General features: G+C 45.6%; 2 protein-coding genes and 1 long non-coding RNA gene across 66 annotated transcripts; 1 reads left to right on the plus strand and 2 right to left on the minus strand.

Moving 5' to 3' along the window:
* Positions 1 to 664: 664 nt before the first annotated feature.
* MAP2 (microtubule associated protein 2) lies at positions 665 to 198,581 on the minus strand. 41 transcript variants are annotated; one of them, XM_083842143.1, is made up of 19 exons: positions 198,440 to 198,570; positions 156,620 to 156,678; positions 116,744 to 116,809; positions 91,032 to 91,091; positions 66,866 to 67,151; positions 51,298 to 51,411; positions 48,893 to 48,970; positions 38,927 to 39,184; positions 33,036 to 36,818; positions 32,580 to 32,786; positions 32,053 to 32,187; positions 28,413 to 28,474; positions 24,244 to 24,429; positions 22,689 to 22,842; positions 20,427 to 20,770; positions 7,798 to 7,890; positions 6,334 to 6,415; positions 5,497 to 5,609; positions 665 to 4,788 (listed from the first exon to the last, which is right to left on the minus strand). In XM_083842143.1, the coding sequence occupies exons 5-19, from the start codon at positions 67,125 to 67,127 to the stop codon at positions 4,573 to 4,575; spliced, it is 6,087 nt and encodes a 2,028-aa protein (XP_083698269.1). In that variant the 5' UTR covers positions 67,128 to 67,151; positions 91,032 to 91,091; positions 116,744 to 116,809; positions 156,620 to 156,678; positions 198,440 to 198,570; the 3' UTR covers positions 665 to 4,572. The 41 variants fall into 41 exon arrangements, with proteins under 41 accessions (XP_083698269.1, XP_083698233.1, XP_083698234.1 ...); XM_083842107.1 differs by having other exon boundaries at positions 33,036 to 36,830; positions 198,440 to 198,521; XM_083842108.1 differs by lacking the exon at positions 24,244 to 24,429 and having other exon boundaries at positions 28,413 to 28,471.
* On the plus strand, positions 191,882 to 210,934 carry LOC310901788. 2 transcript variants are annotated; one of them, XR_014586156.1, is made up of 3 exons: positions 191,882 to 197,399; positions 198,861 to 198,976; positions 210,802 to 210,934. It is a non-coding gene; the product is annotated as an uncharacterized lncRNA (long non-coding RNA). The 2 variants fall into 2 exon arrangements; XR_014586157.1 differs by lacking the exon at positions 191,882 to 197,399 and adding an exon at positions 198,663 to 198,786.
* On the minus strand, positions 202,473 to 225,135 carry LOC310901786 (uncharacterized protein). Of its 23 annotated transcripts, none has more exons than XR_014586142.1 (7): positions 223,929 to 224,076; positions 222,936 to 223,113; positions 216,216 to 216,606; positions 211,614 to 211,702; positions 211,214 to 211,318; positions 208,765 to 208,846; positions 206,328 to 207,160 (listed from the first exon to the last, which is right to left on the minus strand). XR_014586142.1 is itself a non-coding variant. In XM_083842188.1 (7 exons), exons 4-7 carry the CDS (start codon positions 216,261 to 216,263, stop codon positions 207,523 to 207,525), a joined length of 318 nt encoding a protein of 105 aa, XP_083698314.1. In that variant the 5' UTR covers positions 216,264 to 216,321; positions 216,432 to 216,606; positions 222,936 to 223,113; positions 223,929 to 225,135; the 3' UTR covers positions 207,167 to 207,522. The 23 variants fall into 23 exon arrangements, 4 of the variants coding, with proteins under 4 accessions (XP_083698314.1, XP_083698312.1, XP_083698313.1 ...); XR_014586146.1 differs by lacking the exon at positions 206,328 to 207,160 and adding an exon at positions 207,167 to 207,587; XR_014586147.1 differs by lacking the exon at positions 206,328 to 207,160 and adding an exon at positions 207,167 to 207,587 and having other exon boundaries at positions 208,765 to 208,880.
* Positions 225,136 to 228,164: the final 3,029 nt, after the last annotated feature.

Below are 228,164 nucleotides of genomic sequence, written 5' to 3' on the forward strand. Positions count from 1 at the left end.
ACCCCAGCGCCAGCAGGCTGCAGGGAGCGGAGCACAAGCGGACCACAGCGGCGCTCACCCGTCTCTCCAAGCCAGACCACGAGCCCCTGTCCCTGTCAGCTCCATCCCCTCAGCGGCTCCCCTCAGCGTCCCAACGGTCGCCCAGCGGCCGTTAACGGCCTCGCGCTATAGCCCCGCCCGAGCGCGCGCGCCCCCCAGCGGGCGCGAGGCAGCCGAGCGCCATTTTGGCGCTGAGGGAAGGGGCCGGTATCCGCCATCTTAGGGCAGCGGCTGGGGTCCCTAGCGTGGCTGCGCCCATGGGTGACACCTCGGCGCGGCTCTGAGGGCAGCCCGAGTAACGACAAGAAGGGGAAAGTGGTGCAGCTGTGGGCTCGGTCCTCTGTCAGAAGGGCGTAACTGTCTCCACACGTGGTTGTGCTGAACCTTGCTCCAGGCTAGGGCCCCACAATGAGATAACGTATTTACCTGGTAGATAACAGCCCTGCAGATGAGGGTGCTAGCAGTAAAATCAGATCTTTTGTCAATAACAGGGCTGAAAAATATGACTTAATCTGCTCTGGCCTCTCTTGGCAGAGCACGCCAGCAGGTGTGTGCAGTGGTTTTTCATGCAGGGGTTGAATGCACAAAGAACTCCATCACGAACAGTGGAAACTAACACAAGCAATTAGATGACAAGCGGTTTTATTTTGCAAAACAATCACTATACAGCAACAAATACAATTGCAAATTGGATTGAAAAACATGAACTACCTACCACCAGCCATTCAAGAAATGCCTCTTATGGTAACAGGCTCTAGAATTATCAGAAAAAACACAGGTTTGTAACAGCAGACTGTATTCCTTGAAATCCCAGCATACAGCATGTTTATTCGTTGGCTTTTTCTCTTTGCTAAAGTTGAAGTGGCTTTTATATGCTTGACTTTTCCAAGTGTGAAACTAATTTACCTTCCTGCAGCGGGAATTGCTTTAGCAACCTGATGAGAGGGTGAACTCTACACACACCTAGGCTAGATTCTACCTGCTTCGGTTTTTATAGCAAACGTGTTCTACTCTTCAAGGCATCTGCCTTTGAAGGGGCATGGGTGCTTGGGTTTCAAACGGTGTTTGGTCCAGCACGGCAAAAACTGCTGCTCACATGTAGTTGCACACAGGCTGCCTTTCGACTCCCTTTGGGTCGTGTATATAGGCAAACATCTATTTGTAAGCAGTCACGATGAGGTTACTACTGTACCTTAGCATAACACTGAATGGATAATACCATTTACTGCTGTACAGTGAAAATATACATGGCCCTGGTGGGCACAAAATTACCCTCATCAATATTAGTTTTTCCTTTACTGTTGCTGGACAGAGGTTTGCTTAACTTTGATTTCTTTCTGCTTGTGGTTACATAGGAACAGAACTCTGCAGATGGGGCAGAAGCTCCTTTTGTCTCTACAACTTCACAGACTATTAATTTGGGGCTCTCCCCTAGCCATCCAAACAGGTTTCACTGTTCCATTTATCTGGATAATCTCTGCTTTGTTACAAAGTTAGGTCTCAAACACCCAACATACCTGCTGGCTCAACATGCCTGCAAAAAGAAACACAATGGATGCAGTTTCCAGGAAGCTGGCTCTATCTTCTTTAGTGGACATTACATATTTACAAAACATTATTTTTTTAAACCAACACTCTTCTTGAGAATTTAAGATTAATATGAGCTTTTTCAGTGAACATCTAGAGTCATGTAACATAACTTTTTTTTTTTAACAGCACAAAACTCTTGATTTCTTTTACCTTCATCTAACTCCACAGCATTCTAGGATTCTTTCTATGGAAGGATGATTACGATTACAGAGGTCTTTGCCTGAATCAAGACAAGAAAGCTCATTTTAATGCATGAAATAAATGACTTGGTGGGTTACACCACTCTAACTTTGGACTCATAGGTGGATGATCTAAGCATTGTTATCTAGAGTATGTCAATTTTAAAAGCAGAATTAAAAAAAAAAGGCAAAAAACTACGAGTCACAGGTTAACACTGTTCTCACTAGCTGGTGTTCAGCTTCAGAGAAGCTGAGGTTCAGTAGTACCATAGACTCTCTCACCCACATTTGCAAAAGGCATAAAAAAAAACACTGCAAGGCTAATTTATATCGTGTGATCACAGCAATGTGATATAAATACTGTTTGATGTGTTTTCCTTGTTCTTCTTCTTCTGTCTTTTGCTCTCCTGGAAAAAATGGGAAGAGGCTTTTAAAGCACCTCTCTTGACTTGTTTCCATGTGAATTCATACAATTAATTCTATGCAAGAGTTAACTCTATACAAATACAAGGCAGAAATCAGAACCCATTTAGCATGGTTCCAAGCTCACTGTCCTTTGTATAAAACAGCTGACTTACCAACAGTATTAGGTACTTTACAGTGTGAAAAAGCTTTTTGCAGAGCTGAAATGTCATGTGTGTGGCTGTTAGGAGTTCATTTTCAGTAAAGTTTATAGAGATTTAATAACTTTGTTTTGTCTTTGTACTGCTGTGACAGCTTAGCCAAAATCCTCATTTGGTCCACTGAAGATTTACTGCTTAGTAACTGTGCATTTACTACCTGAATTATTTGGAATCCTGTGCTATTAATTATTAGAATCCTTCTCCACAGACATAAAAATGTTCTCTATGAGTCTTTTTGGTTCAAACCCCAACACACACGCACACATACAAATTAAGGAAGAAAAAGAATAGATCAGAAGCTTCCAACACACAATGTTAACCTAATACATGTATCAAATATAGCTCAACTGACAGTGCAAAGTTTAGTTAAGAGATTTCAAAAGGAAAAGATCAATCTGCAAGAATGTAAACTGGTCATTTCATAATGTCTACTGTACATATAGTATCAGCAGATTATTATCTGCTGATGAGTAATACTACCATATTACCTTCAGTGTTCTCTTAGTGTCCATAAGACAGCATTGGAGTTCTCGCACGTAACTCCATTAGATTGGATGTTTATATATCTCTGCCCTTTATATTTTATGCACACTTTTTCTTATACTTTTTATAGTCAATATAATCCCACTTTGCTCAGATTTTAAGATGCCCTATTTATTGATTAATCACTATGGCAACCCAGTTGAGGGAGCTCAATTTTTTTATTCATGTACTATAATTTACAAGCATCTCTGTTATGCTTATCACTGTTATCTGAGTGCCTGAGTGTATACATAAGACATCACTGAAGGAGTGGAAACAACACCTTAACACTTGTTTTTGTGTTTCAACTTTAGCAAAAGAAAAAAATAAATAAATCTAACATTCACTGTTACTACAGGAGTTAAAAAAAAAAAAAGCCAAACTATTTTGGATTTTTAAAAAATCCAGAATCCAAACCCAACCATCTTTGGAGACCGTTTTACAAACTTCTGGACCCCACAAAAATCGTAACTTTGTGGAAAAAAAAGAAGGGAGGGGAAGAGGGAAGGAATCATTTTTCTAGCATCACAGAAAAGACTTGCATCTGGCACTAAAACAGGGTCACGGCTTTTAGTTGTTACAGAAAGCAACTTCATGCTAAAAGTTTTCATCATTTCAAAATGTATTTTTATGAAGAGGGAAAAAAAACCCTGCTAACATCTACTTTTACATACCTAAAATTGCAACACCAAAGGGTGCAAGAGACACAGATACTGTGAATAAAATAGAATATTCAAGTATATGAGGAGGGCGTATCACAAATGACCACAGAGAAATATATATATCTATAATACTGTATTAAACAGATGGAAAGGATGTGAAACTGGTGGTGCGTACACAAATCTAGCCGCTTAACCAACTTTCTAATCAGACACAAGTCCATTGGGGTGGAAGTGCTTGCTTTCAGTAGCTTTTTTACGTCACTTCCCCAAGCATTGTTCAAATGTTTTCAACTACTAGTTTTAGTTATTAGTTAAATAATTTATTGGCTTTTCAGCTATACACTGACATAATTACCCAGGTCCAAAAAAAAAAAAAGTTAATAACTTAATTCAACTTTTGTTCTACTTATTTATACAAAATAACACTTTTTTTTTTAATTAAACTTGAATTTCTCTATATGCCCTTCCTTCTGGTAAGCAGACTCTTAATCTAACCTGTAATAACTTACAATGGGCAACTTTTTTTTCTTTTTCCCCCATCTATCAACAGAACAGCAAAATGAGCAACTTGGGATATTAACAAGGCTCTTTAGAAAGAGGTGGATGGCCTTCAGGCACATGAAAGGTAAAAATGCATTTTATCATAGTACGGTACTCCATGCAAGACAGAGCAGAGCAACAATAATTGTCCAATGTAACATACTGCAGTTGTATACCCATATAAAGCCAGTGTCTTCCTGTTGTAAATGGAGATCAGGCCAATTTCTGCATCTATTTAATTATTTTTTTCTTTTTTTTTCTTTTTGTTTTTTTTTAACTGTATGATAACTACAAGTCTTGGGATGTGACTTAGTTTTAGACATGGTAAAGAATGAATGTAACACCTGCTCTGAGCCCATTCTTGCCAAGAGCTCATGCCTAAATACTATTACTTCATACAATGCAAAATGAGCAAATTCATAAGCCCTGCTTAGCAAGGGCTGCCGTGACATCTTCAGCGAGGGTAGCAAGCTGGGGCGATTCAAGCAGGTTGATGCTTCCAGAGGATGAGACGTTGCTGAGTCTGCGTGGTGAAGCCACGCTGGACCTGCCTGGTGACTGCGTGATGATCTCAGCCCCGTGATCAACACGGGCTTTAGCGTGCTCTCTGAAGTTTAGTTTCTGGCTGTCAATCTGTTCCAGGAAAGCAAAGAATTTAATGCGTTATATATTCACAACATTTTCTCATTATAGATTATCATTTGGGTCTGCTTTTGTTTATTTTTAAGAACTCTTAAAAGGATTGAAGCTTCTTCAGTCCCTAGAAGGACTGAAACTGAAGATTTTTTTTACCTTGTTTAATGCATAACTGGCTCACTATGTTACATCCTCTCTTACTATTTCTGTCTCTCATGGATGGTCTAATGAGCAATACCACTGTTCTTAGCTGTATGAATTTAATAGACATTTTATGGGCACTGTGATTTGTTTCTGAAATTTGTGTTTTCACATGCTTGTGGGGGTGATCTTACTTTCAAGATGTTTTCCTCATGTTTCACACAGCAGTCCTGATCCTCTGGGATATCCACACTATAAAATATTATATCATGCCTGTTCTATACAGCAGTCCTAAGCAAGGTTTTTCTTTAGATGGAAAGCCAGTGCACAAACTACAGAAGGTTTCACTGTAAGGTTCAAATTTATCTTAGATGTGGATGTGAGCTTGATCATTCCAAATTCCAGAGGGAGCAAATGGCATGTGAATGGGCTCGATGCAGAACAAACATTTCCTACTCAGCTTAGAGCCACCACTGAATTCACAGCTCTGGAAATTGGTAATTTCACCACAGAATTTGGGCCAGGGCAGAGTGGTAGCCTTTTCCCTGAGGGCTGTCCCCTTACCTTGACATTACCACCGCCAGGTACATGGTGGGCATTTTCAAGTGAACCAACTTTAGCCTGAGCTTTCTCTTTGAAATCCAGTTTCACGCTCTCAATTTTCACACGCCCACCTCCTACACAGAAAAAGGAAATAAAGAGTGGAATGGCTCAGGAGAAAGTCTGACATAATGCACATGGGTGCATTCAGATTAGTTCCCTTTTAGTTGGGATCTAATGATTTCAGAGAAGCACAGAATAACATGGAAAAACAGAAATTCTTTACTATGAGGGTGGTGGGGCACTGGCACAAGCTGCCCAGAGAAGCTGTAAATGCCACATCCCTGGAAGTGCTCAAGGCCAGGTTGGATGGGGCTTTGGGCAACCTGAGCTGGTGGGAGGTGTCCATGCCCATGGCAGGGGGGTTGGAATTAAATGATTTTAAGGTACCTTCCAACCCAAACCATTCTATGATTCTAAAACACTGCACGTTTAAGTAAAATATAAAATCTTCAACACATATTCAAACTGCAAGCGTGTGCTGCAGTCCTATTGATTTTCATAGGATTTAGGCACATGCTTAAGTATTTTGCCAACTTCAGTCTGCATATCAGTATTTTATCAAACTGACATCAAGTCCCAGCAGAATCCTTCTGCATTATTTTTTTTAATCTCATCTCTGAAGTAGGTGGTCCCAGATATTTGTCTTTATACATTTAGTTAAGTAGAACATTATTTGTATTACCTAAGTGTATTTATTTTCTTTTGGACTATAAAAGAGAATGGTATCATCCATGTTTTTTCTTTCACATACAGTATTATTCTTTCCTTTGTCCCACATCCCATAAATTCCTATGTTACCTGGCTTGTGATGGATGTTCTTGAGCGAGCCACACTTGGAAGTCACATGACTCAAGTCAATCTTCTTGGTTACGATCTGTACCTGTCAAAAGCACACACAAACACAGATTACAAGAATGAAAAGAATAGAATAAATAAAGAGCCAAGGCCTGCAGAGGAAGAGCCCAGGCCCCTATAAGCCCCTGGGAAAAGGAGAGATGGTTAGTAGAAAACAGACCGTGCCACAAAGGAGGAAACACCTGGATTAATACAGCAAGATTCCTTTCCACCTAGGAAAATCACAGAGCTGGGTTAAGCTTTTCTATTAGCAAAATGAAGAGGAGGATGAAGCAGGTCAGTTTGTAGGTTCTTTTTAAAATGTTCCTGAGCCTCCTTTCAGGGCAGATGCTCCAAAGCCCTGCATGCAGCAGGATCTGCCCTGTTTGGTTCTGGTTTTGAACATACATCCTGACAACTAGGAATATTTTGGTGACTGCTTTTTTCTTGGCCATCTGTTTCATATTTTTCTCCAGCTAAACAGAGTATGCATTTCAGCTCAATCTGCTGCAGAGAGCCTGGTGAATCTACAAATGCGACTCCTGCAGCTGCACCTGAGCTGGTGCTCAGTCACCGGGAGTAGTGGCACTGCACTGCTCAGCCAGGCAGCAACACAGGCACCCTCCGTCCTTCTGCAGCACTGTGCCCTGCACTGCCGTGGCTGCACTGAACCCAGCTTGGGAACAGCTACAGCAAGGCTCCTACTTTGCTCCCAGGTGTGGCTGTGTTAGCAGGCCTTAAGAAGCTGCAGCCCTTCCAGGCCAGGCCACGCAGGAGCTCAAAGGTGACTGCAATGCCACTGGTTTGCGCTTCTATCTGAGGAGGTAGCTCAAATCCTCCTTATGCTATTCCAGTGTGACTGCTGGATCGCACCCTGAGCAACCTCAGCTGGTTATACTGCAATAATGCTGCAGTATTAGCACGCAGCACGCTAACTGATCACGCCCATTCTCTGAGCTTTCTTTGTCCTCATGTTTTCTTTCTTTTCTCTCTCTCTGATGACTGTACGTAACCGACAAGGTTAGCTGAGGAAGGACTGACATGCTGGAGGATGTCCAACTGTGAGCTAGAGTGTCTTTTTGGAAAAGACTTTCTCAGGCCACTCGTATGAAAGGCACTGAACCATTTTGGCTCACACTAGACTTTTACCGACAGCATCCTTGGGGATTTAGAGATAACCAAACTTTTTAATTTTCTTTTCCTGGCCAAGTCCTGGAAATGTGTAGTGCTCTGTGGAGGAAGATCAGAAGGCCACCACTGCAAACACAGGGCTCACATGGCTACCAGACCAGACTCACATGTGAAACAGCAGTAAGAAGGAAAATAGTGCTCAGAGGAAGGGAGACGGGGGGGGGGGGGCGGGGCTGGCTGTGCAAGGTGGGTCACCACAGTGGAGATGCCTGCTCACAGGCTGTCTGTGCTACTTACATTTCCTCCCCCCGCAGAATGTTTGATGTTATCTCTGGAACCACACCGGGACTGAATATCGCTAAAATCGATCTTCTTGTTTAAAATCCTAACCTAAAAGGAATCGGAGGTAACTTACTATATATAATACACACACTCCATCGGGGTGCAGGACAAGGGAGCCAGAGTAATTTTGCCTCCTGCTGTGACTCCTTCTTCTGACACTTGTATTGAAATGTGAGAAAGTCAGTCACACCAATCTCTGTGCTTAGGATGTTAACGCAGCATATGCTCTTTTTCTACCTCATGAAATGGTAGTTAAATGCAAAGGGGAGAGTTTTTATACGGAGAGATGAGAGGTGGCTTTTCCCTGAAAAGCTCAAAGAATTCCTTACTTGCCTGGACATAGTCCTTGGAAAGCCTATTATAGGCTCTCTAAAGTGATGGCCAGTGTTCCTGCTGAACTGGACACGAGAAGATGGAAACCCTCTTTCTCACAGCTCAGCACTCCAGCCTTCAGTGCAGCAATCTGAGATCCAGCCAGCTCAGGCACTGGCTGAAATCCTGAGGTATCTCACCCCTCCTTCTGTCACACAGCCCTAACAGTGACTGCGTTCACACAACAGACCTCTGATCTCAGTGTGTCTCATTAAAGGTGACCGACAAGTGGATTAAAATGAAGTCAGGGCTCACTGCTGCTCTCTCTCTACTGTCTTCTACCAAAGGGCAGTGCAGAAAACAACAACACCTGGACACTTCAAGCTGCAGCCCCTGTTTCTTGATTCACAGCGCTGCCTGTACTATATGGTGGCCTCAACAACTTTCTGGTGCTAGCAGCATTGTGCCTCTCCTCCCCCGTGGACTTGGTTTTTGGCAGAAATGCCACCTGACTTTCCCTTGATGGTGCCAGCCTCCCTTACAGATGCCAGGAGCCTGCATTTCTTCTGTGTCACCTTAGTCACGGAGGCACTGCAGGCATATGACAGTGCCTGGAGGGAACTCTGTGAAGGACAGGCCAAGCCACACTGTCCCACACTTGACCCCCACATCAAACCAGTCCCTCCACCTAGCAGATCTCAGGTGCCGCCAACGCTTGTGCTCCCAGGGAACGATGTGCTGCTGGGTGGCAGTTACCAGGAGGCAGAGGCACCTGGGCACACACCCAGGTGACACCACCTCCGGGCTCTTGTCTGAGCAAGGGCAGGGGATTGTGCTCACCTGCATTAGACTTTGCAGGTATGAGAGTAGGATTTCTAGCCAGGGCTCCCCCGGCCTTCTTTGTACCAGGAGCTTTTACTTACTCAAAGAGTGCTGCTGGTGCAGCATATTCTCTTCTCTGGGTTAAATATGAGGTCATTACTCACATATTATGGTGCATTTTATTCATTCTTATCTTACTAATATGCAATATGAGTTCATACTCTCTTTCCTGTACAAGCCATATTCATTTGGGCATTATCTATTCATTATTAAATGATACTTCTATTGCCTTCAATAATATCATTTAGCACAGTTCTGTCAGCTGCTGTTTTAGGTAAAATTACAGGGACTAACTGATATGTAGGTAAGAGACAGGCACAGATATATGGGTTACCTTCTTCCTGCTTCTTACCACTCCAGAAACACAAAGCAGCTGCACACCAGCTGAAGTGCTCAGCAGGAGGAAGAAAGAACCCCATGCAGTTTCTGCCTCCTGGTTTCAGGTCCCCAAACTGCCCCAGGCTCCCTGTTAAATCTCTGAAAGAAATCACTCACTTCCTCTGTGCCTCACCTCTCCAAACTAGGAAAAGACAACCTGCCTGCCTTACAGGGACATCAGATTTTGCAGTTCTTGCAGTGTGGATAATGCCACACCTAGATGCCGAGTCAAATATCCTCTGGCACTGAGCAGCTGGAGTGCTACTCTTAACTTGCGTCCAGTAAACTCCAAGAAGAAACTTCCAGAGGGCCACCACACTTCGCAGCTAATGCAAAGGATTTCTTGACAGCAAGCTGTTCCATGGGTCCCCCTCATTACATATTATGTAACCACTACATCAGTCAAACCCATTAGGACATTAAATGCTTCCTGGCCTAAACTGGTAAAGTTTGGTAATGGCACACTCAGCAAGGAAGGCGATGACAGCACCAGAAAGCTCCACAACTGGTAGGTCACCTTCAGCCCTTCAGAAGGGCGTCTTCAGTAGGAAAGCTGATTTCTGTCTTTCTCCCATCTGCTTAATCCATGTAAGTAAACCAATGTACACTGAAATATGAAAGGAAATGCCACTGGAGTTTTAGGCTTGTGCTTTACTTCAATACGCCATTTGTTTAAAAAACGTACCCTGGTACCATACGAGATAGGTGTCACATTAGTTACAGAGACACACATCAAATGTGCAGTCAGATCGCGGTCTCAGAGAGCTTCGGGCCAGACAGAACTGGGCAAAACAGAAAGCCTCCCTAGCACTTATCTGAGCACATCTCCCTCAGCAATGGATCAGCAGCACCTCTTCACAATGGCCACAGGGATGCATTTGCTCTGAAAATGCTGACTTTGGTCATGACAAGACCTCTGTGCTGTGGACTGGGGGCCTGTAGCCTAAAAGTGAAGCCAAAGCAAGGTGATAAGCTGAGAGGGCACCTTTGATCGAGTGCCTGAAGGTTGATTTGCACCCAGAAGTCTGACAGATTACGAGTCTCATGGCCCATGGACCCAGCTAGCGGATATGCAATGGAACAATCATCTCAATTATCCTCTCTGTCTCACTGCGTGAAATGTGCCCCTGTGTAGAGGGGCCAGCAGGAGACCTATGTACCACTTATGTCCTGTGCTGAGGGCTGAACTGAGATGAGTGATGTAGACGTGCTGGTCACCCATCACAGGCAGGAAGTACGCTGAGCCAGGGTTTTCCTCATGATCTGTTTCTCCCTTCCCTGGAATACGTCGATATCCCTGCGCGTTTACATCACGACCGCCCTCTATAACTAAGCATTCTATGAACTAATTAATCCTACAGATTAATGCCTTAAACCACGTAATCCCTCCATCCTATATTCTTGAGCAAGGCCTACCCCCTCCTGCCAGCAATACCCACCCAGCTTTCTCTCAGGTCTGTTAGACTGGGCAAGCAGGAGCCAAGGTCTCTGACTGTGCAGCAGGGGCTGAGTTATTGCTGCCTTCTCCCCAGTGGCAGTGTGATGCTGAGTCTGTTTTGTATCAATCAACAACTATCACCAAACTTGGAGGGACTGCATGTGTTTGTAACCCCTGCTCCCCTGCCAGCACTATTTGAAATTGGCCAACAAGTTACAAATGAGTTGAAGATGGCTGGGACTGCCAGCCAGACAGCATGACTGCATGAGCTTTGTTTCCTTTGGGAAATCAGACTGTAAACATCAGAGGGAAAGTACCAGAGAGGGACAGGCACCATTTAGGCTAAAGAGAATCTTTGGCTTGCAAACAAAGAGCATAAACTGACTGTGAATTATTTGAAGCTGGAATCTAGAGGGAAATTTAACTATCAGAGCAGGGAGGCTCTGAACTGCCTCCCGAGGGAACAGAGCTACAAAAAGAAAATGGTAAACTTTCATGATGGCACTTGATAAAAGGAATTAAACGATGCATCTGCCTGGGATAGAGACAGCACAAATACCGTGACTCACCAGGAAGGTCTCCATGTTCCTGAATGCGTATGTACATCTTGTGTGGGGGTGAAGGTGTGGTAGGGATGTACGTATAATTCTATATTCTAATATACACGCACATTAAATGAAAGATCAAGCCTGCTTGTGCTCTCATTCAGGAAAGGGAACATTTTACTTTGCATCAGGAACAGGACTGCCTTCTCTTCACACCCACTAAACATCTCAACTGGCTAATATCCTGACAGACTCCCTCATAACCCATGCACTGCCCCGCCAGTCTGAGATGAGTAAATTCTCTTCTACTGATCTGATGCTGGGTTATCAAAATATGCTGCACGGGGGCTGGATGGTAGTATTTTAATTAGAACAAGGTGAGGTTCCTCAGCATTTGTCATAACCAGGTGAAGTGAAACCACAGTGGAAAAATTAAGCCTTACAGACAATGCTGGGTTTATTCCACAAAACCATGTTGTCCACGGATAAAGCTGGCTTCTGTCTGGAGCCCTGGCAGACTGACAGCCCTTGCCCTCACTCTGGCCTCTGATGACTCCTCAGCAGTGCTCCAGAAGTGAAGCTCGGGGCAGATTGTGCCGATGGGCACACAATGCAGCCTCTTGGACTTGCACTGCTTCCAGGTCCCCAGCAGAAGTCAGCCACTGTGCTCCAGTGCCTTCTGTGCTGTTTGAAAGTTGTCTGACCAAGTGCTGGGAGATGCATGGCATTTACGGATAGGCAGCTAAGAAACCAAGTGTTGAAGATATCTTTCTCAGAGTTCACTGAGATGAGGCCTATGTTGACCTGCACACAGCAGGGTAAACTTCAACTCCCTACATATAGTGGCCCGGCTAGCAATCTAAGCAGGAAGGGTCTGTGGTCTGAGGGCAATGTCTAAACTAGACCAAAAGGGATGTTTTTGGGTTAAGCTGACTGATGGGACAAGAAGCAACTCGCTGGCAATACTTATGAATCTCCTAGTGAGATATACGGCTCCCTGTGGCTGTTCACAGAAAGTGAATTTGGATTTCAAAGTCTTCATGTACAACAGCCTCCTGCTGGGGGCCTGGAGCAGGCCTCCTCTGTCAGTCCTGCATCTCTACATTCACCAGGAGCAGGAATTTGTGGAAGCATTGAGTGGAAGGCAGAGAAATGCAAGAGAGAATTTAGTTCAGCTGTGCCCCACTGCTAAAGAAATCAATGTTTGAAAACAGCTTATGAAAGACAAAGAATTAAGTTTCATTGCTGCCTCTAATCATTCAGTTCAACTTTCCCAAGAACAAGGGAAGCCCATAACTTATCAGTGTCTGGGCAGATAATCCATAAAAAAAAATCTCTCCTGTGGCTTACTGGTGCACACCAAAATGAAGATACTCAAAGAACAAACATTGAGAGGCTGATTAAATTACAGGCTCTGCATGCATTTTCCAAGAAGCTGATGATTTATATTCTCCCTGCCATGCAATTATGGTCTTTGAGAAGTTCTACCACAAACACTGAGCCTAAAGCCTTTAAAATTACTCTAGCCTGGTTCCACTTGTCATTTGAACATGCTGTGGGGCTGTGATCTTGGAAAAAGCTCCCAGACTCCTTACAACTTATCAAAGAAGGCAGGTTCCTCCTACTTAGCCCAGCATCACAGTCATTTGACACAGCTGCACCCCAGAAACTAGACATTATTTCAGTGTTTGCTCTGCTGGTTAACAAAGGGATTGAATGAGACATGAATTTGCTGTGCATAGGAAGTGAGAGTAAGGTTAACACCTGATTAGAACCAAGAAGCAGTTTTAATTGCTTCCACATCCCTGTGCTCCCAAGGACAGATGATACTACAGTTCTGATGCTCCTGGCAGAGGTTACAGGTAGAGGAAAGGGAGGGGAAGGGTATTTCTTTGACCTAGCAAAGCCCCTGAAAAGAAAGTGTGTGCCCCAGACATTCCACCTCTGCACACAGAGCTTGAGATAATATTCAGCCTCTGTTACTGAATTTATTCACAAGAAGTTGCTGGTTGCACACACCAGTGAAGCTGCCAGCCTGAGCACTAGTGAAATTCAAAATAAAAGGCTGCACTGGACACTGCACGGAGAAAATGATGTACCATCCTCATCTGATTCTTAGCAAAGGGTGAGCAAAATAGGTTCATTTCTGACCTTTAAAAACATAGCCAGAGGCAGACACTGGCCACGTAGTATTTTGGCCTGAACAGCTGAACTATAAAACAATTAGAAACTGAAAATAGATACTTTCGACGAGAAGTGTCAATAAAATAAAAGAAATGCCTTGCAATCAATCATGTCTTTAGTACTTGCACAGGATAATGATGGGTGATTTACATCTCTCACTGTGAAGAACTTGCAAACTTCTTTCCTCCCATTTGCACATCACGGGATTCATCTAATTAATAAGGTGGCCACATTGATCTAGGCATGTCAGTGTAAGTAAAGGGAAGAAAAGCCATCATCAGCATTGTTATGTATAAGAGCAAAAGAAATATTTTCTGAGGGCATCTTTACTACCAAAATCTCATACTTTAAATAAATTTGAATATTTATATTATGCCCACTGATTAATATGACATATATGTTATTAATTGCCCCAAGCACATAGATTTCTGTTAGAAGATGTTTTCATATTTATCACAGAGAAAAAAAACAGATGTGATTGTCTCTTAAAGAATTAATCACTGAAATAGAAACTAATATTTTACCTTTAAATCTAACATCTAGCATGGTAAACTTTGTTCTGATTGCATGATTGTGGTAGAAATACTGAGAGGTTTTGTGTAATTGTGCTAGAAAATGCAAAGGAAAATGACCACTTCCTGTGCTGAAGAGTTTACAGTCAAGAGACAAAATCTCAATCTAACAGAGAGCTCAAGGAACTGCAAGATCCAAGGCAGATACATTTTAACAACTGCTCTGTGATCATACTTCTCACTAAATCTGGGGAGCTGATGAAATGAATGGAAAAGGAAATCGAAAGATATTCACGTACTGCAAGTAAAAAAAAATCATAGGAGCAAAATTAATTCAGCTAAAACCCATGATTCCACAGATCTCTGTTTTAGTACTGCCATAAACAAACAAAAAACCACAAATCAAAACAGATTTTGCTAGACTACAATGTTTGATCCTTAAATTTTAGAAGGAACGGTTGCTATTCATGGAAGGAGTACTGATAACCTCAGGTATCAAAAGTATCAAGGTTTTTAAATCATTTCCACAGCTTTAAGAAATGAATTCTGAGTCACAGTGCCTGGGTTTTCTTTACTCCAGCATAATGGAGAAAATTAGGCTGGTCAGTCCAAGTCAGAAAAACATCTTGTGTTTTATTTTTTTATGCAAGCTTGGTTTTCTCAAAGCTAAGCAGACCCTTAGCATTTCTTTTCCTTGTTCAAATCCAAATTTCCAAGATAAAAACTTAAGTTTTTTATCCTTTCCTTTCCTGTCCCTTCCCATCCAGCGTTAAACTTTTTTTCATTTTCCCATGCAAGATAGAACACTATTAGATAACTAAACAGCTCTGGTCCAGATTGTGTATTGCCTGAACATTTTCCCAATAAGAACAACATTCTCCATTTTCTTGCCAAAATCTAGGCTCCCTAGAGCTGAGCTGAAAATGCCTCCCGTGCTGAATTTGCTGCTGGGATGACTCAGGCTTTCAGAGGAATGTATGTCCTGGTACGTTCAACCTACTCCAGAAAACGGTACAGCTTCTCCCCTTGCTATTAATGAGACCAACACGGTATGGCACATCATGGCCAGGATTTGTCTCTAACATTAATTAGCCAGCTAAGAGTTGGAACTGGCTGCTTAAGCTGCTGCTGTGGTAGGTGGAAAGATAGACTGGGGTTCCCAGTCCGTCCTCCATGCACATGATGCACATTTTACAGATGGCTGAGGCATGGCAGTGATGTTACTCTCTTCCAGCCATATATCGAGTGAACATCAGATCTGGACTGAAAGTCCCAGTTCCCTGCTCATTTCTACCAACCAAACACCTTTCCTCAAATAAACTTTCTGAAACTTGCTAAGGCCTGGCAGTGATTGCCACATTTTTTTTCCTAAAACGTGAGTCAGGAAAAAGAATCTTTCTTGTTTTTTTCCAGAATAATTCAAGGCTTAACTGTACAGACTGTACGCAGGCAAGCTTTCCATTAAATGAGTGTCATCTGAACACAGGAGCTGCAAGATGTTATTTCTGTACAATAGGCAACGATCAGCCAAAATTATAAATTTCAAAAACTTAAAAATTATGTTTTTGAGCTATGAGAGAGTGTTGAAATTGTGCCTGAAACTCCTAATTTCTCTTTGCATTTGTAGATCTGCAATTAACATGGGATGGATTAGTTTCTAATTTTAAACATAAACAGGCAAACATACAAATTGACAAACAACTACTCATCATTTCCTACATTTCCCCTAATTTTCAGTCCAGAACAAATCCTATAAATGTCTTCTAAATCCGGAAAACGTGGAATGTATAAAGGAAACAAAAACAGACTGACAGAGATGAAATTACCTTACAGTTAAGAACTGTTGATTTGGTAAATTCACAACCTAATTTCAATGAACGCAGCTAACAGTGTGGAAACAATTGCCTACCAGTCCCTCATTAGCTAACTCCTTAACCAATGGCCAGGTTATAATGCGCAGGGAGCTGATCCACATCTCCCTGCAGATGCCTCCTGTGGCCCTGGTTTTGGAAAGCACCAATACCTGGGATTTCCTTAAACCTTAGGGCTCATTTATGTTCATCACTTCTGTCCTGAACAGAGACTCTCTTAACTTGAGCCACAGTGTTTTTGACTCGATTATGTAGCAGACTGCAACAGGTAAGAGCAAAAAGTGCCAGAAGGAGGTGAGAGAGAAGGGGACTAAGTAACAGTTCAGATTGCCATTTTTGCTGTGCCTATATTCTCCACTGTCTTATAGGATGCTTTTCATCAGCCAATGCACTGATAGCACATAATCTGGATTTTCAGATTGATTTTTGGGCCATCATCCGTGTTTGTAACTTGGCACAAAGACACGAAGCAGAAGGAAGAGGACTTACAAGATGATGTCTCAAGGGGAACTTGCTGAATACCCTTCCGACCTGCAGCTCTCCCAGGAGGTGGTCCAGCTGTTGGTGGACCACCAACATGTCTGTCTCTGCTCTGGCTTTGCAGCTAAGGCAGGGAAGACGTCAGGAGCCCACTGTTCTCTGCAGACCAGGTCATAAATTGTGATGATGGGGCAATGTGTGTTTGTGCATTGTGGGGTAACCTCTCCTGCCAACCAAATGGATCTTGAAGCTAACAGGAAAGGACTCGAGCAAAAAAAAAATGTGCAAAGACAATGACATCTATTCAAGTCTCCTCTTCTGCCCAGCTCTGAGATGTCTTATCCTTCCATGTGCCGGTTTCTTTTATCATTTAATGCTGATGCCTGTTGATTTTTGCCAGCATTTTTGTGGTTTCTAGACAGGTTCTGCTGAAGAGTGGTATCATCAATTTATTCAGACTTTCTGACCCATAACTCAGTGCACCTTGTTTTCTACAGTTTAGGGAAAATTGTGACGTCCTCTCTTTAATCTTCCTAAAAACCTTCAAGGAACAATTCATTCTCCAACATGGCTTGGGTATTTCATTTTAATACCTGTCATCTTACTCCTTACAAGACCCCTGGCTGTTACCATAGTTAGTGATATTTTAGACCTTATGTACAGCGTTCCAGTCTGTACAGCCCCATGCACTTTTACGGGGCTGTGCTGATTCACAACCACTGAAATTCTTGCCCATGGCTGAGATTTTATATATACATTTCAAGATTAAATTAAAAGAAATCTAAGTTGGCTTTATCCTTGGTTGCTGGCCTACAATGCTTTATAAATACCCTACCTGGTCAGTAATGAAAAGATTCAATTGATAGACTTTTGTACACTGACATGGCACAAACCACATCCATAGGCAGAATTTCAAGATGACAAAAAATCAAACAGAAAAGCAAAACCTAAGTCTTGGCATGTGCAACAGATTTCCAACCCTTCCCCCAGCTCCCCCCATGCTTCCCTTGGGCTGTCTGAGAAATAACAGATGCAAATGGGTTACTTTTGAAAGCACAGCATTTCCTCCACAGCTGATGCAGTGCTAAAATCCATCTGAAGCCCAGCAGACATACCCATGAGCAAGTCGCCTCTGAGCCTTGCCAAGAATGATACATTTCACCATACTTTACTATAAAGAGAAAACCAGACAACCACCTACTGGCTGCATCACAGCGCAGAGAAACCCTCATTTCTCCAGACTGCAGAACAGCAATTAAACACATCTCAAGTGATCTATTCCTCACAGGAGCTTAATGCACCGCAATGTTGGCTTGCTTCTTCCCCTAGACGTGTTTTTTTTTTTTTTTTTTTTGCCTGTCAGGTGGAGTAATTTCTCTCCTTTTCTTTGTTTCTGTGGCTGGCAAGTTAAAGCTGAATTAAAATGAGTCTGCTGGCTGATGAGCATTTGATGAAATTCAAGGCTGAAGCACTGCACTTCTTTTATTTAGCATTCAAACCTCCCCTGCTGTTTCAGTTCTGCACCTCAGCCTCTGGCAGTTTCACAGTGCGGCTGCATTCTCTAGGACAGCTGTAAGCTAAGAAAAGACCTTGTGCTAGGTTAAGATATGCCTCTGGTAAAAGGATAGTCTGTCTCCAAATGACAGTCTTGGGCTGCATATCTGTATTCCTTTAGTGATTTGCATGTCATGTTTATGTACTTAACTTGCCCAGATATATGCTGGCTTTTTGTCTGCTAGTTTTTCCTTTGGTTACTGCTATCAGCACTTCCAGTTCAGGTTATAAAACTTGAGCAGCCTTCTGTTTGTTCCGTGTATCATCACTAAAAGCAGAGAGCAGATAACAGCTCATTTTAGCCAGTGCAGTATTTGCCACCAGGCGTTAAGGAAGCGAGCAGACACAAGGAAATGAAATTAGCTTTCATGTGTTCCTCTGACAGACCATATAAAATTCAACCGCATAAATTAGAAAAGAATTAATCCTAAAACCTTTTGTCTAGACTGAGCAACCATGGCATAAAGGAAACACAAAGCAAAAACTCAATGAGTCTTCCTTTGCCCAACCCACAGCTCAGTGGCCACACAGCAGTGGGAATTAAAAAATGCTTTAGCTTCAGTGACATTATGTCCACTCAGCAGATTTCCCCTGTGATTCCCAGAAGAGTGAAATGCCAACTGCTGTGCCATTCTTCACTATGCTGCGTAGACTGTGGGCAACTGTAGAACTGCTAAGCTGTCTGGGCATGGTGTTTACACAGGAATACAATTCACTGTGGTCCTCTAGCGCTCACGATCCACAGAGAGCAACAGGAAGGAGGAGGTTAGGCTAACATGGTGCTGGTTTTGAGCTCCATGTCCAGCAGCTGGGCTTGTTACAAGCAATGCCAATCCAGAAGCGCTGTCTGAACTTGCCTTCCAAGCCCCTGTGCCCCCTGACCATCTGCTATGCAATACGTCAAGTGAGAGCTGACCTCATACAAAATAGTTACACCAACACTTGTCAAAATAAAGGCAGAAGAACCTTTGCTGAGGCATTATCTTCTCGACTTTATCTGAGTAACTGGCTACTGTCCAAATCCTGGAAAGCACTGAATGTGTTAATTTACCGTGAAAACAGGATCAATGCTTAAGAGATACCTTACTGTTTAACACGAGCCTGCTTTTTTCTTTGGAAGACCTGCCATAGGCATAGCTTAGCAACATCAAAAATTTTTTTTTTTCATTTGCTTGTTTTTTTTTGAGGCAGCATTAGGCAAACATTACTGTTCTGTATGTTTCACTGTGTATTCCAAAACTCAGATATTTATAGAAGTATCTGATCTGGAAACACTGTGTAACCCAGCTTCCCAGGATGATGAGCTTTGAAGACAGATGAATGGGGAAGCACGTTAATCGCCCTGATGTCCTGTCCCTGGAGGTGGTTGAGAAGTGAACCTGCCCAGAATCCACTCACATTGCCAGTGCTGTAACTCAGCAGTCCAAGGAAAATAAAAGGGAGCTGGGGACACAGTGTTTTCATGGTCAGGTTGTGCCCACAATCAACATGAAAGGAAGATCTATGGTATTCCCTATCTGTTCTTTCCTCAGTCTTCAAAAGATCCTGCTTACCTTGTAAGCCTATATGTTTACTGTCCTTTTCAATGTCTAGTAAGTTCTGTCTGTAGTAACAGGATTTTCTTACCCTACATACATGTTCAGTCTTTAGCTGACAGCAATATTCACGATTATGTGCTTCAGGGTGTAACTGTGCAAGGTATGAAAAACTTCATCCTTTTTTCAGCTTTTAATTGCATCAACACACCCGTGAATTCTTCTGCTTTCAGAAAGTGAGAACAGAAAATTGCCATCTGCCTTCTTACACATTCTCCTTTTCTTATTTTATATGCCTTCTCCAGTTTATACAATTTAAGTCCTGTGCCTGCTCATTCACACTCTGAAGCAATAAAAACAGCTAAGTCTAATACCTGTCCCCTCCCATCATCTTTAACTTGGGGTGGATTTACCATGTTGGAGGCTGCAAGTCTCATTAACACTGCCCAACACAATGCACATGGCATGTAAAACGACACAGGAAAAGGTCATGGTGCTGTGCAATCCTGCTAACGTCTATCTAGGTCGAAGCTGAACTTGCACGAATTAAAGCAAACCTCCTTAATTTTCTGGTATCGATGAAGAGTAAAGAAGCAACAACTGCTCATACTCAGGCTAAAACATATTTATGACATGGAGTACAATCTCTTGTTTGAAACTTCTCCCCCGATCTCAGTGAGGCACTGTTAGTTTTCAGGTGGCAAGATAATTTTTCTGAAGACAGTCCTGACCCCTGCAAGTTAACGTCACTTAAACAACCAGTGTATATGGCAGTGACAACAGAAACAGCATTTGCAAGGAAACTCGAAATGGCTCCCATCCCATACCCATCCTGAAGGTGCACATGTGAGGCTAAATAACATATGGATAAATAGAAAGACTAAAATCCTTACCTGACCTCCCTTAGGCTGGTATTTGATGTTATCTGTTGATCCAATTTTGGACCTGACATTCTTGAGGTCAGGTAGAGGCTGATTAATAACTCGCAGCTGCTTTGGAGTGGCTGGAGATTTAGGAGGAGTGCGAATTATGGCAACTTTTTTCTCAGTTGGTACCAGTATGGCAGATTTGGGGGTCCCAGGAGTGTGTGGGGTTCTGGAGTAGCTGGGTGTCCCTGGAGTGCCCGGCGTACGGGAGGAATAGCTCGGTGGTGTCCCTGGAGTGATGGCAGTGGAGCCAGGAGTAGTGGGGGTAGAAGTTCCGCTTTTTCCTGTTCTGCTACGAATTGGTTCTGATCCTACATGCAAGAAAAACAGCATTAGACTCACAGAAATACAACTTTGCTTCTTTAAGTACCTCCCAAGACTTCAACCCTGTCTGCCACGCAAGACCCAGCTCTAAGATGTCTGTGCTAGTGCTGAGCAGCAGGCTGGAGGTCTGCCTGTGGGACTCCTTTGCTTATCAGCCCTGCTAGGAGGTACCTTGTCACATGTGGCTCAGCTGGTAAAGCACCCACATGGTGGCTGAGCTCTCCACGCTGCCACACGGATGTGCTTCCCACAACGCTTACTCTTCCTGAAAAGCTCATGCAAGGCACAGTATCACCGCACTGATTTCCCTCTTAGGAAAGCACTAGAAGCGCCATCTGAATCCAGCCTTCGGGACTTGGCCTGACAGCCTGACTCACCAGTAAGAACTGTGTCACCCAGTTCAGCGGATTTGGGGGTTAAACCAGAGTGGTGAAAATTTTGATGGTAATCCCGAAACTCTAGGCTACTTCTGGTCACATAGCACCACTGGGCAGCTGCTCTCTGCAGCTGAGCCCCGGGCAAGCATTCAGCTGATGGTGAACAAGTCTGTTGTGTGGATGGGCAGATGTCCCTCATGTTCAATTGCTATTTTCAAGTAGTGCAGTGAAACAAAGCAGCTACAGAAGCCAACCTTGATTAAAAGTCATATTCTAGTTACATTGACAAGCAAGTTAAAAATATATAAATAGTGGAACATTTTGTAGCAGCTCCATTCCCTGTTAATAGCATTACCAGTCCTTTTCACTGAGGACAAAAACCAGTTTAATAGCGGCACTGTGCTTTCTGCAGCCAGCTCTGTTGGTAACTCTCAAAGGCAAATAAACAGAAGCTGAGATCTCGCCATAAGCTGCTTAAAGGAAGCTTTGCTAAGAATACTCAGGGAGAGAAAGACCAAACCAATGCTCAAAGCCTGTGAACCCCAGCGCTGAACAGGTGTTATGTGTTTTCACCTTTAAAAGGTTTGGGAATTATAAATGCAATGGGCCTTTCTAGAGCAGTGTGACTAATCAAAATCCCAGTTAAGTGATTTGTTAATCATTCTGTTTATTTCATGCCAGTTAACAAAAACAACAAAAAATGCAAATTCTTTACATGACTCACCAGATAGAATGAACATACTCCAATCTCACCTTCAGTTTTCCCTGAACAGTTTCTCCCTTTCCCAACCACCCTTAAACCAGAACTTTTTCACTACATCAACTGAGATAGAAAGGGAATCTTTTTTTCCAATTCTCTGTAGTTTTGGTATATTTAATTTTCATTCCTCAGCCCTTCACCACATCGGCAAATACTTCATGGCCTCTCAGTCTAGAGAATGGGCTGCTGTGCCAGCTGGCAGTCACTCTGTTTTACCCTTGGAGCATCACCCAAGAATTTCACAGGATTTCTTTTTTGGTAGAATTTAATCATCTGCTTCCCTTAGGTTCTCTTAAAAAGGTCTGAAATTGTTTTCTAAAGCTACAGGAATTCCCACTGGAAAGTAGGGAGTCACATCCACTTTCTGAGGCCTAGGCTGAAATCAAACTAGCAAAAAGTTATGGGAGTATTTATTAAAATTCTCATTGTCCTGTAATTCCTTTTCGCTTCTGAGTTAATATAACTAGTCCTGATAAAAGGACCTGGCTGGTTTACTATCCTCACTTCTGGTTTACTATCCTCACTTCCTCCAGTGAGTCACTCCACTGGCTAACATCTTCGCATTTATCACCTGAGAGGGTTTTTACTCTAGGACTAGAGGCACAGGGAGATTGTTACTGTGAAACAACAAATTCATAACATTAACTGTTATGTTCACTTTTCTAAGATACACCAGAATATTTTGTATTGCCTACTTCACATTTGTCTCATTTTTGTCATGGAAGACACCCACAGCAGTAGGAGAGAGTTAACATGCAAAAAACATACGTGTGGTCCGTCGTACTGAAGAGGAAAGGGATGTTGTGAGGGAGAGAGAGTTCTCCTCTCTGTCTCGGTCTCCTGATACAGCTCTTCGAGGAGGAAGGATAGAGGAAGGTCTTGGTAAAGAGGAACGTTTTTCAGGACTCTTGCTTACTCCATCCTAATAGTAACAAAATAAAAACAGGTTTAGTTTTCAAAATGTCCCACTTTAGCCCGTGATTTCTCTCAACCTACATACAAAGGGCAAAGCCTCATTCTTTGGGCCCAGTTTACTATTCATGGAGGAAGCTGTGGGATCTAGCCACTTCCCATGCTCTGATCAGCTCCTTGGTGCTTCTTTACTGCATGAAAATGCTCACTAGGAAAAGTCTGGCTCTGGTACCCAGTACGGACAGAACTCCGTTTTTGGAGAGATATTTCCCTGCGAATTTCCCAAATGTGGTATTTTGCCAGTCTCATCCTATCTTGAACAATCTACTGCTTCCTCAAAATAAACCCTCCCTTTGTAGCAGGCAAAGCCTTTCTTTTTCTACAGGTTTGACTGAGCATGTATCAATGACTGGTTTTACTCCCACTGAAGGCAAAGCTGTATCTCCCAGTGACTGCAGAGGATGCTAGTGGACTACTGGATTATGATCTAAATCCCTGTGAAGCCATCACAGATATCATCTCCATCAAAACAAAGGCAATCAACTTCTGATTATTCTGAAATATGGATGGGTTCAGCATCTGGTTCCTTAGTAAGGGCTTTTTTTTAGTACAAACAGAAAGTAAAAGAACTCCTCTGGTGCTCAGGTGTGAAATTCTTATGTGAATTCACCTGCAAAGTACCCACAATACTGGGACACCACACTATATTGTTTGGTGATGTGTGATTTGATGATGAAGAAGTATAACGATGGCCCCAACCAGTACGAGACACAACAAGCACAGTGAAAACAGCTTTCAAATGACATAACAGTCATCAGCTCAGCATCAAGTAGATTTGCAAGACAAGTGAACAGTAAACACGGGGAAGCTCAGATGAACTGCCAACCATCTCTTTAAATTTATACTGCAACTTCCTGAACTTAGTCCTAGGCACAGACCAAATTTGGGTCCTAAAGCCTTTGGCTTCTGCCCTTGTTGCTGGTGATAAGAACTGTACACTCTTACACTGGGGATTTAATTCGTTTTCAGAGTATTAACTGGTTGAAAATTGCTTTTTAAAATTTTCTCCTGGAAAACGAATTAGTACTGCTGGTTTTGCTACTTACCCTTGTGCAAAATGGGTGCAACTTCTCAGCAGTCAATGAAGCACCATCCATATCATCAATAGAAAGAAGACATCTCTTGCTAGTTATAATAAATTTCACTTATGTTTCCTTTGGAGACTTTGCTTCATTTCTACCTATTTGTGGCACAAATCACGTAGCCTAGTAATAAATTTTCCTGCCACTGGAAATTAATCCCAGGTAAACTTCACAGATAATTACCCAGATGTAGCGGGGAGTGAATGTGATCCAGGGAATTTACCTACACATCTCTGAGCTAACTCTCTCTACCAACTCTGCTACCTTACCTTAGCATCTGATTTTGAGTAGGGCAGGCAGTCTCTTGGGCCTGCTGAGGAGGGCCGTACATAATAACTGTCTGTATCGAGAAAAGTGGCCCTTTTAGTAGTTAATGAGCAAGCTGAGCTGGGTCTTGGAGGAAGCAATGACTTTGCTTTAGACTTTGAGGCAGGAATCTTTGACAAAGAGGCAGTCTAGTCACGAGAAAACAAAAGAAAACACAACATGAAGCTGGACAAAAGGAAAACACATGCAACATGGACCAAAAAAAATGCGAAGCTATGAATTAATACTTTTCCTGTGTCTGGTAATGGTGTCTATGCAGTTCTGACATGCAAAGTTTTAGTTCTGTGTTGTTTGACTGAAACCATCTGTGTCTGGACAGATTTACTGATTCTAGAGAGTGCCTTTTTGTGTAAATGCTATTTTTGCCATGTGTTAATAGGACAGAACTGGTGCCAGGCACGGCACTTAGCTGGTACAACTGCTGGCTGGCTGCATCAGAAGCAAGTGCAAAACTACAGGAGCACCAACACATCCTGGTCTTTTAAAACTAAGTTGTGCATTTGTAATATATCCCTCCCGGCTACACTCAGGAATAAAACAGGAGGAGTCTTAGAACAAGGTTACAGCAGCATTCCCAAGATGGCAGAAGGACATGATAGCAGTGCTACTTATGCCACTGCATGCACACAAAAATCCCCAGTGCACCACAAACACTCTATTTTGTGCATTTGGTGTCACAACAGGAATTTGTAAACCTGTCTTGACAATGTGGGGTCCTGGGATAACGAAAGCTTTATACTCTTGAAAGGCTGACATCATGTGTCATTTTGGTCAGGTACTGCTGTGATTCTGAATAATGGTAATATCCCACTGAAGGAACAACCAGACGTCAACAAGGCAGACTGCAAATTCTTTGTTGATGCTTAGGAGACCTAGCTGTTCTGCACAAAGAAATTTCCACGAAAGAAAAGAGGGCTACTTGATTAAGCAACACTGTTCTTTCTCCTACAAGGATAACTGATATGACAAAGAACAATTGCAAGGCTGTTGTCTTGGCAATGTAGTCCTGATTCTCTCTGTATTCATACAAGCATGAAGTTACTAATAGGAGCAATCTTACTGTAAGTATGGGATTTAGTAGGGAACTTTAGCCATGAAAAATTTGGCATTTGGTCTCAGCCAGCCATCTAGATGTCCTCAACGTTTGGAAAAGATGCACGAGTTACTCCTCAAGCTGTCTTTTTTAGAAAATGAGAAAAGAATGGGATGAAACATAACTCACAGTTGTTCAGCCCCCTACGGACTGGCATCTGGCTTAGGCTACATAGCCAGCCTGAAGAAAACTGAGGCTGGGGTCATCCACAGTGTGTATGTACTAATGAGCATGATTAAGAGTTACAGAGCTGCCTAACAACTCCAGTCCTACAGTACAGCTGTGACGTCTACAGATATCACTAGCCCTATCCAGTAGCCCTACTGGCCATGACAAGAAATCCATTCAAAGGATCGGAGTGCTTCACTAGAAAGAAAGTATTTCTAGAATGAACTCTGCAACATATTTATCTTTTAATAATGAAAATAATTATTTTAAACAGAAACTGAACAGTGTGTGTTTCTGTCACAACAAAGGCTTCTCCAGGTTTTGAATGATTTGTCATAATTGAATTTACAGGTACCATCCACTTGAGAAAATTTGGGCTATATTTCTAAGAACACTAAAGCTGAAACTATGTGGAAGCATAGCATCTATCTCGTGTGGCTCCAAAAAGCAGATGTTATGCCAGCACTTTTCACCGGGGTTTCTGAACTTGGGATATAACTAAGCACGCACAGTCTGAGGCCCAAATGTTCATTCAGCCAATTTCAACTTTTCCAACTTGAGGGTCATGCAACAAGACCCCAGTGAGACTGGAAAATCCTTGCAGATTTAGATTCTAGGCACAGTGCAATCTAGGAGATCCCATCGTTTTCCACTCACAGTGCACAATGTCCTCCATGAATATGTGCATCTAATGGGGATGCTAAAGATGGACGAGACCGAGATCTTTCAATGGAAAGCCTGGGGAAAAGGCATGACCCTGAGCTAACACATTGCTCTGCCATTAATACAATCTGCATCCCCTCTGTTACTTAGCAAGCAAGGCACTTTTTAGCATCAGTAATAGCAGCAGAGTCTGGCCCAAACAGATTTCAGTGACATGCTCAAGACTGCTAGAGCAAGCAAAGAAACCGAATGCTTCAATCCCTGCCTGTGCTTTACCCAGAACACTATTCCCATTATGTTAGCAATAGATTACATTTAATCTCTGCTGTAATTCATACTGCTGGACATGCCAGCTGTCCACAGGACAAACATCTATGTAACCCTTGCCAAGACCCAGTGATTCGGGGACTGCTGAAGCTGGGATGCAGAAATCTCAGTTTATTTCAGAGGCACTGCTAAGGCATGGCCAATGTTCTCAGCATCTCACTACTACAGGTACACAGCTCCTTCCAGCAGATGGAACTGCTTAGCCTTTCCTGAAGTTGTTCTGCAAAGCACTATGAAAAACGTAGTTTGAAGACGGATAACAAACTGACTGGGTTGGATGATCTAACATTACCAGCGGAGAGGAAAATGCTGCACTTGAAGGACATATAAGCTGAAAATCAGGAAGGAACACAACAACAAAAAGGAAGAGGACTTTACAAAAGCAGAGGTGAAGACAAGGCACAAAAGAGAAAACATCCAAGAGATAAGTGAACATGGCAAGCACAGAAGGGAAGCAACAGGGAGAGAAAGTAAGGAGGGACTAGACTTCCAATCTTTGCCATAAGGTAAAGGACGGGAATAAGAAAGGTGCATAGAAAACAGATCATTTCAGAGAATGACTTTGCAGTGCTTGTCCTTAGAGCACTCCATGATCACAGAAGACTCTGAAAATGAGCTAGTATCGACTTCACTCAGGTGTTGATCAGCCCCCGAGAAAAGAGAGTCACAAACCATACTTTTGACTAAGGAGCAAAGCCTACCCAGATATTTCATATTGTACTAGGAAAGAAGTTCTAACAGTTTCCCAGTTATGAGCTGAAATGGGCCAGACATCTCAAATCACATGAAATCCTAGAATCCATGGCTGAATTCAGGTCTAAATTTCAGCGCTGCTTCACAGCCTCAAATCAGTTATGCTGCTTTCATCATGAACAATTTCTTACGATTCATAAATAATGTGTAGCACTTTATAAGACATAGTTTTTTGTTCCCCAAATAAATGACAATCTGGTTAGACAGACGAAACAAATCAGCCATGGAATATATTAGGAAATACGGGGGAATCCTAAGGAACAGCCACACTGTTAACGATGGCTAGCAATGACAAAGTATTGTCACACTGCAGATGTAAGTTAGTTTGTGTCAGTGTCATGAAAGAAAGAATTGCATAGGGGGTAGTGAAAGAAGGACGATTTGCTGGGGATTTTGGAATGGTAGGATAGAAAGAGCATAGGGTCAGCACAGGAGCAGGGCAGAGAGACACTTTGCTGTAGTACTGCTGTATTTCTTTAGTATTTGCAATATTTCCTGAAGAAAACTCAGCAGAGGAGAGGCAGAAGCAGGGAGCAGAACAGGCTGCAGAGCAGCTGAAGGCAGGGCACAGGATTGTCAGGGTAAAACAGATAGAAATCAGTGGTCCAGGAACTAGTCAATCCGAAAGCACTTATTCACGTGTAAAATGCTACTGGCCAATAATTTCCACACAGGCAGGGCCTCTGCAGAATGCATGCGTATGTAATGGTGCATCAAAATATACCCTGTGAGTCCTGGGGAGGATTTCTGCCTAGGTGGCAATAGAGCAAGGTGGCAGCACGAGCTGGGTGCTGTGGAAAGGACGCAGCTTATCCCAGAGGATGACCTTGTTCAAAATGCTGAACAACATCCAACTCCTGCAGCTTGGAGTCTGTGTGCCCCCTATAGATCTGCAAGCTGTCATCATCATCTACCTGGGCTGTAAGTCAGAGCTAGTAGAAGTTATTATTCAGGAAAGGTGGGTTTAATTACCTTTTTAAATGAATAATGAATATGTCAAACAAATTCTAAATGGAACACACAATGAAGTACTGAATTAACACAGGAAGATCTGAAATAAGGACAAAAGGAGATTATAAAGATGGGCAATAAGATGATTTTACTCACTGAGAGTTTTTCCTTTGCTTGTTTAAATACACCAGGAGCCTGGTTTGTTTCACCACCTGCTGCTGAGAGACCCAAAGAAAGACTTGATGGTTAAAAATAATAGTAATAAGCATTTCCACTTGGTACACTTGTTAGAACACTCATACACCTTGAACTACCATGCAAAACAATTACCTTGTAAAGTAGTCTCAGCGAACTGTACATAGAAATGTGCTTACCTTAAAAATGTCCTGTATTCATTTTACTTGAGGTAAAGTGGCATTCTATGTATTTCAAACAAATCCAAGTTTTGTACTTATGTCCCTGGAAATCTAGGAACCACAGTAAAAAGTTCAAAGAACAGCTGACAGGTGTAAGAGACTCTAGTTCTGAAGGTTCAACCTAAGACACCTTATCAACCTGATTTTCATAAAGTTCTGAACAACTGTCCTCTAAAAATCAGGTTCCTTTAAGCAATCCACAAATGAAAATTTTAAAATAAAGGACCCTGAAGTCACCGCTTTTTAAAATATTAGCCAAAATTCGTAATGGAAAGAGAGCGATTGACTACTGAATTACCACTGCAATTGTGTCAATAAGGTCAGTGTGTCATGGCTCAACCAAGCCCTCAGACTTTAGGATTCACGTTATACCTGGGGAATCAAGTATAATAATGCACCATTTCGTTTATCTGATACAACGTGATTTGAGATGAGATTTTTCTTTCTGACTTAGATTCTCTCCTTACAAAATTGTGGAACAAGGGAGCTTTTCAGAAAACAGGCTATTAGGTCTGCTCCAACACCACTGTTCAGGAAGTGATTTGCTACACAAAATCTATCTAGATGTGAAATCCTTTGGCATCTGTGCCAAAACAGCCCTTAGTAAATAAAGAAGCAAGATAGTGGACACGGATGACAATCTCTAGGATGTCTTCTAACTGCAAAACCAGCCCTAACAGAGTGTATGGGACACAACCAATTGATTTTCTCCTCTCCTTGTATCCCAGGAATGGTGAGGGGAATCTCTGGTTTTCTGCCACACTCCCCACTCAGTAGTTCTGCCCTCTTAATATAATTTCCTTGCTGCTTTTCTAAATTGAAGGAGTAGGAGAGAAAACTTTTCAGGAGGAAATTAATGTATATGGCTGCATACGACACTTCTGAATTTGTACCAGGCTTAAGTGTAACAAAGCCCTCCTGTATCACATTTTACCCCATCTGTTACTGCTGGTTTTGGTGTGTTTCGCATCTCTTCTAAATAATCACAAATAATATATTTCTTCCTTCCTTCCAAATCAGCCACCACTATGAAGTGGAAAGCATAGCTGTGCTGCTCATGCTGACTTACCTGAAAGCGCCACAACTTCTCCATCTGAACAAAAGATCTCTCTGTGCTCTGCTACCAGTTTAGGTACACAACAAACATGTCTTACCTCAGTGGGTGACCCCAGAACTGCAGACACGGAACAGAAGCATATTGCATACTGACTCCTGCTCATAACCAGGCAATTGGCCTGGCCTTGCCCCTGTAACCACTCCTCTCATGGCACAACAGCAGCAGCATCTCACAGCCACAAAGCAAGAGTTGGACTGAGGTTTTGCTCCCGTAACTACATCAGGCAAGGCAAAGATTTCACTACTCCTTCCTTGGAGTTGGCCTTGCAGTTTTTTTTCTAAATGGCAAGGATGAATCTCAAACAGCGGTCCCTCCCTTGAGGATACGGCAGCATACGTTAGCAGTATTTGCCAATGCTTACCTCACAGTGACATGGGAAGTTTTTTTTCCCCTGCTATTGAGGGGAATAGATGAATGATTTCATTTCCTGGACAACTACGTAGAAAATATGAGCAAATACTAACTTCTTGTTGTAGACTATTCCATCTTATGACTGGACATACTTCATTTTAAAGATGCAGAAAATGCAACACAGAGGTTTTAAACACCTCGAATATACTCAAAGTTGTAGACTACACCATGGAGGTACTTTTGGTGGGGCTTAGGCATCATGACAGTTAACAGGACCATTCCACATAGGACATACTGACAGCTGGCTGTCAGTACAAGAAATGGTGCTGTATAAATTGTACTACATAAAAGGAAAACAGGAAGAAAATAACAGAATCACAGAATCATCTAGGTTGGAAGAGACCTCCAAGATCACCTAGTCCAACCTCTGCCCTAACACTAACAAGTCCTTCACTATAACGTCCCTGTAAGTTCCAGATCCTGAAAAGAACTGGATGACTGGTTCAGGCTCAGGGATACGTAGGTTAACATATGGCTGCCTACTCTCTCTGTGTGCAGCGCTATGCGATATAGTTGCGCTTGGTGTCTCTTCAAGTCCCCTCAGTAAGTTAAAAAAAGGGGGGTGGGGTGGGGTGGGTGGGGTGGAACATAGAAGAAAATAAGGGAGAACTGAGTTTTCCAGCAACACTGAGTATGGTGAAACATTTTTAGATATATTTTTATTCACTTTGTGGAATGGTTCAAGCTATTTTGCTTTAGAGCCCAAACCAACATTGCTGCAAATTTTAAGATAGAGTCCCTCTTTTCGGTTGCTCTCTGTCTCAGTATTTAAAATGCACTGGGATTTTGTTCTTGTATTACATTTTTCACTTCAACTAATACATCTGCATCACTACATATCAAGAATGAGAGGAAAAAAAGCTCTGACTGTTGCCAGGCAGCACACATTTCAGGCACTGAACAGATTTCCTTATGCAAGTCTATCAGTATGACTCAGGTCTCTGAGATGCTGCTGGGCCAGGAGAGTTCTGAGGAGGTAAGAGAATCAGAGGGCAAGACAACACCGACCACATAGCTGTAGAAGTGCAGTTGGAGTTAAAAAGCTGCAAAACCAACACTATTTTGTGACATGAAGAATCAACTCCCCATTCCCACTGTTCATCAACCCCCCTTTTGATAGAATAGTGGACGTCATAACTTCTGAGCTGATGAAGCTGTGCTCCAGCAAACAGTAAAAAAGATAGCAGGAACTATTTTAATCTCTTTTAAATTTTAATTCCTTTCACCTTCCTCTACTAAATATTATTATTATTTTTTATTTGGAATCCATTCGTAGTGTGAGCCCAGATTTCTTCTCTCAGCTCCATGCTGCATGTGGCTGGATTCCCCCTGTGGATTTTGACTGTACATCATAAACATCAGTAACAGATTGTGACGTGTGAATGTGAATAACATCAATCAACAAAATATAAGTCTGAAACACTTCTTATTATGCATGAGAGTAAAAAGCAAAATAATGGAAATGCATACTATGCTGTCAACATTTTCCCACCAGAAAAAAAGGCATAATAAAAATAATTAAAAAAAAGAACAAAATGATGAGCAGAGATTCCTACAACAACACACTGTAAGCACAATGCCAAGTTACAACCACAGCACTTGGAGGTCCAAGCAATGACAAGCATACATGATCATGGCCTCCATTAAATAAACAAACAAATACCGGGAAAGAAAAAGAAAAGAAAAATGATACAAAACACTAAAAAAGCAATACTATTTGTGAAGATATTCTTGGAGGAAAAAATAAAAAATAAAAAATAGAGAAGCTGCCATAGCCATGAGATTTAAAAAAAAAAAAATATATGTCTATGTTTGCCAGCCACATTGCATAAACTGAACAGAATGCAGTCACCTGTCTGCTTCCGTTTAACACAGGAGAGATGAGTTGGTCTAGTATATTTGATAGCAGGTTTTAAAATGATTTTCCTGGAAGGAGAGTGGGCCTGAACTTCAGTTTTTTTAGCAAGTTCAGCTTTCTTATACACTGCTATGGACAAGAAAACACAAAAACACACAATCAGGAAAAAAAAACAGCAAAGTTTCATACGACAATACATCAAGTGGCAGGCCCACTGCTCCACAACTGCAGCTTGAAGCATTGCTTCTACTGGGGCAGACAAATCCTAAGTCAGGAGAGAGTGAGCACCTGTGCATTAACCTCAGGTGTGCTACTCAGTGATCTGTGGGGGTGTCTAGAGTAAAACAGGACTGGTGGAGCAGTGAGCCTTGCACATGGCTTTTCATATAATTGTACAATGTCTCATTAAAAAGCAACGCACTTAATACTGTTAAAGTGCATCTACAACAGAGTAACCTGACAGTACTGCACAATAGTACAAAAATACATAAATATATTGTAATAGGGAGTGTTAAATGAACCTTTTTTCCTTCTCACTTCATCTCTGGAGAGTGTGCTAGGTTCCTTTTTAGCTAGTTTCCTTTCAGGAGTAGAAATCCTGCCTCGCCCAGTTTTAAAAGGTTTTTCTTTTTTATGCTTATCAAGAGACGGTCTTCGCAATTCTCTGTCTGCCTTCTCCTCTTTAGGAACAGTCTCTAACTGTTCAGTCATGATGCTCCTATCATCATCTGTAGGATCAGAGCAAATTGTAATAAACAAAAGATTAGTAACAAATGTTAACAATACTGCAGCGGATGCAGCGTAAAAATAGTTGAAGACCGAGCAGACGGATTAATAAAAGAAAAAAAAGCAGGCTATTTAATATTTTTTTGAAACATGCTGAGATTACTGTTACTATTACAGTAACTTTGCTTTTTGATCATTATGATTTGGAAGCAAAAATATTTAACACACAAAACAAAAAGGATAATGCACACCTTGAGTATCTGCCCAGAGACTGTCTGTGTCCATGATGGAGTCGTCGATTGTTGTTTCATCTTTGTAATCATCACACGTCTCTGTTTTGTAGTCGGTGAGCAAGATTTCTTCTCTCTCGGGTGAAGCAGGAGCTTCTGGGGAGCCCTCCTTGGGCTCAGCTTGAATGTCAGCCACTTCCTCAACCTCCAGCTCCTCTTCAGCCTGGGAGTCCACAGTTTCGATGTCTTCCTGCTGGGTAGCAGCGAAGCGTACACTGTGAGACGCAGATTCACCCTCATCAACGGTTGTCTGCACCACTGTGATAAAGTCATCCTCTACTGTCACCACGGATTCAATAATGCCTTTGAGTTCAGGTAGTGCTTCTGGGCAAACCTTGGCTAGCATTTCTTCACCGGTAGGTTTCCCAAGGTCCATTTCTTGGGGCATTTCTGGTATAAGATGCTGTTTATCCTCTTCTTTTTCTTCTTGTCCCCCTTCTACCTCTTCTTCCTCATGTTCTTCCCTTCTTGCGGCCCCAGCTGTCACTTCGGATGGCAGCAGTGTTTGGATTTCTGTAGGTTTCACAGCTGTATCAGGAATCTTTTCAATTTCCTCTGTAGGCTGTGGTATGGTCTCCATCTGAATCTCAGCAGGCTCTTCTTGGGGAGGCTCAGTTTTTGGAAGGAGGAGCTCCAGAGAAGGCTCCTTTGCTGGCAACTGTGCAGGCACCTCTTCCCCAGACACAGTAGGTTTTGGAGGTTCTCCTTTGATATCCTCTTGTTTCAAGGGTTCTCCGTTCAAACCTTCCTGGGCTTGATCATGCTCTCCACTAGATTCATAAGATTCCTCTTTATCAACTGCCTCTTGATGTACAAGATCGGGCTTAGCTACTTTTTCCTTAATTTCTGTTTCAGACAGTTTGGTGCTGTCCTTCACGTAAGTAGGCTCCGTCTTGGAAAGTACATCTGCATCCTTTGCTTCTCTGGACAAGATGGTCTGATCTTTCTGTTGAGTTTCTTTGGGTTCAGGCCCTGCTCTTTTAACAGGGGTTTTGTCCTTCCCTGAAGGGAGAGAACCTTCACTGATCTTACTTTCTAACTGACTCTGATATTCTTGGTCGGCTCTCCTTGCAGCCACTTCCAAATCATGCTTTATAGCATTGTAATCTGGTTTTACTGGAGCTTCTATCTCAGCCATTTCAGGAACAACACTAAGAGTCTTCTCCTCCATCAAGAAGGAAACAGCATCTTTTTCTGTTGTTACCTCTGTAGACAATATTCTGTCATACGTTGTATCAGCAGGCACATGAACTTTGTCAGCAACACTTTCTTCTTTCATTTCTAAGATTGCCTCAGGTCTTGTCCTCTCTGACTCTGCACCTTTAATGGGATAGACCTCTTTAGAGTCAATTTGATCTTCACTTTTTTCTAGCACAGTATCCAGCTTCTCTTTCTTCTCCTGCTCAAAGTCCCTCCCCAGAACGGACTCACCAGCGGCATGCTGAGCTAAATCTTTTTCACTGAGGAATTCTTCTTTTGATTTTTCAGCTGCTGCCAGCTTCACTTCTATTAAGGACAGGTCAGGAGCTAGGCTGCGTCTCAATTTTTCATCTGTGCCTTCATAAAAGGGACAGGTTTCGCTTGTTAAATTCTCACTGTCCTGAACTGGAGAAGGGAGTGGGACTGTGTACTTATTGAAAACACAGTAGCCCAAGTCTTCTAGCTGGCTTTCAGCTTTTAGAGTTACATGGTTTTCATCTGTCACAGGTGGCAGGGCTGCGCTGCTGTCTTCCAAAACAGTGTCAGAAGGAACTGACTTCTTTTGCGCCGCCTCGGCATCTGCACTCACAGATGCTAATCTAGATCTTGTCCCTGCTAGGTCTAACATTTCAGGCAGGTCAGGAGCCAAGACAGCCCCATTTTTGTAATAATCTTTGGCTGGGAAAGGCGATTCAACCGAAGTCTCAGGCTGGACTTTTTCTTCTGCCATTGCTTTTTCTTCTTCAATGTGCTCATCTTCCTCTCTACTATCAATGGGGAAGCAAGGGGCCTTCTCTAATGCTGGTGTGGTTGCTGGCAAGTAGTCGTCACCTTCATCCATACTGCCACTAGTATTGGTTAGAATATCCGAAGCCAGGGGAGAAAGATCATGTGCGCGGCCAAAGCTAAATCCTAGAGCTATAGAATCCAGGCAGGACATGGGCAGGTTAATAGACATACTTCTCTGTTCAATTGCAGATCTCCCCCCAAGTCCCAGGCTCCTGCTCAGAGTTAGGTCATCTTTATTTTTACTGTGGAGCTCTCGTTTGTCCCCATAGACTTTGGGGTCAATAGTGAACATTCGTTCTGTTGGGGAACTTGGTTCTTCAGATTTGTCTGGTGTATAGCTCTGAGCCAGGGTACTGTACCCTATTTCATGAGCAGGCATACCTTGCTGCTGGCCCAATTCTGTCTGTAATTCTTCCTCCTCTTCCTCTTTGTCTTCAGGTATTAGACGACCTGTCTGATAAGGCTCATACGCACTCTCTTTAGTGTCGCTTAGCTCATAGTAATCACTGCCTTGTTTCAGAGCGTCTGCTTTGAAGGCTTCCTCTTTTAGTGCAGAGGTTTCAAAATACTTCGACATTCCTGATCGATCCACTTCTGCTTTCATTTCATGAGTAGCCGAAACACTTGTCTTATCATCCTTGGTATCCTTTTTAACATCTTTCTCTTGAGAAGGTTCTAGAGGAGCCTTATCTGTGGTTAAACTTTGTGCCTCAGGGGTCTTCTCTGTTGTTTGGGATAACTGTGTGGTATCAGGGTGCTCTGTTGTTTTCTCAAGGGTCAGTTCAGGGCTTAACTTGCCTGGGGATACCTCTGTGCTTGGCTGCACATCTTTTTTCATGTCTACTGTTGCTGGAAGCCCACTTTGGTCCATTTCTTTTTCTGCTTTGAAAAGATCAGATGACATTTTAGCTTCAGCATCCTTTTGAAAGTCTGCTTTGTCTTGGGAAAGGGTCTTAACTTCAGGTTTTGTGGTAAATTTACCATCATCTAATATTCGAGCCTCCCCTTTATCATAGAAGTCATACCTTTCTTCCTCATCACTCTCCTCCTTAGTCATGTCCTTTTCCTCACCCCATGCAGGGATTTTCTGGGCACTTGGTGTTTTCAGGCCATCTACAGCTACTTCTTCATGCAGAGCTAGGGTCATGTCTCTGTGGATCTGTTCATCTTTAGCGAGATCTTTGGCAAACAGTTGGTCAGTGGGTTCCTGTTTTGTTTTGTAACTGTCTTTGAGAGGAAGCTCCTGGGGGACAGCAGGAGATGGGCCTGAAGGTAGTTCACTTTTGGCTGCCTCTGCCTTGGGTTCTGACAGCATCAGAGAACTTCCCTCATGGCTGATGGCAAGATCTTGGACATCTTTAAGGTCATCTCTAAATGTCATAGACATAATTTGGTTGGATGATGAGGGCACATCTGCAGTCCTTTCTTCTGTTTTGCTCCCTTTAGGCAGTTCAGATGGCAAGTCCTTTTGTTCTTGAAAACCAGGAAGCTTGGAGGCAGGTTCTGCAAAACTGGCTTCCCCTTTCTTCTGTAAATCAGTTTCCGAGATCTGTTCTGTTGGATGTGAAGGCGTTTTTTCTTTGTCTTTGCTCTGTGAATCCTTTTTATCCTCTGTTTTTGCTGGCTGTGGAACTAAGGCATCATGTTTAGGTTGCTCAGTCTTACTGTCTTTTCCAGATTCCTGTTGCTTTGTATCTAACGGTTCTGTTGTGAAAGGGCACGTGCCCTCCTGGACACGGAATTCCATCTTCGTGGCTGCAAGTAAATCTGAAGTAGTTTGTTTGGGTTTTATAACACAATTATTTAAAGCACTTACAGGCAGGCAGTCATGTGGCGTACACAACATCTTGGTATGAATGATGGAAAGGAGAGGGAGAAAGATGCAAACATGCAGCGAGGCTTTCCACATAGAAATCTGCTCTAAGGCATTAAGTCCTAGTTTCCTTTCAATATATGATGTCCTATAGTGAAAATGTGAGTTGTACACATCTAAATATGTGACCACTGAAATGAGATGATTTCATGTGACTTCATCTTCACGGTTTGTATACAAAAATAAAACCAGAAATAATCCTCACTTCATTGGTATGTTCCACTGGACTACGAAGCTTATGCTAGATTTGCTTTAGTAAGGTCTGTAATGAACCTGGCATGAATAAATCATCAGCAGAGCCATTAACAGTCACAGATCTCAAAGGCCTCATCTTCAAAACTGTCAGCCATCTTCAACTGTAGTCAAAGAATACTGGGCATGTTTCAATGACTGTAGCACAGACCCCAATCAAGTTAATTTAAAACTAAAAATGCTATACTTACAACCTGCCACTATATTTGTATGGAGTAATACCTAGTTAAGTTTTTTCATCCATGCTTTGTTAATCATTAATAGCATGTTCTTTTTTAATATCCTATGGAAAACAATGATTCCTATCATATATAAAAAACACAAAGAGGTACTACAGAATGTGGTAGAACTTTCTGCAGTAATCTGCAAAAAAAAAAAAAGAAAGAAAAGATTTTTTTTCCCCTAAAACTTGTCACAATAAGCATTATGCCAAATCTGAATATCCTCATATGTGATTTGAAGACCATGGAGCCATCTTCTGACTCAGACAAATATGAAGTTTTAAGAATAATTAATATCAAAATATTGGTCATTCTTTAAATATTTGCATATGTTAACATTTAGTCAAAAAGCTACTGCCATTCTACACTCTGTGGTTACCAAAAAAACCCATCAGAATTCTACAACTATAGTAATTTTAATCTTTTATGCTTTCAAATTTGTTGACTTGCAAACCCTATGAAGTATAGAAACAAGGCCACTGAGCTGATTTTATCCTTGTTTCACAGAAATTAATGAGCTACATACTGATTTTTCTTATGTATTCTATCTATCATGCCTCCTAATGTAGTGCCAATGAACAAGACCAATGGCATCAAAATATATTCTGATTGCCAAGGGAATTTGATCTTCTTTAGCTGGGCCAGCCCAAAAACCAGCCTCCCACACATGGCACTTCTTAGTCAGGTACTTCACTACTCCATATAATGCGTCTTTACACCTTGTTGCACTGACTAATGAGAAACACCCTTGAAAGGCCTATCTTGAAGCCTAGTTCTCATGTACTGAAAAACAATTGCTTGGAATTGCTTGCCCTAGGAACCAGATCAGAACTTAATGCACCCAATCCTGAACTTCATACAAAAGGCAAATATCTCCGTGGAAGTGATGGGATTTTGCCTGAGCAGGGCACTCCAGCCAAGTTAAACATTTGTAATAAGGCAAGGCACACAAAAAAATCAGAGTTCTGGCAATGATCAAGGAGAGAAGGGGTGGACTGCAATGAATGGCAAGGATATGACATAAGAAGCAATAGCTTTAGGGAAGCTAAACCAGAATGCTGAAGCACACTCACAAAAAAATACTGCACGCTGCAAATGAAAACATTTCTACAGTTTAAGCCTCTTTATGTCATAGTCAAAGTCAATAAATCTACTTTTTGAAAGAAAAGCAGATGAATCTCTGCACCAAAAAAAAATATACACAGATTAGCAATGTGACTGGCAAACATCTGAGATGGGGGGAAAAAGCCTTGCGCAGAGGAATCAGCTTAGCTGCAAAGCATTTGTATCATGGCAAAGTAAAAAAAAAATTAGGAATCAGCTGCAGTGGTGGGAAACCATGTTGTCATACAGCACCTATGCAATCATAGTATCTGCTACACACTCTTCAAGCATAATAACAAGAGCAGTCATACTGATTAATGGGAAGAACAGGAAATGAAGCAGCCTCAGAAAGCACTGGAGAAAGCTGGAGGATTCACTGGCAGCAAACGCATGCAATCCTAGGGAGGACACACCTTCCTCGGCCAAGGAAGGGGATGTGTCTTTCAGAGGCGTTTCCGCCACAACTGTTACGCTCGCCCTGCTGGATGCCACACTTGGCACTTTGTCTTCGTGACACACTTTGGCCTCCAAACCAGATTCCGGCTGACCCTCACCGAGGCCCCTGGCCTGGTCTGAAGGCTCAGCAGGCCCGTGCTCTTTCCCCGCTTGCTTCCCAGGAAGAGCAGCAGGTTTCGCTTCCACAGCCATCGGACTCTCTACTGGTTCTTCTTCTTGGGGATGGAAAAAGGAGGCGACATCAACACCAACAGTAAACACCAAGCACAAAGCTCAACAGGACTGGTTTTACATAACACTTTCAGCTCTGAACAATTTAGATTCGTGTGTCAAAGGTTTGCTAGAATCCAGCCCATTTTAATCACAATGGAACTGAATTTTCCCAAGGGAAAAAAAAGAAAAAACACAAAAAGCCCTCTCCCCCAGCAAAGCATATTTATGCTCTAAGATGAGAGCTGAAAGTGTTTTATAGGTATACCTCTTCCAAAAATGGCTGTGAGTCAAATATTCATTGCAAATGGAGATGATATTGAATGATGGATGGCTCTGACAACACCAATGCATCAATGCGCACAGAAAGTATGCTGATTTTTTTCTGATAGATGTGCTGTTTAATCCAGTACAAGACATTCAGTTGAGGTGGGGGAAGGTATGAGTCATTAATTTCTTTCCATTGACCTTGGTGATAATGACTGCTAAATGCCAGCAAGTCTGTCCTGGATTTGGCAAAATATTCAGCCACTTGAACAGCCTTAATAAGCCCTGAACATAGCTGGTAACTAACGGTTTCACAAGAATTCAGCCAAGATTCTTACACTGAAAGGGTTTATAAACCGTTTCTCCCTTAGGCTGCATGAGGTCTGAACTCTATGTGCAAATCACAGGTTTAACACAAGGACTCTTCATTTGCTTTTCTGTCTCCCTCATTAGCCCCCAGGCTCCTCATCACCAATTAAATTAGAGAAATCAGTGAGTGCAATATAACTATTTGTTCATCTGAATTTCTGGAACACATTACTCAGCCTACAGGCTGTTAGGATCAGTATACTAGTGCCAACAGTGGTCTTCATTCTACTCTCGCCATGGCAGAAAGTCTCCTTTCTGGACTGAAGTCTTGTCATTGCTATTCAGACCGAATATTACTTTGCTCCATTGGTGTCCCCTCTGACTGGAAAGTAGTATTAAGCGTGAAATCTTCGATTCAGCAAAATACTTAAGTAGCTGACCACCAGCCAATCTGAAGTCAACCTGATGACCTCTCTGGGTTTTTAAGTATGTCCCATGTTTAAGGATTTTGCCGAATCAGACTGCGAATGAAGTGGTTTTGAATCTGGAAGTGGCTGCTCAAACTAGCCAATCAACCACCCACTTCAGTTATGGCCTTTAGAAAGTGATTAACAGAACACAAAAACTATCTGAGGCTAAGAAAATACCACTATGTTAAATACAATATTATTAATAACATGTAAACATGTAATTAGGGCTAGATGCTGTATCTTAAATGCACAGAAGCCAAAAGATTCAGAATCAGAACTGAACCAATGCCTGAGTGTCACAGGGATATTTACTCAAAGGCAGACTGTAAAAGCAGCCTAGCACAACAGCAGGTATCCAGCTACAAGAGGCCCCTACACAAATAACTTGCTTTACTTCTCTTTTTCCAATTTTATGTAGTTGTGTGCATTCCCTTCAGTTAAAAATAAATAAAGCGTCTCATTTTATCTTTATGGCAGTTACTTCACTCAATGCCACGTGATTATAACTAATTACTCACCAAAGCAGAAATAATTCCCTTCCATTATTTTTTTATTAGCTGAAAGCTCTGCATACCTAGCTTGAAATGTCTAAAGGTTAGGCATCCAGTGCAAAGAATTGTCTAGGTTTCCTCTAGCGTGGTGGAAGAAAAAGCCTTAGGAGGTCGAATCATCTTAGTTATGTTAGATACCCATTTTGGCAACTTATTACGCATAGAGGTACAGAGCTCTGAAATGGTTAAAATCAGGAGAGATCAATCCCATCCTGAATACCAATGCAAAGGGAACATTGTGATTCTCTCAGTATTATTACAGCTCATCAGATAAACATTTTGAGAATATAGACACTAAAAAGAAAAGAAACATTGAAAAAGAACTTGCATGAAGTAAGTGGACTTCATTGCAGTTGCCGTAAAAGCCCTGGCAATAGCTGCAGACGAAAGTGTTTTCTAGAATGGATAAGCACACATCTACAGAGGCAAACAACTAAACACACATAAACACTGCTATGGATATTAAAAGTTTGCCTGAGCTCAGAAACTGGAAAAAAGACATCATCTCCAAGCTGCAAACTGGAATCTCAGCACATCCTTGGGGAAAGCATCGTTACAGGACTGCACTGCTCCTGTGTTTTCTCTAAGCAAATGCTGCTGGCTGCTGTCAGCTAACTGCCTAGGCAGACTGCTGATTGGAGCTGGACATCCTTCTCACGTTCCCCTGCACCTGCTCCTAGCTCTGCCTCACCTTAGATTAAGTATTCAGTATTCCAGTGATATTTTTCTCCTGAAAACATACTTACCTCATTTGTACCAACTGAATCATATCCTTTTTTTCCATGTTATGGCAGTAAGCTATCGGTGCCTTAATAAAGGAATCCTACAGAGACTCCCTTTGGGCAGCAGACTCTTTTGTGCCAAACAGACTGCTTACGCACAAGCAGCAAGTGAGGAGGGGGGGGTTCATAATGCCTACCTCTTCACTGATAAACCAGTTTATTTCCTATTTTCCAATTTCACTAGACATGGAGGCATATGACTGAAATCGATGCTGCTCCTGAACTAAATAGTGCAGGAAAGTTTTCATTACAGATACAGGCACCCAGCTATAGCAAGGCCGCTCCTGCCATTTTCTGTCTCCCCCAGCTTCAGGCAGACATCCTGACATGAACAATATGCAGTTATTAGCATTGATCTCATTCTGGTGCTGCTGCAGTGCTGGGCTACGTTATCCTATTAACTCTGGACAACTCTGGTTTTCTTGAAATGCCCCACTGAGCTCTTTGAGTCACATACCTCTACTGTCCTCAGGCACAAATCCCTACAGAATTCAGTACTGTTTTTAACTTAACCTCCTGTGTCCCAGGATTGAGTTAATCAAATGCTGTGTGATGAAACATGATCCATTTTGCTTGGATAAGAAGTCAGAATTCCTGCTAGTCACTGAAATAGATTCTCCCTTGATCCCTCAAAAAACTTTTGACTTTTATGTAACCCCCACAGCTAAAATAATACTTACTGATGTGCTCAGGCCATAGAAAGAGGGGGTACAGAAACACAGTAACAGTGAACTTCTTAAAATGTCTGCCTTGTTTGCAGTCAGTTGACAGAGTTTTACTGGGTGCAGCCACAAAATAACCAGAGATCAAACATGACCCAGCACTGCCTTAAGTCACCAGTGTGTACTGGGGAAAACATTGTTTTCCTTTGCCTAGTGGAGAATTAAAGATCTTCCACTGCTAACTCTGGTATAGGCATGAGGTTTTTCCCATTGTTGTTACCAACTCAGCTGACTTACCTCCAGTAACAATCTTTTGGTCTATTCTGCACTGTTCTTGGCAGTGGTTCTCTGGCACAGAACAAATGATCGTATGCTTCTTTTAACTAGCTGCTGCTTTCGCGTCTGTAAGCCAGGCCAGTAGCCTGAGAGCCCTGTTTGAGCAGGGACCATGGTTTCATTGACCCCAAAGCTGCATTCATGGCTCATGCTGCAGCTCTGCTTTGAGACGGAGAGACTCTGGAGGGGGCATCATTTCCGTGTGGGGACAACACACATCTTCCCTCCCCAGAAAGCAGCAACCCCAGGCACATATATAATGGAATGGATGGCAGGTGGGGAGAGGGGAAGAGGAACAAAATGGGACCATGCTCAGTTCACCTTCATCATGGCCCAACAAGACCTCTGTGCTCTTCACTGTGGCACTGGGATGTGTACTAGAGCCAGTCCACTCCGAGCTGAACAAAGGGTGTTCATAGTACTCCTCATCCGAATTGTAGGGCTCATCATCAGGCACAGACACTGAGATGGAGGGGGCCAGGCGTTTACACCACTCCCTGCTGGCAGCGGGCCCGCAGCCGGGGCAGTGGTGTAGCGGTCCCACCTTATCCTCCGCCCCTTCATCTACAAATAGACACACACAGACAAAAACTGCAGGACAGACAGACAGACAGAGACAAGACAAGACAGGATGGACGCATGCACTAGCAACACTAGCCACTGTGTCATACTGCAGAGTGGATGAAACCAGGCAAGCTGCAAACTGATGCTGGATGGAGGCATGGGCAGTGCATTTTAACATGGGGGCCGTGTGTGTGGCACTTCCTGCAGGGTTTGGGCACTGGAAACCTACTGAAATAAATGCATTTCAAGACTATTCACTCAGTATTTAGAGGAATACATATTGTACACAAACCACAACTTGCATTGAGAATCATATGTATTTTACAGCTGGAGTGACTGTTTTAGAAACTTCTGAAGTATCCTGACACACTTGTATCCTTTGCAGTCATTGGGTGAGGTACTTGAAGACGTAAATGAAAAAAAAAAAAGTCCTTTAATTGGAAGTGGTTTGCTTTTTGTCAGTGACGATCTTATTTCTCATTTATATCTATTTCAATCTTACTTCTTTCCTTTTCCTATAACTAAGTATCATTTAAACAAAGAAAAAACCAAACAAACAACCCTTCCTCTAATTGCTAGCTACCTTTTTTCCTGAAAAAGGCCATGCAGAGCTGCTCACAGCACGCTGTTAGTCCTGTATTTGATGCTGTTGTGTAATATTTCTGTTGGTGAACTAGCTCCCACCTCTGAGTTTGCCAATACTTCAGAATGACAGCTTTATTCACCCGTCACTGCAGCATCACAGATAATCACTTAATCATTTCAGGACTACACCAGCTACTGACAGCTACAGCGAGGGGGAGCTTGGGTTTGTTTTTCTAAGACAATGAAAAAAATAGAGCACAATTAAAGTGAATGGCCTGCCATCTGACCCATACACACCTGAAGGGGAGACCTGAGAGCTTGTGCAAGCTAAGGCACTCTCAGACTCCTAACTGAGCCATGAAAAACTAAAAACTTCTAATCCTAGAGAAAATACACTTAAAGTCCCTTCTCTGTGACTTCTTGGTGCCTTTAGCAGCTGCTGCTGCTAACCCTCTGGATTTCCTACTAGCTGCAAAAAGGAGTCCATGCTCAGTGTCCCTGGCCTTTCTCCAAGCAATTACAACTTAAAGAGCTTCCAAAACCTTCCTCTCAGATCCAAAACACTGACTCAGAAAGCAAGGCTCTAACACAGACAGTATAACCGACATTAACCACATCTCTGTGAGACCCCGAACCAAGAAAGCTCATGACTGCTGCTGTTACTGCCATTACCCAAGTCTTGGAAGGTGATTTTTAACCATCTGTATCATCAGGTTGCATATTGTGACCAAACCAATTCCATCTATAAGAGCTCTGAGCTTCTTCCTGGAATATAACAGTAAGTTTCAAGTTTCTTTCTAGAGCACACCAGAACAAGACAACATCTGTGTCTTTAAATAAAAAGGCACCCTCTGCTTTCTTCAGCAATGTGGCAGCAAGTGTCCTGTAGTGTAATGACATCTGCTTCTTCCGCCTTGGAAAAGGATGCTGTAACTTCAACCCAGTAAGGCTCAATCAATGCAGAAAAATATATGTATATTCATCAAATGTAATATTAGAAGCTCCAACATGTCTCATCGCGCTGCCAAAGGATGATTATCCAAGTTTAAGAATCTGTGACAGCCCGGAGGTGGGCCAGGAATGAATGTATGCTATGCACACCTGTGCACATACACAAATACTGCCCCATAGAACTTAAGAGAACTATTTTCACAATTTCTTTCAGGGGACAAAGAGCGCCTTGAACTACGGATAATTTAGAGGCTTCACCCTTGTAGTGGAATCTAAACCACAGATTCAGTGTTTGATGCATGTTTAAAAGCTAGGAGTGGAAAGATAAGCCATCACCTGTCTCTGCTGAGCAGGCAGCTCTGCAGAGCACTGAAATAGGAGATGCTAAACACAGGACTGAACCTGAGCTCCCTGCCTTTTTCCTAGTACTTAAGAGCAATAAGGTTGCAGCAAAGCATCTTCACATCTTAATCCACGTGCAATGCAAAACCTGCAGATTTCTTTTCTATATAAGCTTCTACAAAATTCAGTGACAGATTTGAGGTGGCTCACTGTTTGCAAAAGGCCCGTTCCAGAGGGTGAAGCTGTGTCTCAGCATGTGACAGACCAGAAGTCAGCTTCCTCCTAGACCTGAGAACATTCAAGACTACAACTCCCACTTCTGTGCAGGGTGCCCTCATGCTAGTTTATGTATCACTGCGAGCAAGAGCAGAAAGCGGTGCGATGCACTTGCCATCTCTTCTGCTGGAACTGGTGCATTGTGGAAGAAAGAAGAGAGGTTGAAGAGGCCAGAAGTAGAACAGGGAAGGAGGAGGCGGTGCATTATGGAGATGGAGGTGCAAATGGAAAAGGGGAGGCTCTCCTTCCAGCTGTAGGTCGTATTTATCCAGGGACTCTTCAAAAGTAAAATGCGCCAAGAATGAAGATGGAACTCCAGGACTTCTCTATATTGACGCAAACAGGGCTGGAAATTGCTTCTGCATGGGTTGCGGGGGGGAAAAAAACACACTAAAACAACCAAGCGCTGCCTCTGCTCCTTAACACTACAGCAAATGACAACAGTAAAGATGCTCAATGCACAGAAATGTGATGGGCCAAAATCATTAGTAGTGCAAAGTCTAGCTGGAGCTATTATGTCTGTGTCTATCACACATCTACATCATTTATCACTTTCAATAAAGATATCTGCAAACTTACTGCAGATAATTCCATTAACATGACAATTCATTCTTTAAAGAAGTATATGCTTTTATTTCTGCAACAAGAAAATTCCTTCGCTGTTGTAGTCCCTTCTAATAGTTTCCATGTCAAAGTGTGGGAAAAATTCCCAGTGTACTCTAAAGACCAAGATTAAAATCACTTCTCACAAAGGATAATTCAGCTTGAGCTTCCAGGTATCTTTTCAAAATGCCTTTCATGAAGTAATTTTTACTGTAAAAGGATTTTTTTTTAGGACACTTGGTTCCTTTCAATTTGCAGTGTTCTTATTTGGTACATAAAGCTTATCCTGAAACACCTATTTCAAAATGGAAGGCAGTCCTTCAAGGCATCCTGCTATCTTGTAACATTTAGAAGATTTTTTACATGAAGACATTTCTAACCATTGTCGAAAGATGCAGAGCACAAAAGAAATGCCAAGTTTGCAAGAGAACACTGCATCAGCCCTGAATGAGCAGATACAACCGATAAAAGGATTAGACAGTGCTAGAGAAAATTTCATTTCCTGAGTAAAATTATGTTACAGTAGGTGAAATAAATGAAATAATGTCGATAGGGCAAATTAGTTATCTTACCTTCTGCAGCAGTATAAAGGAACAGGCTCATCTGAATGATTTTCTGCAGCCAAATGAAAGAATGAAACCTACATCCACTGACTCCTTACTCTCATGAAATACACTTGACCCACAAACCTCTCTCTCTTTTCTACCTTTTTTTTTTTCCCTTTTAATTTGTGTTTGCTGCATGGCTGGCCACATCCACCTTTGTCATGTCTACAGCAGTGATTTCTTCCTGACTATGACTGAAGGAAGTCTCCTTTGGATTCAGTGCAATGCAACACACACTGACAAGCGTGTTAGAAAACGTTCTCCGAGAGAAGAGGGATGAAGGAAGCCTGAGACAGATACACACATCAAATACTCGCCTCTTCTTGTTCAACAACTTTAGAACTGAGTTAAATTCATAAATTGTATGCTACTGACCAGAAAGATAGACAACGTAAAGGTGCATGGGGATGGATAGCCAGATGGTATAGGAAACAGAAGGCCGAAGCAGGTACAGTACAAATTGGGTCAAAACCTGATGAGGTAAACTCTCCCGAATGGGAGCTCTGCCTGAATCAAAATGACAGGACTGGCTCCCTCAAGTCAGCAAAAGCTCCACTTACCCACAGAAAATAAGGATGACATCTAACACAGAGCAGAACACAAGATTTTGTGTTTCTTCTGGCTTACTAACTACACTAAAAGTTGACAACACTGATACTTTGGGCAAAAGCAACTGAAGTGCTATTATATTAATTCTACATGCAAGGAAGGAGAAAAACAGTAACATTAAGTGATGTGCTGAGTCATATACACACTGGGAACACCACAGTCCTGTAGCTAGTTGATAATAAAGTCAAGTTACATAGCTTTTTGCCACCTTCTTGTCTTGGTACTAAGCAGCAAGATGTGCTAGGGGACAGTTTTTAACCTCCTGTCAATTAATCAATATGTTTGCATCATAAAATCCTAAAATACCTACAAATAATACTGCCAATACTTAAAGCTGACCCTAAACTAAGAGTAATGGAAGAACCTTGACATTTGCCTGAAGCAGAAGAACAAGCCCTTTATTGTAATAGGAAAAATCAAAAAGCATATGCTGAATTACTCTACAAAAACAGAAAACAGTGGGGAAAACCTTGGTAACAATCCTAAAAGCATTTGTTAATGCCCTACTAGCTTCCTTTTCAGTTAGTAGTTTTGATTGCCGTTTCTTCTTGGTGATAAGTCAAGAATTATTGGAGTATTTTATTCAAAACACATACACAAAAACCAACCACACAATGAATCAAATCTTATGTCCTGGTTACTGACCACATACGCTGGGTATTTCCAGTACAGTGGACTGTCAAATGTTGTTGTTAGCACAGTCTGTAATTGCATTATCTCAAAAATGACCAAAGGATTGAAAATGCTGAATTGCAGTGCCCTGATAAACTGAGAGTCAGACTATGTTAGCACACGAAGCAGGAACTATCCACTTGCAAAATTAATAGAAGCTCCGCATTAAAATACTAACAAAGTTTGGTCAGCAGATGATGATAAATTATTTCCATGCTCTTATTGAAAAAAAGAAAAAAATGAAGAAGGAAGTAAATGGAAACACAAAAATGCTGTTCACATGGCAGAGTTCAGCTGACAGTCCCCTGGAGATTCTGAACCCAAATACCTTCCTCAGACTGGTAAGACATGGCTCAGTATTGATATATTGCTGTCTCTTATACTGATGGCCTTGACACAGCACTCTTTTGCTGCTAACAAAGCATTGACATATATCCTTACCATTGTGACAACTTCACTGGGATTTAGACTTCTTCTTAAAATTAAGCAAATGCTTAAGTTCTTCACTGAAGGGGATTTTAGGAGGAGGAAAATGCAGAGATCATGGGCTACTGAAACCGAATATTCATGGTGCAGAACAGAGTACAAATTTGCTTAGTGAGACTAGAATTTGACTCCCACACTCTGCGTACAGAACCCCCAATACATGTAGGCATTGAAGCATGAATTACAGGCTGAAGACCAACAAAATGATCCAACTCTGAATCTTCTCACTTTCATGCATTTAAGATTCTAAATACAAAGTTAATGACTATTAAAAAAAAGCCAAACAAATCCTAAGAAAACAAAAATTACCTATATTGAATCACAGTTTTGGTGAGCACACTGGGATAGCAGACATCTTTGCTCATGTTGCATGTGACAGATAAAAGAGTTATCATCACCATTTTTTTTTTGTTGTTTAATATGGATGTACTTAACTTAGGCTGTCAGTTACCTCTGTGCATATGTGTCTACCTCATCCATGCATTGCAGTTGGTTTGCAGATGGGGAGTTATTGGGGGGAATGCCTTATCTTTCCACATGAAGCTACAGTAAGGATCACCATTTTCTGATTTCCCCCTCCTTTAGACTTATGTCTCATCCCTCTGCTGACAGCTGTACACTGCAAGGTCTGGGAGACCCTTACCTTCCTCCAGAGCTCCAGTTTGCTCAGAAGCTGGTGATGGAGGTGGGGAAGGAGGCAGGTTGGCTGACTCTTCGACTGCTGCAAATCAAACAATGAAAACAAGATACAGCAATTAATTCCCAGGAGATCAATGCTTGATACAAGCTGTAGTCAGCCTGTGCTGCCCAGCTGAGAGAATTAGTTGATGGGGACTGCTGCACCAGGGATTTTCAGGAGGAGACCCTTCTTTACCTGGATTGTTAAAGCTATAATAAAAGGATTTATTTTTTCAGATGAAATGCATTATTTTCAAAATTCTGGTCACAGAGTACAACACAGAAATGAAGAACAAAATCATTGTTTAGATCAGTGTTGCCACTTAAAAAGCCTTCAGTTATTCAAAGCAACAACAAAACAGCATCTGTGCAGGAGAGATTTTATAAATTCAGGCTGATTAACTGTAATGGTGAGAAACTAATCTCTTCAGTTTACCTTGAGTACATGAACAAGAAACACTCTACAAGCTTTTTTTCTTTTCTTGATACTGAGTTCAAGGTTAATCACAGAATACATGCAAATACTCCTCATCTAAATACAAAAGACATCAGCACAAGGAACTTATGTCAGCCATGACTTATTAATGATTCAGCTGAGCAAGGTGCTGTGAAATCTTAGATTCACTTAGGTTACATTTTAGATTCATTCCCAGTCACAAGGCTAGATGCTGAAACCAGATGATGTTTTTCCAATGATTGCAATAGAAGCACAACAAATCCTGTACAAGCTGCTTCTTAAATGAACTCAGCATAATCTCCGCATCTGATTTCATACTAATCATTTTGAGATTTTTTTTTCTTTAAAACCAAATCCACTACTGGGAATTAACCTGTGTTTTTTGAAAAAAAAAAAAAAAGAATAAAAGGGAAAAAAAGTAACAAGTCTGTTTTACAGCCTGCGTTACACATGTCACCTCTCAACAAGCACATCTAAGTTTATGATTCAGGGCTTCTTTCCAAGCGTAGAAAGGCCAATTTCAGAAGCCCCAGAAGAATTGTCCTGGCTTCCTTTCTATTGATGTCAATGTGGTTTGGAAGACAGACCTATGTGACTTATTCTTAAGATTTGCTTGTCCTGGGACAGAGTATTTCTGTCTTCGTTACAGTGCAATTCCAGCTGCATTCATGTAATAGTGACTGACCACAGGAACTGCAACACCAGCATTTGCTAACTGTAGATGTACTTCTCCCAATATGTTTAAAATCTCTTACCTAACCAGATGTAACTGAATACTCATTTTGCTTCACGCAGGCCCCAGTGAAGCACTCAAGGCTTAAATATGTATGAAATGTTTTGTGAAATTGGGGTCTTTCACGTAATATCGAGCATCTGTAAAGAAGGGAATTATCAAGCTACACATCTCTCTGCTGTACTTTCAGCTCAAAATTAATTCAACGAAGCAGAAGACCTTGGGAACCAGACTTACAACAAGTATTTTTAATTACTCATTGACTTTAATTCATTCCTAAGCAGGGTCCAGCTGCTGCACCAAATAAAGAGAAGTGCCTGTGGGGAAAATACCACAAGGTATTATTCTGATTTGATCACAACATACACACGCTCAGCAGAACTTATCCCAGGGGAAGGCTTGCAAGACATTCACTACCTGAGGACAGTGTATGGCCTTTCTCTGGCCTTTGGTGTACATGCTCAGGGCTACTGTGTAAGTTTTCTGGCAGTGAGGAAGCACTGTAGGTATGAAGTGCTGAATACTTACTCATATACATACACACTTGGATTTTGGAGAGACGTTCCACAAAGGAGACAGCAGGAGGACGAGGAAGCAGCATGGACCAGTGGCAGTGGTACCACTCCCAGTCTGGACCACTGGCATTTGCTTCTATCCACTGTCACTCCCTCCCTCTCACCCCGCTGACCGCTATCCCCTCTCCCATCCCCTTCTATGGTGCCCTCTTTGCTTCCTGTCGAGATGTTCTTCCTCCATCTTCTGGAGCAGCTACCACCAACCAGCAAAACCTCGCTGTCTTTTTACATGCCCCTCCTGTAATCTTTGCCTCTTCAGACATCTTCTTCTTCAGTCTTCTTCTCTCAGGGCTGAACACACAGGGGCTCTGAGCATGGCTTGGTCCCACCAAACACAACGATAATAAAACCAACGACAACTACAGTCGCAGCTGCTCCGCTCGGGAGTCAGACACCAGGTGGAAAGCTGCTGCTACGAGCACAGAGTGAATGAGACAGCCAAAGGGGCACGAAGAACTGGGGCAACAAGGGTAACACTATTATGTGGTCCTTTACTTTACCCACGACTATAACCTACTTGAATACACACTTGTATTTTTCTTTTTAAAATACGTATAACATTTGCAGACACAAGGATATTTTCAATACGTTTCATCTTGTTTTACCTATAGGTAGTGGTCCAGGCTGGTCTTTGTGCTGGGCTTCTTTTTCCTGTTCACCTTTTAGGACTGCTACAGCTTCAGCTGTTACTACTTGTACTATCCTCGCAGACACTTCTTCTGTGGTAGCAGAAAAAAAAAAAAACAGAAAAAAGAAAACAAAAATATGCTAATTAGAATGTTTTTCTTAAATTGCAAAAATTAGCTCAAAAATAAAGAATGGAGACTGACTCAATTTTGAAAAAGTTAATCTTTTCCCTGAAATATAAGCAAATCATTAAAAATGAAATAGAAGGACCAAATAATCAGTGGAAAATGCTGAGTATTTATGAAAACCAGGACGCTAGCCTTTGCAGGAAGATGCACAAAAAATCGTTATTAAATGCTCTTTCTTATGTCTGTTAGGGACAATGTGCAGAGACTGCAAAATTTTAAGGTGATCATTTATTAAATGCCTTGCAATTTTTTTCCCCATGTACTGTTTTGCAGACAGGGGTAGAACAGCCCGCCGAGTAATGGGATTTCTTGACATTTAATGTATGGAGTCAGTGTCACTCTCACGTGTACTCTGGATGGTATTTCCTCCCCATCAGCACGCAGTTAAGAGGCAATAAAGGCACTTCCCAGACACATCTAAGGATATGCTGATGAGGGACTTGAAACAGAAGCGCGAAATAACATTTCAATACGACACAAACGTACGCTTTGTCCTCCTCACCCCTTTTAAGACTGCAACATAAAGCTTTCTTCAAGGGAAAGCTCGAATAGCACACAAACGGATTGCAGTGGGTAACATCTGCAGCGTAGGACGGGTTTGCAGACCTGGACCTGGGACTCTGTCGTGGCTCCCAGTCGCTGGGTGATTGACAGAGCTGGCTGCCAGGGGACCTGTGCTCTCCTCCTCCCCACCACCATCAGTGTGCAGCAGGTCCAGGAGCGGTGAGGAACCCTTTGGTGCTGCTCCACCCCACGGGTGGACAGAGCCCCCATTAATCAACCCCCCAAGGACAGAAACAAAAGCTCTCTGCTCACCCATTACTGCTTCCTTCAGGCGAAGGAAGGGGAAGTATATTTAAATCAATGCCCTAGATGTAACTTTACAGAAACCATCCTAACAAGGGACGCTGCCCATTACATTAATAGTGATTTCTTTCTGGCAGAATTCCTTGGTGCTTTTAATGTGAAGTTATTCCTCTTCATTTGTCCTTTAGAAAAGCTGATTTTTTTCTCCCAGGAAGCATAGATGCAAGTTACTCGACTTTCACGGTCATGTTTGTCTAAAAACAAAATGCTACGTTAATCTCTCTTTTGCACAAACTGAGTACGTAATGAGATATTAAAAAACCAACCCACTGGCAAAGAACATTCATAATTGTTGGTATTTATATCTTACAATTCACTTCCCTCTTGACTGGTCGCCAGGAGGGCAGGGACTGCAATACAGCGTTATTGGCTGCAGCCAATAGTGAGAGTTGATGGATGAATATGTCAGAGCCACAACCGAGCAACGAAAAAATAAGCTGATTTAGAGAACTGTTAGTCCAAGAATAAATGAGCACAAACTTGCCAAGGATAAATTCAGACTAGAAATCAGATGTTTTCCTGCTCTCAGGGGTGTGAAGTTCTGGCACAGATTTCCCCATAGAAGGAAGAAAACTCGACTGATTTTGATATGGAGCTCGGTACATTCACGAAAGGGACTACACAATACGGATGTCTGCATCAGCAGGAGGCTGGGCATGGCAGCTCTGCTTCTCTGTCCCTTTGGTGCACAACGTGCCCTCAGTAAATTAATGAGATTCCACTTTGTTGTTATGTAGATCGAATCAAGCAACTTAATCAAGCCATGCATGCAGCTAGTCGTAGGCACCAAAGAACAGCCATGTCGATTCAAACCCATCACTCTCCCCAGCTGCCTTTTAGTGTCCTGTACCTCATATAGGGGTTTTGAATTTCCCCCACTTAAATGCTTGCTGGGTGTGCTTCTTGGCACCTCTCAGTTCCTCTTGTGAGGAACAGGGAACAGATACTTTACAAACCCTCCCGGACTGTTGCACGGACCGCACACAAACAGCTCCTTGCCATCCGTACAGGTCCTGGCAATTCCCTGTGTTGCGAGGCAGACGCAGACTGCAAAGCACAAGCAACACAGGAGAAAAGGGGGAGAACGTGCCCTGCAGATCAGCCCTTCCTCTTCCTGCAGGTGCCTCTGCCCTCTCCCATGCCTCACCACGCAGCTGGCGCGCTGCAGCACCCTGCCCGGGCAGGACGTGCAGGTAGGAAACAAGTCTCCCCTCCACAGAGCATCCTTTGAAAGGTGGTGTTCCCCTGCTCTGGCCCTGCTCTTTCAGAATAGGAAGGCACATCGCCCTGACTGCTTTGATAAGGGTGGAGGACAGCAGCGAGCTTCGCAGGGAAGGCCACAGCTCCGAAAGGCCCCACGCTGATCGCCAGCCCATTTGTAAGCTTATTTTCTCATGAAAATTATACTTAATTTCAATAATTTACAATTAGTTTCTCAGATACAGAATATGCAAACACATACCGGATTTAGTACCTTGGAGTACGTCCAGACAAAACCCACGTGGTCACCTGCTCTCCATCCCCCAAGCTACCACAAGCCTCCTCCCAGCAAGGTAAGACAAACCTCTACTAAAAATGATCTTTTTTGTTACAGAATTCATACTTGTATGCATCCAGCCTGCTTCTGGGGTGCAGATGGGCTCTCCAAGGCCCTCTCAGCTCTCTTCCCGATTTAATTAGCCTGGGACAAACATTATGTTCACCAGGGAGAAGCTGCTGGGGGTAAGAGGTTGCCTCCTGAAAAACGGTCATTTCAGACTATGCAGAATAAACACACAAAAATATAATGGCCTGTGGTTTTTTTTTCTTTTTTTTTTTTGGTTGTTTTTTTTTTCCTTTTTAAAATCAAGAAAGGCTCACTTTGAGCACTCTGTTGATGGATATTTTGGGTGACACAGGAGGCACAGGCAGTTCGCCAGAACAGCAGTGTTTTTGCTATACACGACTGCTGCAAAAGGACAGACATTTCTGTACTAATGGACACTATAAATAGCAGATCCAATGGGCAAGTCAAATCCTCACAGGGCAGCTATTGAGACTGTTCATAGTTTCCTTATGGTTCAGTTAAAGTTCAAGGAAGCCTAATGATAAAAGAACAAAAAAAAAAGAAAAAGAAAAAGGAGAGTTAGCCAGCCTGGATGCCAGGCAAATTCCTCACAGCCTATAAGCTTTGGCTTCGTTAGAGAGAGTTTTGTTGTAGAGTTTTATTTTCCCTCTTTAACCAGGTAGACGTTGGCTGATTCTGCCTTGTGCCATAGAAACAGCAATAACAAGTGGAAAGTAACACCAAAAGTATGTTTCTTAAAGGCAGCACAGACCTGGGCCTCAGCTATGGCTCCAGCACAACAGAGGAGCAGCAGCACAGTTTCCATTGGCAATCTTGCAGAGTGAAATGCCGCTCCTTTTTACCAACCTGCTCACGGTACAGGACGCAGACTGAGTCTCCCACGTTGGTTACAGGCAGTGCAGCACCCAAAAGCCTAGGTGGCTTTTCGGTTACAAGGTTACAGACCAGAGGATGGCTACCGCAGCCAGAGATCTGGGACCAGACCCTGTAGAAGGCCAAAATGTCATTTCCAAGCCCTCCTTCATTTCTTATTGATGCTGCTGCAGTCATCAAGGGACTGCAGATGTCTCCGCTGGCACCTGAATCCATTACTGACATTACTTTCATTTCCCAGGAAACCTTTCCAGTCCATTAAGTTGTTTAACACACAGATTTACCAGCCCCAGTGACAGACGTATGGATGGCCACACAAGTCTTTTAAAAATGTGTCTGAGCTTTCACCAAGTATTTCCCGAAAACTTAGAAATATCTGGAAATGGTAATGGCGAGAGCAAAAATTAGATCTGTGACAGATCTGCGCAGCGATGCACACTGTGTCTGTTCCCTTTGTGCCCTTTCTAATGGCTCACCTCCAGCCTCGGGCACTTTCTCCTCTTTCAAGCTACCATAACCTCAGGCTCAAGCCATTGAGGAAATGGGTTGTGAACACCCCTTCCTCCATGGAACTGCTCAGGCTCTGACAGCTCCCATCCAGCAGTACCTCTTTTATACCTCCCGTCTCTCTCTGCAGTGCAGTGGTGTTATTCTGAAGGCTGGGTTTGATGGGAGAAACTCCCAAAGAGCTGTGCCCACAGCATCTTCCTGCCTCACAGGCAGGTGCCCCGTGATTTCACCTTCCCAGGTAGGAGCAGCATTGCCCCTTGAGGCTTTATCCTGCCAGCAGCTCTATCTTACCCCGCTACGGTGGCAGCAGATCTTCAGAGCCAGCTGGGCTCTGCAAAGCAGAACTCGTCCAGGGCATAAACAAGGTTCGACGTGCTGGAACTGCACAGCACACCAAATGCTCCAGGAGAAAACTGAAGGAAAAGGATGACAGGAAGGAGGGATAGAGGGGAGGAGACTGAAAATTGTGTCGAAACTTCCCAAGCATTCACAATGTCATCCCTCAGACTCCGACCAAGAAAATTAACAGGGAGCTCGTTTAAAGCAAAGGGTAATTAATGCTCACGGAGGGCTGAGGCTAAAACAGGGAGAAAGAAAGATGCAAACAGATGGGAAGGACAAAATAATATGTTTCACTAATTTTGCTACCTTTTAGGCAAGGAACACAGGCAGGGCACAGCAAAAGGATTAGCTACGTGTGTGCTTGCAGAATTGGGAAAACAAAGCAATTTCAGTCAAAATGTGCCTGTCAAAATCCTCAGCAGGGTGCAGAGCAGTTTCCAAGGTAACCAGCACTAATTGTTGGCACAGCCGGCTCGAGTCAACAACAAAAGCACCGAGGAACCTGTGCTGCTTAGCAAGGCAAAACACCCCAACCATATTCCCTGCAGAAAAGAAAGATCCAACACTGGCTATTTGCTATCTTTGACAATTTGAAAAGCTAACAGGGCCTATGGATTTTTTTCCCCTGGGTGCTGCCGTTCCAGTGCTGCAAGACTACAAACCAAATAGCTATTGGATTTGTTCGGAGGCATGAGGCAGTCCCCTCAGGATGAGTCCTGACTTCCCTCAGCTCTGCTGAGGCTGGTGGGACTGCTGAAACACAGGCAAAGAGACCGGGGCTTCAGCTGGTGGTTTTTCCAATGTAAAATCTGAAGACACGCCTTGGACTTTATTACTGCAATTCCTAAAACCTCTAAGCACTGCCTTTTATACTTGGATTAAGAGAGAAATTCACAGTAGCAAGCGAAGCAGTATGAATAAGTCGTATAAAACACAAATAATGCCAGCAGATTAGTGCTTGTGGTTGAAGGAAAAAAAGCAGTAACATAGCTTTACAGAATTCAAATATTTGCTCTCCAATGGCTTTTGTGAGTGCAAATATTTTGCCACAAGTAGGTCCTTGATCTTGATGTTGGCAATATCAACAGTAATTGGCAGGAGGTATGAAGGGAAATAATGGGAACAACAGCTTTTAAATTAAACGAAACCACAACACAACTGACAAGCATCACTTCCCTAATAAACTCATTGACTTTAAGCCGCTGCAGCATCAAAGAGGGTGGTGACAGATTAAATTAATCAGCAGGACTTAGCAGCTCGCCAACTGAACAGGTCAAAAAAGGCTCATGTTTTGGGAAAGAAAACCCCGTGATTGTGTGACACACTGAACCCCAAAGGTATGGGGGCTCAGGACTGCCTTTGGGGGAAGACGCACTGCAGTGACTACGTGAAAAGAGCAAGCACAGGGGGAGCTATAGCTGGCAGGAGCCGTGTGGCCCCGGCTGCTCTGCAGAGGTCAGGAAAGCAGCAGCCCAGGGCTGGGGCTGCCCATCCTTGAACCGCTTCCACACCTTCTGCCTTTACTTCGGCTCCACGGTGTTTTCCCGATCACGCTCCCAGCGAGAGCTGAACAGGCAGCTCAAATCTCAGCGGCGTGCAAGTGGCAAAATCCAACGGCAAATCTGTGCTAGGAGCTGGGAGCACCTCCGAGCTCCAGCGAGCCCTCCTCCAGCTCCCAAACACACGTGCAGCAGGCAGGGGCCTCTGCCATGCTGTCTAGCCCCTGTAAAACAAACGCCAAGGGATCGGTTCCCGTACATGCACACCCTTTAAATATGAAATGTCATTAAAAAGGAGCTATACGAATGTCAGCACAATAAAGCAACGCTTTATAAATGAGCCCTCATTACTGCAAATACTTGCTCCCTGCACATCCCCTGAGTCGTATCTTCTTAAGTTTACTGTCTGGAACAAAGTATTTACTACTGTCAGCATTTCCCTACCAAGCCAGAGGTGGGAAAACCTAATCGCTTCTGGTTTGTCTGACGCATCAGCAATGCGATTTACAGCTGATGTGCAATACCGAAGCAGCCACCGTGAGACCCCCAGCCAGGGTGATGCAGAGAGCTCCCACTGCCTTTCCCAGGACGTGCTAACAGCTAAAAAGCCGCACTTGCATGAAATAAGCAGATATATTTATCCTTCATTAAAAATGAACTCCTTGTAGGACTCATGCAGGAAGAAACCACTTCAGATTCAAAGCAAAGCACCGGATATTTAATCCTTTGAGTGTGAGTAAATATGCAGAACAGGTACCTCATTTCTAATTGGGTATTTGTTTGGGACTTCAGTACGTGTTAACATTTTAAATAAGCACAATTTTAAGAACTAACTGTTTTCAGTATAAGTGAACAATGCACAGAAGCCAGTAGAGCTACAGCAACCTACAGCAGGAGAGAACATGTCCCTACAGTTCTTTTTTAGCTCCTTTTTAATACAGTTTTTACAGTGCTTTCTGTGATCTTTAAAATAAAAGGGAAAAAAAAAAAACAAAACACAACAAAGTATGCTACACAAGCTCTGCTGAACTTAAGATTAACATTAACAATAACCCGTGCATGCTTTGTGTGAAGGCTTCCAGTTGTGCCCAGTTCAGCAGAACCAAAGACCATTCTGGCAGTGTAACACAGTTTAGGTTCGTCCTGTTAGGGGACCTGGTAACACCGAACGCAGCAATACGATGCACCTTCGCCCTACGGCTCATGCTGCCAGTCAAACCCTGCCCCAGCAGCAGCTCTGCAATGCAGCAGCAGCTGTGCTGCTGATCTCCTCCGGGCTGCGCTTCCCGGCCGAGCCCCTGCCTGTACCCAGACAGGCATCTCTCCCTTGCCGACTGCAAGGGATGGCCCTGTGTACTCACACAAGATGCTGGACCTTCCTGGAGGCAGGCAAAATAAAGAAGATCCCATGTCACAGCCAAATTAATCCCAAAGTTCTTGATTTGGGTGAACTGCTGGAGCAGCTGCAGCCCTGCTTAGAAGCTCTGCGCCCCCTGTCTCCTCCGGCAGCATCCCAGCAGAAGCAAGTCTTGTCCCTGCCAGGTCACCACCTCTGACCAGGTCCCAGCCCTGACCCTTCCCATGGTCTTCTCCTGCTGCCTGCCCACCCATGGAAACCGCTAGCCCACACCTCTGGTTGTATGAAGTGATTGGGAAAGAGACGCACCTACTCCTCTAGACTGAAGGTGCAAAAGAGGAGGAAGAGCTGACAGAGCAATTGTCTGGAAGGACAATATACTCTTAAATAGAAAGGAAGAGAAAGCAACTCCTGGACAGACACAGCAAAGGATCAGCTGCTTCCCAGCTCACCAACACCCTGTGCAGGCTCACTGCCCTGGATTTGGCACAGACCCTGGCTTTTGGGGAAAAAACTGCAGCTCCAGTTGAAGCCGTTTTCTTCTCTCCCATGCGGGGATGCAAGCGGTTTTGCTAAGTCAGCCAGACTGCCACGTCCAGGCAGCACCGGCAGCTGGTACTCCTGCTCCTCTGCATCAAGGCACCTGCCTGGGCAGCCCGCAGGCTGTAAGCGAGTTTCCTTCTAACTGCTGCAGGCAGCAGGGCTTGCTGGGACCTGCACCAAACCAGTCGTGTGCTGCTACGAATTAGTCTCAAGGAAAGAAATATGAACAAAAAAAATGAAATACCTGGGGTTTATGTTCCCCTCCCAAAGTGTATGTTCCTTTTAAGTGAATTTGATTTCCATGAAGTATTCAATTTAGCCAGTCCTGAATGAGAATGACTCTCTGGAAAGCAGTTAGCAGGTTTTCCTGCCTTGGAGATAATGGCATCTCACAATTCTTTTCCACATACTGCATGCAGTTAGAGATGAAGTGCTGAAGTTTTGAGCCAGTATTTGCCTCATGCAGGAGAAGAGCTCATGCATGTGATCTCACGTACACAGCTGGGGTGACTTGAGTTTCCTGCATTGTTTGCATGTCTCGAGTAAGAACTCAGTAACAACAAAACCCCCCAAACAATCAAGACTGCATTTCCAAACCATCACCTCAACATGAGCTTTCCAAGCACCATTGGCTCTGCTCCGCAGTCAGTCTGCACAACAGCACAGGGAAATGTAAATGTTTTGCTCAGCATCTCCTGAAGAACAAGTGATGGAGTCAAAACCAGCACACAGCCCTCTCGCTTTGAACCTTGCCTTTGAATTTCCAGATCAACCTTTTCACAGCTGGTGCGGACAGGCACTGGATTAGCAGTGCTCACATGCCAGCTAACGCCAGCCGCTTTATGCTGATTTCCATCCCTTCAGCTGGCAAAGGCAAGCAAACCTGTATTAATTATCATTATAATGGCTTAAAGCGAGCAGTTGATCTACCAGCAGCAAACAGGAGGAACCCAAGCCAAAGCACCAGTACATAACTACTGGTTTTGCTGTCCTAATTCAGGATATGAATGTCGTGTGAGACAAGATTACTTGTTTCTCTGTATATTAACCTCACAGCTTAAAACAGCAGGGAAGACAAAGGCAGGTGTTTTATCCCTGGCTCCCTCCTCATCTTTCATTTGAGCTCCTTGCTTGAATTAAAACCCAGCTTGCTTTGCCTTCCCATTTTAATACAGAGTAGCTCATTGGGGTTAGTTGAACCAAGAAACACGTGCATATACATATATCTCTATATAAATGCATCTACATAATCTCACACACATCTATCTTGCACCACAAATGCCCCCCAAAGCAACATGTCCCTTTCGTTTTCATGGAAGTTGTGCCTCAGTGAGGTCCCACTGAATGGTGCTCCCTGTCTCTCTCCCCATCTACCCCGTCTTGAGAAGCAAATTTGGGAGAAGAAGGGAAAACCAAAAAGAAGACTGCTCCTTCCCTTTGTCAGACAGCCTGACTGCGCCTCGGAGCCGTTACAGAGAGGCTGTGCACTCCTGAATGCTAAATAAGCTCCCAGGCTACAGACTCTCTCTCAGCGGAGCTTAAAAAGAGATCTGGCTCAGCACAGGGACCAGTTGGCATGGCAACGTGGAAAAAGGCAGCCAGCAGCGCCTGGCACTCCTCGCAGTAGTAGCAGCGGACTCGTGTTTTCGTAGCCGCTCTGACGGCACCAGGGTCAGCCCCGCACCACCCGCAGGGAACAGGACCGGCCTCCAGCAGGCACAGCCACGGGGAGCTCAGCTTAGCCACGGCTGGGCACCAAGCCACGCACGGGGGGTTCTGTAACGGGAAAAGGGAGGAAGAGCACGGGCTGTCACACCTGGGAACCTGCTGCTTCCCTTTCAAGGTGACTCTGGGGAAGAAGTTGCCATTTCAGCTGCGCCTGAAACAGAGGGGCTGTGTGCCTGCAAGACAAGGCTCTGTTGTTTGTTAAAGAACGCTCCTCCAAACCTTCCTGCCCTCAGATCAGAGCTGGAACAGAAAAGCTCCCTCTCACGAAGCTCCTGGTGTCACAACAAAACACCAAGGTGCAGCAGAAAGAACAGGGAGCACGAAGGAAGGAGCTGGTCGGTGCCGTCTCTCAGCCACATTCGACCCCGGTCCTCTGCTGCCTCCACCGATGCTCTCTCCAGCAACACCCCTCGAACACGTCTAAAATATTCCAGTAACAAGTCCCAGAAAATGACACTTGCATTACTCTTAACATAAAGAAGAAAAGTTTCCGAAGTCTGGTATGTTTGCCTGTCTCTAAATTGGCAAAGATGATGGTGCACAGTAATTACTGTCACATTTCCTGGGCAAAGGGAGGGAGATCAAAATGCCTAATTAACAGCTTCTGTCCCACGGGAGCTATCTATGACATGGTAAGATGCGTTCTTCAAGCTTTGCAAAACAAACAACCGATACGGGACGAGCACGGCAATCGCATTCATCCTTCAACATCCCTCGTTTTGCATCCTCCTATGCATTTTGTCTGCAGTGCTCGAGACGTGCTGGCTGCTGAAAATGCCCACCTGAGGGAGGCACCTTTAGGGAACAGGCGATCAGGGAGCTTTGGGGGGGTTGTGCAGCAGCAGGACAGGCAGTGCCAGCAGCCAAATGAAAAGGAGAGCTGTGACAAAGCAGTGCTGTTGGGAAGAAAGGCTAAAAAGGCCTCTGGATGAAGAAGGCCTGTTTATATGTTTACTGGCAGTGCCATCTGTATCATAAAAAGAGAAAGACAAACATGCAAAGGAAAGATTAAATGACAAGTCCCTGGCAGGGGACACGAATCACTAACACATGCCAGGACCAAGCACTGACCTGCCTGGTGCAGTTTCAGCACGGAGAGGCCGTTGTGTTTGCTGACCCCGTGCACAGCGCCGCAGTCCTGCCCCCGAGCCAGCCATTGCAGCTCCGGTCCTGCCCCAGTGGATGCAGCGCCTGGAGCCAGCAGAACTAGGGGTCACAGTGATTTTCTAACCGCGCAGTAGTGGTGAGGATGGTGAGGAAGAGCCTCTCTGCCTGGAGACGGGCTGCTACAAGGCTAGGCAAGATGATGGGACACGGATGGTTTCCTTGTTGTGCTGCCAGGTGGCTGGAACACACACAGTCCCTACCTGCACCACAACTCTTTTGCACAGACTAAAGGGACCCTGCATCTCTGCTCATCTGTTCACTGGCTGTGACAGGGCACTCCTTCAGGCTGACATTCCCTGCAGCTTATTTCAATACGCTTTTTTAAGGAGTAGCTGGTCACAGGAACACATTTGTTGCAGACGCCCAGTTAGTCTGGCTGAACAAAGCCTTAAAACAAATGGCTGAATTAGGACAGACTACATCCAGAGCTGGAACTTGAATTACCCCTTCCCACTTTCTTCCTCGGTTATTCCCTGTAGACGCTGCCATTCCCTGCTGAGTCCCCTCTTCTCTGGGGCAATACTTGCCATCACGCAAAGGAGGTGTTGGCTTCGGATGAACAGGTATAACTGAACCACTTTCCACTCTCCTTTTCTTCCATTTTTCCTTCTTTCCCTGCCACCTCCTGACCCTGCTTTGCTCCCTCACGTCTTTCCTCTCACCAGTTCTCTGCCCACCACCTATCCTAACTTTCCCAGTGCTGGGTTTGGTCCCTTCCTTGGTCCCTCATGCCTCCCTCAGCTCAGCACTGCCCCTTTTTCATCCCTCTCCATGGGTCTAGGGCTCTCTCCTCTTTCTGTTTCTCTTACAGACTAACACATACCCATCTCTGGGTCTCCACAGCCACCAAAAACACTTGCCTCTCTCATTTATCTGGCCTGACCTTCCTCACATCCACCTTCCCTATGACTCAAAGGCTCTGAAAAACAATGCAGGAGAGCTCAACCTGTGATGCTCTGTGCTGTCTCATGAAGTCTGCTCCAATTTTCCAGCAGTCTTTTTGCATCCCACGCAGTTTGGGTACTCTGCCAATTAATGAAGAGCTCTGTCACTTTGGCAGGGCACGTTACTGTCCTTAATATCAACTGACACGCGGATGGAGCCACTGTCCTGCGGCTCTGATGACAGGATTTCAGGAAATGCTTTCCCTTAATCTGTCAGAAAAATAATTCATCAGATAACTGTGTGGGTAACCCACCCCCCCTCCGATTATAAGCCTGCATTTGGAATATAATGAAGAAAGCGCTCAATCAGCTGAGTCACTGTACATAGACAGAGCAGAGAAGAAGCTCCACAATACAGCTAACTGCTCTCACCCCTAATTATATCAATTTGACAGGTTAGTCATTACATTACTGAAAAGAAAAATAAATGCATTTTAAGTGCAGAAAAACAAACCTTTGCAGCTTGATGCTCCTTGCAAGTCAAACACGATGGATGGTGTTGAAGCGCTGCTTCCCAGGGGCTGCTGAAGCACATCTGCACTGCTCCTCGCTGCTTCCTCCCAACTAGCTGACCACAACTTCTCAGTATGCCAAGAAAAGGCTGCCACGCTCATACTTCTTCACAAGCCCAACACATCCTGTGCTCTACCACGGCTCCAATCCAAAGCTTTCCACATCAGCCCACTTCGGAGTGAGTTTCCAGAGATTCTACCATCACGCCCCCTGTGCAGCACACGTCTCATGTGACGTGGAAATGTTTGGCTTGACAAAAGCTACAGCCCCGATCCTCCATGCTTCAGACTCACAAGATCCTCACCGAAGATGCTCTGTGTGTGCACGCACACGTCAGCAAGAACGTGAAGAGGCAGGGATCAGGGAGAGGACGTTAAAACTTGGTGGGGTGCTGCAGCCTGCCCAAGGGCAAGGTGCCTTCAGGAACAACTTGGGAGCAGTGTGGGACCTGTGGTAGCCCAAATACATATACATACACACACACACACTGAAAAATCTGCTTTAGCACCCTTGCTTATATCACTTCCATAACAGCTTCCCATGCATTGTGCCAATAAACCAGGCCCATTCTCTCGTACATATTTGCCTTTGACTTCAGCGGATGCCGTATCAGGCCCCGAGGCTGCCCTGCCCGCAGCGCTGTGTGCTCTCCCACGTTCCCGTGGGCCCATTAGAAAGGAGGGCATTGATGTGCCTCCATAATGCAGCCATTACCAGCACGATACAGAGGCAGATCAATCAAAGGCAACACAACAGCCAGATTCAGAGGATTCCAAAATTGAGGCCAGACTCAATAACTCTTAGATAGACGCCAAGAGAGAGAGACACACACATCTATACAGGAAGGCAAATTGTAACTGTGCAAACCTAAAAACGTCACTTGCAGTGATAGATTGGATGTGTTGCTGCTCTCCTCCCCTACTAGCACCCCTCGCCTCCGCATCAGTGTTGGCATAAGGTGCCTTTGTCCTGGTGGCTCTAACCTTCCCTTTAACACACAGACTGTACAGCACGAGCCCTGCAAGCTGAGCCATGCCCCCGGGGCGATAGGGCACTGCTGCTGAATGCCCCCCTCTGGGGGATGCCTGTTTCACGAACGAATCCCAGCTCGTGGGTCAGTTGGTGCCGGGGAGCTGATGCGAAATGCCTCAAACCACAACTGAAATCTCACCAACAGGGATCGGGCAGCGTGCAGCTGCACATGGAAATGCCCTGCTCGTACCTGTGCTCCGTTCGGATGAGCTTCTTCTTGCTGATACTGGGGATTTATGGACTCTGACACGAAAGCTGAGAAGCCAGAACAGCCTAGGTTATTGGTCTGGACTTAACACCAGGGAAAATAAAATCCCTATAAATCCACAGAAACTCAGTTTGGCTTAATTATCTCGGTCGACCTTGGCTTCCTGTGCATTTTCTCCTCAGCTGTTTGGAGTCAGAAAGCTACTACAAATGATTAAATGATTTGCATTATTGGTAATTATGTGTATCACAGTGGCATTTAAACGTCGTATCTGATACAACACCCCACTGCAGTTACAATTTACAAGCAAACAGAGCAAAGATGGCTGAAGTCAGCGGCAAATGGCAATCCTGGTTTCAAGATCAATCTCTGAATCAAATTGCTTCATGATGCTGTAAGTATGTCCTGCTAGCAAACACCAGTGTGGCTTTGGCAACCCATGCCCCCCTTCATTTCTGTCACTCCCCTAAATTGCTGACAGGTTTCTCCTGATGGCCTTTAAAAGGAGTGAAATGATTAAAAATATATTTTATGTACCCTAAGATGCTTTACCTTGCATTAATGTTCCTCTAAGTCAGAGCTCAAGGATCTGAATTTCCAGAGAACTAGAAATTCATGCATGAAGGCAAGCAGTTTTAGGGATTTTTCTGGTTTTCAAGGACAAAGAAAGATGCCATGAAATAAGCTATATTAAGACTCCCTAGCAATAACTGCATGTATTCACAGTAAGTCCCCACATAAGAGATCTTGCAATCTAAGTAGACAGTGAGAAAAAAGCAGGGGAGGAGGAAACGAGGCCACAAAGTGGTGATCGAAGCAAACTTCACACGGATCAAGAGCAGTCTCATTCCCTCGGTAAGTGCACTTCTCTGGTCCTGCTGCCACGTTTGGATTTGTTCTGCTCTTTAATCCCTCATCTAAAAAAGTGATGTGAAAATACACTACTGCAATGCCCAATGATTTGCTGCACTGGGCTCCTGCTTCCTCTCAGCCATTAGCTGCAAATTCCCCAATTAAACGTCCACGTCTCTGAGACACTGCCCCAAGCTTTGAGAGCATCTGGGAAGAGTATTTCTCTTCTCCTTTTATAAGGAGAGGAAATTCCTCTTCATTCTGTCAAGTTATTACTTCTCCATGTGTACGGGTGACTTGTCCAAGGTTGTTTGAAACATTTGTGGCAAAGGAGAAAAACACTCCAGTCTTTCCCCAGCCCTAAGAACGGCAGCATCTTACCTCTGTGATCCTGCACAGCTGCTCCTGTTAATTTGCTGGCTAAGCACAGTACAAAGTTAGGTTAGAGCAAAGGAAAGAGATCTTGTTATCATCCTCCCAAACTATCACCAACAACGTGCTCACCTGAATGCTTACACAGGATTTCTTTTACTGATGGCTTTCTAGTTTTGGCTATCCACAAAAAGAGACTCTTAAAATCCAAACCCATTTCCTTGTAGCAGAAGTATTCATTTCTAGTAGAATTGCTTATGAAATGACTTTAGGGTCTGAGAGCCTTAACATTCTCCAACTGCTGAGAAATTATGGATAACATCTCGAAGTGCTGTCAACAGCCAACAAACATTGCTAGAAAGATCTCTTTAGCATGCATGGATGGATGCATCAAGGGCACTAGCGCCTGTACAAGAGACATTCCTCTTGCATTGTGCATTTGGGGTTTAAAGAGGGAGCTCTGCACAGAGTGAATTAGCATTTACTTCTAAAACAGGAAATTTGCTTTGCATATTTCATTTTAACACAGTCACACTTTTTTCTCCCCCAAATAACAAGCTGAATCCTAAAATCCTAACATAGTTTACAAAGAGACAAGGCCCCAGAGAGTATCCCAGCCTAGCCAATGGCGAATAAATGCTGACTGTGCTATTCCTGGCCAGACTGATCAACAGGTTATTCTGCAAACAGTCGGTAGGTTTTTAGAAGTTGTTACTTGTGAGCAGTAACAGCAGAAACCAAACTTTGCACGCACACACACGCAAGAGCAGGACACTATCAGTGCTCAGCACCTGAGTGGTTTCCTGCTCCCAGCCCCAAGCAGCCATGTGGTTCCTCTGCACTGGCTGCTCTCCCCATCCCCAGTGAGGTGATCCTCGCATCTACCAGGATGCCCTAAGCCGCCCTCACGGCTTTCCTAAAATCTTCTCAGAGCACTGCCCATTGTTCAGCTGTGCTCAGCTGCAGGGTGTTGAGGTATGTTACCTGCGGTCTCCCTGTCCCCTGCCGACAGCTCTCCGTTGATCCCGTTCTCTTTGGTCCGAGCGTACGTCCCCGGCTGCTCCCGGCCGCCCAGCCCGGGCTCCTCGTCCTCTTGGTAGGGAAACCCATTGGCACTTCTGACCAGTCCGGCACCCGCGCCACCCTGTTCCTTGATTTCGGGTGAATGCGGGTGTGAAGAAGCCTCTGTTAGCTGACCCGAAGTCCAGTGCGGTGCCTTGGCTTCGTCTTTCCTATCCTCCGCCATTTCTCCTCTCCTTCACTGCTTGTCCTGTAACGACACGAGCAGGAGAGATCAGCACCGAGGGGGCGACTGTGCCCCGGCCAGCACACAGCCACCAGGCACAGCACAGGGGTGGTACCAGCAGCTCTTGTTCTGCAGATGAGAGAGGGCTTAAATGTAGAAGTGTCTCTGCTTGCTTGTCCTGGCCACGAGTGAGCCAGCTTTGAAACCAACACAAGCCATGAGTGGTAAAAAATCATGGGTCAAATCCTCCCTGACTCCCAGGTGCCACTAACACTGACTTCTGGAGCGCTGCCTTTTGCTAATCTGATTTTAACTCATTGATGACAGTGAAATGTAAACCCTTGATGAGAAGTGAATCAATATCGGGATGCAATGACGTCTTCCAGGGTGACAGACGGAATGCAGGATAGATATAGAGGATATTCCAGGGCAGAGGGAATGCAGTAGCTGCTTAGAGACATGAAGCTGCTAGTAACATTTTCGCTGCAGTCACAAATAACGGGTGCAGCTATGAGCTCAGCCTTCGCCTAACAGGGAGCTCTTCAGGCCCAGGATCCGTCCTGTACAGCATCTGCAGCCTGCTGCGATCTGCGGCAGAGACAACACTTCAGAACATTCACTGGGCTCCCGAACATATGTGCTGTCTGACCCTGCGTGCATCCCCTCGTACTGTTCTGGGAGCATTTGCACCCATTTGTTTTTGTCCCAAACAGTGCGTGGGAAACATTTGTTTCCCATACAAGTGTTTGCATTCTCCTATGACTATCAGTATTTATACATAAACAAAACTAATAATTATTTGCTACTTCACATGTGTTTCACTGCTGTTAATTAGCTCACATTTGTCCAAGCCAGGAAAGAAGCCACTGCACAAGCCACAGGCTTTGGCTGTGCCTCATGGACCAGTAGCTCCTCAGTAGGTAAGCTTAGGAAGACAGCATATTTTAACCTGTGTTTCCACGATAAGGTAAATTCTGCGGGGACAGAAAGGCTTGACCGCTGCCAGCAACATCAAAGTGAAAACCAAAAACCAGAAGGCCTTGTCCAACAGCACTTGCCACCTTTTTTTTTTTTTTTTCCTGGGAGTAAAAAAAAAAAAATAAAAGCACCTAAAAGAAATCAGCTGAATGCGGTCGAGCAACCAGGTATTGCAAAGGCTGAGCAGTCCAGAAACAAACGCAGAAGACTACACGGTGCGTATATTCTGCAGACACTGAATTAAAATCCCACCATGACAGAACAACGGTTTGCACAGAGCCGGGTCAATTTGCAGAAAGTATCTAAGCATGATGAAAGACTATTATTAGTTGTCTTATAATTATTCACCATTGATAACTCAACCCCCTTCTGATCAGATATCGTTTAATAATAATGGCTTTCCGTGCTGCTTTAAATTAAAAATCACGGTGAATCATGAATATGGTATTTCATTCATAATAAAGGTGTGACTCAAACTCTAATTCTACCCCAAAATGGAATAACAACTCTTTCTCCACCCGGTGAAACCCTGTGGTTTGGGAGGTGCAGCTCTGCTCTCACACCCACCCAGCACTGTTCCCTGGGGATATATAACTGCATGAAGACTGCAGGAGCAGGTGAAAACTCACACCCAGCATTTTTGTCTGAGCTGTAACAAAAACGGTGGGCTGAGCAGTGTCACAGAGCTCGGTGGCCCCGAGACGTGCCCCCATGGGCTGCAGACATCATAAACACATCCGCACCCCTTTGCTTTCCCGGCCTACTTTACCCCGGCCATCAGGGAGCGATTCCACACGTACAGCCAGAGCCTCGATGCGGCCGTCTGGAGTCCAGCCGGGAGAGATGAAGGGGTGATAACCAAGGAGGGAGCCCAAGCTGGGCAAAAGGCCCTCTCATGCATACCAAAAGACAATGCTCTGCCTCTAGGTGCTTACCGCATGAGATCAGAACGCAATCTCTGATTCACCTTTCCAAAATGTGTGTCCACAGGACAGATGTCTCCCTCAGTACAGGAGCAAGCAGCACACAACCAAAGCCACCGATGCCTGGGGTCCGAGGGCAGGACGGAGCCTGTTCTGGGCAGACCAGTGAGATTCTCATCTACACCCCTCAAGGAGGCTCAGAAAACAACCCCCCCAACCCAATCCCTGGCTCAGCTTTCCCCCACCCACCCCATGCATCTCGAACCCCAGGAGCAGCCTGAACCTGCGGCAGCTCAGCCCCTGGGTAACACAAACAGAGCCCGGAGCCTCTGCGGGGAGCGAGAGGGTAACGTCAGACATGACCGTGGGGAAACGCATTTCTGAAAATCCCTTGGACGAAGGTAACGGTTCTGACCCCACCGCCGCAGCCTGCAGGCTGTTATCTCTGAAGTGCCCTTCCCCGTCCCTGGCAGACACTCCCCGCTTCTCTTCAAGCTCTTGAGGAAGGATATTCACATCCTTACAATGGACTGTGTCACAGAAGTCCTCTGTGGAAGCAACAGAAGTGCTTTTATCTTTAAAAATAAATACAGTGGGCAGGCTTCAATGAGAGTTGTACGTATCTGGAGGCAGAATTTGGCTCAGTATTTATAATAGACCGTTATAGAGTGAAACATGGATGAATTCATTCTTGACTCTCTGTTATTCATCAAGTGCTCTCAGAGTTTATAATGGTAGTAGAAACACTGCGAGTGAGTCACACAATGCATCTTTGTGCTCGGCTATCTAGCAATGACTCTGCTGTACGGCGTCATTCACTCGCGGCTCAGGTTCACAGCCAGCACACAGGTGGGCCTTACGCCATCAGGTCAGTTGTTTTTCTGCCATTTTTTACCTGAAATTCATGTCCTCCTAACTCATGCAGAGCACTTGGGATGGCATTACGGATCTGAGCTGGATATTCTGCCTTCTAAACTAATAGCTTGTACAGGAATGGGGGTAAAAACTGACTGCCTCATCCTTTTCAGCCATTTGGGAACTGTAGAGAGAAGGGAAATACTTACATAACTTGGAATTAAGACAGAGGGACAAACCTCATGGGGAACATGCGGTCCAGCTTTGCAGCTACCTCTTCCTTTCAGAGGTGCTGTACGTGTATTTCTCCACCCGTGTGCTCTTTGGTGTGACAGCGGCTCCTGCTGCCGTGGCTGGGCTGACCCGAGCCTGAGCGCCGCGAGCTGGAGGCACAGCAAATCACCCACCATGATGCAGCACGAGGGAGCGGTGTGCAACGCCCAACATCATGCTGATTTACACAACTTGCTGTGCTAGCTGCCCTTCCATATATTTCGTGACTTCAGCTTAGCATTACACTAACGTTGCCTTGGCATGTAAGAGGATGAATTTTCTAAGAGTCTCACTTTTTAAGAGAACAGAATTAGGCCAATATTGGAGGATTTTGCAAAGCCCTTGCTTTCCTGCAGGGTGCAAACTAGCTCATACTGGCAAATAACAGGGAAAACCTTAAATTCTTGTCTGTGTACCAACTGCCCAGTTGGGGTGATGTACCTGCATACTAAATATCAGGCAGAGCGGATTAAAGGGTCCCAAGAGAATTTGCTGTTAAATTTACCTTACTGACAGCTGTGCCTCGAGAAGCCGAGGAAAGCAGTTGGGTATCGGGAACAAAAACAAGAGAGGAGGTGGGAAATCTGGGAGGACAAATTCTGGTAATCTCCTGCCACTATCAGAAGCTCAGCCTTAGCTTTTGCACATAGGACATGAACACTGCCAGTGCTCCTGTTTTAAGTGCAATCTCCGAGTATTTAGAAAACAGGAGGGCTGATTTTGGATGCCGCTAAGAACCACACCAACACACAAAGAGATCTGTACCAAATTTCACCCTTTCATTTCTATTAACATGCGCCTTTTCCCAAACTAATTGAATTCCTTGCAGCTGTGAGCGGCGTGCCTCACACGGCTCAGAGAGAAGGGCAGCAAACAGACCACGAACCGGCAGGAAGCCTCGCGGCGTCTGGCAGGAGCCATGTTCACCTTCCCCGTGCTTAAATATTCAGTCACAGTCCACGAGCTGCTGGGCGATTAACAACACTCACTAGTTGATCCTAGGCGTGTAAGTACCATAATTCTAGTAATATGATGTATTATCAGGACAAATTAAACCTCGCTCTCAATTGGAGCCACTCTACTTCTCAAGCCTAATAAAGGACAAATAGGTTTCTCTGTTAATTTATAACAAATCTGATTTATTTCTTCCTTGCCCATTCCTTGAGTTATTAGCTTGCAGCTAGATCTCTCTTTCTAGACAATACGAGCAAGACAATCCTCTTAAATACCACCTTGCATCTGTTACAAATACAGGCAGTGTTCATCTGCTCCCATCTGTATTAGCTTTCAGGGCTTTTAAAAGCTTTGCCAACCCTACACTGCAGACCATTAGTCGACAGCCATGCATTTTTTGTAGAAAATTCCTTCACTCACTTTTTTGGTCATACCTTGAGTTACAATACCGATGAAAAAGAGCGGATGGTGCCTGGACCACAGGCAGAACAAAGGCAGCTCGCTGTGGGAAAAGCAAAAAAATGTACTGCAACCTGCATCCTTGCCAGCACTGAAAATGAAGGACGGCTCCAGCCTGCGCAGCAGCTGAGCTGACTTCCAGCACTGGCATTGCAGAGGACGAGCAGAGAGCCAGAGGAGCTGCTTGAGCTTCCCCGCTCCTCCTTGCCCCTTGATTTAGCAGCCAGGCAGCCCATCACCAGCAGGACGAGGTAACTGGTACGTACTGGTCTGCAGGCAGAACACTTGCTGGGGCACGCGAAGTGGGGGAATGATTTCCCCTGTAGAAACACGACTCCTGACAAATTCCCCCTGCTCCGCACCAAGCCCCTCACGGCCAGCCAGGACACCCAAATGACGTAGAGGCGGGCCGAGAGGCAGCACCGGTCTGTTCCTTGGTGACTGGAGCAGGAAGACATTTTAAGAAAAGGTTTTTGCCTGGTGAGTACCTCCGAACAGGATGCTCTGGCTCCTCCCTGCAGTGCAGCACAGCCAGGACTGCAGCTCCTTTGGCAGCAGCTAGGTCCTCCCCGCTGCAGCGACACAGGAGCAGGTGAGTGGATGAGGAGGAGTCTTTCAACTGCCACGCCTGACCGACACAGCTCTTCCTCGCTGGGGAAGGTATTAATTCCCTGTGGCTGCTGGAAAGGAGCTTAGAGCATGACCAAGCCAGGCTGCCATCGGCTGCTGCCCTCCAGACACGTGGCGGCTCCTGCTCCTGCGCCCAGGGACCGCACAACTCGCTCAGGCTTCAGAAATCTAAACCCAGGCACCTCTTGCGATTGTGCAATAATGGCACCAGCAGCTTCTGCCTTTAAAAAAAACCATCCACCACGGGGCTCAGCTCTAGTTAAAAAGCTCCATGAATCCCCACCCACCCGTTCCTGCAGCAACACCACCCCTTTTTGACAGTTTCCATCCAGGATGCTGCATTTTTACACCATTTACCATTCATCAAATACGCTCCCAGGCGCGCATCTATCACTAGCCATGATTGCTTCCTGCAGGAGAGAGGAGAGGTATTTTAGCTGGTGAAGGAGCTGGTAACCATGACAACAGTGCCATGACAACTATAACGGATATCTGCAACGAGAAAGAAGGCAAAAAACTTATTACCTATAAATTTGGTCCCTGCTAAGGATAGCAAAAGCATCAAAGAAGCCAGAGCAGCCAGTAAAGGTGCTGACGCTGGATTGAATCACGCCCAGCCCTGCGGGTTTAAGGCACCACGAGCACCTCGTCCTCTCCTGCTCAGCAGCAGAGGGCAGGCCATGCTCCATCCCTGCTGACATCCTCCTCCTCCTCCTCCTCGCCCTCCTAAGGGGCTGACGGGTAAAGCCAGAGGACTGGCAGCTTTCCGCAGGAGCCTGGTGCTCCCCCCTGAAGCCAGTTCTCAGCAAGGCCAGGATTGCTCCCATGGAGCATCTCAGAGCCAAATTCCTCACCTGTTTTTTCTACCAAGTAGGCGTTGGGAGCCTCTCCTCGTGTTTTTGGGAAGGAATTGCCTTTGGCACGCTTGTTGAGGGTCCCCAGCCCTTAGCCAGCGCCTGCAGGTGCTCCAGCAGGAGCCGCTCACCGGGATGCTCAGGAGGCAGCGCTCAAGTGGCCTTTCCCCATAAAAATCTTGTGTCACCCTCTGAGCAGCTTTCCTCTCCTGGCCTCCTTGCTGCTGAAAGCTCTTGAAATCAAAACTTTCCATGTGGAGTGCTTTGGTTCCTCCAAACAAATGGAGGTTTGCAACTGTATATTAAGGAGTTAGCGCAATGAACACTTGTCTCCAAAACACGGTCCTTGTTTAAGTTTTTACGGTCTGCTTCTCTCTACTGAATTGTTACAGATTTGCCTCACTTATCACACATAAGGTTTCAAAAAAGACCAGATGAAACCTTTAGATGATTTAAGATGATTTTAAAGGGCAAAGGAGACCCAGCAAGCACTCAGGGAGTATGTCTCCAATAAAAAGTAAGATCTGTGCTTTTCTTACTTCCCCCTTACCACAGCGGTCACTCCAAACCTTGGCAAGAAGAAAGCTTAAAAGGCCTAACACACCACAGCTGAGCTGTAGGACGGGCTGCACAAGCCAACCGATGTCCAGAACAGCACCAAGGGAACAATTCTTCAGCAGCCAGGAGCACGCAGCTTCATACAGTCACTGCAGCCCGGGAACGAGCCTGGGGAAAAAAGGTAGCGCCAACCAAACCGTGTACGTGCCATGGCTGCTGCAAACAGGCTTCAGAGCTACGTGCCTGCTTTGCTCTCAGCTCACGCTATGATACCTCCATCTAAAAGCCCACAACAAGGCGAGGGTCCAATTTTGCAAGATTTCTTTTTTCCCCGCAGTGACCTTGCTAAGATACATTCATTTGATGCCGCATCTCTTCTCTCGAGAGGCTCCATGATGGATGACAGCTCCAATTAGGTAGTGAGGGTTATAATTAACTCTGCTACTATGTGACTTGCATACTGGGCGTGCAGGACAGGTCGGTGCTCTCACCGACATCAGCGGGGCCACTCTGCGTGCCGGTGAGACAAGCCGGACTGTTGAGCAGGGAGGTGCCATGCTGGTACCTGCTAAGCAAAACTCACATAAGCAGAATCTCACCCAGAACAAGCACATCATCTACACTGGGGAGTCTTGTCCTTCTCCACATATGTGAATCACTTCCATATCCCTTGTGTCTTTCAGTTGTGCCAAGATCTCATTAAACATGACAACGTTTTCACATGATCTTAACTTTACTCCATGAACTTTTAATAAAAAATAAAAAAAAAAGCTGCCTCTATAAATGTGCCTGCATTTTTGATTTTTCAAAGGTCTTGCCTAACTTTCAGAACTAATTCCGTCCCTGCTGCAGCACAATCTTTGAAATACCCAGATGCTATCTTTGGAGCATCATCACGTCAGCTCCTAGAAATGGTAAGACGGATGTCCTGGCCTAATTTCGGGCAGGCTCTTCTCCGTAAATACACGCAGGAGAACCAGCCCGTAGACAAGACTCTGGAATGCTGCTTTTGTAACCTCTCCAGGCCCACGGAGCCCCAAAGAGGGGCAGTTCAGTACCTCCAGAGGCAGATTTCCTGATCCAGCCACAATCTCAGCTTATTTCTGCCCTTCCATGCGCTGAGGTTAAGGAACGCTGTCATTATTCTGCAACTGAGCAAGCAACACAAGGATGCTGACGTGAAAATGAAGCACTGAAATGGTATCAGGAAAGGATCTTCAAGGCCATGTGCTGCTCCCATTTGTATGGGCAAGTCTTGGCTCACGTGAAGAAGGTTTTCTCCCCAGGTCAGGGGCAGATTACTCTTTTGCTGAGAGTGCTTTTAGCTTCACTTCACAATGCTCAGACACACCAGGCAATCACGTCAGGCACACAGCAGAAGCAGAAACATCTTACTGTTGAGCAGAAGCATTGTTTATTCATGCTGAAAAAGAGCATCAGACAGAAGAAAGCTTGTTCGGAGGTCCCTCCGTCCAGACTCACTTAAGCATCTCTGATTCTCCGTGTCGCGGTTAGCAAACCTTGGAGGCAGAGGCCCAGGACCCATTACAGCCAACACAAACCAACGCTTTTAACTGCAGCACAAAACATCTAACTGGAAATAAATAAATAGAAATGAAGGGACAAAGGCATGCAAAGCTGATGGGAAAAGAGGTTATTTGCAAAACCTGCTTGCTTTTATGATTGCAGCAAACTTGGCATGGGGAAGCGAGCGCTCGAGTTGTCTTTCCTAGGGAACATCTGAGCAGTGACTGCTGTGCTGCAAAACCTCGGTCCTACCCAAGCGGTAGGATTATTTCATCTCTTCATCCTATTTGCTAACTAACAATAGTACAAACAAAATAATTCTATTAACTTAAATATCCCCTCATGCTTGCAAGACTTAAAAATACGCTATCCAGCCACCCACTTTTCTGACCCACGGCTCTATACCCAGGCAAATAAAACACTCTCTCCCTACCTGGAAATGAGAACACCCAGAAATCTTTTGTGCCTTTAAACACTTCAGACAGCGAAATCACAATATTTGGGATACAATGTTATCACGTGATAGCTTTTCCCTGCCAAATCTTTGCTCAACCAACCCTACCGCTGACAAGAGGAAAGAAATGGAGCAGCCACTACCCAGCCTGCTTGGGCCCAGGGGACGCAGGGCAGGGAGGACACAACAGGTAATGCAGGAACCCAAAATCGTGGTGTTGATTTTGCAGCCCTCACTTTCAGAGGTGTTTTTTCCCCTTGAAAGGACTTCGGTTAAGATCTTGGGATGGTCACTGAAACAGAACCAGGAGTTTACGTGATCTGGCTTGTATTTTAACTACAAGGCTTCTTTTTAATTTTGAATCCTTTTTTTTTTTCTGAGTTAAGAAAATTAAGGTATTAATGTGTAAGGAGGAACCAACTCACTGAGTCATTCAGCCTTTCTGAAATCTTAATTGCAGGACTTGCTGTCACAGCAAAGGCCTATTTCAGAGCCTCGTTTCCTCCCCGGGCTCCCCCGGGTGCGTGCAATTACCTTCTTCTTGCTACAGGTTGGGTTTAACCTTGTTCTGCTGCCACACTGCTCCCACCCCGTGCCAAGGGGCTGACGTACGTGTGTGAAGTCAGTGGTGTTCTCCTGGGATAAGACGAGGAATGAATGAGTTTTGTGGGAGGCGAGAAGCAAGCCCAGGGCCAGGGAAGTGCAAACAAGTTGCATTGGGTGCAGAAAGCGCGTGTCAGGAACGATAAGACTGACAGATGAACAAGTTCAGTAACTGAGGAAAAAGTCTAGAAACAAACAAGCCATGGGGCTGAATGAGTGTCATTTTAATGTAAAGAGACAGCCAAGGGGAAGGAGGAAAGCTAGGATTTGCCATCTCCGACCGAACCACCGAGCCCAGACCCGGGCCATGAGCAGCGGGCAGCATGCGCTGCTCCACACGAAGAGGCAAGGAGCTCTGCGGAGCTGCAGCCTCAGGTCAGCGTGTTACCACCACCCGTGGTCCCCACCTGGTGGCACAACCTGCTGCTTTCCAGCACAGCCCGGGGCTACATGCCTAGAGGACCCAGATGACGGGGTGCTTTCCAGGCTGTGCACGCACAAGACGCCCTCAAGGTCACTTTCTGGCCATGGGGAGTAACGTATCTGCCAGGCAGCTCCTGCCCGGACTGCAGGCAGAAATTTCCACTCAAAGGGCAACAAAAAGCACGACGGGATAGAAGACGTGCAGAGCACAGATGGACAGAAAATTCACAAAAGCATTTGTGTGTTCGGGTGCTTCTGATGGCTTTTTTGAGCAGTACCAGGATCTAACATGTGATAATTTAGGCCACTGGAAAAAATCCTCTGGATTTTGTCTTTTGCAGTCTTTCAGGAGCACCAATACTGCTGTTGGTTTAGAATGTCTGAAGGCATTAAGTATTAATCACAAACGAAATACAGGCAGCCTGGAAAGGTGCAGGGAGTGCAAGCAGGGTGATTAAAGATCCAGAGAAGCTTCTGTGCAAGGAATGGCTAAACAGGCTGAGGCTCTTCCTCCTAGGAAAGAGGGGAATGGGACGGGTCTAAAAAACACACGCAGCATAGAGAAGGCAAGAAGAGAAAACAAACGACCCCTCTTTCCATGAAGAGTAACAGTGCAGCAACCAGAGGGGATTCTTCCCACTGTAGGGAATTACTCTGGGATTAGCTGCTGTAGAAAGCTCCAATGATAAAAGTTCACAGAGGTTCAAAAGGCACCTGCTGAATTTGCCGTCCATTAATTTGCTCACGGTTTCTCAATACGAGAGCCTTTTCTGGCAGAGGACTGTTTTTACCACGTAAATAAAATGTAGATCAAATGCGGCTTGGGGCCTTTACTTGCTAGTATAATATGAATATTAAATAATTGCGTGGTTTCTTGTCATTGCTTTTTAAAGAAGGGATGGAATATCACCAAGAGGGATGGAATATCACAGCTCCTTGCTGAGCACCGCAACGTTTAATAAACTGTGAAGGAAAATGCACAGAGCAGACTGTATCACACTGCAAATAAAAAAAACACCTATTGCTAGCAATGAACAGCTTTGTTGGTCTCCTAAGTTTCTAACTGAAACAGGGTGTTACAGCTCGGATGCATGTCCATCCCTCTGCTGATGCAGCCAAACAAGCTCTGTAGGCTACATCTCGCCACCTGCCTGGGGCTGGTGGAAAGGGGTTGCTCCTTTTCAACCTGTCCTGCAGAATCAGCCTGACCTCCTCCTGCTAAAATTCTGCAGCCAAGACACTGACACGGAGGTGATGGTTAGGCTGGGGCCAAATGGGAGGATCAGCTGAGGGAAGAGGTTGGGGTAGGGGTGCCCGTGAAGACAAAAAGCGTGTGAGGAGACAGGAAGACAGATGGCCCTGCCAGAAGGACCTGGTTATGTATCCAGAGCTGCCACTGCGAAGAGGTCCCACGAGATACCAAACGTAAATGTTTTATAGACGAGATGCTCAAAGCTGCAGCAGCGTAAGCAGCGCCTTGTATGTTTTCTTTTTCATTTAGGGCAAGCAGTCTGAAACACATGCCCTACCACTGACCTCAGCCCTGACCCAGAGGGGCTGTCTCTGTTCGGGAGGATGATTCATTCACTCTGCTAGAAGGGCTGGATGAATAGGCACTATTCACTCCGCAGGACGCTTAGCGCCCGGGATTCCCTCAAAATTTAGGTCTGACATGACTGGGTCAGTAACCACGCGCTTTTGTTCCTGTCTCCTTGAACAGAAACGTCTCTTTGCATCCTTCAGTGGTTCCCACAAATCAGGTCGATTTTTATGGCTTGCTAATTATTACTGCTAGACTTCAGGACAAAAAGAAGAAAATTTCTGAAGGCTCAGGGCACAGAACTTGCAGAATAAATCACTGTCTATCCGGCAGCAATGAAAGCCAGCCATGGCAGCCGCTTACTTACACATCTGTACAGTGCTGAACTTTATTTGTTTAGGAATGGAAAGTTTTGTTCTGCTTCTGTTGACGAAGAACATTAAAGACAGACCAAAAAGGCTAAAAAAAAAACCCTCTGTCACAAACCAGATTTTGTCAAGAGGTGCATCAACATACATCATGCATATGAAGCCATCTGCAAGGACGTTGGGGTTGCAAGGTTACACCTCGAGAGTTTGGCTGCGGAAGAAATTAGAGGTGACGGCACAGTCCTAACTGGGTCTCCTTGTGCATATGTTCCAGGTTTGAGCCTAGTTCAGTAAACAGGTTTTACTCTTCCCCTTCCCTCTGCCTACATCATCCCAGTCTGGGCATCAACCCCAGGGGCTCCAGTCCCCCACCTGTCCACGTTTGCTGTCCAGATTAAACATTTCACTGTTGCACACTTAAATGTATTATCCTCCTCAAACCGGGAGGAGGTATCAAGTCCTCTCCTGCAGCTTTCATCCCAAGCAGCATTTTCCTCATTCCCATTCCTCTGTCACCTTCCAATTTTCCTTCCTGAACTTCTCACCCAGTTTCTTCTCTACAATCTGCCTAAAAGTCCTCCTGAGGCTCCTCGCAGCCCAGGGAGCAGCGCTACACGGAGGGATGGATGGCATGACAGACAGAGGGGCGCCTTGCTTCTGAGTCCAGACATCCAAAGCTGGTCTGAAGCGAGAAACAGCCATCACTCTCTGCACCGAGACTTACCCCTCATCAAACGCTAAGCATCCTTACAGAGCTGTGAAGACACATCCAGAAAGAATTTTTAAGACAATACCTCTATATTATATAAAGGAGGCCTTTGCTGCTGCCCTCGTAGCTGTTTCCAATCTGAAAGCATTTACAGGAGCGAGGCTGCAGCACAAACTAGAAGAAGAAAACCCCAGAGCTCCTCTTCCTGAAGCACTGCTAAGATCAAACCCTACTGTGGGCCTGCCAACCAACGGAGATTTCCAGGAAGGATTTATGCTGGTGCTTTGTCAGGGCTCTCTGGGAACACTACAACAGTCAGGAAATTCTTCTTGAAGCAAATATTTACTTGTCCTTCAAGGAGGGACTTTATTTGACACAGAAGGACTTGATATGAAAGGACACTGCAAAACTGTAATCCTCGTTACATTTCAGTTGTCTTTTGCATTTCTGAACATTTCAGAGGGGCTTTCCTTGGTGAACTGGGAATTGTTAACATCAGGCTAATAAAGACTACAATACCCAAATCATTGTATTTGACATGAAGCCCACGATCAAGTGCAAAAAATTATCATTTAAAAGGTAGGGTTGGTATTTCAAACACCGACCATTCAAACGATGTGCTGCTTTGAAGAAGGTACTGAGCTTTACTGTGCTGTGCAGCTTCCAAGGAGCATTGCTCACAGCCACTTGCAGCTTCTGAAGTGAGGGTGGCATTCTTCCTCTCTGCACTGCAAGAAACGACTACTGAGACAACGTGTTTTTCAATAGAAGGCTTCTTTCTATCAATACTAACTGCACACAACGGTGACAGGAAGTGACTGTATAATAAGTTCTCTCCATATAGCTACTACTTCATTGCTCCATTACTGAAGAAAAAAAAAAAAAAGGATGTGGGTATATTTTCTTTGGCTCTTGACCTTTCCCTACTGCTTTACCTGTTCAGAATCCCAGGATGCTTTAAAGTGAATGATTTCCAAAGTCTGTCGGGAGATTGATGAACACTGTCCAATGCTCCTCTAACAGGCCAAAACAACCTGCTGCTGCAAGAGAGGAGCAGGAGGATGCAGGAGGAGCTGGTCTTGTGGTGGATCAGTGCAGCATTCAGTTCCTGCTGAAATTCCCAGAGCAGTTCTCAGTCAGTGGTATAGAAAATGGCCAGGGAAAATATTCTGATGGCACAGCATTATGTCACTTTTCACTCCAGGTCTTAAAAATCCAGATTAAAAATTCCTTCTGACTTGATTCCTAACATCCATTTCTCCATTTCAGCAGCTGCTGAAGAAGGAAGTTACGAGATCACAGAAAGGGAGGGCAGCAGCAAAGTGATGCAGCCATACTAAAGAACACGTTAGGGTCCCACGACTGTCCCATTTCTTCTAACCACTGGGAAGTGTTTATGCATGGCCAAATTAGACAGGAAAGGGTAAAACTGAACCCTTACACACCACAACAAATAACTAGCCCCTTTGCACCAAAATGTCTAAGCAGCCGACGTGTTCTTGAGGAGGATGTAGAGCAGCCTAAGTGCACAGCAGATAAATAACTGGGGAAGTCCAGGGAGACACCAAGTCTCTTCTACATAGCTGAGATGGTTTTGTCCAAAGCCTAACTGCAGCATTCTGTCTTACAGGCAATCTTGCTACCTCTCTAAATTTTATTTTCAATGCTTCTTTGGAGGTGTGGGCTTGGCCTTACTGACAAAGCCAGGTATGGGAGGTCACCAGTGGGCCTTAACCTTCCCCAAAAGGCAGCTCCCCAGAGAAGGCAGTAATTCTTCTGCAGGTGAGCTAGGCAAGGACGTGGGGAAATAGCAGTAGCCTCCTGCAGGCAGGCTGTAGTTTAAAAAACAAAAGTTACCAGCACTTCACTTCCACAAGTATTTAACAGCAGGAAACAGCCAATACAGTTTCTGATTGTAAACTAACCTCTTGCTCAGCAAAGAGCAAGTTGTAGCTTACGTCTTCTGACACCCTGCAGAATTATTGACCTGCGTTCCCGCGTTCCCTGCCTTTATGCCAGACTACAGACACATCCCAGTATAAATTCATTAGGTGTAGCACACGAAGCACAAAATGCAATGGAAATGTTTACATCGGACAGCCAAGCAGACCGTCTAGAGATCAGACACTATCACCCCATTTCCAGGAGTTCACATGTTGTAGACGTGTGGTGCTTTCCAGATCAATTCATTAACAGAAATGAACCATTCGATTCAGATCCTCCCTGATTTCCCTTTAACCCCTTCCTGCTGCTCTTCTCTGCAGCTGTTCGCATGTACCACGATAAATGACAGCCCCGTACACGCCCCCCAGCTTCCTGAGGGTTATATGGGTGTTTTGATGGAGGGTCGTGCTCTCAGTAGTGAATCAAAGTACCTGTCAGTCAAGCTGCCTCTTTCAGGATTACAGACACAGCAGAAGCGTGATGCCAGAATACAGCAACATAAGGAGCACCTTACACATCGCTTTAATTGTGCCCTCTTTACAGAAAAGACAACAATAGAACCTGGTAAAAAACAGACCACGATTTTCTGCATTCAGCAACACTTCCTTCCATTTTCCTTCCCTTGTCATCTCTGCACCAGCAATACTGAAATAACCAGCATCGCTGCAGTTGTAATGACTTAACACCCACCTCGAGCACATACAGAAAAAGACTAATTTAGTAGGCTTCAGTGCTTTTAAATTATGTTTGTTACCATGAGAACTTGATTAAAATGCCACCCACAAGCTTGCAGAAAGGGGGGAAAAACAACAACAACAACAACAATCTACTTTTAATCAGTGGTAGTACACTTGCTGCATTGCAGCATTTTCATAAGCTCCACAACCTCCTGCAGTAAGAGGCAGCAGAGATGCCCAGACAGATATATTTTGCTGAATGCTTTATTCTAGAAAAAATGTAGCTGACAGTATGGTTGTCACCCACTACTATTACACAATATTCCATTCAAGGAACATAAAGCACATCTACAAGTTCTGTTCCATGCTACAAATTGGAAAACCAGAGATTTACGTGTTTGTGCAAGGCAGAGGCAACCCTGACAGCCACTCGGGACAGAAATTTATTTTTGGTGAGATCTGAGACTAATCAAAGCTATGTAGCACTCTGGATTCTTCTCCATTTGGTCCATTTGCTAGTTGTATAAAATTAGGCTGATTTTTATGTGTATATACGTTTCTGGACATTCCTATGATACCACTGTGTCTGTCTGTTTGTTGTGCTGAAATTCACAGCCCCATGGCCTTTGGACTAACAGCTATGGACACTCCATTACTGCAGTTTGACTAGGAGGCACCCCGAGCCTGCAGCCACTTCAGAGCAGATAATTAGCACTGTGGCTCAATCAAGAGCCAGTAATAAGCTGCATAAATTAGCTTGTTCAGTAGGGTATGTTTTAAATGCAGGAGCTGATGCAGATGCTGATGGCACGAGAAGGGGGAAGAGTTTCACACCTCAAATTAGAATAACTGACTAGCCACTTACTCAAGGACTCATCTCACGCAGCTCTTTAAGAAGACACTCATTTATTCGTCCATGGGACAGAAACTGCCGTTATTCTAATTAAGAGAACGGCCAGAGCGCATCCCATTTGAGATGGGAACAGAATGAACCTTCCTGTGAAAGATCGATCACCCTCTTGGGGACACTGTCCCTGTCACAGCACTATAGGCATCCTCTGCACGACTTCACACGAATCAGCCTGAGGAGCAAAAACCTATCCCCCAGAGAGGGACGGCATGCACCAAGCCAGAAACCCCAGCTACCATCTTAGGAGGAGGGAAACAGAGAGCTGAAAGAAAGGAGAAAAATGGTCCTTTGGTACAACGTCGGAGGAGCAGGAAGGTCTGTCTTTTTTTCGCCCATATCTTCATACATTATCAGCTGTTCTATCCCTTTAAGCACTGCAGATGACAACACGTTCTTCACCAGGGGAGGTAAGGAGCCCATGATCCAGCAGCTAACTGCAGCAAACCTGGGACCATGCCCCCATAGGGTTACAAAAAGAGGAAGAAGAACGGCATCATTAGCCAGACCTCCTGGTGATGAAAACATAACTGCTCTACTTTGTGTTCAAGGAAAAGCTTGGCTTACTTTTCATAGACATGCATTTTCCAGGAGATTAATATCGTTAGCAATTATAAGGTACTTTGAATAAGGAGATTTCCCTTTTATTATCTATGGGCTGCTGACATTACGATTGTCTCACCTCTTCTCTGGATTAATGTAATTATTATTTGCTGGCAATTTGTCCTCTTCCAGTGGGTATTAGCTGCATGCAGTTTGCTAAAAATTGACGAAAGGAGGAAGAAATCCATGCACTGATTTAAATGTCTATCAGATCATCTCAAATGGAGTTTCCATAAGGAAACTTTCCATGAGGATCTTTCCAAGGGCTCTATGTTTAAGGCACTGAGCTGCAAGATCAAAGTTCAGTCCAGGGCTCTGCTGTTCACCTGCTCCACGACCTTGAACTTATGAAAAAATAAGCCTGTGCCTCAGCTCTCCCAACTGTGAAAGAGGGATTATAATGTTCATGCTGTCCATTACTTGCCTGTTTGCGCTGCAAACCCTTCGGGGCAAGTGCTGTCTCTTTTTATCTGCGTGACGACGCTCTGGCTCCCAACCAATGCCTTCACATCCAGATTTCAGAAAGTTGTGTTTGAGGAAGGACACTGACCAGACACAGCATTTGCCTGGAGGCAGCATGACAAACTTTTTCAGCAATAACCCAAAAGGAGAGGATTGTAGCACTTGCCTCGGAGATCTGAGCTTGAGCTACTGCCTGGGCACGCTGGGGCAGCAGAGGGGGCTGGGATGCCACCAGCCTCCTTGGCTGCCCTGAGCTTTGGCTGTCCAACAGCTCCAGCCCCTGGGAGCCCAAAAAGTCTGCTCAGGCCCCTGGCGCTGCTGAAAGGGATCTTGAGCCCTTAAAACCCTTGAAAATCAGCCAGGACTGGCAAGAATAACCACAGTTTAAAAACATGTGTGTGAAGTCTCTGATGAAGGTTGCAGCCTGCACACCACACTAAGGAGCCCCTGTTATTGATGTTAGCATAAAAAAACAACAAAAACAACAACAAATGAAAATGCAAAATCTTATTTCAGCTCTGTAGGGCTGCTGGCCTGGCCAAGTGGATTGTCTCTAAATGACTTAATTCCTTCACAGACTCTCCCTAACACTTTCCCCCTCTTTCCTCCAGGGAGCTATATAAAGCTTTCTGCATTTCTCCTTCTGATGGCTGCTCATTTCTAAAAATACTTTTACAAAGAACTGCCTTGGGTAGCAATTAAAAATGTGACACGTTGTAGTGCCAGAACCCACTTAAGCAAACATAAATCACAAGGTATGCACCAAGTCCTTGATAGCAGCCTCTCTCCACAACTACATAACAGGTCCTTAAAATTTCTCCCTGCCATTAAAGCAGCATCGTCAGCCCCCTGCTTGATTGTGCTGGTTAGCTCAGCTGAAGATGTGTGAATGTGCAAGCAATCCAAAAATACTTGCTCCCTAATTCTCTCATGATGTCTGTGCTCCTGTTGCCTTTCTCTGCTGTCTGCTGTGTCTATCCACATGCAGAATTGTGAATCACACCGGCCAATTTCGATCATGTTTGACAGAAGACACTAAGCTCCTACCTACCACCTCAGGAAACCTCCAGATGGGTAGAGGAGATGGAAGGCATTAATGCCTCTGGGGACAGAAGGAGAAGAGCTCAACCCCTATTCCTTCTGCTTGGCAGCTTCCTGCTGGTCTACTCAGCAGATGTGGAGCTCATGCTCAGCCACATCATAGGTTGCTTCTGGCCCAATTCACTGTCTGAGCAGAGACAGGTAGGGGATGAACCAGGTGCTGGTTAAGCTGCAGGGGGAAAACACTGCAGAGAGGTCTTGGAGAGCTGCTGAGGAAATGCTGCGTGGAACTGAAATTAATTCAGGGGACCCCGATGGTCCAGGGAGTAAATGGAGACAGCAAATGGAGATATTTTGGTAAACAAGCAGAAAAAACATAGGGGAATAGAGCCAGGGATGAAGGGAAGAACCAGGTGTTGTGGGTCTGAAGAATCACAGGAGAAGGTGTGAATCTTCCACGGGGAGTCAAGGGGATGAGGAAACCGGTGGTACCCCAGGGAGGGAGCAGCAGGGCTGGAGAGCAGAGCACAGACTGCAGGCAGCGCAATGGAAAAGGTGAGCTGTGAGAGCTGGCACCAGGCTCCAACTCACACTGCCAAATAATGCCAATCACTTCAATTTACAAAACTGTTTAATTGGCCATTTCCAGCAATGAGCTGAACTCAAACCAATATGGAGACCCAACTCCGGGCATTTCAAAGCAGATTTGCCCTAAAAGGCATAGGAACAGCTCAGTTTCAGAAAGGAGGCTTTACCACATCTTCCCCACTTTCTTCAGGCCAGAAAAAAATAGCTTTTCTTGCCTTAATTTGGTACTTTTGTTGCTAGCTGAAGCCCGTTATCTAAACATTCAGAATGGGGGGGGGGGAAGCAAAAGAGTAGCATCTGATTCCATTTTAAGGCCAACATTTGGACCAGTTTTCAATGGAGTCGAACTGTTTTGTCCATTTCTGCCATTTGCTACAAGCGTTGTGTTAGTAGCTGTTCTGTTGCTGTATTAGAAAAAATATTCCCAGTGGAAAACATGCTAAACAGCAGAGACAGACTAAAGATGAAGCCAGCAGCATGTATTTTGTAACTCATAATACACTCGATTTTAAGTCAAAAACAAAACAAAACAAGTAAAAGAGCATTAGGTCCCATGTCAGATGCACAATCAATGTGCTTTCATGCTGATATGTCTCAGGTGAACTGCATCACGTGAGAATTGATTTCCCAGCATGAGCTATGGGGTCTCTAAGCCAGTAATTACACTGGCAAACACAGTCTTACCAGCCTGCTGCTCACACCTCCACGTCTCTTTGTAGATCTGACTGTAAGCTCTTTGGGGTCTGGAACAACTGCGCTGTTTGAGCACGCAGCTTCTAACACAGCAGTGATCTAATCCAGACTTGGACACCTAGTCGCTAATATTATGGTAGCTACAGCAATGAATCAGAGCGTTAACAAGAGTCACAGCAAAAGCTGTTGCACACAGTAGCTAGCTCCCAGGCATCCCGCCATTAACCCTAGACTCGATCCTGTTGTGTCTAATTTTGTTTTCATTCCACCCATAAAGCAGAACCCTAATTCTTCTGTTACATTTCCTCACGGTAAAATTACGCAAGGGTAATTGTATAAGCAAAATATTTTTTTGCACAAAGAAGTTGTAACTAAAATAAGGGTACCAGGGAGATTTTATTAAGGGTATGCTGCAGAGAAACCTTATGGATGTAGGTAGGGGTAACATTATAAATTAACTGTTGATACAGGGCTGATGAGCAGAGTGCCTTGAAACCTGCCCTGCATATTCCATGCAAACATGGTAAAAGGCCGAAGAACAGGCAAACTTACAATTTTATTACAAAAATGTCCTGAAGCCTTCTGATAAAGAATTGGAGGATGATTAGGAAAACGAAGAAGAGAACACGCTGTCTCTGTGACGCCAGGATTCCCCTTTACACGTGAAGCCCTCAGCAGGATGTGACTCGTGCAGTGCATCCTGTCCCTCTCCCGGCGCAACTCCTCCAGCTGCCCACCATGTCCTAGCCAGAGCCCGGGCTGAATGATAACTTCCTGCTTCAGGAGGGACCAAAGCCTCAGAGGGATTAGAAACGAGGGGAAAAAAATGACTCATCTTAAGGATGACAACTAGAATATCTTTGGTCACGATTATGAAGAGTTTTCTTTCATCAGCTGTGCTGGAAAGAACATTAGGAACAAACATCTGCTCTTCGCATAAGCCTCGCTGCTCAATACAAACGAAGCTGTGCCTCTCTCTTGCAGGCTCCTCTCCTGCTAGAACGCACACAGCACTCCTGTTCCTCCCCCTGGCTGTTCCAAAAGCATGTTTACTAACATGACTGCTAAAATACACCTAACTCAGGCTGAACTCTGAGCATCGGGCTTTCTAGCACTGAACCTGAAGGGGTTGGTAGCGCTTAAGCAGCCGGGGACTTGCACTACAAAGCCATTTAAAGATAGCAAGTCGGGATGGGATCATTTTTTCCATGATTGCCTTGCAGGCAGCAGTGATTCCAGCCCCCAGTGTTGATGTGCGAGAGCAGATCCCCGTGTCCTGACACCAGCCAGAACCAGATGCTTTGCAGGAGAGTTCAAGAGAACTTGGCACTACAAGCTGGGGATAAAGCTGGCTTTAGGCAGCAGCAGCGTCTGCTGTGGGAGACAAACAAGGGACACCTGGTAGGTCAGACTACACGAGGAGGCAAGCAACACAAAACTTTCTTCGCCAGCTCACTGCCCCAGCTGCACCTCGACAGGTTTGGTTTTGCAACTCATTGTTTCTGCAACTCCTTCTTCACACTGATGTGAAGTTATAATCCTTAGAAAATGATATATTTTTAAAAGAAAGTCCATGGCAAAGCTTCAACTGACTTTAGGAGAGCTGAGCTCCTACTCCCGGTATGGAGTTTTCTCTCGAGATGTGATTCAGGAGACAAACCTTGCAGCTGGGAAAGTTCAACATTAGCACACTGGACTGGTTCTCGAGCTGCAGGAAGCACTCTGTTGATTTTACTGTCAGAGATGCAAAAGAAAATATGCTTCTCATCTGCTGAAAGTTTTCACATGAGCAAAAACCAGCTCGCCAGCTCACCTTGCTTATTTTGGTTCCACTGTGCAGGCAGTGCACTATTACGGCACAGGAGGGGAAAGGCTGAGCGCTGGGGTCAGCTGCTGAACCTGAGAAAAGCACCGAGCACTCAGCACACAGAACGGTCCGGCTTTGCTTCCTCACCAACCTCTTCCTGCAAATGAACCTGTCACTGCTCATCATCACAGAGGGGAAAGTAAGAATGACATTTCCCTCTTCCTCTCCCCTCCGGGTCTCTCCGACCCACCTCCCGCGTCCAAAATACCCACCAAAAAGCTGCAGCAAGCCATGTACTCTCTGCCTGCCAATTCCTGCCTCAAGACTCCCGTTGCTTGGCTGTAAACAAGTGTTAAGCATCTACCAGTGACTCAGCCCAACAGGTAGGCTTATTACCACCACCACCATCAGCGTGATTTACTAGTGACAGGGGACATTCTCCTTCCTTTCCATCACTTAACAACCACGCCTGAGGCCTTTCAAGATGTAGCAAATGCTGATGACGGGATAAGTACAAGTAACAGGGTGTTCTGCTTTTATGGCTTCTGTTCAAAACAGGTGTTTGCAAACGGGAGTGCAGAAACTGGCTATTAAGATGATCAGAAGAAAGGAGGAAGAGGCAGGTTGATCATAAAATCAATGACAGCACTGCCTTCAGAGGAAGCAGCAGGTAGGCTGACGACAAGGGTGAGCACAAGGCAGCTAAAACCACAGGCTAGTTTGGTACAAGAACACTGCGGCTGTCGATAAATTTTAGCTGGAGGCTAGGGAGAGGTTTCCAGCTAGCAGTGGGGTTGGAGACCAGCCTACGGGTCAGAGGAGACTATTTTTAAGAGGGCAGCTGATGAAGGTGGCTTGGATGCGGGCACGCCAAGAGCCTCCTTCAGCCCTGTGCCACAGCACCCAGGCAGGGACACCTCCCTGCAGCCTTCCCAAAGCCGAGCAGGAGACACCCAAGCCAGTGGCATGGAGAAAAGAGAAGACAGAGCCAATAACATCACCAAGTTGTATCTTGTGCTCTGCCTGCCTATCACCTTTCTGTTACGCGTCCTCCCCACCTGACAGCCCGGCCCTGGAGGACGCTCAGAACCCATCACGCACCTGCAGCGCACTATTTCCACTACTACCCCACACTGCTTTCCCTGTTAGTCACTGCGTGACAAAGGACAGCTAATGCTCACGAGATGTCACCGTCAAATTTCTCCCCCCTAACCGCTGATGTAGTGACTTTGCATGGAAAATACTAGCTCTGGCATTTTCTCTAGTCTGAGGATGTATTTCATCACCAGCGGAACACTACCAACGGAGGAATGGTGAACACAGTAGAAGTGCCCATTACTTTAAGTCTTCAGAGCCCGCTTAATCCTTCACTGGGCACTTGCACATGGCTGCACGGGTATCGCAGGGCCATGGGAAAATTCCTAAAGCGCGCAGGATCGCTGCAAGCGGCCTTGTGCTGCCCTGGCAGGGGCTGGCAGGCAGCCGGGCCCAGCGGGGAGGCCAGCGCTCCTAACCCAGCTGCTGGGCTGCCCTGAACGCCAAGCACTCATGCTGCCACCAGACAGACAGACCTCCTGCGGGTTTAGGGTTAAAATGTGTCCTGCAAGTACCAGTGCAGCCAGGGGCCGGCAGCCCTGTGCCCCCTCGCCAGCAGCACGCCCCTCGGGGACAGGAGAGGCTGGCACACGGCTCTAATCTGACTTTCGGGTCTGGGTTGATACAGCTTGCAAGAGAGAATAAATAGTTTAGAAAGAGAGAGAGTGCCTGGCACTTGTGTGTGCTCTCTATGCACCCTCAAATCCCAGAGGGACAAGTCTGATCCCTGATTTCCTTTTCCTTCAACCCCACAGGGCCAGGAGAGACGGCATGCAGATGTCAACTAAGGGGTTGTTCAGGAAATGAGTACATTTATGGGTTTGTAAGAGCTGAAACAGTCCAAAAGCAGCCTCAGACCCAATACATACACTTAGATATACAAGTGCGTGTGTGCACGTATACACAGATGCCAGATCTCATGCTATCAATGTTTTTGCATTCTGTACTATCAGCTTGCTTTCCTTTAAAGTTGTTTTATGTTTCCCCTTTTTCATCATCAAATATCTTGGCAGCCTCAGAAGCATGGCACAGACTACTCGGTGGGAATAGGGGAAACTCATTTTGGTCAGAAAAGAGCAGAAAAAACATGAGAAGTTTAAAAATACTCTAGGACTCCTTAGTCTATTCTGTATAAACAAAATTGCTGCCTTGCTTTTCCAACATCAAAAAATGGCAGCTTGCAGAATTTCAGTAAAACAAAGCCCTGAATGGCCTGCCCACTGGCTCATGAATATCACCCGTTATTAATTGTTACTCCCTTCCCCTCGAAGTACAATCTCACAGAAGGAACACAGAGGAGGTAGCTTTACCAGCTGAAGAAAACGTTTCTTTCCACACTCCTCCAAGGATGCAGAGCGTGAACCGTCTCCAGCTTGCTGAGCTGACAGGAGACCCTGGGAAGCTGCCCACCCTCCCAGTACGCCTTACATCTGTCACTTTACTACCAGCATCCCCTTCATCTTCCTGAAAGCCTTGTTTTGCTCGTACTGCAAGGCCAGGGTGAGCACAACCAGAAGAACAGCAATATTTCACCCTACCTGCTCAAGAGTAGTTATAGCAGCAGAAACCCGGTCACTTTGGCACCCTATTCGCTCTGCCCTACTGCATTTCTCCCTTACGCTTTGTAGGAAGTCTTTTAAATGAAATCCATTCCCGTAGCAGCAACACCGTCACCTCTCTCAGATGCCCTCCTTTAGCACCAACACCATCTTAACTCTTTCCACCCTGAGCTGTAAGGTGGTTCTTGCTAAACCAGAAGCAGGGAGACAATTGAGTAGACAAGGGGCCTGGTGGCTCCCATCAGACATAAAAGGCTTTTAAAATAAAAAACAAGGAGGATTACAAAAGTGGAAACTAACCCCAGAAAAACCAATTGTTCCAGGAGTTACAGAAGTTTTCTTCTTGCTCTTTTCTCAAGCCTCCCTGGCCCGGTGAAGCAGCCTCCGTGCGAAAATAGCTAACAAGGAAAAAGGTCATACCTGTTCAAGCGGATGACAGGATGCCGCGTCTGGTTGTTAAACAAGGAAAACTCTCTGTTCCTATGAAGAAATAGAGAGAGATACATGCTATTTAGTCGCTATTCAGTTAGTTTAGCATTAACTCAATACTGCAAGGACTATAGGATAGTACATACACAGACACCTACATCCAAGACTTTCTCCCAGCTTTCTTTCCCAAGGCTCACTTGAGACACAATAACCCAGATCCCCTCTTGTGTCCAGCCTGCTCTGGGACCACCAAGGGGCTCCTTAATCCCTAGGCCTGCCCTAAGGACAGCCAGCTGGTGATGGCCCCAAAAATCCCCGCAGCAGGGATGGCAAATGGAGCACGACACACTCCTGGCCAAAGCCCCTCCACTTGAGGTCTGGCCGGGCTGCTCCACACGCAGCCCTGCCGCCGGAGGGCTGCAAACAGGAACTAGGAAGGTGCTTGCAAAGATGCCCACAAAGTAATGGAAGAAGAGCTGGAGGAGCTCACTGAATGGAAGAAGACCCTGGAGTCTGTTCCCTGCCAGCCCGAGAGCAGTGCTCTCCACTGCCTTTTATCTGCCTTGGCCCATAAGTGCTGCAGCTCACGCCTAAAGCTCTTGTGCTGCACACTCCCACAGCTTCATAGCCATCTGGGGACAACAAGTTCAAGTGCTTGGCTCCGCGTTGTCCTCTGCATGCCCCCCAGCACTGCCTTCCCTCCACTTTGCACCTCCTGATGATGAAATCCCCTGAAACAGCCCCCCAGCGAGTCCCCAGTGTGCCATTTCAGAGCAGCTGGGGATGCCAGTGGACAGATGCCAGTCAGGGAGCAAGGTGCCTCTTCACCACGTGTCCCCTTTGAGTATCCTCAAAGGTGCCTGATGGGGACAGCTGGTATGATCACCTGTGCTTAATGCTGCCTCCCATTTGCTTTTAACTTGGCTGATTTTAATTTGAGTCATTCTTTTCATGCAGAGTACATCTCCCACGCCAGCGTGGGGCCGTGCTTACCACGGCTTTTCACCGGTTTGCCCAGGCAATGCTCAGCAAGAACCGAAAGGTTTTGCTGCCTCAGAGGGGAGGGCTGCAGACACTTCTGACAGCAGACAAACGGGGAGTGACTGCTGCGCTGTCCTGCAGCAGCTGCCAGCGGCGCACACCGTTCGCTCACACGCAGTCATCAGTTACATGAGCTGAGCTGTGTGGGAACGCAGCCCCAGCCAGCATCAGTTCTGCCCAGTCGCTGGATGAAGAGGAATGGTAAATAAGCTAATTAAACTTGCTCTGGCTCAGCAGAAAGATGGATGCTCTCGGCAGCTGAGCGTTCAGCACTCAGCGTCCCAGCAGCCCTCCGATGTGTCAGCGGTGCGGAATCGCGCCACGCAGGCAGAGCCCGAGGAGGTGGAAACGCCTCTCCTGGGAGGGCTAAACACGGGAGAGAGCAGCATTCAACACGAACAGAAGGGTGGATGCACCTGCAACACGCATCCCAGCTGCCTAGGTGGCATTTTAGGGAATTTAAAACAGAAAGATCGAGCTCTGTACTTTTACATTGTCTGTTATCATTGAACATACGCTCTGGTGGCTTGCACTGAAACCCCAATCATCTCTCTGCTAAAGGTCTACCATAATAAATGCGATCTTAGCCTGCAGCTGAATACCAAAAATACCAGACAATCAAAATACAGCATGCCAGAAGGGGGAAGCAGTTTTGCTGTCCCAGGAATTTGCTGGGGACAGGCTGTAAGTGGCATTCCTACCTCTTCCTGACCGGGAAGAAAAGAGGACATTCAGAGATTTCTCAGAAAACACGAGACCCCCACCCACAGAGGAGCCAACAGCTCCAGATTTGGGGTATTTATCTAGAAAGCAAGAAGGTAACGTTTAAGTGTCTGGTCAGAATCTGGCAGTACAGGCTTGAATGGGGTCTTCCACTTCCTATAAGCATCTTCTAGCCGTCACAGTGCAGAATGCATTAGAAAACATTTTTTTTTCTTTTTTTTTTTTCCCCCTGTCCCTCTTGCTTCAGGCAGAAATCCCCGAAGAACCTGTCCCAGAGAGGAGTTCAGTGAAACTGGCAGTCTTTGCAGCTGTTTTGTGCTCTGATGAAGGCAGACACCGCCCGTCGGTGTTGCGGCGCCGGGGCCGCAGGGGATGGCGCCTCGCTGCTCTGAGCATCCCCTTTCCCAGGGGACACGGCACAGAACAGACGAGCTGCTTTTCACCCCAAACGTTTTCACTTGCCCAGGCAGCACGGTGGGTAAGGAAAGCTCTTCTTCCTTCTCCTGCTTCTCCTCCTCCTAATCGTTCAAAACCAACTCCTTTGATAGATTCATACATTGTATTCCACAGAAAAAAGCACCTGTCTTCTACAGCAGCTGTTTCTCTTCCTTTCAGTTTTGGGGTGTTTTCCAAAGACCTGCACAACCCCTCAGGCAGTTGCTGTGATTAGAACTACAAGGACTACGGGCATACTTTTCCCAGGCTGTTCCACCGCCCCCCGATAGCGCTGTCGATCTGGGATCAGCCCCTGTACCCTAGGGCCCGCCTCTGGTAGCCATTAGCTTCACCCCGCTGCCTGCACAATGGCACTTAGAAGACTATTAACTCGTGGGTCTGGGAGCTTGTCTTCTGCTACGCATTCCCCCGGAGCGGCATGAAAGCAATGATAAAGCTGAAATTGCCACCAATTACTTGGAAGCATTTAGTGTTTTGCCCAACAACGCATTACACGCAGCAGTCTGCAAACAGGAAGGCTGCAAATGGATCCGATCCATTAGCACCAAAGTGTTTTCCGAGTAGCTTTCTCCTTCCAGAGCACTCTCCTCCTCCTTTCCATCCCTTCCCTTCAGCAGCAGAGCCTCAAAAGCAGAGAGGGGACCTGAACCTGCACATTGAGAGCCCGGTGTTGTCCAGATAGAGGAAAATCCTGGAGGAAAATCCACACCGAAACCTTCGCCGCAGGCTTGCCGTAGAGCTCGGTCTGAATTCTCCTCTCCCTTGCCAAAGATCCTGACCTCTGAAAGCTGGCTTAGCTGTCCTGTTAGGAAGTGTTCCCTTTCTACCCGGCTGCAAAAACAAGCACTGCTGATCGTGCCGCCACAAATTTGTTTATTCTAAACGCTATTAAATTGCCTCTGAGTTACAAATGACTGGAATACTCTTAACACGTCTTAATTCCCACCGCTTAAGCAGCGCTGCTTGTCTGCTGACCAGAGAAATCCCCTTCCCACTATACTAATACACAATCACAATTTTCAGTGGGTTAAAATAAACGTAAAAAGCCCCTATAACTTGGGAAAAGTCTTTTTATGGGGAATAAGCATCCCAGGACTGCTACTGCTAGCTCACAGCCATGAAGGAGGACGTGGCCAGAACCAAACCTGACCAGGAGGCAGAAATGGGGAAGACTGAAAGCTCTCTCAGCACCCAAGCATCTCGGGTAGGCAGAGCCTGAACTAAGCTGCCGACAGAACACTGTTCAATCATTTATGGAAATCAAGGTTAGCGGTGTCAGCACAGTTGGCTTGGGAGGAAAGACTTTCCTCATCCTCTTGGCACAGAAGTAACTTGGCTGCGCCAGTGGCTGCCAGTGAGGAATAAAGAAAGGAACCAGCAAAGGACGAGGAAGGCAAAGGATAAAACGAGCACATCAATATTTTCACAGCTTGCATGCAGCAGCCCAGCTAGGACCCCAAAGGGGTTGTGCTTCAGGAGCCTGGGAGATGGAGACAGCCGCTACCTTTAATGAAAACATACAGTGTCTGGGTTTTACAAACGGTGTCTCTAACAGCACAGCTGATTTTATAACTAGCAGGAAAGAAATTGTTCTGATGGCAATTACCACAGAGGCATTTTGCCGTTCGCTGGCATAGGCCTGTCGGTAACACTGCGTTTCTCTTAACTACAACTCACTTCCTTTGTGGCTGCTCAGTGAAGGCAGGTCTGGGGGCTGTTTTCCTGATCTTGCCGAGATGAATTTTCATGCATACTGCTTGAAAGATGTGCCACCTGCTATTTTATAGCTATAATTTATCGTATAATGAACTCTATAAATTCTTACGATAGCTTAAGAGACTTGTAAAACAAGTCGCTGGCCTATTTTTTTCTCAGCTCGTCAGCAAAGCGGGAAGAGCCCCGGTCGCTCTGAGCTCCCCCCGCCTGCGATGTGTTGCTCCCAGGTGCGCCTGCAGCCACGGCTCTAGCTGGCTGCCTCCAGGAGAAGGGCACCATAAAACTCACTGCTGAGAGGTGCTGGCATAGCAACGTCCCGCATCTTTTGCCATGAGCTTCAAGAAACCTCAGCTATTTCAGACAGACGTTAAACTGTAGCATAGACACAAGATCCTTCATAGGCTGGAGAGGAAAAGCTCACTAGCATCCTTGCTGGACAAGGACTGTCTGCTAGAGTCATTTTAGTTCAGACTTTAGAAGAGCGTATGGTACCGCATGCACCTTATTAAGCACTGCATTTAATCTGTCCTTAGACTAACAGTACTTTCCAAAACCAAGCCCACGGCCTGCAGTAAGCTCACGACTGCAAAACCAAAAGCATGTGTTGAAATGAGGCTGTTCCTAAGCAGAGTGCTTGCAGTGAAGCAAGCCAGGATGTGTCAAGACTGCAGAGGGCTTTCTGTCTCAGTCATGGGTGACAGACACCATCGGCACAGAAACTCAGCCCCTGCCTTTCATGCACTGACAAAAGCCGTGACAGCCAAGCTGTTGCAAACCAACTGCACAGGAGTCTCTCTCTCCCTTAGCTATCGCGCTAATTTGGGGGGAGGCGTGGGAAGAAGAGGGCTGAGGAGCCGGGACACAGCATCGCCCTGAGAAAAGACCGGTGGCTGGGCAGAGCCACTTCCAGCTTCCCTAAAGCCCTTAGCGAAGCTGGAAGCTGCACTGCCCAGAGCAGGCAGGAGCTCCACAGCCCAGCCCAACCACAGGGCAGGCCCCTGCTGCCTCCAGCGATGCTCCAGGGCCGTGCTTCCACCCAGCAGCACGGAGAGCACGTTGTGGAGTCCCGTCCTACCGGGGAACCGCAGCTGGGGCGGGCAAGGCAGCTGCAGCCACTGCCTTGCACAGCTCAGGAGTCTTCCCCATTTCTGTGGCTCTTAAGCAGGCAGCAAGGGGTCTTTCCGCAACTGGGAAATAAAGGAGGATGTAAGAGTGGGCAGCCAGCAAGAGGTACTGCACCAGCTTGGCTCCATCCTCCTGCCTGAGGATCCTCTCCTAACACGCTGCTTTTATCCATCCTGCAGATTTCCCTGTGTTCTAGTAGGCAGGCAGAAAAATTTCACAGTACATCTTAGAAGTCAACAGTACTTCAGAGGTGTGATGGAAATGTCAAGTAAGACACAAAAATGTCATTTTTTTTTGGCTTGGGTTGGGTTTGCTTTTCACATCACTGGGGTATTACACAATGTAAGGGTGCCAATTTAGCTGCAGAAGAGGATTGTGATGACAAAGTCAGACAACCCCACTGTGAGAACTTGGATTTCTGCTTCTCCCTTCTCCTCATTCAAAGCACCTTAGCTAGTCACTGATTGCATCCCATAATATATAAAGGAAGTTTGTTTTTCCTGGCACTTTTGGAAGGAGCCATGTCGCCTTGCTAATGCTCGTATCTGCCTGTCCCCCTTTCCGTGCATCCCAGCAGCACACGCGCTTCCACATCCGCGGAGCCCGTAGGCTTTAAGCCTTTCACCTTTTAAACCACCCCTAAACTGCTTATCTCCACCAGCAAGCTGGAATGCACAAGTCACCTGTCACAGGGTGAAGGGGAACTGAGGAAAGCAAAGTCTTTCGGTAGTCGACAACTGGGAGCTTTTACTTGTTTTGCTGGGGCTTTAGGCACGTCCCCTACTGTCGCTGCCCCCAGAGACGCCCGCGGGCTCCCACCCCACAGGCACAGCCTCCACGAGCTGCCAGCAGCCCAACAAGGCCATGTCACAGCAGCTCAGGAGATGGTAAGTGGGACAGCCCAGCGTGCAGCTCCCTCCTTCAGCTGCAGAAATGTCAAGGAAGCCTCTGAGGGGCCACGAAGAGACTTCACCAGACTGGACTTGAAGCTTGGTGGGTGCGAGCTTCCCTCTCCTGCCAGGGCAGCACTCAGAGGAACCAGAGGTAACAATCTTGGATAAAATTCAGCTCCATCTCACTCAGATGCCATCAATCCCCAGATGTGAGATGCAGCATCGTCTTATTTTCTGCTTGACCAGCGTGAGTGCTGATAAAAGCAGGCTGTCTCTCCCAGCCCAGGGCCTGCGCTGGCTCTGCACCGCTGAAACAACTGCACCTGCACCGAAACTCTTCTGCACACGCAGCTGGGTCCTGCTCTGCAGGAAAACTAGCGACCTGCTGCTGACTTCAATAAATGAATAATGCTCCTCACCAGAGAGAAAGTGATGCCAGGACCACCAGGAAGAGATGCTCCCACCGTGAAACAGAGCTCACAGCAGCCACACGTTTGGCCTGGAACCACTGTGCTGACACGGGTGGGGGCACCAGCACATCCGTACCCTGCTTCTCTGCCTCCTCCTGTTCTCCCTCATTCCCCTGCCTGCCCGTGACTGCCGTCCTCCTTGCTAAACTCCGAAGAGCAGCAAAGAGAAACATTATTTGCCCAGCACAAGGCATGTGGAAAGAAATGCCAGTCTGTGGAGGATTCAGTGACGCTTAAAGGAGGTTTTAAGTGCCACAATCACATTGTCCCCAGAGAGTTAAGACAGTAGGAAATCTCGGTGCCCACCAACACCCCCTGCCCTGCTCACCCACCCCCCCAAGCCTCCTGCCAAGGACCCAAGGCCCCGGCAGCGACGCTGCCATCTCCGCGACACGCGGCACAAAGGGCCAGCCTCGCAGCTGGGAGCAGCGATTGCGCTTCCCAGCTGTGTTTAAGGTTCGTGGGCACTCGGGAGTGCATCCTGTCATTAATCCACTCCGCCTGTCTGCCGGGGCTCGTCAGAGATCCTGCTTCGTTTCCAGGCTTTTCTGTTCAGGACGTGGGCAGCAGGGGCAGAACGAAACAACGTGCCCATAAATAAAGCTAACGACAAGCTTGCTGCTACCCACTTGACCATGACCAAAACATGTTGGTTTTTTAAATTTGACGATTCTCTCAATTCTAAAGAAACACTTACCACGTGCTGGTAAGCAGGCTGACCTTGCAGCATCTTCAGTGCACGCTGCGGGGACCTCTCGGCTCCTGCAGCAGCTGGAGCCCAGCTTGGGTGCACACCCCGCACCCCGAGCCCGTGAGCCTTGCAGGAACACAAGGCTTTTAGCTGAGGACTCTCTCATGTCATGTATATATCCCAGCCAGTTGTTTATTTGAAAATTCTCTGGTTCCTGTGAAACCAAATGTTCTGTATTTAACAGTTTAAGCTATAAGTCATAAAAGCCAAATTCAGCGGGCTATATGTTAGTAGGAAATAGGGATCCAGATGGCTAGCTGAGGTCAAGCTGAGGCCAGCCTTCCCATAAAGGATACACACTTGTGTGTCCTTATTAAAGTTAAGGGATTTAGTAAAAACATGAATGTTTTTCTTCTGAGCACTCATTTCAGACAATTTTGTTGACTTTACTGAGAAAACTACATCTTTCGCAGTGTTTAAAATGACCAGAAGCTGCCAGAAGCAGGAGACCACTATCTTGTGGTTTCACAAGGAATTGGTGCACAGCTTTCTCACTTCATTAAAAAATTAAGCTAACGAGTAACTACCTCTGTTACAAGCCAGAAGCCGTGTTGAGGTTCTGCAGTCTTGGGAAAACTTCCTGTGGCTTCCTTTCCACCAGCAAGCAGCACCACCTCCTCTTTGACAGCCGTCTGCTCAGCTGGGATGAGACCCCTGTTCCTCGGCTCTATTTTCTATCACCCCATCTGATAATTCCCTTTATTCGGGGAATTATGAGGCAGTGCTGAGATGAGAAACCATGGCACGACACAGCAGAAAGCATTAGTTGCCCCATTTCCTCCCTCAAAAAGACCTGTGTGGTGCTTCTGAAAACACTTAGTGAGTGGCGAGCCAACAAGAAAAACAGGGTAAATACAGATTTCGAACCTCTCGAAACCAAATCCCTGTAAAGAAAGTTATTATTCTCTCAGCGCCACATGCTTCTGATTGTATTGAAATGCATTCAAATAACAGTGCTTTTTCCTAAGCTGACCAAATCTCAGGAAATGATCTGGGGCTGAAAGCTGCACTTCACTTGCCCGGGACTACGTAAGTACTGGGCTGCACCGGTGGCTCGCAGCGCCACGCTTTTTCCAACAAAAGGCAACGCTGATTTCAACACTCTTATCAAGACAGAACGAGCCAAAAATAGTGCTTCGACCTTAAGATGATGGACTTTGTGGGTCACAGCAAAGCCATTACCACCAAATACTTGTTTGAGCAACTTCAAAACCAAGTTTTTTCGTACTTTATCTAGCAAGCCTCTTTTTTTTTTTTTTTTGAACCCCCACATAAGTCTTGGGGAAAATTCAAAATAGAAACTCATTGCTCAGAAGTGCATAATAGCTTCCTTAAAACACCGTTCTGTTCTATAAATACCTGCAATGAGACTAAAGAAAATAACTGAATACCCAAGTATTACCGATCCATTTGACCCCAAGGGCTGCAGCCTCCTGTAGCAGGGTATTTCAGGTACTTCAGCACGATTTAAACCTGATGCCAAGTGAGTCATGTGTAGTATGGAAAGTCCTAAAGGAAAGGCGGTTATCCAGAGAGCAGCAGTTCTGCCCACTCACCAGATACTTTTTTTTTTTTTTTTAATTCCTGATCCACTTTCAATTCACACATTTGGAAATGGATTCACAGATGATGTTATGAAGCAATAGAAAGCACGTTTTTGGTTTAAAAACATTTGCGTATAGCAGCAAAAAAAAAAAAAAAACCAACACAGCAAGGAGAACCTCCATTTCTGCGCTGACACAGATGTTTTGCTAACAAAATTTATACTTTCTATTTTGAGGATATAATTTAAAAAAACCAACCCTTATAGCTCAAAACCTATTTCCATAAAGGTAGAGAGATACTGGATCTCCTTAAAAGAAGGGGATGAACCACTCTGCTTAGGGATACAGCATGATGCCATGGGTAAAAGCCTGATTTTCTCCTCGTTTTCTGCTCATCCCATCACATACAAGAGGACGGGACAACACTTGCAGTCCTTGGCCCAAAGTTTGGGGGCTGCTCCTGGCTGAGCATCCGTCACTCAGCGAGCTCTGCTGGGAACAAACCTCTGAGCTAGCAGAGCACAAGCCAAGTGAGCGATGCATCAAAATCCTCCTCGGCTGGGAGGAGCTGCCAGTGGCCATGGTGCTGTGCGATAGGCGTAGGTGCTGAGCGCATCCATAACACACGAGGGTTTTGGCTGAGTGGGACCTGTCACTGTAGGCACTGAGAAGAGGCGCTGGTCCTTGAAGAGTTTATAACCCAATACACAGACAGAACACAGAAAAAGAAAACGTGGTTATTGCCATGTACTTGTATTTATGACGCAGAGGCTCTCTGTAATAAAAAAAATGTAATTCAGCATCAGCATGGGCTATGTTCCTAGGAAGTAATACCACAGCAACGTTATCTGCCTCTGGTCTTCCATAACCTGCCTCCTATTCCCCAGCTGTCGTTCTATCTCCTCTTCCCTGCCTCTCATTTCTTAAGGCTATCTGTGGATTCAATTTCAAGGAAAATAGTTCTAAAAAAAAATAAAAATGCACTGCATTGTGCCCTTTTTTATTTTTAAAAGACTGTGAATTGATGCCAAGGAAGATGAAATGCCTTCCCTGAAATCACAGCCGGGCTCTACAGCCCAGCAGGGCAGTGCGGGCAGCTTCTGACTTTCCGTCTGAGCTCTGAGGACAGCATCCCCACCCCTGCTCAGCCAAGGGCTGCAGCCTCTGCCTGCAGTAAACACATCATATGGGCATAGGCTGAAGTTTATCTTAAGCTCCTTTAAAAGCACTGCTCATCATTCAAAGGAAAACGTGTGACCTTTTGTGGCATCTCTCTGGAAGGAGCTTTCACGGCTGTTGGAGATGATTAGGAGACACGGTGTTTTGCATGCAAATGAAGAAATCCCACTGCTGCTTATTCTCTGGCATTAAGAAGCAGATTTCTCTGGGTTTTGTGTGAGTTGGGGAAATGCACCAAAGCAGGACCTGAGCAATGGAGCGGCAGGGAGCTGTCTGGCCCCTCCTTCCTCTTGTGGGGAAGCCCCGCTCTTCTCCTCTCAGGTGCACGAGGGCACCCTCTGGCTGCAGAGCGGTCAGAAAAAGGTGCCCCCAGCCAAAACGGAGGCAAGGAAGGAGTTCAAGTTCACCTATTGCTGCTGGGCAGCCAAAAGAGGGGTATTCCCAGCTGGCTTGACCCAATAAGTTGTGCCACTGACCTAAGTGGAACAGCTCCAGACCGTATGGCCGAGCAGCTAGTTCAGGCAGACCTCAAAGCCTGATGCTAGTACAACCCCCGGTCATGGCAGCTGAACCCCCAGCGCTCCTGGGAGCCAGGGGGCATCCGTCCTGAGCCCCCGTGAGGTTATTCGGATGGGATCTGCCTTTATGAAGCTCCCCGTTCCTTCAAGGCCCCCGCGTCCACATGGTTGGTGCCAATGTTCTGGTGGCCTCTTGTTGCTGAGCTGGCCAGGTTCCCAGAAAACATATGCCATGTGAAGTAGCTCAACCCAAATTACTCCAAAACAATTAAAACAGTTTTCAGAATGAATTGCCTCTTGGCCGAGCACGCTTTGCGCAAGCCGTGTTTTGCTCTCCTTACCGACTGCTGTGGGCTTTGTGCCCCTGCTCTGCCTCCGTCAGGGCAGAGGCAAAGGCATCAGCCCTAAATTACCTGAGGGAAACTACAGCCTTCCGTCCCATGGCCCAAGAGAAAGTAAGCCAACACCAGGTTCCACCCAGAAGTAAATATGGACCCCACTTGTCTGGGAAACAGAAAACGAATCTCCTGTAACTCCGTACATGGGCTCGGTGCCACAAGGCTGAAGATAAATAATCGATGCCTTAACTGGGTGGCATCCTCCTGCCGCACAGCTCTGCTTGACAACTACACGGCAAGGTGAGACCAGCCCTTACTCAGCAGGAATTACTGGATACAACCTTAATTTTGCTGTATCCCTGCATCGCAGGGGCTCGCTCTGTGAATGAGCCAGGGTATTTTTAATTTGTATGTAGGTAAGCGGAGGCATACTTCATCCACAGTGCCACAAGTGACAACGGGGGGAGAGGATTTCGTCCATCGGCGCAAACAGCACTCCAGGGAAACCGAACCAAAGAGATGCTGACGTAAAGACTGAGCACACACCTGGTGTAAAGGTAACTGCTTAAAGCAAGAAAATATTACTACTAAATTCAAAGTGATTCTTTGTATGTGTGTGTACTTGTGATAGATTTGCTCCAGCCATCTTCAGCTGTTGATTAACAGTCGATGAACGAACACTACTGCACGTGGCTCTTCCCATGCCGAGAGACCAATGGGTGCTCAAGAGGCTGGAAGAGAGGACGTGGTCTTCTCGATAAACTGCGTTGTGAATTACTTACTTCTATCTTATTCCTAAGAAAAATTAGGTAGCGGTTAAATTAGGTGATGGTTAAAATAATCCACCCTAATCTTGCTGCCCACAGAAAGGTCTTGCAGAAGCTCTTTTATCATCTGCACTGAGAAGGGAATCCAGTCCCAGCCCCAGGACAGCCCTGCTGAGCACCACGTGTTCATTACCTTTTTACCCATCCAAGCCCATCCCAAAGGAAAGAGTTTATTGATTATAACTGAGCCAAAAAGCTCACCCACTGAAAGTTGTTTTACTGCTGATTATTAACAAAAACAACCAACAGAAAATAATTTTTCTTGCATCCAACTTCCACCACGCTCCACCAGCTGCAAAGGTGCCCAGATGGGGACCAATCATTTCTTACGTGATCTGAAATCCTGAAATGTGTACAAGGAAGCTAAAAGCCATCTCCCAAGTCTGCTCCGTGTTCACATTGTTAATGAGCCCCATTCTGTATGAAATACACATCCTCGGTGGGTTTATGGAGAACATATGTAGGGACTTCTGCCACTGGGATTTCCGTAGACAGAAAGAGTAAATAACATGCAGTAAAGAACTACGCTGTAGGAAACACTGCCCTAATTTTGATGGCATATGCTTTAATGTGCTGTTTGCAACCAGTCAATAAAACCACACAAATCTGTTTGAATATGGAAATGAAAGCATTTCAACGTGAGTTTAATTTTTAAGGTTGTGCCCACACAGCCGCGCGTGCTGTTATTAAACCACCCTGAAGAAATCGAACTCCGACAGCCTTTTCGATATTTGTCCCACACCGTCCTCACCTTTAAATGTTCAGCTAAGTCCATCACAATGACTGCCTGTTACGGTCACCACAAATACTGAACGTTACATATAAATTAAAGCCATGTAGATGGGAATTAAAACATCTCCACTGGTATAAACACAGCATATATCTGAACACCTCCACATTCATACCACAACTACACCTTGACCGACAACGTATGGGATGTCATTACACCAATTTACTAAAGATCAACCAAGAAACAGACACCATCAGCAAAACCGGGACATGGCTTAGGGCTTTTCAGGTTTAAGGGCTGCATTAGAAGTGTATTGCTAGCAGCCATAAGCATCGTAGAAGAAAGGGCAATGTGGGAACCAAAGCAAGCCAAAGCTCTAGCAGCTCAACATGAGTGAATAACTACAAGGTGAATGTCAGTAGTTAATATTTAACAATAATTTGTCCCATTCTGCCAAATTCATTAATGTCACTTTTCAGCATAACGATAGCCTCTGGCAAGAGGCTCCGCAGTGACAATTTCAATTAAGTTTCCCCATCTTTATCTCACAGGTCACCTGCTAAAAACCGCATGTTTACAACTTTTTTCAGAACCAGACTGACTGCAGCGGAGGTGAAGCGCTAACCTGAGCCAGGCAGGTCACACCGTTGTAGCTCCACCTGGCGTAAGTGGCTCTGCACGGTGTGCAAGCTGCCGTGCCCTGCACCTTGCTCCCTGGCGTGCAGGTGGGGTGCCTTACCTTCCCTTAGCAGTGAAAGGGGGCTCGGGGAGGCAAGAAATCCCTCACAAGGCGATGCCAAGCACAAGGATGGCTGCCACTGGAAGAGACTCGTGCACAGAGGCTATTGTAGGGGCCGAGCATTTGTCCCTGAGTACGTCAGCCCCAGCCCCTGCCCCTCTCCTCAGCAGTGAGAGCTCTCCCTGCACATCTCTCTGAGAGCACTCTTTGCAGAGTGCTATTACCAAACGAGGCACCATGCGACATCAGGACCTTTAAGCACCTAAGAGACAGACTGAAAAGAAGAGGAGGGACACGGTCCTGAATGAAGCTAACTTCAGAGTTTAAGACCATAATAAAGAAAAGAAAACGCACATTTGTCCATAACCACTTAGGGAAAGCCACTCACAGCATTACAGCAAACATCCCAGCATAGTCACACTGGGGTCATGCTTCTGGACAGGAATGTCAAGACTTCGGGATTTTTAGGTACGTGCACACACACGCCTAAAATCCCCCAAACCCTCTCCTTTAGCTTTGCCCCTGCATTGCCACAAGCAGCAGGTGCCACACTACAGGCCGCAGTGCTTTGCTTGCTCCACAAAGCACCATCTCCCAGCTCTTTGTGTTTGCCCACCGACAGCACATTCGCACAGCCCTGCCTGCAACCTGCCTGTCCCCCAGGAGGGCTGCGACCCTTCTGTGAGATCCAGGTCCCATCTCAGCAAGGGACTGACCTGGTCACCCTAGCTTCAAGCCGATATAGGGCACGCACGGGCTTTAGATAACTATATAAATACATGTGTCTTCAGTATCTACCTCACAGCATCCAGATATGGGAAGGTTTTTCATTTTTTCACATTTTTTAGGCAAGAAACCAAGTAATGCAGTCAGCTGCGAGGCCGGGAATTAAATGACTTGTCCGAAGTTGCAGAGCAATCAATAATAGATCTGGGAGAGAACTGCCTTCATGCAAGCAATTTTCTGCAAGAGCATCCCAGAACACTCTTTCCATGAAGCACTGCAGAGCTGCCCCATCACGTGAGCTGCTTAAACTTCATGAATTGCTCCTTCATCCCCATCCTCCTCTTTCTCCCCTCACAGACACTGCAGCTGATACCAAGGAAGCAGGATGAAAACCAGGGCTTGCGAAGAATCACCAGACACCTGATTGAAGCCTAAAAAGACAAAACCAGACCTGAAACCCCACAAGAGGGAACAACCAGAAAGGCAGGACAACCCAGACGAGTCAGCAAACACACAACTGCTGCTGGACAAACCGCAGCCAGGGTAACGCAGCGCAGGCACAGCAAAACCCCAAGTGCCCATTTCCACAGGCATCCAGCATCTTTTATACCCGAATATGTTTTCTTTAATCCATTTTTTGCCATCTAAACGTACTGATACATTTTGTTGCTTTGAACTTAAAAATCACAACCAGGGAAGAGTGCTTCGTAACTAAGAATACATTTTCATACGTGCAGTCGTGTTGTGTCTGAGTGTCCCCACACCAGCTTCACAACTCTCAAACTGTTTTATTCAGTGTGCCTAGCCAGCTACAATTCCTCACATTTGCTTTCACAACAGCCTATCTGCTTCCTAGTTGCTTCGTACTTTTGCTTAAGTGAGCCTGCAGCTGTCACGCAGTCCTTTCGCCTCCCGTCCCGAACGCCGACGATGCAGGGGGGTGCTTGGTGCAGGGGGAATAAAGGTGCTTGTTCTTGTGTCTGACAACACCAAAGCCACACTAAAAGCTGGGCTTAACAAGAATCCAAAACAGAAGATAATCTTTTCCTTCTGGGGGGGCTCCAAACTCGTGCTGGCTGACCTCTCTGGGGACCACAACCACCCGCAGAAGCCTCCCAGAACACCCCTGCTTCCCTGCACCCCCTGAAGTGGTCATGGCTTGGGCAGCTTGTCAACGGGAAGAACTTCACTTGGGTGCTTCAGTGTCCACAGCCCTGTAAATGAGCCTCCGTTACCGCTGCTAAGAACATCTGGCTAAAACACATCACAGAAACATCGGCTGCAGCCCGCCTGCTCCCACACGCATGTGCTGCTGCAGACCTTGGGCAGCTGCTGCACGTAACCAGCGCTGGACCCGGCCCAGACGCACAAAGAACCTCAGCATGCTCACTGCTGCCAGGCTTATGAATCACTACCATCTCTTGACAGCAGGTGAGCAGACTGACTTTGATGCCAACAGGCACAAAGACCAGTCTCGGCACTATGCTGCACACTTACCCTCGTGCTTTTAGTGCTGTTAGCCCCCTTCGAGCTCCTTCAACCCTCTCAACTCCTGCTTGCGAAATTTGCAACATGTTCCCTGGAGCATCTTCCATGTCCAGCCCTTGCCTTCTCAAAACCTTGATTTCCCTGCTATTGTATTAAATCATAACATGTATTTCAGCTTTTTTGCCTAATGCTACGGCTATTGCTTATATAGCTCCTGCTTCCTGTTCAGAGCACAGCACCCCATTAAAGAGCACTGATTAACCAGGAGGGCAAATGCTGCAGTAAGGTCCCTGCTATCAACCCCATTTCTTGTGCAGTAAGTCACTCATGCCAAAAACATGGGGGCGAAAGGCAGATTTACCAGCATTACAGAGGGACATGATTTTCTGTGAAGAAAAGCAGCGGCTCCTTTATCCAGCAATGAATGCAGACTGGCCAGTGGTTTAGAGAGCTCGTAAGACTCGGGTAAAGATAACAACAAAACCAAGTCACGCTGCATGAAGAGGACAGATGGCAGCCACACAATAGCCATCGAGTCCATTTAAACAGCCAAGAGCTCTCTCTCCCCACGCCCAGCCCAGCTCTAGCCGTGCCATTCAAAGCGCAGCTCTCGGTGCGTGGAGCCCTCTAACCTGGAGCAGGTGCAGGGGGCACGGTTTTTCCTCCCACACCATCGTTTACAAATTCACCCATTCTCCCCGACAAGTACGAAAGAAGCAAAGCTGGGACAGATGCTCCTGCCCGGCAGTGATAAGCTGTGCCTCTGACTCGCAAGCACAAGTGCAGGAGCCTGGGACAAAGCAGCACAGCTCCGGGGAAGGCATGGGAGTGCTGCAGAAGAAAGGCAGTGCCCAGCCTCTGTGCCAGGAGAGAACCAGCAGCAGGCATGGGGAAAAGGGACCAAGAAAGAACTGCTGGCAGCTGGGTGCTTGCAGGGGGCAGGCTGCAGTGAGTTTTGAATATGGATCAGCGAAAGACAACTCCGCTAAGCAGCCCAGGGCTTCAGATCCAACGCCAGTTCCTGCTGCAGGCAGCAGCGCCCTGAAACCAAAGCGCTGCCGAGCTAAGTCAGCAGCCAGAGATGAGCGGAAAAGCTGGAGGGGAGGCAGCGGGGTGGTGGGACAGAGCATCCCAGCGAGCCTCTCGGAGTCTGACAGCACTTCCCTCACACAGAGGGCGAGGCAGGGGCTTTTGCTATTTTAGGGATTCCTCCAGCCCATGGGCTTAGGCAGAGGGCTGCCAGGGTGCCTCGCAGGGGCTGACCGCTGCGGCCTCCACCTGAGCAGAGTGCTGCTTTGCTTCCTCACCTCCGGTGAGCGCTGCAAGGAGCTTTGGTGGGAAACAGAAATGCTCAGGGTTCAGTTCTTGTAAACACTCAGTTGTAAGTCCTCAAGTTAAGCTGTAAGCCGGAGCTGGGTGCAGGGCTCCGGGTGGGGTCTGATCAGAGCGGAGCAGAGGGGCACAGTGCCCTCCCTCCCCTGCTGCCCACGCCGTGTCGGTGCAGCCCAGGACACGGCTGGCTTTCTGGGCTGCAAGCACACACTGCTGCCTTGTGTTTTGCTTCTCGTCAACCAGCACCCCCAGGTCCTTAGCCTCAGCGTTGCTCTCAATCCATTCTCTGCCCAGCCTGTATTTGGGTTTGGGATTGCCCAAAAAAATACAGCCCAAAGACTGAGTTTGTAAAACAGAGTGAAATTTCAGGCAAGTGAAGAAAGGTACATTCCTTTTTTCCCTTAACATCACAGATTTAATACCTGCTTCTCTTTATTCTATATGATTACATACCCGTATGTACAGGCTAAATTCGTATTTGGTTTCTGAAGGAAGCTGATTTGCTCCAGGAATCAGTTTATCCACAGTACTTTATCCCAATAGCCCCTCATAAAACTGCTGCTAACTCCAGCGCTCCTCCGCTGACAGCATGGAGGAGAGTTTGACATCTCCCCTGCCCACCTGGATACTGCCTGAAGGCATTTCATGGGGCAAACTGTTCTTACGAGGGCTAATATAATGTAAGAGAGAGCTTCAGTAAACGTATGCAAACACTCGAGAGATGCAAGTGAACACATGGACACAAATGCAATGATTTGACTGTACCCCTTTGCCCTAGGTCTCACTGTTTGTTTGTTTTATTATTTTTTTTTCATTTTCAATTAGAGGCTGGTATATTGCAAGGAAAAATTACAAATATTTTGCAAAGCTGAATCCATTGCAAAATACTTATGTTTGCGCAGATTAAACCTTGCTTAAAAGATGAAACCTGACTGAACCGCTGGTGCTCCTGCTCACGGGAGCAAGGACCACTTCATGTCGGCCCTGACTCCTCTAACCCACGGGCAAACGCTGCCCTTGGGGAACAGGGACAGCACTGTGCTGGTGCTGTGCTTGGCAAAACCCTGCCCTGCGCCTACCCACAGCATCCCAGCTGGCTGCAGACACCTCCCCCTGACTTCCTTCCCAGAAATAGTTTCAGCATCACCGTGGGCTGGTGCCGGCAGGCATGCCAGGTTGCAACGAACAGTCACATCCACACCAGAACTGGGTTGTCCCTATTATGTGCCCAAGGTCTCAAAATGCATCTTGTTGGCACAGTCCCTTTTCCCTGCTTGTCTTTCATCGCTGCCTGCCAAGGCATGGCACAACAGAGCTGGCTTAGGATGGTGCTGCTGCCTCCTCCAAGGCCCTCGGACAGCAGCTGGTACGGGGAACCCGAGCACTGCTTTAAAGCAGGGCTGGCTGGGGAGAGACTCTGATGACTGTGGAATGATAGAGGAAAAGAAAACAATCCAAAAGCCCCACCAAGCTGGGTTTAAGCACTGGCAGATCTGTAAAATACAGCCAAGGTGAGACAGAGTTACAGGGCAAGAACACAAAACTCTTTCAGTGAGTTATTCTTGGTTTGCAAGACACATGGACGTGTTACTCGTATCATGGAGCACAGTCTCCATCCCTCATGTTCCATAATTTATCACTGAAGTGCTCAAGTTTCCTCCTTGTGTGTAAGGCACACAACTGTATAAGGTTTTTGCAGATGATACAATTGTAAAACTACATTTAGTAGTTTTATACGTGAGTCTAGACTTTACCTTTCATAATTGCTTTCATGAGTATTCACTGAAAGACGTTTTCACTAACGGACACCAAACAACAAACCTAAGAAATAAGCACATTCGTTAAAATACTCGAGGGCATTCCCTGTATTTTGCAGGAAATGTTGCTGCAGCAAGCAGCTCTGTCCATTTCTCACGGCTGCTGTTACAAACACTGCTCTTCTCCTTGTTAATTATGTAACGCCACCTCTAAAAATAATAGCGACAGTTCTTAGTTTAATGATTATTCATGTGCTTAGTTGCATTGCAGGAGTACTTCGTGGCAACTTCCCAAGGACTCAGTCCTCCTAGGCATCGCGCACACACCCAAGGAGGAGCCGAGCTCCTGCCCAGCGCGACATCAACGGCACCGCTGGGGACAGCGCGCCCACGGCACCAGGGCTGAGAGCCGGAACCTCTGGGGATCCCGGTGGGTTTGCCAGAAACTGAGGCCTCTTTGCTCTATGTGGAGGGCTATGGAGCAAGTAAAGATCACAAAGTTGTACACATCAGATTTCTGAGCATCCCAATTTGTTGCTCTAACTTCTATTTTAACATGACTATAGGAAAGAAAAAAAAAAATCCATCAGTGCGGTCTTGAGTCATTCTTTGGCATCTAATGTTCCTTTAGTCTTACCGTGTTGCTAAGCTCAAGATCACTCAACCACGGCCTTGTCCTTGTGGAGATGCAGAGCACAGGGTGCAGGAGCAGCGCGCTGACCCCACTACGGAGTGTCCTGAGCAAGGAGCCCACCATACAGCACTTTCACCTACATTGTGCTTACCTCCAAAATAAAGAACTGCGCTTCTGATTTCTTAAAGAATTTTAAAATTTCTTTAGAAACACACAAGAGCAACAGTCAGACCCCACAAGAAACGTATGGGGCTGGGCATGTGTTCTTGCTGGGCAGCAGATCCCAATCCTGGGCAAGCACCACCACAGCTGCCCAGGGTTACAGCCCGCTGCAGCACTGCGATGGGGCCCGGACACACGGGCTTGTTGGCACACCTCCAGCTGCAGCCATGCCCTGATGTAACATCCAGTTATCAGCACAGCTATCAGCCATCTCGAGTCTTTATGAACTTGGTTTGCGCTGCATTAAGGCAATATGGAAGACCCTACAGGCAAGCAAACAGCCGAGCCACTGCAGTGACGCTAAGAAACGCTGCGAAGGGTTTGGGATTGATGCGAGTAAATCCCCCCTTAAACAGATTTCAGGTCAGCTGCTGTGACGACAGACATCCCAAAGCAGGTAGGTCTGTCCTGAATTATTAAATGCCACTGGCTTTGTCCCTGCTCTGACCCCAGAGAGATCACTTGAGGTGGACTGTGACTGCGCACTGGGTTTTATATCCTGGCTTTCAGACGAAACGAAAGCAAGCTGGTGCTAGCAGCGGGGCTGCTCGCTGGGTGCTCAGGGCTGACAGCGAGGTGCTGCAGTGCCGGTTCCCGGACGTGACAGCAGGGTCTCCAGGCCTACAACATCCTAAGGCAGAACATGATCCACCTCCAAATCCTTGCAGCCCTGTGCTATCCAATTTCTCCTTGATGTCTGCCTCAAATATCTAAAAAAGAAATAAATAGCAGGGAAAAAACACGCTGGCAAGAGAGGATTCTAGCCACGCGGAACTCCAAATTAACTCCAACGCCACCTTCTCTTGGAAATGACCAACACAGAAACGATCAGACACTAGCATTCTTCCTGATGCTCACTGAGGATGCAAAGTACAGTTGCAGGAGAGCAGCAGGCATTGCCTGAGCGTTGCTGCCAGCAGTGTGCCGGGACCGGAGGCACTCTGCCCAACGCTGCTGCGAGGCCACACGGGGCAGGTGGCAGAGCTCCCTGCTGCAGGACAGAGCCAGGGGCCCTCCCGAGCACCAAAAGCAGACGCTGGTTTCGCACCATGTCCTCTCTGCTGTGCTGCATATGCGACGGACCGTGCTGTCCTGTCCACGAAGGTGTCGGTGATTTGTTGAGGAACATTTCACCGGGACGTGCTGCGGGTTTCTTCCGCAACCGCCTGTGGGCTCCAACCACAACCCAAACACTGGAATGGGGAAGGGGAAGACGTGCCACACACACGTCCCCAGGGCTGCCACACATACCTTGCTCTCCCCAGCCAGTCTCAGGTCTGAGGTTTCCACCACATGATGACGTTTGTCAGTCCTACACTCTATGATGCGGAGCAGCACAGTGCTCGGGTGCCCTCAGGCCCGTGGCTGGATGTGACTGGGGAACAGCAGACACCGGCTCCCGAGGGGACTGGACGACAGCAGGAGTTTTGCCCTGACATTTACATACACAGCCCTGCCACCTCTCCCCCACTGCTCGCCATCCCTATCTCTAGCACTCCCGAACCTCTCCCCCTTGATGATGAAAAGGCTAAAGAAAGACACTTTCTTCAGTGTGACTCATCTTCTTTTAGCCAATTAAGGAATGCATTTGCATTTTTAAGAACATTTACACACGCAAAGTAAGAAAAGGAAAAAGTGAATCCAGTTTACTAACCACACACACTGAAAAATCACCTTATCGCAAGAACCAGGATGACTCAGAAAACAAATGTAAATAGCTTCTGTGATTTAGCACTGACTGACACCCAATGTATTAAAATAAATTGCCCATGATTTCTCGCAAGCTCCATGCTAATGCACTCCAAAAAATGTCAGTGAAAATGCAGCAGTGCCTAACTATCTAGAGGCTTCAGTCGGTGGCAAATAATATAGTGAACTGTCCTCTGACCAGACCAGGGAAAGGAAGTCAATCTCTGGCCTTTGGGGGAATGTTCCAGGCTTGCAAAGTGTGAGTCAGCAGCATTGCTGCTATGTAGGTTTTTTGTGTTGTTTTTTTTTTCTACCATGCTGCCAGCAACACAGTCCCTCCTGGCTTCTCCAGCTCCAGCCTGCTGGCTTATTCTCCATCACAGAATAGACACCTTTTGTATCAAGTGGGACAGATGAATTGATTGATCATCTCCACCATCATCACGCTAAAAGCCACCACAGATCTGTACGACCACAACAATTTTATACAGCAAAGACCTCTACAGGAAGGAAGAGTTAAGCTGATGGGTGAAGGTGGGGGGAATCAAGTATTTTACTAAATGCTTCTAACCTTTTTACTGTTCCTGCTATGACATCAATACCAAAACCACCTTCACTACTGCAAACAAGACAGAAGCCACCATTCTAAGTCCCACACCCACAATTTGCACATACATAGCTTCCCCTAGCTAAAGATCTTAATTATTTTGAAAAGTTGATGAATATACCCCTATTGAGGAATGCACTGGTATTTTGCTTTATACAGACAAATAAAATAACCAAGAGCTGAGGACACAAGCTTCCGAAACGAGCCTGGCAGCCTGTAGCCCTTCACACAAACTTGCAGGCCTGCACCTAATCAGTTCTTCCTCCAACCAGGGCCATGTGAGCTGAGCTCCTGGACAGTTCCTCCTCTGCTGGATTTCTGTGCTTTGACAATTTTCTTGACAGGTTACACAGGGTATCCTTCCTACAGTTACTAACCCAAACTTCTGCCATTGTGAACGTCTGAGTGTCCTTAATTCTTAAGATTTAACCACAGACAGAGAGCAAAGGACATGAAATGTCCTAGAAGTGAAAAACAAAGCTGAAACAAGCCCTCCCCTCCCTCACATGGAGAAAACACCAACACAAGCTCACCACTTACCTGCTGCCTCTCCTCTTCCATCCAGGCAGTACATGCACATGTCAGCCAGCAGCCCAGAGCAGCTTTAGCATACACTGTGCCCTGCCCAGAGGGCAGCAAGGGGCCACAGAAATACTGGGATACTCTGGTGCAAACGTAATGGAAGATACGGTGGGAGGAGAGGTACGAAAGATAAAACCCATATGAAAGCAAATTCCATTAGGACCATGAACTATTAGCTCCAGCTAACCCACAGAAACAAGTTTTCTGGGGATTTCCTTCTTCCCAGCTAATAAATTGAGCCCATTGGCTAACTTCAGCCTGTTTTGGTGCAGAATCACAAACAACTACGTTCCTTCAAGTCACATGAAAGCAGACATCCAAGTGGATGACACATACGCTACAAGGGACCCCACTTCGGTGCCCCAAATGAAAGGAAAGCCATGACATAGGACCCTTATCTGCCAGCGAAAAAATACCTAGGAGACAGCCTTTCTAATCAGTAAAATAGCAGGGAAATCTTCACCGAGAACTCATCATCAAGCACAAGACATAAATCAACAGGAAGGTCAGCACCAAAAAACAAAACCAACCAAAAACTGCTTGGTTCATGTATTCATGAGAAAAGACTGCATTAACACTGGTGGTCTAACCCCAACCCCAGTGAGAAAACTGGGGACGTGAAGCCCCTGCGTGGAACACCGTACAGCCAAACTCCTCCTTACCTCCATCGCACGTGCCGAGGAAGGGTTGCCTAGAGAGCGGGGTTAAAACTGGATGCCGATCCCGGGACGCGGGCAAACATGGGGCCCAGGCTCGCTCCTGGTGCCGCTGCCTGCCCGAGAGCCGCGGGGACGAAGTAACAGCGTGTCGCTTCTGAGCGCCTCTGGCGCATTTGGTCACCGTGTCGTTTGTTTCAACGAAGGAGAGCGCCAAGCATCACGTCATTCTGGGTGCCTGCCCTGAGCCACAGAGTGTAACCCAACACACCTCAGCGCTACCGCAAGCTCTGGCTTCTGCTGCCTTTCTGTATCAGCTAATAAAAGGTTTTCCTTGTGACAGTCCAAGCCATCTTTTTCTACCCCTGTGGCCACTGAGTTTTTAAACCCTGGCAATCTACAATTAATTCTGTTCTTGCAAAATAAGCGCCCCTTACCTCTACTTCAAGAAAACAGTGATATTTGAAATTATTTCAAATTTTGCCAGCACAGCATCTCATTTTCCTCTCTGCAGCCAGAGGGAATGATTTGTAATGTGCATCTCAAAAGCTCAGATCAAGGGAGGAGGTTAAAATGACTGATAAAACAGAGGTGCAAGAAACGTATTTCTATTGCTTATTTAAAATAAAATAAAAAGCCATCTCCACACCAACTCTGATTCATTACCATATAGCTGACACCCTTTGTTTTTTGTTGTTTTTTGGAGACCGCAGAGGTCTGATAAGACGCTGCGTACAAGAGATAAGAAACATTTCCAGAGGAGACGAAAACCATTCACCCAAAGGGATCGCATTGTCAACAATTTTGACTCGTTATCCACTGATACTGTAAAAACTAGGCGGTTCTGCTTGTCTGCTAACAAAGCCATCACTTCTGTTTGTCAGAGATCCTTCCTCTTCCCTTCTCCAGTGCTGCAGCAAAGCCTTGGATTTTGACATCAAGCCCAGCAAGCAGCATTAGTCCTTGAGACAGAGTTTGCAAAACATTAATGAAATCAGAATGAGACTGCAGTTTGGCTGGCTGCCCTTCTATAATGGAAGTGAAATTAAAAGTACGGGGAAGAGAAGGGACCTGCTCTTCGCTAAAAAGACATCACTGAATACATTTTTCAAGAATTAAAGCATTTTATCCACTATTTACTTCAGGTTTTTCAAGAATTAAAGCATTTTATCCACTATTTACTTCAGGTTTTTCTATTTCAATGAGTCCAGTGATAATTGATACCAGGAGGAATACCAGTATGAAAAGCAACTAAGGAAAACTAACTAGTAAAGCACTCTTTTGAATAATTTTATTTAGCCAGGAAAGCCTATTAGGCAAGAAGGCTTCTGCCAAAGACAGAAAGAATGCAAAGGCCAAGAAAACAGAAAGACATGTAGAAGAGAAAAACAAGGAATAGAATGGCACGTAAGATGACCACGAAGGAAAATGTCCTGAAAAATGCAGTAATGCTTTCCCCCCAGAAAGAACACAGCCTCAGCAACTTCACAGAATCACAGAATCGTCTAGGTTGGAAGAGACCTCCAAGATCACCCAGTCCAACCTCTGACCTAACATTATCAAGTCCTCCACATATCACTAAGCTCTTACTGCAATGAAATTGATGATTGATAAAATTTTGGGGATCTGTTGCTGCTAGCAGTGGCCCTCAGCTTTGCCTGTGCTGAAGTTCTGGCTTGCAGTTGCTGCCCATTCTGGGACCCAGAGGGGGTACGTCATGAGAGCAGGCTTCCTCCCAGAGTTACCATTATTCCTGGGATACCCACACTAGAAATGTAACCGCCTTTCCTGCAAACTAGAGACACGTACAAATTTTGTTTCCTGCCCTACAAACACACTTACTGCCTTCAGGTCTAAGTGCAGAGCTAAGAAGTACGCTGAGCTGTATGACACCTGAGCAGAACAACGCACGGTAACGCCTGGTTTGGAAGGTACTGGGTGAGAACTAGCACCTGAAAAGTTAATAGAAGATGAACATTGCTTTTCCTTCTCTCCATCAAGGTGAACGAAGAAGGTTTGCAGTCCTGCCTTGCTTGGTTGTTTTTTTTAAAATCCTTTCTTCTCTAAAGGCACAGTCCCTGCTGCAACTCAATGAGATCAATATTCCTTAATCACTTGACACATCTGACAGTTCAACCCAAAGAAAATTGCTTCACGCGTTCTATTCTGCAGGGCTTTATCCCCCCATTTCCCTTCCAGCCTTAAAGGGTTAGAGCAACCAAAGCCAAAGGGCATTGGGGGAAGGAGAATAATAAATTTCTCCTGGGAACTACCAATGACAATGTCAAAAAAAAAAAGTCTGCTTGCTTTATTCTGGTAGATAGAAATGATTTCTGAAGTGCTGGTGATGCCTCCGGACGCCGTCAGATGGAAGCCCTCCCAGCCCCGCCCTGCCCGGCTTCTGGGGCGCTGTGTATCAATCCCTGAGCTGAGCACCGCGCTTGCAGGCAGCAGTGAACGGGTTAAAAGAAGTTTCCCTCCTCCCTGAGAGCCAGACAGCATGAAGCCAGCCCTCTGCTTTCAGCTGCTCTGATGGATTGTACCTGCTTGGAACAGGGCAGGGGGTTTAACCCTGTTCATGCTAGCCTGCAAGGACCCCAGGGAAGCTGAAACCAATATGAGCAAGCCCCCAGGTTGGGTAGGAAAGGCGAGGGCTCTGTACCCTGCCCGTTCCGACCCAAGGCAACCGGCGAGCACGCGGGCTTCTGTTCGCCCTCCGCTAGCTGCAGCTGGGAGGACTAATTACATAGCTGCAGCGTATGCATGCACATCGAAAATAACTTCAGACTGCCTGCCAAAGCAATCTGAAAACCTATGCGAAGCTGCAACACAGCACAGTTTGACCAAACGAAGAATAACTGTTGTTAAAAAAACCCACACACACAAAAAATACAAACCACAAAGGAAACCCACGCCCTGCATCAGACTCAATCCCCCGTTCAGCTCCAGAGGTGCCCTACCTTTGCGATCTGTGAATGAGCCGATTCCAATCAGTGCGTCAGGTCCAAGGCTATATGCTGGAGAATCTGTTAAAATACACCAAAGGTGGGGGGAAAAAAAAAGTGAAAATGCTTAATTTTTGATGAAAAACAGTTTCCAGCTATAAGAAAAGAGTTTTTTTCACGATACAAAGATGCATACATATAATACCCAGTATACGTGCATGAAGGTGTGTGCTTATAATATATTACGTATGCATCAAATAAATGAATAAGCAAAACCACAGAGGTTTATTACCTATGCAGTTTAATTCATTCGGTGGGCACCATTACAAAATTTAATCTACAGCAGGCTAAATTCAAAAAGCTACGGCACAAAGGTATAACAACTCTTGCAAATCCTCAAAAAAGCAAACAAAGCTGACATTTTTAAAAGAAAATCATTACCGGCTCATAGGCTGCCATACCCCCAAAGCCTATCCTTAAATAACTGCTGCATAATCACTCTCCTGGCGTGCTGTTATCCATCGGCTCGCTGCCTATCTCCAGACAGACGCAGTCTGCAAGCCACCAGCTTGTATCTACCATGTGTACGTCAGGAAAAGGAAAACTGCAAATTAGAAGAAGTCCCCGCAGTGGTGAAAAGGAAAAGAGGGTGAGTGGGAGAGGAAGAGGGAGTTCACTGGCCACAGAAATTTCCAGAACGATGACAAACCAGCCGGCTCCGCCATCAGCCACTTACAATAGGATGCCGCACCTCGCGGCTGCCTAAGCGGTTTGTCAAGGGCTTGCCGGTCTCCAGCGCCTGACGGGCATTTTAATTGCCCCCGACCAAGCGTGTCCCCAGGAAGCGGCCCTCTGAGCCCGTGAATCTCATCAACCGGCTCCTTTTGTGCTGCTGCCAAGCACACGCGAGCACGCCCGGCGCGCAGGCAGCGGCGCGCGCGGTTTCCATTGCGCTGCCGATCCAAATCCTACACAGGTTTTACGGACGGTACGCGCCCAAAAGGAGGTCTGGAGGGATTTAGCGCTTTCTGCATTACGGATTAGGAGGGCGGCGCGCTCTCCCCCTTTAGTTTGCTACCCAGCACTCGTGTTCACGTGTCGCGGGCAGCTCCTTTACGCTGCTGTCGGAGCCTTGCATCTGCTTATTCACACCGATGGGAAATAAAAATGAGGAAAACCGAGAAGTGCTGCCAGGAGGAGTGGGGACCCCTCAGGACTGATGCTGCCCAGCCTTGCCTACATGCCTCACGGCTGCCCCAAAAGAGCCCCAGCCCTGGCAGGACGAGGAAGCCGGGAGCTGAGAAGCGGCCCCGTGCTCCGGGAGGGGGCACGGCACGGCTGGGGAGGGGCAGAGGAGGATGAAGGCATGAGGTGAAAGATGAATGCTTTTTGGCGGTTTTGAGTTTTGTGATTCTGGAATGAAATATCAGGGTAGGCACACAGAGGCTTGGAGCAACAGAGCAGCCACGAGAACCTCGTGAGGGAATCAGTTCCTCCTGCCTTCCCTCACAGCCACGAGAAGACGACATTTCACACACCCATCAAGCTCCACATCAGCAAGAAGTTCCACCTTCATCCCTGCAAACAGGTCCCAGTGCCTTAGCAGCACCCGCCCTGCCCTGCCCGCTGCCTCCCACTCCCTAAATCACCCGAGCAGGAGGAAAGGAGGAAGGAAGCCCCCAAAGCCAGCCTGTACGGGCCAAGGATGATGGTGGAGTGGGTACCGCGTGGCAGCAAAAAGGCCTCCAGAAGGAAAGGAAGGAGCGAGTGAGAGCAGCACTAGCGCAGTTCTTGGACCTTCCCTCTGAGAAAGCCTCCTGTGACTCATCGGAAGGGGTGCCTGCTGCTGCCAAGCCTCCCACTGCAGAGCTCATCCTCTGCAGAAACCAAGGAAACTCTCCTCCTGCCCTCGCCCCCCTCAGCTCCACCAGCAGTTGGTAACAGCGGGTGCTTGCTCGCAGCCGTGCCGCCAGCCCCCCGCACCTCCACGGCTCCTCTCCTCCGGCCACTCTTCCTCCAGCATGTCCAGGAAGTCCCGAAACACCACCACGGGGCTGGGAGGGTGCAGGGCTTACAACAGATCCCCAAAACCATCCTGAAATGGCTCTCAGATGTTCCTGGCATGGCTCACAAGGGGCTGACGCATATTGGCAGGCTGGGCCCTGCACCCCAGAGCCCACGGCTCTCCCACCAGCCCCCCAGACCGGCACCGCTCTGCCCGTGCTGGGGCTCAGGGGACACAGCCCTGCCTGGGACTTGGCCCCAGGACCTCCTGGCCCAGCCAGGAAGGCAGAGGCAGCCACAAAGCACACTCAGCCCACAAAACTCTTGTGCCCATCATGCTGAACCAGGAAACCTGTGAGTAAAAAACCCACGAACATTAGTATGTTGACACACCAAGGGACTGCAAGTGCTTCAATTATGAACCCGGGGCCACTCGGCATGCATTTTCTTCACCCTGCCACCTCTCAAAGAATAACACAGACATTGCCACTCCCAGCAGAGGTGCTGGTGAGACCAACTGAAGCCTGGTCTAAACTCTGAAAGATCCTGCACGTTCAGGCGGGTTTTTCTCTTCAATGCTGACATTCGTGTGGGATTGATGTAGGACAGGGCACTCAGCTTTGTTACCATGCTGTGGGAGTGCTCAGAAAACCCACTGGCATCCTGGGTCACACTGTGCAAGGTGCTGGGAAAAGAGGAGACCATTTCTGTTACCACTTTTTACTTAAAAAAGCCAAAACACAGGGTGTGTGTGTGTAGTGGCAACATTCTCATTTTAAGGATGATGGAAAAAGAGCAATTACGGGGCTACAGCTTGCCCAAGGTCACACCACCTCTGTGGCCAAGCTCAGCTGGCAGACCCTCTCCAGACATCCACCTCAGCCCTTTCCACCCAAGGCCCTGCCGAAATGGTGCAGCCAGCCTTGAACAAAGGACTCGGGGAGTGGCTCCTGCTTTTTTCCACCAGAGGTTGGGTGAACATTTTATGCAACGCCCGAAATAGCAGCTAATATGATCGGTGATGTAGATGAAGAGGAATAAGCCTGCTGAACAGAAATTGCACCACTCGGGTAAAAATAGCCCTGGAACAAGGCATTTTCTTTTTATCCTTCATTGTCTTAGCACTTACGACAGTCTTGGGGACGGCTGCCTGCTGGAGAGGAGGCAGGTGCTTTTCCACACTTATTGCCTCTTCTTCTGCGGCAGTGAGGAACGCCAGAGCACCCCGTTTCATCAGCAGTTTGAGGGAGAACCTTGCTTTTCTTCCCTTTGCTCCCTCGAGGAGGAAATAAGCAGAAGGGAGGACACCCATTCATGGTGGCAAGGCACACGCAGCATGGCACACCGGCTCCTTCACCGGGTCTCCACGGTGGGGATGCTGGGGCTGGAGCCAGTGCCTGCATCGCTATGGTTACTGCTAGGAGCGCTGCAGGCTGGGGAGGAGTTAGCTGAAGCTGCAGGCTGAGCTTGCAGCTCCTCTGGTTAGCAAGGTGCAGAGGATTTCCAGCAGGGTAGGAAGTTTCAGGACGCAGGGGGGGCTGGCTTTGGTTTTAGTCTCCTCATTAGGTTTTTTCCCCCCTCAAACAGCCAAGCTCCCCACCTGTGCAGCGCTGTTTTAAAACTGCCAGGCAGTATTTTCAGGCACGAGCTCCTTTGTGAAGCCAAGCTGACTCCTCAAGTAAATAATAGATTGGAGGAATACCTAGAAAGGGACCTCATTTCCATGTCGCTCTGTGCTAGCGTGTCACTGAGATCACGCTGAAAGATGGGGGCTGTCAAGTCCTTGCAGGCCTGCTTTTCAGAAGGTCCAGTGCTGCTCAGAACCCTTTGAAGCTGCCAGATAAACATGTCCCTGGATTTTCTTAGAAATTCCTTGGTTTCCAGCTAAGAGATTGACGACAGCAAAGGAGTAAGAAACCACAATTCGTGACAGCTGCTTGCTAGCCCCCAAACCTTGTACAAAGATGTGGTATAGTTGCTGCCAACTTGTGTATGGCCACCCCCTAACAAAGCAGCAGCTCTGCCTGGTACAGCACGGGGAGACAAAGTGCTCAGCGCTCAGCCTCTCTGCTCAGTCAGCCCGCTGCTCTTTGTAAGCTCATCTGATGCACCCTTGTAGCACAGCCCCGAAGGTCCCAAACACACTGGGCCCAGAAATTTCCCCACTACCCCTGGAAGATGATTTCAATTTCCAGTCAATTCCTGGCACCTGCACTATCAGAAATAGTCTGCTGCACCAGCACTGCTACACAAACCAATGCCACTGAAGCATGTCTCAGCTTTGAACAAAACCAGGTCCCCGAACTGTGCATGCACACGTGCACAGCCTCTCTGGAGGCAGCAGTAGGGAACTGCTCCGTACGCGCTGCATTAGGAGCTTCAAACACAACAGGAGCCAACACCAAGCTCGATCACACAGTCCTGAGCTGCTGTAGGTAGATAACATCTTCAACAGAGTTGCTGCTGTTATAAACATGTAGGTGAAAGAGGTGAGTTTGTTCTTTTTCATATTTTTGCCTTTAATTCCATAACCCACCTGGGGATACGTGGCACAGCTCTGCATTACCACAACGCAGGAGCTGCAGCGTTGCAGCCGCAGCAAGACAGGAAGCGAGGGAAAGCAGATTTTCTTGGAAAAGTATTTGCTCTTATGAGAGCAGCGCTGGCGCACGCTGCAGTCAAAACAGAAGTGATCATTAATCAACCCTCACAAACAGCACCGAGCTGAGTCAAGGCGAGGGTTGGGGTGTCTGAAAAGGCAAAGGTGAACTGCCAGGGTTAAGAGCAATGCTGGTGGTGTTGCCTTCACTTCTATGAGCTAACCAAACTGTTTTTTGGAAGTCCAGTTCTCAAATCCCCCCCCCCCCCCCCCCTCGTTACCTGGCTGTTTGCACAGGTAGCCTGATTCAGAGACGCTTAAAGCAGGCTCCTAAAGCTGTAGGATCCCAAGAAGTCAGCAGTTAATGCTGAGAACTATGGTCAGTTTCCCTGCTGCACCCAGAACAAGAGGCGATCCCACGCACATCTCTGTGCTGGCCCCATCAGTCCCAGCCTTGCCCTGCCCCTAGGCCACAGGGCTTTGGTGGCACAGTCCTGTCCTGGTACAGCCCCAAGGGAGCCTGGATCAACCCAAAATTTCATTTTCAATTTCAATGATGCTCAGCGAGTGTGGATCTCAGGCACTCACCAAGCACTTCTCTGCACTCCTGAGGGGATTTCTGGCTACGGAAATACTGCAGATGCAGACCCTACAGTTTCTTCTCTTCACCTCTCTCTCCTGGCCTACCAGTGGGGTGATGAATCAAGACAAAAACTTGCTTACAGTGAAATATCACAGCTACTGTGACAGAATTTGTTCAAATGTCAATCTGTACTTCATTTCACCATGTAGCCTAATGGTTTTCAATTAACTGTCATGTCATACCTCATCACAAAAGCTCTGGTTATTATTCTGCATTAAATTTATAAATAAAATGTTTTAAATCCATGATTCATTTGTTGAATCAGATTTTGCATGACATGCAATTAAAATATAACCTCTGAGCTGGCACAGCCTTAAATATGTTAAAGCAATAACTGCAATGTAAAACACATGAGTTTATCTGTTTTGCCTAATCGCGGGGGGTTTAGACAGCATTTTGATTCCATTTATATTTAGGAGAATGTGTAAGCAAACGCTTAAGTTCAGTTCAATTCCGTGGGATGCTGGCACGTAGTGAAACGCAGTACCACAAATGGAGGTTTTCCTGAAATGGGCCTGTATCCATGAGCCCCTTCAGGGAAAAAGCACTTGATTCTTCATTTCTGCAGTGCTAACAAAGCAACTTCAAGATCCCCCTGTCTTCAGAGATACCTTTCTAAGCAGCTAAACGCAGTCTTCCTAACATCAGCCAGCTAGTTATTTTCCCCCATGCCACGGATTCATTTCAGCAACTTGAAAGAACTGGTTAGCTCTACTCACTCACCGCTTTTCCTCGACAGCGAGGCCCGGGAGCCAGGCGAAAGGGATGGCAGCACCACGTAGCAGCGTGCAGCAGAGCGGGTTTGAGCAGCTTCTCCCTTAGCGGCTCTTTATGTAACGAGGGCAGCCAGGCAGAAACCCGTGCGAGAGCTACCAGCCACGCGGAGCAGGAGCTGCAGCGCGCTCGCTGAAGAGGAGAGGTGGCAAAAGCTGCCTTGTGAGGAAGGTGCTGACCCACCTGGACGCTGGTGTGACACCGTGCCACGCTGCTGCAACCGCTTACAACCTCCTTGCACGGGCACCTGGGTGCTCTGCGTGGAGGCGAGCCTCTCCAACAGCTGCCCTTTGCAGACCGCAGGTTTCCAGTAAAAAACAACCATAATCAATAGCCACGGTGACCCCTAAGACAAAACCCTGCTAAAAAAACCTGAGGCCCTTCCCTGACTCCCACACATCTGGAGCAGAACTTGTTCTTTGTGCACACTCCCGTGCCTCAGATGGAGGCAAGGTGAGGGCAGCGTGTGCACTGCACGTTGCAGACACCCTCTTCGCAGAGGACCCCTTTGCAAGGGCTTCTTAATGGATTTTGACTGTTGCATTTACTGTGAAATGAACATCGCAGACACTGCCAGCTAATTCATTAGCTACTTGTGATTGATTCTTGTTCTCATCACCATAAAAGCCCATTTCCCGTGGTTAGCGTAATGATCCTGATCCCCCTTTTGCTTACACACATCAAATCAGCTACAGCTCCACCGAGCCCACAGCAGTTGCTACACCAAGGCTAAACCCTGTCTAATGACTGCAGACGGAGTGGGTAGCTCACACGTAGGTTTAGCCTGGCCTCACAGCACTGTGCAAGGTGATTTTGAAGCTCTCCGTGCACGAGAATTGCTTCCCCATCTCTGGCAGGTAGAGCGCTCCGTTTCACAGCGCTCCACCAAGCTGCCCAGGAGCTTGGGGTACGGAGCGAAGGCTGCCACATCCCATGGCCATCGGTGGGGAGATTTGGGGAGCTGGAAGGTGATTATGGTCAAACCTGGCTCATCAGAGCAAGCTGGAAGATGAGAAAGTCATTTGGCAAGATGGAATTTTGGAGAAAGGAAGGATCTTGGAACGGACCTCGAGGGATGTGACCTTCTTTAGAGGGAGAGGTGCTTTATCAGTGGCACGTTAGATGACAGGCTCAGACGGCAGCGCTGCTGTAAGCTGGGGAGCTTCTCACGCTGTTCCAACCACCTCCAGGGGAACTCTTGCTACCAAAAGCCACCCAGACACTGTTTTACAGAAAACTGCATCTGCACTTAAAAAGAATACTCAGAGACCAATACAACCGCACTAAGCTTTTTAAGAGCCTGAATATCAAACAAAATCATACACAAAAGCAGAGACAAAAGCCATGTAACTTAGGGACAGCAAAAGCACAGGAACACGGTCAGAAAAGCTAAGGAACAAAATGAATTAGAATTAGTACGAAACATAAAAGGCAACCAAAAAGATGCAATGCGATCTCAAAAGCAAACCGGGCAAGTCATGGTTCAGCAGAGAGGCACCGCAAAGATGATGCAGAGTAGAGTAGGATGCAACATACTCAACATTTGCCTCAATTTTCACAAATAAAATCAACTGTGAGCAAACACTGTATGCAATTAATTTTAAAAAGAAGCAAAACCTTGGGTCAGAATGGGAAAGAGCAGCATACAAAACACTCAAAACAAGCTAGCCAGAGTGCAAAACATTCTATGAGTCCTTCCTGACTCCAGAAGAGCATTTAAGGTTTCAGAGATGATGCTATAGAAGACCAAACACCGCACCCTCTCTTAAAAGGAAGCTGTGGGAAATTCCAAACCAGTCTCATCTCTGCAAACATTTAGGCAGAAATACCCAAAGAAGCAATTTCTAAGCACCTACAGGACAGAAGGAGAACTGAAAAATTCCTGCGGGCAGCTAAGGTTGTCAATAACAAATCCCAGCAAACTGATCTCTTTTTCTCCCTAGTTTGCATTTCTAAAATTTGGTTTTGACCCCAAGCTGGGCTGAGCTTTTCACACGTAGGAAAGCACACTCAAAAGCCAAGGTGATCGCAGCAACTACAGAGCACCTCCTGAATCTGGGAGCAGGAAATCAGAACAGAAAAGACTGCACAGTGCACTGAGAGCCGAGGCCTCAGACACAACCAGACAAATAGAGAGCAAGTAGCTAGGCAGTAGCTTGGCAGGAAAAGGCTTTCTGCAGGCAAAAAAAGACAAATCACAGTTCTATTTATCTTAATGGGGACGCTGTCCCTAAAACACTGGAATAATTATTCCTTTTTCTTTGTCGGTGGTGATGTCTCAGCTGGAGAATTGCCAAAACTTGGGTTTTGCACAGTAAGAAAGATATTGGCAAACTAGGGAGAGTCCAGACACCAGCAAGATGGAGAGCTTGGGAAAACATTCTTCTGATCTTTCCTTGTAAAACACAGGTTTCCACATTGCTACGTTGCTTTCTGTAAAGCACAGAAAAGCAGTAAAAATCTTCCAAAGTCTAAGTTGTGAAGATAAAGTGAGCAATTTCATCCCAGGTCAGCTGGGATGGAGGGGTGTAAAAGAAGAATTCACTCACCTAACTAAAAGCAAAGACGATTTTTTGGTGAAGTACTAGAGAAAACACAAGTGGTACTGAGGAAGATCAAACGATGTACTTATTTTTATACAGAGAGCGGCAGGGACATGGCCCAGACGTGCTGGCATCCTCCCTGGAGAGAAGGAGGGTCCTGCTGTCCTGCCTGACACATGCCTGCTTTCCTTAACTCTGCAACCCATCCCATGGGTAGGCTGGAGTCTGTACGGCCCCCAGCAAAACCCACCTGGCCACAGGACCGGTGTGTCTTATTGTGCCTTCCTCCCATCCTCCAGCTGCCTTCCCCAGAACCCGAATCTCTCCGCAGTGCCCCGGGAGGTTACCTTTGGGTCTGCGAGCAAGGAGCTTACTGAGGTGGTGACCTGCCACCTCCGGGCTTCCAGCTGGTCCCCGGGGTGGGACAGGCTCCGATGAAGCTGTTTGCCCACATGTTAACACCACAGCAGAGGGTGAAGAAGGCAGCTGCTCCCAGCACTTGCAAGAAGGCTCCCACCTCTTTCTAGCACGGTTCAGAACCAAAGTCAGCCTTTGGGACCTCTCATGTTTGAGCAAAAGCCCCAGGCAATCATGTTGAACTTGGAAATGAAAAACCAGGAGCACAACACCTCAAAAAGTCTGCAGAAGGAAAGAAGAGGAGACAGTAACTGGAATAACTCTGGCACACATTTGCTCCAAGGTTCTCTCTGCACCAATTGGCAAAAAGAATACAAGTGACTCATTAATCATTGAAGGAGCTGGAAGACAAAGGCATTTTCAGCCAACAGGAGACGAAGGGATGAAAGAGGGCTGTAATGAGAACGAGATGACGGTATCACTTATGGGGGCGCTGGGAAGGAGGGTGTTATATTTAAAAGAAATGGTCCCTTGTAAAATTAGAGCGAGCACTCATTCCTAATGCAGACAGACACATCTGAAAGGCCTTATTCAGCTGAGAGTGTCACTGAACACCCTTTTGGACACTAGCTGTCCACTAGCAGTATTAAACAAGGATATGAGACTTGTAGCAAATATAAAGTGTCACTTGTTTATGGATTTTAGCCTCATAAATCATTAAGGGATGAATATTAACAAGCACCCAGCGTTCTGAGCTGCTTCTCAACTCTGCTGATTCCCTGCACGTAGCTGGTGGAAGATTTAGGCCAGCTTGAGCCTTCAGTGCTCTTTGAAGGCGGCCCTGCAGCCCACATCAGGTCAGACAGCACCAGCGCAGGATGGATGCTGGGCAGCGCCTCTCAGGAGCCACATCTCAGGCAAAGGAATTTCCACCATACCTCCAAGGGCCAGCTGAAGCAGGTCAGGCATGTTCACGTCTGCCTCTGGTTTTGCACGGGACAGTTTCTGAGCAATCAAGCCATGCACAGAGACAATCAAGGGGAATGTTAATTTTACTGGCTCACTTCGATATTTTTGGGGAAAGATGGTCATGAAAACTCAGTAGGAATAAAAAGCATTGCTTCAGTCATAAAGGATAAAGCCTACAACTTAAAAAACACTACAGAAAAGATCAGATTAGATGAACTTCCTAGGAGAAAAAAAAACACCCTGCATCATCTGCGGAAAAGACTAGTAGCGACCGGCCACAAACCAACGCTCACACTATCAGGCCAACCATCTCCAGAATAACTGGCTGTGTTGCCCCAAAAAGCTATTCTCACAAGCCCTTCCAGGCCTGAGGAATATGGCTGGGCAAACCATGAAGGCCTTTACAGAATCACCTTATAACATCCCTCACCACAGCTGACATGGAGGGGAAGTGACCAGCCAGGCCCATCCCACTACCCTGCAAGGAGACGGAAAATACAGCAGAGCACCAGGTAACAGCAAAACCCCCTGCAATCCCACACAAACCTTAGCAATAACCAGCAGGAGGGTGGCCCGCTATGACTGCTTGCCCCCAGACGACTTCTTCCCAACTCCACACGAAGATGATGATTTCCGCTCTACGATAGTTCCTCAACCCCAGAAAGAGCAGCAGAAGAGGCCCTCCAGAGCCTCTTATTGGCTCTGCTCTGCAGTCACAAGCATGGAGCCACAGAAGCAGAACGTGCAGAAGCCATTTTAGGAGGACAGCACTTTTTTTTTTCTTCACATTATCTTATTTTAGCTACTGGAGGATGCTAACAGGCAGAGCCGACCTTCATACCTCCTGGCTTTTGGGCACGTTATTTTCTCCGGTCTCCTTAGGATGCGCATACTTTCCTGCTGCTGCTACGAGCCTGGAATCACCCGGTGGACAAGGAACAGCCATCCCATCCCACCCTATTCAACCTCAGCAGGACACGGCCACCCCAAGACACACGCCGACCTCCCAGCCCTGCTCTCCTCCCCAGCCCAGCTGCCACACCTACACCCGGCAGCTCGAGGGCGTTCAGCCAGGCCTTCACCTCATTTAACAGCAGCCCTGCGACTTGCAAACTGCCCATTATTTCATACTGCCCTCGTTAATCATTTTTAACTGCTTTCCAGTCACTGCAAACCAAAGAAAACCTCAAAACTTGGACAACTGGCAACACCTTTCTTCAACATCTCATTGCTTGCAAATGTAAATCTTCTGCCTGACAGCTGTCGCGGAACAACAGATTAGCAGAAAAGGAATGGGCTTTTGTTATAGGATTTATTGTCTGTCCACTGCATGTGTGGAGTTTTTAAAGCACTAAATCAGCCTGTGTTTTCATTTGACAACTACTAACCCTCTCCCAACTTAATTTCTTCCGCCTTCCTACTGAGAGACTGATTTTGAAGAACAAAGAAATAGTTACTGCACTTCTTAATGAAAGGGAACCATAAAAAGTTATTAATAAATCACAAACATCTTTACTGCTCAAAAACTATAAGGCCATGCCAAAAAAAAAATAAAATCACATCTAAAAAACCAGCATGCAAAGAAAACGCGGGAAACCTACACCTGCTGCAGCAAGTCACCAGGTCAAGAGTCAGAAATTTCACATCCGCTAAGGCTGCCGAAGCCTCTGCGAACATCTGATATTTGTCCAGAATATTTCAATTCTTTGCTGCAAGATACTCTTTGCTGAAGCTGTCAAAGGAATGGAAGTTACAGGAAAATTCACGCTAAGTGTGTCTCCAACAGCCTCCACTGGTTACACCTGAGCACAAGTCACTCAAGCTTTAACCAGTACACCACTGGGAAGCACACCTCCATTCCAGCCCTTTTTGTTCCCTCAGATTGGCTTTGCTGATCCTTCTCGCTGGATTTAGGCCGCTTCCAGTTGCCGACCCCTTCAGTCCCTCAGGAGGGGCCCTAACAAAACCAGCCTTCTCAAAGCAAATTTTCCCCCTGCTGCCCTTCCCCACAGTCACGTTCACTGATCTCTTCTCTGTTCCCTTCTCTTGCTGCTCCTGAGGGCAGGGGTCACCATTACAGAGGCAAATCACGTCAGGAACATATGCCAAGGTTCAGCAAAAGGCACTGGCAGAACGAAAGGCCTTTCTTTTCCTTACACCTTGTGGGGAGGTTTAGAATATTTTCTCAGAAAAAAAGACATCTCTTCATATGTCCCATCTGCTGACCATCAAGCAGACCAGCTGAGTCTCGCCTCCCACCTTTCCCAAAATCCCAATTTAACAGGATTTTTCAGCCATTAAAAGCATTTACAAGCTGTGAATACTTACAAGTATTCAACCTTTAAAAAAAAAAAAAACAAAAAGCATGAGCTTATCTTATCCTCTGATTTCTGCTTCCTGACTCACTACTCAGGGTCCATGCCTGCTGGTGGGGAAGAAAACAGCAGCTCTCCCTCTCCGAGCCAGGCAAAGGAAACGCTGTCTTCTGCTCAAAGATCTAGGAGTAATTCTGAAACGTTTCTGTGCTATAAAACAGAAGCGGTTGTAAACAAATTTATCTAAAATCAGATAAACGTGGAAAATGCACACATTACTAGCATTCCCTTTATTCCATCTTTTCTTTCCTCTTAACAATTCTCTTACCCTCTGGCTTCTGCCCATCTTTCCCCTTTCTGCTGCTCCTTTCCATCTCAAAGCTCTCTTCCACTCAATTCCCACCCGTCTCCACCACCCACGTCCTCGAGGCCTGTGTCAGCCCTGCCACAGCACCCTGCTCACCCTCACTCCTGCAGACCATGCCTTCCCTCCGACCTCGTCCCTCTTTGAGGTCCCCCAGCCCTCCTTAGGACAGGGCTCGCTCCTCCCTGTGCCCCGAACCCGCACAGCATCCCCGGTGCATCCTTGGCTGCAGTGCTCCAACCTCCAGCCCTCTTCCCCTCGCGCCCTGCCCAAAGGCACAGGTAGCCCTCGCTCTGCAACGCGTGTCACAGCCCTCCAGGGACAGCCGGTCACGACGTGGGCTGGGCCCTGGTGGCAAACTGCTGCCAAAAATTCAGTGAGCGAGCCACCAGAGCGATCAAAATGCAGCAGTGTGTTCTCTTCAGGTTCTGCAGCTAACCTCAAAGCCTTTCTCCTTGTCTCTTCCCATCCCCTTGAACAAGAGAGAAGCCCCACGTACAGCCTGCTCTACAAAAAGTTATCTTTTATTAATAAGCATACACTCACACGTATGTTCAGATTGACTCCAACATACTGCTGAGACAGAAATAACTGAACATTGTTTTATTTTTTAATGCCTCGGTAAAAGTGATTTTACACTTCGCTACCTTCAAAACCAAGTCACTGTGACCGGCAGACGCCCTCTGTCCTCTCCATGCAACACGGGGAGCAGAAGGCAGGGTGCAGAAGGCAGGTACCACTGCAAGACAGAAGTCCTGACAGCACGTGCCTAATAACCACGCACCGAGCAGGTGTTTGCATCTGATGGAGAACCCAGAGAACAAGATAAGCAAAGAAGCTTAAGCTTTTTTGTGATCTCGTTTTGTTTTTGTTCAACTACTCCTCGTGGTGCCACTTAATTTCTGCGGCTCAAGGTTTTGCCCCTTTAAAAGGCCACTAAACCCTCCCCGTCCCGGATTTATCTTCCATTAGTGAAAGGCACCGAGCTGAATCTCCTCATTTCCCCTGGATACACCAGGGGCAGCGGCAGCTGATACTTGCCTGCCCAGCCAATTATTGTTATTTTCCTTCCAAAGCCCACAAAGACCCTCCAGGAATGAAAGCCCTCTCGGCGCAAGGCTCTGCGCAAACACCTGCTGAGGAACAAAGGGGGAGAGGAGACAGCACGTGGGAGGATTGAGGCTGGAAGGGGCTCTGCCACAACTTCCAGGAACAGGGCAAGGAGAGATTTCTTACAACCTAGCTAGTATTTTGGCCAATTTGACGGATCTTACCTGATAGGTAAGGCCTCAGTACTCTGGGGCTACATACATTTGGGACTAGGTAACGCACCTGCTTGCAGCGAGCTCATCAGCTGCTCTGGGAACAAATGACAGGGGAGATGCTGACGGACAACATTTGTCAGCAGCCTCTCAGCTGGGACATACTGATGCATTTTCAGCTGGCACCAAGGGACACAGGGATCCTCTGGGGACAGCACGGTGGCTTGGCTGACTCTCCTCGCACCTCGTACACATGGAGGGGCAGTGGGAAAGAAAGCAAGAAGGATGGGAAGCAAAAAGGATGGAGCCTGAAAACCCGCAGCAAGTGGCCCTCCCGGCAAACCTCTCCCCCAGCGAGCTCCCAGCAGGAGCAGAGGCTCCAAAGGCAAGGCGCTCGCCAACACAGGCTAGCTGGTGCAGAGCAGAGCCCAAGCTGACAAACAGGCTTATTCATTTGCTTGCTGTTTGTTATCTCCAAGCACTGCGCCATCTGCTTTGCTCTATCCTTTAAAAGGCTGCGGCAGCAAGGGGAAGGCAGCCTGCTTGCCATCCTCCTGCCGCCCCAATCCTGCCCAGCTCAGAGGGGAGGCTGCTGGCAGGATGGAGCCAGGGGAGGGAAGGAGAGAGCTCCTCACACAGCCCGGTGGCTCAGCACCCATCCTGACACTGCTGCTGAGGGGAGCCAGGCACGACCGAGGCCCAGGTCTCTGAAGAGTTTGCTTACTGACTTCAGAGCGGCTCTGAACCAGGAGACACGGCCGCTTTAGGCAGGCTGTCTTGAGGTTGCCACCAAACGCAACCAAGCTGCAAGCTACTGGACCGGTTGTCGAACATGTGCACATCTCACAGGGTGCAGGGGATCCCAATATTAGATCGATCACTCATCCCATCCCACCACCGCTTACCGCATCCTCTACCCCACGCACGCCCAGCCTGAGTGGCTGGTAAAGCCTGAGAGCAGCCCTGTGGAATCAAGTGCTAGAGAACTTCATATATGTATATATATATATATATAAATATAAATGTATGTATATATATACACACACCGCATAACTGTGAAACACCCCATCTGCTCACGTTACGACACTCCAAGTGCATGCAATTAACTGAACCAAAATGGCATAAGGATCTGGATCAGGCAGTGGCTTTTTCCCCGACTCCCACTATTTCCACCTTCCTCTCACCCTAACATATGGAATGCCATATGAATTACTGAATGGATCATGCTAAAAGTGGAGCCTCTAAAGCCTATTTTTAACGTGGATTGCAGGGGGATATTGTCAGTCCGTGGTGCGGCATTGTTTGCCTTACGAGCTTGGTCTGTCACTACTTCTGGCAATCCCCGCTTCCAGTGCTGACAACGGATCTCCGAACTCGTCAATATTTCCCCCGGCACTCTGAATTCAGTGTCCTTTCTGAGTTACCTGGGGAGGCTCTGCAGGAGCAGCAGGTCAGGTGAGAGTTAGTGCGGAGTCAGAGCCTCTGCAAGTTTTGTTCCCTGTACAAGGAAGGATCAAACCTTTTCAGCCCCTCGCTGAAACGCCCTCTGCCCTGAGGAGCCACAACAGCACGGTCAAAGTCGTAGCAGGAGAAATAATCAGAGCAACCAGGTTCGTTTACGTGCCGATAATTAAATCCTGATGTAGAGCCAGGAGACCCAGAGCTGCTCAAGCTGCAGACACCACGCCTTTATGAAGCCACAACGAGCCCTACTAGGCATCTAAAGCCAGGGCAGGCAGGCAGGCAGGGTACTGCTAGCTCCGAGCAACCCATTCATCACTTTCTGCACATGGTACCTGAAATCGCAGCGGTTATCAAGCACTGCATTTTCTCATACCCTTGAAAAATCAGTTAAACCATTCCCAACCTAATCTTTATAGCCAAGCGCACCATCAGCAGTGCAGAGTCAAGCCAAAACCAATGGCAGATAAAAGGCTTCAGGTGAAGCAGTACAAACTTAGAGGGAACAGCAAGTGCCTAAAGAAAGCAGTTTCTGGACAGTAGCTGGTGCTTTTTTTTTTTATTATTATTATTTTAAAGCTATACAGGCTCATACGAACTGAGCTTCACTGGAAGTGTTTTCTTCCCCAGTGAATCTAACCACCCAAAGAAAAGCAGCTCCCCCCCCAGCCACATGGATGCACAGTTTCTCACTGATTCCCGAAGTGATGCTCACGGCTGTGTACTAGATTTTACCTGAGGAAATGCAGGTGCTGTCTGGGCAGAGCAGGAGACCAGGACCAATCCAACATTTCCAGCCCCTGCCGGAGCGATGACAAACAAGCCAGTGGTTCAGAGAGTTCCCAGCAGTTGGGGAAGTGATGCTGGGTGCACTGAAGCAGCTTTAAAAGCGCTTAACAAAGCAGAAACTGGAACTGATGTGTCACAAAACACCATCAATTACCATGAAACAGTTACCTCATTTTAGTGGATAACAAATCTAAGCCTGCCTCTTCAGGGCACCACCATTTCCTAAGCCGAGGCAGCTCAGACCCTCACACAAATGTTTTCACAGATGTCCCTCAATGAAAAAGAAATCCCCAGCCGTTCCTTCCTGGTTACTCTCCGCAGGACTCAAGCTTTTGAAATGCTCTCATGTCTTTCCCTGTGACTTGGAAATTTGTTGGCAAGGCTCTGCCTTCCTGTTGCGTATCAGCAGATCAGACTTTCTCCCTTCACATACAAGCTCCTGGTCCTCTCCACCACTCCATGCCATCAGCATTTTACTTTCCTTTCCCTGATGTAAGCATGATGAAGTGACTTGAAGCATTTTCGAAGCAGTGCTGGGATGTGAGCCTCCTCCAGGAGAGCTAGGGAGAAAAAGGTGGGCCCATGCTTCTTCCAGCGGGCCTACACGAGGCTGGGAGGGTGGCCCGAGCTGGGAGACAACCAGCAGGAAAGGGCAGCAAGAACTGACCCCAGGGGAGCAGCAGGGCTCGGGTGAGGTGCCACAAGAGAGATGGAGCCCGGTCTCTGCCCTCGCTCGGAGCAGTGCCTCCCATCCCAGCAGAGCCCTTGGGCTGCTGCAGCTCCCCCAGCCCATATGTTCCTTTGGCTCACAACCTACGATACGCTATGCCTTCGCTAAGGCGAGGGGGAGAGGGGAGGGAGAAGGGGGACGAATTAATTCAGAAGCTCTTGACAGCCAGGAGTAACAAAATAAAGGCAGAAGTTATGTAGAGCAGGCCTTACACTGCCAAACGAAGTCACAAGTGGCTCGGTCCAGATCCGAGTCTTTTTATTATTATTATTGTTATTATTATTATTAGCATTTGGCAAGAGGATCCAGGAAATACCTTGCTGGTGATGTCTGCTTCTCCCAGCACGAGTCTGTTAGGAATGTTGAATGGTTTACCCTGGAAAAGGGAGAACTGTGCTATTTCCGAGCCACCGACTTCTACTGCCATTGAGCTAAGTCACATTGCAACAAATTCATTTTATTGTTTTTGAAAAAGTTAATACCTAACGAGAGCAAACCTTCCAAAGAATGCTTCCCCTCCATGAACTGGACACGGTGTCAGGGAGAGGGGGAGATTTCCACCGGTGAGAAGCTGGGTTTGATTTAACAGGAAAAAGCCTCTGATCACTATGAAGCCTTATAAAGGAAAGAACCCCCAAGAATCCTGTCTTTCAGATAAGTAAACACAAGACCAGAATGCATCATCTGAGAAGTGAAATGCGCGATCCCACTGCAGGACATAAATAGCTCCCAGGCAAGGCGACGTGGATGACTTGCTCCCTGCAGCAGCAGAGCGCATGGTCTGACAGGGCAGTTAATTGTGAAGCAACCTGCTTTTAACTTCTGGCCACAAAGCTGCGTAAGCTTAAGGAGGGTGAAAACTTCTGTATGTTACTTACAAAAAAAGGACCCAGATCAGCAGTACATAGAATACACGCTGAATTCATAGAACGCTAAGCAAGCCACCTAGAAACCTCTTGCTTGAAGTGAAAGCCAGAAATACGGATCTCTCTTTCACAGACCATACCCCGCCATCTGTTTGCTGCTTCAGGTCACGTTAAATACTGCAGCTCCTTAGAAAGCTAAATAAACTTTACCTAAAGGGACCCTCAAATGCTGACATGCGACTCTGGCCAGCTTTCTGCCTCCTCTCCAGTCTGCAGCCACACAGAGACCCGTGGGACCTCCAAGAGACTCGCCATGCTCCCGCGAGGCAGCGCTCCCTTGCCCCAGGCTCCTGCTCACCTCCAGCACGTGGCAAAAAGCAAAGCTGCGTGCTGCTTCTGGGTGGGCCCCAGGACCTGATTTCTGTTTCTGCCAGCTGAACTTCCTTCAAAAAGCAAGCTCCAATCCACGAACACTTAGGAAAACTCTATTTCAGAGGCAGCGTTATGTGCTTTACAAGGCTGCATGCCCGAACCAGCTCTGTTCTAGTGTCTCATGAACTGCACAAAACTCATTGTCCTTCTAGCTTAAACCACCACAGACTCCCGACGGAAATACAGCTCCGGTAGCAAGCCATTTATAGATTGCTCTCACATCTCAGCCTCGCCCACCCATTTTCCTATAGCCACGGCTGACAGAAGCCACAGGTGTGGGCTCTGCGTGGAAGCAGGAATTGCTAGATTTAGTCACTACTAAAACAAACGAGAAGCCAGCAAACGGACCAGGGAACAGGATATAATTTCTACCACATTACATGTATCTCATGGTTAAGAGCAAGACGAAACAAACCACAACATCTACACAGTTCTTCAAGAAACAGGAGGAGAAGCACTGAAAAGCAGCAGGCAGACAGGAGCCGGATGACAAAAGCTGTCATCGCAAGGTATTCTGCATGCTTCAGTCATCACTGCATGGTCGTGCTGCCTTCTTACTGTTAAATCCCCGCTCCTTCCTCTCTGTAGGACAGTGAGGTGTGGCTACATGTACAAACAAACCTAAATATCCCTAAGTCTGCAGGCTGATGCAAAAGTCCTGATGCCTGGATCCGGGTAGGTTTGCTATATGGCCAAAGAAGCGCTGCGCTCACGGTATGGAAAGACAAATCTCTCAATGGCAAGAGGGTGCTCATTCATGCTCATAGCCACCAGAACAGGTGCCACCCTGCAGGACAGCATCCTACACAGAAGGCCAGGATGGCACATAGACCTGCGTCTCCTCCTGAACCAAATGCAATTCTGCCCCTTTGTCAGCTCATCCCTCTCCACCCCTCGTTGTCCCCCTAAGCTGAAAGAGAAAAGCTCCAGTTTGACAGAACCGCAGGGAAATGCAAGGATGCAAACACGTTATTCACAATCCAGAAAATCTGCCTTCTGAATTAGAGGCAGCCAAGGGCTGAGTTCTCCAAGGCAACTTGCTCCAAGTACTTGATGTGGCCGGGGATAAAGCCGACAGGGCAGAAAAAAAACCCTCAGATTTAAGCAATCAATTGCTGAGCCGCTGAACCGAACACAACTGCAGACAGGACTGCAGAACATTACTAGACACGCTTTGTTTTAATTTGTGCAGCAGCAGCAGCCTCCCCCTCCTCACCTGTGCCGTGCAGCCGCAGCCGAGGTCAGCAGAGCTGTCAAAGCCGATGCAGTCCCTCCGCAAACACCCCACGACTGATGGCCATTTCTCCGTAAGGATTATATGCAGTTCATTCACTCTGGCTAGCCTACTTCGCTGTAGCAATAAAAATAACCCTATTTCAATAACACAAGACCTGTGTGGAGAGGCTGAATCAATAGGAGTTAAGTTTGGAGAGAACTGAGAAGAGAGATGCTAGGAGTGGCATGTCCAAGCATTTAAAGATCTCCGTGCATGCCGGGAACGTGCGCAGTGGGTATGGAAAATAAGTCCATCGAAGCAACAAAATCTAAGTTATGGGAAGAAACTTTCTGTTAGTAAGGACACTGAATCAAAAGAAAGCAGCACCAGCTCCAACGTAGACACTGCATTCCTGAGCTAGAGCCAGTGAAAAGGGGGCACAAGCTCCAGCTCCTGGCTAACCAATTCCCTTCACCAACCAAACAGTTTTATTTGCAGTTTCAGTAGCTCCCAACACAGCTGCTTCTCCCCTCCATTACCGTGGTTTTCAGTTTAACACACCATCATTTCATCCTAGGTTCCTTCTGAGCTAACACCCTGCTGCTAGGGGCAGCAAAGAGCCTTCCTGCCAGATTGTAACCTTCCATTTTCCACGATGTGCAGCGCACCACGGGGTGCACATCGCTATGCGGCAGAAAGTTTTAATCCAGAAGCAGTCCACGAGTGCCCAAAGGCTTGGCCATTTGGTGAGACAACGCCGCCTAGGCAAGCAAAAGGAAACCACCTTGCGCATGCCATAAAGAGCCCCTTCATTCCTTCAAGCGACAGGGTGCTGTAGGGCACGCTGCGAGGCACCATGGCACTGGGACACTACAAGACCCCGGCTGTCCCCACGCTCTCAGCCTTACGTAAGGCTCTCCCCAGCCGGACACAGGAGCCCTCTGAGACACCGGTGCCCATCCAGCCCTGCTCCCGGCACAGGGTTTAATGAGGGCTGCTTTCGAGCAAGGTTAGGAGGAGACCAATTATCTTCTTTTTTATTTGTATGAGCACTGAAAGCGATGGAGCAGAGTAAGGAGGAGTGGGCAGGAGGGACAGAATGCATGGCCTTTCCCCTCTCCTGCATATAGCTCTGAGCCTCACAAGTACTGGTAAAAACCTCAAGTCCAAGGGATACATAGTACCTGAACTGGAAAAATAAAAAAGAAAGTAAAAGAAAAGCATCCACAAAACCTTTCAGCCTTTTTCCTTGACCATCCTTTCCTTGACACCCCCCCCCCTTTTTTCTTCAGTATCTCTCTTGTTTAAACGCAAGTAAAAACATTCACAATCCCATTAGCACCCACAAATATATTTAAAGTTAAGCACCCCAGAGTGTTTATCCTCAGTTTAAAAACTATCATAAGTGATGGATCATAAATATGAGCTTGAGTGGAAAGATTCCCTTCCTATTTTAACGTTTTCTAAACTATCTCTAGAAAGGAAAGAATTATTCACAACCTTGAAGGGATGGACTGTCTGAGAAATTCTGTCCTGTTTCCATCTATACTACTTCTATACTCAAGTCAGATTTTGTTTTCATACTGACTGAACTGTCCAAACTCTTTATACTGTGTGTATACCTACACACGCACACAGAAGTAAAAATCACACTTCCTGGTGATTTGTTTTCATAGTAAAACCTTCAAGAGCTAAATTGCACTAGTGATTCTTGTAGCCTCTGAGCACTGCACCAGGTCCCCATCATCTTTGCTTACTTCAGTGGAAGTTAGTGCAGCGTCCTTTGGGATAAAGTCCTTAAACACTGAGTTTACAAAGCATTTAAGCATCTATTTAGGCATTTGGGCAATCCGTCCTCACTTAGCAGAGCACTTAGGCACTTACAGTAAATCATGCGCTTGGTGGCTTCCCTGATTCACGGCTTCAATATTCCAGCTTCCACAGTGCAATTGCAATAGAGAGCCAACAGCTCCAGGAGTTACAGTCCCTGTTGGCTGGGCTTTGTGAAGACAGCACAGTTAACAGGGAGAGCGTGCATACAATGAGCCTGCTACGGGCACTGCAGAAAGAGCTCTGACTGGGACCAGGTGTGGCAGGGGGCACGAACTTGTTAAAAAATAAAAGTATACACTGTGTCAAGTAAGCTTTGGAAATCAGCTGTATATATACAAGTACTCTTCTGCACCAAGACAGGATTGTGACAGCAGCAGGTTCAGCACCATGTACCCGATTCCCTGCAAACAGCAACGCTGGAGTCTCTGCTTCTGCCATGATTTCCAGCTACAGATAAATCCGAGTTTTGCTGGATTTTATCAGCTATTGCCGCCATGGAAACACATCTAAAGCCAAGGGATACTTGCTCCTCCCTCTCCCCTTCCGTCAGCCAACTACGAACAGATGTGGGGTTGTTTATGTGGCTTTTATTTAGAACTTTCCCTGATACGCTCACCTCCAAACGCTGAGTTCCGACAGGTGCTCCGACCAACGAGGCTTTGTGTTTTGCCCTCTGCAGACCCCGAAGTTAATGGCCTGTATGATTTACTTCTGGCATTGATTTCTGCACGCCAGTTGAGTTGCGTGTAAATTACTTAACAGTTTTCATCACAAGCCCACCAGAGTAAATGGAAAGCTTGCTACTGATTCAGTTACTGCTGTTCCCATTCATCTGATCAGATAAAATCTTTTTTTTTTTAAATGGCTCTGAATTCCAAGGCAATAATATCAGTCTCTGGATTATCTACCCTTTATCACCTAGGTTTGGAAGTTTTCAAGAGACCTAAATGACAAGGACTCACCTTCAGCATTTACAACTCTTTTCCTTGAGTTTCCATAAGTGATGGCAAAACTTACACTTATGAGCCTAGAAATGCCATAGACAGGACGGCAAGATGTTTCTCTTTCAGAAGAACCCTGTTTTTGCATACACAGAAGGAAAAGTTAACTAGGACACAACAGAACACTGGTTGAAGAGAAAACTGAGCCAGCAAGCTGTGCGGGCAGGACCAAGCCATCCTCAGATAGCCCCGAGGAACAGAAGCCGTGGTTACACCACCAGTTAAGAGCCTGCTGTCAGATCAGCCTCACCCACCATCCATATTGCAAATCCCTGGCTCGTGCTAAGAGGATGCTTCAACCCAAGCTCTCTGGACATAGAGATCAGTCATATTCACCATCTTAGCACGGGCCCAGGCTACTCACGATTGCACAGGCAAGGCAAAGCATGCTACTGTCTGCTGGTGGGCTGCGTGGAGAAGATGGCTCCCCCTTCGCTGCTTCGATCCAGACACATTCCTTACCGCAGGAAGGGCCTGAGCTAAGAGGGGTGCAAGAAGGACCACAAAAAGGCCACAGTTTTCTAGACCACCGTGATGAAGTATCAACATGTGCAGAGGGATGAAAGAGCAAGGAGGAATTTGAGAAAAGGTAACTCACAGGACTGGAAACATCCCAAATGAAACACTCGGAAAACCTAAAAAACCAAGCAAGCTACTTCATAAAAGACATAAGTCCTCAGGCCTTCCCAGAACAGCACCTCCTGCTGCCCGAGGTTGGCAGGGACCTTGGGAGATGTCTCAGTTCAACCCCTCTGCTCAAAGCTGTTCATCTCAGCAACTATTTCTCCAGAAGCAAAAAATTTAAAATAACCCTTTGGTCTGATTTTGGAAAAATTGAAAAATCACAGTCTTGCACGTTAACTGATCGGGTCAGTGGATGTTAGACTTAAGTCTAACATGAAATTTCCCATGTGAAAACACCGATTTTCATCATCATGATGAATTGTACGACCAGTCCCTGGCCTTACATGGCCCTAATCCAAACTCATACCTGGACCCAAGCTTGGTACCCAAGCCACTTTTGTGATGCATTCCACAGAAGCGCCCTACGAGTGTTTTCTGCTACACACACAAGTCTGAGCAAATGAGTCAGCACACACTGTGTGTGAACTTGTATTGCTCTTTATTCCCTTTGCATTTATCTAGGTATAAGGCAGGAACAGCCCCACTGCTGTCAACTTAATTACATCAAAGAAAGAAAGGAGAAGCACACAGCTTTCTAAGTGGAAGACGCAGGATCATGTTTTATTGCTTGCATAAACCAGTGCATGCCATTACAGGCTCACACAACCATGAGTGTTTTATGTGCTGTTTATTAGGCCATCCTTTCTGTCCTAATACAAAAGCAACACCAAAAGTACAGGGCATAAGAGTCTTCCACGCAAATGCAAACCCAGGTAGCTCCTTTCTGAATCCCTACCAACACCAGCATACACACACACCTGCTATAAGGATCACGAGAAAAAGAAAGCAAAAAAAAAGGAAAGGGATGCAAGACAGAAGACTGAGATGCACAGCAGGTAAGAAAATAGGCTGCAGCAGCCCCCTGATGACATTGGGGACCCTCAGAGATGCCTCCCGCAGTCTCCTGCCTGGAAAGGGTCTTGCATCTTTCCTTGCTTTGTGTGACGAGAGCAAGGAAAGTGCCTTGGCCACCCAAAGGGTAGAAATGCAATACAGGATGCTCACCTCAGCACTGTTACACTGGAAGGACAGCCGTTTAATCAGTACTGATTAAGTATGGGTGGAGGGAATTTCTACAGCTTAAGGCAGTTTAAAGGCAGAAAGAAATCTGTGCATTTTCAAAGATGGGGATAGCAGTGAGCTGTTTGGTTTTGCTAAGGAAAGTTGTAGGGATGAATGTGCACACACACACACCAAGACTACACCATGCGAAGGTTTAAATGTTTGAGCTGCGATCAGGGAAACAATGGGCTCTTATCTGGTGTGTTAAATACCTGTCGATTCCCTATTTGGGTAGTGTAAATACACTTTTTCTTTAGAGAGATGTGATCTATGTTTCCCAAATGTGAGAAGAGAGGGATTAATACAAAAGGGCTTAGCGTCCCTCCTATGCACTCAGCACATCGGGCAGATGATAACAGGGCTGCAGACTCTGCCAGTCTGGAAAGGACCAGAGCTTGCACCAAGCTTGTACCCCATTACTAGACGCTGTAGCAAATCATCTCCATTATGTATATATGTTGGTTGGTTTTGGTTTTGTTTCCTTTTTCGGCATATTTTGTTCCATTCACTCAGCCCCTCCACTTACTGCAAGGTTGATTTTCACAGGACAGGAGCAGAGGTCAGTAATGCTCCTGCATATCCAAAATCCAGAGCAGAAGGACACTGGAGCTGACAGACAGCAAACAGCAACATTAACACCCAAGAGTTCTGCCCACAGCCTTAAAAAAAAAGTCTGATGCAGGAACATAATTGTAGCCATGTACATAATCCCCCAGAGTCAATTTGAGGGGTTGAAAGTTAAGCTTGTACTTGATTATTTTTCTGGAGGGAGGAACTCTGTGATTTCCTAAAGCGATGGAAAGAACAGCGTTCCAAAGCAATTTTATTTACTTTGTCATTTAATGTCCGCATTCCTCAGGTTAGCACTTAAGAACTAAATGCCTTTAAACAGTCTACCTGCAGCACTAGCTATACGATTAATTCAACACTTTCCAGTCATCCACAGTTATTTAAGTGAAAAACAAACAAACAAACAAACCCACAACAGAATAAAACAGAACACCTTTGGAGTTCACGAATAACAAAAAGCGCCTCCTGTTCTTTACCATGTTTTCCACACACACCAGAATATTTGTTGCTAGAGTGAAAAGCAATGAGGCCCTTCAGCTCAAAGGTAAATTGCAAAACAGCTCATGGAAGGGGAAAAAAGACACAAAGGAAGAAAAAGAAGGGATTCAGAACAGAAATGTCATCTTGCTAACAACTATTGTTTCTCTATCAAATACTCTCCATTAGCGAGGATGATTCACAGCAAACACCACTTGCACTGCCAGCCTACCCCCAGCAGCACTGAGTCAAAACGATGTGGCAACTCCCAGGACTAACATGAAAGAACCATATGACTCCCTGCAAGGAGATGTCAGCCCCGAGCCCAAGCTGCAGCTGTGCCTAACGAAGAACAGGAGGTGCCCTGGCCCCAGCAGTGCCCCCCAGCACCTTGGCAGGAGGGCAGAAGTCTCACCTCTGCAAATCCGCTGCGCTGATGGGTTGCTGTCATGGTAGCAGAAAAAATTGCCAACATTTCACATGAAAAAGGGCCATTTCAGCACACGCCTTGCTGAATAGAATTTATTTCTTCAAAATATATGGAAGCATTTGTTCACTGAAAACAAGTGTTCGGCAGTTTGAAGGAGCAGTACCAGCGACCAGGAAAATATCCTGAAGGCAACTGGACTAACGTAGCCCCTTCCCAAGATCGGGGACCAGATGCGTTCAGCCTAGAGCAGCCGAGTTAATAAATGCTTAAAACAAACCAGGAACCATTCACAACACCGCTGCCATGGGAGAAATAGGCAACTGCTGCTAGATCTGACTTCCCAAGGACCGAGCTTCCCATGCCAAGTGACTGCTGGGGCTAAATTCTCTGCATCTTTTGTCAACTGTTACTATCTATGAGAAACCAGGGCTGCTCACCTTCTTAATTAAATATCTAATTACCTTACTGTGGGCACAAACCAGGGTGTCTGCAAGCACCAGAATGCACAGCCACCTTCCTGGAGTCAGGGAACTGTCCCTTTGCTCTGGGTGCACGCTGCATCCTGCTCGTATCTGAGTGCAGGACATGCAGCTTTCTTGACCCAGGGGGCAAAAAATCGTGCTTGAGGAAAATACTGATCTTTTCCAAGTAATACCTGCGAAACACTAACCATCACAGCACTGCCTTTTGTATTTCTGGGAATCCATGTGAATGTCCTTCAAGCAAAGTGTGTACATCCAGTGGTACCTCCAAGCAGCCCGCTCTCCAGCACCACGCTAGCTGTTTTCCAAAAGGTTCCCAGATTCCTTGGAAGAACGTTCAAACAGACTGAGATCGGGATTAAACACACACGTGCCTTGCAGGATGACATGGATGTAACTGCAGCCAGAATTTTCATTAACTTTAACAGAAAGAGACTGTTCTAAAGGAGCCCCCCCTCACAACTCTACCCTCCTTGGCTCTCCTTTCATTTCCTCACTTCCCCCATACGTTGGGATCTCTTTCAGCCCCTTCACTGACAGCTGGATTCCTTCTGCACCCTCACTGTAAGTCTCCCCAGCTTTATTTGCTAGAGCCAGGTGAACAGCAGACCTCGTACTGCAACTACTTAAATGCACACGTGCTTATTCACACGAAACGTGGTGCACCAACACAGGTGTTTGCAGTAATGCTCTAATCAAACAGGATCAGGATACGCGTTGCCTTCGTGGCTTTTGTTGGTGCCTTTTAAAACTGTACCCTGGCCTGGGTGCAGGAAACATTGGAAGAACATTATGCCAAACAAACATCCTTTACAAAAAAAAACTAGAAAAAAAAACTAGAAAAAAATAGGCAAAAAAATAAAAAGAAGAAAAAGGTGGTAAAAATAGAACTGGCTGGAAACCAGAGACCACAAGAAGAGCTGGCTTACAGGAAATTGTCCTCATCAGTTACTAGATGGGAAATTTTTTCCCATGTATTACATGGATCACGCAGAGACAGGATGGTTGTACACACATGGAAGTGCATTATTGTGGGACAACCTAGCTTGTAGTCCTGTACGGCTGGGGAGAAAGACAGCTGCTGGGTTTTTTTCAGCCCATACCAGCAAATTAGAAAGGATCACAGAAGATGCTTTGTCCGGTGCCTTAGCAAGCTGCAGTTACTGAATTGTAAAATAAAACAGTTTGGCCAACATAAAGCGTCAAAAAGAAGCCAACAAAACAATAACAAATACACCCCAAAACACAGGTGTAGGCCCACTGACTTCAGAGGCCCCACGAGGGAGCATTATTCATGGTAATGCCTTGTTTGCTCAAGTCGTAGCACGCCAGTTCATTGCAGAAGTATTACACCTATTTTCACTGTGCCACTCCAATTGAGCTTAATAACATATTACTTAAGCAGGTCTGCAGCTACAGGGAAAGCTTACCTAGTGCCTTTTAATACAGAAATGCTACATTTCCTAACCTGCCAATATGGTGCTTTTGTCACAGAATAAGCAAATGTTTGCACAAACGTGGTTTCCACGACGGAGTCTAACCTGTGAATGAACAGCTAAGTCCCCTCCCCAACAGACAGCTTTTGTGACGTGCAATCAATCACAATTTGGCTCTAATGCCTGGCCAGGACTTCAAGCAGCTTTTACTAGTTACACCCCGGTGCTCTGCAGGCAGCAAAGCGTAGGCTTCTTTCAGAACGTACCAAGTTATTCCCTGACAAGTTGTTTTTGTTTATGCAAGCGGTTGTTCTAATACACGCGTAGCAGCAGCACGCCAGCCCCACAGCACGGTAAGTGCATCATTAGCCTGATTTCGGTACTGCTTGAAGTCACCCAGGAAGTCAGTAGCAGGGCTGGGTTTTGAGCACAGCCCACCCCAACGCTATTCTCCTTGTGTTGGTTACAGGGCTGATACGCACACAGAGGTCGTGCCATGCTCTGCCTCACGACGCAGCATCCAAAGCCTGCATGGGCACAGAGGGAGTCCTTCCACCACCACAGCCAGCTTTGGATCAACGCTGACATCACGCCGATGAGCAATAAAAGCTGGGACTGCTTTCCAACACTTGCCAAGCTTCCATCAGCTCACTGACTCATTTTATTTCCACTACGTGGCTCAAAATTATCATCCCTAGAAGAAGCACTCAGCAGCAGAGACTCGTTAACTCCCCCATCCCCAGCACCTCTTCTCTGTACCTCTTACAGAGCACGTTCCGCCTGCCACGTGCACACCAACCAGCACCTTCTTCCCCAAAAACTCCCATCGATGCACTGCACAGGGGGCACCGCAGCAGAGCTTGGCTCTCGTGCAGCTGGCAGGGCCATGCAGGACCAGCACTTGGCTGCAGAACTTAACAGGGCTGCAGCCACTGACACAAAGGCCAAGCTTTGGACCACAAGGATGGACCAGTCCGGGGAAGAAGTTATATAAAATTGCAGAATTTAAACATATAACATGTGAAACATCTGGTCTAGGAAGTCTAGATAAGTTGACATTCCCTACCTGATTTTGCAGGCCAGATGCAGCATTACCGTCCTCTCTCAGTGCTTGCTCCCAGAATTACATAATGGCAGAAAATTGCAACAATTAAGTTTTAAGACCACTGATATGCTGATTTTACGTCCTTCATGGTACTGTCATGCAGCAACTGCTCCTATATATATTTTTTTTTTAAACAAGTGTCTTTTCTCGTTTGTATTTTAAAAGAAAAATGTTTTAAAAATGTGTCCCATAATATGCAAAAGTGTGTTTTTCCCCCAAACATGCACCATAAAACTTACATTGACAGCTTGGGACAAATAATCAGGTCATAATTTTGCTTGATGAAATCTTCAGCTGTCAGCAGTCAGCAAACAGAGAAGGTGATCTGAAATTTGCTGTTACGAAAAGCCAACAGAAAATCCCAGCTGCTTAGGACACAACACCTCTCCCTTGGCTCTCCACCAGCATTTAACCCCTGCCCCAGCACTGCTCCCTGTATACAGAAAGATGCGTTTACAGAAGCCAGTGCTGAACAGAAAGGCTCTAAGGAGCCTTTACCAACAGTTTTACACCCATGTAGCCATCAGAAGGCAGACCAGAGGCTCCCAGACCCTTGCAAAGCTCACATTTGCTGGACTCCCCCTTGCTCCCAGGGCCATGCTGTCTCTCTACTCCTGTATCATACAAGGCTCTAGAGCCACTGCAAGAGACAGTAAAGCAGGAAAGCTGTTAAAATGAACATCCTGACAGAGCACTGAAGTTTTACACCAGTTCTCTACGTGCAGGCCGTGCCGTACTAACTTTATCGCAGCAAATTCCCTGTGAATTCCAGCTCCTACATCAGAACAGCCAGTCACTGTCAGCACAATTCTCCTTGTCAAGGACTACGGCAGCACACATCACCTCTGGGATGACAATCAGGGCTCTCGCTGCCCCTGTCCCCCAGCACGGCTCATTTACCTGACTCTGAGCACTGACCTTATGGTCGCTTTTAGTTCCTGGCTGCTGCACTCCCTGCAGCTGCCACTATCCCCAGCCTAACCCCCTGACGGTGAACAGTCACAGCCTGTGCTCTGCGCTCAGGCAAAATTTTCATCTGCACTGCTTGATTTGGCATGATTTTCCTAAGCTTTGTTACTCCGTCTTGAATAAATTATTTCCTCATCTCTGCATGACTTTGAGTCCTTATCTCTGTCTTTTCCACCCCATCTCCTTCAGCGCCCAGGAAGTCTACAGATGCCTCTGCAGCTAACCTGTAAGAACATTCCTGCTATTTACCAGGTTGCCCAAAAAGCAGAATGCTACAGAGGTCTTTGCTCTGCCCCGAGGGGCACAGGAAAGGTCGTACCTTCCACTGCTTTCCTGATGATAATCCAAGCAATCCTTCCCGTCCAATCTGCAATCAGCACTCAGCAGCCCTGCAGTTTAAAAGTACGTCCCAGCACAACCGCGTTACGTGAGAGCCAGCTGAGAGCCGCTATGGCAGGGCTGCGGGGAGAGCCATGGGGCTGCTCCTCAGGAACGTGGATTTACTTCACAATTCAAATATTTTGTTCTATCTGCCCGGAGAACAAGCTAGGACTAATCTGACTTGACCAGGTCCCAGGTGCTTTCTTTAGCGTAACAACTTGTTTCTGCTCTGCTCAGAGGGGTCTGTTTTCGGAGTCCTAAGGTAGATGATGGTCTCCTGACACCTGTTGATCCTGTGAAAGTTGATAGGAAGAAAATATTGTTGGTTAAAATCTCCCGAGAGTCTCTTCATTACATGTGCACCTGCAAATGCTAAACTCGGACTTCCTTCCCTCCCTGCCCCACGGCTTCCAACTCCACACATCATTGCTGAACCTGTACCTGAATCTGATCTTCCAACTGCCACATGAAGCTAATTAGGAAGCACTTCTACTTCCTAATGAAGGCAGATACAGGGAGGGCAGTGTCTGTGTGTCATTAGAGAAGGACATAGAGACCACCCCTTCGCCTCATATCAAGGGTTCAGCTACACCCAGCTGGCTGCCGGGCTGAGCCATGGCACTCTCTGCTTGAAGGCTCTACAAGATGCTTCCCCTGCTCCTGCTCCAAAGGCTCTGCAGGGCTCTGTGCAAAGGGCAGACGCAGGATCCGCGGACAGGACAGCAATATTTTGAGACCTGTAGGGCTAAGATTGTTTTTTCCCCCACTCAACATCTCCAAACCAATACTTAACACAGAAAAATAGCCCCCAGCTTTTGGAAAACTCTCAGTCACTCCGCTTTGTCTGTACGGCCATCCACTTCTCTTTTTTCCTGCAAGAGCAAGTTGAATCCACAAAGTTATGCGCTTTAAAAATGCCCCAAACCCACAAATCACAGTCGCTGTGCCCAGGCATGTGATTCTTAACCACAGTAAGGTTGTTTGAGGCTTTTCCTCTCTCCTGCACTGACACTAACTCTGCAGATTAAAAATCAAGTGCAAATTGCTTCTTCTGCAAATAGACTTCACGAGAACTGGGCAACCTCCAGGCTCAGCTTGGTTCTGTACCTACGAGGCAGGTCCCAGAAGGGCTAGCTGCTGCCCTCACACCTCCCCTGCCTGGTTTCTCTCCTTAACAGAGCTGTAAGTACAGCAACAAGACCCGGGCACACTCAGAGCAGCTCTAAGATCCCACATTTTTGCAATGCCAATCTTTGTCGTCAGACACGGGCTGGAGAAAGGAGCTCTGGCAACATCACATGGAGCTGGACCCTTCTCAGGGAGCCCTTCACCCTCCCCTCACAGGCGGGTGCTCATTTGGGTGGCAGGGCAGCAGAGGAGCGCTCCAAAAGCCTCCAAGAAGGCTGGTCACAACGAGGAGGTCACACGACTGTCTGACATAGCGCAGCTCAAGCAGCAGACAGCATGACGTTTGCGCTGGGGTATGCCTGAAGAAACTGCAGCTGAAAGAAGCCTGCTACAAGTACGTCAGTGGCTGGCGTCTGGGATCTGTCAGACAGATGCTGCTCCCAAAAGAAGCGCTCGCATCGTCAATACCTCATCTTTTCAGCCACAAAGGCGGCAGGCATTTCCACACGCGACAGAAGTGCCCCTTATGCCAGCCGAGGCTTTTGCTCTTCTCCCAGCAGCAGGACTCACTGAGGATGGGGGGGTGAAGTCAGCACGAAGAAACAAATCCTGGCCCTGATTGCTGTCTCAAAAAAAAAGACAGGTTCGTCCCTACCCCCTGCAGGCAAAAACAGGCTACAGGATTTTTCTGAACTGCAAGTGGTTTTATTATTTTTTGTCAATGATTATTAGTGCTGTAGAAACAGAATGAACAACTCTAGTTTGGGTTTGAAAACTTAAAAATGAAATGTGCTCTTCCCTCTGCTGCACTTGTAAAAACAGAGTAATTTTTGTCTACTCACAGGAAGACCTGACAGCCATTAAAATAATAAAAAGGAAGGAATTAGCCTATGATGGGCAGAACCAAACAAGAAGAGTCCCTACACTACAGTAGTTTTATGAGACTTGCTGCTTCTGTCTCACACACATTGACAAATGAATGCTGAAAGCAATTTTACATCTTGTTCTGTCAGCACCCGAGACACCTAATAAATCCCAAGACGCAGAAAACACCCAGAAGGCTTTTTTCTGTTTGTCTTGGCTGCATAATTACAGGCAGCAGTTACTACACTAATGCTACCTCCCCTTCTGCCCTTGCAGAAATAATAGGCAAACAATGTGAAAAACACAAAAGACACCAGCAGAAAACCTAATTGCTCCGTTTCGAGTAAATACAGGACATCTTTCAGGCATCTGTCTGGCTTGTACAGGGTCTGGTGCTATTCTTTACAGAACGGCTTGATCCGTTGTAATTCATTTTCTTAAGTGGTTCATTTGCATAAGTCCATGAGACACCTGACAGCAGGCAAAGAGCAGCCGCAGCAGCAGGTGCTGCGCTGATCCCAGCCCTCGGTGCTGATTACTACTGGCAGAGATGCTGGTCCCAAGGAATACACAAACGCTGCCTGTAGCCCCCACTATTTTGTTGGCCCGGTACCTCACTCTCTGCACAAAGGGGCTTCCTTTTCATCCCCACACAACATGGCAAAGCCAAGGGGCTTCCGCTGCCCACACAGCCTGCAACAGAGCTCAGAGGTACTGCAAAGAGAAAAAGACAGGAGGTCCAGACCCTGCTGGTAAAGCTTTGGAGGGCTTCAGGAAGGCCAGACTTCACACGGTGAAACATGAACGCCATATGGAAAACAAAAACGATTTGTGGAGATCTGATGCACTGACCCCTGTGAACCAAAGCTGGGTCCTGGTACCACAAGCCCAGCTGGCTCTGGTTTCCCCTTTGGTGGGCACTGCGTTCCCAGGCAGTCTGACCGGCCTTACGAGAGCCTGCCACCAAAGAAAGCACCCCGCCAGCACACGATGGCTCTTACCACCACCATCTGAGACCAGCAGGAACGAGACCAGCACGGAGCCTTTCCCGTTGCTACGTTACAGATGTTGCTCGGTGCCTCTCGTGTGCATTTCTGAGGCTCGAGAGACTGTTTGCCGGCCGTTACGAATGCGTGTGGGTGCACATCTACGGAAACCAGCAGAGCTACAGCAATTTCAGAGGTAAATAAGCATCTGGGCCCGATGCTTCTAGCTTCCTAGCACAAACAATGCACACAACTGCATTCTGACATAAAGAGCTCCAGCACAGCAACCTTCAGTCTCAGCTCTTATCAGGAAACTGTGTACTAGTGAATACAGAAATGCAATTCTGACTGATCCTGCCAGTATTTAGAAGTCCGAGCTTTCTTGACCTGACCCCACAGCTTACCCATGAAACTTACCTTTGCTCTTGCTTGAGCAACACAACAGCTTTTCATCCAAAGCAACCGCTTCCTACCTGATGAGTTGGGGTTCACGTTTTCTCCTTCCGAGCACGTTATAACGCAGCTCAAACACATGCCCCTGTTCTAGTTATAAAACAAACAAGTTCATACACATACGTGCCCTTACTGTGACTGTTTGCACTTCGGAGCTTTTTCTTAGCTGTTAGGTCAGGATAAGCAGGCAATTAGGATGTATTGTAGCACAGACCCCTGTGCAACAGTGGTTAAAGAAGGACACAGACTCCTAACCAAATATTTTCTTCTCTTTTGTCAGGAGAAAAGCATTAGGAGGTCCCATTCAAGCACAACAAGAGCTTTCCAAGCACAGTGTGCATGTGGAAATCAACGGAGCAATGCCAAGACCTCTCCTGGGCTCTTTAGCTCCTGCTACACCACAGAAAGGCACATAGAGGGAGCTAAAACAGGATTTGTCTTCTCTCATCCATACAAGATTCAGACACACACTCTGTACTGGTTGTTATAGTCCCACCAGCACGAAGAGAAATAGATGAGTCCCCAAAAATCAGACCATCCTTCCCAACCAGGGATGACTCACACTTAAGATGTGCCCAAGTTCCTTCGTTCCTTTGCAGCAGGAGGACTCCCAGATTTTACTTTTGTTTTCCATCTGGCAGTGACTTGGCCAAGACTAGATGGGAAATTGTGGACAGGAAGATCACTCCCAGGTGTCTCAGCTCCTACACTTAAATTCCCCCTGCTGAATCAACCTGCGTTCCCTAGAAGCATAGGGCTGACTTGATTTCATCAGAATTTGAGACACCAGTCCTAAACAGACTAGGAATTATAAACCCAGTGGCTTGACAAACAGATGCTTCTGAAATACACAAACATCCTGAGAGGAGGTAACAGAAAATGTACGATTTGTGTATCCTCAAGTGTGTTGTGTGTTTAGTTCTTCATGCAGTAAAATAACCAGATGATGATAATAGCAAAAGGATAAATCAGTTCCAAGTGAAAACAGTGGGGTTTCACATGAAAGTTATACAATTAAGTACTTCCTGGCCTTACACATCACTCAGACAAGGGAGCTGAAGCTCAGACAAATGAACTGAATTCTACAATCCACCTTTCAAATCTGAAATAAGCATTTGGTGAACATCTCCCATTCATACGTGCAATTCCCCGTGCTTCCCAGGTGAGCATCAACACTGAAAGAGATGGTGTTATACCTCCAGAGAGTGAGACATTGCTTATGCCAGCAGCAGTTAACAGCTGAAAGAAGAAAAATGACCCCTTCTTCTAATGAAGAAGGATACTTATAGGCCTGGCCACAAGGAAAAATTGACATTACCTTCAGCAGAGCTGCTGTGAGACCCTTCATGGTGCCCCATCAGATGTAACTTTGACCCTGGTTCTGTTGGTACTGCTATCAGTGGAAAAAAGCTAGAGCCGACTTCATGGGAACAATGAAAGACTCTTGACATAACATCTAGTGACCAGTGACAGTTCCAGAAAGGTATGAGAATATGAGGAATGGAGATAAAAATCTATGAACAGGATATGAGCCGGGACTGTAAGTAACAGAAGAGCTTTCATTCATAAGTGGTACACACTGAAATGCTCTCCCCACACACAACGAAACATCCTCGAGTCATAAAAGGCATTACAGTCACTGAGCTCAAAGGCTGGAAGTGAAGCAAGCCTTGTAGATAAAGATAACATCTACAGCTGGAAGAAAAAAAAACTAAGAAAAGCTTTTGGGAACAGAAACCTTTATCCAGGTCTACACCACTCACATGCAAACTTGGCTGTTCTTTTTCCTGCTCTATCAGATAATCTAATTAAAGATGTTTTCCCTCCCAGAAGAAACTTGTCTTGCTTAATTTAAACTTTCCAGGTTAGAATTAAAGGGCATAACACCTCTTCTTTAACACTGGCTCAGAAGCCGTCACTGCTGTATTACACAGCAAGGGCCTGGCTCCTGCTCCCAACGAAGTGAAGAGCCGAAGTCCCAACCATGCCAGCGAAGAAGGTCCTAACCAAGACTATTCCCCTACTGCCTCCCAACCTCCTGCTACGGCTCGCATGGTAACAAGGGAGGTTTCTACCCCACTGAATTACTAAAACAAGGATTAAAAAAAAAACGGTATAGTAAGGGCCCACTGGCTGGTCAAGTAATTTATTCCACATAAGTTAACTGCATCAGATAGTGGAGATTTAGCATTAAGCAGAAGCAGATGTTTGCAGTTCTACAATATGCTGTTTCCTTTAAAAAAAACAACACGTCGTGTACCACCTGCTCCTTCCATTTGCTGTTTTGTTTTTTTTTGCTGTTTCTTTTTTTTCCTCCTCAATACATTGCTGGCAATGGAATTAGTCATTAATAACAGCCCACAACCACTTACTTGCTTAACTAACCAGCACTCGGGAGCTGCTGGTGTCAAGAAGAACAACTTCCTCGGATACTCCCTCAATAAATATTTTTCTGGCCCTGCCTCTGGGTCTCACATCTGGTGTTTGGTAGAATATGAACTCAAGCATTTGCCATCACACAGAAAACTGCTGCTTTTTCAACTCTGCCTCTTTATATACTGTCCGTAATCTCAGGCAATGAAAAACAAAGCTGGCCTTAAAAAGAGCACCTATTTCTGTGTACATATAACCTCAGTCCTTGAAGATACCAGGGCACAGGGCTTCAGACAGGCTGAAGGCCCAGAGGCACCTGCAAGAACAAACGCAAGCCCGTGCTGCTGCTGAGCAGTAGGGACACACGCGTGCTGACTTCAGCATTGCCACGCCACCCAGAAAGCCATCAGAGCCTATCCTGCAAGCACAGCTGGTTCTGAGCCATATGGGTGCCAGCTGGCCTCCCTGCACCAGAGGGGAAAGATCCTACAGCCACAACCCTCCTTTGACACTTCCTACTTGCCTTCCTCCCTGGCACGCGTCCTAGGGCAAACGGGTGTCCCTGGTCCCCATCCTACCCTCAGCTTTCCCAGGAGGCAGGCTTCAGGCCCTTCCAGCTCTCCAGGTACCACCACACACAGGTCCGCGAGGCAGGGCTGGTTAATGGCATGGCGGGATGGCCTCGTTCCTGAGCACCCCGCTGGATGCGGCCCAGAACACGTTTGTCTAACCCGTCAGGGTCCTGGCCAGACCACAGCTCTCCTGCAGCACGCTGCACATCCCAGCCACGTGCTGCTGGGGGCAGACACTGCGAGACCTCCAGACGGAGAAACTCTGCCTCTCTGCCCCCACACGCTTCCTACGAGAGGAGCACTGTGAACAACGATATAAGGAGCACTTCCTATCAACTGGATTTTTTTCCTGTAAGCTCAAGTTCCTTGTGACTTCTACACGCACAGCCAAGGTTCAGTTTAAATAGCTCCTGCCTCACATGACAGAAAGCATACTCTCTTTCTAGCCAAGGTATTTAACATCAAACCAAGTGATGCTGGATAGGATGGTAATGACTTCAACAGGGAAGCTCTTTCCCTTTTCTTTTTTAAAGTGGCACAAAGAACATCACACATAAAACATGTAAGAGAGAAAGGAGTCAGCCTGAGCATAACATCCTTGTTGGACTGTCCCCACTCCCCTGTAGCACGCGGGAATGATTACCCTCCTACAGGACCGTCCTCACAGTTTCTGCCCCTAGAAGTAGAGTGGGAGAGACTGGTAGTGGTGAATCTACACTAGGAGATCCATAAAACAACTTGGTGCGTTATCCTACACTGGCAGCTAGAGACCCAGTACACTCTGGAGCGGTGACACTTGGATGTCTGCAAGAGAGCGGGTACCTTCTTCCAATCACTTATTTGCAGCAGTACAGGCAGGCCACTTTTACGAGATAAATGGCCTCAAACGGCAGCGGTTTTCAAGACAGAAGCCAAAAAGACTCCATAGCATTAGTGGTGATCACAGTTGACGTATCACTCTTAACAGCCTAGAGGTAAACGCTCAGCTACCTCTCCTGCTGTTTACAGGACTTTTAAAACACCAGCTCACTCAGTTCCTTCATACTTCACAGCTGACAGAGGAGAGGTCTGTGAAAACCGAAAGCTTTCTTTAGATTCATGGAAGGAGAAAGGTTCAACCGCACAGACCTCAACAGACCTCCAAAGGTGCAGATCTGCAGACTGCTCTCAGCTGAAGGAGAGCAGGGTGAGCATGTACCTTGCAAGCAGTATCTACACACAAGGGCCTAACATTAGGTTAGGTTATGCAGGTCTTCGAGCTTCTATAAAAAGTCTCTTCCATACCACTTGGAAATTAACCATGAATTAGTACAGGTCTGGAAATTATTTGCTATGCATATTAACATTCTTCCAGTTAAATGTTCTGATAAGATTTAAAAATACAATTTTGTTGCATGCTTCCATTTTATTTTTCAGATTCTCAGTCAAACACAGCTGTCACACATTTCACACTTTGTTTTGAAGCTGTGGGTTTCATTGCCACACAAGTATGAAAAATTAAGTAACATTTAGGTTTGTTTTGTGCCTGAGCTTGCAGAGACAGGCCTGAGACAAACTGTCTTGCTTTCATTCCTTTGCGCAAGACATACAACAGCAAGCAAGGAGAAGAAAGGTGCTTTGGGGCAGTCCGGAAAGTAATGCAAGAGTCAGACCAAGAAATGGGTGAAGATTTTTTCAGTGCCATCACATGGGCTGTCTAAAAGGTTAAGAGAGCATCATAAGGAAGGCTATCAAGATGAAAGCGAGAGCTGAACACGTAGCATGCTGTGACAACAAAGTAACATCATCTGAACATGGCTTAGATATACCTGGCAGAAGGAAAGAACAGTACCAAGGAGAACCCCCATCAAAATTCAACATTTAAAATGTTTATTCAGCCTTGGTTTGGGGCTGCTCCTGCAGCCTGCACTGTCTCAACCTTAATGATTCTATGATCAGCTTACGAAAATGGAATTTAGGCAACTAATTATGCAAAGATTTTTTGCTTTCCACTTAACGCAGGAACACAACTTCTCCCCATGGTAACCTGTGAGCAGCCCAAACAGCTGGAAGTACCCGTGTTCTGCTGTTTGTCACTGGCAGAATTGGATTACCACTTTTTTCTAAGAGCAGATGGGAGGATGGGAGTTCACCTAACCCTTTCAGCCAACAGCTCACCTGCCGGCACTGACTTTCCCGGTTACAGACACCACTGTTTGTGAAGAGCCTTTGGTAGGAGTAGACAGCATATTTGACACCTGCCACCAGGACTCCTGAAGCTCAGACTTGCACTAGTGAATTAAAAAGCAGAATGAACTCTCCTCCACTTCACTGCTGCTCTTTGCAAAGAGCACCAAACAAATAGCTCTGTCTACGCTTTAAGCCCAGATCCTCAGCCCCCTCTCCCCATCCGACTTATTGGACTTTACTTCATCACAGCTTTCAAAGTCCTAGCTCTCACTAATAATTTACCTTCTCACCTAATGCATCACACACAATGCACTGAAAAGTCCTGACATGCAGAGACTGACAAGGAGCAACTAAAAAGCAACTAAACCTTGCACTCACTGAAATCTCCTTGTCACAGCAAAGGACAACTAGAGACACTTTTATCCCCAAGATTTGCTAGGACCAACTCACATGTGGCCATTTAGTCTCAGAGATCAGCCTACTCCAGATACCTACAGAAAGAAAAAAATCCGTTCCCTTAGACGTAGGAAAAAGATCTATGACTTCCAAGAGAGAAAAAAGGGGTTACAGTAAGAGGAGCAACACTGCAGCCAGAAGAAACTGCCCCCAGCACACAGATCCAGGCAACACATGCCCCAGTTTTTACTGCATTCTGCCCCCTAGCAAGAAAGAGAGCAAGAAGCAGCTCCAGGGGAAAGAAAAAAGGAAGAAAATGCACAGAACTCTAACTTAATAATGGCTATGCAGTGTCACCAGATAAGCATGGTGCTTGAAAACTTCAAGTAGATCAGTATTCTTCTTGGCTGAAGAAAAAAGATCAAATAATTGTTCTTGCAACAACCACTGGATAAAGTGAAAATGGTATTTACCACTTCTGTGTGTTATTTTTCACTTGTGCTGTTCAGACAACCAAAAGCTGTCTGCACCCATTACATAAGCCTTCCTCTAAACAGATAATACCAGGGTGCAGTGGGAAATCCATGTATCAGCATTTTTTTTCCATTTGTGCCGTGTTGTTTATGGAATATTCACATCTGCAACCTCAACAAAACGTTTCAACAAAGCAGAGGAACAATTCCTCAAAGTAGGTGAGCACGTGGGGACTGACAGACAAGTAACCAGCCCATGTCGCAGAGAACATTGCTGGCAACCACAACCCCTAAATGTGAAATGTGAGAAGAGAAAAATGCAACATCAGATTGAGCTCGCAGTGCTTATACTCGGCAGCACTGGCATTTGGATAGCTCAACTCGCACCGCAAGTAGGTCATTTCCTACAGAAAACAAACACCAGCACCAAAAAAAAAGTTGGCAACACTTCAGTGAGTTTTTCTTTTCACTTAAGTTCTCTACCTCTGCGCCACCAACTCCTGTGCTGTACAGCCCAGAAAGTGTACTCATTGTCCTTGTTTAAACCACCATCAAAATACATCAACACGCACGCACGCGGGCAGAGGAATCCTGTCAAACTATTTTGCTGCTTGAACAAGCCACAGACGCTCGCTAAGCAATCCGATCTGGTAAAGTCAGAGATGTGCAGCACTGCCAGTGCTCTGAACAACTGATAGAAACCAACAGAAACAGAAAACCCACCTTTTGGTGTAGTTGTCACGTTGTCAGTCACAGGATGTGTTAGTTCAGGTTTCCACAAGCTGAAACAAAGAAAACCCTCCAGTTAGTGGCAGCTTTTAAAGGGATAAGACTTTTTTTTTAAATGAATTAAAGACTTGTGAATTGCAGCCTGTGATTAACAAAATAACTTCCTCCCCTGCTCTTGGTAACATCCAAAGTTACACCAAATTCACCTTTCCAGCAGCCACTAGTACCTCTCCTGCCATCTTAGATTACATTCCTTGACATGCATCAGAGCACGTCCCACCGTAGAGGCTAGATTCTTCAGAATGCCTGTTCTTGTATAAAGTCAATATCCACAGAAAAACAGATTCCAGTGAAACATGGGCTACACTAATGGCTTCTATTAGGACCAAAGTTTCACATAAAAAACTAAATCCCTTCTTACAGAAAGGAGATTATCTGCAAGCAGAACACTTATGTATCTGGGTTTACCAACAATGATTCACCAAAAAAAAAAAAAAGATGGTAACACCAAAACCCAAAAGTACAGAGAATCTGCAAACAAAGTGCATAAATAATACGACAGTTTACCAAAAGCTTCATTTTTTTTCCCCCAAGGAATCCCAGTTATTCCACACAATAAGAGAAGAGATGCTTATTAAGCTGCAGACCAGTGTGATGGGGCCTATAAACCAAAGTTCACTGACCACAGCAAAGCAGCAGCGGGGAATTGCTGCTGAGCAGTTGCAGAGAACTCTGGTGCTACAGCTGTTTCTGGCGTGTCCTTAATTACCCTGTGCTCTAGGTGCTACCATATCTTAAACTGGGTATCCTATTGCAGCAGCATAAATGAGGATTAATTACTGCTTTGCAAGTCCTGAGAGAGGTTGGGCAGGGGTGAAGCACCTATAAAGTGCAAAATGTTATTTACAAAGTGCATTGAATTGCCTAAGCAGGAGGGTGAGCAGACAGGATTCTCTTCCCAGCTTCAAGCCAACAGCAAGCAAAAAGCCCATTTTCCAGTGCTATCACTCTTAATCGACGTGTACCCTACCTGAAGGATTAACTTCTACCCAAACATGGCTAACAAATCGCAGCTGAACAAAGCTATATTCAATATTCACTGCTTGACAGGGAAAAGGTAGGGAGAGGATAAATGCCAGCAGGATGAAACACTTTGTACTTTTAGTCAACTTTGCCATGTCTCACTGTACCCATGAGCGTAGAATCGTCAATGAAAGCAACAGAAGCCTTGCCAATGACTCCATCAAACTCAGAATCAAAGCATAAAGAAAGGAAATTAAAAGCACATTCGGTGCCTGCCTTGCCAAAGTTAGCACAAGGCATGGGCTGAATCAGGAGCAGAAAGCAAGGACCCCCTCCCTACCTTCTGCTTTTAAGAATGGGGCAACTTTCGGATAACAAAGAAAATTTGTATTGCACACTGCTGTCATAATTGAGGAAAAAATGAAGGCAAAATCAGGAGAAAAGTGGAAGAAAACAGCTCAGCTATTTCTTCTTTCCTCCCATTACCAGAAAATAAAAAGTCAGTTCTTACAATGCTCTGGCCAGGCGTGGTCCCTATTATCTGTGGTTAATTCTGTATGTCTGAGAAGGCAATCAGCCCTAAGCCGGTTAGACTTGCTAAATGAGATTTGTCTACAGCCCCACGCCCAGGTGCAGCGTCACGCACCAAAGATTCAGTGTTCTTAGGAAGATGCCACTTGTCCAGACACTGCTGCTAATGGCCAGCAGCACGCAACCACGTAATGCCTTGCACAGAATATTCCCTTCTTGAGCAAAACCCCATTTGGCACCTCCTAAGCTCCAAGGAGCCCCCAGCCCATGCCCAAAGGGAGACACGAGTAGGGCCAGTACCAGCAGGCTCCCTTCTGCGAAGTTTCTGATGAGCATATGATGGAGAAGTGCATGAGGCCAATGTCTCCAGCAAGCAGAACTTCCAGCATCTTTACGGACTGATCCGCAATGTCAGAGACTCTAGATTCATCCTAGTATCTTGGGTAACAATAAAAGGGATACAGAGTGTTGCTAGCAAGGTAACATGGCTGTGACACACGGACCAGACATACTCCTTGGGTTCAGTTACACTGTAAATCCTGCTTTGGAAACCTCGGGATTTCTAGAATCACAGCCCTGACTTGCACAGCCTGCGGTGAACACCCAGGACATGTTTAGGAAAAGACTGCTAATAAATAAAAGTACCGTGCCAATTGCTTGACTCAGACAAAAAACTATTAGCACTGCTACATGTTGGCATTTTGTCCTCTGAATGCTTGCTGGCTAATAAAATCAGGTGTTTTTAAATGATAAGCCTGTATCAAATAGTTTATCTACCCCCTTCCTGTAACTACAGTGGCATTTGCTAATGGTGTCAGCTTTTATGTGAAGCCAGTGTTCCTGCAAGGAGTCCCACTGCCATAGGCAGGTAGCAGTCTTTCAGTATCCACAGTCCATCCTTCAGCCTACACAAGCTCTGAGAAATGCGCGTGCACCATGAAGGGAGGTTTTTTTATCCAAATTATCCCAGCTGGACACATCAGCAACATCTCACATCTGGGTGTATTTCACTTCTGTAGGTGCAGTTAGTTACGGCTAAATGAGGGACTCTGAACATCTGAAGGCAGAAGATGGACTAGGTAACGGTGATCATGAAGTGGCAGCACCAGCTATTCCGACAGGAGGAAGGAAAAGCACGGCTGACTCGGGATACTGAAAGACAGATTTCAAGCAGCTCTGCACAGGTCAGCAGTGCCTCATGAGAGGCCAGACAAGTGCTGAAGAGCTAATGAAGACACAAAGGTAGACTACTCTGTGGCACAGGAAAGCTGGGATCAAGTAATAATAGTGCAAACCAAAGCAGAGAAGGAGATGTTTAAGGAATATTAAGAAGAGACTCGTGTTGATAAGTTAGCTGGACAAAAGTTAGTTTATCCATGGTTATTTAAAAACCAAAACTGTCGTGGAAGGAACAACTGCAAACTCACGAGAGATGGGAGAAGTCCCACAGTGCTGCCTGAAGGTGACATAGGGTCACCTGAGCAGGGCACAGAAGGGTGACAAACCCAGAGACCTAGAGACCTGTCACCCTAACTCAGACTCCTGAAACAAATTGTTACCCCATTGTAAATACTCAAAAGATGGTCAGACAATCAAAACCAAAACTTTTATTAAAAGACACAAACTGGTCTACTCTGGTTTTCTTTTACAGTATAACATTTACTGGAAAAAAGGGTAGCACAAACATGCTGTGCTCTGCAGGGGCTTGAATGGCTTCTCAGAGGGGCTGGGCTGCTGGTCAGCTGAAAGCACCGAGCAGCGAGAGTTTGCAGGCATTTCACTAAATTGTCAGAAATCAACACTGCCAAATTCAGTGATGCAAAGCACTGCCGCGCTTAGAAGAAAACGAGAAGGGAGGCCAGCACTGACAGCAACCCTGCGAGACCACTGCCGTGCTTGCTGCCAACAGAGCAGCTAGCTTGTTAGTACGTTGGACATGCAAGCTCTGGAAAAATCAAATGTCTTGATACAAAATGTTCCTGCTCTTGCGCTGCAGGGAACTGCCCTACCAGAGGCAGCAAGACAACACGTTTCAGCACACAGCTTCTTCCACCAGCATCTTAGCTGAAGCCCAAGAGGCTGAGCCCAGGTACAAGACTTCACACAGGAGCAGCTGGGGTGCAAACCCACACTCCTCCGCTGTGCTTACTCCTAGGCGGAGGCAAGTCACATCCTGCAGGAAAGCCAAGCGAGTAACTGGATATTCGGCTTCCACAGACGTTTTCCAGAGTTGTTCTGTCAGAGCCGTCACCCTAGCACTGGTACCACTGATCTGTGACACAGACATGCCTTAACACAGGCGATAATCCTCCGAAGCATAAAGCTAGCAGTTGTTGAACATGTCTGAAAGACTTGCAAAGGAGATTGATGCTAATCTAACTAAATTAGATACTTACTGAAGCACAGTAGGCCACCTTCACCGGGCAGTCTAAAAAACCAGGTAAACAGGACAAGGATATCTCAGGGAACCTGCCTCCACAACAGAGGTCTGCTTTGTCTTCTTGTGATTCCTTCCTGCCTCGCACATTTACCTTTCTTTCATCTGCCTGCTGCAGAAAACGGACAGCCCGAGATTTTGTTGCTCGCCTGTCCGCATGAGATGAAGCCGAGCGGCAGGAGCTGTAGACATACTCTGAAGGTCTCGTCCCTCGCAACACCCTAGGTTAATTCACATTTCAGACTGAGGTTCACATTTGAAGCACATTGCTGCAGCCCACTTAGAGCAATCTGTGTGAGGAGAGAACAAATGCATCTTTTGTTTCTCGAAAAAGTCAGAAATTTCAAAGCATATTTCATCTGTAATTGGAGCAGGACTGTTCCTCATCTGCTGGGGTACTTTTGATACTGGCTCTTGCCACATCTCACAGAATGAAAAGTTTAAATGAGTTCTAAAAATCCCAGAATATTTCAGATTGTTTACATATGAAAAATGATCTATGGCTCAGAGCGAGAGAGGTGAATAACACAGCAGATATGTGGGGCATCTTCCCTGCTGTGCAGAAGAGGAGCAGACACACATCGGGTACGGTTAATGGGAGCTGAGAGCCTAGTTTCCCAGGAGCTATTCGGCACACATACCCTTTCAGCTTTCATCTCCCGGTTTCAGGGACAGGAATTCACACCAAAAGTACGCTGCATGCTGTCTGTGCTGCTGCAGCAACAGAACCTCAGAGCTTCTGTTTGGTCCTCTGACTGTTCCTGTTACCCTTTTGCCATTTTTTGAGGCTTGGACACATTTTCAAGATGTGACTCAATGCACTGCAAGGGTAAAAACGGTGCAAGAAAATATGTAACAAAAGGAATGACTTGATTTTCAAGAGCAATCAGCGTTGCTCCAGCTCTTCTCCTATTCAAGTGAGTCCTACATCCTCTTGTGACAAGGCACTTCTGATAATCTGAACCTGCCAATTCCTAAGTGCTTCCAGTTCTCATTCATAGGCAACGTCTTCCTCATAGCACTGATGATTTCCAGGGAGCTTATCCTGGATTTATACGGTTGCAAGTAAATTTAACCACATCCTTTTATTACCTGCTTAGCCAATTCCCAGTTTACTGGCATTAACACTGCATGAGGTAACACGGTTGGAAGCTTTCAGTGAAAGGGGAATTGTCCCAAACCTTTTTCTCTTCCATAGCATTTAACACCCAGAAGTCTGACCTGGAGCCAGGACAGATGAGTGAAGCTCAAACTGCCCAATGCCACAGATTCACAGCAGCTAAGAACCAGCCTAGGACACACACGTGGACCTTAGGACAAACACAGCCTAAGGTGTCAGAAGAGGCACGCAGCAACGAAATGAACATTTCTGTCCTACAGGCAACATGAAAACAGAGGAGTTTAGATCTCGAACCACAGGAAGAAATGCTGGCTGACTTTTCCACAGATGGCTGTGGCCACAACAGCCTTGACCAGCAGCCAAACACTACTAAGTACCTTTGAACAAACACAGCACCCTCCTGCTGAAAGCTTAAATGCTTTTAACTTAAATGAGAGGTACACCTCTGAGAAACAAGTATTTTTGAGCAGAGGACTGTGCTTGTCCTCATGGCTGAGGATCCAGGCTGAACTGCCAGCATTCACCCTTCAGCAGTCACCATTATTTACAAACAGAGGCACTACCAATGTAAAACGAGAGGAAAGAACACCACACAACTTTTAATTAATTTAAGGATGACACAAGGAAGAAGCTTGCAAATGTACTTCCAAACCAGGTATCTGGGATTTCCGTGACTTAATTTATTAGCACAGTCATGCCAAAACTTTTAGGATAGGGGCACAGCAATTTTACAGAGATTTCTTTCCTTTCAAAGGGAAAGATCCCCCAGACCACAGCAACAGCTAGATGGTTTTCGCTCATGGAAGAGTGATTTGGACTGAACTTGCATGTACAGCACAAGAAACCCTTTCTGCTATGATGGAGGCGCGGAGTGCCCAAGCACCCGCTGCACCTGCCCGCACTGCCCCGGAACGGGGCACAGGGAAGCGCTGCACACAGCCGCCTCCACAGCTGGCAGCGAGAAATGCCAACAAAGCCAGACTCAGGGGGACGTGCAGCATGTTGAGTCACATCTTGCAAACGTGTCCAAGCCTTAAAAATGTTGAAAGGATAACCGGATCAGTCAAAGAAGCGAAGAGAAGCTTTGAGATACTTTGGATACTGGCTCTTACCACAACTCATGAAATTAAAAGTTTAAATGAGTTCTAAAAATCAGCTGGAATAAGGACAGGTACAGGCACCAGAAACTTTGGGAGACTTCTCAGGACAGAAAGGGACGCGTGCTCCAGCACGTGACAACCCCGGTTGCCTTCTGTTCAGCACCGCTCAGCACCCTACCCATCACCGCCTCAGCAACAGGAGGGGACCCCAGCTGCTCAGTGACTCTCAGCGAGCTGTCGAGAAAAAAAAAACTCCTCAAGAACTACCAGAGGCAGATTCTTTTCAACAAGCAGCAAGTTATAGAAGGATATAAAGCAAAGCTTGGATAAGAGAGAAGAATCAAAACAGCAGCCAAACTATGCTCGTTTCTAAAAATCAGTTCGACTTAAGGCTTTCTATTGGAAATCAATGAGGGCTTTTCAGGAGTTTCTAAGTGTTGCAATTATGAAGATTTACTTTGTGGAAATGAATTTTTCCTAATGGGCTAGCAGATCAATTCAATCTATAGAAGACTTTCAGATCAGAAACACTCAAATGGGGATGGGGAAATCAGCATGGAGGTGGGAAAAGAATGGCCTGAAAGCAAAAGCAAGAAATCCTCAACAACTGTTTCTAACCTAGCACCCAGGGCCTGGTGCCCAACCGACATCACCATGCCCAAGCAGCTCACAGGGTCAGGACGGAGCATGGACTGCTGCAAAGACAGCCTGGGCAGCTTCTGCTGGGCACCTACAAGGAGAGATGCTTGGACTTCAAACGTTTCTTCCACCTCTGAAGTGCGAGTGCACCTCTATTTCACTGCAGGGCTCTGAAATACTAAGTCCTAAATGTGAAGTGGCAAGGTAATGCAAGAATGACTGATGGAAAAGCCAGTAGTTACAGGACACAGTCGTATGCAGTCTGCAGAAGACAAAAAAGATTGGAGACGTGCACTGAAAACGCAAGAGAAAGAACAAAATCACTGAGTAGCTGTTCCCAAATGGAGCAACATCCATATCGTGCACTTAATGAGGCAGGAGTTCTGTGGAAACAAGTAATAATGTGATCACATAATTAAAGCCTGCTTTATAATACACATGCAGAAGGCAGCCACAAAGGCTGCACAAACACCCTTTATTCCAGTATTTCCTGAAATGAGCCATTTGACTCAGCAGCGTTAAAAGGTTCCTTTAACAGCTGTTTTGGTCTGCGATACATCATCTAGATGCAACTGAGGTCAAGTGGATTAAGAATCTGAGTAACATTTTGTGCAGCAACACGACAAAAGAGGCACTGTCTCAGCTGCACGGGTTGACTAGCACTCAGGCTGCTTCTACAGCCATACAAGAGACATGTACACACATACGCTGTACAGCACTTGGAATTCATAAACTGTCTACGTCAGGAGGTTATTAGTAGTATTTTGAACAAAATAGAAATGCTAACTCTTTGGTGGCCTCTTAGTCCCTTGTATGAAGGACAGTGGCATTACAGAAAGAGCACAGCAGCAACACAACCCAGTCCAAAGATGAACTGAGGAAGACAAACACAGAGCAAGGCTTTCTGCATGCCTCAGCCTGCGACCTGTCACAAGGAGCAATGGCAAACTGATTCAAATCTGGCTCAGAGGCCCCACTTCTTAAAGATTCATTAACTTTTAATTAGTAGGCACAAGCATCATTCTCATTTCAAACAATCCCTCCTTGGCAAGTGACATTATCTCTATTGTATTTGTGTTTCAGCCAGGAAGAAGGCACTTTTTGCTTTATTAAAAGGGCTGACACTCAGTAACATAATTAATGAGCAGCTTTGACTATAGCCTCCTTTTAAAACCCCCTATTCAGGATCAAAATGCTGTTTATAATTACAGGTGCCGAGTGCAGAGCTTGTCTTAGTGCATTTCAAATTGTTACACTATATAATTCGTCTCCAACTTTTTTTCCCCACTTCTTCAAAAGGTAGACGTTTTCAAAAGTTTAAGATGCCTTCAGAACAGAAGGGGCTGATTTAATAGGGGCTGGTCACTCCATGTGGACACCCAGAAAACTGCTCCAGCAGCCTTAAACTGACCACTGTGATGGCTACGTTAGATACAAGTAAAGACACTTGTGAAGATACAAGCAAAGTACTTGTGAGCAAGTGCCTTGTGCTATGTCAGTTTATACTTGCAAAGGATGTAGCCACTTGGTCCCACTTTTAAAGAAGTTTACATTTTTTAAAATCCTGTATCACAGTAACTCCGATGCTGAGTCCTTCCACGGTGGTTGAAGCGCACAACATCTCAGGATAATGCCTTGTGCTGGCTGCCAAAGGCTGAATGAAGCTAATCGGCAGTGTGCTGCTGCATGCTGATGTTGACACTTGAAGGAATCGCAAAATATTCAGTTCAACTCATTAATCCCTTAATGCTGCTTCCCATCTATCACGGAGCTCAGTGTAATTGCAGGTTTCAGAAAGCACCACTAGGATTATTAGTGCAGCAATGCACAGGACAGCACAACAAGAAAGGGATGTCAGATACCAAACCATTTCTAGGCAAAGCCTGTACTAGTGGTTGCAATCTCCCCAGGGGCATCAGCGTCAAGCCACTGCAGTTACCTGTATGTAATCAGAGGTGTAGGAAGTCAACAAGCTGCAAGAACACACCGCAGATGTGCCAAACCTTTTTGTAGGTGCACTACCTAAATTTACGGGCAGGCACCTCAAAGGCTGAGTCCAGAAACCGGGCTGCACCCTGCTGGATGTTTGGGCCAGGGACTTTGTTTCAGACTCTCCCCACTCTGCCGCTCCCAACTCACCGTGCAGCATCCTGCCATCTCCGCGCAGACAGATCACTCCCAGCGGTGTCTTCCTTCCACCACTTGTCTTGAAAGGCCCAGCGTAACGTCACCAGACACATCAGGAGGCACATGCACTGTTAGGTGACCCTGGTATGGGTGTTTACCCCACCACTTCACACCAGCATTTAAAATCAGCTGCCTTTGGCTAGGACACTCGGTGCTCAAGTACCTCTTGTCATCAGCCTGTACCCTAATTAATGCCATTCCAGAATTTCTTCCTCAATTTTAAATCCTCAGCAGGTTGCTCTGTAAATACAGAGCTTTTCCCTCTGATTTCCCGCCGTCTCCTTGCAAACCCTGGGTACCTTACCCCTGCATCACTTCACCTTAACGTGCTGGTGTAAGGCCCGCTACTGGCACCCTTGTCAGCACTTCTTTCTACTCCTCCCAAAAGCCCAGAGGAACATCTGACATCATCTCAGCTGTTCCACCTGACGAAGCCCAAGATACAAACCACTCGTGTTTCAGCACAAAGATGACTATCAGCAGGCTGCAGCAAAATCCTGCCATCTGTAGCCCTCAGGCAGACATGGGATGCATTCACTCGAGGCAATTTTTTTGTGCTAAAACCCTACAGATAACACTATGGCTGTAATTGCTTTACACAGGACTCTTCTGCACTTGACCGTGGAAGGAAAAGAGCATTCAGTAGAGCAAATTACCAAGCAACAGTCAGCTAACTGCACTCAAGTCAAACACAATCACGGTTCCGCACAGGAGTACATTGAGCTGATGAGGTCTTTAAGGCTAGAGCCAATTTCGCACTGCCTCCAGCTCGAAGGCAAACACGCCGGCAGTAACGGTAACTGAACCAAAGAACTGGATAATTCTGCCCTGAGGAGGGAGCGTGTGCTGCTACAGGGTGACTCAAGAGCCACAACAGCCTTGGTAAGAGAAAGCTCCGGCTTGAGCGCCACGATCAGATCTTACCAAAGGCTGACAACACACCAGGTCCTGGCACAGCAGCGGAAGCCACGTGCAGCAGACCCAGCACCGCAGCAGCAGGACCCAGCAGCACCGCAGACAACTACAGGTACAACCACCAGCCGTGCATGCAACACACGAGAGGGACTGGATTGTGTGGTCACAGCCTGTTTTCTTTCATTCACGTTTACTCAAAGTACCAGCCTTAAGAAAAGGTGAAGAACCAAAACACAACTTCCCAACTGAGCCCATAAATACAAATTTAAGCAAGGTAAGCAAGACAAGCAAAGAGAACAGACCTCACCACCACCCATCAGTGAACACTGTTTTCAGTATTCCTTTCCTGGAAGGATAATGGATTGGCACATAAAACCAAATCAATGGTTGCTAGAAGTTTTTAGTAATTTCCACGTGTTTATGCTTACCAGAACAATATTTTCATCATACTCAGAGTTAACTGCAACAATATGAACTAAGAAATTTGCTTTCACCATTCACACCTGTCCAGGCCAGCAGTTCTGGTTCAGGTCCAAGAATTAAAATCATTAGCCTGCTAATATCACAGATTCAAAGAACAGTTTGGGTTGGAAGGGACCTTAAAGATCATCCAGTTCCAACCCCCTGCCACAGGCAGGGACACGTCCCACCAGGTCAGGCTCCTCAAAGCCCCATCCAGCCTGGCCCTGAACACCTCCAGGGATGGGGCATCCACAGCATCTCTAGACAGCTTGTGCCAGTGCCTCACCACCCTCATAGTAAAGAATTTCTTCCTATATGTTCTATCCCTGTTAACCTCTGAAGCATCTCAATTTTTCAGTGATCTGCTATAATACGGATTTCTTTAGATAAGACTTGCTAAACATGTGGGCCTTCGCATATATGGAACCCATTTCACTAAAGAATTTATCTTCTGGTCATACTAGTATTGCAATATCAAGAAAATATGCTCATAAAATTACTCTGCAATTCCAAGGTAATGGACGTGTAACCCTATTCTTTACATTTATTATATCTAGGGTGGAAATTCCAAAAACATGGAAGCTTCTGGTTGACTACAGAACACCTTCCAAAAAAAGGCACAGCTTCAAACATTCAGACCTCCTAGAAGAAGGTAACAGGTGCCACAGCTCTAGATATACCCAAACTAAGATCTAGAACTCGGGATTATCAACCACAGTCTTTGCCTTCTCTTAATTCATCAAGCGATATCAAAGAGACTTCTGCAACTACGAAGGAAGAAGGAAAAACCTACATGGTGCTGCAAAGCAAGGATCTTTTCCTTGCATACATTTAGTTTGAATACTTTACAACTGACTCACTGAGAAAATATGGAGACACACCTCAAACTCCAGTGCTGGCTTCTCCACAGCAGTGCAAGCTGGATATCCCACTCCCTCCTCTCTTCCCAGATGTCTGGAAAACCCTGATGGATTTCCAAGAGCAGAAACCGCAGCTGTCCTGTTAAACACACAGCAGCGGCTTTTGGACGCCTACCAAACACATCTTCACTCGAGCCAGGGAAAACCATCCCGAATCGCAGCTTGGGGGCCCTGCCCTGAGATTTTCCCCTCTCCTGGTGCTATAGGGGAGCATGGAGTTGGGCTGTGCCAGCACCAACAGGCATCATGCACACAGCTGGACGCTGACCCATGGGATGGCGGCTCCCTCTTGCAGTGATATCCTCAGAAGTAAGGACGAAGCGAGGAGGTGGTTGGGGCCCGGCTAATCCTGTAATCAAATGACCTCTTACCAGCTCTCCGGGGGTGCATAATGCTGGCAGAAGAATTATGTGGCTTTTGTGAAAAGTTATCAGGGAAATCTGTTTTTCTGCTGGGATTTTGGGCATAATTTTAATGTTTTCTTTCAACTGCAGGCAAGAGGTTTCAGTTTTTCTTTAAAATACTTCTATAAAAGCTTGAAGTTTATCCGCATTAAACTTTTAGACAACTAAGGCTATGGAAGAATAGCTGGAGTAACCAGAATACAAAAGTTCAAACTGTGCTACAGCTGGAAATAAAGAATTTTCATAAAATAACCTGCTCTACAATAATATAACCTTCAATGTTGTTTTCCAGAAAACGCACAGGGGGAAAAAAACAGTCATCATGCTTGTAAGTGTCTTTGGGAGAAGGTGCACAGAGTACTCCTTTTTCTGCAAAGGAAAAAGAAAATGACGTTTCTCACTGTCATGCCATAACCAAGAAGGCCATTTAATGGGGCTGCTTCAGCAGCTGTCATATAAAAAATACTGCCTTGAGAGCAGGCTTATTGCACTCTCATCTATTTAAAACTTGAATAAATACACATGGGTGAATTTTTGTTAAATCTAGTTTTATCCAGATGGAAAAAAAAGCAACAATGGGAACACACCCTTTTTCAGTTCTGCCTTGTCTACAGACTACAACAGGTAAAATCTTGGGAAAAAATTGCTACTCAATAATGTGAAACCAAAAAGAAAAGCCTTCCATTTTGACTCAAGCCTCCTTAATTTACAGGGTGCTTGCATTTCTTTGACCAGCAATAAGAGACAGATTTTCTTAATTTCAAATCGTTAGAAAACAATATGGAAGTAGTTCACTCAGAAGAAAAACTTGCAAAAATAAAAAAGCCATTTTCCCTTAGTTTTGCCAGTCATCATTTGCCATCCTTTTCAATGGGGCAGTAATGCTTATTTACATTACTCAAGCCATCCTCATTACGTTACATAAAATCGATTTCAGCAGTGATGCTGTTCCCTATCTCACAATTAAGATATTTATTAGTCATTATAAGATCCTGGTGCCACAAAAAGACTTCACTGTTTTTGAGACTTGTCCATCAGAAACAAATGGTTCAGATTCTTTTCTAAATTAGCTCCTATAACAGCATGACAGACTGTGAAAACAATTTCAGCAGTGCGGATGTCAGACGTAGCAAAGCAGGCTATCCGCATGCTCTCCTTCAGCCAGCTTTTTGCATACAAGAATCAGAGTTTTCAGAATCTTAGTTTTCTATTTTATGCAGTATTCCTGATGGTGATTCCTCAGATCTCAGTTTTCCCAATGGAAATCCCTCTATTTCCTCATCAAACATATCAAAGCTTTAAAAGGAGACTGCATGCTCAAATTGCTGAAGGAGTTTCATTTGAAAACAGCAGCCTTCTGGGAAAATGTATTTTACTCGCTACTGTTGTTTTCACTTTGTTGTCGATGCTACTTAAATCAGCACAAATAGCTGCTTGACAAGTCTCTTGCCCTCTGCCCCCAGGAAATGTGTTGAAACCGGAGAAGATCAGCACTTTTTTTTTTCCCTTCAATGAATGTTTGCAGCACATTACACAGCAGCAAACCTCATCAGCTTAAAAAAAAAGTCTCAGCATAGTACAAGGGTAGAGTGGTAGAGATGATCCTAACTCCTCAGCCTTCTTTCTTCTGACAACTCTACCAGTTTGGCAATGGACGAGGACAAAGCAGGGCACTCCACCCAGACCACACAGCAAGGAAATCTGGATATTGCTCACAGCACGCACTGCAGAGCTGGGAACCTGACTGGCCCCTTCCTTTCATCTCTCCATTGAGGATCAATATACGGAAAGATGTCTCTTAGAAGCACATGTATTTACCTCACATTTTACATTTAACTGCTCCATCTTTTACGATCTGCTCTTTTTAGGAAAGAGTTTTTGCCTGTAGCGATCCTACACTGCAGCCTCGGTGCTCGGGACAGCTGGGATATTCGATTTCAGAGTCGCTCCTTGAACTTACCATTGTTTTCCCACTGGGGCAGTCAGTCTTACCCATTCATGTAAAGCTTTGAAATAGCAGTGCTACTGCTGCATAAGCTACACCGGTATCAGAAGGCACCTGCACGATCCCAGAGGCTGGGTTTGAGACAACTAAAATAACCCGCACGGATGCTGGTACAGCTTTCAGAGCCCTAGCCACAACCATGCCAGCTGCTGCACTGCCACCAGGCCAGTGTGACAGCACCACAGGCCAGAGCAGAGCCCGATGTGCCAGACTCCCGGGGCAGCTGCTCGGACCTCCCAGCCCAAAACCCCGCTGGGCACCGCAGCCCAGAGCTGTACAGCCACATTAGCGCAGCAGTTACTCACAGGCTAATTGTCTCCACACCTCCATTAATATCCCCACTCATGGGTCTCAGGCTGCAGCTGGAATCTCTGCAGCATACAGCACACTGCTTGGCTCACCACACATGCCCACCATCCCCTAAACAACGCCTAAACCTGGCTTTCCGGGTGCAATTCAGTGTCAGATTTCTTAGAGCAGCGCCCCAAGCTTTTATTACTACACAGAAATTCAGTGCAACAGAAATACGGTTCCCTGTGAAAGCACAGAGACTTAAATAGCACTTGCCCTTGTTCAATGTAATTTGCAAAATCCCAAATCCAGTTTCGCAATCAGTTTTAAATGCATCTGTCACCCAGCGGGCAACATCTGCTGCACAGTGCTCAGACCTACTTGTGCGACACAGGAAGGGAGCCTGCTGCTGCTGCTGCTGCCAGCTGGGCCGGGCTCTCACCAAGAAGTAGGTCTGGGCCGACACACGGACAGCTACATGGCGCTCCAACTATACAAATAAGTATAGAGATATATATTCTTGCTTGCCAACGTATACTACCCCTGGTGATGCTAAGAGGTTCAGACAGCCTGTGATTCTAAGCTCACAGGCAAGAACTAGATGGCGTGTTCGAAGGGGGAAAAATCCTCTCCCATTCAAATACAGAGGAAAAAAACTAATTTAAACTTAATTAGACCCCGTAATAGGTTAAAATATCACAACTGTCCTCTTTGGGTGTCCAGGGCTGTCGGACATACTTAGCCTAACGAGCATCATTTATTACTCTTTGACCTCTCTTTTCAAGAGTGCCCAGCCATGTGCTATGCTCCTCGGCCCTGCGGGAATGACAGGACACGGCGCTGTTCAACAGGATGGGACCAACAACACAACACGATGGGAAACTGGGGACAGGAGCAGGGCATAAACACCCAGAAACAGAACAATCCAAAAAGAAAAAAAAAAAAGGTACAAAAATGATGCAGAAGGGAACCAACTCCTGCAGGTCCTCTGATAAAAATCACCTTTCAGGAGAAAGATAATGCCACAAGGAGAGAAGAGGAGGTGTGATACAGCAGGGTGAGCAGCTGGTACAGCCTCACGCCTCATTACCCACCAACAGCAACATGAACACCTCACACCTGGTCCCAGGCATTTTGGAGCAGAGCTCGCAGTTCAGTTATTAACACAGGAGCTGTTGCAACCCAATTTGTTACAAGTACTGCTAGTCAAAGATGTAATTTTTCTGTCCTTCTGAAAGCAAGCCCTGGAAGAGCCAGCCCTAACCGGCCCAGGGAAGATACTATCTTCTGTTTCAAAGCAAAGTCCTCCAAAGGCAGCCACCCCCCAACACGTGCAGGCTGGGGGACACCAGAAAGGAAACACCTGACAGATGTGTTGGGAACGCTGGCGTGGCAGTGAGCAGGTCTGAATTCCACTCGATACACGTGGCCAGCCACCCCGAATCAGCGAATCCCAGGCAGGGCGAATCCCAGTTCACCCCATCTGGGTGAGTCAGTGCCCAGCACAACTTGCGCTATATCTCACGCCTCACTTGCAGATGCTACTGCAGCACAAACAGTTTTATAGCAAGGACACTTAGCATCCATGTAAGCAACGTGAAAACTTAAGCCCCAGCTCCTAGAGTCACTTGAACACTTCTCAGCTTTGCTGCAGGCTCCACTTGACATCTCTCTGCAGGCACTAAGATTTCCGTAGAGCTACTTCACTTCTCCCAGGGCTGAATGAAAGAGGGAAAGCTCTGTTTTAGGAGCTAAACAAAATCTTCAAGTCCAGTAACAAAAATAATATATATATACACATCATGGCATGTATCACAACATACTCTAAATACTAGTAAAGTTTGGGTTTTGCTGCCCTCCATGACCTTTTGTCCTAAATTAGCTGCTGGAATCAAAACTGATTTTCTTCTCTGTTCCTTTGGCTTTCAGATGGTTCTGACAGCCCCATTACTATCGCCTTGCTTATCTCCTCCTCATGGCTTCTCAGCTGGACACGTATGTTTATTTCTTCTTAACCGTGTATGCTGTTTTCATTACCACCAGAAGGCCCTTCAGAAGGATTAAGAATAATTTCCATACTCACTTGACAGACACTGCTCTGTTTTCCACTCTATTTAGGAAGGGAAGAAAAGTATTGATTAACAATCGTCAATTTGTTGTTCAGCTTCTCTCCCAGGACCTGTATTACTGCCTCCTTTGCAATAACAGTTACGCCCTTAAGCCCAGTTAAGAAGTGGCTTCATGGATTATGGCTCCAAATACCAGAGGCCCAAAGGAAACTAGTTATCTCCTTGGAAAATAAATCTTCTTGCTGTCTTGATGCACATCTGGCACAGCCCTATCAATCTTAGCCAAAAATGTAAAATCTACAAATATATTTGTCAGCAGAAGACTATCTGTCTAGACACACGCCTTGTAATTAAGGTAACAGTAATAACCTGAAGGATTTCAGGTCCAGGCAATCAATAGCTCTATAAGGCACACCTGTAAAAAAAACCTGCCAAATATTTTCAGCCTATTACCCAGCACGGGGGAAGAAGCCTATAATGCAGTCAGTCCTCAATACTGATTTTTGAATGGGTAAGACGCACCTCCAGCTTTGCAGTGGCAGCAGTGATATACTTGGTTTTCACTATTTTAAAACATTAACTGTGTAATGTAACTTCTTTTTTAAACCATTAACAGAAGACCAGTTTTACTGCCTGCAATAAACTTGTTTTTTAAATCATAATACAATTATCATCAGTGGAAACGAACTTACCACCCTGCTAGGAAAAAGTCAACAGGGTGCAACAACTTACCAAATGTTAAAATAAAATGCTATTGGTCCATTTTTATTTTATACCAAACATGTCATGGAGCCACAGATGAAATAAGGACCTCACAGAGTTATGTATTGCATCATAAATTTTATAAGGCCTTCTGTTCTGGAGAGTTGCTCATTTAAAGAGCTGCCCCCCCTTCCCCAAAGGGGCAATACCCAAATACTACATGTTTTGGAAATACCAATGTATTTATTTTTAATCCTAACCCAAGCAGTGTTAGCAGGATGAAAGGGAGACCACACAGGAGAACTAATTAAGCATCTCTAGCCAGACAGAGCTGTTTTGTTCCTTTGCTTGTTGTTGGTTTGGCTGGTCTTCCTTTGCTGCTGCTATGTTTATTTCTGTGCGCGCGATCCATCTATTCAAGCACAACTGCAAAGGATGCATCAACATTTTTTTGTGTAGCAGTAACACTGGGACAGCAAAAACAAAAGGTTTTACTCCCAGAGAACTTACTAATTTCTCTCGGCCCCTGTCTGAAGCCCTCTGTGAGCCCATGTGAGCAGGGGCATCTCAACCTACAGCTGCCGGCTGCAGTCTTCGGGAGATGTAAGAGACTCGGGGACATCACCAGCTGTGGCATCACACAAAAGCAGAGCCTTCAGGCCTGCCTCAAACTGCAAGATTTAAACTAATTCTGTCTCATCAGAACCCACCAGATAAAATTGCAGGGGTCAGAAAGATCTCTGCTCTGTTAGGGCGACACACACACTAATGCCACGTTCAGATGTTCACCTGCCATGCTCATTTGCTCAGACCTGGCAGAGCCCAACTGTACTCACGCACAACGATTAAGAGATCATAACCACAGCAATATGTCTCAATCATCTGATATTATCCACAAACGAAGCGCGCTGCTTCTCTCAAGAACTTGTTAAGGGCTCCTGAAAGATGTTCTCAACTTTTAAAGAAAGAAATCTTACAGTCCAACCATTACACACACCTGAAGCCAGGACCGCTTCCTGCTTTTTTTTCCTCCAGCACTTCTCACATCCTACCTCCAGAAGCCAACCTTAACCAGGCAGATGAGATTTAACCTTGGCACAAGCTGCAGCGACAGCCAGCAGCTTTATCTTGGTAAAAGCATTTGTCACCCACAGACTGGCCAGAGGAGAATAAAAGTGACCTCCGAGTGGCAGACATGTTCTGCTGCTGCCAGAGAATAGCTGCAGTGCAGAAACAGCTATTTTGGTCACCATTTGCCTGCAGACCCTGTGGTTGTTCAGCAGCTGAACTGTAAGTGTCAGAGACAGAAGCTGCCTCTTCCTATCTGTGCTATTATCTTCTGCTGACCCACTTGGCCTGTCTGCCCTCTCTGTTCACAACAACACTACAGCTTCTTCCCTGGCACATCAACCGGCCTTTCCCAGGCCAAGAACATCCCACAGAGGAGTTCCTCTTAGAAACTGGGTACTTCATGCAGGGACAGGAGAGGAAAATTCCTTGTGTTATGGAAAGCTACACTGCTAGTTTTGCACATCCCCTGATGTTCCTCCACCGTTCTTCACTTCCACGACTCCACTCGTATTTAAATGTATATCCTTGTTCAACAACTTACTGCAAACTCCCCAGGAGACAATGTCAGCAGAGAGTGAACTGGGACAGAGCGAGGTGTGAACACCTGCGTTACTCTGTTGCAGTTGGTCAATGCCAGAACTCCAGCTGATGGCTGCAGTCACCCCACAGCCAACTGCCCTCAGCACATCTGATCTTCGGCACCAGTTTCCATTCGTGAGGCCCCAGTCTTTACACAGAAGGCAGCAATAATACTTCCCTGTAGGCTCCTCTCTTCCAGACAGGAGAAAGGCATGTCTCTCCTCATACCTCATTATCTCCTTAATCACCCTAGCAGCCCTCCACTGGACTGACTCCAGAGCATATCGATGTCCTTCTTACGCTGGGGAACCTGAAACTGGACAGAATATTCCAGATGTGAGCTCCTGGACACAGCTGTGATTCTACAGATGACCTGTCTAAAGGGTGGGTTGTATGCTCCAGCTAAAAACAATGCACATAAAAAAGATAGGAAAGCACTATAATTTTTTTTTTTTTTTTTTTTTTTTTTTTTACAGAAACAGAAGAGTGAAGTTCAGAAAAATCAGTACAGTAAGTTAGAGTATCTGTTCTGCATATTTTCTGGCAAACCTTTGTTCTTAACTCACTTTGCAGAGAGACCTCTGCTCCTGGAACAAAGTGTTTTGGAAATTCCACTGCGCTTCCTCCATCTTGAAAGCTCACCTCTATACACCAATGTAACGTATTTTATCTTCACAAAAGCAGCTACTTTATGGGTACAAGCTCCAGTTTTGTGCAGCTGCGGTGAGACACACAGGGTTCAGGTCTATCAGCACCGCCCGCTGGGCCAAACTGTACTTACACAGAAAAAAGCCATTTGAGCTCCCAGTGGAGGGACTTCCTACCAAGAAAAAAAAAAAAAAAAACTTCCCTAAGCAACTCAAAGTTGAGCCCAAGTGAAAGGCAAAACCCTCAGCAAGTCCTGGAAACCAACGTGAGTCTCTGTGCAGCAACAGCATTTAAATGGCTAAGGAAGATGCTCTAGTGGCACGTGATGCTCTCAGCTAAACAAAAGTCTGGAAGATGAACCTTTTTCAACCGTTTCTGATCCCTCACATTTTTAAGTGACTGCAATCCTCTTAAAAAAAAAAAAAGTGAAGCACTCAGTTTTTGCCAGCAGGTATCTGCCGTGTAAGGGCAAGTCAAGTCTAAGTGCAGAGAAGGCCTAGCAATACCAGAGGGGACAAAGGCTAGCATACATCCCTAACCTGCCAGCAGGAGCTACACGATCCTTCCAGCTGTGAAACACCACTGGTTTATGTCAGCAGAGATTGCCCTCGGCTGCCACCTCAAACACACAACCCTGGTCAGTGAGTGCAGGGCCCTGGAAGGGCCGAGGACTGAAAGGTCGCATATCTCAGATGGAAAAGGATGACTTGCTCCCCAGTAATTTATTCAGTTATTGATCGAAAAACATGTGCTAATTCCTTAAACGTTACGTCTCCATCTTTGAGACTAGACAAATAATGCAAGAATGATTCAAACAGCAAAACAGCCACCAAGATGTGTTATTTACAGGGAGTTGTTTCGGCACCTCCACATCCCAGGGCAGCGTCTCCAGGTCTGTCTCTGCACAGCAGGACAGTATCTCCAACATTGCACTCATGCTGCACATTCACTATTCCAGCTCCTGTGCTTCCAGGACTTTCCATCCAGCTTTCAGAAAAGCGTAACAATTTCTTTTCAAAACAAAACCACCAATTAACTCTCCATATTAAAGGGAGGTATTTGTTTTTCCTTCAGGAAACTGCACTCAACATGCCTGACACTACTGCTGGTTTGCCAAACAAAACACTTGGACTTAAAGAGAGAATTACTGCAAAGCAGGCTGGAATGACTTCTTGGAGATCACTCAGGTTTTGTGCCAGACATCGTTTCTCCTTGAGATGCAGGAGAAGGGAGGGCCGTCCCCCACAGAGTCGCAGTGAAGGCACGGCTTCTCAGAGTAAACCGCTCTTCTTCCAGGAACTTGAGTGAAAGCAGAAAGGTTCTGCTGTGTGGATCAGGACCTGCATCCGCAAACGTGCGTGGTCACAGAGTGCCTGCCTGCCTAAGAAGCCAGCTCCACTAAAAGCCAGTGGCATGCAGGGACAGAGCCATAAATGCAAATGTCTCTGGCGAGGCAGGTGGGTGCGTGCCAGAACTTACCCCTGCCACCCAGGCACCTCACCTCTCAGCACTTCCAATATCAGCTCAAATCGGTGCACATCGGGACTACTTGCAAGTACATCAAGTTTCGACACCGTAAAAAAAAACCCTAGCCCCAGAAATCCCCAATGAACTTTAAGAATTTCTACACAAAAAGTAAGACTTCTACAAAATTGCATTTCTCCTTTTAAGTTAGCAGTTCTCATCACAGAGATCCAGCCCCAGATGATAGACTGCTAGGAATTTTTTTAATCTCACTCTAAATATAACTTTTTTTTTTTTTTATATGATGTGGTTAAAGAAATCTACTCTCAGGAGAATATATCTGAAGCCAGCTTCCAACCCTAAATAACTTTAACTGCCAATTTATTATTATCCTATAATCCCTAAAAATACGGAAGGTCTTTATAATACACAGTCTTCACTGCAGAAAAATAGTTCTATAATATCTAAGCACACTCGATATATTTTTCAGTCGACATCAGATGCTAATGAAGTTACAATTCCCATTTTCCTGAAGTTGCATACTTTTCTTTGTCAGAATACTTACTTCCCCAGGAGCAAAACATAAACCTCCCGTGACAGGTGGTTTTCACCACTATAACCACCTGATCCAGGAGACAAGCCAGGGCTTTTCTATTTTTAGACACTAAATCAACTTCCACTAAACAGAGCTCTTGTCTTTTCAAACCACAAAACCTACTGCTGTAGAGCATTGACTTTCATCACGATAGCACAGATGAGAAATGGGGGAGAAAATGAAAGGAGTCATTGGAAGCTGATTAGATAATCTGAACACAATGCAAATGCATTGAAGGCAAATTTACAGAGCATTAGGAAAAGTTAATTGAGCAAAAAGCTCACACATGCTCTCCGTATTAAAATAAAAAAGGTGCCTATGACCACTAAGGCTCTTTTCCTCTTTCATGAGCTGAAATGGTGACATTTTTTGGAGACACACTGTCCCCCCCTGCTCAAGACCTAAAGGCCTTCATCTCCTCTGGTCTCGTAACACATCAAGGGAACTGAGCCACCCACAGTCGTACCGCCACCAACACCCAGGTACTCTGCTTCCCCTCCAGCAGAGGGCCCCAGGTCCCCTGGGACATCTCCAAGGCAGCTGGGGATGCAGGGTTTTTAGCCAGGGGTCCACCCCACGCGGCCCCCTGCAGCCACCTACCCAAGCAGGGAGCTCAACTGGGAAACCTGCTCCTTGGCGTTACATATGAGGGGATGCCAAGCGCACAGCAGCAAGCCCCGGGGAGTTGCGTGCACGCTGCCTTGTGATTTCATGGGACTGTGTACAAAAAATAAAGTAAAAATCAGGATTTGTGTTCATCCCACTGCATTTCACAGAGGCATGCATGCCGAAAGCCCTTAGATCCTTTTGAAAACATCAGTCTTACAAGTTTTGGCCCCACGTCCATATCTGCAAGCACATGGAAGGCAACAGATCAATCCACGTAAGAAACAAATGTTTGTAGTCATTTTCTTTGAGAACCTGCATTTTTCAGGCTAACAGGAAAGATCCGGTGCTCAAAGTCTGCTCAACCTGAACTGCACAAACTGTAGCCTACACCACAGATCCGGTGGGCTGGGAAACATACAGACTTATTGCAAAGCAGAGTAGCATTTGTGTTTTGGAAGAAAAATGACTAACAAAAAACTCTTGCAGCATTAACTATAAAGGGAAGAGCAAGAATGGGGGAAACTGGGAGCAAAGCACATTTTCTACAAGGCACTGTAACAGCACAATTATTCTGACCCATGGACATTTTTGTGTCATGTTAAGAAGTTATTGCGTGCTAGGACTTCAGGGAGAGTTTGAAGCTGATTTTTTTTTCCTCCTCCCTACTGAGTGCTGAGGTTTCTGGCCTACCTGCCCCTGCAGGAGGTTCGATGTGAGGCCGTTACGTACCCACACATCACGCAGAGCAAGCAAAGAAGCATGCAGAAGGAGCCTGCCGCTCTCAGAAGGAAGCTGGGAGCCCCAGCTGTACCTCACTTCCACTAGCTGCTTCAGAAAGCGTTCTCACAAGAGAATGTCTTCTGAAAAAACACACACACACTTTGATTAAGTAAATTATGAGGAGTTCATTTGGAATTCCACAATCCCCACGGGACTCCGAGACCAATCTCCCTGGTGTTTCATCTACAGTAATTTAATAGTTTATGTTCTAAGACCTGTGGCCTGCAAGGAAGATCCCAGGACAAATCTTGAGTACGTTATTTGCCCCACTGACTCAAAAGCACTACTAGGCCAATTACAGCAAACAAGATTTAGCGGTCCATTACCGACCCCAGTGATTAGCAGAACAAGCCGGTTTTGTTGCTGTGATCAACAGCTCTACTGCTAACAGCTCCCACCTGCAAGCACACTCAGGGTGGGCATGCAAAAAGAGGCAAAGCCAAACGTGTCCTTCCATTCATATTCCACTCTGCTGAAGCCACTATACAATTCCCCACTCCAACAGATACATGCAACTTCAGGAGAACCTTCTAGATTCACACGTATTTAGCTATACTAAACCATGTGCCCTCTTTTCCACTTGAGGCTGGAGGCTTTTTGTTTGTCTTCTTCCCTCAGCCCCTTCCTTTGCTTGCCAGGAACTTAGTTTGTCATTATTACTTCAAGTAACGTTGCCCAAGCCCTGCAGCATCTCAGAGCTCTGCAACAGTGAAACACTCGTTTTATAGAGTGCACTTGACAACAAGATTAAGAAAAACTACAAAGCATCTTTAAAAGACCATCTCATATCAGCGCAGCAAAAGTGCAAGCGCTTAACGACAGACAAAAGGAGAGCAAACCAGACAGCCCTGAGAGTCCAGGCAGCCCTAAACCTCTCCTGCTGTGATTCCACCTGACTGAACAGCCCCTGAGGAGTGCCTCCACCTTCAGGCTGTGCTGGGCACTCTCAAGTAGTCAGAAAGTGACTGTCCGTGCTCTTTTAAGGAACTCGCCTGCATACCCTTTACATAAGCATCATAATTCATTTCCATAAGGAAGTCTGAATGAAAAGCATCTTCAGATTTGGTTACAATAAAGAAAACAGTCTATCAGGCTTGTCAGTATACCATTCTAAAGCAAATGATGCGTGTAAACTGGTGACAAGCATCCCTCCCATGCCGCTATCTGTAGCAGATGTAAATGTAAGTGTGAAGACTAATTTCTCATCTACTGAGAGAACTGAAGTTTCACCAAGAATGACTTTAGCCCAACAATTCTCCCTCTTATCAAGAAGTGATGTGATTACAAAAAGCTTTTGAGTTGCTTTCTTAAAAAAAATGATAGATGTTCATGCTAATTTTCAGGTTTTGCAGCCTAAATATCAGAGATAGTAACAAAAAAATATTCAGTTTACCAGTGAAGGGATGCAACTTAAATCCTTTGACGCAGAATACCTGAACACTCTTTTCAGTGCAACCACGAGTATGAGTAATTCTGCTGGAAAATGTGAGGAGGTGATAAATGACTCGCAGAGTTCTCCAACTGGTTTTCTATACACATGCTCCAGTTGATAAAACCCAACTTACATAACTAGGACAAGACAATTGAGCAGTGAAGTCAGCACAGGAAATGCCATTTCTGCCTTTAGCCAAAATGCTCATGTGGCATTTACATTCTCAGAGAATCATCAGGAAAGTTTGTTCCTTTTTTCTTCCTTGAGAACAGAAGCACAAGTGTTTGTAAGAATTGAGAACACCACCTTTCTTCTCCACCCACATGAACTTGGCAGCACGTCCCAGCATTTTGTGATGTCAGCGTTGAAAAACCTGCATTACATTGCTTCAGGGCCTCTGGGAAAATAAAAACAATCAAACCATACACTGATTTAAGACCTGCCCTTTTCTCCTCTGTGTGCCCTGCATTCAAAGAGAGACTTGTTGGTTCCCCTAATGAGTCTGGCCCCAATTCAGCTGCTGATTGGAGCTGGCTCATGGGATTCAAGTTTATGATGTGCATTGATGAAAGTTTATGAATCGGGAGGTCAGTACCTGGGCAGTTCACAGTGCTATCAGCAGTGCCGCTGGGAAGAGCATTAGGGCTTTAATGCTCTATGCTTAGAGCAACACTCTTCAGCTCAAACACTAAAGAAGGCAACAAGAGGACCCAGAGATCCTTGCACAACAGAGGAGATGCAAAGTACCATTTGCCCAGAAGAAGGCAGCCTCCTTCTGCCTCAGATGTAATGCAGGAAGCCAGGAGCAGGGGAGCAGGAACAGATAAGTTCATAAGAACGGGGTAAGTTTTACCCCACAGGCCTGAAAGGTCTAAGGACAATGCCACAGCAGGGTATGCACTGTCCGAAGGGCAACAAAGGGAATAATCACGCCGGTAAGCACATAATCATGCTTTAGTTGCTAATCCTGCAACATAGCCTACAAGCAGACTCCTCCTCACCCCTAGTGAAGTCACTGGGACCTCACATGCCTGCATTGATTAGCCACAGATAGCCTGGCTTTTGCTAGAAGCTTTTTGCTAGACTTGGGCCTCAAATCACCAGCGTAAAAAAAAAAAAAAAAACACAAAAAACACAAAAAAACAACAACAAATTTTGGCTTTCATTACCAAATGCCAAAATTAAATTCTAATCCAGTAAACTAGAGATTAATTAATGGCCAACAAGTAATTCGGGCAAAGATTTCACTTACACCCAAACAGCAGCCTGGTTTAGCAGCATTTGAGCAGGTGACCCTCCACTGACACATCAAGAGCCATAAAGCCTGCTAGCTATTTTACTGGAAAATAACTATCACACTCATAACAAGCTATCTAGACTCTACCGTCTGGTCCCAACTGTTGTACCATCAAGTCTGCAGCATACTACATAAAGCAAGAGTAATTAGAAATATCAGCTCTCTTTAAAACAATGTGGTTAGGCTCAACTAGCACAAGCTGATCTCTCCCTGCTACTTCAGTGTACAGAAAAGCAATATGAATGCTTACCTTTACATATGCACTTACATTTTTACACGCATTTGCCTGCTTACATTCATGGCCCAATCAAGTGGGAGACCTCCCTCCTCCTCCCCAAAAGTCACTGCCCCAAGTTACACACAGCAATTGGCAAGTGATGCTCCGAGGGATCTACGCTTTCCCCCTCTGAAGAGGGGTAATGCTGTTACACACTGCTCTCGGCTCCCAGGGAATCTCATCATAAATCCCAGACATCAGCAATTAAGACACCATCTTTAGCAAGGTCTATATGCTGCTCATAGGACATTCTAGAAAACTATGGCAAATTTACTATTTCCAATAGGTTTAATGAATAAAGACAAAGAAAAAAAACTGCAAATCCCTAACAATCTCATCCAAGTCTTTATCGTCCTTGCCCCAGATTTGTGGAGAACAAACAAGAGCTATGACCAGGTTATAAAACAGCTGCTGTACTAACTTTACTTGATTTCTTCTGAGGGTCCCATATAACAAATGTCTGCGAGTCAAAGACCACATTGGTGAGGATTGTGAGGATTACGGGTTCTTCCACAACAGACAGTCTGCCCTCTGAAACTTTTTCAATGCAAGATGCTATTTAACAATACATGGCTCTTTTCACTGAATCAAACACAACCTAGATCACATATCATCGTTTTGCTATCATTTAGTCCTTCTCTCCAGTTGGATTCATGCTAAAACGCCAGGGCCCTTGCTGAAGTCCTCCACAGCAGCTGCCTTCCTTCAGATCAGTGCAGTGCTTGACAAGCACCTTACAACCACAGACCTTCCTCCAGTGCAGAGGGAACAGACCATGGAGCCTTCCCCCTCTCAGAGCAACAAACAAAACCTCTTTCTGCCTACTAAGGTCCTCGTAGTTACAGTCTGTAAAACCAAAAATGCTACCATGCCACTGAGGGAGAGGAGCAAGGGGCGTACTTATCAATAACTACAGTCACCCAAGTGTCAGCATGGCAATTTGGGGCAAAACAGGAAACAAGTGAGATGAGTTAATAGCTGTTTTCTTGTCAGTAGATTATCAAGATGGTTACCAGATGAATGTTCGTATTTCAACACACATGCTGTCCTTCGTATCTCAGAGTTTTCCATGGGACAGATTACATACACATTTTTACATACCACGTTTGCCAGATTACCCAAATATTTTCTCTCCAACAACTTATTCCCTTTGGTACAGTACTAAGTTATTCTTATCCCAGAAGTCATTACTGTCATAGGAAAAGCTTCCTATTTATGGTCCTTCTGTATGTGGAGGAGCTATTGCTGTAGCATGGGAAGGTGGGACGCAGTTAGTCATTCACATGCCTCAGCAGCACACTGGCTGAAGCAGCACTGATGACTACAAGTGAAACGTGTTTCACTTGGAAACTGCCCAGGTGACAGCCCTCATGTATGGACAGCAATGGCCCTATTGCTGACACTTCCTACTTAGCACTGTCCGAGTATTCAACTCCAGTGGTATTTGGATAACAAGTTCCATTCAGCCCAGTGGAGTTATATATGTGCACGCTTACATACATATACATGCCTAAATGTTTGCAAGAACGAGGCTGTAAAATGGGAAGTTGGCTGAGAATTAATAAAAGGCACCTACACTGAGCAGCACAGGAAAGCCTTGGGGAACTTCAGAGGGATGCAGCTCAGCTCTGTAAGAAATCCTGACGCCCTCAGCACTCTAGAAGAAAAAAAAATTCTTTCTGCAGAATTTTTGGTAACTAACAGATGGCATTGGGGAACAGAGATAATTCTCTAGTAAGGGACAGGTGTTGATTTAAAACTTTGACAGAAATGCAGCTATCCCTACAAAACTGTCAGATTCAGGATTAGGCTCTTGTGGAAAGTCCCCTATATACCAGTCTCATCCCTAAAATAAAAAAAAAAAATCCTGAATATACAAGATTTAAAGCAGACCTTTATATGACTCCAGCAGATCACAAAAAAATAAAATTAATAAAATTAATAAAAAATAAAATGGGCATCAGCTCAGCCAGGCATTTTCCAGTTATCTTAAATGACATTTTACAAACATGTACTTCTCCATCTGACAAGCAGCATGACTTTACCAATTGTCACCATAGAAATCTAAATGGCAAAACCAAAATTAAACCACAGCCTTTTTAGAATGGAAAAAAAAATCTGCTTTGTTTTCTTCTTCAATGTTTAAAGTGATTTAATGTATTAAGCTAGATAGTGTGAAAAAAATGCTGTTTTAAAACACCACTCTAACATTATTCATGCCTCTTAGCCTTCAAAGTTAAACATCAGTGTACAAGACCATGCCTACATCAAACACACCACCGCTTCATAGCACTGTTAAGAAGCCAGGCTGAAAGGGGTCTCTCTCCATTTTGAAACTGTAGGCAGGCCCTAGCAATAAAACTCAGACCATTTAAGATCTCTTTAGATCATGAACATCTGTATCAAACTTACCCGAAGAAGGCAAAGTACTTCACCGCATTCCCTAGGCAAGGTAATATTATAAACCTTAGTTACTACTACTTAAGAGGGTACAAGTTTGGAGTCTTGAAACTATTCTACCATTAACATCCCATACATAATTACATCACAGGACTTACTGGAAAAAAAAGAAGTGTGCAGAAACAAGGAAAGGGAGCTGCACACCTATCAGGCTGATATCCCAAAGCTGTCAGACACACACACAGCTTTAAGCACCTCTACACAGATGTGCAGCACTCCTGACAGTGTGAAAGCTGGTGCCAAAAACCTAATAGGGAAAAGCGACAAACACTGCAGACAGCTTCCAGCTGGGAACCATCCCAGCCTGCTCCTCCAGGCCCGTTCCAACCACAGCTTAGCTCCCACTCTCCCTACCACTTCATACACGCTCAGGCCTCCTGCCCTACAATTAACTCAAAACCCCCTGACCAAAAACACAATCAGTGTGCCTGGTTTTCTGCTTTCTATGTCTCTGCAAAGTATGCCCCTTTAAGGACTAGCTTGAGGTTTGTTCTTTCAAGTCCCCAAGTACGACATTTTGATTCCACAAATACCATACAAAATGTATGGCACAGGATGCATACCAGCATCTTCTGCTTGTTGTTAGTATCAGTGTTAGTGGAGCAGTAATTCACATTTAGAAGCTGAAGTCTTCACCAGGTTTACTCATATTACCAGCAGATCTGGCGGGGGAAAAGCACAAGCTCTCTGCTCTGTCACAACTTTCCTGAGCCGGGGAGCACCATCACAGCACGCAGCTGCTCCTCACCCCCTCCTTCATTACTGCTTGAACACCTCTTTGTTATTAAAAACACACACCCTCCAAGGACTGAAGCTGCCTGCATGAGACATTGTCTCAAGGAAGTGCCCTAATTATGCCTCTCTCATAATTTACATTTTTATTTCAGCTTCAAAACAGCTGGGTTCCTCTCTGGGGAAAAACAACAGCAGCACAGTAAATCCTCCGGGCACATTCTCCCTGTTCTTCTTTCTAAGATGCTGCTGTGGGGCTTTATACAGGTCGAAGACACAATCAGTCCACTAAAAAAAAAAAAAAAAAAAAGGATATTCAAACCTCTCTACCTCTCTGGATAACAAACTGTTAATGTAAAGATTGTCTAACCTGGGGCAGTAGTTTTCAAGAACTGAGATTTATTTTTCCTCTCCCATGGCTAAAATAAGAAATGCCATATAGTCTTCCAGATTCACAGAGATTAGAAAAAGAAAAGACTTACTGGACAACTTGATCCACCCTTTCATGACAGAGTTGTTCCATATTCATGTGGCCGCACCACATCATGTGGTAGGGTGTTACTGGCTCATCTTTAAAAAAATATACTCAACACTTCCATTGCGCAATGCAAGTTACCTTGTCTTTAACAGGGATCTCAGCTGCAGGACCAACCCCACTGGTATAAACCTGAGAACTGAAATTATATTTAAAACATGGATTTTGAGTCGGATTCCTCAGAACTCACTGCAGGAAATTCACAACAGACTGCAATATAAACAGTAACAGCTAACTAAAGTGGTATTTGAATGGTAAATGCTTTCAAGTTATGCTGAGCAAGTTTTAAAATGAAAGCGACAAGATTATTGTCTGCAAAGAAGATGCTCAGGGAATATAGTGGACAAAAGCCAGTAATACTCTTATTATCCCATCAGTGGCATGAGAACGGAAGCAATGAACAACCCACTCGAGCTTCCTGCGGATGCCCCAAAGCGTCTGTAAGGAAGGCAATCACACCTCGCACAGCCACAAGACTACCAAAGCTTGTGCCTGGCACCTCGTGCCCACGACCTACCTAGAGCCCTTGCCAAGCAGGGAAGGGCTGCATCAGCCCCAAACTCAGCCAGAGCCTGAAGATGAGGGCCACGGACTCCCAGAAATGGCTCCCGTCCTCCAGCACTGCAGTGAGGCAGCCGAAACCCACCCACGCATCTCAGTCCTGCCGTGCCTCTTTCACCTTCCCGCGTAGGCAGGCAAGTACGGGGGCTGTAGGAGGGAGAGCAATTTCCTCACAACCACTTCTGAGCACCCGCATGGGGCCAGCCTGAATTCCTGCCCCACCACGTGCCTCCACCTGCTGCTGCCGACTGGTCAGCAGCACAGAAAGGATGCGTGTTAGCACAATTAAAAAAAAAACTACATGAGTTTGCACTTTCTGAATTGCAGGCACACTGAAGGGGAAATACAAAATGAAATACAGACCAAACGTTAGTGTAAGACACCGAGTGATGCTTCTATAAATCACAGTGCAAAGCACACGTTCCTACCCTGCTAACGGCCTGGGCAGCCTGCAACCCTTCTGTGCTGCTCACATAACTATTCAGAAAGCCCCAAAGCCAGCTGCCCGAGGGGAGCGCAATAATACCAGTTCCACGGTGCTGTCTCTGGCCCACCTGCCACCACCCCACGCTGCTTTGTGTCAGACCAAAGAGCACGGGCTCTTTTGTTGGGCACCTGGAAAACACCACGCAAGCCCTAACATTTCAAGTAGCTCTAAGTCAGCTTCCAGCTCGGCTCTTTGTCCTCTAAAAATAACTTAGGTTTAATTGCAACTGGCCACAATTTTCTAATTCTCAGTGACCCCAAACCTCTAAATCTATTACCCGGAGACAGCCAGGGTAATCCCTAATGAAGGTGTGGGTACGATGCAGTGCGCGAGGGGCCATCTGGCTGCCAGGTGCTTCCTGGCTTAGCTTTTCCTCGAGGCACACATCCCTCCTCTAAATCTAAGGCCAGCAATTTCCACCTCGGGACACTCCTCCATTAAAGACACAGGCAAGGGCTTTCTTGCAAGCAGGTTGCTTTTCTGCCTGCAGCAGAAAGCCTGGAAGGGTTGCTTTTTACCACACACACCTCCCTGTGACTACCAGCAAAAGACGGCACCGAGTGTATTTCTGACCGTCAGCAGGAAGGGAGCCAAGTACAACATTTCCAAGGTGGCCCCGCATCTTCTGCCCTTCACTTATAATCAAAAAAAAAAAAAAAAACCAAAATAAAAAACTAGGGTAGTGTTTGAGAACTAACAGAACTATTCATGTAAAGAGGTGATTGAAAAAGTACGGGATAAGCTTGTCAGACAGTGTAATCTGACATCTTTCAAGGAGCGACACAGCCTATGCAGGGAGGTTAGATCCCGGTTTTTACTTTCAAAAGGGGGCATTAACTTCCCTAAAGTCCCTGTCTTTCCGACAAGCAAAGGCCTTCCAGCTCCCGGATACAAACCCCTGCCCGTCCCTTTCGCCAGCGCTCTGGAGCATTTTAGGGCAGCGGGCTGGCAGCGAGCGAGCCCTTTTTGCACAGTGCTGGGGCTGCCCTGGCTCCGCTTCCCGAGCTGCCTTCCCACGGGGTCAGGCGAGGACCAGGCGCCGTGGGAGCAGGCAGGGCAGGACCCCCAAGGCACAGCTGAGATAAGCCCGGGCTGCCAAGAGACCTCGTCCCAGGCTGCTCAGAGGGGAGGCTGCTCCAGGTTCCCACTGGTTGACAGGCCAGAGGGGACCCTGCTGCTGCACTGATGTTCGGGGTGCACAGAGCATCTCCTGAATTTTGCTACAGCAAAGAGAAAAGGCCTGCGGACTGCTTGCAGCACACAGAAAGGGATGCAGGGCTGGGGAGCTCTGGAGAGTCAGCCTCGATGCTCCAGCTGTCCTCAGGGTTAAAAAAAAAACAGCAGTTACTGGAGGAGCACCTCCACATCTCAAAACAGGGTCCAGTGGGAGAATATCACAGGTTCTTCTTCCATAGTTTCATCTAATTATTTGGAAAGCGAACCCAACTTTTTTATCATGAGCTTATTTATGCAGAGCTCTGCCCAGAGCTGTTTCAATGTAAAATGAGTGACTAAACTGAAAAGCAACAAATGGAGAGACAGACACACTTAGAGGAAACCAGAACTACACTACCAGGGGAAATAGCTCAGCTCTACTGCCAGTTTTGAAGCATTTTCAAACTCAGCTGCGAAGCAAATCCAGCATGGAAAGGGAAATATTAACAAGTGACTACAGACACAGCACCTTTAGTCTTGAGGCACACTTGCTTGCTCATTTGACTATTTGCATATTTTAATCTCTTTTATAGCAGAAACTCTCTGTATAAAAATTATTTTCGCAATCCTCAAAACATTCTTCAGGGAGCTACTCATCTGCCTAGTGACACACGCGCGGGGCAGGGCTTGTTTACTAATCCAGGAGGACAACGCTTTGATCTGGATCATGCCTTGCCTGCAGGTAAGGGCAGCAGAGCAGACAGTAGGTAAGCCAGACTTTCAAACTGCAAACACACGAGGGGAACAGAGCGCAAAAGAAAGTTGTGTTTGGATGGCGAGAAGAGGGGAGCATATGGAGACAGCTGCTTCTTTATATCTATTGTACAACAGTCTGTCCAAACGTCCTGGACAGGCAAATTCTGTTCCTACTGTTGCATCAACTCTGAAAATAAACCCTAGAGCTACAGCTGAAACTAGTCTCCACACCAAGTTTTTCAAAGAAAAATGTAATGCATGCATCAGACCTCCCTTTTTGCCTTTTAAATACATGCATAGATCACTCCCCCGCCAGAAGAAAGCTAGTATTTCACTTACCTTTCCTCTCCCTTTGGCACGTGAGACAAAACCACCAAAACACTGCCAGATGAGAGACAGAAAAACCATACTGCACCTCAAGTAGTAATTCTCCAAGGGAAGTGCAGACAGGTGACTACACGATGCATGCCATGGTTTGGTATTTTTCTGAGTGGTGGCTCCACTGGAAGCACACGTACATCATAAAATCCTCCTGCCCGTTCCAGGACAGCAGCAGATCACTTACCCCATCACACACTGGGTAAGCAATGCCACCGATGCTGATCTTACACTAGTTTAAAATGCAAAAAAAAAAAAACCAAAAAAAAAAACACCCTCTTCAGAAAAATCTTACTATGAGATATAAAACAAATTAGAAACAAAAATGAGTCAGATCTCGCCAAAAGACTGGAACTTCAGAACTGAAATTCATGTGAGAATGACAGGGCAAGAGGGGCAAACCCATCGCCTGGTGCTGACCACAAGGATATTTCAGACAAATGACCCATCACGCCAGCTCTGCACTAACTGTAGCTCCATATCCTGAAGTATGGAAACCATTAGGTTTGCCCAATATTTTTTCCTAAATTCTTATTCCCTCTGCCTGCTTGTAATAGGCTGTAAAATAAATTTAGTCCTAAAACACTTAATTTGAAGTGTAAACAAGTAACTTACTCTAAGTACTACCATCACCACGATGCTCTGCCCCAGCACCTGAAGCAAACAGAAGGCGTGACCCCACCCAAAAAAGGAGCATCTGCCCTGTAACAGTCATCAGCATTTCTATCTGCTGGCTCAGGATTAGCAAATCAAATCGACCTGTCAAAACAGGAAGGTACTCACTCCGCACCAAACAAACTGCTGCTGTCAGCCTCTTCCAGAAGTCAGTTACAAAGGCTACTCTCTCATCAGCAGCGTACATATCCACTGGTGTTACAGGGCAACGAGCAGGGTCAAGTTCACGCGAGGATTTCACAGCAAGATTTTGTGACTGACCCAAGCATCCCTGGAACCAACAAACTCCGAAAGTTAGAAGCAACAGACTGATACTTAGCCAGTAGGCAGTGAACAGACCTGGGAACACCGCACTAAGCCCCTCGGGTAGCACAGACTCCGTTTGGGGCTGCCGACCTCCCCAAGCTTTGGACACAGCATCGCTCCCGCAGGCGCTCCTTGGCTGGCTGCCAGCGCCTTAATTTGAGTTTGCAATCTGGGCTTCCAAGATGACTTAGTCCAGCCAAACCAGACAGCTGAAAAGCACCATGATTACACATCAAGCAACATGGGCAGCACCTGCACGAGTCATCCCTCACCCAGAAGACAACGAAACAGACACGAGGGCTACAGAGGTGGGTGAGCAGAACGGCCCGCCTGGCTCCTGCGCCTGCTGGCAGATCCCAGTGATAATCCCGGTCAGGGCTGGCCCCCTCCTGCCAGGTCACACGCGTGTCAAATCCCCAGACATCTAAACAGACACACACAGCCACCCAGGCACGTGCAGAATCAATGTAATAAAGCTGTTGTAAAGGTGATCAAGTGTGCTTCTAACTCGAGGGTGATGGTAGCCATTAATTCATTAAAACACTGCAACATATTATTAATTCCACTTATTGCTAACAGCAGATGACAACGAGAAGGGAAAACCTGACTGAAATCAGCTTTCACGCCAATAGAAATAGCATTATACTAGAGGTCACTGTAAGCAAATGCAGCTTGACTACAGATATTTTTTCCCCCCAAGCGTTCCATTAAAAGAAGTTCTCAATTATTCACACTGAAATACACGTTTAATATTTTTTTAGTTTTCATGGTGCAATCCAAATACTGACACCGTTTTAAGCAACACTAGTAGCATGCCATTTAAGTGATCTAACTGAAGAATTATAAATATTAGCTATAAATCACTGCTGCTAATTTTGGCAGACTGTTAAATTACAGATATTATCATATTATCAAATGCCTTGCATTCAACATCTCAGACATAGATTTATTATCTGCTCTAACAGATAGCACTGGGTAATATGAGATGCTCACATTCAATATTTTGCTAAGTCTTATTCAAAAACACAAGCAGCTCTCTATATCCTGAAAAGCTTCACTTTGCGGAACACCACGGCATGAAAGCCCTTATTTACCATGCTCCATCCCTCGTTCTTTGGAATGAATCATGTTATTAACTGCTCCCCCCCCCACAGAGAGAGGGTTGTGTGGTTTTCTTCTTTTTTTTTTTTAATTACTCTCGTGTGTGTCTGCCAACTTTCCCTTTACCGTTCCACAAAATATGTATGTTTTCTCTCTCCAAACCAGAAGGAATATACAGTTTCCTTCCTCGTGGTTTATGGGTTTCTCCATCATTTCCCTGGAGGAAATTTTTTTAATGGCACATCTAATCAATCATAGGAGAAAGAAGGGGGAGGTGCTAGGGACAAAAACACCTAGCTTGTCACTTTCTTTCCTGACATGACAAGCCTCTCCACCAGGTCCGTTCTGGACTCCCAGGCAGGCAGACCCCAGCTCCCCAGCATATTCTGAACACACTGACAGCCTGGGAGAGCATCCTGAGGGCCAAATTCTGCTCTCCTCGTACCAGTGCAAATTGAGAGCAACTCCGATCCAAGTCTAGAGGAGCTTACTCAATCCATGCAGAAATATCTCCCTCCACACCTGCAAGCAGTTACATCTTCTGGTTCTGTCCATTCAGCTGGAAAATAATCCTCCCTCCTAGTCTCGTGGCTGTCTCCCACAGATTTGGGAATACAGGTGCAGGGAAGTGCTGCAGGACAGCAGGGTAACCGTAGAGGCCAGGAAGCAGCACGGGACTGGCACACCCAGCTTCAGCTCTGGTCCACCCCAAGCACAGTGGGATGTGAATCACTGAGCATCCAGAGCAGCCCTTGAGGAGCGAGCTGTGCTACCGTGTTCCTTCACAAATCATTCAGCTACACACCTGTGCCTCTCCTCTCAAAGCCCCTGGATGTTTTCCTCAGCCTTCTTGAATGATTTCTAATTGCTCAGGGAAATAAAAGCTGGTATGGAGTTCAGCATGACTCAAGCGAAGCAGGCAAATGCCTAACTGTGTGAACAAAGACTCGCTGCGAACAGCAGCAGCAGCAGCCTGCCCACCACACCCTGCGATACAACCCCCGAGCAGCAGCCTGAGACACCTGAAAAGCACGTCAGGCACCGGCAAACAGGGATCCCTCACTGAGAGGCACGATGGCTGCACACGTACAGCTGCTGTTAATCAAGCTATAGTCACAGTAGCTCAAACAAAGGTAGCAGCCCTGCTTTCTGAGCGATACCACATGGCCAGAGCAGGAGCGGGTACCCAAACACATCCTACCTGATGACGTGGAAGCAGATGAAAGAATGGGGCAGGGGCTCTTGGAGGCTGTGGGGTCCCTTTGTCCCACAGTCAGCAAGGGGATAGGCGAATCAGGTTGACCTTTACAAGTGTGGGCTAAGAGTGCTCGGAGTGCAGAGTGCTGCAGTGCACAGTCCTGGGTCCAGAGCCCTGACGCAGCCCCCATCGGGGGATCAGATCTTTCTGCCCTGCCCTGTGGTGGTCACAGCAAGGCTGCTGCAGCAAACAGAACAGCTTGGCACAGAAAGAGCTGGTAGCAAACACAAGCCCCGCAGCATAAGGATTCTGATCCAGACCTGAACCCTCCTTAAAATTCAGGGATTTTGAACACACAGTTTCAGACCATTCACAGCAGAGAGCAAACATGCTGGCCTCACAGCCCCCAGTAGTTTCTAAGCCTCCCTGAGGTTAGGAGGGCCCCTACACTTGAGGCACGGCACCTTGCAATTTGCCTGCATGGGCTTAGCAACATATTACAGATAGCTTCCACAGAAAATGATGGGAGGAAAAAAAAGAGGGAGACTTAGCTCCACCTCAAAGGCAGCTGGGCTTCCTTTGGACACAGCCTGGACAAGGCCACGGTTGAGTTATGCAGGGATGGAGGCCAAGCAACGCAGATCTGCTCCAACAGGCAGCAGGTCTGGGTTTCTGGCCCAGCAGTAAAGCACCCAGGTCACTTTTGAAGGTCTGCAGCACTTCTGCTGTTCATCTCAGGATCAAATTTGGCCTGGGGCCAGAAGTTTCAAAAGCACAAACCTACCTCTGCTCTGAGCTTTTGTAACATCCCTGCCCTACGTTCGCATTTTGAGGCGTTTTCTCACCTCATTCATCAAAACTGCACCCGAGATCAGAAGCTCAGGAAAAGAGGCAAGTTTCACGGGGCAAGGCGAGATCAGAAGCTCAGGAAAAGAGGCAAGTTTCACAGGGCAAGGCGGCTGCTCTACCAGATAATGCATGTTCCTCAAAACAGAGCTGACAGCTTCTAGGTTTGAACCAGAAACCAGCCCCTATCATTCTCTCCAGAAAATAAAGTGAAAACATAGGGCTGATTGAATCAATAGGTCTTATAATTAAATGCTGCCAAGTTAGCTGACATGATTGGCCTACTGTGTTGGTTTTTTTCATATTGTTCATCCAGAGGTTGCATACACATTAAATACAGCTAATTTTGCAAACAGATACTGGAAATTTAATTTAAACCTCCCTCAGGGGTAGCAAATGACATGTTTCACAAACAGAATAGCAAGTTTTCATAGACTCAACTCACTGGAAGCTGCTGAGATCTAACTGCATTAGGGCTAGGCAGTGCTACTATCAGAAATCTCCTCCTAATTCTTCCCAAGGGGGCTCGACCAACAGAAGGCAAGGAATATTCCTCAGATCCCTGTATCCAGGAGCATCAATTGCAAATGAAGGAGGAGAATTCACCGGAAGAGCTGAATTCAACCTACAAATCCACAACCCAGGAATTCCCAGGTATAAACAGATTATTCCCCTCGAGTAGAAAAGTATCCCAGATTTTCACTAACAAGGAGACAGAACTGAAAAGGGAATTATCTTTTTCCAGATGGTGCAAGTCAGGTGCAGATTCAATGAAGTCAATCCAGTTGTATTGATTTTCTCTACCTAACACCCCTGGTAATAACAGGGTCAGCATCATCCTCGCACAAATACACATGTATATTTTGTCTGGAAGATAGACACCATGTGCTAAAATGAACAAATACTTACCACGCTACATAAAATTAGAAAACCAACATGTTTTGAAGTGTTAGAAGAGAAACCACGTACTGTAATTTTGGTCATGACTACTCGACCAGCGCTGACCTGTCTCACTGATTGGAGGAATCAAAGATTAGTAAATCTTTACATTATCAAGGTTGCCTAAGTCTCATATTTTCACCCCAACTCCTTTTGAATTAGTACCCTAACAAAGACACTGGATATTGCATACCAACACCGGCACTGCTGCCTCGTTAGCATTTTGAATGATTGTGACAGGCCCCACCTCTCCAATCAAGACAAAAGAACAAAGCTAAGTTTCATCTGCTGTAGGGAAAAACACTAGTGAGTGTAAAACCATAAGGAGCAACTGCATTAGCTCATCTATTCTTCCTAATAAAGCAGCAAACAATTAGAGTTAAAGTAAAATGGGTCAATCAAGACCTCAAATCTTCTTAACAGCTAGCACTGTTAACCCATGTGGCCACAGCAACCCAAATTAACCCCCTGGATGCATCAGTCTTCTTCCAACACCTAGAAAGCAATTACAAATGCCACATTGAATGTCCTTCCAAAACACTCTCCTACAGCTTAGTAGCATAACCAGTGATTAAATCCTCCCCTGAAAGAAAAGCTTTTTCCTCTGCTGAGGCAGATGGCTTAAGAAACCACCTTTGTTTCCATCAGTGTCCCTCTAAATCAGCTCCACCCTGTGGAAATCAGTCTCTTGCTGTTTTGTTTTTTTTTCTTAGGTGCTAAAATACATTACAGAAATGCTGCTAATAAGCACACCTGTACATGAAGCAAAAAGGAGACCCATACTGTCCTTCAGTGTGTGTTTGGGGAAGGATAAGCAATCCAGTCATTTCAAGGAACATTGTTCACTTCTATGCTTTCTCCAGAGGTCCTCAGCACCACCAAATATCACCAGGGGTTTTCCACAACTGAGCCTATGTACCCTGAATTTAGACTCTCTCTTTTCAGCAAAACAGCTAAAAACATGCTTAACTTCAAAGCATGCTTACGGCTCACTTTCAAGAGCAATTAAGCATATGTTTAAACAACTGAATAAATCCAGATGGACCAAAGCAAGCATCTTTGAGTCCTGGGGAACAATTGTACATATAAACACACACATAATTTTATTTCCTAATCAAGTACACGCATGGAGTTTAAAGCGGCACACAAATACAACACCCAGCTCACCAGCTAATTCAGTTTAGGAGGTACCTTGGGAAGTCACCTAGTCCCGAGACCCCAGCATATCAGTTTTCCAAATTTCTGTCACTGCCAGTACCTTGTACTATAGGGTAAAAGAGGTCTGCACTCAGGGCTTTGGAGCATCCCGCAGTTTGTAGAGAAGTACTGCTATCAGAGCATTCCTTTTAGTTTTTCCTCCCTTAAGCTAGCTGTCACTTGTCTTATCACGGCATATCAGATTTCAGATCTGACAGATGCTGCAGCTGCATTACAAGTTCTCTCAGGACCTTCCAAGTTTGTAGAGCTGGTAGGAATAAAAAGGCAGCTTTTTGAAAGCCATTATCATACAGTCCTCACAAGTCTTTTTGACTTCTCCCTCTTCTCACCCCGTTAAAAAAGCAAACCCATCTCTAACATATATATGTGAAATGCCACATTTGGGGGTGACTGCTGAAACAGTCCAGCAGAGCGTGCAATGGGCCTCACCCACCCATTTCTGTGTTTAGATATTTCTAGCAATTTCCACAGCTCAGCCAACTGTTCACCAAGAACGGGGCCAGGAACCGCTCTGGTGTCAGTATGAAGAGCAAACGTTTCCTCTCATGAAGCCAGGTATATGGCTTAGCAAACACTAACTCATACACAAAGCAGCATGACACAGGCTAAAAGGAAGGCATGCTTCCTAAAAAACGACGAGCATAAAGGGAATTCTTAACCCAGACTGCAGCAATTCATTTGGGGACTACTGTGATCACTCATGCCCAGGCACAAGACCTCAGGGGTCACTAAATGACGAATATTTTTGTTATTGTCAGAATATATTTAAAGAGCACAGCCAAGTGGGCACTGACATAACATACCATAAAAATTACATCAGATCCCTAAATCCAGGGTTCAGATGCTGCTTTACATAACAAACTGTGTTACAGGCTTAATGAACTGCCCTCCGCATTCAAAGTGGGCTAAAATTCTCCGCAGAACAATGGTGACTTTTTACTCTCAGGATGACAGCTCTTTGGTTTCTCTCAAACACCAAAGGCAATCCGCAATATGGGTGCAACAAATTGTAAAGTGCCGTTAACCAAATCCTGTCCCTTGGTACAAGAGATGAAGGGGAACTTGCACCACTGCACCTGACTGCTGAAATCACCTTTCTTCGCAGAGCCCTGCTGCATGAGGACTCACTCGTGTGCTTTATTTGTGCTCTGTGAATGCTCTCACTGAGCCAAAGGGGTGCAGGGTGCTGGTGTAGCTCATCTGAAAGCTCCACAGGGCTGTGGCCTGAGTGCTGTGAGACTTGGTACCACATCTAGTTTGGGGTCCTGCCCACTGCCAAGTGCATCATTTCACAAACAGCAGAAATAAAATGCACGGTGAGGAAGTCAGTGGTTCCTAAACCTAGGTGCTACAGTGGTGAGTTTGAGGTTTGCCATACGTCTTATGTTTTGGAAACATTCTCAGCAGAAATACACACCTATCCACAAACTGAACAGGACTGCCTCTGTGCTCACTGAAGGGAGTTTCTATCGCAGGCAGGGGAGATGCCCATTTTCTCTTTGTTAGTGATTCACTCCTTCGTGATCTATGAAGTAATGGCAGGGGCAATTTTACTAGGTAATGCTCTCTCAGCACATTCTCCCTCTCTTCTCAGCAAGGGCTGAGATGCTATAATCACGTCATCCAGTAGGGTGGGAAGGGAGAGAAGCTATAGAAAACAAACACATCCTGCAGCTGAACCTCTTCTTGGGCGCATCGGTTCTGACATCTCAAGTCTAGACATCCCCACAAGTCTAAACCAGCACGGGTGGAAAGAAACAGGCTCTTTCACAAGGAGAAGACAAAGGGTTGCGGAGGAACGGGGACAGCCAGAACAGAAAGGATACGCGCTTCAACCTTGTGAGGAAGAACCTGTCTGAAAACAAAAGGGGTAGGTTTGCTGAACCGGGAGCAGCACACATGCTGGACAGCAAATGATTTCTTTGAGAAAGGACGGAGAAAGGTTCCTTGACACAGCCACAATGGCTTGACAGATTGTGAAAAGGGATGACAGAAGCCTAGAATAAGTAAGACTTACAGAATATGTATGTATACCTCGCCTTCTAATGCAGGATTTTATGTTAATGATCACTCCTGTGTGAAAGCCTGCTATTTTATATCAGGAAGAAGCCTACATGAAACGCAAAGAATATCTTTATTCAGAGGAAAACTGAAAGTTCCAGCTTAGCATAGGGAAATACATTACATTTGTATCTTAAACACCGAAAGCAGCTCTGCCGGCATGCGGCACACCCCCTTCTTTCCCAAAGGTGTTTCACAAAGCACATCTTATTCAAATGGCAGGTTGCAATTAGTGTCTCAAACATTATACGCAACAAATTGAGGCAAGCAGTCTTTATTTGCAGATCATACTCCACGCAACCTTCCGGCACCGCAGCGCTGCACACACTCACCGTACCTGCAGCACCTCGAGCGGGGCGCGTTTTGCATCATTTTTTCCTCACATAAAAAGGCTTTGTTCACGATTATCAGCCTCCCCGTGCACGGCTGCCTCCTCTCCGTGGCAGAACCAGTCAATGCAGGGAATTATTTTTTTATTTGTTTGCTTCCCCGGTGCAAATTGGAAGGGGGAAATCGCCCACCCCCCACCCCCCCCCTTCTCTCAGCGCTCTTTGTTCAGCCTCGCAGATCCCTTCAGAGGAGCTTAGGGCGGGCGGGAGGGGAGGCAAGGCTCCATCCTTCCCGGGCTTTTACGCTCTGGAGATGCTCGAAACCCTAAAGGCAGCCGGCAGAAAGCCGACGGGCTCCTACGAGGGTAAAAGAAGCGTTATGGGGCAGCGGGCACCCCCCCGGTTACCTCAAGCGGGGCTGCGGGGGCGCCAACTTCGCGTCCTGTCAGCGCCTGCCTCGCCCTGCCTCGCGCCCCCACCGGTCCCCAACGGATCCCAACGGTCCCCAACGGCCCCTTACCTGAGCGCCACAGCGGCCGCCGGCACTGGGACGCCGAGGGGCTGAGAGAGGAGGCGCCGCCGCCGCCGCCTCAGCCCGCCCCGCCGCTCTCGGGGCTGTCGCCGGGCCGCGAAGCCCCGCGGCCCGCCCCCCGCTCCGCCCCGGCCCCGGCCCCGCTCCCTCAGGGCCCCCCGGCGGTGGTGGAGGTGGTGATGGAGGTGGTGGAGGTGGTGGAGGCGGCGGTGGGGCCGGCCCCTCGCCGCCCGCCCCGCCCCGAGCCCGGCGCCCGCAGCGGCCCCTGCATTGCGGAGGGGCCCGGCCGCTGCGCGAAATGGCGGGGCCGGCTCTGAGGGATCGCCCCCGCCACGGTAGGAGATGCCCCGAAGGTCCCTAACCTCGGGGTCTCGCAGTGATGCTCGAGCAGATTTTCTTTTCCTTCCAGGAGGCGGCTCGGTGAGATAGGTACGGAGATGTACCTCAGAAACCGCACCGCTGGCTTGCAGACTGTGTGGTGACAGACCCTCCAACTGCTCCCCGCACTGACTTCGGCAGTAAAAGGTATCCCGTTTGTCACTTACCTGCTTCCCAAACTAATTGAACGGGCCTCCTCTGCCCCTCAGGATATGCCCCTTAATACTTCCCTGGTCCTCTGGCAAAAGTAAAAGACACCATAATCTCACCTTTCAGTCAGTGCCCCCTGGTTTCAGTTCCCTTTGCTGGATATCAAAGAGTGGAATAGGGCTCTATTAGCTTTTCCATTTCCTAAACAAATTAGTTTTCTTTGTTTTTTATTTTTAATGAAAATGCAAAAGCCAGTCTGACAGAACCTTAACCAGCAATTCCCTCTATAAGTATTAATCTGTGGAAAGGTTCTGAAACAGGTAGTGTATTTTGCTCTATTAAAGATAAATATTCCTACTCTTTACATTTGGGTGCCCAGAATATGTACTAATATCAACCCATATGACAGTGCAAAACCTTTAAACTGTGACTTCAGTTTTGTCTAATTCTGCTGCAGCACTCTGAGCAAGTCCCCTGTCTTTATTTTTTCCAAAGCTCCACTAATTCCAGGTACCATGAATCATGCATAATATCAAGCATGATTTTCAGAAGCACTGAGCACTCTTTTTCTTCACAGACCTTAGCAGGTGATCTGGAACATTTCAGCTCTGTAATTTGGGCCTCAGCTCTCTTCGACAGGGTGGTCAGGGCACAGGCTCAGGAAAGCACAGGCCTCACTGCCATAGCTGTTTCTTTGGCTGCCATCTTGAGATGGCAATCCCTCAGCTACTGCATTGGGTTGTATTTCAGTCCCACATCAAGGTCCATAAAGGGACTTGAGGGTGCCAAATTATTCTGTGAAGTATTTTTTAAAATATATTTATATATCGTGCTTTTTTTTCCTGTAAAGATCTGAGTGCGTAAATTAAGGCTACAGACATTCCCTTCCAGTCCTTTTTCCTTGGCCCTCCTCGAGTTATCTGGGAGAACTTCCCACCACTGCCGCTTCCCTGGTCTAGCATTTCATCTATAAATCAGTGGCATGCAAAGGGAGCAGAATCATGCCAAGAGGACAAAGCCATCATGTTCCCCTCTGGCTGCTCACCGTCAGTGATGTATATCCATCCGGAGGAGATGCTTCCAGAGGAAACATTTGCTGCAGGCAGTCATTCTTCCAGACTGTCAGGAGTGAAGACTGTCAAGGACAGTGTACCTGCATACCCAGCACCCAGGGCCCCAGCAGTGCCTCCCTTTGAAGGCCCACACAGCCATACAAAGACCCCAGAGGAGCTCTCCCCACAAGCTCAGCTTATTTTGAGCTTACACTATTAAAAAAAAATAAAATTAAAAAAAAAGGAAAGGACAGCTTATATTTTTGTGGGAAATAAGCCCTGTGATGACTATCATGGAAGAGAGCTCTCAGTGGAAAGACACCATGCACAATAAATAGGCTTCATGCTGTCTACAAATGATCCTAGAGTTCACGGTGATAAAACAGACCAGAGAAAGGCTCAGAATATTCCATGTGCTGTGGAGAAATCAATGCCTCTAGCTCCAATGCAGTACTTTAGCAGCCCCTTTTCAGCAGCAGGCTGCAGAGAGAAAAGGTGAATCTTAGAAGTTAGTCATTCAGCTGCAGCTCTTCTTTAAACAGTCATCAAAGATGATGAAAAATAAACACAGAAAAAACAATGTGGCATTCACGATTTTCCACCAGATAATTATCTAGTCAAATTACATTATACTTTACATTAAATATTCAGCAACGGTGTTGACACTAGACGTTTTAAGACAGGGAAAATTCTTATAATTTATGTTAGAGATGTTAAGATACACACACGTTATCTTTATTAGAAATATTCATGCAGAGATCAAAAAGCATCATCCCACTAAGAGATAGTGGGGAAATATTTTTTACAAAGGAGATTTTTACATAACCTCACAAATGATGAGCTCTATAGTAAAGCTTTGACGCACTGAATTATGAATGTCTATATGAAGGTCTAGTATGTGAAATAGAGGATTTTTGCCTGCCTGCTAAAAGAAGGAAGGACATTGTCTGTAGTCTTTTTTAAAATGATTCATTTGAAATAGCAGCTGAGAAACACCACACTCCAAAAGGGACCACGTCAATATACGTTCTTTTCTTTAAACTATATAGCTATGACAACAAACTCCTGTTTCTCCTCTGCCAGTTTATCAAGCTGTAATTGTTGGCAACTTAGGTGTCTGGCTTCCCTTCAGAACAGAGAAGGAAACATTTAATCTCTCAAAAACACAGTATGACCCAAGACTTGGTGCCAATGTCACAGCATTAGCTAAGTGAACAGAGCAGTCAAGTCAAAGCCAACTCTTATTTATTCGTGATCGGAAGCGCTACAAGCAGAAATGAGAATTATGAAGCGATGGAAAGTATTCTGTGGTGCTTTTGTGCACTTTCCCCGGTGGCATGTTCTCAGTCGCTGGGCATGTGCCACAACCGGTTGAGCAGTTTTTGCCACCTTTCCCTTTGGAAGCACCTAGGCTAAGGTGACCGTGAAGGCATGATTACTGCCTCGGTTTGGCTGAGATGTTTCTCACAGTGACAGAGCTCTAGGGTCCCCCTAGTGCCCAGCTGAGGCAATGAGGAAAAAAAAAAAAAAAAAAGGTGAGCTGAATAGCTCTTTAAAATGTGTTACCAACCTCAAAGCAAAACAAAAGCATCCACTGAAAATATTACATATTTGTCCCTGGCTTTACAGAAGAGACTATGTTCCAGTTGCTTCTGACTTGGACAGGAAACTCAATTGTATCATTAGCTCATGTGGTAAAATTTCTGTTTAAAAGACCTTTTTTCTGCCTGTCTTCCATTTGATAACATCTACCTTCTAAAGATTATTTGGAGATATTACCTGTCTGTAAATGAATGCCTCAGGTTACCACGGGAAAGCTTTAAGCAAGGATCTAGCCACAGTGGCAGGGCTGTCACCAGAGCAGCTCTGCCTTGTAGACCTTCGCTATCTTTGGTCTTTGTGTCTGAGGGAACTGGATTCCCACGTGAATTATGATGGATTAATTAGCTTTAGGGAGCTACGCTCTCATTTACCAAATGCTTTAGATGTCAAAAGCCAGTTTTTACATTAGAGCTAGAATGATTTGAAAGCAAGCAGAGTACTAAATACTGCTGGCACCTGCTCTTGGGGACTCAAGGAGACAAGAATTACAGTAGAAACTCCACTCCAGGGGGCATCTGGATCCTCAGTTCTCAGTGCTGTGATTGAAAGCAGAGGGTCCCCAGATACACGTGACAGTGAAAAATGCACAGCAGAGGTCCCTTACTGAGGACACAGGTCTGTGCAGAGCCTCCTTTTTTCCCCTGTCATCTACCTAACCCAGATACATTTTCTCTCAGCTCTTGAGGCTTTGTGACATCTTGGTTATGGGGCTGCTTGCCTTTACTGAAGAGGAAAAAGCAGATGTCAGGCTTGTCATGTTAGGGACATCTCACAGGAGGTTTTGTAAATGTATTCAAAAGGAAGCGAGGGGTGTACCGATCCTGGCAGAATGCAGATGGTGAAGGTTCCTAACCTAAGCCATTTTTCACTGCTTTAACCCATGTTCTGGGGTAGAGAGGAACAGTTCATCTGTTAAATTCCCATCTCCACAAGAAAGGAAAAGAAGGCTCTCCAGAAAATAAGGTTTGTTGCTCTTAACATTTTCTAGTTATAGCAGGGAATGTTGATTGCCAGGAAGTATCGAATGCAAGTTTAAGAGTTTGGTTTATTCGCTTTGCCATCTCTAGCTTCTCACTAGTATAAGCACTGCCTTCTTTATCTAGCATGAAAGCTGTGGGAATAAAACTACTGCCCCATTCAGCCTTACTAGGTCTGCTAATGCAATAGGAAAATAAACAGCCACTGCCTACCTAAAGATGAACAGAATACACATTAAGGTTTAAGTAGTGAAATCTCTTTGCACATTGCATCTGTAGGAAATTATATGGAAAAGTTGCATTTTAAAGTAAAAAGGATGTATAAATTACTAAATATTCAAATTGGTTAGAACATAAGGGGTATCCTATTTTTGATATTTAATTTCCTGTTCTAGTGGAAAGTCTGATTTTTCCCAACAGTATCTACTGAGAATTAAAACCTCAGAAGGAGTCTATTACTACGCTTGCATGCTTGCACATGGAAGCTCTTCAACTCTCTGATGCACTGATAGCTTGTTTTATTAATGTGGAATTTTGATAAGGCTTTTTACTTCTTAATATGCTCATCTTATGTTCAAACATGTAAATGTTACTACATTTTCCACGCCTAGAGCTTAAATTATCAGCTGAAAAAAATTAGCCTAATCAGGTTAATGCTACAATACAGGGCAACATAGTTCATCTTGGGGTTGGGGATTCATATTTCTATAGGTTCCCCTTTCTATGAATAAAACACCGCTCTTATTTGTTGAGAGAGGGGAGGCATCTACAGACAGAATGAGGGGCTGTTTATTCACATAGGCTACAAACGTTGCCAGTTTGCTGCTACAAGTCCTCAGTCAGTTTTGGAAAAGACAAAACTGCATCACTCCAGCCCTGGCCTGAAGGTAGCACAGGAGTCCATGTCCTGAAGTCCTAAAAGCACTGAAGAATTAAGGCAATTCATAGAGGGCTGTGATAGACCTCACCCTCTTATGTGGATCAGCCATGAGAACAGCATAAAGGCCGTGAGGCAGGGTCTGCCCAAAGGAAAGAGGGACTTGGAAGTAGCCTCATGGACACCACACACTTCGCAAAGGCCCTGCTGGCTGCTAGCCCAGCGGTGCTTCAGGCTCATTGATCACAGTCCTCAGGAAAACTCAAGTTCAGAAGATTCATTTGTAAGTCACATCACTCTGCCTTGCCAGAACTGTGGCTAGAGGTTAAATATCAAACGTGTTTGGGCTCTTTCCCACCAACAAGCTTCAAGCTCTGCCTCAAACTCAGCTTCCATGCAAACAACAAATGTGGTGTTGTAGTCCAGGTTTGAGAATGGCCTCAGTCTGACCAATGGACACACCCATTATGTCTTAGTGTGGCTGAAATAAGTCCCTGGCCTGAGGAAGATGGTTCTGAATGCCTGAAGATTACCTGTGGGTTTGCTGTCTTACAAAATGGCTCCCCATTCAGGGTCATCACCAGCACATCACTCTAAAGGTCTGCTTTGTACATGAAAGATGAGGGGTGGAGATGAGGTGCCCCTAAAGGGCAGCACGTACAAAACATCTGTAAATTCCTGCTAGCTTCTGCCCATATATTTGCCGATGGTTATCTAGCAGCACAAATCAGTACTTCATGTGCAGTTATCTATCTGAATTAGAGATGTTTCCCCATGTAAGCCCCTGGGTTAATGAACTGATACATTTGCTGCAACCAGCTTCTGAATTGCAGCCTGTGTGCCTGAATGTTCTCTCCTGAAAGCAGAGCCAAAGAACCCATGGGATCTGTGAAGAGAAGCAGCTGTAGTTGCTTTAGCATAGTCTCTGCCATGCCAGCAGGTAGATGAAGTTATATAAAAAGGTTCAGATCTTATTAAATCCGCTGTCACAATAAGAAAGCAGTAGTTCACGCAACTCTTGGGCAGATCACAAAGCAGCCTAGCAGTCACACAGCTACCTGCGTTAGCTCTGAAACACATTGGGCTAATAGAGGCTACATCTTTTTCAACTAGTACTTTGGATTTTTCATTCGGAGAGCCTGTGCTCCAATCCGGTTCAAAGAGGAGAGTCAACAGAGCAACTTGGGGTGCTCATTCCTTTAAGTTACCTCAGCCAGCAGTTCGAATGAAAAAAAAAAAAAAGGTCAGAATTGGGATTAATTCTGCCTTGAGTCTTGTATCCTGACAAAGGAGCTGTAAGAGAAATGCAAAGCATGTTATAATCAAAGACCTGATGGGTGGAGAGAGAACCATTTCAGGTGGTTGTGAAACGCATCAACATCTATTGTCTGCAGCAACTCCTTGTCATCACTTGATATTTCTGATTTTCAAAGTGTCTGTGGATGCTTTGCGCAGGCTGCTGTGTTGCCATGGATACAGTGGTGTCAGCGCTGAGGCCGTTAGTAAATGGGCTGATCTGTTTGTGCACCTACAGAACGAAAAGAAAGACAAATCCCATCGTTTGTGGGGCTGTTAGCAAAGGGAGGCTGACAGTAAAACAAAGTGACTCCGCGTAATGGTTTTCAGAATGTCCTCCTCCTCATAATGATGGTGGAGTAAAGAGAGGGAAGATAATGAAGCCAAGGGATGAGGAGAGCTGTCAGGCACTTACCAAAACCCTGCTTGCATAGCTTAAGGCAAAGGTCCCTACATGATAGCATCAACTACATGGTCAAGGAAAATCAATCAGGTTTAATAATTCAGTTTCCTAATGGCTTGGCAACACTTTCTGCAAGAGCAAGGCAAATCAACAACAGCAACATCAAAAATACCAAAGCAAACAGGAGTGATCAATAGACAACATAACAAAACAGAGCAACTTGCTTTTAAGAGATACCCTGGGAGCAAGCAACAGATCCACAGTATAAAGCTAATATTTAGATAGTACACGTTTAATGCTTTTATCCAGGCACAGCTCCACTGCTAAGTGAGAGGCAAAACAGGTTTAGAAGTGACAGGCTAGTGTATGCACAGGAAATCAAGTAAAAAACCCGGGCAGCAGTCCAGTCTGTTTTCAAACTTTTGCTTTTTTCTTGGTATTAGAACAATCTCATTAGTTGTCCATATAAACAGCACAGATCTGAGAGCTGAATTCCTATACATTCACGCAAGGCTTTTTATTATTTTTATTAGGCAACAACACAAGATTGTTTAATTTGATTATGACTTTTCATTTTCTGTTCTGTTATTCTAAAGGGAGCTCTGCACAGATTAGGCACATGACCGTGCATTTCACTGAGAGCTTCTCTTGCCTTTGAATTTGGGGTCAAGCACCAAAACTTTCAGAGGGAAGGTTTGTTCCCCACTGCTGACATAGATGTTTAAGGTAAATAGCTGTTAACCAATAAGAAGGAAGAATAATACGAGGTCACCCCTAGCGTACCTTTTCTCAGTGAGGCTGCATCACTGAATATGAACCAGAAATAGAATGCAGAATGTTTTATAGGGATCTCTTCTTAACCGATGAAGTTTGATCCACTTGGTTTCTCTGCCATAAATCAGGGAAAACAAAGTCGGCCAGTTCTGCAGTCAGCTGTAGTGTCCTCCCAGACTCACATCTGCAATGGAAGCACCAAGAACAATCTTTAGAGGAGTTGAAAATAAGCAGAAAGCCAGAACTCCAATCCTTGGCCTTCCTGTAAGTCCTCTCAGTCTGGCATCTCTCCAGAGGTGTGGAAAAGACTTGGTGTCTTTCCAGCTCTAGACCAACACGGCCAGGAGCTCCAAGGAAGCTTCTCCAGCCCAGAGCCACTTCAGCCTCTCCTCACGGCTTTGCTCTGCGGACAGGCCCAGCAGCACAGCTCTGTCAGGGTGCTGGCTCCACTCCTTTACCTCCTGCTGCCGACTCACACTGAAGACAGCTGAGCCCAGAGAAACGCTTTGCACACCAGCCACTGCGGTCACCCCAGAGGGAAAGTGAGTGCAGACAGGTGGTCTTTGCCCTCCCAGCTGCAGCAGGAGGGAGCCCTGAAGTACATCTCTTCATTTTGATAAGACTTGCTTCTCATTACACTGGCATTGAAAGATAGCAGGCCCCAGTCTGTTCTCGTTTCTCTGAGGTAATTCTGCTGATGCCAAATCAATCACCATGTCCTGTCTCTTTATGGCTCTCTTGACTTATTTTTTTTTTCCTGGCATAAATGAGACACAGAATTGTCTGAGCACAGCTCTGCTTCAGCCTCATCTGTGCAGCATCTCTCCCCAGCCACCTTGAGAGCAGACTATGGCAGAAGTCAGCAAGTGCTTCTGCAATATAACAGGAGGTCCTGGTGTCCACAGGGACAAGATCAAGCTTGGAAAATAAGGGACGAGCTCAAGATAGAAGTAGTCAGCACTCTTTTGATCCGTGTTCCCTGGCACTACAGACAGACAGGCATGTGAGAACCGTGCGTAATGCCATAATGCCTAAAAAATTTTCAGCGGTGCAAGTTTCACACAGCCCTTTCCTGTTGAGAGGCTGGCTTATGCCCTGGAAAATGACAAATTGCATCCCTTCCAAAAATCTTGATTATCGCTTAAGTCCTCGTGTTCACAGTCCTCCCAGATCCTCGTGGAGGTTCAGAGCAGCCTTCTCCTGCGTACAGATAACTGTGATTAAATTTGGCTGTCAAGCTGAGACCTCACCTCCAGACTGTTAATTAGTGTTCAAAGCACAGCACTGCTGTCTTTTGCGTGCAGCCACCCTGGGACCCAGAAACGTATCCGGGGCACTCAGAGGTGTTCGTTTTCATGACACTGCAAAAACGCAGCCACGGTTAGTAGAGCTCTAAGATGGAACACCAAAGCAAACTGGCAGGGAAAAGCTGAAAGGCGTCAGCACTGCGTACAGACAGATCGATACGCACACAACGCGTAAGGGCAGCTCTGCTGCTCGCGTTGCCAGCACGTGATGTAGCCTGGCTCCAGTAACCGGGGTTTAACTGGGAATCAATCTTCCTACTGGGAGTTGTACGTCAGCAGCAAAGTAAACGGGGGGTTGCAGGGCAAATTTTCCTCTAAGTCTGCAAAATTTAAAAGGCATCTTAAGAACAAACTTCACTTTTCATCCTAGAGACCTCTGCTTTTTAACTGCTCTGCCGTTGAGCCATAGGAACCTGCTTCCACTAATTAATGATTCATAAAAGAATTTATAGAAGGGGTGGGGAGGTGCCTGGTCAAGCCAAAAGCTGTACATCTCGCTATTTTTGCAACTATGTTTGAACTGATTTCTGGAAAGCAGTGACAGAGCTGACTGTGTAAGCCAAGACAATTTCAGAAATGCAAACAGGCTACAGCAGGTTGTTCTCTTCAGCAGCCTTTATCCTTTCCCCCAAATATTTTGTAGCCCTGTCAGAGGAGTATGCAGCTACTGACATTTCCACAGCATTGCAATAGGTACCAGAAACCAACTGCAGAGATCATTAGGGCTTTTCCTTGCAGGAGCCCCCACGGAGTCCCTCTCTTATCTTGTTTCCCCCTTTCAAGGGCTTTTATTCAATAATTCCCCCCCAAACCCAGCCGCAGCCTGCAAACACCCCAGCTACAGCAAAAGCAGAGCTAGTGGCAGTGCACTCTCCTGTAATCAGCACCGTGTAAGCTTGAAGCCAACAGTCACGGTCACTAAAACCTCAGCATATGGGACCTGTAATGTTCCTGTGTGTCCTCTGATGAGCATCCTTTGGGTCTTGTCATATTTGAAATGCTTCAGTGCCTGCTCTGCCGCAGCTTGGGCTGTTTTCATAGAGCCTTGTAGCTAAGCAACAGTAACCTCGGCTGGGCAGCCTGAGCAATGTGGCAAGGGTGATTTATCCCGCAGGAAACCTGTCCTCTCAACCAGGCCCGCTGGCCCCAGCTAATCCTGACGACTGCCCGCATCTTAGTGTGCTGCTGGCTAAAGAAATTCAGGCTCTGAAAAGCGTTGGATGGGAAACAAGGCAGTTAATAGGGAGTGCTGACGCTGGGGTTGCTGCTGAGGGGAGGACTGCTGCAACGGGAATAAAATGAGCTGTACCTCTGCACAAACAAGCATGTAGCAGCAACAGGTATTGAGTGCAGGAGGCAATTCAGGAGGAAGGCAATGCTTCCAAACTGGGTGCATTAAGCACGCTGGGAGAACCTCTTCTGCCTTCAGCAGGCTTCAGATTAATTACTAAAGCTCAAAATCAGCAAGTGAGGATAAGAGAGCAGGTCCACACCCACCGTGGCTGAGAAACAAATGCATGGAACAGGTCTTGCCCAGAGAAATGATCTGCAGGGTGGGGAACTCCTGGCCTTCCATTTGCTGGGACAAGGAATGTGGAAAAGCATCAGCAAGGCTGAAGAAATATGGAAAGTTTTCTAAACACTCGAAATAGAGAGAAAAACCCTAATCCAACCACAGCTGGTCACAGAACTGCTGCACTGGACTTGGAGACTGAAGAGGAGTCATTAGGAAGGGCAAACCAAAACCTCTATTAACATAAACATTTAACAGAAGGCTGTCTCTTTCTGGGGCCATCGGGTGGGGGTCAGGCTGTAATCCCCTCATTTAGTCCTGGGCTGGGGAAGCACCACCTTCACCCTTGTCACAGCCTCTTGTTAGAGCCCCGAGCCTGAGCACAAACAATTTCAGCCCAAACAGTGCTTGCTCCAAGTCAGGCCCTTGGTCCCAGCATGGTCAAGCCATATAAAGACCTGCAGGCACTTTTTGGCCAACAAAGCATGGAAATTAACTTTTTTTCATCTGAACAGAGCTCCAAGGTATGAATCAAATGCCATTTGGCAGCATTCCTGTAGCAAAGTACATGCACCATCAAATATTACTGCAGCCCTGATCCATTCCAGCTGCTGCTGCCCAACCGACATGTTAATGCACTTCTCTTCTAATATCACCCTGTTTTTCTGAAGACATTTGCAAACATTTATGAATTAAGCCTCACAACACAGTCACACCTTACAAAAGGGCTGGTCTTCAGGCACAGCAGCCCAGTGGTTAAGAAACCAAGCTGCAACTGAGAGCACTGATTCAAAGGGTGACCTTGGGTAAATGGCTTTGTTTCCACCTGAGACAGGGTCACAGATCTTGTCCTCCAAATTAGTGAGGACAAATATGTTGATACATGCCAAGTAGCCTGCCCCCATGTGCTGGGAGCTGCATAAGTTTTCGGTTAAAAGTAATATTTCTGTCTCCTTTTCAGATGGAGGCAGGCAGACATTTTAGGGTTGGGCAGAAACTTGGTAGCAGATGCAGAACCACAGAGATTTCCAACCCAGCGCCATAAGATCCTGTACTTCACCACTCACTTGAATTCAGTTTTGCTCATCTCACCTCGGTTGAGAAATTGATATTTTATTCTTGCTATGGAAATCACAAAAACTTCCCATTAGAGCTGCCTGAAGTTTGGATTCTTGACTCCAAATTTCAGAACTAGCTTTATCATCAGTGACTCTGCAGCTCTCCCTGCTTTCCATCAGGATTTACACAGGATCTAACAGGGACATTAGCCTCAGGCTATTCTCTGCCTAGCGGGAAACATCTTTATGAGGACACATGATTTGCAGAACTCACTGATAGAGGACTCTGTGAAGGTGAAGAGCCTAGATGGCTTCAAAGGAAGTATAGAGAAATTGAGGAGGGATGAAGGAGGGGGTTCGACATCTCACTCAGACATCACTGAGCAGCCAGCTGCTGTAAGGGGTTCTGTGAATAGGACCTCTGCAAGCAACCTCTGCTTCTTAAAAACTTTCCCTAAGCATGCAGTGCTTTCCTTTCTACTGTCTGTCTGCTACAGGGCTGTTCAGTCTGAAACAGCTACAACAATTCTTTCATTACCAGGGAGACCTTAAAAAAAAATGTGATTTAAACAATGCATCAAATTGAGCTGTTTCTTAAAAAGTCTTTTCAACTAATAACCCCAGAGAAGAAATAGAGGCATTTCTGTTGTCAGTGTGCAAAGCTCTTTCCTCATCTTGCAAAGCAAGTTGACAGACATAAGGTATAGCATGATCTGATTTTAGAATTATCATATAAGTCTCCAAATTTATTTTATTAAAGGGAGCTATAACTAAATTTTGATGCCATTAGATCATACAATTAAATGTTGGCTTGCTTGAAGGCCTTTTGTATTTTGCCCCACATAAGAAGAACTATATTTACAGATGGAAGTCTTTTGAGATTTTCTCCTACTGGACATTTAACAGCTACTGATATATGAAATATATCCTTAAAAATCTAAACCATTTTTTAAAAATCTACAGAACTGAACGGAAGAAAAATTGCTGCTTGATATGGAGGACCTGCTAAATGTTTTCTACTCTGTGAGCTCCACAAGTTCTAAACTCCTCCAGGTAAGTGAAAAATAATTAACTTTAGTTTTTTTCCCTTTCTATATGAGACGGTAAACAGAACTCTCCAGGTTTTCTTCGGAAATGAAAAGAATACAGAACATGAAACAGATTAACTATTGTCATATCATCGTTAAATCTCATTAATATCGCCTATCCAGCTAAAAAAAAAGTCTTGGTAAATCAATTAGTGTTGGATATCAAAAGTTACAGTTAATTAATACAACAACAGAGTTTTAGAGGGCAGAGGGTTTGGGACCCATCATAGGTTTGGAATTTAACAGTCACAATTTGAAAATTACTTTTTCCCTAACACCCAACGTACCACCCTAATATAACTTGATCCTTCCAGCAGCAAGGAAAAATGCTCAACTCCTAAACTTTAATAGAGAAGGCCTGGGCTAGTTTTCTCAGTTCATTGCCAAAACACCTGTGGAAGCAAAGCACAGCATTATTAAAGATCCGTTAGAGGTGATGTTTTACCCAGAATAGCTCAATATTTGCTTATATATTAACATGTTTGTCAACACACTGACTCAACTATTTATGTTGGCTTTTAAAAATAAAAAAGCCCTATATACCTTGCTATTAATAGATACTGATAATAATATCATATTATAAAATAAAATATTGATAATAATAAATCATAAGCTATTTAATTTGTAAGAGCTGGTTCATGCATGGGATGGTTTCAGAGGGGACCATTAACCATTGTTATTACTTACATATGAAAAGTTAAAGAGAAAAGCAAGGATATCCTGTAGCTTGCAGATATTAAAGATAAAACCACCAGCCGCCGCCCTTTGTCTATGTCCTGGAGAAAGAGGGAAAAAAAAGGTGAATATGAATGTAAATTTACTTTGGGAAACAGCTATAAATCTCCTTTATTACATTTCATAGCGAGTCCTGAATGACTTCTAACAATTGCAGGTAAGGAGGTGAATTTGATATTAAAAAACAAAATCTTCGCTGTGTGTCCATGTTATCAATTTACAGCTATCATGTAATTAAAACTCTCTTATTCATTCTAGAAGGTACAACTTCCACAGGGTTACAGTCTGGGCCAAATTAAAAGACCTATTCAACACAACTACTTGCTTGATCAGATTTATTTATCCTTTCTGACTTTTCCATTAAAAGATATAACTGTGTCTCAGTGGTTGAGTTGTCTTAGAGAAGGCATAGCATATAGTTTAAAACTGCAGATTCAGGATATGAAAAATATCTGTGCAGCATAACCGTGTTGTAAACTGTTATGGTGCCTGAACTGTTCCTAAGCAGCTTGGACATCTGCACGAGGAAACAGCTGGAAGCCCTAATTTTACTGTCTGGTCGAAGCTAAGCCATCCCCAGTGTTAAAGCAGAGCCCTCATTCTTTCGGGCTGCCAGAGAGATTTCAGTTCTCATGGAAGTGCTGACAGACAGCACTCAGAGACAGTCTGCTTCCTCAGAGAAGCTTTACCTTGAATTTTCCTTCATTAAATATATATGCACACACGTATATTCTATACATATATATCAAAAAAAGAATCCTTCTCAAAAAGATTATGCCAAGAAACTAATAAAGTTGATGAAATGGCTCCTATCGCCTTCCTCAGGCACTCATTCAAAATATTAATCTGATTACCATTATGGCTCACATTCAGCAAGGTTGTTAAGTACCTACCTAACGGAAAGCATGTGAAGAGTCCCATTATGATTCATGGATTTAAAAACAGAAATATGTTTAACTGCTCTGTTGAATGCTCAGGTCGAAACAAAATCAATACATGCCGTGGTTTTTATTCATGAAATATTAAGCGAAGATCCATAATTTATTGTGCTCTGTGTATGCGTATGTACTTCGCACTGATTATACTGTAATATACTGAGCTATGCATAATTTAAACTGTATAGCACATGGGGGGAAAAAATCATTGTTAAACCCAGAACAGCGCACTTTTTGGTGAACTGGGGATTTATATTATTCTTAAATCTGTTCGCACGTGCTTAAAAGCCCTTTTCCAGAGGGAAAGTAGTAATAACTTCCTCTCAAACCCTGGGAGGGGAACCAACACCAGTGCGCAGCTTGTACAAGCTGCCAGCCAGCACAGAGGTCCTTTGCTGACCTCTGGTGACAGGCAGAGCCACAGCCGGCACGCAGATCACTGCAAGAGCCTCCCTCCCCCTCTGCTCAGGACCATCCATGAGCAGCAAAGCTAAAAAAATAAAAAAATTATTTCTAGCATTTAATGGTGCAGCCAGCTGGACAGGAAAAAAAAAAGGAGGCCATCATAGTAAAGTCCACATTATTTATTGACTACTGTGGATAACTGTCGCTATTACTGGTTATAAGCCCTTTTTCTGTTCTGCCAGGGGCATCACGGTAGCTGCGGGCCTTCCAGTAATACATTAAGGGACTTGCTGGGAGAAGCGCTCAAGGGCAGACTTAGCTGTATTTATGGAAGGAAGCACACTTCTGCTCTGCAGCACACATCAGGGAGTGTGTAATTAACCTGCTTAAAGTCAGCGTGCATTTAAAAGCTTTGCTCAGCTGGGAGATGCAGGATGTAGTTAGCACCTGCCTCGTAGAGAGGACTTTGAAAGCTTTGCTTCATTTTATTGCAACGTGACCCTTCCCTACCCACACCTGGACCAAACTCCTCCTCTGCTGGAGAAGGCTGCACTGCAATTCAGATGCCTCCGTGCCCTGCAAAGGCAATTAGCTCTAAGGATGATGCAAGTCAGTCAGCACAGCCAGATTTCCCAGCAGGGATGCTGCAATAAGACCAAAAACCCTGCTGTTTCTCGATCTCATTCTGGATTGCTTTTGCTGAGAAGCAGCAAGTTCAGCAACACAACAGCTACTGAGCAGCGGCTGGAAATAGTCTGAAACCTCGCTGCTTTCCCAGCCTGTGCATAAGGGCTAAGGATGGCCCAGTTACTGATAACCAAACAGATACTAAATAAATTATGTCCCTTCCTTTCTTCCTGTGCTCCATCACATTGCTTTTTGCATCTTCCTTATTTCTGTTGCTACTTAAGCAGAGGAGAGAAGAAGCCACTGCACTCAAGTGCCTAGAGGGAGACACATCTGCCACATCCCTGGCCACAACCTGATGCAGCAGGACACTCGGCACCTCCAAACACCTTCTGCCACCACTGACCTTGAATGGGGGTCTCAGCACACCTCATTTCATTTGCTTAGATTCATCTGTTTCTTTACCTCTAAGCATGAGGGGAAAAAAAGTAAATAAAATCACCAGATGTGTTTGAGTTAGAGCTAATCTAAACACGATTTCATGTGACTTATGGCAGATAATGATGAAGTGAGCAAACTTCGATCAAATCCTCTTCAACTTAATCTTTTTTCCCCCTCTTAAGTCTTCAAACAAAAGGTTCCATTGGTAACATCATGGGATATAAACATTTGGCACTGGTGGTCGTTGTTTTCACCAAATTATTATACCTAAAAATCAGAGAGCTAATGTGTCACCCATGACTTCCCCATACCAATCATTTACTAAGCATTCAATGATTAACACTTGGCAGAGAACATGCCTCCAAGCTAGCTGCTTTGCAAACACCTCTGGAAAGTAGGCAGAAATTAGCCTGAGCCTCCTGAAATGCAGGAGGATCATCCCCAGGAGGCACGCACTGGGCTGCAAGCAGGGAAGCAGTTGTACACATGGCCACCTTGGTTGGGTGCACCAGAAATGCACTTGCAGCCCAGTAGTCAATTGAGATAAAAATTTGGAGAAACAAACTTAATGTCAGGATTCAATGGGTAGGTCAAAAAGATAGAAAGGGCAAAAAACTATGGAAATCTGCTCCTACAACTTTTTTTTTTAATATATATTTAATTCTATAGATCATAAGTCAGTGACACTGTAAGAAGTCACTAATATGTCATAGCTTGCATTGCCCATCTCCAGCTGACTCTAGCCTTCCCGTCCCCTGAGCAAGCCAAAATAGCTCTCCAGTTTCTTTGCTGACCCCCACCCTCCATTGCCCGCTTTCTCCACGTACATACCCAGATAAGCTTCAAACTCACTGACTTGCTGTTCTTGCAGATGCACACAGTATTACAAAACACCCCACAAACTAAGATCTATGAATTATTATTTTCCACCCCCAGAAATTGTTAGTGTTGCTGAAAAGGTTACTACATTACTTCTCTATAATGCAGCTACCAATGCTTAGTGATAGATGGCGCCACATGAACATGAATTTTGTTTTGAAATAACTTGACTATTAAATATTACTTATACTTACATGTAAAGTGTGCCTAAGCAGTATCAGCAGTTTATTATTTCTTATGCATGCATAAATGGTATATTAGAAATAAAAATGAGGAAGACCATTTATTGGGATGTCAGATTCCACACATGTTTTGCAAGGAGAGGGCTGGTGTCACATTTACAGGCACAGGTCAGGCAGTGTCAAATCAGTTCTCTTCTGTATGTGCAGAACATCCTATAGCCCAACTTGGCTTGCTGATAAAGGTGTCCCAAACTGAAATGTGTGTGTAGCCTGCCCAACCCCAGGTCTAAGTGACTGTACCAAAGAGGAGGTGGTTGTGGGCAACACAGTGGAGTCAATCTGATAGACCTAACTAAATTTTGGGTTTCCTGGGTCCCAAATTATGCTGGCAGAGTGCGCTATTTCTAATGAAGCCAGCAGAACAAAATGTTTAAACTGAACTGGCAAGTGCAAAAACAGCGGAAATAAGTTTCCATTTGATCTAAACACTGGTCCTGGTTGTTACCTGTGTGCTGGCAAGGCAACCTGCCGCAGGAGAAGACATCAGCAAATGACAGACAGGAGAGGGAGAACTGCATGAATAGAGTGAAGCACAGAGTGAGAAGGAAATTGAAATAACACATAGCAGTAGTCACACTGGGGAGTAAGATTTGCAGAGACCCATAGTAATGTGAAACGTACAAAGCAACAGCAACAGAAAGCTCCCACTTCTCTTTCAAGAAGTACCAGTCTTTACTCTCAGTATGTATGGGGGGAAAAAAAGTTTCTACCAACTCATGACAACACTCTCTCTGCCTCTCACACACCTGCATTCATAGACTAGATGCTGAAACAGCAAATGTGGCAAGCAAAGTGCATTTACTTTGATTTCCCATTTTACTGCTGGCAAGATCAAGATCAGTGATTGCTTCAAACCAGCCTGGACCAGCTTACATTTGGGACTGTTCTATAAAAGACATCACAGTAATGGCTAAGTAGTAAAAATGCTTGTTAAGGAACAAGGGAAAAAAAAAAATCAAGGAAATGCCATGGTTGAGAGAAGAACAAAAAAAGCTAAGTCACAAGGTTTTGTAAAAGGTAATTACCTCGTACTGTGAGCACATGAGAAGTTTTACTTGCTCCTCCACATTCATGGATTAAACCAATGCAGGCTTCTTTTCTTCACTAGCAATTTAGAGAAACTATAGCACACTGAGACAAAGTGAAAAGCGGGGAAGTTCATCTCCTGAGGCTGAAATCCAGAGGACATTGAGCAGCAATGCCAGGATGCATTTGGAGCGGTCATCTTCTCTTGCTCCCACCTTCAAAGCAGATCTTCTGGTTGTTCTCAGCTCTTGCACATTGTTTCACATTGCAGGGCAGCCTCAGAGCACCTAAACCAGACTCTTCTAGGATGGAATTAAACTGACTGGCCTGGTCCTATCACCACGGTGAGCTCAGACCCCAGGAGCAGACTAGAGCTAGTCTGAGTAAAGCCTGGAAAACACGCACAGTGCACAGGTCAGGTCTTCAGCGCCCACCACTGCTCTCTGCGGGGGCTCTGCCCTTGTGCCACCTACCCCGTTAGTGTAAATGCAGCCCTCACAGCTGGCCAAGAGGCTCTAGTCAGCAACACAAGGTACACCAGCACTGCAGCTGCTTTGGGAGGACAGACTCATGCTCTGGCCAAAGAAAAAGCCTGTGTCACCCTCTTCTGTCCTTCTCACCATGCGTTATCTTGCTTGGTACCCAGAGCTTCTCTCTTAGCTTTTCCTTGGGATCAGCATCATGTAGTGACAGCTGATGAAGCCCAACTCCTCCTCCTCCTCATAAACCACCATCCCCACCTCCTCACAGCATTAAACATGAATTGAGATAGGTCCTAGAGAGTTTTTCTTGCAGAATTGAAACAGAAATCACATCATCTTCGATATTAGCTACATTATTAAATCTGTACGACGTGAACTGTATTTAATAACATGCTTGCTCCAAGCAAAGATAGTTAATTTCCCTTTATCAGCTCTTAGCCATCAAAATATTTATACTCTAGCTCTCAGTTTTGTATGGGCTAAACAATAATTAGGAAATTTAAGTAGCATCCAGGAAAGCTTCCTGTACTGTTTTGCATTTGCTCATTGAAGTTTGCAGGTCAAATAAAACTGTTGTTCTGTCATCTAAGAGAAACCTGCTATTTCCTAAAACTCAGTTAGCCTGTGGGAAGACTGATGTGGGTTGAAATGATAACTGTGGAAGGAAAAGCCAGCTTCCACAGTCACTTGAAGTGGCCGTGAGCATGAGGTAAGACTTCTGAGACAAAGGGAAGGAAGGAAGAGCACTGATGATTCCCTTTTGTGCAATTACGTAAATCTTGTCTGGTGAGTGATGAAATACTGTGGGAGACGCAGCCTGCAGCCAGGCATCCCCCATGGGCTGATCCACCACCCTTCACAGAGCAGGAATTAAGCCATGAGTTGTGTCAAGAAGAGATATACATCCACCCCTCGGGGTCCCTGGTGCAGTTGATGTGATGACACTTTGAACCAGCTCTTCCAGCCTTGATAACAAAAGAGCAGGAAAAAAGCAAGGTCCAGCCCATATTTGAGACTCCTCATCTGTGGGGCTGCCTGTCACAGGCAACCAGCTTCCAGTTTCCAAGGAAAAAAGATCATAAAGCACTTGAAGAAAATCATCCTTGTTCAGGCCAACACTTGAGCTAATTCTTCCATCCCGTGGAGATTAAGGCATTTACTGTGGCCCCCAACTGCCTTTGTGAAGGTGAAGTGGAGCAGTTACACAGCTGAGTGAGCCCATGCTACAGAGAAGGTGAAAAATCTACAGAGCAGTCAGTCCAGAGACGGTGCATATTACAGTGAGAGCCATGGCTGTCTGCTCAAGCAGAGCATGCAAGAGTCGTTTACACCTGTGTTTGGCTGTGAACATCACCTGGGGATAGACCCTGCCACTTCTCCCTCCCCCACTATTCAAGCTCTGTACCCCTTCTACAGGCTGACATCAATGACCTCTACCCTGAGCTGATGCCGGTGTCATTTCCCCTGTAACCACTGCTGTTCTCTCTCTCTTTCCCCACCTCCGTGGGAAAAAGGAAGCAAGATTTTTACAAGCAAGGAGCAGAGAAACCAAGACAAAGGCATGCAACATGCTGCTGAACCAAGTCCTCGGTGTCACTTGGCAAGCCTGCACAACTTGCTGTCAATCATAAACATCCCTAACTTCATGGACTCGTTACAAGCTTTTTAGGATTACATATTCTACCTAGCTGATTATATGTTACTGTTAGATTTTACTACACATATCTATCCTTTTCCTAGAAGTTTACCCTATAAACCCTGCAGCCTGGGAACAGGTAGCCTGCTGCTCTCATTTTGGGTTGTGGATCCAGTTCCATTGGCTGGAAAAGATAGTGAAAATATAGTATTGAGTATTTTGCACAAACTACCAAGTACTAAGATAAAACTAGTGTTTGAGAATTTAAAAAGGTACATTTTTTAATGCAATTTTTCAGAAATTTTACCAGACCAATAAGAACTTTATGAATAAAGAAAAACAAATGAGAGAAATGTTCTTTCTCAATATTTCAATGAAAATAGAAGGAGCATCTGCTATTTCAGATTAAATAAACAATCTTGCATGAGAACTAACAAGGTGGTTACCATTTACACACACAAATTTAAGCATCTACTGGATATAGATAAAGGACAGCAGGGTTGGATGGACATCATCCTTTCGGACAACAGGAAAACATAAGCTTTCTGAGGAAAGCAGGGAGATTTCCTGGGTTGTGCGAATAACATCAGGTAAATGGATCCACAGCCTAATACAGAGAAAAGGGGCATCTCAGAAGAGAAAGAAATGGCTCAAGTGCTCTGACTGTAATAGTAGGCAAGAACTGAAGATCTGTTTTTCTACAACCAGGAGAACCATAAATACAGACGTTTGGCACATTAGCACACAAGTGCAGGCAAAGTATTTGAGCCACAATCATGTTTGTAGGGATACAGGAAATATTCAAGCTACTACAAAAACATTAATTAAATAAGCAACTGTTCATCCCTTTGTCAATTCATTTATATCTATCACCTGAAATTGTAGATCAAGCTACCAGTTACCAACTAAAGGATATTTGTAACATTAACACCAGATTTTTAGAAGTAAATAAGCAAACTTCTGCACAGTCTGTGCTTGGTATTTTTTTTTCATGTATCTGTATCCTGCTCCAAGAGTGAAGTTGTTTCAGCAGCCTGATACAGAATTCATCTGGGAAATGCTGGAGGGAAGTATAAGATTGCAAGTGCTTCCCCTCCACCTCCCTCCCTTTCTCTTTAGTTCCTGTTATTTGTCTGCACAATTGTGTCTTAATTTATCTTAAAAGTATTAATAAGCCCATTGTACTTTGTATCTCTATGCAAATAGCTGGAATTCCAGAGAGTGGTAGTATCAAAAAAATGCCACTTTCTTGCCTGGATAAATACCTGCAGTTCTTCAGCAACCGTGCATTGTCAAACTCCTCCTGCAGCATGCTATTTCTCAGCACCAAGAGGAATGTACAATAAAGCTCTACTAACTGCTGCCACCCTCAAGCCATCATACCATTATCTTGGTCTGTATTTCAGGATAAAGTAGGAGGAGGAACATTCATGCTGCTTGTACAGATTTTCCAGTGCACTGAAGGGAATTGCTTATGTCGAATGATAGCAATGGACTGCATTGCCCCACTGCTTGGAAAGATCAATCCAGTTTCATGTTTGCTTTGCCTTTTGGGGTAGGGCGTATTCAATATTGCATTCACATATTCACAAACATATTTTATATCCACCACTTGCTATGGATCCTGTTAAACTGCAGCATTAAGACCAGATGTAGGCTTCAGCAGGCCATAGAAGATCACAGATAATCACATATATGTTAGATAAGAGGAAAACTGTTTTCACCTTGAGGGTAGTCAAATACCAGAGCAGACTGCAGACCTTCAGCCTTGGAGACAGCAAAACTCCAGTGGACAAACTCCTGAGCAAACTCTAAAGGGACTTAGATGACTTCAGGCAGTCCTTTCAGATCTGAATTATACATTTCAGGCATCGGTAGAGGATGCCAAAAGTCATAAGAGAAATTTTTGCAAGAATTATCTCATTGTAAAGGGCTGGCAGATTCTTAACCCACCCCCTTCCAGTCAGGTTTTGAAGAAGTGAAGATGTCTACATAACATTATGGCACCCTGCATGACATGCCGCGGTATGTAGAATATTTCTGGATACTGAAAACACACACTGGCAAACAAATGACCTCTTTTTCCAGAAAATCATTTACAAAATCCCTATTGTCCTGGTCAGCCAAATGTTGGTTTCCTTGCTTGTTTTCATTAGGAGGGTAAATAGGAAGTTGGTGAAGTTTTTCATGTCACTTCAAGTGTAGCTCCAATAGAAAATGTTTTGTGAAAATTCATGTCACCGTAGAGGACAGAGAAACATGGGAAAATTAAAAGATATGGGTCTTTGTTCTCAAGCGTACAGTCCTATACAGACTTGGCAGGCTTGTGTGCACCACTGTTTTTGAGGATTTTGGAACCACTTCGCCCTTTTCTTGTACTTCTGCAATTTGAAATTAACCTTCTCCATATTTCTCCTATGCATACCTGTGCCTACTCAGCTGGTCTCCACCTTGGGAACTGGGGACAGAGAGATGCTGTAATTCTGCATCTGCTCAGCTGTGGTAAGCCTACTAGCCCACTCCAGTCCCTTATGCATCCCACCTGCTGCAGGTAAACAAGCCAAAATCACCCTAGATCTTCTCATACCCCTACAAGGACAGTTCCTTTACCTCTGTTTGGAGACCATCACCCGAACACTCTTACTAAGGGAACTCAGAAGCTAAGCAAGCAGAAAAATCACAACTGCTTTATTTAGATAGGTCCCTGAACCGACCTAGCAGAACATGTTGGGAGACAAAAGATATGTTGTGCAGCAAGATGTCTCCAAATTTCTGAAGTCATCCTTTTTGGGAACTCAATAATGGATTTTCTGCACTCCTTACAAGCTGCCAGTGGGTGCATATCTGCATTACTGTCAGAAGAACGAAGGGAGTTAAGAATGAGAACATTTTTGGCTTTGGAATTGCCCAATTTCCTGGGACTTCTGACAAGTCCTTGGCTTCCAGTCAATTCCCGATCTTGTAGTGAAACCAAGAAAGTAAAATCGAAGAAGTTAACTCATATCTGACAAAAATGTAAACTAAAAAAAAAAAAAGCTAACTACATTTCCTAAATTTTGCTCTAGTCTGTGCTACTGGACTCATAATCCACTTCAGAAAGGATATTTTGTGGTTTTCTCTGTAATATCAGTAATGTCAAAATGCTGCAGCTTAGTAGGAAGCACTTCTAGTAGCCAGTACATTTCTTCAAGACTATACATTTCCCCCTGCCTCTTCTTTTAGTGGCAAACAGCAAAACCAGGGAAAATCTCACCACGGCACTGCTCACAGCAAAGAGCCAACAGGACCAACGGGGCAAAGAGCACTCAACTTCGGCCTTTCTTCTCCCTTCTCTGCCACTTCAAAACACTGCGAGTCTGTCTGCCTGCTGGAATGTTACCACTCAGATGACTCAAGCAAGATGATCTGGCCATATTCCCATAGATTTGGTTAAATAATACTGCTCTGACATCTTCTTCAGAGAATGAATCACACATGTAAAAACAGGCAGCCATTCAGATGCGTAAAATGAAACACAAAGCGAGTCATTCTCCTTGAAAGTTCAGGGAGAAAGGAAATTTGACTCCAAACTAAGCCCTTAATTTGTAGTGTAACCTACAGTCCTCCCCTCTTATAGAAAGGGCAGAACTTTTAATGAGATCATCTGGGAATGCATATTTAGCATATTTTTAATCCATATGCCTAAAAGTAGATTTGTTTACTTAACATGTGCAAAGAAAAACACCTGACATACTACAGCCACAAAGACTGACCTGTTTGCAAAACCACTTTGAGCCAGTGAGAATCTCGACACACACTGCACCGAGGCCTCAGCAATCTTTCCAAATAAAATTAAAAGAGGCAAGATAAACAGCATCACATCAACCTTTGGAAACGGTGATGCACTTCTGGTTTATATGCTCATTTCTCCTCTGAAGAGATTACAACACAATAAAAAGTTGCTTTGCATTCTTTACCTAAAAGTTACTTTATTTGTTTAAAAAGTCGCATTTCTTTTATGTGTCCTGGTGGTGACCTTTGAGTAGGTAGGATTCCTAAATGTTTCTGGGATTATGAATGGAGAAACCTGTGTACTTCGTGTGCATCTAAGTGTTTGAGTATTTCCATTACGACCAACTTTAATTACTTAAAACCTGAAAGTGACAACATTTTTTCTTGCCACAATAACAGAAGAAACATGAAGAAAAGCCATGGGTACAGATCTTACCTTGCTCACTGTCAGGAAAGACACTTTATAAAGCTGGACAGCACAGCCCATTTGTTCCAGATAACATGACTTCCCATTGCTTTCATTATGTACACCTTCTGAAGTGGTCTCAAATACTGCACCTGACTTCTGCATGCATAACAACGATACCTGGACTACTGCTTAACCACTCTGGGTACGTTAGCACCAAACAGGAGGGAAAACTCAGACTAATAGTAAATATTTGAGGAACAAATGGGAGTGTGTGTGAGAGAGTGATCAAGAAGGAGGGGGAAAAAACACTCAAAAACTCAACCCCCCCCATTCCAAGAATATTGTCAAGTGGCAAACAGAAGCAACAGACAGAGGAGGAACGTAGCAGAAATATCTTTTACTTGGCTCATATGAAACTTACCTTGGAAATGATGGCCTAAAAATTGCCTGTGTATATCCTGAGACTTTAGGCATCCCTTGCAAAAGCGTAGGTAAAGTAGCTTCTTAAAGAGCCAGAAGGAAATCACTCTTCAGTGCTCTGCAGTTGAGCATGGTCAGGGCTATGTGCATCTCCTTGGAAATATCTTCTGCTCCACTTCCTGGAGGAGACACAAGTTGAAGTCTGGCTTGCCAACCTGCAGACCCCTATCCCAAGGAGAAGTTTGGCCCTGATGTATAGACATCTTTTCCACCATGAGGAGAGGCGGCAGGGGAGCAGGCTGCATCCTTGGAGCTTTTCAAGGACCAACCAGATGAAGCTGCAATGAACCTGATCTGATGTTGTAATGCAGCCTAAGTGCAAGAAGCAATTGGACTTGATGCCTCTGAAAGTCCCTCCTGCTGTCAGCTCTTTACAATTCTGTAATTTTATGGTTGGATAACAAATATTTGCTAAGGAAGAAGCTGCTAGCACTGTTTTCCAAATGCAGGACAGTACAAGAAAGAACAAAAACCCAAATGACAAATCCCCTTCTATTAAATTCAGTATATTCACAGTTTCTTAGCAGCAGTCACAAAAATAAGTATCTTTGTGAAATTAGAGCAAAATCTTAAATTCAGATTCCCTGGCTCTGTTGCACATACACAGATCATTTAACACTGAATACAGCTCTTGCAACAGAAAGGAAGAAAAACAGAAATAAAATCTAAAAAACTGAGGAAAAAAAAATAATCAAGAAGTTACTTGACTGTCAGCCAAACCTGCCAGTTTTCTACAAGGCCTGGCGTTTATTTCTGAATAACTTTCAGGAACAATATTTGCAAGCTTGATGAAATGTTTACAACTCCTCTTGCAGGGGACTTGCATTTTTACAGACCTTTGTCACAGATTACAGTTGTGGAAACACAGGGTCCAAACACACCACCAAAAAGCAAACAAACCGCAACTAATCAGCATTACAAAGTAAGACAATACCTTATGTGTTATTGTAACAGGCAAAAGCCAGCCACACCATACCAGCTACTTTTTAGCAAACTGCTCTAATTACTCCTTTTCTGTCCTACTCGGAGGGCCAGTAATTGGCCAAAGCTGGTAGCACTTAGCGTCACACTGCTCCCAGCAGCTGGAGCCCTGGCTTCACTTTGGGCACAACTTTAATTAGCTGTGATATTTTGGGTGTAATTACAGCTTAAAGTTGATTTCTCTCTTTTGCCTTTTGTTTGTTGCTATTGTTTTCTATAATTATTGACAGGGGTATTCTTTGTCTCTCCCTGTGAAAAGGGTAGAAATAGTAAAGCTCTCATATTAAAAGGGAAGACGGGTAACCTAAAGCAAGGCTAAGTTGCACAAAGATTTTTTGTGAGAAGTTTTATGGCATGGGAGTTGATGCAGAGTTTGCAGGTTAATGATGAGCAAGCTCAAGTTTTGCTGCTCGTAATTGTACAGTGTAAATCAGGCAAGTGTCCCAAAAAGGTCACTGGAGCTTGTCGCTTCCTTGAGGGATGATGCAAACCATATGCTCTTGTAGGACACAAGGCTTGAGGTCTGGAATGTAAACCCAGAGCAAGCTTTTTGCATTTTGGTGAAATGCAATGTATGGGCCATCTAAACCCACAGGCAAAACACTGGTTTAAAAAAAAAAAAAAAAAAGATCAAGCTCATAATTGTTAAGACAGGCTGGAAATATTGAAAAATACCATTACAATGGCTCTATCATCATTGCAGAGATATGGAAAGCATTTCCCACTTTGAGTAATCCTTACCATTTGAATGAAATTCTTTAACTTGACTTTAAAATATGCCAAACAAATTATAGCCTAACTGCTTCCTTTGGGAAAGAACTGACTGTACCTAGCATCCCTGAGGACATCTCCATCTGTGACTAAATATATCAGCATACAGGAAAACATCCTGCCTTGTTATTGCTTCTACATTCGTGGATGGAGCAGAAAATACTGCTGCCTACAATGAAGTTAAAAGCCCCATGCGTGGAATGAACAAATGAAGCCTTTTTGAATGAGTTACCTCTTCTGTGCTTTGTGGACAGCTGCTAGGAGTCCTGAGCTAACAGCACAAAGTTGGCACAACTTAGCATTCCTCCTAAAAGCCAAATTACTGCTACAATCAAAAACCTGGTTAAATTAACATAAATATTTTAGCAAACTGCTGTCTTTCTATTTAAAATACGTTTAAACTAAATAAGCAAACTTTTTTCTTTGTAAAGCAAGCTGTCAGGTAATAAATAGCATTGAACATTGACAGTCCCAAATGGGCACCGTCTGAAATATGTAATTCCAGGAGAACATCAGTTGTTTGTCAAAGACAATCCCCAGTGAGAAAAGGTATCCAATTTACTGGCTTTTCAATATAATTCTCTCTCGTTACCCAATTTTACTTTATTCTGAGGCAATTTTCCCTGATAATGGTTTGTCACAGCCTTGTGAAAAGGTCACTGTTTGAATATGCTTCCATTTTGTTCCAAAATTTTCACTAAAACTGGATGTATCTATCATAAAAACATAATAATGATTAAAAAAGTATTTTCTTTATGAAGAAATAAGTTAGCATACAACTTCCTCATATACAAGTAGTTCAGTTGCTGGTTAACTGGAGGTAACATCATATTGTCAGCTTCAGCTTCTATTTTTCACTTTGGAAGCCCATTGCAATGATATTACTGCCTTTTGAATCTGCACTGCCTCTTTTTGAGACTAGTAGCTTTGTTGTGACAGCTACATCATGGTGAATTGAAAAAAATCACATTTTTGATGTGGTAAATCTACTGCGTGTAACATGCTCTTTGTCAGGATGCATCTGCTCTACACTTCTAAATAGCACCTTTAGATTTCCTTGCATCTCCCTTCTTTAGTTAAAGTGGCATTGAGCTAATATTTACGAACTTTTCCACTGAAAACAGAAACTCTTCACTTGCAAACACTGCAAACTTTATATACCCACATATGTCTGAAAAAACCTGCGTGTGTATAGCTTAGAGCTTGGTCCACGTTACTCCAATTTTGTATTTGCTTTCATTCTGCTTAGCATCCAAAAAAACTCAAAGGAGGCCAACAAAAATCAGCAGCACTTGTATCAAGAGATTATGTTAGACTTTGAATTTATTCAACCTTTCTGCAATGAAATGAGCCATTGTCCTCGTGGGTGATGCACAATGCAAAGCAGCTTTAGCAGCCTCTAACACGGCACGTGGCAATGGAATACCTGTTTCCACTTACCGAGTGAGTGATAGCACAAAGCCACATGTATTCATCCAACGTATATCCTTAATACACGGCACAGAAATGGTAAAGGCTTCAGGCTTATGCCACTGTTACCTTGGCTAAACAAAGTAGTCGGAGATGAGATGCCTGAGATGGGACATCAGCTTGGGCGGCAGAAGGCTGGCAACCCTTAGCAAGTGATTTTCCAGTAGCGGTGCCAGTCATTGTCACAAGAATAACTGCATGGTTTTGTCCCAGAAAATCTTGGGAAGACTGTCTTCTTGTGTCTTTTGTTGGCTCACAAGCTTGGCTTTCCCTGGATTCTGCTGCCTGCGGGGTTATGAAGTGATTTTCCTAGCTGTTTCTCTGGCAGCCCTGGGAGAAGCAGCAGGTAGCTTCCCACCAAGTTTCCGTAGCTCAAAAGGGCAGTGTTAGGTGTCTGCTTTTCTTGGTTTGTTCCTCACTGCTCAGTGACCATGCACAGGAAGCCTGCAAGGTTGAAATGGCTTGGCAGTAAGGGTCAGTAGTGCCCTATAGATAGGGCTAACTAAAGGAAAATCAGAAAATGAGGTGTCTTTTTTATCATTTATTGCATTTCTTGAAAATTAAATAGTGGGAGAGAAAGGGACCTGAAACAGGAATTAAAAGCTTCAGCTGCCCTTCGACAGCAGTTGGAAATGGGGATGTTTACCCCATACGGGTCACTTTGTGAAATTTCTGTTTGTTTGCTTTTAAGACCAGCACTACCTCTCCTAATATACAAGCGTTGTCCTTAAATAATTGTGGAGTGAACAAGTATCCATGCTCACACCCCTGCCGTGTTCCTGGGATGCCCTGGTACTCCTCGGGCTCCTGTCCAAGCCTGTTCACCTCACCTGCACCACAGAAAACCGTCTGAGACCAAGCCAGCAAACAAAGGAAAGGAGACCTGCCCCTCTGGGCTGCAGGAAGCCCAGGGGGCTGGGAAACGATGTTTTTAAAACGTGGCATTTGAGCTGTTTTCACCTGGTCCCCAACTGCATGTGTTATGCCACATGTGAGCAGTCCTCATCTCAGCGCTGTCTTATCTGAGCTGAATGTAACAGGGCTCAATATGGAAGAAACAGCGATATGGAAGAAATTCCTGTGGGGTTTATTCAGTGTAACCGCCCTTCTGTCAAAAGCTGTTGCAAATCTTAAGCAAAGTCTGAGGCCGTGAGGCTTGGCCGTGCTGCTGGTGTTGATTACGTTGACTTACTGTTTGTCTCCCTGGAAAGGAGCAAGATATATTGAGACACTGGTGTAACAAATCCCTGCTTTATTAGGCTGCAACCCTGAGCTTTTATCCCACCCAGAGCTGGCTGCCGTTTATCTCAAAGTTGCCTGCACAGTGCATAACTCACCGTAAATGATTTTGCCTTCTGAGCTACAGTCACCTCCTCCCCAACCTTACTTCCTCAGCCCTAAAGTCCAGCAGCAGAGCTCTGCTAGTTGTTAACCCGTGCCTTTCCCCAAAACAACATTAAAACCCAATGACTACCACACTCAGAAGTGCTTGTAAAGTATATCTCATGCACAGTGATGCTGTGGCCGGTTTCAGGCATGCTGAAACTCCCTTTTTGTTGCAGATAGTGAAGAACAAACAACTTGAGGTTTTTAGTTTTTTGTCTCTCAAGCATCCCTGGAATAACTCATCGCCATATAATTCCTTCTTCAGTTTCTGACCAGACTGCATTGTTTCAAGTCATGTTTTTCTCCTATCTCCAAAAAAGTATAGACACCAAAAGTAAAGGACCCCTCATCTGACAAATATGTACTCATCAGGGAGTTCCATGCCTAACTCTCACACATCCTTGGCTCTTGTACTTTGGAGATCACCCACATTTCTCTCACTGAGTCATTCAGATCATACTCCTTAACTTACTGCAGAAGATGAGTCTTTCAATGCTTTACATATTTTTTTTCTTTGTCAAAAGCTGAAGTCTATCATTGGGAGTGTGGAATGCAAGGGGAG

Source organism: Anser anser (assembly GCF_964211835.1).
Source record: "Anser anser genome assembly, chromosome: 6".
Classification (NCBI taxonomy): domain Eukaryota; kingdom Metazoa; phylum Chordata; class Aves; order Anseriformes; family Anatidae; genus Anser; species Anser anser.

Excerpts from the sequence above, each read along its gene's own strand:
- MAP2 (XM_083842107.1), bottom strand. The coding sequence starts at position 67,127 with ATGGCGGAGGATAGGAAAGACGAAGCCAAGGCACCGCACTGGACTTCG. Across the intron at positions 24,430-28,412 it reads AAGCAAAGGAAAAACTCTCA|ACTGCCTCTTTGTCAAAGAT; the intron begins GTGAGTAAAATC and ends TCTCGTGACTAG. Across the intron at positions 5,610-6,333 it reads GAACATCCATCACAAGCCAG|GAGGTGGGCGTGTGAAAATT; the intron begins GTAACATAGGAA and ends TTTTCTGTGTAG.
- LOC310901786 (XM_083842188.1), bottom strand. The coding sequence starts at position 216,263 with ATGAATGTGGAGGAGCAAGTAAAACTTCTCATGTGCTCACAGTACGAG. Across the intron at positions 211,703-216,215 it reads TCATGTGCTCACAGTACGAG|GACATAGACAAAGGGCGGCG; the intron begins GTAATTACCTTT and ends CTCTTTCTCCAG. Across the intron at positions 208,881-211,613 it reads TTCTCTTTAACTTTTCATAT|CCTTGCTGATGCTTTTCCAC; the intron begins GTAAGTAATAAC and ends ATATTTCTTCAG.